Genomic DNA, 256,725 nt, shown 5'->3' with positions numbered 1-256,725 from the left:
AACTCCATAGGAGGTACTAATCAGTTCTGTTCTTTTGAGGAATGCGTAAGCTCTTTAAAGATTGCAATATTTGTGCTAACATTTTAAACAGGAAAATTAAAGATTGCAGTTAGGATCCTTTTTATAAATTTTCAAACAATCCATAACCTTCTGCTGTGGGAAATTTTCTGTATATTGTTCTGTAATAGTTAAGTCCTTGCGCTATTTCGTGAAACAATATAAGCCAAGAGATTTTTAAGAAATAAGTTACCCCACAAAGCACCACTGTTCAACTGGGATTTCTACGGTCATTGGAAATCCCGTTCCTCTGAGGCTGTTCCTAGTTTTCTGGGTTATTGTTTGGATTTGTTGCCTTTTTTTACGGAGAACATTGGAGAGTTATCAAGAGGAGATGCCTCTTTGAACTGCTCACTGAACTCTGCTGGTGATGTCCCCTTTCAGGGTAGGGATTCATGGCTGTGAAGAGGCACTGTGCTGACTCACAAAGCCCGACTGCCGCAAGGAATAATTGCCTTTTTCTTTTCTTGGAAGATTTCATAGAATCAGAGAATTGTTTGGGTTGGAAGGGACCTCTGGAGATCATCCAGTCCAACCGCAGGCCAAGGCAGGGTCACCTGGTGCAGGTGATACAGGAACGTGTCCAGGTGGGTTTGGAATGTCTCCAGAGAAGGAAGACTCCACACCCACCGTCAATGGGAAGAAGTTCTTCCTCATGATGAGGTCGAACTTCTTGTGTTTTAGTTTATGCCCATTGCTGTTCACCCTGTTGCTGGGCACCATCGAAAAGAGTCTGGCACCATTCTGGCACAGGTTGCCCAGCGAAGCCGTGGCTGCACCATCCCTGGAAGTGTTCAAGGCCAGGTTGGACGGGGCCCTGAGTAACCTGGTGTAGTGAGTGGCAGCCCTCCCAAGGCAGGGGGGTGGAATGAGACAATCTCTGAAGTCCCTTCCAACCCGAACCATTCTATGACATCCATGATTCTGTGATCCTCTTGGCACCCGCCTCTGAGATATTTGTATGTATTCATGAGATTCCCCTCTCAGTCTCCTCTTCTCTAAACAGGTCCAGCTCCCGCAGCCTTTTCACATACGGGAGAGGCTCCAGACCCCTCACCACCTTTGCGGCCTCCGCTGGACCCGCTCCAATAACTTATATAGGTTTTCACCTAAAAAGATGCTAAACATGCATCGAATCAACCGCTCGTTTTCACAGAACACGACAGCAGCTATTAATATATATTTATTAGCTCTTACATATCTAAACTGCTGGTTTAGACGCCCAAAAACCCCGAGGGCCGGGCCCCGCAGCCCTGCCCCGCCCGGCCCGGCCCGCGGTTCCCGGGGCGGCCCCGGCTGAGGGCGGAGCGGGGCGGGCGCTCCCCCCCCGCTTCCCGGCGTGCACCGGCGCGGGGCTGCCTGGCCACGTCCCCGGGCCACGTCGCTCGGTGCCCGCTGAGCTTGCGCCATCTTCGCTCCCCGGCTCCGGCTGCGCCGCCGCCTCTGCCGCCGCCGCCATGAACATCTTCCGCCTCACCGGGGACCTGTCCCACCTGGCGGCCATCATCATCCTGCTGCTCAAGATCTGGAAGAGCCGCTCCTGCGCGGGTGCGTGCGGAGGCCGCGGGGCGGGACCGGGCGGGCGGCTCCGGGCCGTGGAGCCCCCCCCGGGGGGAGCCCCGCCGGGGGCCGGGCGGCATCGCCCCCGCGGTGCCGTGGCTGCTGCGATCCCCCCGCGGGGCCGCGCCCTGGGGGGAGCCCGGCGAGCCTGGATGGGGTGGGGGGTCCCGCCGGCCCGGGAGGGGCCGTGGTGGAGCGGGGAGAGGCGACGAGGGGGGATTGACCCCCCTGGGGCGCCCCCGAGGGCTCCCGGGGCGGGCGGGCGGGACTGGGGTCGCGCAGGTGAAAAGGGACGGTCGCTCCCTCCGCGAAGGGGAGGGGGCTCTGTCCTCCTGCTGACCTCTCCTCGGCTCGGCCCCCTCCAAATCCAGCACTAGGGAAGCGGGTGGGCAGCCGGGAATGGGGGGGAGAAGGAGGAGCCGCATCCCCGCTCGGGGTGGGGGGCGCCGGCGGGAGCTGCCGTTCCCTGAGCGGTGTTGTGGTTACAATTATTTGTACTTTAATCCCTGGGCACCGCCGCTCCGGCCGTGCCCGGGAGGGTCGGTCCTTCCTTATGTAACTCCCCGGCGGCGGGCGAATGAATGGGGAGGCCGGTTTGGAGGAGGGGAGGGGGAGGAATGCGTCCCCCGCGGGGCGGGCAGCCGCCTCCCTCCATCCCTGCCCGCGCCCGCCGCCGTCGGGAAAGGCGCTGGAGCTCGTTCCTCGCCTTCCCGGGCCCTGCTCGGCCTCTGGGCCGCCCGTATCCCACGGCAGCTCCGGGTTTGGAGCGGCGCCGGGAGCCGCGGGCTCGCAGTTCGCAGCCCCCGAAGTTTCCGCGCTCGCGCCTTCCCTCCGCGGCGGCCTCGCTCCCCTTTTGTGCGGGAACTGGACTGTGGGTCGTGCCGGTTTTAGGGCGTTTGTTTGCCCGGCCGGCTGCAGTAGGAAGCTGTGGGACAGAGATTCCAGGCGGGATCGGCGGGCCCGTCTGACGTGGCAGCGGGAGGAGCGCCGGGTCCCGGCCGGGCGAGCCCCGCTCCGCCGCCCCCCGGGTGGGATCGCGGCTGCTCCCCCTGCTCTGCACGGGCCTGCTCGAATCCCGTGGGCTGCGCGTCGCTCTCTCCCTCCTGGTGTACGGTGTGGTGGTTGGAGGGAATTGCAGGCAGTTCCCATAACTGCAGCATAGCTGATTTCTTTCGGAAAACTGGGAGTTGTTGTCATTCAAAATGGGCATTTCCGCGCTCGGTGTGTTACGTGGGTCGGGCCGCCTGCCCTGCAAATACCGTTTTTGCCGTGCACCGGGGTTTGCCTGTGAGCTTGGCTTTGCCTTCTCTCCAGTGAGCTGCTCCTTCCTTAGTGAGGGTGATTATTCTTGAAATCAGTTTGCCGTGTGTTGACGTGAGATATTATTCAAATACCGGGTTAGCATTGTTGAGCAGATGTATTCGTAAAGTCTTCAGTTAAAAGCGTGAAGAATTAGTTTAAGCTGTAACTTGAAATAACTGCTAATGGGGAAATGAAAGAGATTTACACTACAGGTAAGAGGAAGTACAGGTTCTGTATGTTTTCATGTCAAGTCATTTGATAATCACTTGATAGTGCAAAGAAAAAAAAGAGTGAATGAATAGTTTTGATTTTTAAAAAGTATATTAATAGCTTTGGTTTTAAACAAACTTAAAGTAAAAACTGTTGTTAACTTTACAAATGAGGTCAGTCAAATGACTCCATGGTCCACATACAGCAGCAGCACAGAACTATTGTTCCCGAGGTCATGGGGTGCAAGAGCACCTTCCTAATGCATTTACCTGGCTCAGGCTCTGGTGCTTTAGGAATCCTGTCTGGATCTGGCAGGAGAGGGCCTTGCCTTCTTCTCTTCTTCTGTAGGGTTTTGTCCTGTGTTTTACTCGAGAAAGGCAGTTGAGATTACAAACAACAACAGAGTTAATTATCTAAAAACTACATATCTTTTGTTGTCTGAAGAAGGAAAAAAGACATTCTAGTGCGAGCCTAAAATTCAAATAGGGTTTGAGCCAAGAGATTCTTAAGTGACCTTTGTACGTGAGGTTATTTACACAGTATAGTACAGTGTGACCTAGCCCCATCTTTTTGCTTAAAAAGTGATCTGATGTTGCTTATCTTAAGTCAGTTGTGATTGAGGATCTCTATTACTAGGGGTTTCTTCAAAGGAAAGCAGATTCACACCAGTCATACAGGAAAGAAAGCTTTTATTACATAGAGCCTTCAGCTCTTCCCTTTCCCAGATTAGCCAGCATCCCTGAACACACACGTGCATGGGCTCTTTCAGTAGGAAATGTCTGTTTCATTCATTTTCCTGAGCAAAAAAAATGAAAGAGGGATGTGTTTATCAAGGATTGATGTTTTTGGAGTCTTCCAGTTCTGCCTGAGTCCTCAGGAGTAAATCCAGATCCATGTTACTGCTGAGATCAGTGTCTGAGGGCTAACAAATTTGCCTAGAGAATACAAACACCTCAAAGAATTTTATTTTTTGCGCTCTGTTCTGTTCCTTGTAATGGTTCGTTGTTGTCAGTTGAGGTTTCTACTGATGAAAACTTCGTAAATATATATTTGCATAAAATATGTTTGTAAAGTCATACAGGACAATAACACCTAAATTATTACCAGTTAATGTTGAGCAGCTGCTAAGAGCCTCTTCTAGAGGGCTTTCTGCCATTCCTTTACATTGCATGGTTATTAGGGCAGTTTATAAATTAAATAAACTTATACCTCCTGGTTATTGGCGACTGAGGAAATGTGAGCAAACCAGCTGCTGCTGTAACTGTGCCCTTTTGCAGCAGCAGAGGCTTAGAAAATAAATCAGGGCTGAACTGTAAGGCCGTGATCCATGAAGAGCTGGCAAAGCACATGGTGCCGACTCCTCTCTTCTGGTTGCATCCGTGTCTGAGCCTTTGTTCCAAGAGGAGCTGGAAGGCCTGTAAAAGCAGCTGGAGATGAGGGAGACAGCCTGTGCACCTCTGCTGCAACCTGCTGCTTCCTGAAGACACATCAGTCCCCATTTTCTTTTCTAAAATGAGACTCCTCTAATTGAGGAGAATAGGTGAGGCTGGGCTAATCTGCATTGTGGAGCAGTCTGTGTTTCAGAAGCATTTGACAAACTTAAATGTTTATCTAATTTAGTCAATATATTGAAAAGAGAACAAGGGAAAAGCAAATCAAATTATGATTTCAGAGCTGGCAGGGAAACAGTTTTTTGCATGTATAGTTATTTGAGTATCCAGGTTTAAAATTTGGAAAAACGTTTGCCACTCAGCAGGTCAAAAATTATTGATAAGAGCTGTGGAGAATGTAGCAGGTAACTCCATTATTGCTTCATGTCATAATTAGAAAATTCATGAGACTTGAGGAATCCTGTGCTTTCAAATATTGTCATGTTCAGACTGTATTTTCTTTCCCATTTCAAGTAAAATTAGATTGTTTGCAGTGCAAATTACTGCCTGAAAATTGATTTGCACATATTGGTCATTTGTCAAGTGTTAAAGGTGACCTGCAGTTGCAAGGCTGAATACTGAAATATGCTAAATACTCTAAAAAAGTAGTGTAGGTAGTAAATATGTAAAACTTTTCCCAGGTAGTGTAGCTGTATCTCAGTTTTATGTGTCTACTATTGACCAGATCATACGCTTATGTTGAAGACTTTAGACAGTACTTTGCCATCAGCTGCTGCCAATTTGCTTGTATTTTCTCAAAAACTGCTGCTTTAGGTAGCTTTGGAATATCTTCTCTCTCTTTGAAAGAAAATATTCCTTTTCTGTGTTGAAAAATTTGTCTTCAGAATTAGGTTGAGTTTTTTAACTGAAGGTACAGCATTCTTAATGTTAGTATTTTATTAGCAGAATCAAAGATGGTGTGTTTCTGTGGCTGATGTGAACTTAATACAGAACGAAACTACCTTTTTTTTTATTATTTCACAAAGTCTGTGAAGTTTTCATAGCAAAGTATGGACTGACTTTCCTTTGGAAGGCTTTAGTTTAAAGATTTTCTGGCTGTGATGTGCAGTTCATAGTCAGTAAGTGCTGTACACGCTCCTGAGCTGGGCTGGCTGAGTGCCTCTGCTTGGCCTCTTGCTCCTTACCTGACTCACCAGAGCAAAATGAAGTTGATCAGAAAGTCCTACAATTCCAGCTCTGCTCTCCTCCCTGGCAGTGAAAATCAGCAGAGCTTTTGAATTAAAGTTTCATGCTATGGCTTTTAGCCAAGCTGGAGCGCGGAAGTTGAAGGAATTTTTCCACGTGTGAGGATGGAACAAAAAGGAAAGGTTTGGCTCTTCCAGATTTGAGCCCAGAGCTTGGGAAGAAGAAATAAAAATGGTTTTATTTAGCTCAAGAACTAAGGAATGTTTGTGGGTGTAATAAGAAAGGGAGAAGGAAGTGCATCAAATTAATACAACAGAGTCTTTACCTACTCCCTCCCTCCATCTTTTCTCATGGTATAGATCTTACTTTCTCCCAGTTTCCTGTCTCTCCATAGGCCTTTGGTTTACACTTTGAACCTTGCCTAGTGTAGTCTAGCCTACATAACTTGAAAATGAGTCTAATCTTGGATTTAGGATGGGTTTAAAGGTTCAAAAAATCAGTGAAAGTATTGAAAGCCTTAATAAAAATTACAGCTTTGGGGTCGAGGAGGTGAGGCTGCTGGTGGCTTAGAGGAATTTGTCAAGTATATGTATGTCTGTGACAGTATATCCAGATCCAAATTTATAGCTGTTATCGATATTTAATGTATCTTACATGCCCTTTTTTTTTTTTTTTTGCTGTTTACAGTTAGTTACTAAAAGAAAATAGCATGCTAAATAATTTAGTGTAATTACATGCTGCAGTGTGCTGCTGTTCTGTGATCTGTCCAGGTGGATTTCTTTGTCCTGTGGGCTCTGACCTTCGGACAGCATTTCTTGCTGAGAGGTTTTATTGGCGAGTGGTGATGCTGGGGAGCACACCTGGGACAGCCCAGGGTGCTGCTGCAGCTGTCTGTGCAATGGAGTTTAGTTCAAGAAATGTCAGATGTTTGGGGTTTTTTTTTTCTAAATTTTGGGAAATTGTTTGTTTGTGTTTCTTTTGGGGGAGGGGTTGCTTTGTTTTTTTATACTTGCAGGTTTTATTCTGCAGCTTTACAGCCTCATAGCTGTAGATTTTGAGGCATTTGCTGTTCCCCACACTGCAGTTGGGTTGTTCTGTAGGTGGCACGTCAGGCTCACCTCATAGACATTTCACATATGAAAGTTGCCAACAACCTCCTTTTTAATTGTTACTGTTTCAGTTTTCCTGTACTTTATACATAAACATAAAATTCCTTCACTGGGGGCAGCTTATTCCCTGTTCCTTAAGCTGGAGTGAAAAAGGAGTTCAATAACCATAACAGATAGCCTTCTGTTAATTGCTTTATGGCACTGTTATTAAAAGCCTTTATAGAAATATCTCTGTATTAAGGGACAAGGATTTTGAGCCTTGCATCATAACCCTCTCCTACAGAGTATTTTTCCCTCTTGTTTTTTGAACGAGATTTGCATGCTTAGCTGAACAGATTCAATTATTTTCACCCTGGATGACTGAAAACAAGAATAATTGGAATAACAAGATAGAGGCACAGGGTAGGTTGTTTTGTTCCCCTGCTGTGACACACCACCACATCAGTATTATGGAGAGATGCTTCAGCCCAGTTTTCAGAAGCTTTTAGTGGCTGAATTGTGCAAAGCTTTTATGCTTCTAACTCAGCTCTAGTGCCTGAAGTTAAGTGCAAACATTTTGACACTGAGGCTTTGGCCTAGAATCAAAAGTTGCTTTGAAGATGCAATGTAGATGTCTGACATTTTAGCTCACTTCTCTCTCTTTTAAAAATTTTGTAATAGTACATAGTAGCATCTGGTTTTGACTGTTTGTTATTTTTCCCACCATGTGGTCAATTAAGTTTCTGAATTGAATTGCCTGTTTTCACACTACTAAGCTATTTGGGCTTATAGTTATGTTTGTACACCTTGGAAGCTTGGAATTTGTCCTAATTGTGTAATCAGCTTGCAGAGAAATAAAGGCTATATCCTTTCTCATCCTCAGCATCAAGTGTTTTAAAGCACATCATCACTTTTTGAATAATCAGTTATTTCCTTTATCACTTTAGGTATTTCTGGGAAAAGCCAGCTTCTGTTTGCACTGGTCTTCACTACCCGTTACCTGGACCTCTTCACTTCATTCATTTCATTGTATAACACATCTATGAAGGTAGAGTATACTGAAGAGTTAGAAAAGCCAGTGATGTTGCTTGCAGAGTGCATAATTTCATTAATAAAAACCTCTTTAAATGGCCCACTGCACAATTGTTACAGAATAAGTTAAGCTGGGTTTTGGATAAAGAATGTGGAAGATGGACTCAAAACCTTGATTTTTTTTCCACACTCTACTGCAGCTTTTAAAACCTGTTTGTATGGGGACTGTGACGCTTAGAACAAGTGTTATTTTGGTTATTGAAAATAAAAGCTTTTGGGAGAATGGTTGAAATAAATTGTATTTCTCAATTGAGACATCAGAGCATAAGTAAATCTCTTTTTATCCACTACAAGGTAAATTAGTATTCAGAATGCACTGCCAGAATTGCAACCAGTGTCTGGTCAGAGGCTGATCAGAGGTTGACAGGAGCACTCTCTTAGGAATGTGGCTTCCATGAGATTATACCCTGTTCACTTGCCCACTGAATGTTAGGGAGCCTCAGTTTGGGGTTGTTATTTCTTATGTAGTCCTGCAATTCTCATGCTGAGTACAAAAAAATAAAGCAGTAATCTGTGAGAGTGCAGCATATTTGTGGCACCAGTTCAGACTGGTGCATTTGTGGCACCAGAGCAGGAGCTTTTTTAATCCAGTTCCTTTATTCATGGATTTTCTTGATGCTTTTCAGCTTTAATTCAGAGGATAGTGTAACTTTGCCAGGAGAAAAGACTTAGATAATCAGTAATGTAACATGTGTGGAAGAATTAGGGGAATAATACTGTAAAATAAAATTCTGAATGTTAAACTCACACTTCTAACAAATCACATGTGTGTGCCTAAGTTTCAATATTGACAGTCTAGATGAAGAGCTGTGGGTTAAAATATTCTTGAAACACAAGCTTTTTCTATATGTAATTTCTGAGACTACTGAAAGGTACTGTTGGTGCCCCAGAGGAGCCCCTTGGGGGGTTTTGCAGTTTATGTATTGGTTGTGATTTGGGGTCACAACCATGTCTTCGTTTTGCAGCCTTTCTGACTAGAAATGGAATGAATGTGGGAAATGACACTTGTGATACTCAACTTCACACTAAACTGAGTCTTTCCAGTAATTAAAGAGTGGTCCTCTGTTCAAATCCAATATTAACTTGCAAAATGGAAGCTTCTATTGCAGTTTCTAAGTTTACTGCTTAGAAAGGCTTTTGGACATAAGTGTCTTTTCAGCCCGTTACTGCAGTGTCAAGATGAAGCTTGAGTGTCCCAACACAACTTCTTGTTCTATCTCCATGTGTTTAGGAGTCTATAGGAACTGCTACAGATCAGCTTACCCAGAGCATAAGGTGATGAACTTTCTAATCTGAAGAAAATACTATTATTTGCAGCAAAAAAAAAGTTGTTAATTTCTGTAGAGTTGGGATTTTCTTCAGTATTTTTTGAGAAATATTAGTTAACCTACAGGTACCAACTTGCTGTATTTGTCTGGCACTGATTGTCAGATATTTAGGAAAATTAGTTTCTTCTGTGTTCCAGGAATATATACAGAACTACATAGATTGACCCTATCTGCTTTTCTTAATGACCTGCAGACTATTTTTTGTTATTTGTAGCATTCTGTATTTTACAGTTTCCTTTTCATGGTACCTGTCGCTGAGTATTGGATGCATTTCTGCCAGTGCACTCTGCAGACATTTTTCTAACATTCTTTTAATTTGGTATCTTTAAAAATGAAACCTTGTTGAGTGTCATGAAGAAATTTGTAATATAAGGAGTTTGGATCCATTCACACTATCTTAGTGTCTTCTATGACCATACAAATTGCTGTTAGTTTACACCTGTAGTAGGAGTTCCCTGTATCCTGTCCTTTATCTTTTATCTCCAGTCAGTTGGGGTGCTCATGCAGCAGAGCATTTGGATTCTGTGTTCCTTAATACAGGATTTGCATCATTTTGTTAATGTGAGCAGAGCTTTTAGTGATTAATAGCATCTGCAAACAGTGGGCTTCCTAATCAGTTACTTTTCAGTTGTAAAGAACCCATATTTAATGTGATAAATGGTGTGGAATATTTAATCTTTGTGATGAAACTGAGGCAGAAACTAAACTATTTGTCTAGTCTGCTGTACTATGTTGACTCCAGGACAGTGTGAGCTCTGTCCTGATGGTGGCAGATTGACCTTTAGAAAGTCATAAATTCTCTCTGGTTCTGTTTTCTCATCTGTAAAATGAGGCTTTTTGCTTTTTCCACGGGGAATAGCTATGAAGTCTACTGTACCAGAACCATTAAAAATGGTAACGTTAGACATTCAGCTCAAACCGAATTCTGGTTAGCTGCTTCTCAGTTTGTTAGTTTTGCAGCTTTTGTGCCTTGTTGGTTGGTGAACAGTGTCCACTCGCCGCTCTTCAGATTTTAGAGGTGTTTAAAGGTCTAACGCAAATCAGCTAATTTGTGATATGTTAAATGGCTGAGTCTGAATGGGGCTTGTTGAATAAGTTTTTAATTGCCACATGAGCTACACCACGCTGGGCTTTTTGAAAGGCCCCTTCCATCATTACTGCATGGATGCATCTGCACATTTTTAATGTAAATGTTTGGGGCCAGTGCTTCCCTTGCAGTTGCAGAAGGGGTATTCCTTCCCCAGTCACTTCTTAGTTCTGTCTACTCAGGAAAGGGTCTTCAAAGCACCTTTGGACAGTCACTTCAACCAAAGACAGGTGATGCCTTTAAAGCAACAAAACCAGTAGATCCCAGAGTCACTGGTGTTGACAAAGTTAAATACCACCAACACCCTGCAAAATCATATAAACAAACAATGCAACCAACCAGAACAGACCACACTTACTCCTCTTAGTGCCTGGGGATATTGTTGTTCGGGGAGTTTGATCTGTTCCTACAACCTCTATGGATTGTTTTGGGTTTTGTTTCTTTTCTTTCCTTGCTCTCCAGCTTATCTACATCGCCTGCTCGTACGCCACCGTGTACCTGATCTACATGAAGTTCAAGGCCACCTACGATGGAAACCATGACACCTTCCGAGTGGAGTTCCTGATCGTTCCTGTCGGTGGGCTCTCGTTCCTTGTCAATCATGACTTCTCTCCTCTGGAGGTGAGTTGATTGTGGGCAGGAGACTGTATTTTTTTTTTCCTGAAAATATTTGGAACGTGAAGATGAGCGTTTTTAGGCTGACGGAGGAATGGTGTTTAGTAGGTTCAGGCTAATCCTTTCCTTAATGCATCTGTGGAGTGTAGATGTCTGTGCAAATTAAGGACAGCTCAGGAGACCAGCATTATTATCAACATTGGTTATTTTATTAAGCAGAAGACTATATTTTTCCCAGTACACTCTGATGGTTATATTAATTCAGCAGCATCCTTCCTTTTGTTTTGTCTGTAAAAGAAATGCCCCAGAATGCAGTTTGTGAATAGTTAGTGCCACCTGGTGAAAACAAAAGGAATTAGAATACTTCTTAAATTTTGTAGAACTGCAAATGGTCTGGAGTGTTAGAAAGAATTGCATTGTATTTGAAGTGCAGCTGTGCATTTTCCTGACAGAAAAAGTATATTAAAAATTAGAGTTCAAACAAGTAATTTTTCCCATGAAATAGAGAGTAACTTCAGATGCTTATTTTAAGTGGACTGAGCTTCATTTGAAGCTTTATTAGTTACACAATTCTGTTAGAGAGTAAAGGAAATTGAATTGCAGCACTTTGAGACATTACTTTAAAAATCTGTTCTGTATTAACTCATTCTTTAAACCAGTAGATAAAAGGTGAAAGAACATGGGGAGGGAAAGCACTTCATCTTCTCTGCAGCTTTTCACAGCACCAGCTCTGTAAGCTGTATTTCATGGTACTGTGACTCCTGAGCTGAATGCACACAGGTTTCCTGGTGAGTGAACCTGTGTGTGCCAGCTCACTGCACAGCTGCTTTGGAGAGAGTGTTCCGTGCCAGGAAGGTTCCCTCGTGCCATCCTGTGGTTGATTATGAAGCTTTCACTTAGTTTTTCCTGTACCTAAAAAGTTTGCCAAAATAATGTACCTGTATTCATTCATAACATTGCTAGAGAGTGAAAAGTCAAGCCAAGTCAAATGTTTTCTGTCCTTCTCTTATCAGTAAGACACTTGAATAAACGTGCGGGTTTTTTCCTTTCAGATACTGTGGACCTTCTCCATCTATCTTGAATCGGTTGCTATTCTCCCTCAACTTTTTATGATCAGCAAAACTGGGGAAGCAGAGACCATCACTACTCACTATCTTTTCTTCTTGGGTCTGTACCGTGCCTTGTACTTAGTCAACTGGATTTGGCGCTACTATTTTGAGGGATTTTTTGACCTCATAGCTGTTGTTGCTGGTGTGGTCCAGACCGTTCTGTACTGTGACTTCTTCTATTTGTATGTTACAAAAGGTAAGTAGTGCAGTAACCTCCAGCTTCAGGTTGTGGAATGTAGCAATTAATATGTTCGTAGGAATCTGCTGTATTGGCATTACAAGGCTGTTTATTCTGGGTGTAAATTATTGCTGAAATCTCCTTAATTGATCAAGTGTGCTTTCTGCTATTGTGGGGCATTTCTGAGGACTGGTTTTGTGTATAGGTAGAATATAAATGTGTAAATGGTCTGGTGAACTTGCAGAAAAACTTAAAGTAAGTAGGGCTAAATACATGTTGCAGTTGCCTTCCATTGATAAGCATGAACGTCCTGCTTCTCCTGACCACCTGCACTGCCATGTGCAGATCCCAGGCTTACAGACACCTTTCTCGGTGGTTTAAATACCTTGGGAATCCAAAGAGTTTGGGATGTTTCTGTTTGTGCTGATTGTAGAAGCAGTCACTTCTGCTGGGGGCATTAGTAATTCTGCCCTTGCTCACATTCCACCTTCCATTATGTAACTGCAAAGCTATGTGGGGCTGTGTTACTTTAGTCATAACTCTTAAGAGACCACGATCATGGGCTGGTATGTCCTATGAGGGTGAAAAGTGGGAATTCCAGGGTGCCACAAGAGGGCAAGATTAGAATTGCTGTTGATTCTAGTTTTACCAGTATGTGTTAAAGAGAGGCAGCTTAGGAGGACAGTCTGCAGTGTACCTATCTCATAACAAAGGGACTCTGTGTGATGGGGTTTGGTCCCTTTGACGTTTCAGCAATGTGTGCTTCTCCTGCATCACAGCTTTGGTTTGCTAACTGCTTTCTTCCCTACTTTTCCTTACAGTACTCAAGGGAAAGAAGCTCAGTTTGCCAGCGTAAGTGCCAAAACATCACCAGCATCTGTCCTTTTGGATGCTTGGACAGAACAATCCTTATCACAAGCAAAGGCGAAGATGCTTGAGACAGAAAGTCAGAAACACAGCTCTTTATAGTGCAGGTAGTCATCAGCGGCTCTGTAAGAACGGAGGAAAAACAACCAGCAGATTTCTGTTTGATGCATCTTGCCTTTATCTTTTTTATTACTATGTATAAAGATTTTTTACATAAAGAAACTTATACTGTATTAATAAATTCAGTGTATGGTTTCAATTGGAATAGTTCCAAAAGTGAGATTTTTGTGAGATTGTTTATGACCAGGAACAAGTGCAAACGTTTTTTTAATTTTCAAGATTTTCTTTGAAATGACTGATTTTTTTTTTTTTCCTTTTTTTTTTGTTTTTCAGTGCACAGATATGTGCATCCTTGATGGATGGTAGTCATCTGTTCTTTCCCTTTGATTCAATTTTCATTCCACTATATTTATTTTTTTTTCCAAAAGGCGAATATATGTCAACTCTAAATCTGAAACCACCGATGTTTGATGTGATGTGCTGGTGCCCAGTCTTTGTGCCATCTGCTGACATGGAGTTCCTTATTCAAAATATCTGTTGGTGCCAGAAGGGGAACAGTCACATTTCGTAGTTGTTCCCCTTCTAAAACAGACTGATGGCAAGAGGGCAATGAGGAAATCGCTTCAAGCCACAAGGATGGGCCTTTTCCTGTTCTGCCATGATGTTTGGGAAGGTAATCCCAATAATGAAAGCACTTGGCAGTGCAGGTTGTGAAGGGTAAGAGGTGCACTTGTACTGACTGGTGGCACGTGTTTGTGACTGTATTGTTTGTTCAGGAAAAGAGGGTTAAATACTTTGGATGTGTACAGCCCTGCTACACCATTACAGCTATAGAAATGGGAGACTTGTAAGTTGATTGCAGTAATCTGTAGGTGATCATTTTAAACAATATCTACATTTTCTTTTTAATGAATGCTTTATAAGCAACTTCCATGTTCAGCTTCAAGTGGTTTTCAATGTCACTTTTGGACAATTAATATTTTTTTTATAAACTTTTCAAAATCAGCAGCACCAGTTACCATTCTTCATCCTTTAAATGATTCCCTTTTTTTACTGAGCTGTTGCATGATTTATCCTGTGTTACCATCCTCAATAAACACTTTATGAAATGGTGAAAACATTTTGGTTATTTTTTTTTTCATTCCTGAGTGTGAAATTTTTCTGTTACCCTGGGTGAAAAGTTGTTTTGTGGGTGAGTTGCTTAATGTCATTGTTTGCAGTATTGAAATATGATTTTTTTATGGGTGTGAGGGGCATAATCACTGGTGGAAGAAGCGATTGTGGCTCCAGCCTTGTGCAGAGGAGGGTTTGGTGCTTGTGTTTTATCTTCAAGAAAGTATTTATCTTCTCTGAGTGAGTTTGCCATCATTGTCTCCCTCGGCAGGGATGGTTCTCATTCGTAACCCCAGGTGAGTAGTGTTTATGTGCAGTGTGGGTGCTGAGGCGCTGCAGTCTCCACTATCTCAGATGCCACGCTGAGCAGCCCGGGTGCTCAAAAACCAGATGTGTCCCTGTGGTGAAATACAAGAGCGTGATCGTGGTAGGAGCCTCGGGTGTGTATTGTGTTGGTCCGAGGGAGCTCATTGCCCTCCCTGGGTGCTTTGCGCTGTAATTCGCTAATTCACAAATTAACTCGCCGCCGCTCCTTCAGGGCGCTCCGTGACGTCACTGGCCCCGCCCCGCGGGCTTGGCTCGCCGCTATTGGGCCGCCGGCGCACGCGCGCTGCGAGGGCCCGGCTTTCCCGCCGCCCCGTGCGCGCTCCTCCCGGCGCGTGCGTGCCCCGAGCCCCCGTGACGTCACGGCCCCGCGGGGCTGGTGGGCGGGGCCGGAGGTTGGGGGCGGGGCCCGCGCGGCCCTGAGGGAGCGGTGTGAGCCCGGCCCGGCCCGCGCCATGCCGGGGCTCGTCGTGTTCGGCCGCCGCTGGGCCATCGGCAGCGACGACTTCGTGCTCCCGGGGGCCTTCGAGCTGTTCGTGCGGCTGGTGTGGTAAGGAGCGCTTCCCGCGGGGGCCGCTGCCCCGCGCGGTGTGCGGAGCCCGGCGGGGTGCGCGGAGCCCCGCGGCGGGAGCAGCCGTGACACGGAACCTGCGGCGCTGCCGGTGCCCCGGGCCGGGAGCGCCCGCTGTGTCCAACCCCGGAGCAGTGCTCGTGTGGTTTCGTTACTGCAGTAATTAATGGGGTGATTCCTTTTTGTCCCGCGGCCTGGATTCTGTGGGACCCGAGGCAGTGAGGAGCCTGGAGCCCGGGCTGCACACGGCTGAGTTGTAATTCCTGCGGAGCATCCTTGTGGTCGCTTTCTTCTGACACTTTCCTTATGTAACAGCTCCCCTGCTATCATCTTTGTGCAATGCCTTCATTAAGATCAAAACTGCCGATCGGGCGATCGCTTTGCAGTGTTGCACTTCTCCTTTCAGACTGTAACTTTTGTTATCTCGCTTCCCTGCAGGTGGATTGGGATCCTTGTCCTTTACACGGTGCACAAGGGGCAATTTAACTGTCCCGGGGGGGGATTGCTGCACAGCTACTTGCTCGTCCTCATCCTCCTCCTGGCTTCCATAATATGTGCGTTATCTGCTCTTGTGTACATCAGTATGCAAGGTAAATAGTTAATAATAGCATTTTGTGTTTATCTGGTAGGATTGTAATAGCTGTGTTTTTTTTAATCTGGAGTTGACATTAAAAGAACTGCAAAAAAAATTGAGGTGTTTTAAGGGTAGTCAAACTTTAAAAACTCTCTGTAACCATTAATACATTTGCTTTATTAGTATTATCTTTGTTGGTCTGGAATATAACATAATCAATGGACAATAGCTTAGGGCTGTTGATAGTGCTGTTATTAGGACAAAGTGCTAATAGAGATATGTCCATTGCCATCAGAGCATCATGAAAACCCCTTTGGGTTCACCATGACCTCTGATGGAACACTGCTCCACCTCTCTGACAGGAGTCTAGGGGAATGTATCCAAAAATCACTTTCCCATCTGAAGTATTGTGTTAGTTTTAGCCTTGCACGGGCAGGTTTAGTCATGGCTTGTGAAAGTTCCTCAGTTGCAGTGGGTTGCTTGGGGAAAAAACTACAAAGGAAAGTGATTTGTATAAATGTCTCAATAAAACTAACACAATAAGTACTGTTAAATGGGACCTACAGCTTGAAGTGAATGGCTGAACAGAAGTAAGGACCCCAATGCAACTTCTACTCATTTGTAGAAATGGTTCATTTTGGGTTAAAAAATGCTAAGAAAGCTTTTTGTTCTGGTGAGGCACCTGATTATCCAAGTAATGCTAAGATGATTAATTTGGAATATGTGTGTGGTCTCTGGAATAACAGAGGAGACCCCACAAATTCTAATATGTTGGTTCTCACAACATGCTATAAATAAAACTGTTTAAATTACTTAAGTGGAAAGAAGCTTAAAGTGTGCATGAAGAGAAACTATGTCAGAGCAGAGTTGTGGATGATAATCCTGGCCTGGAATCCGACCACTGGTTTTCCTAGAGAGACCTCACACACTGGGGGGTGGTGCTGAGAAAGGAAAAGTTGTTTTGAGGAAAAACTTCCATCTGATTTGTGTCTGAGTAAGCAACCACGCTGCTGCAGTACAGGCTGCAACCTGGGAATGGGAAAAGCACCCTCTGGATCAAGGGCTTTTTAAGCAGCTTTGTCACAGGGTGTGAACCACAGCTTTAGAAATGGAAAATAATTTCCAACGTTGTTGTTGTTCTGCAGTGTTTTAAGGCTTTATAAATTGTCCTGTCTACACATGAGCACAACCCCCAATACCTCATTACCATGGGAGCAGCAAAGTGGTTTAAGGAAATGAGCTGGCCAAAAATTACTCCCTTTTTTATTGCCTAGGAGTGCTAAAAGGAAGTGGTTATTAGTAAACTATCAATACAGAAAATAGTCTGAGAAGTATTTGTCCTGGCAATGGTCCTACTTTTGTTCTCCTGTTACTGTTTAGTGACTCCATAGCCAGAATTTCACCATAGCCCAGCAAAGTAGCACCTAAAAATTAAATATTCAGCCAACTAAAAGCTAAATAGAATAATAAAAGTAGGCACCGAGAGTCATGAGGAATTGTAGGTGAGCCAGTGCTCCTGGAATGCAGCTTTGGCTTTTGCTGGGCACAGCACTGCTGCCTCAAGTTCAGTGCAGAACTGTGTCTGACTGGAGAGGTATTTTGAGTGTTATTAGAGTAGATTCTAAGAATCACACCTCTAAACCTATTGTTACTTTTCTTTCCTCACCTTCAGTGATAGCTCTCCATTAGTATGACAGTACTTGATAGTTTCAGTTAAGTATCTTACTTTCTTTAAAGCTCAGAAAGTTCATATTTCCAGGTAGGATTTTATGTACTTGAAGTGCATTTGTGAACAGTTCTTGTTTTAAGTTCTCTCTGTGTTTTCAGGAACAATTTCTAATCCCGGCCCAAGAAAATCACTTCCCAAAGTACTTTATACTCGCCTGCTTCTCTATTTCCCTGAATTCATCTGGGCTGTGTTAGGAGCTGTGTGGGTGTCAGACAGCAGTGTGCACTGTGAGAAGACTGTGATAAATGCCATCATTTGGACAGTTGTTGCCAGGTAAAGATGCCTCCCTGCAAATCTGAGCTTGGTAGTGTACATGAAATAGAACATGAGTTGATATCCTTTCCTAAACAAGCTTGAGCTACTTGCCTTGAAAGAGCAATATGCTGAAGTGAAGGAAATGAGGTGAAGATCAGAAAGGGTAAGAGGGATGATGGGAGTGCAGAAAACTGGATAAATGTGAAAGGGGTAGTAACCAGATCACCAAACTGGTGGTGAGAAATGTGGCTGTCACACTTCTGGGTTGCTGTTTCCATAGCACAGTGCTGTGATTTCGAGTTTTTGCCCTGTGTGAAATGAGCCAGCAGCCCTGTTCTTGTGCCCAGTGTTGAAAGCCCAATAACAAGCCCTGCACCCTTAGGGCAGGAGCAGGGGGTGGTCATACAGAATTTCATACCGAGCTTTGGTTTTGGTCTGTCAAGATCTGGAGTTGGGATTACTTCCACACTTGTCAGAAGTATCTGGTGTCACACTTTTATCCCACTCCTTTCTGCTTACAGCTGGGTTATCATCGTCTTTACCATCATCGGAGTTCTCATTGTCTTTGACCCGCTGGGGGGGAAGAAGACACTTTACCTGACGGACGGTGTGAGTCGGAACCTGGAGAGCAGCCAGTCGGGGCAGCTGCTGTACAACGTGAAGAGCTCTGCCACCAGGGTGTGGGAGAAGAGGATCAGGCTGCTGTGCTGCTGCATCGTGCAGGATGACGACCACAGGGTGGCCTTCACCAGCATCGCCGAGCTCTTCCGCACCTACTTCTCGGTGAGACCCACCCCCTTCCTCCCGCTCTGACAGAGAGCTGGGCCACGCTGAGCTGTGGGGTGGTTTGAGACCCACCCCCTTCCTCCTGCTCTGACAGAGAGCTGGGCCAAGCTGAGCTGTGGGGTGGTTTGAGACCCACCCCCTTCCTCCTGCTCCGACAGAGAGCTGGGCCATGCTGAGCTGTGGGGTGGTTTAACAGCCTCTTTCATTTCTCTGTACAGGACACTGATCTGGTGCCAAGTGACATAGCAGCTGGTTTGATTCTGCTCCATCAGGAGCAAGATAAAATGGAGAGTTGCCCAAAAGAGCCTGAAGAAGTCCTGTGTCATTCTCCATCATCTCTCATGGTAAGATAGGGTTGGTGCAGCCTCTGCTGCAATTACTCTGGGAGATAATGCCAGACCATGAAATGCAGTTCACTGTGTAGAGGGGATTTTTTTTGTTTTGTTAATTTCTTAAACAAAATTAGACACTACTGTCAAAACTAGTAACAGTTAAAGTTATTAATAGATGCAGTGAAACCGCTTGATGAGTTTGTGGTCAAGACATTTTCTGCTTTTGCATAAGTAGAACTTATATCTGAATGGGGAATGAAGTGCAAAAAAGGAACCATTTAGGACATTTGATCATTGTTGAACAGCTGGGAGAGAAAGGGAACAGAGAGAAAATAAATATTTTGTACTATTTGCATAGACTTGAGAAGCTATTCTTTTAGTGTGTATTGCAGCCTGTTTGTCCGCTGCAAATACCCAGACAAGGTAAGATGCAAAAATAGCATCTTTTAAATGCTTGCAGGTGATGGGTTAGTTTGCTAACTGATTTTTGTTACTCTTTGGTAGTAAAATACCTTTGTAAATTTTTTTCACTTCTTTTGGTCTGTGTTTAATACACATATCTAATTCTGCTTCAGCCAGTGCATCTCTGTCAACTCCCTTTCGAATCCAACTGGTATGATGGGGTTGTGCCTTGAAAGTCAGATCTGCAGCAGACTCTTTAGCCTTCTCATTGACATTCCATTCCTTTAAGTAACATATTTGGAATGAATGTTGTTTTCAGCACTGAGCTTATCAGTGTATCAGCATTGGAAGAAACTGATTTAATGAGAGCTTTTCAAGGTTCTTCAGCTGTGTAGCTACGTAAATAAACAGAGTTTTTCCTGGAATATGAGTGGCTATTTTTAGTTCCTCTTAGACCTTGGATTTTCCCTTTGGATAGTGTGTATTTCATCATGCCTTAATTTTCACTTGTCTGTGTTCAGTTTTTACTCTGAGGCTGCCTAACACCTTCCTTCCTCTCTCTCCTTCCTTTTCTTTCCCTGTGTCCTTTCAGACTGCTGATTTGGATGTGGAGCTGGAGAATGCTGCTCACTACATGCTGTTTGCTGCAGCTGCCTATGGCTGGCCCTACTACATATACACCAGCCCATTTACTGCACTCTGTAAGCTCAAAGGTGACTGGTAGGTTTGACCCAAGACCTTAAAAACACACAGCTGCCTTCTATTTAACTAGTGTTAGCAGAAATAAAATAGTTTCATTAGCAATAGTTTTGTTTCATTAAATTATATCACTAAATTTTATCAGTCTTGGGGATACATGAGCTTGACTGGAATAGTTATCTTTCACGAATTGTGTAGAAACAAAATTCCAATGTCTTTACACCCTCAAACAGATTAGGTATTTTTTTCATAACAGAAGTTTGTGATTGAGGTAAATAAAATTCATTTGGCAAAATGACAGAGGAAAAATTGGAATTAAACTAAACATGTTTTAAAATGAGGCTTTTTAGAGATGCTTTTTTGGCACAGATGTATGTATAGCAGTAGAAGTCTATCAACAGTTTTCCCTGTCTTAAGGAATTAGCATAAGTTCCCTGTCCCACCAGCTTCCCTTTTATTCCCTTGAACCCCTTTAATCAAAACTGTTTAGAGTCAATATCTCAGTTTGCATATTGCTGTGTAGGATTACTGTATATTTACATGACCACTGACATTTGTGACTGTAACCATGATTTTCTTAATTAGTAACATGAAATATAAATATAACTTACTGAAATATAAATTACTTGGAGGAAAAAAACCCCATATAATACAGTGGATAAAAAATGAGATAAGCTTGCTGTATAGAATTTGTTTTGAATTTCCTTTTTCCTTGTTTGTATTTTTTCTCATTGGCCTGTAATCTTAAGAATTCTTTTCTTGCCAGTGGTTGAACTGAAAATGTGTGTCAGGGCTGCCCAGGCAGAGCCAGGTCTGTGGGCAGAGGTAACATCTTGTATCAGACTATTGGTGCTATTGCAAAAAGGAAAAAAAAAGCAGCACTTTGATTCCTGGCACTAATTCTTCTGCAAATATAAGTTTGATTCCTTGAAAGGAAACCTAAAAAATTGGAACATGAAAGTTTTTCTCTTCTGTGTTTGTTAGTTGCGGAAATAGACCAACAGATTCTGATATAACGGGCAGTGATCGGCATAACTTTCACTTTGGATCCATCCTAAAAATAACAGGACTGCAGTACAGAGACTTCATTCATATCAGTTTTCATAACAAGGTAAACAATCTGGACAGGCATTCAGCAAAACCCATAGCAGTTAATTCAGGGAAAGCAAGGGGTGAAGGGTCTAGTTTGCCTTCAGCATTTATAAAGTGCAACATGCAAAGCCAAATGAACACATTCAGTTCTGATTTTTTTTTCCTAATCTAAAGAACCATGAAACCATTGACATAAATCTCTCTCAGTATTGCAAAAAAGGCACTTAGAATAACTAGATGAGAGACCAATTCAAATTCTTTGCATAATACAATAGGGAGCTCAGTAAGAGCTTTCAGAAGGTGAGAACAAGTGTTTGCTCTTATAAAAAGTTGATGTCTCTACTGATTACATTTTTCCCCTCCAGATCTATGAGATTCCATTTTTTGTTGCTTTGGATCACAAAAAAGAAGCTATTGTGGTTGCAGTGAGAGGAACCTTGTCTTTTGAGGTATCATCCTTCTGATATCAATAATTAGCTTTATAGAAATGAGTGAACTCCAACTACCTTGAGGAACTTGCGTTATGCTGGCACGTGTAAAAATAACTCACTCACGGGTGTGAGTCTTCCAGGCTCAAGCTGTAAGCCCTCCTGCCCTTGGATGGGTAATATTCCCTGTGCCACTGGAAGAGAGTGTGGAGAACAGGAGGTGGTAATTCCGTTTCACTGTGAGTGGAGGTGCATCAGTAATGTGTGTGTGTGCAGCTTGGAAACAGTGGAACTCGGACTTGTGGTTGCTCTGTATTGTTTGCTTGTGTGGTGGTGTCTGGTGGGACATGTGTTGCTCACACACTTGGCAGCCAGGTTGTGATGTCCCTGTGACAGTGTTGAGTGGCACAGCATGACCCAGGAGCCACAGAGCCCTGCAGGGAGGTCTGACCACAGTGTCTTGTTCACAGGACATTCTCACGGATCTCTCAGCAGACTGCGAAGACCTGACTCTGGAGGATGTTCTGGAGAATGGCTTTGTGCATAAGGTGTGTGCAGTCTGGAGCTGTCTGTAGATCAACAAACTATAAACACCTGGGATCCTTTAGTTACACAGAAGAATATTCTGCTTGTGAGGTGGATTGCACGAATTACTTCAGTGCTTGTTGCATCAAATACTGCCTTGGGAACTGCAAGGCAGAATTTGTAATGCTTACATACAGCATGTACAGACCACGTGGTTATAACCAGACCTCTGTCAGGAGCATGTTAAAGAGCAGAGCAGCTTTGCATAAAGAAGGTTGTTCTGTGATGGTGGTGTATTTAAACTAGACATGCATCACCCCTCAGGTTAGATACACCCTTCTAACTTTACGTGCTCTCTTGTAGGGAATAACTCAAGCTGCAACTTACATCTATCGAAAACTAATAAACGATGGCATTTTAAACCAGGCTTTCACAATTGCTCCAGTAAGTTACCTTCCAAATAATTTGGTTTGCCAGAAAAATTGCACAAAGCTTTTTTTTCCTGTGTCCATCTGAGCTTGTCTTCACTTTCTGTCTTAGGAATATAAACTTGTGATAGTTGGCCACAGTTTGGGTGGTGGGACAGCGTCTATCTTGGCCATCATGCTCAGGAACTCCTTCCCCACACTGAAGTGTTACGCCTTCTCTCCTCCAGGAGGGCTCCTAAGGTAAAAACTTCTGTTGTTTGGTTCTCTGAGTAAGATGTAAAAGTCTTCCAGGTGGTTGACAGATGTGTTAGATGGTAACTGTGGGCTTGACTGTGCTAAGAGTTTGTTTGTACATTCTTCTCTAGAATTATAATTCCATCTTGAATTGCAGTTGAGTTCCTGGGGGAGTGTTACAGAATGAACTACATCTAGGGAATTCTGTCATGTAGTACAATTACAGTTTAAAATAAATGTTTCAGAAATAAAATGCTTACCAGACTTGTCTACCTTGGCCTGTTTGACATGTACAAACCCCAGCAGCATTGAAGTTACTCTGGCATCTTTAGCAAGGAAGTCTGAAAGCCCACTGAGGAACTGACTGCAAATGCTGCTGCTGCTGCAGCCACATACTTGTATTTTTATTGAATGATAATCATTATTGTAAAACTAAAGTGTGCTTTTCTCTTTAGTGCATCTAAACTGCATCTTTTTTTTTCTTTAAGCAAATCACTTGCAGATTACACTAAGCACTTCATTGTTTCAGTCATTGTTGGAAAGGACCTTGTTGCAAGGTGAGTTGGAAACACTTAAATCTTCAGAGATGTGTTTGATTGCAGAAAATAGGAGGCTTTGCTTTACTTTGTTCTGTGTTTGAACAGGTTAAGTATGCCCAACATGGAGGATTTAAAGAGGAGAATAGTGAGAATTGTGGCAAACTGCAACAGACCCAAGGTAACTACATGCAGGTCCTGGTTAAAAGTCAGTGGAATGGTTACCTGGGTTAAGCCCCAGCTTTAATGGGCAATTACTGGTGTGTGTATTTTTGATCTTAAAGATGAAAGTTACAATTGTGTTTTGGAACAAAAGTGTTTTTAATTCAGGGACGTTTTTGTTATTCTCCTGTCCTATAAAGCTGTATTGTTGGAAATTAAGATTCATCAAGACCTGGGAGATATCAGTGCTCAACATCAAAGACCTGAAATTATTTTTGTAGTGTTACTATAGGCTTGGGTTACACACTGGTGAAATGAAAATTACTGTGGAGAAAATTCGGTAGGGAGAGATTAGCAAAGTTTGGGGAGCATCTGCAAACAGTAACATTTAATCTTTTAATTGTAGTCCCAGATGATGTGTGTGCAAGCACACAAGTAGAATAAGTTACCTGAGGAGATGCCAAACCTCAATTTGACATTTTTTTCTCTCTGGTTCCAGTACCAGATTTTGCTGCGGGGGTGTTGGTATGAGGTATTTGGAGGAGATCCTGATGACTTCCCAACAGAGCTGGATGGGAGGAACCAAGAAGCCCTGAGCCAGCCCCTGCTGGCCGAGGAGAGTTTAATGGTTCAGCGCTCACCTTCCTACAACGCCCTTGACGATGAATCACACCAGAATTCACCACCTCAGTATCCTCATCTGTATCTTCCTGGAAGGATTATCCACATTGTAGAAGAATCCAGCTCTCGGAGGTAAGTAGAGTAATGAATGCCACTGGCCTGTGCTCCTAAGCCTACTTAAAGCTGCTGCTCACTTTCAAAGTACGAATTTCCAGCTCTGTGATGTGTCTGCATCTCCAGTACCCCGCTGTGGTTCTTGCCCAGCCTTTCAGGTTCTATTCTGTGCCTCCCGGCTTCAAGCCCTGGACACTGTTCCTGCTTGTTCCTTATCCTGCAGGTGCTGAAGTGGGAATTTTAAACACTAACACTGTTAAGTTCAGCTTTGCCAGATTGCAGTTCCTGCCTGAGTCTTAGGTCCTGGTAGTAGTGAAGTGATACCAAAATACCTTGTTGCTGAGTAGTCACATGAGTGCTGGGGATGAGAAAGAGGCCAAATATTGCCAGGCTGCAGAGGTGTAGCTACCCCAGTAACCAGTGTGTGCCCACACAGCCTCTGGTTCCCTGTCCTTTGCTGCTTTTCTGTGGATGCAGGAGGTTGAGACAAAGACAACAGAAAGCTGAAACTGCTGGAAGGGTGAGGATTGTGGCTTTGTTGGGACAGCGTCATGTTCAGGGGTTTTTTGTGTGTTTTGTTGATGTTGGGTTTTTGTAGATAAAGCAACCTGATACCCCTAAACCAGACAGGCCTTGATATCCTCTCATTTCATTCTTCTGAAACAGAAATAAAAGCATCTGTAACTTGCACATCTGAGACCATCTTACAGAATGAAAAAGAAATTGTACCTTACAGAAAGGAAAGAATTGAAGAAGAAATCATTCAGTAGATCACTATTTTGTTTAAGCTTCGCATCTTTAATCTTTAATGATTTTAATACTGGTTTTACAAGCTGGATACTTGAACACCTGGGGCCTGACCATCAAGGTTTTCTCGATGGCTGCTCTTCTACTTTATTAATTTCTTTTCCATCTTTTATTCCACAGCAGAGCAGTTAATCCTGGTGGGGTTTTTTTTTAAGCTGGACTAGCACACAAGAGCCCCCATCATGTATTTGGGATTTTATTTTACAGAATGGTGCATCATATGTGCAGCATTAAATCCATTGCCTAGACTCCTAATGATACTACTGTGACTTATTCCCTAAATTTGACATTAACCATGTGAATGTGCAGTGTTTAACCCCCTCCCTCTCCTTGCTCAGACTGTATTCCACGTTTCTGGGAGCAGGATTATTTGATCTTCTGATGGCTTTCTCAGCTAAGGCCCAGTGTAATTTGGTGTAGTTCTGCCTTCAGAGACACTTAAAGGCAGCATTTCCAGCTGTTTGCTGAAAGTCAGACCTGCAGCTCTCTGGGAGCCAACCTGGGGCTGTGAGAGGGTTCCAATTCCTCCCTGAGCAAGGTCAGGAATCTCCAGGTTGTCTGTTCCAGATGTGAGAGTCTGAGCCATTGCATTTGTGGTGTGGTTTTTTCTAGGTTGTGTTCTTCAGACATTAAATACGCGGCGAGATGGTCAAACGAAACAGTCTTCAGCAGCATTTTAATCAGTCCCAAGATGATCACAGACCACATGCCAGATGTTGTGCTCAAAGCTCTGAACAGTTTGTCTCAGGAACATGGAGAGTGTCTGTCTTGTCAGACACGAGAATACACCCCCGGTGCAGTATAACACAGCTCGGGGAGGAGCAGGGGGGCTTTTTTTGCAGGTTTCAGGTATTCAGGACACATTCCACTTCCATGCCTAAGTGGATTTCAGTACTTTTCTCAAACTGCATAAAATGAACAAGGGTCTTACTGCCCTTGCCTCTGCAGCGACCTCGGGGAATGTTGTGCTGGCTAAAGCACCAGGTCTGCGTCTGTGCCGGGGGTCGGGCTCTTCCCGAGCGGATCAGTCCTGGCCATGGGAGCCCAGGGGGCAGCTGAGCACTTGACACAGTGAATGTGTGTGAGGACACGGCCCTGCTGTCCTTACAAATCCAAACATCCACTTCTGCTTCCAAGTCTCTTCATGCCGTTGTCTGCGCCGGCCCGACCTTTGGGAAGCTGAGGGCGCTGCAGGGAAGGAGGCTGGGAAGTGCTGCTGCAGCTCAGGGCTGGAGGTGGGTGAGTGGGCTGGCCCAGGCCGGGTCTGGCTCAGGCTGTTCTCAGTGATTGCACTATTTTTCTTACAGATTGTGCTGGTATCCCAGTGTGTGGGGGGGTTGTTGTGGTTAAATGCTATTTGAATATACATGTGCAATATTCTTTAATCTGTCTTTTGTATTTCTTGATCCACATCACTACTTTTATTGATTTTAAACTAAAACTACTTAACGAGAAGGAAAAAAAACCCCATTGTCCAGACCCTGGCATCATCTTGGTCATTAGCTCCAGCTCTGGCTACTGAGCGTGGATCCGAATCTGCCAAAAATATATAACCAGTTGTACTGCTTTTAAAAAAGTGGATTCCTTGTTTTAGTGTGTAACTATTTTAACTTTTTTTTTCTTTTTAAGGCTCAGCAGCATTTATTTAAAAAAACTGATGTAAGTAAAAGTAACGTGATGTGGTTGAGAATTAACTGTGTGGATGTTCTTGCTGTGATATTCAATATGGAGACAAAATTAAATACACAATAAAAACTTGGCTCCTGTGAGATGACAGGTACCACTGCTGGCTGTGCAGGGACCACGCTGCTCTTGGGGTCCTGCAGTGTCACCCACCACTGCCCCTGGGTGGGGAGGGCAGGGCAGCACATTCGGGTGCAGCTACGAGAGAGAGGAGCCAACACACAGAGCTCGGCTGGAAATAAAGGCTGGAATCTGGGGCATTTAAGCACAAACTGTAACAGTTTCAAAGGAAAAGCACTTTTGTTTGCAGACAGTGGAGTGGAACAGAGATCCTGCCCTGGCTGGCAGCAGCTTTGAACCACTGCCCAAGCAGCAGCAGGAGCTGTAACAACTGCAGGGACAGTGCAAGGCCTCTGCAGAACTGTTGCCAAATGCTGTGTTTAATTCAGGTTCCCAGAGCACCCCTGACATGCTCTGGTTTGCACACACGGCCCTGCTTGGGGCAGGGGACAAGGATGTGGGTGCAGAGTGGCACAGGAATGAGACACGTGCTCAGAAACTCAAACATCACCACAAGTGTGATTCAAGGATTTATTAATTCTTACATGCAAAACATTCTGCTAATTGCATTAGCAAAAGATCAATGTAAAAACTTCACAATTTTGCAACTTTTAAATTTTGCTTTAGTGGTTGAAAGGGTGTAGTTCAACATCATATTCCTGCCAGTTTAGAAGGTACAGAACATTAGCACTAATTACAGAACCTCACAGACCCGTTACCGTTACAATCTATGCTGCACATGGAGTGACAGAGAACACTTGTCTGCATTAGTCAGGTTACACTGGGGGGGATCTTGCAAATAGTGACACTCGAGAAGGTTTGTCGTTTACAAGAGGTTTAAAATATAAAAATTACTAAAATGTCTAAAGCTGCTTCACATGATTTTTACACCTAGTTAATAAGACTAAAAGCTCAGAAAGCATAACTTACTGGGTCAGAAATAATGGGAAAATAAGGATATGCTTGAACGTTCTACTCTATAAAAGAAAAAGAAAGCAAATTTCTATCATCAGAAAGGTTTTTAAAATACAAGTTATATTGCTCAGTAAGAAGAGATTCTACAAGAAAAGCATTTACTACATAAAAGTGGGAATGACTGGTCCAGAATTGAACCTACATGAATGCCCTACTTGAAATTCAAAGGAATTTACCTATGAACACCAACCTCTCTCCACTACTGCACCTCTGGGAAAATGGTGGCTGAGCTACCCTGGCAGTGTAGTGTAAGTCATCTGTACAGTGTCAAATACTGTCTGGCACTATTGTCTGATCCAACCCAATATTCCATTTACCCATCACAACACAATGCTGTCAAAAGGACTAGATACACTTCAGTAAGAATAGTTATTTATTTTTTTAAATCACAGCAGCAAGAACTAGATTGCAACCAAGCCCTTACCAATGATAAAGCATTTACACTGTGACTCGAGGGTGTCAGTCACTGCCAGGGGTTGGGGTTCAACACCCACCACAGGCAGTGGCTGCACTGAGAAAACATTGAATAACAAAACACGTCAGAGCTCAGTGTTCTGCTCATTCCCGGTACTTACTGTGAAAAACTAGAAAGATTTCGCATTTCCTACCAGAAATTAGAGTCATTTTCAAGAAGAATCTTTAAAAAACAGTTTAGTGCTTAGTGTTCGTAGCACAACAAAGCAACTTAGTTCAGCAGATAAGTTTGGCAACACTTAATTGAGCAAGAAGAGGATTTTAAAAATAAGGCTTCACATAGGTGTGTCTTTTCAGGAGTTTGCTCTTAGAAGAATGCAAGGTAACGATCATACTTTAAACAAATGAAACCATGAAATTGTCAACTGGTTCATGAATTTATGGTAGAGAACTAATTTATAACAGAAAAACTTGGCATGTGAATGCTCCATTGTTTGAGCAAAGCACAGGGTTGATGGGGTGGGGGAGGGTGATGTTTACAGCAGCAGACATTTTCTCTTCCTCTTCTTTACAGGAGGGGGGCACAGCACTGCTCGAATGGCTTCATCAAACACTGTCTTGAGGCCTCTCTGCGTGAGTGCTGAGCATTCCAGGTATTTCACTGCGCCTGGGGAAGCAGAAATGCAGTTACAAAGCAGTTTTCCAGGACCCCAGCAGCACCACTCCCAGCTGACCCCACACCAAAGCCTTAATTAAATTTAATTTAATTTAATTAAGGTACAGCTTCTTCCACAAACAAAATGCAGCTGCAGTCAAACACCACCCCAGAGGCTCATACCGATCTCTTTGGCCATGGCAAGGCCCTGTGGGTAGGTGATGGGAGTCAGCTTCTTCTCCTTCAGCTTCTCAATGGTGTCCTTGTCATCCCGGAGGTCGAGTTTGGTGCCCACGAGAATGATGGGGGTGTTGGGACAATGGTGCCTCACCTCAGGATACCACTGGAAAAAGAAACAGTGTCTCGTGTGGGGCAGATTTCCACAGAGGCCCTCGACTGTCACCCCGGGAAGGCTCACAGTCCTTCCTGGGTCAGTCAGTGAAGGGGAGCACCAGGATCCATCAGGGCAGGATCAGAACAGGGCACACAACGAGCTGCACATCGTTGGTAATGAAGCCAACAGCGACTTCTGTATGTTTTAAAAATGTACCCCATTAAGGGCTGCATTTTCCTCACACACCGGAAGAACCCTGACCTGCACTGCCCTCGCCCATGGAGACCCCTCCATGTGCTGTGCAGCTGAGCTGTCCAAGGACATGAAATACTGCAACAGTCACAGAGCATGTGCTGGAATGATGCTGATGGAAAGAACAAGTGCTATCAACCTAATTTTTACAGGCATTTGTTCTTAAACTTTTTAACTGTACTAAAAGGAAAGGTGCTGTTTGTGATCTGAACACTCTTAGATTACTGTTACCCCATCAACGCATAAAGGAACAACTCATACTTGGAGTGTTTCATGTGCCCTGAATTTCCATGACTCACAGGGGAGGCAAATACATTTCTGCCTTTTCAAAATACATTTCACAGTGCCTGTCAACAATTCAAAAAAAAAGCACCTACTGTTTTCCCACCACTGCTGTAAAGTGAATGAACATTCAGACATAAAGCAGTCCCAGCTCATCCTTACCTTAGCACGGACATTTTCAAAGGAAGCTGGGCTCACGAGGGAAAAGCAGATTAAGAAGACATCCTACAAAACAAGTTGAGAGCAGTCAGCCCCACAGAGACATGATTGTAAACTCTGCTGAACAGGCCAATGTCACCAGTACCTCTGTCACACTGTCAGCTCTATCACACTTGCAAAGGCAAGGTCAGCGATACAGCCCATGTGACAATCAGAGGTAGCTTTCCCAGTGGGAAATCCACTCCCAGGCAGCTACAGGCAGCCCCAAAGAGGGGGGAAAACAAACAACAAATAGATTGCAGTCAAATTTATAATCAGCTATTGCAGTAGCCAGCAACTAGAACACAATATCACTGCCTTGCACGGGGTTTTTTTCCTCTAAATGTCATTTCTTCTTCATAGACAGGGAGCTCATCAGCACTGGATGTTGCAAAGTGTGAACTATTAATATACAACTCTAAAGTCCTCAACTTGCAAAGGCCAAGGGTACACTATGGAATGGGGGGGGGATCACATGAGAATTTCTACAATTATTACTTCCATGCCCAAATCAGAAGAATCTTGTAAAACTTCTTCAGGACCTCTTGTAAAACTTCACTTCTGCTGAATCTCAGTATAAAAAAGATTTCAGTTTCTCTATAACTAAATTAGGATTAAGAAGGGCATTAAAAACATCTCAAAGATCCCTCCTTTTCTTTCTAAATAAAGAGATAGCAAAAAGAAAAACAGGTGTTTTTTTGGGATCTTGCACATGTTGCTTTTCAAGTGAAGGCAAAAGATTCTAAGAGTGAGCAGGTAAAAACATTTCAGAGCATGTTTATATAACTGCAGGACACACTTCAGAAAACAAGGAGCTTCACTGCTGACACACTACAGTCTACAAGCGCTTAGAACAATCCCCAGATTCGTGTCTCTGTGCTGATGAAGATTAGTCTTGCTCTGTGACCCAAAACTCAACAAGTGTCCCTCAAACAAACCCGACTTTCCCCAACCTACCTCTGCATCCGACCTCACTCCGGTCCCACCCGTGTTACAGAATCAGGCATTGCAGGGTTAGTTGATTGTGCTGCATTTCAAGGCATTTGTTAGGTCAGCAGCTGCCATCTGCACTGCTAAGCACTTGCAACCCAGTTGTTCATGCATCACCCCAACAAGTTTCCGTAGCAGCGTCCCAGAAGAAGAAAGAAACAACATCAAATAATGTGATACTATGGCCACTACTTCTGTTTTCCAATTTTGCAGGTTTGTGGTGACTCAAGTGCTGCACATCACGCAGACTCTCTCCTTTACTAGCTCCAGAGATCAAAAGGTGTGGTGTAACCACCAGGAATTACTGGAAGATCTCAGGTGTCTTGCACACTACCAATCTTAAGTAGGAAAAGCTGTTTATTTGTAAGAAAATATTTTATCTTAACCATATAAAGAAATTTGATAACAGAGTTCTCAGATCTAGGAATCTGATAGTTCCAAGAAAAGTAGTTGTTCAAAAAATAGGGGCCAATTTATCACTATCATAAGCAAGACAAGATGACAGAACTTGGAACTGAGGTTTATTTAAAGTTTTACATACGGCAATAGGTTCATCTGTCAGACTGGAAGATATATTCTTACCATTGGTTCCTCCAACCTAATAACAGTAGGAGATAAAGTTACTCCTCAAATGGATTTAAGGGAAAACGTTCTCAGTCAGCAACTTGTGCTCACAGATATTCTCAAGGTGGATTTTCTTCTTAAGAGAGACGCTGCCCTGTAACTCAGCACAACCAACTCCCTGCACCCAGGACAGGCACAGCCTTCCCAGAAACCAGCAGGGGGACCTGCCAGAGCAAACCTCCCCTGGAAAGCATCCTACTAACAACTGCTTTTTGCTTTGGTCCCCCTGAGCAAGCAAAGTTAACCTATCCTGTCCCAATTTCCTTCCCCGAGTACTTGGAAACGCTAGCAGATTTGGAATAAATTCAGGAGAAGGTATTAAATTCCTGTATATTTCAAGGAATAAAAATATGAGTAAGGGGAAAAGATGCAGATTAATGCCAAGACCTCCCTGTGAAGTTCCCAGCTGGTGCTGCTGGGTGGCTGATCCCAACACACACACTGCCCCAGTAACCACCACCTGCTGCTTTCACCCTGCCCAGGACACAGTTCAGGTGCACATACAGGGAAAGGGGGGACAAAGAACAAGCAGGGGGTGAGTTTTAAATAGCACAGTGAAGGAAGAGGGAGGCTGAACACAGATCCTAAAAAAAGGTCAGGCTTCATCAGCACCACTGTTCTCTTCCTCTGTGCTGTTTGGCAGTTCCCTGGGGGTGATGAATCTCACACTGCACGAGGCTAAAATCTGCAGATTGCTTCACAAGAAGTTCAAGACTTACCACCCTGGTTCATTTTCTGCTGTAAAGCAATCCAAATAACTGAAAGTACTTCAGACCTGTACTTAACAGTTATACCTGCTTGTACAGAAGACATTTTTTCCACCAGATGCTCAGATGGACATGGAATTCTTTGGCAGTCCACCAGAAAGCCACGGTCACCTCAGCAGGCTGCAGACAGGCACGTGCATTCTGTCCCTTTGTCACAGGGGAGGCACAGTGTACTCCCTCACAACTCGACTTTCTCACACTATTAAGTATCTTTCAACAAACCTTTCTCTTCCCTCAGATATTTTTTTGAAAATATTTTTATTTAGAAAAATTTAAGCAAAGATGAGGCTTTAAGTATCCTATAAATATCTAAGGATTAGAGAAAACCAGCTTTCCATTGTCTCTCTTCCCAAGAGAGACAGGTATTTCTGCATTTCAACTGTAGTTGCCCACAACTGGCAAGTTCATATTCAACATGGATATTGTTACTGAGGGGAAAGCCTAAAAACGGTAAGAGTCAGTGAGCAGTGAATTAAGGAAAATTGTGAATTAAGACAGTTTACTAAAAATAGCACCAGAGTTCCTTAAATAAGATTCACATTACTCAAGAGAGCAGTTATGCTGCAGATAAGTGGAACAATGTTGCATTTTACATTATTACCACTGAACATATATCTGACAGTTAACAACAGTAATCAATGTCAAGAAAACCCTGCAAATTACCCTTTCTTTACTTGTAGCACAGCTCCACCCGGTAAAAGCCACTGCTTTAAAGAGATTAGAAAACCAGCCTCTACAAAGATTAACTGTAACTCAGGTTGCAATGGAAAGAAGAGAACAGATCACTTCAGTGTTTTCCTCAAACATGGAAAGATGCAGGATGCAGGCAGGGCTTAACCAGCTGCAAGCAGGGAAGACAGAAGCACATCTGTATCGATGTTACAGCACAAATTACAGTAAGTAATAAAATAGCCACGGGCTCAAGTGCGTTGGAACGCTGGGCCTCTGTCAATACCAATAATCTCTTCATTCAGTGCTGCCTCTTTCACATGTAGAACATCTTCAGAGGCTGAACAATATCAAGTGCTTAGCAGTGACAGTGTCAGGTTGCAGCCAAAACGCGCCTAAAACCAAAAACAAACCCTGCTTTTGGCAGGCATGCTAACCTTGAAATCAATGGCCTGGCTGATGGGACTATTCACCAAGAGGTTTTTGCATTTGTTTTGGGATGGTTTTTTTCTTTTTCCTTTTAAATCAAGCATTCTGGCCGATTCTGAGGCTGCAACTACACAAATGCCAACAAGTACCAGTGCACACAAACACACAACCATGCAAATTTTAGCTTTTGTAGAGCTGTACACACATCAAAGATCATAAATTACAGCTACAGCAAGATGAAGGAAAGGAGCTTGCAACAAGTCACTAAGAAATACAACTCTGGGTGTGACAATGCTGGCCCGTTGTTCGAAAAGAGAAATGCTTTATGTCAGACAAAGCTGTTGAGACTCTCTGAGGTTTCTCAGGGCATCCTTACTGTTTGTGGGTAGGAGAGTGGACGTAGTCTGTCATAGTCCTCTTGACCAGCTGTGTCCCATAAACCCAGATTGACTGGTTTGCCATCAACCATTACATTGGCAGAGTAGTTGTCAAAACTAAAAACAAACAGAGAGTTGGCTGCATTAGTTGGCAGTAAAGTAAGGCACCCAAGGACTTTTTCCTCACAGAGCCCTAACTGGGAAAACTAGGGAAGAAACTTTTATTGCATCCTTCTGCTCCCCAGAGACAGTAAAGCTGTTCTTTAAATAATGAGGCTGGTATTGGGTAATGGAATAAAAAAATACGCACAACAGACTTGGTCCAGGCTGAGCAGAAGTCATCTTTGTCATGGCTCTTCCAAGGGGAGAGTTAATCATAGTGAGCAGAGGAAAGCAGGGGATGTACTTAGCAAGCACTTTCCAGCCTTAGTGGGACATTCAGCAAGTTAATCTGTCTCATGTTGTAAGATTTAGAATAGAAGATACATGAGCAGCAACCAAGGAATCCTTAATGACAGGAGCAGGTAAGAGAAAAGCTTATCAATCCTGCTAATCAAAAACCCCTCCAATGAAGTGTCAAAGCCAATAACCAGGGGCCAGTAGAGGCATTGTTATCATCTCATCAATAGTGTGAGTGCAAAGGTTTTAATGACTCGTTAAGGCTCGACCACTTTCACTGGGAACACAAGACACTGTAATGCAAAAATCTGAATTAAAGACCAAAGAAAAGAAACACGAGTAACTAAGGCAACAAGGCCTCACCCAGGTAACAAAACTCATCTGTACATCTCCTTAGAATGTATTTGGTTATCTGAAAAATTCATCAAAATATAAAGACATCTGAAAAGGGCAAAGAAGTTGCTCATGTATAAGACACCTCCCCCCAGCAGGCCCTCGGAAAGAGAACTGCACTAATTCCGAAAGAAAACGGGAAGCACCAAAATAAATGAGTCCCCACTGTCTCGCCTGAGGAGCTCCAGAGCTGGGACTGGCTTAGCACAGCATTGGCAGCAGCACAAAAAGGGGAGAGAACAAACAAACAAAAAATCTCCAGCCATGCAAGCCAACTATTCCTGACTATGACTTGATGTTTTACAAGCTGTTCAGCCTTGGGACTGCTTATAATGAATTACATTAATGACAGAAACACTATTTTAAAAGAGAACAACATCTGATAAAATGTTAGCAAGTATTAGTCCCTGTTCAGCCAGGGCAGAGGGAGCCAACACTGAGGGACCATGAAGGAGCACTGCTGTGACTGTGCTAAGCAGTAAAAGCCCAAAGTGCTTCTCTCTAGGCACATCTGGATACTCAGCTAAACATTTCAGATGGAACTGAGGGGCACTTGCAGTCAATTCCAATAATTCAAATAAGGAATCTGGAATGGCAGTAGGCACAGAGAAGTTGACAGAAATGAGTTATCTGATAAGTACTTACACAGTGGGTATATACTCTCCAGGAAATGCATTGGTTGTGTAGCTGATGAGCAGGCATGTTTTACCTACAGCACTGCAAAAACAGAAAGTTCACATGTAAAACACATTCACATAACAAGAAATCATATTCCTTTTACAGGAAGAAGACTAATTACACCCAGTCACCTCAGGACCTGTCTCCCAGGGAGTGTCACTGAGGAGTGTCAGCAGTCACTGGGCAGGAAACCAGCTGACAGACTGCAGCCTGAAGATAACTGGCAATGAAAACACACCTAATATAAACATCCATTCTGTGAAGTCATAAATTTTGTAAATTTTAAACACAAAAAACCAAACACAAGCATTAATAAGACTACTAACATCTGCTGGTCACCTGAGTGATAACTCATGTAATTCTCATGCCTTACTCCAACTCCCTGAAATTAAAAAAAAAAAAGAGAAGTATTTCCAGATACCCTTTACATAATTCCAAAACTGTTATATTTTCCAGAAAATGGCATACTTGCACAAAAGTAAAATTAAAGAAAGCATGGAAAGTATAACTTCTCAACACATCATTACTTTTGAGTATTTAAGGAACAAATACAAGTGATGACCCCCACATTATTTATTGCTATTGCAAAGGCTCCCCACGTGCATTCACCAACTATTCAAACATTTCATGAACTGATTTATAGATAAATCACATTCCACTATTGGAAAATTTGGAACACCAAACCTTTCCCTACTAATCTAATTCTCAACAGCCTCAAATGGGGGCAGGACAAGGTTCCATTCCAGGTTCCTTTCAAAACTCTGGCAGCCAGGTCCTTCCTTCTCCACATCTTACCTGGAGTCAAACATCAGATTAATGACACTTCTGAGTTTTTGTTACAGTTTCAATTAAAGTGTTGGAAAACTTGAAATTTTTTAAAACAGACTCTGCAAAGAGTGTTTCTGACACTGCAGGCTGGTTCCCTTGCAGGCTTCCCACTTGCATAATCCTTTAGCAGTGTGAGAGATTCCAGGGGTGAGCATGCAACTGGTTCCTCCAAGGATACCACCAGAGCCCTGCAGCCCAATCCCTCCTCCCCAACAGACGAGCTCCGTGCAAGGAAACTCCATTGTCTTGCAGATGTTTTATCACCACAGTGATTTGCTCAAAGTCAGCAGTAACTCTGAAACCCAACTGCACCTACACTGTGATCTCGCCAGTAGCATTAGCTTTGACTCAGGAGCCTCCTGAACTAAGTCTGTCACAGGTAAATTTGAGCTTTGTCACAACCATTGTCACAGCTCAGTCTGTACCAGGTCTCTCAGTTGAACTTTAAGCAGGTCCAGGCTGCATTAGCCCAAGAAAGTATTTGAGAGCAGCATCTGACAACATCACCTTAAATACCTGAGCTATGGAAGAGTTGCTTCATTGTGCAAAATTAGCTGGGATTTTGTCTTACAGCCCATTTTTAATTGTAATTTGTTCTATGTTTCTGAGCCAATACCTACCATAACACCCCATCTGCTGCAACTCTTTCTGATCATACCATGCAGTTTTCCACCCTGTTTTTCACCTCCTCACACAGTCTGAGCCTTTTTTTCCTTTCAGCATGCACTCTTACCAAGCTATAATAACAACATAAAATTCTGTTCTCGTTAAGTAGAATCTCTGAACATTTCCCTGTAGCAAAAGCCTTGAGATACACTTGTGCTCAAAAGTAGAAGATGGATTTACCCTTTAAAGACTTCTGTGGGAAAGAATGGAGGAGCAGCTCACCCCACAGATACCTATTTAACAGCTGTCAAGAGAGGAGATCCCATCTCAGCTCCTGCACCAGCACTCACTGACTGCAACAAGCCAGAACAGGGAGCGAAGGAAAGTTATTCCTCCTCCATAAGGACAACTTGCTATTTTAGCTGCCTGCTGATGAGTTAGACCAGTTTGGATGCACTGCTGAACTGCTCTCACATCACAATCCAGGTGGTTACTCTGGGCCAGCTCAGGAAGGACAACTGGGAAAACCTTCAAGATCCCGAGAGGAGCAAGAGCCAACTGCTCTGGGAAATTTCTCGAGCTGCAGAGACAACATGTTCTCACGCTTCTAGAACCTGTTTGGTCTGATGCTTCATTTTCCAGTAAGTTCATTACAGGTAATTTTAGCTTCTACCAAATTCATGTTGAACTCAGCATTTTCAGTAGCGGATCGAGAACTTTTCTCTGCACCCAGGCTCCTTTGCTCACCTTGCACTGGAACTGGTGAGTGTGCTCTGGCTAATCACAGCAGCCAGGAAGGTGGTGAGAGATTCCATTCCAAGCTCAGAAGTGCCTGTAGTGTGTTTCTGCAGCACCAATCAGCCAGAGTCGTTTAAACAAGAAAAAACACGTCCAACAACCCTGTTTCAGACTTGCTCCATCCAGGTTTCCTGCCTTCCTTGCCTTTTGGCTCGCTGCCCCACGAATCAGATCGTTATGGTCACCAGTCTTAAAAATAAACACTAATGCCTACCTTTATAAAGTACATCCTCTAAGTGCTTTATCAACTTTTTTAGACTTCTAACTTCTGTATTAAAGCAACTCCCCTAAAGAGAATTCAAAATGTTTGGCAAAATCTAAATCCTTGCACATGAAGGCTGAGACTAAGAAACTAAAATAACACCAAGATTAGTCATAAGATTTCTAGCAACTATTTAATCACGGCTCTGTCCACCCACTATTACATAAATGAAACCAGCAACATTTGACTGTCATTAAAAACGTGGCCTACAGAAATCCAGCTTCAAATGCTTAACAAAACTACCTTAACAAAGGACTGCACTGAGTCTCTTTATGGTTCTGGGTTGCAACCAGGAATCAATGCACTCATATAACCACATATGTATTAATTCCTGAAAACAAAACATATCTTCTCTTTCCTGGTCTTATATACAACAACAAATTCTATGAAATTTCCCCACTGTGTTAGAGCTGCTTGGAGCCATGTTTTATCTGCAAACAGGAGGCAGCCTTCATAAAAAGCTTTGATTGTGCCATTTCTTCCTTTCTCTGCCCCACATGAACTACGTGTCTGGCAAACAGGATGCACAACAGCTCAGCTCTTCACTCCACCACTGAACAGCAGCTGAGATTTCTCCAGTACCACCCTCAGAACAAGAGTTCAGGATTTTTGCTACAGTAGGTTTAGCTACACAAGGTTCTGCCAGATAAGCACTAGGACACACCCTCTCTGACACACCACTCACTCGGACACACCCTCTCCCAAATATGCTCTTCAGGACTTAAAATGCTACTACTTCTTTTAAAAACTCTAAAAAGTTCAGTAACACAAGTCACTAAATTTCAAGTCACTGTGCTCTCTACAGATGGCTCAGGAGGAACCTGAAGTGTCCAGCATCTCACACAAATTACCCTGCACCCCCCTCACAAGCCATCAAATCAAATACAGCACGGCTTTAGTACACACGGCCTCAGATTAAGCAGAATTCCAAAGAGGGACTCCTAAATCACTGCTCTTGCAGTATTTCTACAATTAAAAAATGCCCACAAAAGAGCATGAAGTGTGACCACTTCCATGGCATCCAGTAATTGGTGATTTCTCCAAAAGACAGAACTCTCCTAACATTACACACCATGACTGGAGATTTCATACCACTCAACAGCTGCCTTTTTAGAGTGAAAACAAAGGCTGCTAAAAATAACTTCAACAAATGCTTTTTCTCAAGTGTCAATCACCAGCAATTCCTGCAGTTCCTCAAGCGGCTGCTCCTCATCTGTCCTGCACATTCCTGCTGCTCTCTAGCACAGAGCTCAAAGCAACAGTTGCCGTTCATTTTCCCCCAAACAATCCTCAGAGCGAAGAGAAAAAAACCAAGGGGAAAATGGGACAGCCCAACCAGCACACATGGCACGCTCTTCTAGCCAAGTCAGTTGTCTAAACACATACCAGCCAAAACTCCAAGAACAACCATGAGCTACATATGAGAAACAGCCTACTCATTAACAAATTAAAAATTAATCACAGGTACTTCTAGAGCTCTGGTTATTTTGTTCCCAGCAGATCTTCACGGAGGGGACACAAAACAATGCCCAAGTTTTATATTACATAAGCAAATCTTTAACTTGCATTGTTTCACAGGAACACCAAAGCTTTGGCCTTATCTAAGCCAAACACGACACGTTTCCTAGAATACCTGTAATGCTGGAGCTCTTGAAGCAGCAACAGAACAAAGACACACAAATAGTTAAGTATTTTTAAAAACACTGAACGGAGGACGATACAGAGCTGCCAAAAATGAGCAATACCTGAACGGAAACTTAAAAGAGAGATTTGTTTCTAACTAAGGAGGAAGGAAAACAAATTAAACTACTGTATTTTGTTCACAAATATGTACAGAACTCAAGTAGAATTACACCACTTTCATTTCCAAGACAAAAAATAACAAACATGTTAGGAAGTGGGATGGTTTACAAACCAGATGACCAAAAGAACTGTTATGTTGAATGAATTACTGAACACTATACAGTTTTTTTGAGTTCTCAAATCTAGTGGAGGAAGTAGACTGAACGTTTTTCCCCACCCAAATACAATGCATCACGTTCATTTATGGCATTGTAAATACAGAGTTCAGTTGAACTAAAAAAAAAATTATATACAGAAAAGCAAATTTGTTTGCTTTAAAATCAATATAACCAGAAGAGCAATCCATAGTTATCCTATCTGTCACCAAAGAATTACATTACCATGAAAATTCTTCATTTATCAAGGTACCACTTTTTTGTTCATATTGCTCAAAATCTTACCTAGCAAGTCAAAACAAGTTTGTCACACAGTAAATTTATCTTTCAACCATACTTTGCTACATAATTAAAAACCAATCAACAAAACCCCTCCACAAAATAACTTGAAGATTAAGCCACCACGTGAAATTACAGATCACAGTATCAAGACCATTTAATTACATTTCACTCTTCTGTCATCTACAGAAGTTTGCTGTGATACCAATTATGCTCAGCCTACACTGGGATTTTTGTTTCTCCTAAGGGAAAAAATGTCTCTCAAACTGCATAAGACAAGTCTTGTTTTCCAACTGGCCTGTGATGTTCCCCTGAGCTCTGACATCCAGTAAGAGAAAGAATCCCTCCGAGTTTTTGGGAACAGCATCGTGGGGAAAACACAGAAACAGCAAACACACAAACTCTCTCCTCACCTCAATTCCAGCACTCCCCACACCGAAATTCAACAGCTAAATTTAGGAGCTAACTCGATTCTAAAAAGCCTCCCCAACTTGTTTCACTTATAAGTAGCACCATGTTAGATGCTGTAGTTGTAACAGCTCTTTACAGACAAGTATATAATTATTTGTATTTCGGGTGCCTTATCAGCCTCCTTTAGACAGGAGCCTTACAAGACCAGATGTTTGCAGCCACAAAAGCAGCCTCTGCCCACAAGCATTTACGATCTGCTCAGGGCTCAGCCCATTCCACTCAGTTTTACTGCGAGAGTCGGATGTAAAAAATGAAGCTCTAAAGCCTAATAAGTTTCTTACTTTCAAAAAAGACGTTTCAAACCAGCATTAAATTTCACATGTCATTAAAAACATAGTTTGTTGGGGGGGGTTTAATACCCTTGGATTACTTCGGTGACTACAGGAAGAGCGGCAGCTCCAGGGACAGCCCCGTGCACCCTCCGCTCCGCCGGGAACGGTCCGGCCCCGGCCGGGCCAGTGTGGGGACACCGGTGGGGACACCCCCGGGGACGCCCCCGGGGACGCCCCCGGGGACACCCGCGGCTCCCGCTCCCCGCCGGGCCCGCCGCGCCCGCGCCTCCCTCCCCGCCCCCGGCACGGCGGGAAGCGCGGCCGACACCCACACACACACACCCACCCACCCGCCCCGGCCCCCACACACCGTCCCGGCCCCCACCCCGGCCCCGGCCCCAGCCCCGGCCAGCCCCGCTCCCGCCGGGCCGCGCCTCGGCTCCGCGCCGGGCTCGCCCACACCCCGCGCCGGGGCCCGGGGGCCGCTCCCGCCCCGCGGCCCGACCCCGCCCCGGCCCGGCCCTGCGCCCCTCGACTCACCCGTCGCCCACCACCACACACTTGATGGCCTGCATCGCGGCTGCTGCGGGAGCGCCGGCCGCCTCCGCCCTGAGCCTGCGAGCGGGGACGAGGCAGCGGCACCACCCAAGGCAGGGAGGAGAGGGCGGACCGCGGGCGCAGGAAGCGGCCGCCGCGCTCACATCCGGCCGGGCCGCGCCGGGACCGCCCCGCGGCCCCGCCTGGCCCGGCTGCGGGAGGGCGGAGGGGGCTGTGCCGCTGGCCCAGCGCGGAGCGGGCCCGGCCGGTCCCTTGCTGTGTGCTCGGCATGTGCTCGGCCGTGCCGAGCGGGGTGTCCGCGCAGACCCTGCCCAGCGGCGGGGCCCGGGCCCAGGGAGCGCTGCCGGCCCCGTCCGGGCTCCGCTCAGGGGCACGGGGCCGGCCTTCGCCCCACACCAGCCCTGTCGTGTCTGACAAACCTCTCTCAAACACAAAGGTGCCTTTGACACCACCCTGTGTTCCGTCTTTCACTCCTGGCACCCCCCATGCCCCAGTCTCATCCTTGGCATCCCTCGAAGTGCGTTGATGTGCAGTTGTGTTTACCCCACAGATGCAGCGAGCACCTGTAACTCCAGTGACCACACTGTTCCCATGTTTGCCCATTTTCCCCAGCCAAGGCACCTGCCATGGGACCATTGCTCTCAGTGCAACACCACAGTGCAGAGCCAGAACATTTCTCTTCATTGTAGGATCTTCTCCCGATGTGCTGTGACAATTAACTCTGCTGGCAAGTTGGAGGTTAGATCAGTCTTTACAAGATGGGACAGCCAAATGATTGTCAGGCCTCACAGAGCCTTGGGTTTCATTTTTGCTGCAAGCAAACTAGTTATTTTCAGGAAATACTGAAGTAAAAGTCAAGTAGAGCAGGTCCAATGATCCCAAGAGTGTTTTAATTTCTACAGTTAGTACCTGCAATAGTTCTGCTTGGTGGAGAAGCTCCTGGTTGGACTGATGCACATGAGCACTGTTCCCTTTGTTTGCATTGCCATCTGTTCCTGGAAGGAAGTGTGGGGAAAGGGACCCTGGACACACTGCTCCTGCAAAGTAATGATGAATTCACTGAATCAATATAGTGTACCATCAGGAGTGGTTTTCCAGGGATTGGATCTCCTATTAATTTCAGAACATTTGTAATTTATTTTGATACCACACAGTGCAACCACGTCAGTGGACAGAACATTCCACAATATTTACTGTCTTCCATTCCTCTTTTGCTGAGCAGAGATAATTCTCAGGTATTTCCCACCAGTGAGGAAAACATCATGACTGTCACTGTGAACCCAAAGGCTATTTTTGCAACACTTGTATGTCCATGTTCCCTCACACAGATGGAAGCTGAAATGACTTGTCATTTAAGCTGAATATCCTTAAAGCCAAGACTCTGCTGCTGCCAATGACCTGGCAACTGTTCTCAGCCTGGAGCTGCAGAAGAGAGGTGTGGGCAGGACCACAGTGCTCCTGCTGTTCTTGGCTGCTGAAACAGCTCTTGGGGCCTGTGAGATACTGCACAGGAACAGAGCAGCATGAGGAGTGTCTGACTGACGTCATGGTCCTGGGGAGCCCCACAACATGGGAACATTTGAGGGACATGTAAAACTGCTTCTGATTTTTCCACCACCTGCCTCTTCCTCCACTGGTTCTTTTTGATCTAGTGTATAACAGATGGATGATTAGAGCTTTTTCTGTGAGAAAGAAGTACAGCAGCATTTACAATATGATTACAAAATACCATACAAAGACAAGGCTAAAGGCTGCAGTCAACAAAACACAATAGCACAAATTGCTTTTATGATCCTGTCATGAGAGAAGCAGTATATTTTTATGTATGTTCTCTTCAGTGCTCCTCCATCCTATTGTTTTGGGATCAATGGTTTTGCATTGTCAAAAAAATAATTAAGTTAAAACACAGAGCACGCTGTAAATATGTTTTAAATTGACAATTTCATACTGCTTTTGGTATATAATAGAGAAATACCTGGATAAATATTTTCTGTTAGTAATCTAAAACAATATTACAATTTGGATAGATGATGATCTGGTAACAGATTTAGACAAATTTTCTCCACACGTTTGTAAATCTTTATTTCCTCAAATATGATAAAACGGGCCTTTTGGAATGGTTCAGCCTTTTGCATTTGAAATCCTAGTTGATATCTCTCTTACAGTAACTTTCCTTATTTGCCCTGGCAGATGCTCCTTAAAATATATGATGTGTTTATTATTCTATTATTGAACATTACTATATTTCAGTTGCATTTTATTCTTGCGTGGTTTTTTGTTTACCTATTATGTAGTGTGTCTGTTTTTAAAGAGAAACAAATAACTTACATGGTGCTACAAATGCTCAACACTTTGCAGGTATGGTTTTTTCCCTGAGGATGAGGAGAGAGCAACACAAGGAACATTTTGAAACATTAGTTTGACAAAAGAAAAGGAACTTAGAGAACAGGATGAAACACAGGGCAAAGGAGGGAGAAATGAATAACAGGCAACTTAGAAAAATGATCAGTTTGATAGATATGACTGCAGTGCTGGGCTGTACATGGAATAGTTAAAAATGCACCACGCAGAGGAGTAGGACAAAAGAACATAATGAATGGCAGTAGCAATAACCAAATATAAATCGTTCCATAATTATGATAAAATCATGAATCATAAAGTTCAGGCTTAAATCAGCCCTAATATTGTTCCACACTCTACCACCTTGTCTTCTCTCACCATTACAGTTGTTGTTGAAAGCCTTTTTCTCAGACATTGAGAAGGAATCATTATTTAAGATTGTTTTGGATACTGTCTGTGTGTATTGTGAGTGCAGGCTCTGCCAGAGGATTATTCTCCTTTGTGGCTGGGGAGTGGCAGGGTAATCATGCTGATGCAATACTGGAAAGTTCTACTCACCATGACACAAACTATCAGCACTACAGAGACAATAATTATTTGCACTTTTATATTATCTTTCATCCCAAATTGTTACTGTGTTCTGTAACGTGTCAGCTCATTAATGAAGCCACAGAGAAGCAGAGAAGGACCAATATACACACACTGTACTGGGGAACAAGCAGAGCACCTGCCAGTAATTCCTGGGTGTGTTCCCTTGCTCCTGGATGACACAGGTTCTGCTCAGCTGCCTCCAGGACACAGCGTGTACAATATCGAGGGCAAAAGTAATTGTCTGTCCTTAACAAGAACAGAAAACTGTTTCAGGGGGAAAAGCTGTGTTTGGAATTCAGTTCCTGGAAACCAGGGCTCAGACATGTAAAGTCAACTTCACATGAAGCAAAGGTGTGTCACAAAGTGCCAGAGAGCAGAGTAAGGTTTTCAGTATATTGCACTCTTCTCTCTTTTGATAATTTCTATTAAAATCAGCAACAACAAAAAACCTCCAACCCACACCCAAAACCTCACCTAAGGAGAGACTTATTTTACTGGAGAAAAACTTTCTCCAGATGTTTTTTTCATCTTAAATTAGCTGAAATAATTGTATTTAAAAATTGTACTTAAGTCTTGATCCTAATTTGAGTTGGTGACAAAAGTCGGGTGTTTAATGATGTAGTATTAGGGACATAGTAGTTGGTAGAAAGGAATCTAATACTAGACAGCACTAGGCATCCAAAATTCCTTCCTGGGCTCTAATTCCATCTGTGGTGTTTTCTGCCTTTGTGGCCTGTCACTCACTGAGCTCCTCTGCCCCCCCACTTTTAAATCAGGACAGCAGTACACATCCAAGCTGTTTGGGCAGTAGCTATCAACTACCAGTACCAACCAACAGTTGCCTGAGATTCCAAGTCTTCTGCTTAATGATTTTTGAATTCTTTAGTTGACATCTCTTCATCAAGCTAACAGAGCACAGATTTCTAATTAGGAAAGAGACACTATTGCTGTGGAGGAAATTTGGAGTATCTTCACTGAAGCTGGGGGGATACTGTGACACAAAATTGATGTTAGAGAACATTCTAATCCACAAGTAATAGCCTGTAATTTCTAGATATTCCAGGCAGACATTTTTTGGCATGATTAGTTTCCTGAGTGTTGAAAAAAGCCTGTACTTGCATGTGATATGTACACTGTTCAAATATAGCAGTCAGTCTGCTCTAGAGGAACCAAAGCCAGCAATAAAAAAAAGGAACCACAACTTTTAAATGTCAGCATTTGCTGCATCAGATTAAAAGAGCATGAAAATAAAATCGTAGTATGTAAATCTTTACATTAATAATAAAGCATCGTAAAACAAATGCATCCCATTCATGTGATACTCACATAGATGATTTAGATGGTGTAAGTATTCAACAGAAACAAGTGCTCTATTTTCTTTAGGTAGCTTCTAATAAATATCTCTTCTGTCAAGATTTTCAGTTATAAAACCCACATAAGGCTTTGCATTCACTGATGTCTACCCTCAGGTTTAGCAAGCAGTAACAGACAGTACTTAATACAGTGAGATCTGTTGTTGAAGGCAGTGGGAGTACATACAGTAATCCCTGTATATGGCTGTGAGCTTTTTGGAACAGAGACAACATTATATATTTATAAACAAGGACCTGAGACTTCTCTTTGTCACTTCAATTTTTTTAGCACTGTAACTCCCTCAGCAGAAATATGGAAATAAGCCTTTTATAACTGTAGGCAGCATATCATGCCCTGAGGTGAGGCAGTGCTGAAGTACACAGATGTGTAAGCTGCAAGTTCCCCCCAACTTCTACCTATCTTGATATCAAGCATTTCACAGAAACGAGCCTTAAAATATCAAGAAAAATGATAAAGGTTCAACTATTACATAAGCCCAAGAACTTCTATGAGAGGAATAGATATCATAAATAAAACCAAAGTATCTTATTTTATCATAAATAGAATATACAAGTTGGATGAAAACTTACACATTTTTTCCCCAATGATTTTATGCTGATAAACTGCTAAATAACCATTTCTGTAAAGAGGACGACTTCCCAAAATATGATTTATTTCCTAAATATACAAATCACAAACTTGTTCTGTTTGTAAAACAATCAAGGCTAACGGTGACATAGCTCAGTCACCTTCTTTTAGTTTTACCAAGAGATGCAGTTGGGTGACTGATATTTCTGCTGATTTGTGGCAGCAGGGTATTCTGATTTAATGTTAGATCCTGCCTTTGTTAAACTGATTAAAAATACCTGTGTTGCTGTGTGCAACACTGTGTTCTAACCCAGCAGCTTCTGCAAGAGATGTCCCTGTTGTCGTGGCCTTCTGTGTATCTGACTGTAACTTGCCACCACTGTGTTGTTACATCCACAGGGTGTTGTGCTGGTAATTTCCTAAAATTGTGGAGAGAGAAGGTTCTAGGCTGGACATCATCACAAAACAGAAGAGTTAACTGAATGCTTCTGTCACCAGGGACAATAAGCTCTCTGAGGGGTGCCTGTGATTGCAGAGGGCCCTGGCAGGTCACTGCTGGGGAAGGAAGGCACGGTGGCAGCAGCTGGGCCACCACAGCTGATGACAAGTTTCCTTTCAGTCCTAAAAAACCCACTCACAAGAAGGAGTTTGTGTGAACCATCTGTTTTTTTTTTTGTTTCTTTTTTTTTTTAGACTCAACTTTCAGTCTGTTCAGTCTAAAATATTTGACTTTTCAAGTTTCTGTTATGGACTCAGTCTTTTGCAATCATTTAATGTGATTTTTGCCTACATAGCAGTGGATGTAAAAGGCACCATAAAAAAGGAACTGTAAGCATAAATAACCCTAAACTTTGACTCATTTAAATACTCTATGTTCACAGTTTATCTGTGTCATTATTAGTTCTTACAGGGAGCCATGGAGACCTGATCCCAAGCACAAGGATTGTTCTGTGTCACACCACAGAGCAAAGAGAGGTCCCTTCCCAAAAGGGGTCTCCCCCAGGCAGAGGGCACACAGATGGAGTTAAACTGGGGAATGCAATTCGATAATATTGGTCTGTGTGGTGGGCACATGAAGGGCTGGGATTTTAATTCTTTTGGAAATATGGTCACTTAAGAGCCCTGAAGGAAAATAGAGGAATTTTTGAATAAACCTACAAGGAACTTCTTCTAAATATTAGGGATATACATTGAGAAAGCTTAAAAGGACATTTTGAAAATGTAACAAGTCAGTAATGTTGACTCACAACATTTTTTTCTTTGAATACCTGAGAAGAAATTTTAGTTAAAATGAACTCAAACACGAACAGACTAGAAAAGATAAGGATGTTCTGTGATGCAACAGAGAAAGACAAGTCAGGGTTAGGAAGCAAAAAGGGGGTGATGGCATTAAAGTGCTGAAGAAGGATCTCTACAGCCATCAGCCACAAACTGCATGTGGACAGTTTTGAACTTCTGCATATTAAAGTAATCAGTGTTCTAGCTAAACTGAAAATGATTTTACCACCATGACAGAGCTGAAATCAAAAGAGGAAGTGTGGGATGCCTTTGAGGTTTAGTTTCACTGTCAAAATAATTAGCTAATTTCCAAATCTTGATGTGACAAAATGTGGTGAATCTCTTCGATTGGTGTTCAATTGCATTATCTGTTACTTTCTTTGTTGGAAAGCTAAAGAGTGTTTTACCAATTTCACTATTTAATTAAATAAGTAGATCCAAATAAATAGTGATGCTAAATTGTTATTATAATCTAATTTAGTAATTATATTGCCCATTTTAGCGTGGAAACTAATTTACTTTTAATCAAGATTTGAAAATTGATACTGTGTCACATCTGTTTCAGTGTGCAACAAGAGCCAGAACTAATGAGACTCTGGCAGAGCTCTACTGATATATGTAAATGTTAATCAGCTTCCTGATTTAACCTTTGTATATCACATTGCATTCCAATTTAATCATGGAAAACTGCTAAATGTCCTGTTCTGGAATTATTCTTTCTCTATGCACCAGCTTGATTCTGTGGTAATACAATAGTATTTTATAAGGTGTTTAAATCAAGGTCTTGATTTTTATGTTTCATTTTAGTTATTGGAAGTTGATTGAATGAAAACTGTAAAAAGCAGTTATAGGGGGGAAAAAGGGCTATGTTAATAAATGGTATTGGTCATCTGTTCATCTTTTGGGGCATTTTTGCCTACTTGCAAAGTGTCATGATGGTAATTTATCTCAAAGACCTTCCTAGGAAACATTTGCAAAATGTTTTGTAAATCTTGTGTGTAACCCGGACTTGAACAGTGTATTTTAAATTCACTAAGTAACAAAAGTATCGGCTTGAAAAGCATAGGAAGTATTTCCTTGTGACAGTAGCTGGCTCACAGAATTGATCACCTAGCTGTGTAAACAACAAAAAATTACAAAAAAAAAAAAAGTACCGAAAAGCAGAAACCATTATCAACATTTCACACTGAAAAAGGGTAAGTTTAGATTAGATATTAAGAAAAAATTCTTCCCTGTGTGGGTGGGGAGGCCCTGGCACAGGTTGCCCAGAGAAGCTGTGGCTGCCCCATCCCTGGCAGTGTCCAAGGCCAGGCTGGACAGGGCTTGGAGCAACCTGGGATAGTGGAAGGTGTCCCTGCCCATGGCAGGGGGTGGAACCGGATGATCTTTAAGGTCCCTTCCCACCCAAACCATTCTATGACACCGACAGCCCGTGCAGGTGTCACTGAGCAGGCTGGAGCAGCACCTGCATGGATCATGCCCTCAGGGAATGGCTCAATGGGAAATGGTTTTAATAAAGGTAATCCAGGGGAGGGACATTAGGTTGGATATTAGGAAAAGGTTCTTTCCCCAGAGGGTGGTTGGGCGCTGGTACAGCCTCCCCAGGGCAGTGGTCACAGCACCAAACCTGACAGAGCTCAAGAAGCGCGTGGACAACGCTCTCAGGCACACGGTGGAATTCTTGGGGTGCCCTGTTGCAATCGATGATCCTTGTAGTAATTCTGCGAATTTTCCATGTGCTCCCAGCACGGCTCCAACACCGGAAGGCAGAACCTTGGCGAGGAGCGGGGCGGTGGAACAAGAGGGCGAGACGTGAGGGCACTGGAACACGTGGGCGGTGGAACATACGGGCGGCAGGATGTGGGGGCGGGCGCTGGAACAGGAGGGCGGTTTAACGCGAGGGCGGGCGGTGGAACACGAGGGCGGTTTCCCCCGAGGGCGGGCGGTGGAACACGATGGCGGTTTCCCTCGAGGGCGGTTTCCCCCGAGGGCGGGTGTCGGACACAAGCGCTGCCGCCCCCGCCCCGTCCCGCTCCGCTCCAACGGTCCCCGCGCCCTCCCTCAGCGCGGCCCCGCCCCGCGCGCCCCGCGCGCTCCCCGCGCACGCGCGGCGGGCAGAGGCGGGCGCTGCCGCAGCCCGTGGCCGGCCGGCCGTGCGCACGCGCGGCGGGAGGCGGCGGCGGGGCCCGGGCGCGGGCCCGGCGGGCGGGGCGGGTTTATGGCGGCGGCTCTGTCCGCCCTCGCTGCCAGGCTCTCCCAGTCGGCCGCCGCCCGCTCCTACGGCGTCTTCTGCAAGGGGCTCACCAGGACCCTCCTCATCTTCTTCGACCTGGCCTGGAAGCTCCGCATCAACTTCCCCTACCTCTACATCGTCGCGTCCATGATGCTCAACGTGCGGCTGCAGGTGGGCGGGGGCGGCGGGGCCGGGCCGGGCCGGGGGTGTCCGGGGAGTGTCCGAGGGGTGTCCGGGGGGTGTCCGGGGGTCACGGCCGGGCCGGGGCCGCTGCGGCTCCCCCGGTGACGGCGGGGGGGGCGGGTCCCGCCGTGCCCGCCTGGGGCTGTTGCCCTGCCCGGTGTCCCCCGGGAATGTCGCTTGGATGCAGCCCCTAGAGGAGACTCGCCCTTGCCCGTGGCCAGGTGCGAGTGCCCCGCTGTGCTGCTCGCTCTCCGCGTTCTCAAGTTTATTCGTGTTCCTGAGCCATAGTTAACTCAAAGACAGGCAATAAATTGTGAATATGTGCACATTTTAAGGAGCAAAGAAAACAATTTCCTTCATCGGTTTGTTGGGTTGTTGTTTGGTTTGGTGGTAGTTTTTTTTTTTTTTTTTAAATCAGGACAGTTGCAGCAGGGAAAATGCAGAGAGAGTTTTAAATACCAATGTCTTTATATAAAAAAACCAGTTAATATTTAATTTGTATCTCCCCTGTTTCTGCAAAACGTTGAACTCCCTAAACCGGCTTTGACCTGTTGTAGGGTTTAAGTTTTGTTGTTTTTATGATGAAATGAAAGCTTTACTTTAGGCTTAGCTGGCAACAGAAGCAGGTGGTGGACTGTCACAACAAACATCTGTTCTAGCCAAGGCTTGGGCACTTTCTCCTCGTAAACAGCTGTAATGAAAGTTTTGACATCTGGCCAGTGGCTGAGTGCTCAGAGACAAGTCTGATTGCAGTTTGTGACTTGTAAAAGTTAAGCTAAAATGGGAAGAGGCCAAAATGTGACATCTCTTATTTTTATTTTTGGGATTCGTCCTACCGCTCCGAACCTTGAAAACGAGCCACGTGGTCAGGAGTTGTACCTGCAGCTTAGTAACCTTGGTAGCTGAAAAAACGGGCCTTTGCTTGTTATCAGTGTTGGCACATAATAGTTCTCTTGGAACAACATCAACCTGTCCTTTGACTGCACTACAGCTGATCCCGCTGGTGCAGCCAGTCTGACCAGTTCCTTTGGGAAGCTGTGCATGGTCCAGTGTTACTTCCAGTGTTGTGGGTCTGATTTCAGCTTGCACTTGTGTTTACAGGAGGATTACTTTACTGTTTACCTTCAATGTTAAGTTTCTAATCTGTCCCAGCCCGTGTTTCTGTTGGATAAGGGAAATGGTGCTGTTACACAGTGAATCTCTCACTGCTCGTTTGCTGACTCACTTTCACGTCTGTCACCAAAAGAGAGTTTGCAGCAGATTAAACTGAAACTACAGAAGAAAGCTGGTTTTTGGGTATGCTTCCTACCCCTCTGGATGTGTTCAAGCAGCCTACAGGGAGACTTGTCCGTTTGGACAACTGTTACTTTTTGTAACTGGGTTATTCTTTTTTTTTATGTTAAAGATTTTTAATTTTTTTTTTTTTGGTCTGTATATGGGGCACCAAGAAACTGTGATATCAGTGTAATAACTTCCTGTATTCTTTCTCTTTAGGTCCATATTGAGATCCACTGACTGGTGACTTGGTGTGGTGCTTGCACTGTATGCTGTCTGTCACACTCCTCTTCCAATCCAGCCTGTAGTGAAGGAGCAGAGCTGTGCTCATGTGCTCCAGGACTATGAAGAAAGAAGATTTAACCCAGACCCCAGTATGTGACGATGACCCAGCTCATCCCAAGGCAGCAGCTCACCTGACACACGTGCATTCCGTGTCGGACAGTTCTCAATATCTGAGCAGCAGTTTACAAGAATTATTTAACACGAGGAATTGTTCTCTCTTCAATACTATACCTCTGCCTTCTGTTGGCAAGGAAATGCCTCTGAGTTTCAGTGAATCAGCAGGGATGAACTCCAGTGCAGCTGCTCCTTGGAAGGATTCATTTCATCTGCATTTTTCTTCTGGCAAAGACAGTCCTGATCTGGTTTCTCACTGCATTGATGGTATTTCAGTAACGGGCTGGCTGGAGAAAACTTGGAGCCTTTCTGGAGACTTCAGCTCCTGCTGTCCAGGAGACAACTCTGTATGCTTTGCACAATTCTGGCTGGGACATTTGCAGTGTAATAAAAACCTGTGGTTTCTGGGATTAGAAACGAGCAGCAGCAAAGAGAATGAAGGGCAGTTTGCATTTTTGAAAGCGCTGGAGCTTGGTGGACTTCCTGATCCCTGCTGTATTCCAGCTGCCTCCCTGAACGACTCGTATGCTATGGGACTCCTAAACAACCAAAAACCATGGTTCTTTCTTTGTTACTTAAACCTTGTGTCTTCAGAGCAAACACTTGGATACGAGCAAATGCTGTTGAATATACAACATGTGGCTAATGATTTTCCCATCATACAGCTGGTCATTTCTGTGCTAGCTTTTGCACTAGCAGGTCTCTGGTGTGCAGTAGTCAGGGTAAAGTACTGGGATTTTAGTAACTACTATTTTTAATATTAACAGAAATTTAACTAAATAACAGAGAAAAGGTCACAGTTCAGGTTTTAGTGAGAAGTAGACAGCTAAAGTAAAAATTATACTTGTGTAATTGATAGTAAAACTAACTGGCTGTTGGAAGAATAGGGACTTCTTTTTTGTAAGAAATATCTTCATCTGTGTGGAAAGAACATAATTTCCAGACTCTTTGGGACTTTGCAGGCCTGTTGTTAACACTAAACTAGAACCCAGTTTGATTAGCACAGATCCTTTGTTTTCTTTAGGGTTTGTATTAGTGCAGTGTTTTAGCTACTACTATTTACAACCATTTCCAGAGAAACTGTTTCTTGTAGAATTGAATTCTTGCTCTGAACCCAACAGTGACTCATACATCAGTCCTTAAAACACTTTGAACTGGAAAGCTGTTGGGAGGGTGGTCTTCAATACAGCATAATTCTCAGCAGTGTTCCTTTCCAAGGGTGGTACTGCTCTTATTTAACAATATCTCATGAGCTGTATTGTGCTACAATAGACACTATAAACAATTTTCTAAAAGAATGTTTTATTTCCTTGAGAAAGTGATTGCACAGTAATAATTTCTGGGCCTGTTGACTTTGGCTTTGGGACAGGCTTCTGATAATGGGGTTTGGCAAAGTGTGGGGCAGGAATGTTGGAATCCATAGAACTGCTTGTGAATAAGAATTTTGAGGAATAGGCTCCTGTTGACACCCCGATGGAGGAACTCATTGTGCAGCAGGTCAAAGTTTGAACTCAGTGTCCAAAACTCTCAAGAAGGGATTGCTGTAGGCGGGCTTAGTGTGCTCTGGAGGCTCACCTACAGAGGGAGGTACTGATAGGGTGGGAGTTAGGATGCATTTTCAGCTTCCCCTTCACTGAGTTAAAAGTGAGGACTTAATGTGGAGTAAAGCCACGCCAGTGATTCCCACACCAGGAATCCTTTTTGCCAGCTGTCTTGCTTCATTTGGAAAGGGAGTAAGTGATGCTGCATTTAATTTGAACTGAATTTACCTGGAAAGCCAGTAGAATTTCCCATGTGGTGATTACTGGGGTGTTAGCACACTTGTGTGGAGATGAGATGATGCTTATCAGTGTTACAGGGAGAAACGTTGGAATTTTTTAATCTGAGTGCTGAAAGTAAGATATATTACTTTTTATGTTAAATGATATGCTGTGTTTTTATTATCCCCATTGGCTGATTGTTTCTTCTGGATGCTAGAAGATATGAAAAGCCATTTTACTTTAACTTAGAAAATCACTTTTTCCCTGGTGTGTATTTTAATGGTTGTTTAACTTCTAGACTTTTGACCTGTCATGAAGTGACTGAAAACCTTAAAATAATGTTGGATTATATCTTGTAAGTAACTATTCTGACAGCAACAGCTCCCACTTCATCAAGCCGTTCACTCTCATCTCCACTGCTGCAATTTATCAGCCTTGCAGTGGTATTAACATGTTAACACGTGGTTTTGTGGTGGGATTAACATGATTCCCAAAGTGATGTGGATCTGAAACCCCAAACCACCAGAAACAAAGACACTTCTCCAGAAGTCTGTGGCTTCTTTGAGTTATGGTGTTAAGTTGCTGTCTACCTACATTTTGATCAGAAAACCTCCCTTGGCAGAGCTGAGGGCAGAGGAATGAAGGTGGGGAGGGGCTGGGCCCTGTTTAAGCTGCCTTGATTGCTAAAGACAGTGTTGTGCAACTCCAGATCCATCTCTCTAACCAGCTCCATAGGTACATACCCTTTGCCTGTATGGTGAGCCTTTTCTTATTAATCTGAGCATAAACACAGCCCTGCACCCAAACCTCGAGTGCTTGAACCTCCTGTGCAAAGGATCAGTTGGCACAGTTGTACCTGCAGTTGTTACTTGAGACTTTGTTTGTTCAGCTGAATGGTTTGGCCTGGAAGCTTCTCTGCTCTGTGTCAACTGGGAACTACTTTTTTGGGAATCACAGTTATATGCAAGAAATTGTAGGTGATACTGTAGGCTAACAGGCAAGAGGAGCAGCTAAAGGCATAAAAGCATTAATCCAGTTTTTAATGCACCTGTTCCTCATGGTGATTTTAAAGGGGGCAAAAATGAAATATGAGAGACACGGCCAGTAAATTAGAATTTACATGTGTGTACAGCAGCTGCCAAGGGTTTTCTCTTTATTGATGACAAGCCTATGCAGGAGGGGAATTCAGAATGTTGAACTGGGTTACACATCACAGTCCAGCTAATACAGTCCTATTTTAAGCAAAGTCCTCTTTGAGTGTGTGGCCTTTAATCAGTTATTACAGGATCACTTTAACTCCAATACAGCTAAGTGAAATGATGGATTTTTGTTGTGTATTATATGTATATTGAACATAAGATATAAAGAATACGTCTTAAGTGAGTGGATTGAATCCATTTTAAGATAGTTTATGTACCTTGCCTTGGATTTTATTGCTTAAAACCTAAAAGGTAACTTTAACTTGAACATTCCTTCTGAAATTCAAATAAAGGATAGTTTGGTATGTTGAAATCTCATGTGATATACTGCACTTTAAGCCTGGGGAGGCCATGGAGTGAAAGCACTGTTCTTGCACTAACAGAACTGTCTGCCTGATGGTGACAATGTTTAAATGGCTTTTCCTGTCTGGAGGGAGAACAGGGAACCTGAGGGATGGTATCCATCCTTTGAAACTAGAGATACATCCAACACTATGTGGTTGAGGCCACTGTTCTCTTCCTACAGATGTTCTGATATTAACTCATCTCAAGAGATGGAAGGTGTCTGGGCTAAGAACCAGTTTGTGTGGAGCTTCATGGCTTCAGTAAGATGTGGAAAGCTTTTCTGAGCTAATGTGCTGTCAGGGCTGAGACTGTCCTGGATGATTGTTACAGTACAGAAACATAACATTCTTCGTGGGGGTAAAGGACCTTTATACTGAACCGGGAGTTGCCTTCGTATTTCTGTATTTCCCTCTCATCTTGCTCTGGAAAGAGTTATTTCTAAGCAAAATATCAGGGTTCTACTAAACAACTTGTGCTCCAGGTCCTTCCTGCATTACATAGCAAAGAGTTCTATTTCTGCCATTAGAAAACAAATTAAGTAAGAAAATACTCAATATTTAGAGAACTGCCTAGTAGTCACACTTGAGTGAAAATTTACTGTATGGTGTACTGCTTTGAAAAGAAAATATACTTTTAAATGTGTGTGCACGGAGCTCTGCATGTAGATAAAAAGTGTTTTACCACAGTGAGATGCTGGAATGCTTCTGCAAATGCTTGTTTCCTTTCTGACATTTCAGTGCAAACTGCAGTAGGGATGGTGTGTTCTCAGTGTGATATGAGCTGGTGCAATCCTGGCAATCCTGTGTGTGCATCACCCTGCACCAGGAGACAGTTTTATCTGTAGACATTTTTTAGCTGTTTGCTCTTTCAGCATTGGGTTTGCTTTTGTTGTTTGGGGTTTTTATTTTTTGGTTGTTTGGGGTTTTTTATTATTTTTAGGACTGTAAAGACTGCACTTTCTGAAACTTCGCCAAAGTTTGCTTCCTTTCTCCTTTTCTCCTCCTGTGTCCTTTCTTACAGGTATACACATGTAATTTTTGGAAGAAGCAAGCCTGTACACACTCTCCTAATGTATAATCTTTCTGTCAAGTTGTTCCTTTTGTTTTTATGGTCTAGTCTTAGGTATATTTCCCTCCCTATAATTTCTCAGCCTAAGCACATGCTGATATTTTATTCCACTTCAGAAACACTGCCCTGTAATTAATTATGCATAACAAATTGACAGAAACCATGCAGAGATGTAAGAGCACATAGTCTGTCATTAAGGTGCATGACAAGAGATATATCTGGCAGAGCAACAGGTAGCCAATATGACATATTTCTGCTTTTTTCCCCTTCAAAACAGCTGATTTAATTAAAATCCAATATTTAATTTGAATTTGTGGTACCTCTGTCAGCTGAGAATTGCAGCTAGAATTTGGGGCTTATGGAATATATTAAGGTCAGAACTTAAACTGTAACTTTTCAAAAAATTAAGGTTACATTCCTGTGAATATTTTAAAACCATTTTTTTTCTGAGTGCACAGAATGTCTTCTGACACTTGTTTCTGTGATGCATTGTCAATAAATGGGGGAAAAAACCTCTCTAGACTACAGAGCCTCTAATCCCCAAGGAAGAGCTGCATTCAATAGAACTTTAAAATAAATGAAATGTTGCCTAGGAAAATACTGATATTATGATCAATTCACATACTTAAATACAAGGTCATAGATATCAAGCTGCTGACAGTGTGAAAACTAGAATAATACAGAAGTGCTGGAATAATGCTATCCTTTACCAGCCTGCACTAAGCAAATCCTACTGGTGTGTACTTTGGAATTAATGTCAGTTATCTTAGTCTTTTTGGAATTGGTGATACAAGATTCAGACCAAGATGGTTATTTCATTGTTAATGATGAAATAAATTTAAAAGCTAAAACATTCTAAAAATGACCAGAGGGACTTCCAGAAAGAAACCCTGCCTTGAAAAGATCTCCTTTATTTTTTAATATATTTGTAGTCTGTGTTGCACATTTCTTTTCTTCCCTCTTCATGGAAGGTGTGTATAAACCTGATAGCAAAAATGGTCAAAACTCAAACTTGCAAAGGTATCAGTGTTTAATTTTCTCTTTGTAGTCAGTTTTAGCTACTATCAAGCAGAATAGCAAGATGTAATGTAAGCTTTTGTTCTTAAAAGTAGGGACATCTAATGCTGAGTGCCTGATTCATAACTTGGAGTGTTCCATGAACTTTCTTGAAAATGGGTTCTGCTATCTGCTGGTGTCTAACACTTATTTTAAATGCTGACACTTCCTAGTTTCTGTGAACTGTGATGTTATCCCTGCAGAGCAATTTTAGTCTCTGGCCTTGCACTTTGGCCCTTTTTATTTTATCGCAGTGTGGGAGGTGCAGAAGGCTGGCACAGACCATTCTTGTTTGTTCCCGAGAAAGATGTTTACAGCTTTGTATGTATTTTAGAAGCTCATCGTGACATTTTTAACTTGTGAGAGGAGTTTCCATAGCAAACCTGAAACCTGTTGTCCTGAAGGGGTGACTACAGACCTGTGAGTGCCACGGAGTGAGTGCTGCCTGCGCTGCTGCTCACTCGCGCCACAGGAGGGAGTTACACATCAGTCTTTTCAGTCTTTTCAGTCACAGCGTTGGTTTTTCTTAGCACAGCACATTTCAGTTTGACTTGTTTTATGGATTGTCACTGCAAATAGGTTCATGTACAAAATCAGTACCCAGTGGTCATGTATTGTAACTGTTTACAGCTGAACTCTCTGTACCAATGGATGGGTTTTGTCAAGCTATTTAAAAACAGAAATAAAGATCTTTTTTTAAAATTATTTTTTGTCTGTGCTCAACAAGAGAGAGTTTTGGTGCTTCTTGTTCCAATTTTTCACTGTATAAATTGTACAGATGAGCTTAGGGAGACTGTGTTTCTGACAATATAAAGTCAGTGAGGGGCTTTTTCAGAGATACAGTTTGGGAGATGTGTGTTTACAGAAAACAAAAAAACCTCTGTGAGAATAAAAGGGCTTAATGCCTTATGTTTGGCCTTGGAAATTTGGTATTTGAGCCCTCTGTGAGCTTAATGATGTTAGCCACCAGTATTCATTCATATATATTTATTTTTTACACTTATTTTTTTTTAGTGACACACCTTAACACAGTTACTTTCAATATAATTCCAATTTCAATATAATTTCCTAACTAGATCCCATCTTGCAGCAGTTTCATTTTAGAGGGGGAAAGCAAACCATGCTAAATATGTAAAACAGCCATAGAAACTCTCCTGCATCATCCAGGATGATGTTGCTGGATGCTTCTCTGCATGGTTAGAACCACCTCAGTATTAACAGATATGTCTGAGCTCTTGTTTCTGCTGAATAAAATATTCACATTAAAGGAGTGGAATAAACATGTATCCTCTGCTTAAATATTGAGCATTAAAAAAACAAAACAGAAACCCCTCACCCTTCAGAGGTCTCTTTTCTGAAAATTGCTATCAAGTGACCTTTAGATTCTACACTTAGAAGACTTATCTGAAGAAATTAAAGGAAATGATAGTTTAAAAGTGAATGGAGTGCTTTACTTTCCATTAAAAAAGAAATTATTGGTATCAGGAACTGTGGTGTGTTTGTAAAAAGCAAGTTGTATGTCTTGAGTGTTAGGAAGTGCTTTGTCTATTTGTTATCACAAGTATTTTTTACACATATCAAAATACTCTTTTATTTATCTTTAACCTTGTAGTTCAAAGAAAAGAAAAAAAAAACAAACACATTTTGGAATTCTTTCAAGTGTTATGCTTTGTTAAAAGTGTCCCCAAGGGCAAAGGACCAAAACCAACACAGACCTCTTGCTCACTGAACAAAAAGCCAGCAGCAATGACAAGCAGGATGTTTTTGATGCTCTGTTTCTTTTTTCTGGGGCTAGTGGCTGAAGCCCTTAATCACTTTAGCTGGAAGTTATTCACAAATAACTCTCCTGAGCTCAGTAATCCTGTCTTGCTTTGTATCATAAAAAAATCTTTTCTACAGCAGAGATTCCTAAATCTCCTCTCAGATCTCAGCCTTGCATTCCAAGTATTTCATGGTGCCTGCAAGCACGTCTGACCTGCTCCAGAGTCAGAACAGTTACAGCATTTCCAATTTCTGGTCTTTGCTCCCCTCCTTCAATCTAAAAGCATTTAAGATTAAAACAACAAAAAATATTTTATGATACTGTATTAGCACCTTCTTAAGGGCTTGCTTGTACACCTTCAGGTCTCTCATTTTAGCTCAGGTTTGTAATGCTGGATTTTCTATGACGCTAAAAATCACAGACTACCACAAAAACTTGTCAAAACAGAATGAAAATTCAAACCTTTTTTGAAGTTGGGCAGCCTTTTTTACGTTCTGTTCCCTCTAGCTGCTTTCTGAGTGAGAACATCTGTACAGACTGTAGCAGTTTCAAGCCCTTCACTTTGATATACGGTGTGTGTTCCCAACAATCTGTTGCTTAAAATAAAAGCTGTCTGGTCTGTGTTGTCACTGTCAATCATAATTTTCAGAGCTCTTCCTCACATTTTCTTTCTGGTTTATAATACTTTGTTTGCAGTTGATAACTGTATCTTTTGATTTCTTTCTATTTAGCTAAACCTCTTGCCAATGCTAGCAAGCAGAAGTCTGTAGAGATTGCCATCACTGGATGTTTTGTTACAGTCAGTTCATCAAGCTTCTTTGCTACTTGCTCAATTTACAGTCAATTCTAATATATTTTCATAAAGTACCCATAAGAAATTGTAGCTGTTCCTGAATGGATTTCTGAGCAGTTTCTCTTCTGTCACATAGAAAGTGTTTTTTCTGAAGGCCCCTATTGATACAGCATTATCCAAAGGTTTGATTCCATTTTGTATGTGGCTATTGTTACTACAGTTACTATAAAAGAATGCTTTTATAAGTGAAAATACGTCTGGTAAATCTTTTTTACTCACATGTGCTTGTTACACTCAGCAGCTGATCTGCCTGGGAGGGCACTTCTGCCTCCTGGCAGATATTCCAGCTATGACAGATAATGTGATACACAAGATGACTCCTCCCAACTAACACACAAACCTGAGAGGTAAGGAATAAACTCATGGAGAATAATAAATAACACCAACCAAGAAAAAAAGGTGCTTTGAACATATTCTTGGTTTAATTTGATAGGTCATTTTGCCAGAAGCATGATGAGATATGAATTAAACTTGAGACAGGAGGCAACCTAGATATGATCTGACTTTCCTTTACAACAGGAACTCTGTCAAATAGTTCAAATCACACAGAGAGGGTGGAGTTAAATAAGGACTGGAAATGGCCTCAGAGGAAATTAAAAAGCACAAGTATTTGACACCCTTTTTATGAAAAAGGAAAATCACACTTTACTATTACTCCCCCAGGTATATCTGTTGTCCTTCCAGTCCTACATGCACCTTATGATAATGCAGAACTACGTGGAAAAGGCAAGCAAGGTTGGGGCTTTTGGGATATTTTTTGCATTTCAGAAAGTGTAATCAATAAGAAAAGAAATCTGACAGTAGGATCTATCTGTTCAAGTAACTTCAAGTAGGACAAATCACAGCTTCAATCCTGTAATCCAGTCAGACAAGATCAGTCCTGATGTCTGGCCTTGTAGACTTAATCTGGGCTCTGCAGCCGAGGATCTGCCTGTGGGAGCCAAACTACAAGGGCTGGACTTGGGGGTTTTATGGGAATAGCATTAAATTTAGGCCACGTTAGAAGTGCAGGCCACTCACAGTAGAGTCAATGTGAGCCTTCCCAGCCATTCAAACTGAGACAACATCATGGTCCTGAAGTGCTCTGAAGTTCATTGCATACTTTCCAAATTCTGTACTCTTGGTAAAAAAATTATTTTTAAGTGTATTATTTTGAAGAAAAAGGGTCAGCATTTAGCAACTGAGAAGTATAAAAATAAAATACAGGTCTAGAGTTAAAGCATATGGATGGTCTTCTAAGAGAAAACTCCTAGGAATTCCAGTTTATAAAACAGTAACATTTGCTACTTTATTTGAATTATTAAATTGATAGCAACTTTTGGTATGAATTTTTACATAGCTTTACTCATGACTGGTTTTTAATCTTAGATATTCTCACGTGAACTGCACAAAGTAATTGTTAACAAGGTTATTACAGCTTTCTATGCAAAGGAAGTGTGACTTTTTTATTTCCTGGATTATTAAATTTTAATTGTTTTCTTTCTCAGCTACACATTGTTCACTTGTGATATGCTGGCTCTTGTATTACTTTGCTTGATGTTGGTGTGCAGTTAAAGAAACAGAAATTTAATATTTTTATCTACTACTAATGATCAAGAGAATATATTGTACTATCTTCTTGAAATGGTGAGTTAATGAAGTCACACCAAATTAATTAGAAAGTCCTTACAAGAAATCAGGCTGTTAGAAGAAATGGTATAAAAAATATTTTGAGAGCACCTTTTCTTATCACAGTTTAAATAACAATAAATTCTGCTTTCAAATTAACCTGACAAACATTGTGATGTTGTAATAATTTCTTGTCCTTGTAAGGAAGAATCCACAGTCAGTTTTTCCCAGTTATTCTAAAAGGTGTTCTGACTGACACATACACTGGCAGAGCAGTAATAGCATCTCCTAGCAAATTCCACTTACAACAGGAGACAGCCCAATTAACAGTGAATTCAATAATTCAGGGAGAAGGTTACAGGGCATTTTAAAAAGTTGCTGTTACCACCATGGTTTCATTAAAGTGTGGTAGAAGTGTTAAGCAATTGTTGACTGTCAGCAGAAGGGGAGCAGACATTGTCTTCAGACAGACTCTAAACTCAAAGGTGGAGTTTGTGTCTGAACTTTTGACTAAGGGGCTTTGTAAGGAAATCAAAGAGGTCCCGTTACTTGACCAACTGTTGACTCTGAGTGGACTTTGCCTCAGTTTAAAACTGGACTGAAATCAAGGTATTATGTCCACTCCAGCTTTGGAGCAGCATTCAGTCTCTTGCTCATCATGCTCTCAGCACACCTCTAATATTGTGATCTAGAGATAAAAGACCATTTCATTACCATAAAATACAAAACTGTAGTTTTCCTGCCTGCATGTAAATAACCATATATACTTATATATAAACATACACATGCATTAATATCTGCTTGTTTAGATCATGAATAAATTTCTGCTTAAGGGCTTTCCATAAATGACTAAAAGTCTCATAGAAAGAATGGGAACACACCCTAAGTGTGTAGCCCTAAGTGCTGCATTAAGCATGGTAAAAGCACACCCTTCCTTTCTCTTGCATTATTCTTTATTTAATATGGACCTTCCAAAATCCCCAGTGTGCTAAAGGTACTACTTTACTCATTGCTGTTGCCTATGGTCAGCATTCTGGAGTAACATCTTTAATTGATTAGCAGTTCAGATTTCTGAGGAGACTGATTTATCTGCATTTATCTGTCATGACTTGCAGTTTCATAATCTAATAAACCCAATATTATCTCCTTTCTAATAGTTTCAAGACAGCATTCTATTATTTGAGCTGAAACATATGAAGAAGAATTTCTCTCTTTTTAATTCATATCAGTGTATCAGCTTCACTAAAGCAGAATGAAACACGACATTTATAGGAGAGCTTTGTACAAATTATGCAGGAAGTCCAGACCATTTTAGGAAAAAGCAGCAGCTAGAAAAAGAACTGCCAGGCAACTGTACTTTGTAGAGAATAAATCTGGAACTTCCATCGAAGCAATTAGGACACTGCAGATTTAAATATAACAAACTCCTAAAAATACTTCATGGAATGATTTAACGTATGAAGGATATAAACATTCTTGTCAACAAGATGAAAAGGTTTTCATGGTGAATGAGACAATATTTAAGACTATAATTAGTACTCAAGCAGTGTATTTATCTTGGAAATGTGATGAGGATTTGCAAAAATTATGTGTTTGTTTAAACTGTAGTTATCTGCCATCTTGTTTTTCATGTTTGGAGTCTTTCCTCCACGCTGAGCTCTGGAAAAGCCTTCCAGAGTTAAGAGGAAGGGCATGATTTTGTTAGCTGTGAGAATTTAGCTGTGCTCATTATCCACGTTCCCCTGAGCACCAGCAGAACACCAGCAGAATTCAGTGCTCCTGAATCCCCCTTCCAGCAGGAATTCTGGAACAAGGCCTGAGCAGGCTGGGGGAGAGAACATCCCTGCAGGTACAGGAACTGAACTAAGGAGTCCAGAGTCTCCTGCTTTTGAAGTGTTCTCAATCAACAGCAGATTTCAAACTCTTTTATATCAAAGTCTTCCAGGCATAAATGTACTGTGATTTCCTAATGCTTTCCATTTTTCCTCACAAACATAAAAAGAAATGGATACTCTGTTTAAAAAAACCCCACATTGTTTATCCAGTATGAAAATACTGAGCAGTCCACATTTACTTGAGCAGCTTTGTGGATTAAAATTGTGCAGTAGATATTTTAAATATGTGAATATTTTTTTATAAGACATGATTTAATAGTTCCACTATTATATATAATATAGCTCCACTATTTTTATTTAATTTTGGATATTTGGGAATTTCCTACATCCACCTGATTGATGCAGACATCCTTAGAGGAGAGCTTGCATCTGTGCAACTGAGATTTCTGCTACTTCAAAATATAATGAAACTTTTAAAGATACACATTAAAAGAGAAAACAGAAAGCATTTAATTGAATTACTTTGTAAGACATTTTTTCAAATGTGTCTCTTGCTTTTGTACACTAAGTCAAATTTTTTTTTAAACTGCATTCCTTGTTTAGTCTGAAGCATGGCAATTTGCCAATCTGAGCTTTTAGTGATAAATTCTGCTATACAAAGCAAAAGTTTTTATATGTGAGGCCACTTCCTTCTGCTATTTTATCATCTTCCTGGTTTTGTCTGTTTTCAATAAATGCTTTTGTATTTTCACATCTTTTATATGCTTGTATACACAGACACTTTCCTCTGTATTAAAACTGATAGTTGCAAGTTGGTAAGGATAAAAGAGACAGACCATTGACTTAAATTTCATTGCACTAATATATTATATGAACACTTTTATGTTGCAGTATTGAAAGATCTTAACATTGATATTGAAAGTATTTCCTGAATTTGGCAGTGGGGTGGAGAGGAAGGGGTTGATGTTTCCTAACAAGGCTTTAAAATGGAAATAATCTCTGGGTACAGGTCTACTTGAGTACTAGAGACTGACACATGAAGGCTGGGTTCTCACAGGGAACATGCCTTATTTTAAAGCATCTCAAATTTAAATGTATTCAAATCTAAAATATAAAAAGAAACGATGGTGGAGGCCAAACAGCTCTCCTTTATCTGTCCCAAGAGGTTGAAAATTTCTGCCTGACGAAAAAAATCTAGAAAACTCAGCAGTCAAGAGAAGCCACAGAGACCCCTGAACACCCAGTGGAACCCGGAGAATCTCGAGGGAAAGGAGAACTGAACTAGGGGTGGTCAGGGCAGAAGAATGAGACTGGAGGGAAAAAGTTCAAGCTGCAACGCAGCAAACTGGAGAGAAGCTTTTGGACCTTCTGTCCCTGATGTCCCTGCCCATTTGAGCAGTCTGTCATGAATTCCTCTTTCCCACAAAAAACGTTACTAAGGATGTGAGCTACAAATCATCGTGTACTAAGCTTTTTATGAAGCCGTTTTTGTTGTTGTTCTGCAGACCTATTGTTCTTTTACAGTTATATTAATAGACTAAAAATAACAAGGGCAGTTCTACCAGACTTAAATTACAATTTTGTTTCTTAAAAATTATTATTTTACACTGTGCTGATTGAGATCACAGAAATTTTTTTCTGACCACAGAGGTGTAAGGTACAAATTCATACTTCATGTAACTGCACTGAGGTAAATGGAGTTACATAAGGAATTAATTTGTCCTGTCTCCTCCATTTCCTTGGAAAAATTCTTTGTTTTAGCTCTTGCCAAGTTATAACTTTGACTCTCCCTTGCTTAATATCTTCTTGTACCTCGAGACAGTTTTTAAGACTATAAAGAGAAATACAGCAAGGGAAAGACAATTGAGGTGAAGGTCTGCTTTTTAAATTGGAAGTACACTTCAATTACAGTAAAAAACTACCAAAACCTTTTTATTTTAGTATAGAAGTGTATGGGATTACTCTTACATCCATGAGGATATGAAAGGGATAAAACAGTGTACGTGTAACTATGAGAGGAAGAGGATTTAAGTGACTTTTTCTGCCTAAGACCCATGTGTTTATTTTCTAACTGCAGCAGTTCGGATAAATAGGGATCTTTCTTGCTTAAAAAAGGTAAGAATGTAAAATATCACACATCACTTTTTAACAGAGAAGGACTTCCCCTTTCCCCTGGACTCAAAGGGTGTATTCAAAACTAACCTATGAGGGAAGCTGAATACTCTCAACTGCAATTTCATGATGCAATAAATTTAGTTTTTGGATGGTGACATGGCATGAAATCCTGTGTACAAGTTCAACCCACCAGTAAAAAATGATTTAAAAAACAAAACCCTCATGAAACAGGGAGTATAGAGTGTTTTTACTCATGATGGTTTTACGTCAGAGTTGGTCTTCCTGCTGCCAGTATAAAGCCAGGATAAAGCCTGGCCTAAACACTGTGACTCATAGCTGGCTAATCCTGACAGGAATGCAATGACATGCTCCTATTTGATCATGATCAATTTATTACCATTAGATGACCTGGTATTGCACAGATGAGACATTAACAGGCATTTCAGTCTGACTGCAGGCACAGTTGGAGAAGGGATCAGAAAGGGAAATTCATGCAGAGTCTGTGGTTCAGAATAGCGTCAGAATTATGCAGGAATATTGTCCCCATGGACAAAATAACTATCCAGCAGCCTCCCTTCCTTCTTTCCATACCATCTGTGTGTCACAGTCTACCAGTGCTGCAATTGTGCCAATGCAACTGTTTGTGGGACCAGAGTGTGAATTTAATCAATGGAGTAATTCTGGTTAAAAATTATTAGATTAGACAGAACTTTAAAAATCTGGATTGAGTGATCTGATTTACAACGTGGCTTCACAAACAGCTGCACAAACAGCTCAGAGGCCACTGAAAGTCCAAATCATTAGTTGCCAGTTCCTGCTCCTGCCTAAATTGATGGATCCATATTTATTAAGCCCAGCTTTGTGCTCTGCTGACTAGCCAGCAGGAAGATCTGAGCCAGCTCATGTGGAGATATGCAATTGCATTGCAGACACTCACTGGTGACTCCACGGGAGCACCTGCTGTAACCCTTCCAACACTGCATGTTGTGAGCAAGCACAGTTGTCACTTGGCTGCCCCTGTGTGCCAGGGGGTGCCAGCCCTGCAACACTGGGAGTTATTTAGGGCTTCTTCGGGCAGGGAGGAGGAAGGGACTGTGGGGGCCCCCCATGCATCAACTGTATGGTTTGCAGCCCAGCTGCAGCTCCCACTGCAGGATGAGTTAGGAATTTCAAATTCCCAGGCCTTGGTGAGACTAGAGAGTCCAAGATGGAGTGAGCCAGCAGAGGGGAATTCAGACTGTGGCTACTTCTCAGGGTGGGAACAGTCTGGCCTTAATCAGCAAACTCTCCTTTGAGAGTTGCTTTACATCAAGTTCTTTCATTTTCCTGAGATAGAAAAACACTCTCAAGCTTCATGCAAAATTCCACTCATGATCTGTTTCAGCCCACGCTCCTTGAATCCTAGTCCTCTTTTTCTGTTATTTTAGGCCCAGCTTTCATGCTAGAAAGCATCCTGTTTGTGTCTAGTACTGTGCATAATTAATACAGGCAGAACAAGTTCTAATGCAAAGTATATTTCAGATCATAAGCATTATAGAGTTGATGGACCTTCACAATTTTTAATACATTTCCCTCACTGGGACATTTTGGTGGTTTTTCCTCAATGACTCACTAGTGGCCCTATCAGTGTTACACAATAGAAACAAACACTGACTTCCAAACCCAGTAATATTCGATGCTGGGAGTAGATAAAGCTCATTTAGAAATCTTAAAAAAAACCACCAAAAACCCACAAACCCTCAAATGTGTCAAGAACAGGAATTTAGGATAAGCTGCAAATAAAATTCAGAATATGATTAAAAAGTTCATCTGGAGAGAAACCCATGCAAAATTCTTGGAAGTGAGGTGTCTTTATGTTTAGGGTTCTGGACTATTCTAATGGAACAAGCTTCCTACCATTCATAAAAGAGCCTCGACTTGCTAAGCTTCAGCTTTGATGTTCCCCAAAGCCATATAAAATACCTGCATGTAAATTTTTTTTGGACTAAATGAAAGGTACAAGCACTTTTGAAACCCTTGAGACAACCAGCAAACAGGATTTTCTATAAAAATGTTTTTCCAGCTGAGACAAATATGAGATGTGTGACAGCATAAACATTTTAAGAAACAATCCATGGCTAAAACCCGTCTGCCAGACAGAGGAAGTCAAAGAGTTTGCCTTAGGGGTTTAAGAATACCAGATTATTCAAGTACTGATGAATAAAAAAAAAATAGGGGAAAAAAAAGACATGATGATGGGCTGAGACTTTCCTGCATGGAAAGTATTAGGCAATGCTTCTTAAAAAATAAAAGCTCTTTGGTTGTCTAGATTTGAAACAAAAGTATTCTTTAATACAATGGCTGGGTATTGATGACAGTGATTCTATCAACAAGGTATTATCTCAGGAATGTAATGCTTGCACCATTTTTCTAAAAATGTGAGAGCATCTCAGTGAGCAAGCTGTAAAACAAACCAAATAATTCTAGATTACAAAACATTGCACAACAGCTGTGTTCTTTAAGATGTATCTATATTCTTTGAGATATATCTATATCCTTTAAGATAGATCTATATTCTTCAAGAATGTATTACTAAGACTGCACAGATGTTCATATTTTTATTAATTGTTCTTGTTAAGGGCAGCTATAAAATCCTTCTCACCAAGTCTAAGACAAGTCACAATAAGCCAGACTTGCAAATTAGTGCTGTCTTGCCTGAACACATGGAATGGGAATACCTGCAGGCAGGATGACCACCTCCCTAAAAATGATTTCCAAGATTCTTCCTTCCAACAGTAAGGACATGATTCCACCTCCCTGTGTCTGATACTGATGTCCAGCCTGATGACACAACAGCAGTTACTTTATTTCTTTCTGCATTAAGAAAATTCAGAATTGTATGAAGATTTTTTTTCAGAATTTACATTAACCAATAAAAAGCAATGGAGAAAAAAGGGAATCCACTGTTGCTGAGGAGAGAACATAATAAGCAACAGAGCTTTCCTACTCTTGAATTGATTATGGGAGGAAAAAAAATAAAAAAAAAAGAATGGATAAAGATTTATATTTTCATCCACTACTCTTGCAGTCTGGTTCAAATTGAAATCCATACAAACGGCTTAATATTTAATGAGCCTTATAGACCACAAAAATGTGATGTAAGGGCTTCAGTTGTCTTCACTGACTCTCTGCATAGGGACAAATGTCACAACAGATGTGCTCCTGAACCCTTAAAATGAAAAATGACAAGATAAATTACCACTTAGTGGAAACTAAATCAAAACAGTTACTAAACTATCCAGAGAGGGACCAAAAAACCATAAAAAGACAAAGTGTATCACCTGCAAATTCAGCAAGTAACCACATTTATCATTAAGGACTCAACCCTGCCAACAGCAGTTTTTGGAGAAAGCCCAATTTCCCCCTAAAAATAATTTCAACAGACCAGCTATTAGACTATTATTTACATGAATGACAGACTGTGAAGTTCTTCCAACACAGAAGGTTAGACTTGTGGATATAAAACTGGCAAAACATACTGGTGGTAAAAATAGAGCTATGACTACAGAAGGGACTGCAAGAAAGAAAAAAAAAAGACCAAGCAATCTTTAGAAAACTGTTGATTGAAACTCTTATTAATTATGGGGAAAAAATTAAAATTAATATGTATTCCAAAACAGCAGAATGATCAAAGTTCCAGAAAACAAAGCAGATGTGAGAGAATTACTCACATGATAAGGAAATAGTTTATTGGAGTTTGCCTTAAGATTTGCTGAGATTGTAACCTGTATTGCTTCCTGGCATCTTTGCTGGTAAGAAACTACCTCTTATTTAAGGATAGTGGTGTTGTTATTGTTGAATTACCAAGCACTAAGGGAGGAGGAGTTCTGCTATGGTAGAACTGCTACAGCTATGATGTAGAACTGGGGCTGTAATTACTTGATTTTGCACAGTTTCAAAAAATCTATTCCTGACCTAGTTAGGTTTATAGCCAGACATGAGTTTTACTTTAAACACAGGAGAATGAGACAACAAGGTAAGAGGTTTGATTTTAAAAGTTTCTATGACATCTCACCTGCAGATTGAACAGCTTTGTCCAGGAAGCACCTTGTACACAGAACTAAGAGTTTTACACTTAGAACACTTGGAGGATCAGGCCCATGCAAAAGTAAGTCTCTTTATAAGATACACAATATGAATGAAAATGTTTTGAGGAATATCTACCATCATTTCAAAGACATACAGCCTTGAAGAGAACATTATAATTTCAACACTCTTTTGTACTATGTATCATTAATATGTCATCCCACTAAAACAGGGCTGGAAAGAACAGATTCTCCTTGAGAGGGTATTGAATGACATATATTTCAGAGTTACAACAGAGTAAGTACATAGTCAGTAAGGCAAAATACTGAAAATTTAACTGTTTGTTCAAGTTAATAAGGAAGTTATAATAAAGAACATTTTCCTTATCTCATGGGTTTGGAATTGGCAGACATGATCTGGAATTGGATTTCACCATGAAATTTCTATAAAACATCACAACTGATCACTCATAACCAGGACAGACATTTTTCCTATCTTGCTTCCATCACAAAACAATTTTAATCTTTGCTATGAATTTGGAGAATTTTAAAACTAGTATTGCTTCCATGAAGTCAACAGGAATTTTGCACTGAATGGGGTGGGAGGATGACTGTTCTCCACACCTCCCTCTACTCTGCTACTAGAATTAGTGATGAAGCTATTTTTTATTCTGCATTAGAATTTTCCTTGTAGCAAAAGTATAAGGGAGGGAGGGAGGGAAGAAGGGAAGGAAGAAAGGAAGGAAAAAATGACACTGACAAATAGAAACAATAAAATAAAGGAATATATTCTATATAAAGGTGTAAACCAACACAAATTAAATGCAAGCAATCTGTGATCAATTATAAAATTAGAATTTTTTTCATGAACCAGATTCCCCACTAATGTAAATTAACAATTTGCTCAGTGTACAAAAATATTCAAAGTCAGTCAGTTCATCTGCATTCACACTTATTTTACATCATCCTGTAGTTGCACTTTATGGACACACATTTAATAATAAATCTCTTACCAAGGTGATGCTGGTTTTATGTAATCATATCCTTTTTATAACTTACTAAACTTATAACGATATTTAATTTAAAATAGGAAAGTCAGAGGAGTATTTTAAAGGTTCGTGATGCTTACGATTTTTAGGTGAGGTAAAACACTTTGTCACTGGAGCAGCTGTCAGAGCCAGACCTCCGCTCTCAGCACAATGGGCTGTAATAACCACCTATTAGCAGTGGTGTCAAGAGGTGAGTGTTCCTGACACGGCTTCCTCGACGGTGCTCTGTCCCATGCCAGCCTCCAAAAGGAAAATGAAAAACCCGATATTTTCCTGTTGGCTGACCCTTTCCTCCCGCAGCTTCCTTTCTGAATAAAATTTTGACACAAACGGTTTAAAAAAAATAATAAGAGGCGGTGCTAAGGAAGGAAGGAAGGAAGGAAGGAAGAGTGTCTGTGCCAGTACACTTTTGCTTACCTTTACAGACTTTGGAGGCTGCTGATATCCTGACTCCCATGGTAGGTAACTCACTGAAGATCTTTGCTGAAGACTTTAAATATCCCACAGACACTTTGGCTCCTAGGGCAGTAAGGAGAGTCCTTTCTGTTATCTACAACGCTCACCAAGGCAAACCCCTGCACCGCATGTGGGGCACAGTCCCATTGACATGCGGGGCTCTCCATGGCCCCTGTGGCAGGGGAAGCACCCAAGGTCCCTCCAGCACGGGACCCAAGAACAGGGAACAAGCAACAGTCAGCAAAAAAAGCCCAGAAACATGAGACGTGTGAGGCTCTTTTTCAGAGACTTCAAACCACCTTGTCTCCCCTCACTATGCTGCTTCAGGCCAACTCAGCCCTCACCTTCCACTCACCTCCCTCTCTCCCCCAGAAAGCCAGGTGGGTGTCTGCACGCATTTTCTGGCTCCCGCAGACCCCAAAACACGACCCCAGCGGACACGACCCCAACGGGTCCCCAATGGCAGCCCCACAGCCCCGGGTCCCCCCGCTCCCGACCGCCCGGGCGACCCCCAACAGCCCGCGGGGAAGCCGCTTCAGGGGCCTGGGCGCTGCCAGGCCGCGCTGCGGGGCTCTCCGGGGAGGGAACACCGCACAGGGAGGCGGGCGGGAGGCTGGGCCGGGGCGCTGGGGGGGTAACACAGCTCGGCGGTGGCCGCGACCCTGCGGTGGCGGGGAGGAGGCGGTGGCGGGGCTGGGCCGGGCCGGCTCCCCCTCCGCCCTCCGCCGTCACATGAGAGGGGCGGGCGGCTGGGCCGAGGCGGCGGCGGCTGCCGGGACTGAGGCAGGGCTGGGCGGGGAGGGACGGGGCAGAGCAGCGCGGCGGCGGAGCGCGGCGGAGGAGGAGGAGGAGAAGGAGAAGGAGGAGAAAAAGAAAGCGAAGGAGAAAGAGGAAGAGAAAGAGGAGGAGGAAGAGGAGCGGGAGTGGCCGCGAGGCGCCGAGCGAGCGGAACGATCCCCGGGCCTCGCTGATCGGCGGCGGAGCGCCCTGCCCGCGGTCCCAACATGGACGAAGAGGGCGGTGGAGGCGGCGGCGGTGAGTGCGGGGCTCTTGCGGGCGGTTCGCGGCCCCTCGCCGGGCGGCACAGGAAGGTGCCCCGCTCCCGGAGCCCCTGACAGCGGCTGTGGCCGCGGCCCCTCCCGCCGGGGCTGCCCCGTCCTGCCCGGCGCCCCCCGAGCGGAGCCGCTGCATCGGCCGGGCCACAATGGGGGCTCTGTGCCCCGCACCCGGCGGGGGCGCGGCGGGTCCGGGACCCGCTGCCCTGCCCTGCCCTGCCCTGCCCCGCCGCCCCCGGCAGTGCCCTGACAGCCCCGCGCCCTTTGCCTGCAGCTGCCCGTCCGCTGGGAGAGGGCAAGGGGGGAAATACTAAAAACCAAAAGTACGTGTCTGGCAGTGTACGAGCAGCGAAAAGAGTAATTAAGCCCTGCGAGGGCTCTGTTTGTGTGTGTCATCTTAATGGAGGCTCGGTGATAATCACGGGGTGGTTCAGCCAGTTTAAACGAGGTGAACTGTTTCCAGCGGCAGCGGCGTTAACCTTGCCAAGATACTACTTTTAGAAAATCCGGACTCTCATGCTGGGGAAGCTTTTATTTGTAATTTTTATCTTACTGGAGACCGGCTTGCGCGCTGTCCCAGTTTAAGGCGCTGCAGACGTGCCACACGCTTCCCTCCTTTAATTTATAATGGGTTCTGTGAGTGCGTGTGTAAAGCTGCTGCCTGAAATAACCAGTTCTTGTGTATCATCAGCGATAATGGTGGCTGAGCAGGAGCTGATCCTGCCCTGGGGCAGAGGGATCGACTGCATGGCCTGCCCTATATTCACTGTGTCTGTGGCTGTCTGTGCAGTGGTGGTACAGCATGAAGTGATGAGGGTATATCTTAAATAAAATGCTAAACAGGCTGCCTTTGAATGCACTGGCTGATCTCTAAATAGCTAAAGTAAGGGCTAAACCTCGTGTGATTATTAGTTGCACGGTACTTGCTAATTCCAAATATAATTACCCAGAACTCGGAAATCAAGTGGGTGTGGTGTTTGTTTTGACAACTTGAAGAAATAATGCTATGGTGAATCAGAAAAATAATTCTTCAAGCCGTCGTTTGGAAGTGTGGCCATTTCTCAGCAGGCATTTCTGCTTGTTTTGTCAGTGGTAGACTTAAATCTTGAAAAAAAAATCTGAAAAAGGAAAACAGAAGACAAAACAAGCCAGTCCTGAAAAGTTATTGTTCAAAGCACTTGAACACTGTAATTCTAAAGAACAGAAAGCTCATTTAACTCAAAATATGTTATTTTCTCAGGATTATGGACTTGCATCTGTAGTTAAGGAAAATGAAAATGCTTGTTACTGGCACTAACCCTGTGTGATACAGTACTTAATCACATGCAAGGTGTAAATTAGAAAGTGGACACATTGCTGAATCAATCTTTCATAAGGCGTTAAGCTTTTTAGAGTTGGATTTTCAGAGGAGGAAAAATACTCAGGACCTCGAGAGGAGTCGGGCTGTATTTAGCTGAAGGCTGGTTCTAGAGGTGAAGTCAGATTTGTACCTAGCATGCAAGTGAAACTATTATTTATAACTTCATACCACTTTAATAAACATGTTGCTTTTTTGGGTCAAATTACAGTATAGTTTATGTTCACGCTTACTTGGCTTCGCTGTAAAACAGTTGCAGATTAGTAAGACTGGACATTTTTTTTGCAATTGGTGTATTTGACATTTTACACTGACTTCTTGTGAGTATTGCGCTTTTTTTTTTTGAATAGAGATCCAGTCTCGCTTTTCCTTATGGATTGCTGTCAGTTTGGAACATCAGGATCAGTTAGGTCATTTCCAGCTAATGCATTAATATTTTGAATTGCAAATTGTTTTGTTTGGTTTTTTTTTTCCTTTTTTTTTTCTTTCTTTAATAATAGCGTCGGAAATTGTGGATTTGACAGCCAGTTTTATAACCCTTTATTACTGCTGGGTAGTGAGGCTTGTGATACCTCAGCAATGAGACTCCCTTGGGAGTCTGACCAGGGCAATCCAGTGTTTTGAACCTGAGCAGAACATTCTAAATCCTCACAAAATTAACATTGTTGAGTGGGAAACGCCTAGAGATAAGCATATTGCTGTGTACAGGTACTTTAGGAAGTATGTAAAATTATTTGAGGACTGCACAGAGTCACCCTAATTAGAGACTCGAACTAGATAAGGATGTAAATATCTAGGACATTAAACTGTGATTCAGGAGGTAAGCTGCTATTCCCAGTTCAGCTCTGCCTGTTGCCCTGCTCTTCAGTTTAATTTGCATCTGATGCTTCAGTTCCCTTATTTGTCAAATGGGGTCAGTTGTTTTACCACCTCTGATAAAAGCTGTGAGTGAAAACAGAGCTGTGTAACGTTAGAATTTATTATTTTAGAAGCACTTGATGGAACAGAAATGTTAATTAAGGGAATTGTTCACAACTCCTCTTTCTCTTTTGTATGTGGAGCCCTAAACAGGGCCGTGTATTTATATTATACAATCCACTTACGCACAAGCCTCCCATTGATTCCAGCAGAGGCTCTGTGCATGGATTATTGATGTGATATGATCCGAGTCAGTTGGTGTTTGGCTCAACTTTCTTTTGTGTTCTGATTAAAATATCTCTGTGGTTCACTTAATCCAGGAAATTTCTCCTCCTCCCCCTCCTCACTTGCTTTAAAACCACATCTTGTGTGATTTGACCGAGGCTTTTCTTGCGGGCTCACAGTGAGGTGGTGGTGGTACCAGTGACCCACCATCCTCGTGTTCAATGGTGCTGTTGGCAGCCTGTGGAAGGTCAAAATGTATAAACAGTGCTGGAGGCCCAGGATAGTACTTCTGTTTGTTTTCTGAATTTGATTCTAGTCATGCAGCAGCTTTCTTGTCCCCCAAATTCAATCCCGTGCCGTTCCTCTTGGAAAAGACTGCGGGATTGGGTACTTACCAACTTCTGTATGTTTGTTTTAAGCTGCCTCTACAAAGGGCTCTAAACAGACATGCCAGAAGGTTAAAATCCTGCTTCTACTTGACAAATAGACCAAATTACAGCACTAATTAGGGCATTGAGGTTTCCCTATGTTCCCCAAACTCTGTGCTTTGTTTCTGAATGTGGAAGCTTTTCTGGGACAGAGCAGTTCAGTTGCCAAGCTCTGTTGGTTGCTGGCTGTTCTTGCCAGTGCTGGTGCCAGGTAACACGTTGGGTCTGTTGTGTGGACAGAATGTAGACACCCTTTCACGAGACAGAGAGACCAGATCGTCTCACAGAGGACTCAGGAGAGCGGGTTTGCTGCCAAACCAGATTTAGCAGGGTCACTTCTGTTCTGCTGCAGGGCAAAGATTACCTATTTATAGGTAAAAGTTGTTAAATGTAACAAACACCCCAGATTTTTCTGAGAAAAAATGTCTTTAAATTGATTACATATATATATTTATACTTTAGACATGAACAGCCTCATCTTTTCACATTGTAATATCTTCCAAAGGTAGACATTAAAGATAGCAGAGGCCACGTGGCCTCCTCATGGTTATAGACATTTGCTTTGCATTTAAGACTAATTCTCCATGTTTTCTTCTTTTATGAGTTTCTTTTATTATAAACAAATGTGTTTTAACACAGAAGAACGTTAAATATGTTTCAATCCCTACCCATCAAAGTGGATAACTTGTACCAGTAGTTTTAAATAAAAGTTGTCCCAAAAGTCCTTTAGAGGAGGGCTTGTTGTTTTAAATAGCACTGTAGGGAAATGCCAAGAATATAAAAATGCACCTGAGTGTTAAAGTAACCACTTGGCTTGGTTCTAAGGAAAGAAAAAGAGCAGATACAGAGATGAAACACAAAAAACTAAATGACATAAGTAGACTTCTACCAGCTAGCAGAGCTTCATGCTAAGTCTCTTTTTGCTAAATAAATATTTCTTCATGCTAAACTAGTCTCATATTTGTATGGCTTCCCTGTCAGGTCAGTAGGCTCCTCATTTTTAACCCCAAACCATTTAATCTGTTACCACTGCAGTAAAAAGTGTCATAATAAAATATTAATAATTACACCGTAAATATTAGTTATTTTTGGTGGTATCAGAAAATGGGCTTGTTAATTGCAGTAACACATTAAGTTTTTTCTCAGCCTAATGTTCAATATTTTTAGCTCTGACTTGGAAGAAAACATGAAATTTTTGCAGATAGAATTTCCAGAAGTCTTTGGTTGCCAAACTCGATGGATTGTTATATAATGGTATTTGGTAACGTGCTCAGCAGTGTAAGCACGCCGTGGATTTAGGGGAGCAGTGTGCCTGTAACAGTGTGCCCAGCTGTACTGGTACAGCTGGGAAAGAAAGCTGTAGGATTTACTTACAGGAACAGAGTGTATTTTGCAGAACAATGTCTGGGAGTTGTAGTAATAGCCTCGTGAAAGTGGGTTCCCCATGGGCCACTGTTACCAAATGGATATTGCAATCTTTTAATATCACTGGAGCTGTAAGAGCTTTCACCAGTGGAAGGGCTGCAGAAGGTGAGGCAACATACTGTTTTTCAAGATATAATCTATAGCTCACATGAAATTTCTCATCATATTTATTGCTTCCCCTTCTTTTTTTTATGGGATTTTGAACAATTTTTCAAGGAAAAATGAAAAAACACCTTGGCTTTCCTCCAGTTTCTTCTTTTTACAAGGGTGTGTAGTGTTAGGACAAGGGGTAACGGTGTTAAACTGAAAGAGGGTAGTTTTAGATTAGCTTTTAGGAAGGCATTCTTCACTCTGAGGGTGGTGAGACACTGGCCCAGATTTCCCAGAGAAGCTGTGGATGTCCCATCGCTGGCAGCGTTCGAGGCCAGGTTGGACGGGGCTTGGAGCAACCTGGGCTAGTGGAAGGTGTCCCTGCCCATGGCAGGGGGTTGGAACGAGATGAGATCTTGGGTCCCTTCCAACTCAAACCTTTCTCTGATTCTATGATTGTGCTTGCCATCTTTTTTCTGATAAGTCTCTGCTTTCCTCTTGTAACAAAAAGGTTTAAAAAGCTCTCAAGTGTTTTACTTAAACTGTAGCTCTGTCTCACCTGCTGCTATCTTTTACTCCCTTCTTTTCCCTTCCCAATACAAACATGCTTTAGTCTGATTCTTCTTATGTGGCGTCTTTGGCCCCAAGATCAAAATTTAAACTACCTCTGCATCTCTTTTCCTGTTGAAAGGCATTGAATGAGCTGTTGGCAGGCAGTGTCTGAAGAGCATCTCCTCCAGGTTCACCCTAGGTCCTCTCCACACTTGTCCTGACCCCTTGTACTCGGTACATTCCCTTCCTCCTCTTTGTCCAGCCAGCTGCCACTAGTACTGTTTACTATACTTTTCTTTTCGAAATCTTGCTTTTTTTTTTTGGCTTCTTTGTATGTTCTCTCCTCCCCCTCACGTCTTGTTATTCGCTTTTTCACTCGGAAGACGATGTTTCTACTTCCAACTTTGTTTTGTGAAGATTTGCAGGACTCTGTGCTTGGTTTGACACTCTCTTCCGTTCTGCATATTGTTTCTGGAAAATCAAATTTTGCAAATAAAAATGGAACTATCGTATTTAAAAGGATGACTCACAGCAAATACTCTGTGCTCTGGATCCAGTGCCATCTGTCCCAGCTAAAATGTTGGCTTGTTTGACATCTTAAGATTGCATAATTGTCATCTTAAGCCTAATGAGTCTAAAACAGAGCTCTTAATGTTGTTTCCACCCACTTGCTCTCTTTGATGTCTGTGGACACACGCTGACATCCCGAGTGGTTATTGACAAGTAAACAGTGAGACTTTGTAATTTATTGTTTCTTAAAAAATAGTCTGTAGAGAAGTTGTAATAAATATGGCAGCGAAAGGGCCATGCAAAAGTATGGAAATGCTTTATTGTCTCAAAGGTGTGAAATACATTATGTTCTCCTATGCAATATCAATTTTCCTGTTTAAATGCACAAATAGGTTTAATCTGGTTGTGGGATTTTCTGTGTGAAGATGTGTGACATTTTCTGTAGACTTCTGCATGGGACTACCCAGCCTGTGCATTAGTGTTTTGTGATGATTGAATGGACCTGTATAGATTTTTTTTCTTCCTTTTTAAAGTCAAGTGATAGTTAATGATGTCTTCTTCACTTTGTCTCTCTGTAGTACCTAAGCACATATGAAAGGATTGCACCAATTTCAGTGAAGAGTTTGGATAAAATGACCATGTGCTTCATTCACAGAGGATAAAAATAAGTCCTTAGCAGCTGGTTTATTACCTGTCAGCATACAGAACTGTGAGACAGAGATGCCAGGGAAGTGAAGAACATGTCATGTTTTACTGAAGTTCTACAGAAGCAAAAGAGAAATGGTGGGAACAGACGTAATGTTGGCATTTGTGACTTCTTCACTGGGCATTCTTTTAAAGCAATATGTTGTACAGGAAAGGTATATGAATTAGGTAGTAAAAGTCTATTTATTTATGCCATTTGTATAACTTTTAACATCTATCAAATCGTTTTAAATTGCATATGACTTCCTTCTTTTAATTTCAACAATTTCATGGGAAAACTTAGTATTGCAAATCTTTTGGACAGCACTATTTCCTTTTAGTGGGATAGACACACAAAATCCACTAGAAAACCATGTGTTTTGTGGTCCTTTGAGATTTGCCTGAAGAAGGAAATGGCTTGACCTATTTGGTTGCTATGAAGTAAAAACATTCTTGTTCTCTCTCTCCTTTTTTTTTTTTGGTGAACATCTGTGTCACATTTATTTCATTACTTTCTGAGGTTCTTTAAGCACATTATTTGGTAATATAAAGTTTTATTTAAGGAAAATAAAGTGGTGTGTAGCTGCTTCCACAATTTCATTCAAGTTCTGATATTTGCTTATACACAGGTATAAGTGGGTTTCCAGTGAAAGTTGACATGTTGAAAGGCAAACATTATGTGGTATTTCCTGGGAAGAAAGTGTTTGAAAATTCTGTAGGATCTCATGGAGTTAACAGGAAGTGTTTCGTGCTGGAAACTTGTGAAATCTAAATCAGGATCTCATCTAGGATTTGGAGTACTGAAGATCTTTGATCTAATTTTTCAACAGGTTGGGCTTCTTAGCGTGGTTTTACTAATTAGCCTCATTTTCAGCTGTTTATTCTAAAATGAAGTAGTTGCCTTATACCAAGTGTATGGAAGAACTGAAGCTGATGCTGTTATTTAGCAATCCAAAGAAAATTATCCCAATGAGGACAGAGTTTGCTGATTCTGCTAATAACTCTTCTGAATTCCACAAGAAAATTCTTCAATGAGAATCGAAGATCAGTCCATTTGCAAGAGTTGAATCTGAATTCAGGTCTGGCTTTTACTGTCTTGTCCAAGGGCTCAGCTGAATTTTGAGGAGCTGCTGCTGTTCTTTGCAGATCCAGGTCCTTAACACAAAAGGAGAAACCAGTGCTGATTTTTAGACAGAATAGGTTGAATTTCTTACCAGAACAAAAAAGCTGTGTGAAAAGGATGGAACACAAGTCTGCTGACTCTGGGGGTATGGAAGAGGCTAATGATAAACGTGGGAATTCATTTTAGTAGCTCTTCTATCCAACTCCCAGTTCTCACAGAGCTTGTAGGAATATTTACTCCTCAGTCAAATGAGATTGAAATCGAGCGCTGCACAAGGTGCACGTTGGCAGAAGGAGTTGATGGGTAGGAAAAGAAATGTGTCCAGTCCCTCTTGTGCTCATTCTCGTTCTCACACACACATGTGCACAAAAAAAGACTGAAAAATTAGCATATTCAAGTGAGGGAACTGCCTCATACTGTTTTCTCTAAGGGAACTGTGAGATGTAATCATTTAATGAGTCACCTCTACATTTTTATACAACCACCTCATTAATACTCTGTGTATTAATTAATTAACTTCTAGAACGGAGACTTTTTAAAATTTTTGTTTTTAATATCTGATTTATACTGGAGAATACCATTCATGCTGTTTTCTTGTTGAATTCCAAGTATTCAGGAGTCTTATTTGCTGTTACATTTTTGCTTTCATGTACTGTAGATATTATGTTCCTTAATAAGGTCCTTGTTTAGCTCACAAGCAATGTTGTCTGGAGGGTCAAATTCTGACATAAACAGATCCCGTTGCCTTACTACAAGAGAGGGGGAATTGTCAAAAGGGACATTTGTAGTTGCATTGGCTATTATAAAATAAGGAATTATGGTTGCTTGAAGCAGTATTTCAGTATATTCAGGAGTCAGATTCCAAATACTCTTTTTTTTTGTTTCTTACTCATGGAAGTTTGGACTAATGAACTTCCTGCCCCGTCATTCTGTTGCACCAAGGAGGAATTTTCCCACCAGGCTGTGTACTCCAGCTACAGCTCTGACCACTTGCAAATGCAATTTTTGAATTTGTAAAGCTGCTGCATGTTTTTGTCTCAGTGTCTTGCAGCTGGTCAGCCAGGGGATGTGGAGGAAAGTTTTCACAGGAAGCTGAGGTTAAACCAGAGTGGTTGTGCGAAGAGATTGTGGCTCTGTCAAGGAGGAATTCCGTTCCTTGGGAGGAACTAAATGCATTCTCTGACCACTGAACTCCTAATGTATACAGGCTTGGTCCTGTGTAGGACCATTCTCAGTCTTTCTTGAGAAGACCAGAAGGACCTGACCCCTCTCTTGTACATGTCCAGTGCTCCACTGGTTCCCGTTGCCCACTCAGGAGCTGCTGTGTGCAAACTGTGTGCACTGATGGTCCCTTATAACAGATCTGTGAATTGATCTCTGGAATTCATTGTGTGGGGTAGGTGAATGTGCATCTCTGTATTGTTTTGTGGTTCTCTCTTTGTTTTTCTTATTTTTGGATCTACTGTTTAATATTTTTTTTAATTTTCTTTTAACTGAAAGGGTTCTGCTTGGACCCACCCAAAACAAGCCCTTAATATTTCAGGAGTACACCTTCAAGAGCCTCTATCAGGCTGAAGTAATCCTTGGTTTAGTCTTGTATTTTGTAACCCCAGTATATACTAACAGGGGAAAACTCATTTTCCATGTAGTATGTGTCATGTAAATGCCTAAATGGGTAGTCTATATTATGGCAGTATGTGTTAATAGACTCAGAAGTAACTGTTTTATTTTATAGAACTTTATTATGATTTAACTTGCTCTTCTGCAAGTCAGTCTTGACCTACTGTACACTTTTAGTTATTAAAATTATCGTATCATGTAGTTCCAGCATTTTAAAACATCATCCAACATTCATCTGGGGACAAGGAGAATATGTGTGCTTATTTTCCCACCATCTCTTATCATTTGTGCTGCTATTCCTGAATTGCAGTTTGTGTAGAAACGTATTTCCTCAGTGGAAGTTGAAACTGGTAGCCAGGGTTAGTCAGAGTTTAGGGAAGTGACTGTTGTGTCTATGAAAACATTTACAGTCACAGAAGGGAGAGATTAAAAGGTTTCAGGTATGGGACTGGTTTATTTGTGTAGGGGTTGCTGGTTAATTCTGTAAGCTGGGAATCTCAGGCTGGGTCCTAAGCCTGTCTTGTGTGTATTATGTGAGGTCAACCTTTGTGGGCAGCTGGTGACATTTCAGTTTGCTGTACATGTTTTAGCAAGGACAGATAAATAGAGCATATGGAGTTGATTATTTTTTTGGCTATAGGAAGTGGATTTTTGTGCATTAAATATAGTAACTTTCTTATTTCAAGTATCTGAGAGGAAGCTTCCCCCCACCCAGTGATTTAAAAAAAAAAATCAGAACACATGTAACTTTCTTCACTCTCATTTTGTGCAATGTAAGCTGGAAAGACTGCAATGTTTAGTCTTGGTCTTGTACCAATAAATGACATAGTATCACATGAATGTTCTAAAAGATTAGGTGATATTTTATAAGAGCAAACATAAAAAGAAGACTAGTAGAAGTCCTTCCGCTGTGAATTCACTGATATTCAAATTATAGAGAGTGTGTGTTGTTATTGTTCTTATTTTACTGGAAACTTATTTATTTTACTTTTGTGTCTTCTACCTGTGTAGTAAGCCTGATTAAAACCCCATGTGTTATGAAGGGGAAAGGTTGGGTGAAATTGGTAATCCAAATTAAATACAAATAATACTCTCAAGTTTATGGAGCCTGTGGGTGGGTGGACTTGGCAGATCTATCCATTGTGGTATGTTAGACTTGAAAGAGCATATGGAGATGATTATTTTCTGGCATTTTGTAGTAAAGGTTTTCGAAGAAGGAAGTTTTAAAATTTTTTTTTTTTTGAAAAGAGGTGAAAAATAGGAAGAATAACATCAGTTTGCATTGAGCAGTAAAATAGTTTGTTGTAGTAGCGTATGGAAAAACGATTTATTCAAAGGTAAGCTGCTAAAAGAAATTCTCCTACTGTTTTGCTATTGGCTCTCTTGTTTTCTGAAGGCAGCCAAAGATCCTGTGCAGCTGGGACTAATACAGGATCCAGCTGTAACTTTTTTTATTGTTGTTCAGATGTCCGGTGATGGTCAGATCTAAGTTATTGTGTGGAAATTCAGTAAAGGAAAAGGGTAGGGTGGGAAAAAAGTGACTCTCCATAAAAATATTCCAGTAAAAGCAACAGGAACTAGGAGTATCCATTTCAGAACTCTGCCATAAATCCCATCCTGAAACACTTAAACGCCTTCAGATTTTGCTGTAGCCTTTAAGTCATCTAAGAGTTGTTGGTTTATTTTTTAAACAGCAATGAAGTTGGCTGGTTGGAGTGGGAAGGTGGCCGTTCTTTGAAATGATTTAATGGAAGAAAATACTGTTTTTTCATTCATAGTACAAGGTTTTAGTTAAAACTCTTTACTCTTTAAAGCATGGGTACGATATGTAATGCTGCAATGTGGAGCATATAAAACAGGTTGGATTTTACTAATTTCACTTATGCTGTGTTTCACTAGTCTTTGTTTTGCAGAACCTAAGGCTGTAAGGAGGGGAGAAGCCTAATATTTTTCTGTAGAATTTGGTTTACCTTTGATATATCCAGTGCTTCCAACTCTGTAGACAATGCCTTGGACTGAGACTAAATGAAATAAGTGAGCAGTACAGCAGGTGTATGGAATAGCAAGAATACTTGATGGTGATCAAAATAACAAATTCTTTTTTCTTTCAAAACTGTTTGGTTTTTTCCCCTTGATAAAAAGTCATATTTCTCAAGTTTCTTTATAACTGTAGCAAATCATCCTGTTTTTTAGTTACTTGAGACTAGAGATGCCAGTGTTGGGATGTTCTGTCCTTTAGAGGTATCTTCCTTTCCAAATCTTCATTCCAAACTTTACTTGGCTGATGGAGTCCATCAAATAGCTCTCTGAATTTCAGAGTTCTCTTACTGTTATTTCAAGTCTTTAGTTTTGAATGTTGTTACAGAATCAGTTTGTAATTACACCAGTCTAATTTAATAAGTTTAATAACAATAGTATACAAATTATAAGTCCTGATTGACTGGAAGAGCTGGCTTAAAATACTGTAAGTTATTTTCTTTACTACTGACAGTTACATGAATTTTAAAACATAACTACTGTCTCAGACACAATCCTGGACAGTGCATTCTCTTCCATGTGCCTTAATTGGTTGTTATATTAATTTTTATTGGAGGAAAAGTGAAAAAGAAAGGATAAAGATTTGTGGTCAGTCTGTTGGCTGTGGCACAGCTTGGCACTTTGCCCCCAGTGCTAGAACAGAACAGCAACAACAACTTATTTTTCTTCCTGAGCTAGAAGGAACTGATCTGTGATTTCGAAGTGGAAGTGAAATGTGGACAAACACTGTGCTTTGAGGGCAAAACAATTCTAACACAAACAATTTCAATGCAAAAACATCTATGATATCCATATAGCGATGTAAAAAATCATTTTTGAAGTTCTTGAGCATGGGCACCAGTACCAGTAGTAAGTAAGGATAAGGATTTTGTTTTGGTGGCAGGACTGATGCTGCCTATGGATGAGTGACAATAACAGTTGATACTGGTTTGGTTTTTTTTTTTTTTCTAATTGGCATATGTTTCTTTTTCTGTTTAATTAAACAAATGATGACATCTTTTATATTGCTCTATTACTGTATTGGGTGATGTATATTGTGTGCCTCTGCTTGAGCTTTAGTCAGATTGTTTCCTCTCCCAAGCACCTTTGTATTTTATCTTCTTCTAAATATAATATTTTAAATGAACACCAGGCAAATAGTTGGCTTTCCCTATTTTTTTGTTATTGCAGTGATTAAATAACCAGAACTACATTTTATTTACCCTTGTCCTGTAAGAATGGTAGTCAAAGTTCTTTTCTCCCAGTTTTTAAAGGCTATGGTATTTACTGGAATTGGGAAGAGCCTAAAGGAATCTCTTTCAGTTAATTGTTTTCTGGAAGTGCAGGTCAACTTCCAGTGCCTTTTGCAGAGTTGGTTGTGTGTAGAGTCTGTCATCGTTGAAGACCATTAGAACACAGCAACTCAAACGAGCAGCTTTGCTTACAGGTTTGCTTTAAGATGGTTTGGCTGTATTCAGGATATATTAGGAGGAAAATTAAGAAAATATTTGTGACTTGAGAATACAAATCTGCCAATGAAATTGAAGAAAGTAGGGTGATGTCTTGCATGTTGGAGAGAGAGAGAACACTGCATTGCCACTGCTACTGCGTTGTGTTTTTCTGTGGAGCTCACATGGACTTAGGAGATGATTTTCTAATGTGACAGGAGAACATCAAAAGGTCCTTCTCACATTTGAGAAATAATAGTACAACAATTCTAGCAAAGTTTTGGCTTTTCACTACCTCATTTTTGAAGAAAGGGTTTCCTGCTGAACAAACACGTTAGCCTGATAGCATTTTCCTGTATTTGAATTGTGAACAGTCAAATGACTCAAAAAAATTCATGTTAAAGCAGATACAGGGTTTTAGCATAGAATATGTGCATACAATAAATCTATTCAGCTAATCAGTCTGCTTCCTTTCACTCCCACCCCTTGCAGCTGGAAGTTCATCAGCTTCTGCTACTATATCTGGCTTCCTCTTGAGACTTTCTGGAGTAGAGTTAACAGTGGTGGCAGGCATTAATGAACAATGTCCTGATTATGTTCTGTGGGTCTGTATAAGTTGTCATTTTCCATTGCTGCTATTTCTTATGGAAAATATGTCATCAATGTGGTGTGAGCACATAATGCCTGCCGTGCAAAGTTGCATGCTGCAGGATTTGGTGGAAGCATGTACATCACCATTAAATCAGTATGAGGTATTTTTAGATTTCATTAGTGACCAATTTGGCATTTAGAATGGAAAATTTATGATAAGGTTTTATTTTCATAAGTTCTTAGCTAGGATAATGCAGGATGTCTAGACTTCCATTGATAGTTTGTAATTAATTATGCTTTGAGATTCTTTGGCACAGGACAAGACTTTTTTTGAGGTGCAACTGTGGAAGAATTCAGGAAAAAGAAAAATGAGATGCTTCCATTTGTAAACTTCATGATAGAATACTTGCAGTCAGATCTAATGGAATCTAACAGCCTGATTAAAAACTTCTGTAGCAGTGATTTTTGTTGACCTTTTTTCAGTAAAGGATCACAATGTAATTTTCAGAACCAGCTGCTGGACATTTGGAGATACTGGTTAAACATCTGCAGGGTCAGTTGGGTTTGGCACTCCTGTGTTCTGGTTGAGCTTCCGATGCTTCCAATAAAATTTCAAGGTCCACTTTATTAAGATGTTGGAAAGATTGCAGCATGGATACTGTGATTGAAGAGTTTTTTAGAACTCTTGTATAATTTTGAAGTGGACTCCAGACTGCAGCCTGTCTAGATGTACTAGATGTAGGCTGTCAGGCTTAGATGATTATTGGTGACAAAAATCTGTGCTTAATAGGGCCACCACTTTTATTACTAACAGCTTTTCTCAGTGGTCAGGAAATACTTAAAGCAATAAGGAGTTTACCTGTGAATGGCCTTCTCCAGGTGTTCTGTGCTCACTGCTGTGTTGTCCATGTTTGTGACACACAGAAGAATTTCTGAACTGCATTAATAGGTTTTTCCACTCTTTGTCACGTGAGCTGTGTCAGCAGAGCTGCAGACAAACTTGCTACAGACTCTTAACAGGAGTTACAGCTTGGTATTTCTGGTTGCCTAAGGCAATTTTAGGATGATTGCAAGTATGTTAATATGAGTCAGATTTTTTTCAGTCTTGTGCAAAGTTTGTCCTTGTATAGTGAAGGCCTGTGCCAGGTGGGACACTGCTCTGAGGAGACACTGCCCCTTTGGAAAGGTGTTTGGCAGAGGTTCCATCTAAGACACTGTCGATGAAGCTGGTGTCTACAGGTGAAGAAATCACAATTTCCTGTAGGTTTTACTCATTTAGGAAGTGATAGCTTTTACTGTTACCTTTTTTGTCATTTTGAGGGGTAGCAGAGCTAAAACATTGGGTCCTACTCGACTGTTTCCCAGTCAACAGAAATGTTCCCTCTTCGAACATGGCAGGATGAAGTGGAAATCAGAGAAAGAATGTTTATTAATGGGAGCAGTGGGAGCTGGTGGATTTAAAAAGAGATTGAGGGTTGAATGCCAGTTGCTTACATTTTCAGGAAAAATGCTGAATTTTATATGCTGTAAGTCAGAAACACTGAGAGTAATAAAACTAAATTACTTAGATCTTTGAAGTTGTATGGATATGATTTTTTTTTTGTTAAGTACTTAGCTGAGAAAAATGATTAAATTATTTGAAAATAAAGTACAAAAGATTATGTGTTCAGATTATTTTTCACTGATCTCTGGAAGGAATGCAGTGATTTTGCCAGTAAGGGGCAGAGAAAACAGCTTAGAAAGGCCAATGTAATATTTTAGCAGATTTGGTTGAAACATTGAGGGCAAGTTTAAATGAAAGAATGTCTTTATTCAAATGAGTTTTTGATCAGAATGCGAGAAGGTCTGCTTGGAGTATGAAAAATCTTTCTTTTTAAACTATATAACTTATGTCTGTACTGACAAGGATTCCAACAGATGCTGAATGTGCTCTGTTTTGGCAGTATGGAGAGCCAGATTTGGTATGGACTGTTGATGGTCTTGTGCCAAGCAAAGAATGAGAGACCAGGGGTTTGACCCTACGGTAAGTGGATCTGTCCAACACACTTCTTATCAGTGGACCAGATAAAAAGCTCTTTTATATCTGGATTAGGAACCTGTCAGGCTAATTGTTTCATGGTGTAGTGGCAACCAACAATTCACAAAAGCTAAGTATACTCTTTTCTGACAATCTGAAAATGGTTTGCAGTCTTAAACTAAGCCTTACTATTCCTTCACTAACAAATCTCTGAGTAAATTCCTGACTCTCTTAGTGCCCTTTCAGACTACAGGGCACGTGGCCAATGGGCCTGTTGATGTAATAGGAAGAAACTAGAGCAGTTCAAGCCTAAGATAGCCAAGAAGCAAAATACTTACAGTGTGTTTCTCTCCAAGTGCTGCAGCTCAGTGGTGTCCATAGCAGGTACCAGGGTTACTTTTTTGGAGGAGACTGCAGGAATGTCGAAGACTTACACGACATCAGGGATCACACTGTGCACAGAACTGTGCATCCTGGAATCAGTCTTGTTTGGGGAGAGTTGCTGCCTGAGCAGTTACTTGATAGATGAGCAGTCCTGTGTGGCCCTCTGAGCTGCCTTTGGAGACATTCTTCAGGGAAGGAAAATCACTTTCAAATCCGGCAGTTGCTCTACCTCCTTCTGTGTGCAACTGATCTTGGAAAATGAATAAATAGAAAGCTTCTGCAATAAATGCTGTTCTGAAATCTAACTCCAGAGCTGTGTCAGGCAGGGATGGGGGAAGGGGAAAAATTGAACTTTGCCTTGCTTTTTCTGAAAATTGGATTGTGTGCTTTAGAAACAGCCGGCAATCCTAAGTAACGGCTCGTGCTCCCCACTAACAGAGCAGAGTCCTTGCTGCCAAGAGTGGATGTTGCTGGAAATTTGTGACAGAAAGACTGTCTGAGCCCCAACTGTTTTGCTGGAAACACAGTAGGTCTGATGAGCTGTGCCTGTCTACTGAGCAGGATTCGGGGGTATCTGGCAGCCGACAGCAGGGTCTGGGCTCCAGGACCCCCCTGCAGCTGCTCAGTGACATTCCTGTCAATTTTCCATGCTGCTACTCGAAATGGATCTGACAGGAGTGTCTGCTACTACTCTGGTCTGTTTGCTTTTCGAGTCTATTTTCCAAGGTCTATCCTAGGAAAAAATGTAGGTGCATGCCAGCCAACCATTTCCTCTTCCCAGTAACTGGGGGTGATGTGGGAAACAGCCGTTTTGTAAGGGTAAAGCTGAAACACAGTGTTGCAACTTATTCTTTTTTCCTTCTCATACCATTTCAAAAGCTGAAGGAATCAGTGTTCTTTTTTTTCCTCTTCCTCACCCAGGGTTTGATGAATTGGTCTCTGCTTTCAGAAGGAGTTGTCACATCCTTGGTCCGAGATGCTTGGATGCTGCAGCTGAAAGAAGTTTAGATTGGCAGCAGGACATCTGTGGTTAGTCCAGTTGTTCACAGGGACTTCTGGGAGTTGTGTGCCAGTGGGAGATGGAGTGTCCTTGCTTTCCTTTTCATCCTCACATACTCCTTGGGATTGTGAGGAGAAAGAGTCCTGTGTCCTGTCAGTAGTTTAAGCTTTGCTTCATACTCAGCAGAGTTGTCAGGAATCATCCCAAACCCTCTGAAGTGAACACAGAGCCAAATCTTGGTCAGTGGCACCAGTAGTTCAACCACCCAGCTTCCCAATCTGTTTGACCTGTTTTCCATCAGCAGTCAGTGCAGGTCACTCTCCCATGCTGGTCAGCTGAGAAGTTGTTTAAAGCTGAAGTGGTTTTCAATTCCTGTCAGCATTGCCTGTATGTTTGGCTCAATCAGAAGTGAACTGCACTGTCACAAAAATTGATCTTGGGACCATCCAGCCCCTTTCCATCCAGTTCTTTGGATAATTCTGTGTAGTAATGCACTGTGCTTTTATTGGGCAAAATCATAAATGCCCCAAGTTAAAAGGGGCATCCTGCTCTTATTGTGTGGCTTAAAAGATCTTACTCTTGGAAAGCTGTTGCACCTACATGTTTAAATTTCAGAATTTTCTCTTCTTGCTGCAGGCAAGCAAAATCCACTGCTCTTTTGCTGCCATTTCATTGTGCTGCAGTGAATGAAGGGTTTCAATTAGAGACATGATATCTCTAATGTGCCACTCAGCTGGCATGGGGATCTGTTCCTTTCACCTCCTAGGCAGTGTTGAGGGGGCACCCTGATTTTCTTCCCAAAACTCCCACTTAAAATGTGGCTGTTGTTCTGCATTGCAAGGGGATCTGTTGAGTGCTCTCAGCTGTTATCCATGGCCTCTCCTGGTGTTATCATGGGATCATTCTCTTCCTCGAGGGTGCTAACATTTTTTTGTGACCTGGATCTTGCCATGGAATTGTACAAAAGAAATTCAGAATCTATAGACTTTCACTCTATAAAGACTAAATTTGGGTCAATGCATACTGTAATGTAGTATACTATAAGCAAAGGCTTTCAAATGCAAACATCAGAGAAAATGTATTTGATTTCAGCTCTAGCCCTACATAAGCTCCCTATTTGTTTTTCCAGTTTTGGACATATGGATGCTCCACAGAGAGATTATTACTGAGCTCTCCCAAAATCATTTATCTGTGAGACTCTGCCTTGCAGCATACATATTGAGAAGGGGAAAAAATAATTTGTTTCTCTTTGACAGCATTTTGTTGATCTGATACAGTGTAAAGGAAAAGCTTGAGGCCTCTTATTTTTGGAAGGATGATACCTGTGTTTATACTGATGGTGTTACCACACAAAGCTGATTCTGATCACCCCTCCCTGTTATTTGCTGTGCAGAAAAAAAAAATCAAATGCAGTCATTTAGTTAAAAAACTGAAAGCAGAGTAAGAAAATTTTAAGGCATTATAAATGCCCCACTGTGCCTAAATGAGCAGGACAAGGCAAGACTGTGCATTTTTACTTACAGTGCTTGGCACAGCACTGCATTGCATTTGTCCCACATTACTTGGATATTACTGTTTTCCATGTTGAAAGAGGACTGTGATGTTGGGGTGTGATAGTGTGACAGTGTGTAGCTGTACCACTGAAATCAGAATGGTGATTCACCAGTATTCCTGAATAGTAACTGGTAACTGATGCTGATGAAGGCACATGTTATGTTGGATAGTATTTCCTCTATCTGTGCTAATCTGTTCGTAGCCCTTTCTAAAACACTACAGTGTGGCCAACAGCTCCCTTTTTAATTTCCACATTAGCTAGCATAAAATTTTTCTGCACTTCTTAAATATGCATGGCCATGCATATTTTAACACTTTATATTATTAATGCAAGTATTAATGTATTTGGGTAAGAGACTTAGAATGTTAAGTTAAACTGAGCTTTCTTTTCATATTCAGTAATTTGTATTTACATATTTTAGAAAGGAAAGTTGGCCTAGAAGCATCTTCTGAATCTTGAAGCAAGAGTAGAGCGACTTCAAAGGAAAAATGCTTCTGAAAGGAAATCCATGCTTATCTATTTTTAATATCAGGTTGAACTACTTTTAGGATGTAGAGAATACAGCCTGTACGGGTGGGGTTTTGGGGCTGAGCTCAGCTGGTTTTAGGGCTGGCTGATGTTGGGGGGTTGCTGTCCCCTGTACCTCCCTGCTGCCAGGGGTTTCTGCTGTGCCTGTTGTGTTGTCTTGGGCAATTCTGGGGTCCCTTGGTACAACCATTTGTCCTGCTAAACTGGGGCAGAAACTAACCCAGAAAAAACACGATCTGGGCATAAACTAGCAAAGCAATGCAGGAACATACAGGAGCTGGTACCAACCATTACCTGGGCAATCTTGCTCAGAGCTTGACCCTGTGTGTTTTTTCTTCTTTCTCCCCAGGTGATGCTCCTTTATTTGCTTAAAAGTGGTTCTTTTATTTAGTTGTTGCAAAACACTTGGTTTTCTAATGGAAATACATAAAATGGTGAAATAAAACACATTATTGAAGTAAAGGAGGCAAATATAAGGAAGGACTCTCAATCCTTCCTGTTCATGAAAACAACAGAGCATCGACAGTAAAGAAGAAATACTCATTAACTGAAACACACCCTGCTTTCTAATGGCCAGTATCTGTGGCAGTGGCCTAATTAGGAGCTAAAAAGCGAGGGAGGTGCCTCTGGAGTTTCTGTGGGTATATCTGTGTGCAAGGTGAAATGTGGAAGTCGCTGTGAAGCACCTCTTTGTGCGTTGGTGCCGCTAAGAAGGGCAGCTCATCGCCAGCAGCGAGGATTAGCAGCTCATGCGAGAGCTTTGGGAAGCCTTTATCCTCCCTCCTTCCCTGCACAACTGTTGTTGCTCGCGTTGTGTGCACACACAGTTTGTAAAGGCACATATGCTGCTGCTGCTCCTGCTGCTGCAAACTGCTCTGCCCTTTGTGCTCCACAGACAGCAGCAAATTTGCAGGTACCATGGCAGGGCCTGCCCTGTGTGACATCTGAAATCTGATGGGTTTTGGGAGGCAGGTTAAATGTGTGCATTGGATTTTTTTTCCTGCCCTCCAGATCGGTGTTATCTCGACCCTGATTTTGCACAATTTTGCAACTGCCTACTTTCTGCTTGACTAGAGATGTTAACACTAATTAAATTATGTATGGCTATTTCTGACAGGACAAAAACATAATCTTGCCTTGTTTGAAGTCATTTTTATGGATTATAATAAATACTGTTTGTTTTTTTTTTTACAAGAGATGATTTCACACTTGGTGGTGCAGTTAACGCTGCTGGACCTTTTCTGTCTAGAATAAAAATGTATTTCATATTTCCAATTTTTTATGCTTCTGTTTGTTCCTAAAAAGACCCCACACAATGTGCATCACTGACATAATAAATCTACTTTGCAGTGGAAGTAAAAGAAAAAAATCTCAAAGGTTTAGGAGGTCACAAGGAAACTATTTCCTCTAAATTCCTGAAAATGTATTTTTACGTGGTAATAGGATTAATGTTGTTAGGGTTGCCCGCCCCATACTATTAGAAGCCCAAAAGGATAATATCTTAACTATAACTTGCCTGCAAAGTATCTCCTTATCCTAGAGTGAACATTGTTTTCAGGATCATCTTGTGATGGTGTGGTTTCCAGCAGCTGAACAATGAGAAGGATGGGTGTGTGTTGGAGGTTCTCCTCGGGGTTTGGCCACTAATGTGCTTTCTGGCCACAGAGTCCCTCGTGATTGAAAACTCCACATAACTCTGCAAGCCATGAATTCTGTCCTAAATTCCTCATACCACCAAGTGGTAATTTTCTTGTGTGTGAAAGGATATTGTGTAGAGGATTATTTCCCCTCTTAATGAAAGTGTGATTGTGCTCCTATGCTGGAACATGCTCAGCAGTGACTTAATAGCAAAGATTCACGAATGAGGGAGTTAAAAGAAGGAAGCAACCAAATCCAGCTGTTTTTACTGATAGAATTTAGTGCAGATGTAGTTTGTTTCTGCACTGTGAAGCGAATCTGTTCAGAAGGATGTCCTCCTACGAAAACTTGTATGGAATTTTTAATAGCCACAAGTGGTCACAGCATTGTTTATACATCTTGTCTGAAAGCTGGAAAATGTTCCTATAATTAAGTTTAAAAAAAGGGAGCATGTAGGGGGAAAGGAAGAGAGATAGCCTGAGAATATCCGTTGAGGCAAATGTCCTGAGACAATCAGATTTGTTCTCAGAGATGGATGTATATTATTTTAAAGGCCAGAAGAAACATGTCTCCCCATTCTGTGTATGGGCGAGGACGAGTTTGTTTAGTTTTAAGCCTTGCATTGTGTAAATATCTTTACACTTGCAAGATGTTTCAACTGCAGCAAAATTAAATTCCATCTAATTGTTCTTTGCATGGAATGCAAATACTGAGGACCACCAAATTGGGACTGACACAGAAGAAGGAAAATATTTATCTTTATGAAACCAGAAAGTTAGTTGGGCAATGAGAGTCAGGCAGTTGTGTTGCTTCATAAGTAGGGTTACAGAATGAGTGTTTTGTCTGTCCTCAGATATTGGTAGATGTTTGCTTTTTGCTGCCTGTGGATGTTTTACTGTGTCCTCTTGAGAGACTGAACTCTGGAGTCAGTTGAAGGGGTCGGGTGAGGTTGCTTTGGCTGGTGACTGACAATCAAAAGGCTGAAGTGAAGTTAAACTCGGGAGTTTTGGTTCATATAATACCATTGGAGACCTGGAAAATTATTTAAATTTTACTGCTGAAAAAGGTGAAGATATCAGGACTTGGAAAGTACTAGGTTTGTCTTCTATTATGGGGTTTGTTCCTACTTTTCACTAACCCGTGGGAATTTTCTTTGCCAGCTGATCTGTTGCAGTTTTTTCTCAATCTGTAAAAGCCACCTTTTTTTTTTTTTGGTGGCTTGCTCAAAAATGCTTCATATTGAGAGCTGTGGGGTAATGCTCTTCTTTGGATAGTACTTGGGCTGTCCATAGTGGAAAATTATTTAACAAAGTGGTATCACAGCTGGTGGACAATACACTGATTTCTGTGGGGAGCTGCAGTTTGTTGTTGTTTTCCCCATACACATTATGGTAAACAGACCTGTATCAAAAGTGTGTATTCCAATAAGTGTTTGTTTACAGGATATTCATATAAGTACATTTAGATCAGTTACAGTAATTGAACCCTATAGGCCACATTAGAATATATTAAACATTTTTCTGTTTTTTTTTCTGTTGGTATATGGTGGGGTGTTTTTGTTTCTACTTGGCCAAGAATATGATTTGTACTTTCAACAACTTTGTTCCCTGCAAATAAAATTTTAGTAGGTTTATTGACTTTCTATTTGGTGGTAGTTGAAGTTTTAGAAAAAGGAAATACTCTCCTTGTAAGTGAAAAGGTTTTCACAGAAATGACTTACTTAAGCACATTGTCTTTAAAGATTGGAAGATATAATGGGAGGATGCTGCAGCTGCAGTTCATTCACTGTACTGAAGTGCTTTTGTTCTTTTTCAGTATTTAATGTTCTTGCTAACTTCTCCCATCCTCTCTACTTTGTGTTTAGATTGGTGAAACACCAAAAAAATAGAAATGACTCAGACAGGACAGCTCCGAAATTTGTTTTACAGAACAAATATGTGCTCTGTGAGTTTTTCTGTGTGGAGGATTATGTGAACACAAGGTTGAAACAGCAGAAGTGTTCTTGCTGCTGGAGGCCAAAGGGTGTGGCTTATGGGAGGGGTCTCCCCAATCCTTGCCATGTACCTGCAATATTTGCATAGGACTGTAAAGATGTTTTAAGGCACATTGTCCTTCAGTGTTAATATTTCAGAAACCTTCATTGAAATACAGAAATACTGATAATTTTTTTTTTAAATACCCAGAGTCCAAACAACAGGGGCAATGGATGTAAAGTCATGTAGCCTCCCGAGCAAACACCTTCAGCCTCGGCAGTTCCAGGCTGGAATGCCACGAGTAGGCTTTAAAGAACCTTTTTTTTTGGTGCATTCATTTTCCCCCAGTATGTTTTCTCACAGCATGAGCACAGCACTGGAGAAGAGAGGCAGTGATGATACACGAGGATGAGAATAAGGCAAACATCTTCACACAGGCCCGTTTATGGTGACTGCAGGACAGGGCACTGGGGAGTCATCCTGACAAATCATCCCTTCTCTGTGCTGGTAGTGTGAGGGGAAGGAAGATATTGTCTGTACCAATTGTTTCTGGAAGCTGAGCAGTACTGTAACTCCCACTCAGTTATATCTTGATTCTTCTATTCTTATCAAAAGACACTGGAATCTTTTGGCTCTGATATTAATACCATTATTTAAAGATGTTGCATTAATGTGCAGTTTTATCTAAATGCCCTGCAAGTGCAGAATCTTCAGCAGACTTCTTGTCTTGCATCTGGCAGTTGGTACTTGATGTTATTTCCTAATGCAGGAGGCAGTCTGACTCCATTTAGTTTATTCCCTTTTTGTCTAACAGCAGCATTAATTACACTGGGAGGGTTGTCTGGGCTGCAGCTGAGATCAGAGGAGAGGAAAACACAGCAGACAGTCTCTGGGTGTTGTAGGAAAAGGACTGAGGAGTTTGATTTCTTTATTTTGGTGGGTTGCTTGAGCATAGAAAACTGTCACAATTTCATGTTCGTTCCAAAAAGCAATTTTACTTGTTCCAGAAATTCCAGACCTGTCCCAAGGAGCCTTAACTGCACAGTAATGGAGAAGAAACAGCAGTGCCACTCACTGATGTGCAGCTTTGGGAAGGGTTTGTGGTAGTGACTAATCCAGAGATTTTGTAACTCAGCTGGAAGAAAAAGCAAGCACCATCTATGAATTCTAAATATTTAATGGTTAAAATTATTTTCTGTTTGGACTCTGATCAGTATTTCCAGTTGCCAGTTAAGGTGAGAGTTACGAAAATGTCATGCTGTGGCAAAAAGTTAAAAAATAAAGAACCCTTACTGATACTGGTACTGCAAAACATTAATGTAAATTCAGCTACAATACTGCAAAAATGCATTAAGGATATCAGAATGTGCTTCCTAGCTGAGAGTGTGATTGATTATATATAGTTTGCCTTTTTTATAATTAACATTGGGTAACAGTCTCAGTTGTTTTTTATTGTCAGTCCTCAGTTAACTAGTTGGATTATTTGTGGTGTATGTATATACATAGTGTGTGTATAGTCACAAAAATCCCTTGAGCTTTGATCTTTTAAGATCTTAGAATATACATGTAATACAAAGATGTGATGTAGGAATGTGTATTTATAAGGTTTGATGTGAAAAGAATCTTAGCACTATTTGCATGCAAGGAATTTTTAGGAGTGGGTAGATTTCTGATGAGATGAAAAGAAAAAGCAGGTAAACATACTGAAGTCTGGTATTCATTCAACAGAAAGCTGTCATTTCCTAAACTGGAAATAATTTAATCATGTTTGTATCTGGAGTAGTTAAATGAGATCATTTGCCATAATTACTTCATGTCTAACAAGGTCTGTCGCCATTTGGATTTTATGTTATGATTTGGATCCTAAAAAGAAAGGAACTTCATCACTGGATGTTGAAATAATCAATATATTTCATTATTAAGATTTGAACAGAGGCTGTGTTTCAAATGTGGGTTTAAAACTCTCCTCTCAAGCTGAACCTTCTCTTTGTAGTCCTGGTGCTACACAACCTGTTAAATATGTATAGGACACAGAGCAGTGGCTTTGGCCATCCCAGATGACTACACTTGTTGTGTGTTGCTGTTGGGACAGAACCATTTAAATACCTTATTAATTATTTTTGTTGTTCCATTTTACTGAGCTGGAAGGAAAAGCTGTTCTATAATTAACGAGCTATTTCCAAGAAAGCATTAAAACTGTTATTGTAGGATCATTGCTCAGGAGGTGAATATTTGTGGTTGGTGTCTAGTGCTGTAGAGAGAAGCACGGGAAAATTCTGGCCAAAGAACTTTCTTGCTGGGGAACATCTGATGGCTCAAGAAAAGCAAAGGTTTTGTGCAAATAACTTTTGGTGTTTGAACTCAACACCAGGATACACATCTTGTGTATAGCACTGGATATTCTTTGACTTTTTTCTCTGAAAGACAGTCATGTCTTTTGAGTCATAGTTCATTTACGTGAAGAATTTTGGTGTGTTAGTGGTATAATAGGAATTATATCAGACTTGAATTTGACAAATAAGCTGTAGAGCCAAATCTTGCCACATTGTATGATAACAAGATTCCTTTCATTGTCTATCTGTCTTTTGAAAGATAGATTCTGTCATTCAATTACCTTACTTAAGACTTTTGTAAAGTAGATTACCAATAAATTAGGTTTGGCTTTCATTTGTGGGTTTGTTTTGGTTTGTTTTTTTCCTGATAATGATCCCAGCTAAAAAAAAAAAAAAGTTCTGATGATTCATGTAAACTTACTTTTCTCAATCAGTTTATTACATTTTCTGTGATGAGGTATGTTTGCAAATGCTCAAAACCTGTTCATTTTGCTCTGTTCCAGTGCCTGATGACCTCTCCATAGAAGAAAGAGAAGAGCTTTTAAATATTCGTCGCAGGAAAAAAGAACTGATTGATGATATTGAGGTAATTGATTTTTCTGTAGAGAACCTTGGAAGACTGCTTCAGTCCATTAAGTTACAGGACTAGATACGAATTACAGGTAATGGTTTTAAAAGCATATAAATGGCTTAAGCTAAATATTACTAATATTGACCTGGATTTCTGTGTCATACGTGTGCTTTTACAAACAGTAACTCCTGGGTTGACATATGTACAGATTTGATTTGGGTAACAAACAAACAGCAGATTTGCATCCAGAATAGGAGTGAGAGATCTGGGTAAAGCAGTCTTATACTCTAATTGATAGTGGCAGTTTGGGCTTGGTGCTCTGACATAAGCACACACTGGGAGTTCAGATCCATGTGTTTAACGTGGTTGTGGTAAAATATTTAAATATCTAAGGAAGCCCTAAGATTCATCACTTTTCTTCAGGTAACTAGCAAATGTTAGAAAACAAACCCTAACTGATCATATTATTATATGATTGATGATTTCAAAAGGAGTTTTAGCGTGAGTTAATGTATTGTCCTTCCTTCTTTTGACAGAGATTAAAATTTGAAATTGCTGAGGTTATGACTGAAATCGATAATCTGACCAGTGTAGAAGAAAGGTGAGTAATGCCAACAGCTGGACATGATTAAGACCTTGGAGCAGGTCTTCCAGGAATAGCAAATAAAATTAGCTTTCTCATGCTAAACAAACATTGGATCACCTCTATTTAGTCCGTTATAAAGTCTCTAAAGCCTGACTTTGTCCTATGCAAATGTGTCATTCATTTGGATAGATAATATCTTGGATAAAGTGTAGTATTTTAGACTGTCCAGTTGGTCAGGACCTGGTTCTCTGAAGCTGCAATCGTTTGAAGGAATTGAAAATAGTAACATAATTTCCTCCCTCTGTAACAAGTGAATGTCTTGTTTTTGTCATAGAAGACAAAATACAAATTTTGTCGTAGCCAAAATACAAATAAAATTGTATCCAGAAGTTGTTGTTTTAGTAAATGAGCAACTAATAACAGCTTGTTGTTTCTTCTTTTCCTCCATATGTAGCAAAACTACTCAAAGAAATAAGCAAATAGCCATGGGAAGGAAGAAATTCAACATGGACCCTAAGAAGGTAGAGCATTTTTCCCACTTGTCAGGGATCAATTTTTGCTTGTAATATGATCTGTGACAAATTCATTCATGGTTCCCTTAAGAGACATTTCTGATAATGTGAGTTCTCAGGCCTTATTTGCACATCCTGTAACACACTGAGCAGAGGGTTAAATTGGGAGCAGTCGAGTCCTTTGCCGGTCGTGTGCTTTTTACACTTAAGCAAACCTTTTTTGATAATGGAGGTTTACTTATCAACAATCAAATATACCAGGTAGTGATTGAGCTGGCTTGCTTTGTACCTGATAGAGGTGTTCTCCCTTGATATGTCAAATAGAATTTTTAAAAAATTTTGGTGTTTGGTTATTAGTGAGGCCATACATAAATTTTTTAATGCTCTCCTATTTTTTCCTCCAAAACACCTTTACCATGTTTTTTTAATTTCTTCTCCTTCAGACTATATTTGCATATCTAAACTCTGTTTGTGAAAAAGGCATATGTTAACACCTGTATGTTTGTCTATGTATATACATATGGTTGTGTACCTATCTGACTTGTACAAACCCCTGCAGGCAGGAACTTGGTTACCAGTCTCAAGAAGTCTGTTGTGCATTTAGACAAGAAATAAAGCAGTTCATTTCTCTGGAGTGTTTCTTAAATAATTGTTAATTTTCTGGTAAATTTGGGGACCTGCACATTTTCTTACAGACCCTCCTGATATATTTAAAACAGCTACTTTGACATATCTAACCTTTACTTTTCACTTCTCATCTTCCTTGCTTTGTTTTATTGTCTTCTTTTGTTTGAGAGTCCATTTTGAATTTGTCTTTTTGGAAATCATTTAACATTTGTTTCTCTGTGTTCTTGACATGTTTTCTTCTCAATGGTATTGAATTCAGTTACATTTTGGTGGCTTTTCTGAAATGTTCCAAGTACAGCGATGGCTTCTGTTCTTCAGGATGCTTTCAGTTTGCCAGAAACTCTCAAGTATTTTATAAAGAGCCCTTTTTAAAGTGCTGGCCATGTCTTTTATTTTTGTTTTCCATTTTATTGACTGCCTAACTTCTGTTGAGGGCAGAACACCCCCAAATATCCTGCTAGTTTGTTGTCCTCCAGCTCTTTCATGTCCTAGAAGTTTGTGGCAAAGTCACAGGATGATGTCAGATGCTTCCATTCCAGCGTTAACTATTTTCTGTTACTGTTCTCGCTGGCTGAAATTATTTCTATAAATAGATGCTGTGGCCACATTGCTACTGTAACATAATTTAAATGTGGTAAACAGACTCAGAGTAGTAATTTCTTAATAATGTCTGTGGATCAGTGGTGGCCTGCAGGAGCTGGGTCATCGTGTTGTTTGCAGCTGCTACTTTAAGTTAGAGACAAAATATAAGTCCTAATGTTGGGAAAACTCAGGTTCATTGTGAAGAGGATGTTTTTCATTCATAAATGGGAGGGAAGATGGTCTCTGGAGTTAGGAATGCCAAAGAACTGGGGTAATGATACTTGTGCTGAATCCATCGAGTCTTCTCCTTTAAAACCAAGTAACAGAATTTTCGTGTTTTCATATTAGCAGGAACACAGTGAGGTAACTTTCTTTTACCACTTTCTATTTGAACATCTTTCCATGTTCTGGTGCATGTGTAGAGTAGTTCTCCCTCTCCCCCCTCTGAAAATAGCTATGAAAATAGTGTTTAATGCAGTTCCCTGATGTAGTATCACATACTTTGGGTTTGCTCAGCACGTGTGGGATGGGCTGTAATGGTAAAGTCTAAAACACTTCAAGAATCCCTGTGCAGAGAAATGTGCAGCACTCAAGTCAGTACTGCCTGTGCTGAGCCAGGAAGTGAATTCTCTGTGACAAAGGCTGGGTTTAAAGAGCTGCAAACCCTGTAATTAAGTTACCGTGAAAGCGATGAAATTCAAAGCAGATTTCGTTGCATTGACTTAAATCTATGCAATATTTGTAGTGAATATTGAATATTTCTGTAGCCAGGAGTTTTGTGTGGGGAAGTTAAACTAGTGCAGCTGTCTCTTGTCTCCTGTCAGTCTAGAGAATAAAATTTGCATCAGGACAAAAGATAGCGTAGGAGGTGATGGGGGCTTGGCTGGCCTATTTTGCCATTTATTCCAGACGCTGGAGTTGTTGTCCCAGACAGATTCCTTTTCCTGTCTGTTTGACTTCTGGTTCTTTAACATCATAAGAATAATTTAAAAAAAAAAATTAAATTAATTTTTGCAGTAAGCTAAAGTATCTGCTTCTGTGCACAGAAATTTGTTTTCCATGCTTCTGGTCATGTCCATTATCAGTAACTTGTACAACTTTAAGAAAACTATTCAGGTCAGTCTATTTATACTGAGCGTGAATAATATGGTCCAGGTGTTGGACAAGGGAATCTGCTGTTCCTGATGTTGTTACAGGAAGGGTTTTCTGTTGGTTGACAGAGCTTTTTGGATAACTTGGTATGGGAAAAACCACTCTGTTTTGTAGTCAAATATTGTATAAATATTTAGTTCTCAAATAAGCTTTGTAGGGATCATTTTCAAGGGAAGCTCAGCTATTTCTGCTTCAAGGTGAAATAGAGACATTCTTTGCAAAGAAATCATGTCTGTTGTGAAATGACTTATCAAAATATTCAGTTGTCAGAGTAGCAGCCTGGCATTGAAATTTTCAGATGATGATAAAATTGTTTAGAGAGAATTGCATTCCAGACTTTCTAAAGAAAGCTTCAAGCTTTATAACATCACGGTTCGTTTTCTTTGTTAAATTAGGTCAGAAAATTGACTTTTTTTTTTTTTCTGTCAGGCAGGTAATCATTTCATTATCAAAAGCTAGAATTAGCCAAACAGAAAGATAATTACTTTTTTGAATGTTACTAGGAGGCCACCTATGCTATGTCAAAAAATAATGGACTTTTTTCAGTTGTAATGAAATAAAAAAGAAATATATTCCACTTGGAGAAATTGAAAAACTGTTGATAATTCTGAAATATTGTGGTAGAACTTATTAGTAATAATTTATTAACCTCTTTTGTACGCACTTGGAATCCAAGACATTAAGTAAGGTTCCTTGCAGTTCCCATTTCTACTTTTCACTAGCATGCTGTTAACAGTATTAAGAAATCAGCCAGAACAGCAACATCTCTGGGGGGGAAAAGAAGTTGGTTCTCTCTTCGTGACCTGCTGAGTGTTGGAACATCATCCCTTCCATCCTTTACAAAATCTTTATATAACTCTTAGTCTCCTTTCTTTGCTGCTTTGCAGAAAGTTCCCTGGGCTTCCCCAGGGCGTGCCAGTTGTAGGGCAGTAATTTCTGGAGGCCCAGGAGCGAGTCCAGGGGCTTTATCAAGTTCCCTCTGAGGGCCAGGGTAAGATTGTCCCCCTGCCTTCCATAGCAGCTCCATGGTAGAAGCTTGGCTGGTTCCCCAGCAGTGTGTGATAGTGTAGCTCAATCCCTTGTGAATAGTTTAGTCCCAGCACAGGCAGAACCCTCTGATAGTCCCAGTGTCAGCAGAAACTCCTTTAAACCGGTTTTGGTATCTTCAGCTGCCACTTCTATGGCAAGTAGTGGCTTGATGTATTGGGTTGCAGTTTGTAGATTCTAACAGATGCTTTATTTCGTGTCATGGTGGTAATTAAGTTGTTTCCACGTACCTCTTCATTATATGATTTTGCAGATTACGTCTCTGCAGACATTTCTGCAAGGACCAGCTCACACATTAACTCCAAAGAGCAACATGGAATCGTTATTCAATTAATATTTGATCTTTCTGTTGCTGAGGGATTCAAACTGCCACCTAGTACTTCTAGCCTTAAAAATGTTTCTCATTTTCATCTTTAAACCAGTACTATATACTGCTTATGTAACTGAAAAACATTTGTTTGGCATTTCATTTAAAAACATAAAAATCTGTAGGTTAATGTAATTCTTAATGTGTCTGTGTCAGTACATTATTGCCAAATGTTATGAGTGATATTTACATAAATGCTTGTGGAAGAAAACATAACATTCCTTTTCCTCTGGAATTGTTCTTCCTAGGGAATACAGTTCCTGATAGAAAATGACCTCCTGCAGAACACTGCAGAAGACATTGCACAGTTCCTTTATAAAGGAGAAGGATTAAATAAAACGGTAATTGGAGATTACCTCGGTGAAAGGTAAAAGAGAAATATCGAAACTTTGTTCTTGAGTTTACAAAGCATGTTTACAGGCTTTGGGTAGTTACCTTCTCCTTCACAGGCTGCATGAGAGAGCTACTCAACTACTCTATAAAAGCTACAGCGGGATGTGAAACTGCTGCAGCATTGTGATAGAGTTTTTTTCCTGTTAGATTGTTGTTTTTAAATGGGTACATTGTGGGATGATGCTTAATTAACTGTAATTTATTATTTTGAGAAAACCCTGAAATTTGGCTGTAGTGCAGAATTAACACTGTAAGCTTTTGGAATGTCTGAGAGTTGTATTGCAACGGTTCTGGTGCCTCTTGGTGCTGTGTCCAGAGTAGAGTGATTGACAATCAGTAATAATCAGGCAGTAAAGAAATTACTTATTAAAACAGGTAGTCCCTGAGACAATAGTTGTTATCAGGTTTTAGTGCTGTCATCTTCCTGCACAGAGACTTCCCATGAGTCAGTAGGTGTCTCAAAGGGCATCTGCACCGGATCTTTATCAGTTCTGTTACAATAAACATGCAAGATGTGTATTAATGCAACTATTGCAAAACACAGCCAGGATGCAAATTACTTCCATTGCTGTGCAACCCAGGAATTGATTTTGGAAAAGGCAGCTGAGAGACAAGCAGTGCAGGGTGGCTTGGAGTGTGTGTGTGACGTGCTGGCACATGTTCAGGTGCCAGTGGTGGAGGTTTAGCAGTTGACTCATTTAGGATAAACTCCTGTGGGGATGTGTTGTGGCAGATCCCTTTTGAGACACCCCAGTCTCCTTTACAGCATCAACAGCTTGGTTTGTGCTCAGCAATTTCCTCTTGACATTTAGGTTTAATGGAAGTTTTTACTGTAATACATACCTTTTGAGATCTTCACTATGGAGTCTCTACAGAATACGTGGACATGTCAGCAATTTTTATACAACAGAATTGTGTTGCTTCTCTTGAATATTTGGGCAATCAGTATTATAAAATCACTGAGATGTTAATGTCCATAATTGCAAAACTATAACATGTATAAAGCTGTCTGTTCTCTTCTGAGAGCTGCACCTTGGGATCATCTTCTGAAACACTTCCAGTTTTTCTAGCCCTATTCCCAGAACCCTGTTCTCATGCAGAAAGGTCTTGCCAGTATGTCCAAGCTCCCTGGAATCATTAATAATATTCATGTGATTTATTTTTCTTTTAAATGGGTGCACATTTAAAATTTAAAAAGTTATTGCTTGTTCTGCTGCTTCCCTGGCAGGGATGGTGGACAGCACTGTGGTCTAAGGTGACAACACAGGGCAACCTGTCTTAATACTGAGGAGGTAGAGAGAGAAATGTGGAATTCAGTCTTATCTTCTGAGTTTTTCAGGACTTACATACTGGCAAATTTAGTGGTCACACTGAATAGCAAATTCAGCCAGGATATTTTGATATGTCTATGAACTGGAGAATAAGATCTTGGGAGAAATAAAAAAAATTGACATACTGCTCCTATTTTGCCACAAGGCAGAAGCAGTCTGTCCATCTTAAGGAGCAGTTGAAATCAAAAAGAAATTTTAAAATATCTTCTGCTTTGAAAGGAGCTTTTGTTCAATGTATCCAGTCGGTCTACATAAATTGGTTTTTTGTGTGTTTCTTCATTTCTGTGAAGGGTGGAATATTAGCATGGTAATGGGAAAGCAAATGGTATTTCTATTTTTTTCTCTTCACATATATGAATTAGTAAGGGGGTGGCGGTGAAGAGATGACAATCTGATTATCATGAATGTGTATGGAAATTTCAAGGTAGCTGTGTCTGGAGTGGGGAATTGGTTCATCATACTCCGTTGAACTGCAGTATTAATTTCCTAGAATCCTAATAATTTTTATTCATGTTTCTCTGAAAAGAATGTATTAAGCCTTTAGGTCCTGGGATAAAATAAATGCCCTGAGATAAAATAAAATGTGACAATTGAGGTGTCTTAAGCTGCTAGTTTTGCCTTAGTGACTCCCTCAGAAACAGGCTATCAAGTGATGTGTGCTGTGTGAGTGGCAGAGCATATTAGAGATGAGCTTTTGCTGAGTTACACACTAAACTTTTTCAAGGCATTTGGAGTCTGAGGACGTTCTCTTTACCACTCCCTCTTGGGGGGCCTATCACGAATTACTTTTGCATTCTAGCTAAATATAGCTGAAGACAAGACCAGGATAGTTAACAGAATGAAATATTTGTATAACATTCTGCCATAAAGAGATATATTTTAAATTACTGACTTTTATAGTCTCATAGCACTCAGCAAAAAAAAAAAAAAAAAAAAGGTAAAATGGAATGAGATAACACCTAAAAAATTACAATAAATAAGGGATGAATTACATCCTATAAAAGATTTAAGATTTATCTCTGTGTGGATAAGTCTTCACTTATATTTTTCAGTGGCTTCCTAGACCCTTTGTGTTATTTGGCTCATGTCCTTGGAGGTGTACCCAGCACAAGTATCAAAACCATATAAACCAAATCAATATATTTTGCTTAGTAGCACCCCTGTGGATGCTCTCTTTTGTTACACTGTGATGCCACTTCACTGGAAGGCAGCTGCACAGTTGGATTGTGCATTGCCAAATTTGATGAGAATTGCTTTGATTTGCTTGTCAGAGCTGGTGTGCTTTTCTGTAAACAATGTGGGAACATCCCAATGAATGAACAGTTGGCTTTAAGGTATTTAGTGGTGAGTGTTACAGGTTAGTCTGACTATGCAGTTAGTCAGTAATGCAACAGATAATTCTTGGGGGTACACACCTTTCTATTTTCAGGTGGAGGCTGATATGCAACATTCTGTCCTGGTGATGTATTTAAAGCACACCCTGAGGATTGGAAACCTTTATGCTTCTGGCATATGAACTCAGTGATGGTGCAGGCTAAATTCTGTCTGCATCCAAATAGTTTTATGTTCATTATTGTTTAAATGTTACTTTTGCATTTAAACACCTTTGTATCAAGCAAAGCATCATTTGCCTCATGATTTACATAGAAATGTAAAAGATGGGTTGAGAGGAAACTCATTCAAAACCTGTTTTGATTTTAGTAAGCTTTCATTGTAACAGTTTTTGAGAATGGAATAAGAATAATACTAAGTAGGTCTTTTCAAAAGCTGTTATTTTTCTTGGACACAATCAGTTGAAGCATTTTTGTTTCTTATATTTGTACATAAATTAAGGTACTGCTTTAATATTTTCTGTTCTTAGAGGGGAAAAAGGCTGGTTTGTTTTTCATGTGCTTTATGGAAAAAGAAATTAATTTTCCATTGATCATTGTTTAAGAGTTCATGACACAATGAATGAATTCTTTCTGCAAAAGCATTTACCAAATACATTTGTCAGGTATCATCCTATATCAAGGTAGGTGCAGTAATAATAAATGTGAAGCAAAGAGAGCCAGGCCATTTTGGGGTAATTCAAATAAGCAGTTCTAAAATCAGTTTCAGTGCACTGCCTCTCATTGATCTACCAGCAAAAATGGGCAAAATAGTAGTGTTAAATATTAAAATACCTCTCAAATAAATGTGTAGACTATTTCCGAGGACCTTATTTGATCAATATGATTGTCTATTTCCTTGCTTACTCTTGGAAGCAAATAGAGATAACTAACAAGTCTTTTAAGTTCAGAATTGTAATTGTCTTTTTCCTTTTTTGTTTTTCATAGAGATGAATTTAATATTAAAGTTCTTCAGGCTTTTGTTGAACTCCATGAGTTCGCTGATCTCAATCTTGTACAAGCCTTAAGGTGAGTAAATTCTCTCTGGTTTTTGACCTGAGCTTCCTTTCATCAAATTGCATGTTCATATGAGTCACTGTGTTGATTTATTGGTCAGAAAGCTGCTCTACAGCTCAGCACAACTGTACTGAGCATTACTGTGCAACTGAGCAGAGATAGCTCTGTTTAACCCTTCCCATGGCTTGTTTGTGGTGGGTGACAACCTGATTATTTCAGACAAATACAAGCAACTAAAACTTGTAGCTGTAACTCCTTGGTGTTCCTGCCATGGGGACATTTGATGATTTGTTTTAAATCTTAGCACAGAGATAGGTTAAAAAAGAAACAATCTCTTTACTTAAATAATTTTCTTCCTCCTTTCCTTCCACCTCAGCTTGTCACTCTGGGCAGGGAGGGGGAGAAACCCCCTGGCCATAATCAGTGATGATGTTCAACTGCAGAGAGAGAAACTTTGAAACAAGTGCTTTCCTTGTACTTCCCTCAGAGTTTCCCACTTGTCATGTGAAAGAGAGTGTGATATCTCAGTATGTTTTTTCCCCTTGCTAAATGAACAGTTCACTTGATTTCTCTGGGCTGCTTGAACACAGTGACCTTGTGAGGTCCCTTCTGCTCTCGGTGAAAATCCGTAACAGATCCAGCAAATTAAGTTGACTTGGACAGTTCTGCCTGTTTTGTTGCCACAAGTGACTCCCTCCTGACACCAGATAAATGGGAATGTCCGTGTGATCCTTGTTTCTGGGGCAGTGCCTTGTGATGTGGAGTCAGAACAGCTTTGCTATGGTTGAGTGATGTGGTGATGATAACTTGAGGTGCCTGAGATTTGAGCCAAGGAAACCTTTTCTGTGGCTGCTGAAGCTTGTCTGGGAGGCTTCATATTCCTGTGCCTTGTACCCAATTTAACGTTAGGTTTGACTTTATTCTTCCTTAGCAGCTGCTACTATTAAATGTTTGTATTTTGGTAGCTTACAAAATTCGTGGTCTGGAACGTTGCACGAGGTGAGTAAAAGAGTATCTAGAGCTGACAAACTAAAGATGGCCTGTGACACTTTAATACAATGTCCTAAAATGAAAACTGATGAAGACAGGAATAAATTGTTATTATATTGGCATCCAGTGTACAGGGAATAGCAAGGACTTGTTTTGCATGGCAGAGCATGTAACTTTGCTGGTTTAGATCCTGGTTTAATTCAGATAATTCTTTTGCAAAGAAATAAAAGAATAAATGATGAAATTCATTGGAACTTTTCAGTACCACAATGTGCCAAAAGTAAATTTGTGAAGACTTCTGTCCTGTATGCATTCCAGTGTACTTACATATAGAAACAGTAAACCACAAAAGTAAACTCTGTATTCCAGTTCACGATGCTAAAACAGCAGCACAGATCTGCTGCATATATTACAAAATTACTGAAATCTTAACATAAGTCATTCTTTTTAAGACCTAGGTCTGAGTCTTGTAGGGTGAACTTAATGTAGACAGGCAGCATCTCTCTAAGCACTGGGGTTTTCTTGCTGTTGTTACTGTTTTTAAAATGGTTTTGATGAGTTTCAGTAAAGATGTTAAGTCTTTTTGTATTCCTTGTTTCTCTCCCCTACCAGAAATATTTTGTGTGATATGTCTTTTTACATTGTAAGTAAAGTCTAGCTGACTGTTCATTGCTTTTTGTAGCCAGGAAACCCAGGGAGGATTGAACTCATTTTTTTTTTCCCCCCATAGCATTCTCATGGCAAAAATGGGATGCATACAGAAAATTGTTTACCAGTCTGGAAAAAAGAGAGAGCCTCAGACTATGAACTGCCATATTATCTTGCCTGATAGCATGCAGTGTTGCTGGCTGAATTTCTGGGCTAGCCATCTGTGCATGTTGCTTTATAATAGCTCCTGACTTGTGTGTTGAGAGATTGAGAACATATTTCTAGGACATTCGATATAGACAGTGCTGATTTTTTTTGTTGTTGTTGTTTGCTTCGGATTGTTAGTAATATATGCTTAATATATAAATACTGGAATGTGTAACAACTATTCTTCCCTTCTGTAGGCAGTTTCTGTGGAGCTTCAGACTCCCAGGAGAGGCTCAAAAAATTGATCGTATGATGGAAGCTTTTGCTTCACGTTATTGCCTTTGTAACCCAGGAGTCTTCCAGTCTACAGGTTAGTCACAGGAGACAGCAGGGGTTCTTAAGTACATATATGATCCAAATATAAATTAATATATATGTTCTTGTACAGCTGATGCAAGGAGACAATGGCCAGTTTGGAAATTCAGGTTAAAATAGTATGTGAAATGAGAAATTTCTGAGAACTGAGAAAATGTGACTGTCCAATCCATGCAATGCAAGCTTATGGTTAGAATGCATTTCCATTTATAAAACTTCAGCATTAATATAAATCTAAGTCAGTTAAAGTATAAAGCACACTTCAGAAATGTCACCAAAGATTTTGTCAAAGGATTGGAAAAGAAAGATTCTCAGTCAGGGGTTTAAGGGCAGAAGAGACCAATAGGTTGGGTGATCTCATGTGTCAGTTATGAGGACTTTATACCTCACTATCTCTGTATCAAGTCCACCTATATGTGGCTATAGTGTATTATCTGGAAAGTCATCCATTCTCTTTAGCAGTCTGCTCAGCAATAACTGATCTCAGTTAGAAATGCACCTCAGTTTCCCACTGAGTTATTTGGTTTGGGATTACTCAGATCATAAAAGCTACTATGACTTTGTGATATTGCCCAGAATGCTGGGGATTGTTGGTCTGTTTGGTTATAGGCACACACAGTTTGCTGTTTATCACTTAATTTGAGGAACAGATAGGCTAGGACTGAGCAGGTCTGCAACAGCTAGAGAGGAAAATACTGAAAACAAAATGCTGAAGATGCATGAATATTTTTCCTCTATGTAGCAGAGAGGTTTCCATTCTTCTTTTTCTTACACAGAACCTTGTACTTGAACTCTGGGAGAACTTACTATAATCATAACCATGTCAAGAGGCACAATAAGATTTCCTTTGTCATCTTCTGATATTATCCAGTAGTACTGGCTACCTCCTCTATGCCAAGGAATTGAGTCAGTGTCATTTTCAGTCTTTCTAAATGCAATTCAAAATATTATTTTGAAGAGACAGTTCTTTCTCTTTGGAGAAAGCTTTGGAAATACTTTGAGTAGGAGGAGGCTGATTGACCAAGTTAATTATAGGATCTACCACATGATCTAGGCAGTCTGTGTGCAGAGAACATTCTGCCCAACAACACTTCAGTGCTTTAAGTGAAATGCTAACTTAGGGTGATAGCAATGATTTCATAGAGTTATTTTTTTGTTTTGATTCTCATACTGTTTTTCTCATACTGGCTTTTAATTTAAAATGCAACATTTTTCTTCTTAGGCTTACTTCAACAGTTTAAAGAAAGATTTGAGACTTTTATATACAGTGCTCAGGATTTTTTGACTACCTGTTTCTCTTTCTTTATCAGTGAGGGTGAGCTGTATATTAATGTTACAGGTTGGTGCCACAACACCCAGACAAACCATTTTTGCCCCTCTGATTTCAGATACGTGCTATGTGCTCTCATTTGCCATCATCATGTTGAACACCAGCCTGCACAACCACAACGTGCGGGATAAACCGACCGTGGAGAGGTTTATCTCCATGAACCGGGGAATTAACGAAGGTGGAGACCTCCCAGAGGAATTGCTACGGGTAAGACAAGGCATGGCTGCTGTTTTCAATAGCAGGCTTAAAAGTGTGTGCAGCAGTTCTCAGGCAGATTTGTCATGGGAAGGGAGAGGAACATTTTCTAGCTTGCATAACCACTTGAGTAGCTGAAAGAAGCTTTTTGTGATATTCACTGCTTTGAACGAGCTGCTTTGAGCTCGTTCTCCCTATATTCAACCTTTTGTTGGGGAGGGGAGATTTCAGAGAAAACACTCTCTAGTTTGCTGATGGCAAAATTCCCATGGAATTGGCTTCCTTATGAAAAAAAGTAGTATTTCTGGATAAGTCAGAGAAAACTGGAAAAAATAGTAAAAATAATTGATTAATGCCTCTCATTTCTTTCCATGTGTCTTGTGGAGCTCCCTCCTGTCCCTTGGGATATGAGTGAAAACATGTATTGTAAGACAGTGTGATGGCCCACACCATTTCCTGAAAACCCAGACTCATTTGGCAAAACTTGTTCTAAATGCGACCTGATGCTGAAACCTTTGAAATGCTGAATGCTGAAATTAAATTGAAATGTCTTTGCTGGGAGTGCTTATGAAATTGGTACTAAAAAGAGAGGCTTGTTTACAGATGAAATGGTTTAAAATCAAACTTGATGGAAGTTGTAAAGACTGGGGAGGGAGGGTCCAGTATTTGATGGACAGTATTTCCTATGCTTTTAATACAAACAGTGTGAGAAGCAGTAAGATATCCTGGTTGCGTTTTCTGTTAAGACATTTATTAATGAGGTCTTTTTCCTTTCTTTTTTTTTTTATTCTTCTAGAATTTATACGAAAGTATTAAGAATGAGCCGTTTAAAATTCCAGAGGATGATGGAAATGACCTAACACACACTTTTTTTAATCCAGATAGAGAAGGTTGGCTGCTGAAATTAGGTTAGTCACAAGGGCAGTTGTGCTGCTGGGTGTTTGTTCATTGTTAGCATGTTTGCTGCTTCCGTGTCTATCTGCTTTCTTGGGAAGGTAACAGGATTAACTTTGCATTTAAAAATGGATGAACCAAAATAAGTAGCTCCTTTACATCTGAAGGCTGTTACTTCTTATTTTGTGTACCCAAATTAGCAATCTTGTTTCAGACTTTGGAGTTTTATTTCTGAGATACGAGAAATAAAAACTCGGCTACAAAAAGGAAACGCCACATGGTATTTACCACATGCTGTGACTGATAAATAACAACTAAGTCTCCATAAGGTCATTTCAGAAAACTGAGTGATACTTCAACTCAGTTTTCTGTGTACAAAAAAAGGATTTCTCCTCAAATGGTTATTTTTGTATGTCTTTATTTTTCCATATTATTTGTGAGTTTCTCTTGGTTTGGTTTTGGCTATGATTTTTTAATGAGTGGTTTAAATGTGCCTTCTTGTTTTCCTTATGGCCTATGACCTATCACCTTTCTGTTCTGTGACTGGCTGTCTCTGCTTATTCTGCATTAGGAGGTACGTATCTGATGCTTTCCAGTCCCCTCTTCTTCAGTTGCTCATTCTTTTATTTTCTTCCTCCTGCCTCCTGGTTTTTTTTCGTTTCTTTTTTTTTTTCTTTTTTTAATCAGGTTTGTTGTAGCATTTTGCTTTTTCACTCAGTGTCACTAACAGTGTCATCAGTGGTGCTCTGGGAGACTGGCATGTCAGTGTCTAACTCACATGCGAGTGTGTTCTGCAGAGGAAAAAAGTGTTTACATGTAAAGCAGAAAAATAAGGATGACTTCAGCATACTTTCCTTACTCATGGAAGAACACAACAAGGACAGAATAATCTCTACTGAGAGTAAACAAGTCTTACTCTGTCATGAAGTTTCAGAGTGATTTTGTTGCTTGTTTATCGATGATACTATTGAAAGATGGATTACATCTGAACTATGTATTTATAAAAACTGTTCTTTTTCCTGTTTATTTTCCTCTCTAAATAACACTAGCTTACTGAGCAGAGTCTTAAATGAGCTTCAGATTTAGAGTTGTGGAAACCTCTGATAGTTCAGTCTCCTGGCACTGCAAGATGCCCTTGTTTACAGACTCCTAAAGTTGATGCAATTCAGTTTTTTACTTGGCCATGGGGAATTTTTTTCCTATATAAAGGAGGCTGACATTTAAACACCAGTACACACTCAACAGAGCCAGTTGTTGGCCACTTCAATGTATTAAGTGCTTGTTAAAGTGGAGGAAACTTTGCACTTGGAGAAGGTGACTGATGTGTGCACATGGGGAGGATGAGGAAGGTAAAGCCTGGATAGAGTCTTGGACCTGCTCTGCTGATTGCACCTGGAAATCAGTGGTCATGGTTGTGCTGGAAGGAAATGGATGTGAGAAGGAAGCATTTGGAATTCATTCACATGCTCTCCAGTGTCGTATTTTGACCTCTGTGCTACAGATGCTGTGGAGCTCTTTGTCTTCCTAACTACAGAAGAGCAAAGCTCTGGCTTTTTGATGTGCATTGGCTCTGCTGGCACAGTTTCAAACATGACTTTGCAGCTTTTCTTCATTTTATAGTATGAGTTGATAGCTTTTCAAGCTGATGGAGATAGAATGTGCTTCCTGGAGAAGAGTTTGGGTGTAAGCCCATGCTGGGCCTATTTCTGTTCCCAGTGCTCTCTCACATACCTACACACCTACTGAGAGTGCCATCAAATGTGAGCGTGTGCAGAGGAGTGACAACATTCCTCATGGAAGAAACTGTCAATAAAAGACATAAAAGAGATCTAATAAAAAACAGAGGAACAAAGAAATTGAGGAAATAATGACTGAAGACAAGTGGGAGCTGCCAGGTGCTCCTGCACATTCTGGCTCTGGTGCAAGGTCAATAAACCAGAGGTCAGTACTGAACAGCCTGCCTGAGTTTTCAGTATATGCAAGGTAGATGAGAGCCAGTGCACAGAAAACCCAGTAGTAAAAGGGTGTGTGAAACAGGAGGGTGTTACACATAGCACTCCCACAGGGTGAGGGTTATTTGAATAAAGAAATGAAATGTGTCCAGAAGCCTCTGGTGAATCAGCCTGGAAATGCCTGGAGCTGTGCTTCCGTGAAAGACTGCATTTTTTTCAGCAGACACAGACTGGTACAGACAAATACACTGCTAGTTTAGATGCAATGACCAGAAATAAACCTGGCAGGTTGTATTTTTTTTTTCCTCCTTTCTTTCTTTCTTCTCCCTTGAGTTTCCTATTTGCCAGGAGTCTTAAACTGTATGTTGAGCGTGCTGTCTCAGTCCACAGTGTTTGCATTTTTACAGTCCTTTCTGTTGGGAAACATTTCTTGTGAAATGGGTAGAGTTTCCTTCAGTTCTGGAAGATTCTGATAGTAAAAGTGTCAGTATTGTTGAAATGCTAAGGAGACTACTCCTGTATGAGAGCTTAAGTGCTCAGTTGTGATAATACATAAAAGTTGAAATAGAAAGTTTTATGTAAAACTATAAACATGACTAAGACTACTTGCAGACCCTGAGTATATCAAGACAGTATTTTGTATCTGGTATTTCTTACAGTCAGCTCTTCCCATTTATCTATTTGTGCCCCTTTTTTTAGTATTCCATCTCTCACTGTATTGATTTTCCTCTGGGCAGAGGGTGGATACGTTGTAAAATTCACGTGTCCAAAAGACCACCCTGGCCCTCAAGCCTGGCACTGGGCTTTAGGAAGCTGGGAAGGTGTGGAATGCTTTTGGAGAGTTTGCTGCTCTGGATTGTTCAGAGGTGACTCTGTAAGTCTGAGTGCCAAACCTGGCAACCAGACAGCAATTCTGGTTTTATCTATCTGGACTTAGCTGGTGCCTTTATATAGATGTCTTTATCTTGGTAGACCTAAATTATCATCCAGTTCTGCATGGTTTGCAGCCTGGTGTAATGAAAATGAACGCTGCAAGTCAAAAGCTGAAAGCTGCTGAGTGCTAGTGAGTCCTCACTTGGAGCAGTGTGAGACATGAGATTTCAGATTTTTCTACATCATAATTATGAGTGGTGTTAGTACCATGAAATTTTCTGCCATCCACTCTAGGGTATTTTGAAATTTTCCCTTGCCTAAAGCAGCTTCTGTGGGCAAATTGCTCGGCTTGGGTAATATTTTCTTCTAGTTGAAGGGAAACTGTGACATTATTCCCCCAAACTGGAGAGGAAATTCTTCGAGCCAGACGCACGAGTGTGTTAATTTTTTCTGCCAGTCAGGAGCTTACACAGTGCTTGGAGGTTGTCCAAAAGCTGCACATCCGGGCCTGTCCCGCCAGTGGTGCTTATTCCAGCACATCTGTCCTTGGGAGGATGTTGTTTCTCTTCCCTAATCTGGGGAGGGAGAACAGTGGTGGCTGATCAGGAAACTGGTGCCTTCCGGTACCTGCCTGGCCCTCGTGGAGCCCGGTGCCCTCCCAGGCTGAGACAGACAGTGTTGGCAAGGGAAACTTTAAAAGAAACCCCAGCTTCAATCCAGTCATCTGCATAACTGTGCAGTTGCTGAGTCTCTTCTGCCTGGTGGTATCTAAGTGAACTGAGAAGAAAAAAACCACATTCTTGTGTGTGCATCTCTCTCCTTCCCCTCTACAGCTTTCATATAAATGAGCTGAAGATCTGGGTAGGATTTTCTAACTTTAGATACATTGCTGCCTTAAGCCTTACGGTGTTTTTTACTTTGGGGATTTGTGTTTCCTAAGTCATTGCCAGTTGTTTTTCCCTTGTTTGTTTAGTTTGTACTTTGCCCATAATCCTATGTTGAGTTACAAAGGTGAAAAGGGTTTCTGTTCCTCTTTCTGTACATTTTGCTGTGTGGCCTTTTCTTGTAGTTTCCTTAGATTTCCACCTTTAAGACACCGTGCTTCTATAGTTTCTTATTTGAGCTGTCTGTGCATTTTTGTTAATCAGCTGGATCTTTCAGAAGTATGTCACTTATCTCTCTGTTTCTGTAAATGTTTATGGATTCATCCTCTGGTTTTCTTGATCCTCTTCTGCTAACTTAATTCCTTCCAGTTTTAATCTCTGAAAGGCTGGCAGCTGGAGTCAGAGATGAAGTATGTTACTAACCCCTTTGTTGTTGTTTTGTGAGCCTACAGCAATCCTGGCCAAGGAAAAGAATGTTTTGTTATCACGAGTTCTTTCCCATTAATCTTGTGTGCAGTGTTTACGGGCCACAGCGCCTCATCAACCAGCTGCTTGGGATGCAGCCCATTGTAAAGGCACATTAAATGTGTGTTATATGGTGACCTCTGCAAATTTGATTAGTACAGATTAGATTTTGAGCTTTATTAGAGTTTCTGTGCTGTTGACAGCTGCAACTAAGTAATGGGGTGGGGAGACAGAGACTGACATGTGAGAGTAGTTCCTTATCCTGCAAAAAAATCCTGCCTTACTGCTTGCTTTTTTTTTTCTAGAAGAGTAACTCATAGCTTGGTGGAGCAGGGACTTGGGGTCTGTTTCCATGACTCACTTGAGTGCTGTAACCCTGTGAGCTACTGGCTGGTTTAGGGAGAAGGGAGCAGTAAGAGGGATGTTGTTGGAAATATTTAATCTTCTTTCTGGCTTCGACATCAATACTATCCTGGAGCCGGGAAATGTTTCCTGACAAAAGCTTCATGCTGCAGTTTTGATGATTACAGAAGGTTTCAGGTTTGAGAAATCTGGCTTTTCCAGAGAGAGGGGATGTTGTCAGGAAAAATTTCAGTGAACTCACTGAACCACAGTAGTAAAAGTGTGGTTTGCTCTTTGGCACTTCATATTGTTCTGGGAGGTGTTTTAGGTCCATTACTTCTGCCTTAAATTATAAGCAGGCCTTCTTTTAAATACATGGTTATTACCTGATTTTTTTTTATTGTGTTCTGACATGATATTGTGGTTTATGAGAAACACCTTTGCTCAGTTTAAGCTGCTCTATGACAGTAACGTGTTTCCCTCTTCGTTTCATCCTCTCTTGTCCTGAATTGTTTCTCTGCTAGACCTGGGCAAGCCAGGACCTCTGATAGCTGATGTTACCTGTTAGCCTGAAAAACGTGGTGATGTTTTAGGGCCATACAAATGTTAAGTGGTGTTAACCTGTTAACCTTAGAGAGCAGAACGTGACTTAAAGTCATGGCAGTTAATATTGGGTTATATGAAAACATGTCATGTTGTGGTGATCACAAGGAGTGCCCTGGCAGTCGCCTTGACTTGGCAGCTGCTTATTCATTGATCTGGAAGTGAGTCAAGCTCAAGTTCGTCATTCCAAACCCGAATACTTCCTGATACTTGACCCAGCTCTCGGTCAAGGTGATGGGAATTTTTCTAGTGACTTACGTGCCAGCTTGAATGTCTCTGCAGTGCTTTATTTAAGGATCTGTCACAGGGGTTGTACTAAAATGCCACCAGTTCTTCCCTCACTGTCTCCAGTTCACTCAACCATTCATTGTGTCACGGCTTCTGCATCTTGCACTATTTTGCCTTCTCTTATTTCACCACACCTGCTTGCAGATTAAATTTTTCTTAAGATACGTGTGCATCTAGTGGAAACATGAAGTTTATTGAGTACATTGAATGTTGCAGTGTGTTAGCACTGGTTTTTCTGTAGGTTGTGAAACCAAGCAAAAGGAAGATACAACGTGCAACACACTTGGTCTGCAATGCAAATATGCACTAGATCGGTATCCAGAAATGTCATGGCATTGCTAGAATTGTTCTTTAATTTAATATGATTTGGATTTCCGTATTAAACAAAACCCCAGCTATCTGCGGTAGAACAAAAAGATTAAAAAATTATGCTCATGTCTTAAATTTGGTGATATGACTTGGATTAAACTGGGTGTCTTGTGTGTAGTGATGGTGCTCTTTTATGCACGGGTGTTCAGTAGCAAGATCAACTATTTTGAAATGTTGAGTTAATGAGATGAAACCCTTGCTGAATGGATGATGCACAGGTGGTGACATAATCCTGAAGTCAGATAACTATGGTGGATCTAAGCCTGTATACTAATAACATGTGATTGCTTTATCTACAGTTCTTTCCTGGAAATGAGTTTTAAAATAACGTAGTAGTGAGAAACTAAACATCTTCTGAAGCAGCCAATGGCAGAAAAACTGAAAGGGCCAAAACAATAATGTGTTTCTAAAAAGGAACTGTTCCCTACAGCATGTCATTAACAGGTGTAAGGAATAACTCTGTGGTTGCCATTGTCTAAACTGTTAATGCAGGAAAAATTGGCATTTTTGGAGCAGTAACCATTTCTCCTGTCGGGTGTACTCAATGATATATTAACCCATAAAGAGAATAAGTTTTTAAAATTCTGAAAAATGACAAATGACTAAAAATGGTATGTCTTGGCTTAGGATTTGCTCCTTATTGATGACTCATCATCTTTGTTCTGTAAGTGATATTTATAATCATCTCACGCACTCGATGTCAAATCTGAAAGTAGAGATAAGTTCTTAATCATGTGCTCGCTCACGAGTGGATTGACAGGAAGGTGATAAAATGCTCTTAATTTTATTGATGGGACTATTTCCTTGTCCAGGACAAGCTGTGGAGGGGTCGATCCTGTTGCTGGGCCCCTGTTGCTGGTTATCCATGTTTATCCATGCAGTTCCACTGCCAGAGTGAGCAAGTGGCTGTGGGCATTAAAGCAGCCTGGGGTTGGCCTCACTCAGCCTCCCCTGGCCCTGGCAGCACTGGCTGTGCCCAGGACTGTGTGTGTTAATGTTCTTGGGGCAATAAACCCCCGTGGAGGCCTGGACAGAGGGAGCAGGGCTGGCCCTGTGCTGTTGTGCTTGGCTGCTCAGCACCACCATAGTTAGCGCTGCCTCAGGACAAGAGCTGCAGTAACGTGTTCTGTAACCTCACCCATCTGTGCCTGATCCATTTACCATTAAGGAATTAAACCATATTTTGAAAAAAACAAGCAAAATTAAATTATTTCCTTACCTGTTGTTGAAGCCTTGACAGCAGCACACGTTTAATTCCAGCCTACCTTTTGATTGTAGGGGGAAGAGTAAAAACATGGAAACGGAGATGGTTTATTCTGACTGATAATTGCCTGTATTACTTTGAATACACAACAGTGAGTATAAAGCATGGTGCATTTCATTTGTAATCAAGATATTTAAGTGGCTAATAATGTGATGTTTTCCTAACTTTTTTAGGACAAAGAACCTAGAGGAATTATTCCATTAGAAAATCTTAGCATAAGAGAAGTTGAAGACCCTAGAAAACCAGTAAGATAGTTTCATTTTTTTTTTTAATGAAGAAAAGTAAACCAGAGCTTAATTGTACTGTTAAATGAATATATTTGTCAGGGTTTTTTTGGTGTTTTAAAATTTATTTCTTGATTTCTACTCTCCAGAACTGCTTTGAGCTCTATAACCCCAGTCATAAAGGTCAAGTAATTAAAGCCTGTAAAACTGAAGCTGATGGCAGAGTGGTGGAAGGCAACCACGTAGTGTACAGAATATCTGCTCCCACCCCAGAAGAAAAGGAAGAGTGGATTAAATCTATCAAGTGAGTTTAAAGTCTTAAATGTCTTTCAGAACTCTTTTCAGAGTTTGGTACTAACAGAATTTGTTCTACCTGGTTTGAAGAACTCTGATGTTGCAGTGTCCTCTGGGATTAATGACGAGCTCCGTGGGGTTGATGGATCAAGATGCAGCTCTCCTGTTACTGTCTGGTCCTAAGGAAATAGTGCTATTAACTCAAATGAGGAAAATACAGATTTATTTTTTTAAGCAGATGTAAAACCTTGTGTGAATTGCCTTTAAACCTAATTTTATTGGATTCTTACTTTACCTAATAATTATCTTTGGTGACATGTATCTTAAGTGTGTTCACAGGCAGCTTTAAACTGTCACAGCTTGACTTTCTCTTGGAAAGTTTATAAACAGACCCACACTTAAAGAAATAAATAATAGTCAAGATGAAGGTATGAACTCTTAAAAAATCTGAATAGCATCTTTTGCTGAAGAAGTATTTGTGGTACTTAGAAGTCAACCATCTGTTATCTTATTAAGAATGTGGACTCATCCATAGGGAAGAGACAACAAAATAGTTTCAGTTTTCAAAACCAGGTACTTGTTAACCAAACTGATGATTCCTTTTTCTCCTTCCAGAGCAAGTATCAGCAGGGATCCCTTTTATGATATGCTGGCAACAAGGAAACGAAGGATTGCAAACAAGAAATAGAACACAATCAGTGACTTGTAGACCTGCATCAACCTATAAATGAGCGTACAGTGGAGTCATAATGTAAAAATTGGACAAACTAAATGAAGACAATAACTGTAAATTTTATATATATACACTTTACTATGGCATAAAAACTTGGCAAGACCTTTCAGGGTAAATAGTTACTGGCAAATAATTTGAAGGAAGCTTCAAATCCTAGAGAATTCAACTGAAAACATGGAAGCCTTGTTTTCATTTGTATTAGTTACAAGTTCATTTTACTTGGGTTGGGAGGGGTGGAGTTCAGGGCTGACAGTTAAATGTCCTTCACTTGTCATTTGAGCACATTTCCCATAAAAGGAGGAGTGACTTTTAAGACTTTCATCTCTCACTAAAGTGCAGCACCAGCAGTGGAGCACGGCATGATCTGGCACTTCCTTTTGCTGTGAGCAGAACCCCCCCATCTCCATGTGAGTTCCCAAGTTGTGTGTGTTTCCCAGGGACAGCTGAGTGCAGCTTTCAGTCAGGATTTCTCTCCTGCCTTTGTGGAAACAGCTTTTCTTCAGAAGTGCAACTAAGCAGACTGGCAGCTGTGTGGGTACCTCGTGGTGCCAGAGGGTTTGGTTGATGTGCACTGAGATACAGGCAGGTCCCAGCAGCAAAGCTTTGAGCCTGTAGACACGACACGAAGTACAGACGTGCTCTGATATTTGCCAGTTGGCTAAAACTCATTCCTGTCTGCTCATACTCACAGTAAGTACTTAAGGTTTAATGACTGGTTTAATCTGCTGTTTATATAGTAACATCCTTCTTATGTTTTAGATACGTTGTAGTTTAATTAACACTAAGTTAGTATTAAAGGAATGACAGGGCTTGAGTGAGCTTAGGCTTTGCATGTGAAAACACCCCCAAATAATTTCACGTGCATTTCCCGTTTTTCAAGGGAAAAAACCAAAAAGGTGAAATCTTTCTGTAGGATGCAGCCCTGGAGAGTTAAGCAAGCAGGAGTTATTCCTTTGCTTGATAACAAACTTTGGACATACAGAGAAGTTCAGTACTTTCCTTGCATTCTTTGAGGCAGTTTTTCAGGTCTGTGCTTCGGCAATTGATATTTTGAAAAATGAAGAGACATCCTTATTTTTACTTAAAAAATAAGTGGATTACCTAGTGCAGGTGGACTCCCCCACAAGCACATGTCTCTCTGTTGGTTTTGTAATTTGTGGCAGATCCTTGTGGTCCTGCTGATGGGTCTTTCAGGAACATGTCAACTGCTACAGCAGATTTTACTCCAGTGTTTTCTATTGATGGCACACACACTGTTCTTAAGGGTAAAGCCCCTGATTCCACAACGGAGGCAAAAAGTGGCTTTTTTGACCCTCCTGCTTCTCTTGGTACTCCATTTTTCCCAAACTTGTTGAACCTGAGCCGTGCCTGCCATGCCAGTGAATGCTTTGGAGACCCAAAATGTCGAAGCAGTTTTGCTTGTTGGAGTTACAGGAGCATCCCTGGATCTGTTGTAGGGAAATGTGCTGCACATTTTGCTGTGGCAAACCCACAGACTCACTGAGTTGATCCGTGTCAAATCTCCTTTGAACTGCAAGGGAGAGTTGTTTCATTGTTCTGTCTTACTAATTTGCCTTGTTTTGCATGGGTTGCCAGCCTGTGAGTGTTTCGCTTTATTGCATGTTTGCAAAAGAGGCTGAGAGGAAAAGAACAAAGTAAACTTTCCTACACCTTCGATTTTTCCCCAGAGTGTGTGGAATTGCCTGGGTGAATGTTCAAATCCGAGTGCTTCCAAGGGAGTAAAACTCAACCAAAGGAGGTAGAATCCTTGAATAAGTGTCAGTGTGGGGATATATTTGCTTAATGGAACACATTTTAAACTCTTTATAGAAATTATGTGTCTTGTGTTTGCGGAGCAGCACAATGACAGGAGCTGCTGCCAACACTTGTTTTGAGTCTTCCACTCTGCAATGACACGATTTGTTTTCAAGCACTGCTTCCATCAGTCTTAGCTTTGGACAAGTAGATTTGTAATGCAAATAGTGACAAGCCAATCGTGGTACTTAGTAAGCATAAAGGTGAGAGGCAGCAAATAAAGTATTTCTGGAGAAACGTGAGATTCCAAAAGCATGAATAAGCCATTGAAGCACTTTTGTATCAATTCTTGTCTTCTGAAATGTCACCTTTGAGCAAATCTATGTATTTAACCAGGTGAGGATGTCTGCCTTTGAGCATGAAGGAAATGCCTTGAGAGTTCATTTGCTATATTTAGTTTTGAAGTTCTTATATCCTGCAGAAGTAATTATTTAGAGTAACATGTAACTGAGGATATTATAGCAGGAAATACATTATTTCTTAGCACTGAAATGCAACATCTTAAACAGCTACTTGTGGTGCTCAATGTATCTATTTAATTTACCAAAGCTAATGGAACAGCCTTCTCGTGTGTGTTAATATTTGATTTCAAATGTTCCTTGTAACAGTATTAACAGGGAGTGAAACTGGCCCAAAATTTCCACAGGCCACGAGGCCAGTAAAACAAAGTGGCTTGTGAAAATTTTGGCCATATCAGGTACTATCCACGAGGGTGAAGAAAAATCTCTCAACCTTTCCCTTTTTTTATTGGGCCTCAAGTCCAGGGGTGGCTACTACGAGTGGCTGCTCGGTGGCCTAAAGCAGGATCTGTTACAGTTTGGCCATGCTGAGGAACAGTCCTTTGGGGACAACAGGTTCTCCCTTCCTGTTGCACTGAAACTTGGATAATTGGGTTTTGATGTTGCAGGGGCAGCAAGAGCCAGGGCTGCTCCTGCCACGTGCTCAGTGTGTGACCCACTGGGCACTGCCAGGGCAACTGGGAGAGAACTGTACAGAAAACTTAAGCTCAGCTGGACTGACTTAAATTTTACAATATTCTGACAAAATAAGCTCAGCATCACTTAACATTTTGAACTGTTTTAAACTGGTACAAAACTGAACCTTTGTAAACTGAGCAGCATTTATAATGCTTCATATATAAAAAAACAATGCATATTTTTAAGATTTATTACATATCTATGTAGATATGCTTGCTGGAAAAGCTAGGTCTGTTGTAGACCAAATGCTACAAATTAAGACTTGTGGCTTACCAGTTTCATTTCTATATTTTTTTGGAAAATGTTTCTAGCTAGAGTTTAAATATAAAATGTAAATACTGTACAGTTATGTATTGATATAAGTATTACTTGGTGTACACAAGTGATTTGCATGACAAATACTCTGTATCACTGTTAAAAATGTGATGTTCTTATGTAAAGCCACTGCAATATTAATGTTTTCATTTATCATTAAGATCTGTTGCTTAAATCTGTCAGTTTTCTCAAAAATAAAGTGTGAAACTGTACAGTTGTGTATCTGCTCATTTACCAGGAATGCTTGGGAGGCAATTGCTGACTTCTTCTTTAGAGAGTAAGGTTTAATTTTACTTTTAAGTAAAAGGCCTCTTTTCCCTGCTTTGAGGCACAGTAATTCAAATTATCAGGTTTAATTTTTCAGAGAGAAAACCCTTCAACTGCTGCCACTGAGTGTGACTCCATTAAGAGCTAGTTTCCCTTGAGAGCCACCCTAAATTAAGGTGTTTTGGCAGTTCCCTTCCGTGAACTTCAGTCAAATGCAAGGGGGGGAAATCAGCTCTCTTCTCCTCAGGTAGATTAATTAATTTCCTCAATTAGAAAGAGCTGATGCTGCTCCTCAGCTCTCAGGGAAGTGTCACCGAGGGCCCTCCCTGTGCTGCTCCAGAGCCAGGTGGGGCAGTTGTTGCCTCTGGGGCTCTGAACCAGGTACAAGTCACCACTTCAGCTGCTTTGACACAGTTGTGCCGGAGTTACTCATCGGACAAAGGACAAGACACCAAACCTCGGAGCCAGAGGACAAAAGAGGAAAAAAAAGCCAGATACAGGACAGGTATGTTGGTTACTTTGCCATGTTACTTTATGTAACGTCACATAACTGTTGCCATAGGAACATTATGCAGGTACACTTATGGTTTGTTGGCTTTACGGTGTTCTCCATGTACCAAAGATGAAGTATTTAGTAAAACATTAACCTCGCTCCTTCTTTTTCTGTTTTTTAGTGTCGCACACCATAAAAAGCTACTGCTGAGCTCCCAGCCTGTGCCTGGCTTGGGAAGCTTTTAAGTTCAGAGGAGAAAGGCTTCTGCATCCTTGTCTAGGCAGCTGCAGTCCCAGGTTACTGATCTTCTCTGGGTCACACCGGCAGCATCTTCTCCCCTACACTGAGAGGAAGATGGGACTCCTCGAGAATCGACCACGCTCTGCCAGCTCCCAGGACACAGTGCATGTTAAATAACTCAAGTAAAACTCAAGTAAAAATCCATTTTAACTTTGCTGTATTTATATAGTATATAAATTTTACATGCTATATATTTACAGTGGGGCAAGTGCTTTTTATCTTTAAAAAAACAAAGATCAAACTTTTAGACATCTCTGAACAACACAGCTTGTATAAACCAGACAGATTATTCAGATGAACTGTATTTAATACAGGTTCCCCACTCATCTCCTGATGCAGGACCAGTGAATAATAAGTGCATCACAGTTTGATAGCATTTAATAATAAAAATAAAAATCACAGTATGAATTTGTCTGTAACTAGACACTTTAGAGAGACAAAACAGACAACTGAGACTTAAGACAAATGACAGTATATTAAGAAAATGTAATAAAAACATATGGAACAATATACAAATAGTCTTGAGAGATACATTCAGAACTGCATATTTGTTGTTTCACAATGTTGAAAACCAGAAGATTTTCTTCAGATCTTGAATATAACTCAAATGTGAAGTAAATTAGTTTCTAGTGTCAGACCACAGAAAAAAATAAAAATGAAGCTCTTGCAAAACTTGTGAAGTTTTAAATAAGTCTTTAAATTAAATATACAGACTGTCAGTTGCAATTTTTATACTTCCTGGTCGCTCTTGCACCAGATGTCTTAACTTGGAGTAACATTACATGAATAACATAAAGTCAACCTGAGTCTGTAATTAAGCAGCATTTGAGATGGTCTATTCCAGGGCATTATCTCACCTCAGTGAGATATTTATGTGGTAATTTACAATGTTCAGCAGTTGTAAAAAGTTTTCACCCTTTTGGATTAGAAGTATATTTTAAAAAAGAAAGTCTCAAGTTAAAAACTAAAAAAAAGTTCTTATATGGTAAAATCTGTACAGAAATGTTAAGCACCACTTATGACTGGATTTTTGTCTTGATGGTAATTGTTTTGATAATAAATTTTAAGTTTTGATGGTCAATATTGGTAATGTCAGGTTTGAAGGTAAGAAGTCGTCGGTTTTGATGATAAAAAGTCGTTGATTTTTGAAGGTAAAGGGTTGCTGGGTTTGATGGGAAGAAGTCATTGGGTTTGGTGGTGGGTTTAGTCTGAGTATTGAAGGCTTTCATCAGTCAGCTCCACATCTGAAAGGCAAGAGGAAGCAAGGTCAGTCCCTGTCATGGCCTTGAACATAAAACTGGGGCTCAGTGGCTTGATTTCTAACAGAAGGTTCAGAGCTGCCCCCAGCTCCATCTGCTCTGTGCCTACAGGATCCAACTCTCACAGACTGACCCTGTTTCAGTTCTAGGCTAAGAATGGTGACCTGTTTCAGAGCACTAGGACAGAGCCACCTGCTTTAATAGCAAGTGCTGGACCTCAGGTAAATGGAGTTTAGCTGAAGCTTTACACAGACAGCATCACTGTGGTCAGGCTGACCCAACCTTATCCACACAAACAGAGCCTGCAGAAACCTGCTGGAGAGAACAGGTAAGGATGTAGGAAATAACTGCTTTAGAGCTGCTCCTTCCCCATCCTGTATGATTTTGTCTTTCACCACAACTTAGCACTGTTTCCATCCTTATTAATGGATTCCAAGTAACTCGAGTCCTGGTGAAAGGGCACAACCTCACAATTCCTTCTCAGTGGCTCCTTGCCTGTCCCTACCTTGTTTGAGGTTCAACACTCTCCAAAAACACACTGCCACAGTGGCCTCTTTTCAAACTGGATTCCATCATGCAGAGAATCTTACTTGAGACCCATTTTTTAAAAAGAATATTGACCTCATGCAAGAAGCAGCTAATTAAGATCCATGGATTTGATGAAATACAAAAATTGCTTCTCCCAGCCCTCCTCTCCCCCTTGTGTTGTGAGCAATGAACAAACACCTCCTTCACCCCCACAGCCCAGGCAATCTCACTGCCCCAGGACTTGTGCAATGAGATTATTGCACAGTAATCTCACTGTACTTCAGACTGCTTTAGAAAAACCCAAGTTTGCCATCTGCTGGCCAGAGAACTCCCTGGAGCCAAACCAGTATTGAGCACATGCATTTTACTCTGTTTAGTTCCTGATTTATCAGCTATAACTGAGACACTTTTAGTGCAATAAGGGTTATTTTGATATCAGTATAATAAAAAAGGTCTATTTTTACAACATTAGTATTTGAAAGACCTCAGTTCAGTCCTTCTTAAATGTTCCTTGTTAAGGAATAATGGGTGAACAATCAGCTTCCCCTCCACGCTGTATTTTCAGAATGACACTTTTGGTTGCTTATGTCCTGAAAGACAATCAGTTTTCCACAAGTTCATTTCCTCTTTGCCTTGAACAAACTTTTCAGTGCAGGAATCTACTGACTGTGGCAATTTACCTCAATGTGGAAACCACATGAAATTTTGGAAAATTAAAATCTCTTTCAGGATTAAACTTCTCTGAATAGCAAAATGCATTCAGCCACAATGACATTTTTAACACTGGACTAGTAATGAACAGGATTGTCACTGACCATTAACCCAATTCTTAAACTGTGGTTAGGTGTAAAATGTAGAAAATGTAACAATAAAACTTGCTTTTGGATAGTGAGTTGTCTTGTTCAGGGATTACTTCAGATATCCATGTGCAAAATAGATAGCTGGGGGATTGTTCTGGTTTTTATATATCAGTAACTGGAACTGGTTTATGTCAGATAACAGGCATTTTAAAAGGTTTTATTTCTACATTAAACACTTCAGGAAAAACTTCATGGGAAATGCTGTCAAGTTTGATTTTAGATGTTGCATTTGTTGCAGTGTGCAATCTTCTTCATTGCATAATTCTAGAGCTAATTAATTTAATTCATTTATCTACTGAGAGCCCAAGTCAAGATTATGACAAGCAACAGCTGGGAGTTCAGTGTGAATTCAGTCAGGCATTCAAGTCTGTATTTAGTTTTTTTATAAGAAGCACCAAACAGACTTCTTTTAAAATATTAATAATTGGGAAAGAGCTGCTCCATCAGCCTACTTCTATGTATTTTAAAGCCAATACTAACAGAAAAACCCCACAACTACATAAAATAGGAATTTAACATACTCCCCAGGTGTTAAATTGTGAGGTGTCCTCTGGAGGGTTGACAGCTGTGCTTAGGAGAAGGCAGAGCTACCCCTGAACCACAGTATTATCACCAATTTCTGTTACTCTGATAAGCAACCAGCAGTTTCTGTGCTATGGAATAGCTGGACACAGTATTTTATTTAAATCACAGAATGGTTTGGGTTGGAAGGGACCTTAAAGACCATCTATTTCCAACCCCCCTGCCACAATATTGTTTGGAAGCCACGATATATAAAGCAGAGATTTTGTCACAGAAGCATTTAAAGATTGTTCTGAATTAAAAGGAGTCCTGCCAACACCCTGGGCTTCCTTACCTCTGACATACTCATGGGATGCCATGGAGCTGTATTTCTTGCTGTCACCTGCACCAGAAGGCTTCTCTTCCTTGTAGGGTTGTTTACTGCCCTGGCTTCTGTATTGCTCACATAAATGGTCATCTGGAGGACGGGATTCTTCCTTCTTCTCCCATGTTTTCTTCTGGAAGTGAGGATCTAAATATTCCAATAAGTCTTTCAGTTTCCTGTCGTGCTTCTTCTTTTTCTTCTTTTTCTTATGTTTGCGATTGTCATTGTCAAAGTGGAGCACAGAGCAATCCAAATCATAAAGTCTGAAGGAAACATGCAAGTTAAAAATAGAGAGACAGATGTGGCACTTGATGTATATATGAAATGTTATTTATTTTACCACAGGTGACGACTTGCAGCGTATTTTGTGGTCATTTTTGCACATCTAAGTTACTTTAGATGCAGCAAACTTAAGCCCTCAGAACAGCTCCTGGTTTGTACACAAATCATTAACAGGGGCTAGTTGTGGAATATGGGGAATTAAAAAAAAAAAATTCAATTTGTAGCCTAATCAAAAACCGTGTGCAGATGTTACTCTGACTACAATGTCCAGCTCTAGTGTCCTATCACAATTCAGCAATATCTTTCCTATCTTCACTTGACCAACCTAATGACATGATCCCGTCACGTTATGATAGAAAAATAACTTAGAAACAATGGAAAAAAAGGCAGACATGAGAAATACCCAGAAAATAATTAGGAAAAAAATTGCTGATTATGCTGGAATCCTTGCTTACTTGTAATCCTTCTCTCGATGTTTATCTTTGGACTTCTTTTTCTTCTTGACCTTCTTATACTTTTTGATTCTTTGGTCATCTATCTTTCTGCATTTCTTTTCTATGTCACTTCCACTTTCCTCTTGGTGGGAGTATCTTCTTTTGCTGTTCCTTAGTTTTTCATTTTCCCGGGAAGAGTCCTCAAGGTGTGAATGTGCTGGCAGGGGTGGGAGCGCGTGCCTGTCACGGGAGTATTTGTCAGGATGCTGCTGAGGTACTGAACAGTGATGTAGGTTTGCTCTGTGGCTGCTGAAGTGATGTAAATCCTCCTCTCGAGAGAGTGGGTTGTGAGCCCACCTGCTTTTGCAATGATAATCCTTGTGTGACCTGCTGTAAGCTTGGCTCAATTTGTCATAGTCTTTATCACAATGAGAGGACTTCCTCTCTCTACCATCCCTTGTTCCATGGGAGGAATAATAATCATTGTAGTATCTGCATTTTTCCCATCTCCGTGGCTCATCTTGGTAGTACCTTTCTCTATTCCAAGCTCTCTCCCCTTTGGAATAGTAATACCTGTTCCTGTCTTGTTCTGTCCTTTCTCTGCTTCGGGATCTGTAACGAGAGTATTTCCCTGAGCTTCTGCCATTGCTTGGACTGTTCCTTTCGTTATGGGAAGATCTGTACTTGCTCTCACTGCAATATTCCTGCTTGTGACGACTCTGCTTGTTTGTGTCCACACTACGAGAGCTCCTCCTCCTGTGGGAATGTTCATCTGTTTTGCTCCTGCTTTGCCTCTCCCTCTCCTCAGTGTCTGAGTTCTCTCTCTTCCTCCGGTAGTGCTCTTTGTCAGTTCTTTTAGAGTCATGTATTTTTTTCTTATTTTTTTTCATATGTTTCTCTTCTTCGCATATTTTACTACTCAGTCCCTCATCTGCTCTAGAAAATTGGCTTTCCAATACTTTATCCAGCTTTGTAATGGAAGAGTCATTGACAGGTGGTACCTCTACATAATTATTAGAAATGTCCTTTGTATCTTGGCATTTATCTGTAATATCTAGAGATGCAAGTTTTTTAGAACTACATTCAATGTCAGGCTTCACAGAGGAAGTTTGCCCTAATTTCTCTTTGCTCTCAGGAGACCCTTTGATGTACAAAGGATTTTCTTTTGAAATGAGTTCAGGTTCTTTTGATCTTCTTGGTTTGTCTTCGTCTCTGATGTCTTCACACTCACGCTGCCCAAGGAATTCATCTTCAGTGTCCAAGGATTTTTTCCTGACCTTGTGCTGACCATTGATATTGAGATGTGCATTATCAGCTTTTGTTATAATACTTTCAGCAACTTTTTCTTTGGTAAAAATGGTTTCAGAATCTGGTTGAGTAAAAAGTTTCTCAACCTCACAGCTAAAATTGGAAGGAACCTTCCTGGATTCTTCATAAGCAAACAGTGCTTCCATGACTACAGTTTCCATAAGACCATCATTCTCAGAAGATTTCTGAGGTCCAGATACACTGCACAAAACAAGAACATATTTTTAACTTGAAAAAGTCCATCTAAAACAGAAATGTTATTATTTAAGTAAAAAAAATTGGTGGCTAATGCCAAACTCTGCAACACATTCCCTTTAGAAACCTTTCTTACACCTTCCTCAGCTCCCAGGAAAAGTGTTTTTCTTCTCTCAATTCTGCAAGTATTACCTTAAAAAACCACACCCAACACATCCATCTCCTTGCACTTGCAGCTCTGAATCACACCAACAGCCACAACAACCATATTTGCTCTTCCTCCCCCCCAGAGAAAAAATAAATAAACACACAGATTTCCCACTCTCCCCCAAATGGGAGAACAGATGGTGGGAATGTACATTCACTCATCCTAGGGTGGAAAAGAGGAATAGAAAAAGTATTTCAGACAATGGAAGGAAAATGTAAAAACATTCTATAAAAGTTTTCCAAAAGGCATTTGCCAGTGTTTAGTATCAGAATAATGTGTGCCCAGTGCTGATGTTTGCAATGCTACATGTGCAGCATGGAATTCTCTGTACTGATGAAATCTTTCTATTAAGTAGTATTAGTAGAGAGGTAAAATAATGATAAACTTATATGAAACCTTCTTTTAAACAGAGTGTACTCATTTTACCTTTTTTCCTCTGACAAGCTGTTCAACTGGCTGTATGTGAGAGAGTCTAAGATACCTTGAGGATCGGGTGACAAAGCTTTAGGCATCTACAATTAAAACACAGAAGTTAACAAACAGAAAAAGAAAAGCTCTCTTTAGTAGAAAACTGTTTTTTGCAAAATTTCAACACTAGATGTTAAACAAGAGCACCCTGAGTTACCTGTGCTGTCCTCATTTTACACATCATCCCACTCCCCCCCAATTATATTTTATGAAGCTTATGAAGCATTATCTCAGCTGAACTTCTCTTATGTTGACAGCTCAGCTCTGCAACTCCAGTGGGATCACAGCACAGAGGGTTAGGATGAAATTCGTGCCGTGGGTTTTCCTGGTATTGCACATGAATCAGGAACACTGTAATGCTGCTGAACACAGAACATATCACAGGTGAGAAAGTCCAGACGGGACAAATGTAACTCACCGTTTCCAGCACTCCGTTTGCTTTAGGAAAGAACATCTCAGAGGGTTTAACAGGTTGGACTTGGCAAGTGGAATCGTCAAGTTTCAGTCCATTTTCTTTATATTCATTATCTAAACTAATAGCACCATTTAGGGAATCAATTTTTGGCAGCTCGTGCTGGGATCTTTCTTCAGCGTTCGGGCAGGACGAATGGGAATTATGCAGCGTACGGACCACCTTCCCAATCAGGATTCCATTGGAAGAGAGCACGTTGCAATTCCTTTTAAACAAGCCCTTCGACTCCTCCGGTTTTCCTGAAGGTTCTGCACCGTAAGGGACTATGTTCTCAGAACCCAGCTTGGGGTTTCCATTCACTGCTGGCTCCACAAAGATTTCATCAGGAACTTCCTGTTTGGAGACATTAGCAGGGACTGCCATTGTGGAGAGATTTGAGGTAGGCTCTGCTGCGGAGGAGTTTGTAACTGTGGATGAAGGGACAGGCTTGCTCAGCTCCTCGTCCTCCCCAGCACTGCTCGGACACTCCAGCGGGGGCACAGTCTGCCGTGCAGGCAGTTTGTTGTGAATACTGATAGTGATCTTCTGGTTTTTTGACGGGTCAGTCATTGAAGGCCTGGAAATGGCCCAGTTTTGAACACAGGCTGTTGGTGGAGCTGATGAAGGCCTTTTTACAGCCACACCAACTGCACTGGGATCCTCTTTTAAGGGTCCATTTCCATTTAAACGACTTGAACTCTGCATTTAAAGACATTGCAAAATGGGTATGTTCAAACACACAGCAATGAAAGTTTTAAAACATCAAATTCTCCTACTATACACTTCTACAAATTGCTTCAACACCTAAAAAAAACCCCCCTTTCCAATACAAGTGCGAGTCCAACAAGTGTGTTTAATTCCTGCCTCTGGTTAACTGCATATTGGTATCAAATGAGCATCATTGTTGAAACCCACTCAAGCAACTTAACACTGACTAAAGCTATTTCAAAAAATACTTATTTTCCTCTTTAAACATTCCCTGACAACACTGGAATATTTCTTCTGGTAATCAGGAACAAGACAATCTCTTTTCACTGTTTCAACTAAAGTGACACTGATGGGGGCGGGCTGGGGGATATTTACTTTTTAAATTTAAATTATTTAAGCATTAATAGACCACTTAAATCGTCTCAGGAGCATGGCTCTCAGTGCTTTAGAAAGCTGAGTTGGGAGGATAAAGTAGTGAAGCAGCATGGCTGCACAATTCAGGATTAGCCACTGTTGGAGCAACTCTGGCTGCAGCACGGAGGGCTGTGAAGAAGCTGCAGCGCGGAAGGGAAAATAAAACAACAAAAAAACCCACTCCACACCAAACCCCACCATAATTCGGTGCCATTATCTGCCCCCTCCTCTAATTACCTTGATCATGTGAGGAGGAAGCCGTGGTCCCATGAATCCAGGCTGTTTGCTGTTGGCTCCCCGCTGGCCCAGGAACGGGCGGGGGTACGACGGCGCCGGCAGGTAAAAAGCGCGTTCCCCCAGCGTCAAGTCGTAGCGCCTGGAGCAAAAGCAGAGAGCTCAGCTCAGAGCTTTTCCTTCAGGCCATTCGTGGATTAAACCCCATCCTATCATTTCACAGGAGCAGTGTATATGGCATGGAAGACATATACAAAAGATTTAGCCAAGACTGCAAACTGAAAATTAGGTAATGGTCTTCCTACGACGACAGCCTTTTCAGAGCAGTAACTCGGCCTTACATCACCTGTGGCCATCATTTCTCTTCTGTTTTAAATTAGCCAGCTACAAAGAGCAGATCTAGAGCAGGACACACAAGTGCAGAAGTTTAGGGCCAAGCAATGAAAGATATTTAAATAAATGACCTGGGGAATTCCCAGTTAGACAGAAGTGAATTGTACAAATAGGAATATTTTCCTAGGGGTGAAAAGACTTAAAAAGTAATTTGACAGTAAAAATGTGGTTTGTGTTAGTGGTTGTTATTACCTGATATAAAAAAGCACGTAAGCTTGCTGATTGAGAACTGTTTTGATATCAGAAAGTTCTACTGAGGCATCATTCATTCGATACCAAAGTCCATTACCAGCCTGCAAACAGAGATAATGTATCTTCAGATGAACTGCATGTGTTCCAAAGGACATCACAGATAGAACACCACAGAACAAAACATACCCCAACAAAGCAAACAGAACACATAATGCAATCTTTTCCCCTCGAAATGTTACCAGTAACATTTTAATTTCTTTGCCAGCAGAGATTTTCCCCTGCTAGAAATGGAGCTGTATCTACCTTTATGAAGCAGAGATAGTGCCCAGCATTACAGTTGAAGCCACTATGTACAAGAACTGCATATAAAGCATAGATGAGAGGTTCTCCAATGGATTGGGACATATATGCTCGAAGATCCAAATATTCAGGGTATTTTACATCCTAAACACAGACAAAGAAGATTCAAAAATTATCCTGAAATAATTCATGGAATAACCTGAAAAGAACACTTCTAAAAACACAGACTAGGATTATATGAATATATTTTTTGATTCACTTAAAAATACCTATTCTCATAATATTTAATAATTTAAGTTGCAGGGACCTATTTTATACAGAATTAGCTCTTCAAGGTATGTTCCTATGGTCACACAGGAACTTTATCACTATTAAAAAATGAAGGAGTCATAGTTGTTATATTGACTTTTCTTCCACTATAGTCACTGCCTGAAAACATGAACAACTTTAAAATGAGTGTTCATCTTTGGGAAATGTTCCGTTCCAAGAAGGTAAAGCAGCATTACAGCTGTAAACATACCTTGTTGATCTTTCCACCTGTAAAATTTGCAAATCTTTTCAGTGATATTGTGAGGACATTGGAAGAGCGATGTATCGTGTATCTCTTGGATGCTGGAACCATCTTTTTACACCTTAAAAACAAGCACAGACAAGTTTTTAACAGTATATTCTTTTCCCACCCAAAAGTTGAATAAGTTTTCATCCCTCACACATGCTTATGCTATTTGAATGACATTTACTTGCATAATATGTTAGATCTTTTCATAAATCCATACATTGTATTTCAGCTTTAACAGAGAAAAAAAAGCAGGATATAAGAGCACAGCTCTACAGAACAAAGAATAAAGGATTTAGAATATTGTCTTTTGATAGCCAAAGAAATGCCTGAACCTTTCTTATGCCAAAAAGGTAAGGCTGTAAAAAATGTAAAAACAAATCAAAATTTAACAACAACAAAAAAAATCACTGGAAGGAAACATTCTGCAGGAGACAATTGGGCAGTGTTAAGATTTCATGTACTGAGGTTGTCTGGAAAGACACTGAATCCATCTGCAGTCCTTCAAAACAAAATTACTCATCTTATAGGTTGCATTCAAAGGCAGGAGGTACAGAGTAAATCCTGAAATGCAACCACTAGCACAGACAAAGACTGAAACGTGTCACTTGGCATTGTCAAGAAAAATCCTGTTGAGAGTTAACAATCAGAAAGAATTAAATAGCCTCTTTTCAAACTCTGATGTCAAAACACAAGGCTGAGAATTCCAAACTGATGGAGAAAGCCTATGAACAAAACCAAGAGACCCACCCAAAATAACTAAAAAAAAGAAAGTGGTTTATACAATTCTATGAAACCCGTAATTAGAGACAAAGTTTTCAGGCAGTAATCTTTATTAGAAAAAAATCATGAAATCATGGTAGGAAATAAAAGGAAAACATCAATTAGAAAAAACTGTAAAGTAATATAATAGTTTACCAGGAATGGAAATGATACTGTACATACACCAAACCTTTTTAAACTTTTTTTTGAACTCACAAAAAGACTGAAACATCTGGGTTTATGCATGACTCAACTCCTCACCCCCCACATCAATGAAGGATCATGAAATTCAGATGTGAGGTGCTTATTACAGTTATATTACTCATCCTCAGCCATAATCTGGAAACTCTGGGAATTACTCAAATATTACATGTTGCTTGCTGGGATCCACAGAGTAAAATGAACCTGGGATTAAAGTGGTGCAACAGCCCGTTGGATGCTCTTTATTCAACATCTGCATTCAGATGTGCTAATTAACTAAAGTTTTCCAACAACAAAAAGCAGGATTACATTTTTCATTTTGAAGGATCAGACAGGAATGTTACAGAACCAAGCCTGGTGGTCTTTGCTTTTCTGAGTTTACATTTGAATAACTAACTTGTTTTGCCAAAATACCTTACACAAGTGTTCAGTGCTCTTACATACGTTGGAACATTTTCCACATTGATGAGCACACAGAACATCTGAACTCCACAGCTTTCACTAAGCACAGGTCAGGTTTAGGGTGGGTCATTTCAGACAGAAGTCATCCACAGGTGTCATAATTCCAGAATTGTGCAAGACACTGTTCCATGAGCCCACAGAGGTTGATTGTCACCAAGTCTGTTCACAATCACCAAGACCCAACCTCAATTTGTCCCACAGGGAACACCAGGACCTTCAGGAAGCTGGTGTGACCTCCCACCCCAAATCCTTGCCCACAGCTCCGTGCTCCAGCTCACCACTACTGATCAGACATTCCCTTTATCTTCTGGCCATATTTCAAAGTACAACTCCACACTTAGGAAGGCTGACAAGCCCCAGTGTAGACAAGACTAGGAATAAAAGTCTAATGTGAGCTAATGGCCACAATTCTTACAATATATTTCCAAATATTCAAACAGAAACACACAAATTACTCACTTAGAAACAAATGCCTTATTTCCCAAGCTTTGAACAATTTCAGTGTATTTGTTGTACAACAAAATAAAATGAAACAGAGCCAAGTCTCACTATCATGTTGCAAACAAAGTCAAAAGAGAACTTCTGCTCTAAGTTCTGCACTGCATTAAACACATATCTTGTATTAAGGTGTAATTAATAATAGTCTTACTTGCTACATTTATAGCTGTTTTCACCATCCAGTTGTTCCGGTTTCACAAATTGTTCTAGAGCTCTGGTGACAGATGTAACTGCCTGGATGAGTAAGAGATTAGAGCACTAAGTCACAAGAAATGCAAAATTTCAAACACTTAACTAGCACTTTACAAGAGAACCTTGCTAGTTCACACTTGAGTGACCTATTGTGAACCAGCAAACACTGTGAAGAAGGAGGCAGAAACAGTACACTGAGCATTTACCTCATATGAAAATGATTCTACTTCAAAATAAATAAATTCTGCAATGCCACAGACAGCATCTGTGGTATGCTTTGGCATCAGTAACGAGAACAATCAACCCATCAGTCTAACAATAGATGTACATTGAAGTAGAATAATTGAGAACTATGATAGCATCACTGTTTGTGTAGATATAATAATTATTTTTCCAGCTTAAATCCAATACAAACATGGAGACCATTTACATGGCTTCCACAGAACAACAGAGTCCAACCCACTCCCATCCACTCCCAAGCTCTTTTGTTCCAGTAATATATGTTTTTATGCAAAATGACCTTATTTTACAAAGCTCTACAAGTCCTTACACTTCTCGACCCACCCTCCCAGAACATCTCACCTTTATATCCAAGGTGACGTCGAGGAACGGCTCGTACGTGTCCGACACTGCTTTGCAGTTCAAGCACTTCACTGCAACCAAAATACAAAGGCTTAACAACAGCTGAAGGACCCCCTGCTAATTTAAATTATTAATACATACTAGTTTAGTCAAGTTACAAACTCCTTTAGGACAAACAGACACAGATCAGTTCAAAAGACAGTAAATTTTTTTAAAAGTACCTCGGGATCGTAGATATCCTCCAAATATTTGATAAATAAGTGTGGTGGCTTGAGAAGATCTGTCCAATCTGGAAATAAAGTAGAGTCAGACCTCAGAAGACTGAAGGCACAGAGTTAACCCCTCAAACATTTTTTATGCAAACCAAGGACATAGATTTTTAATTTGTGATAGTAAATAAAGGAGTAAGAGAGGTTAGGGAACATTTAAAAGTTAATTTGTTTGTGCTTACTTGGTGCTTCCATTCAAGCAAGCTTTCTGTAAAGCATCAACAGTGAAGCATAAGAATTCATGTGCATCCTCTTGACTGCCAAAATGGAAATGTTTTCCTATTCCTAATAAACAAGAAGATTATTATTTATCTCTTATAGAATGAAAGAAAACAAGTATTTCTATAATACCTCTTCTTTAAAGTATCAAAATTATTTATATGCATCAAATACTTCTTCAGGAAATTGGAAAAATTAGAAAAAATAAAACTATACTAAATTACTTACTTTTAAGGCCATTGATAACAGATGTAGGTTTGATGGCATTATTAGAGCAACACAGGACCTGGTTGATGTGACTTTCCATTGTGCACATCATACAGAATCCTTCTACATGACCTGAGCAGTGAGAGAAGAAAGTGTTGCAGTCTAGTTAAATATGAATTGCTACAAAAAACCTCCCTCCAAAATAAGTCTTTAAGTTAGAGGTGCAATATCCACTCCCCAAGCTACAGTCTCTTGTCCTGGTGCCAATACCCCAACATTTTTGTGGCATTTTATTATGCAGAACTGTACAGAATAAAAAGCCTAAAATCACAGACCAGGTTGCTCAAAGTCCCACCCAACCTGACCTTGAACATTCCCAGTGGAAGGTATCCCTGCCCACAGCAGGGGGTTGCAACCAAATGATTTTTAAGGTTCCTTCCAACTCAAAGCATTCCATGATTCTTAACTGAAATAATTTTTATATATGGGAACAATACATAATTAAATTTCTAGGAATAAATACTAAGATATCAGACTAGAAAGTATACATATGGATATGAAAAGAGGCTCCCCTAGGCTTAAATAAATTCAAACAGAAAAACGGAATTCCAAGAACACAAGTTCAAGGGTTTAAAAAATAGAAACTTTTATTTAGAATAAAATCAGTCTAAATTTTAACACAGTCCCCTAAAAATTTCTATTTCAGTTCATAAGAGATTAGCCTGTAATGCTTTCTAGGGTTTGTTTTTTTTTTTAAATGGGTCAACACTGAACATATAATCTACCACAGTATTACTGCATTACAGTGTCCAGGCTGTGAAGACTAAGAATCTCCAAAGCAGACATCCCAAATTTTATCACCTTTCTGCCAGCAGGAAACCTAAATGCCAAATGTTCATCAAATGCCTTCCTTTACAATGTACTTCATTATTCACATGAAGCAAGAAATGATCTTTTCTTTAAGTTTTACCACAGCACATTAAACTAACAAATTCACTTTATTTGCTATTCTGAGCCTCCTGTTAAGAGAATCACTGAATCGTTTAGGTTGGAAAAGACCTTTAAGATCACGTTCAAAACCTGCTTCTGCTGCTAAAATAGGACAACTAAGAATTTCCTTCACGCAACCACTGATTTTCTTTCACCTTCAGAGCTGTCCAACAGATTTATAACGTTAGAAAATACTCACATGACTTGGTGTGCTCAAGGGAAAGCATGTAATTGGCAAGAGGAGGCGTGTAGGTCAGACACTGGAGAGTGGAATTAAGGAAACACGTGTTGCCGAGGTTCTGCAGCCCAACCCCAACACTCTGGGTTTGTTGCCAATCCATACAGATTTTCTCAGGTGGAAAAAGAATTCTTTGTGGCGGAGCAATCCCGTCATTAACAACTGCAAAATTGTATTTGGAGAGACATGTACTGGTTTTGTTTTGAAGAGGGTATTTAAAGAGTAGCATCCTGCAGGAGCACCCTGAAGAACCAGCTCCAAAACACAGCAACACATGATGCCATTTCAATCTGCTGGTCAACACACTGGTTTGGACAACAGTTTATTCACCTGTTTTAATTCTTCTAATGCAAGACAAATTAACACTCTAATTTTAGTATCAGGCTTCTTTACATCTATACTCTTTCATCTGTTTATCAATTAAATTATTGGGTTTTTCCTTACTGTAACTTAAACCACAAACTTACACTTGTAATTATACAGTAAGAACTGAGACAGAAAAATAAGCAAGTAAGTAGCACAGAAAGTAACCCTACAGGTACCAGATCTCTCCCTGAGCAGCAGCATCATTCAAAGACTTCTGATTAATGGAAGCCATGAGTAGCCATGGAAAAATGTACTTTCCTCTGCACAACAGGAAAGACCTGGGTAAATCTATGTATTATGAAAAGCTGCCCTTAATTTGATTGTAAAGAGATCAAAACTAATTTACAAAGAAGTTCTGCAACACTTGTCCCTTCAGTTGCCTCAGGGGATGCACAAAATTGAAGTCTGCCACTAAAGTCTTGGTTCATCATGGTCCCATTTTACAGCAGTGCAACAACTAAGAACTGCTTCTACTTTTGTTTTGTTTTGAAAAAAAAACAGGGGGAAGACACACTTACCTAGATCTCTTTGGGCAAAAGGCTTTGATTTTTGAGATGATCTACAATAAATATGCCCTCCAGGGCCTTTGTCCACAGAGACTTTGTTTGGATCTTCTGTAGGTGGTACCCGGCCCAAACTCGCGGTGCGTGACGTCATTTTTTTAGTACGGGGTTTCATAGATTTGTCAGACCTTCTTGATGAAGATTTTTTAGACTTTGAGGATTTTGGCTTGTTAACTATGGTCATTGTTCATATCTGTAACAAGGCAAAAGTTCTGTTTGACATAAGGAACATCAAGAAGCATTCCAGAAAGAAAAGACTACTGGAAATCCTGCTGCTGAGTCTCAAAGAACTTGCAGAACTAAGCAGCTGCTAAGTATGATTAAAAACCAAGAAACAAACCTCCAAAACTCAAAAATAATCGCACCCAACATGAAACTAAACACACAAAGTAGAACTGTCCATCAAAACTGCAGTGATATTACTTTTAACTTCAGCAGAGCTGGTGACTGATGGCATTTCTTACACTTCCATGGGATTTTAAACCATTATAGTTATGAAGACCTTCTTCTTAAAATGAGCTGTGGCACATTCAAGTGTCGGCCTGTTGAGATCCAGGAGGAGTTGTTTGGTCAACATCTTTTTGCTCCTGGGAACCACACACCTCTGAGACACAGAGGGTGGGATAGAGCTCTGAGAAATCTTGGGACAGGAGATCCAGAAAACATTTGCAAATTTATTTCCACCTGGATTTCTTCTGCCCTTCCAAGAAGTATTTGTTTGGACAGAATTTTGACGGCACTCCTTGTGGTATTTTGCACCTATCACATTTACAATGTTTACTATCAACCAAAAAGTTGAATTAAAAACCATCCTTTTCAGTTCTACTTCTGTAGAGTTGGAGGTTTGGCCAGGGAAAAATAACAGAGGAATGTAAACTATAAAAAGAAAATGCTGAATGCAAAAGAAAGCAAAAGAGATCCTCAGCCCTCAAGTGCAAAGGCAATAACAGACACTAAGTACTTTATAAAATGCTGATTAGGTTTTGAGATGATAACTCTTTAACTATGTGTAATTGTGTGTGCATAGTAAGCTGCTGAATAATTACATAATATATTATCAATTTCTATATGTAAATTTTTACTACTGTCTTACTACAGCATGTAGGGCCCTTTTAAGTTTAGGGAAACTATAAACTTAACTGAGGGTTTAAAGCATAAGCTGCTTTGTTATACTGAAATATCTGAGAGAACAAAGCATAAAGCAGTTTCAGATTCATGGCACAACTTGATTGCTGATGATAAAAATTCAGGTAGATCAAACAAAGCACAGTAAATTGGAGAACTTCTAGTCCCACAAAAGACAAATTATGCACAAAGCCTTTAATTAGATTTTCCCCCCTGTAAATTCTCAATTTAAAATCCAATCTATACACATTTTCCATTTGTGAGATTATAATACACAAAAATGAAAAATTCATTCTTATTCCACTGAAAAATTAAGTCATCTTTGTCCATTTGAAAGACTAAGATGATAGTTCTTGGGCTCAGTGATTTTCAGGTAACATCCAGACTTCAAATTGCAGATACCAGTGACATCTCCAGGGAAGGGGTTTCAACAACATATTTAAAACTTATTTGCAGGACAAAAACCAGAATCAAGACACTGCAGTGAAAAGCAAACAGAAGAATGTTATCACAAAAAAAGCCTGGGCCTCGTACTGACCAGTGAGGGAAGCCTTATGTATTTTTAAATTTATTTTGACAACCGAGTAACACATTACCACATATCACGCACTACACACCAGCAGGCATCACTGCTGGTAAGAATAACTCAGACTCCCCACTTTTTCAAAATATGTCAATATAATTCTTAATTTGGACACCACATCTCTTCGACAAAGTTGTACAAAACTATCGATACTGATATTTTTCCTCGCCCATTGTTCAACGTACATACAGGTTGTGTTCCTGCACCACTGCTGAACATAAATTTACACTGCCATGTGTATTGAGAGTTATTTCCCTGTGCTATTCCCATAACAGACTTCTCCCAGTATGATACTGAAGAGTAAACGAGATAAAACAGTTACTTTCCTCCCATTTCGAGCGCTGCACCGGCGTTGTTTAGATTTGTTTTGCAGTCTCGCCACAACGCACATCAGTTACGAGCTGGAGCTAAATATTTATGGTCGGTCTCGGCTCTGCATACAATAAATCACTGCTCGGGAGGGTTTGACACGAGATCCCGTTCGCAGAACCGCGTCTGACCAGGGCGTGCGACTGCGCCTTTATCTCAGTACACCCCGAGCGTTTTCAGCAGCGATTGTAAGAAAACCCCAGCGGCACAGGGGAACGAGAGGGAACTCCTGCAGCACCAGCCCGGGCGGGGCTATCCCGGTAAATCCCGGCACCGCACACGCCGCTCCGAGCCAAAACAAACGGGGCAGTGCGGGAACACAAACATGCACCCCGCGCCGCTTTCACTTTCGTTACAAAATGAAAGGCAGGAGAGGCGAGAGTAATTAACCTCTTCGCCCTTAATTACGAGCCGCGGGACAGCTCCGAGCGCCGCGTCCCGCCGGCCGTGGCGGGACCGAGCCCGGAGCCCCGAGCGCCCCCAGACCCAGGAGCCCGCCCAGCCTCAGACACCAGCCCGCGGTCAGCGCTACCCGAAACCAGCTGAGGGGGTCCGAGGGGTTTTGCTTCCCGAAAACGTTCTGACACCGACAGCGAAAGGCCGCTGGCCGGGGCGGGGAGAAGGGGCAAGGAGAAGGGGCAGGGGCAGACACCGCACGCAACATGTCCGCGCTGAGCGCGGCAAGAGCCCGAACACACACAAAACAAAACCCACGCAGGCGAGGGGGGCCGGGGACCGGCCCTGAGGGAGCCCCCGCCTCGCCCTTCTGCCCCCAGCCCGCACACCGCCGGGCCGCCCCCGCCCCGCCGCTCCCCGCGCCCGCCCGCCGGCCCCGCGCTGACCTGTCCGGGCCCGCGTCCCATCCCGGCCCGGGGGCCGGACCGCGGCGGCGGCGCCCAACGGCGGCTCTGTGCCCATGGCAACGCGGGGGGGGCGGCGAGGGGAGGCGAACCGGGCGCGGAGCCCCCCAGGCGCGGGGCGGAGGGGCCGCGGGAGCCGCCGCGCCGAGCGGGAACAACGCGGGGCCAGGCGGGGCTCGGCGCCTCTCCCGCCGCGGGACGCGGGGCCGGGCCGCCCCGGCCGCCCTCCCGGCCGCGCCGGGACGCGGGGAAGCCACGCCGAGTCCCCCACGCCGGCGGCAGCAAGAGGAGGAAGGAGGAGGAGGAAGGAGAGGCGGGCGGGCGGGCGCCGGCGGGACCCCGGCGCGGAACGGAGAAGGGCGGGCGCGGAGGCACCGCCGCGCCGGGAGGGGGCCGGTCCCGCCGGCCCAGGGGGTGGCGGCGGCGGGGCTGGGTCCCTCCGCCGCGTGCTGGGGACGGCGCCCCGCCCCGCCCGGGGGTCCCACCCCCTCCGGCTGCCCGCCAGGCGGGAGGGCAGCGGCCGAGCTCCCGGCCCGCGCCCCAGCGCGGTGGGCTGGGCTGGGCTGTGCCGGCTGCTCCCGCCGGTCGCTTTCCCTTCCCTTTCCCGGGCCGGCCCCTCCCCCCGGCCCATTGATTTCCAGGCGGGAGCCGCACGCGGCGCCGCCGGGCTGTGCCGGGGGCCGCCGGCGGGCCCGGCGCTTCCCCCCCAGCCCCATTACCTGGCTCGGCCCCGCTTGACTCGGCGCTGCCGGGTCCCCCTCGCCGCAGCCCCCGCCTCAGCCCGGCCCGCTCCGCCTCCTGTTACAGCCCGTCGGGGAACAATGACGTCCCTCCGCCGGCCTCTTGCATCCGGGGCCCGGCGCCGGCCGGGCAGGCGGGCGGGCGGGGGGAGGAGAGGAGGAGGCGGCGGCGGCGGCGGGGGGAGCAGCGAGCGCCTCCGGGTCACACGGGGACCGGCACCGCCCCTGTGCCGCGGCCGGGAGCCGCTAGAGGGGGCTCGGCGACCCCCGGCCCGGGCGCGGGGTTCCCGCGGGGCGCGGGCGGTGCCGGTGCCCGGGCGGAGGGGAGGGGACGCTCCGCTCCCCGCCGCGGACCTGCGGTGCGAGCGGCCGCTCATCCCTCCCCGCCTCCCCGCGCCGCAGTTCCCCCTTCTCCGGCTTGTCCCTCCGGTTCATGTTTTATCGCTCCGAGCTCAAAGAGCGGCCATAAGGGCTGGCCCGGCCCCCTGGGCCGCCCCCGGGGAAGGCGGGCGGGCCCCGCCGCGCAGAGCGGAGGGCCCCGCGGTGCCCGGTATGTGGCGGGGCGGGAGGGCCGCGGCTCTGCGGGCGCCGCCCGCCATCGAGTTCCCTGAGGAGAGCCCGGAGCCGCGTTTCGATGGTAAGCGGGGCCGGGGGCGGCCCTGGGGGGTAGCGGGGAGGGCGGCCTTTTGCCCTGGTTCCCCCCGGCTGGCGGGGCGGGCAGGAGCGCGGAGCCGCCGCCTTCCCCTGCGCTCTGAGGGTGATGCAAGAGCGGGCAGGCCCTGCCCTGCGGTCGCGGGGCGAGCTCCCCCTCCCCGGGCAGCTGCTTTCCGGGCATGCTTAGAAAAATTAATTGGCTTCCTAATTAGCGTCTTAACCGACTCGCTCAGTGGCAGCTCACGTGGTGCCTCTTTTGTGAGCCAGGGTTGTGTTGGAGCTGTGGTGGGTTGTAGGTTGTTTTGATGTTTAGGTCAATAGGCGTGTACCGAGACCTAAGTTCATTCGTCTGACTCTCCCCTTCCAGAGTCCGATGTGCCGGCGGAGCTGCGAGTTGCAAACGGGTCGCAAAAGTTCGTGAAGTTCACTTCGACCATCCAAAACCAGCTGCTGCTTGTGTCGCTGCTGGAGCATCTCTGCCACATGTACACGCACAACCCCGTCCATTCGAGGTGTTTGTTCCGAAGTTAGTAAGAGTAGTTCCTTCCTGTCTCTTAAACTGCCTTACAGCAATATCCTTCTGTGCAGAATTGCAGTGTTATATCAGTACAAAGCTGTAGGTTTCATCCCGTTGGGACAAGAGTAATTCTGTGAAGAGGATGAATAGCCTGAATCAATTTAATTGGGAATGACAACTTGTCTTATTTTGAAAACAGTAACAGAATATTGCTGCTGATGTAAGGATCAGACAGTTGTAAGGATCATGTGAGTTGCATCATGAGAAGGGCAGCAGTGTAAATTATGTAACTGTTAAATGTGATCTAAAAACAGAGGTAGAAGAGGAATTTAATAAAAATATTTATAAATAATTAGCTGTAGCATAGTCTTCAGTAAATTTTTCAGAATTGTGTTCTGGGAAAGTGCTTTATTTTGCCATAAAGTCTTTTTCATTCAGGGAGGTCGCATCTTTAAGTGTGAAGTGTTACTTTTAAAACCTGTCTTCTTGGTGTTTGAATTACCTTGAGTGTTTTGTTCATTTAGGCATAGACTTAATGCATTTGAGAAACAGTATCTAAGGTTTTTCTCATTACTGTACATGACTGTAGAAAATAAAATCTCATCGTTCATAGTTGAAATGGAAGCCATTTATAACATCCAGTAACAACAGTGCAGACAACTGTAGGGTTTTTTTGTTCTTGAAGTCTGATGTAGATGTTTGGCCCTGGGTCTTAGTATTTACCAAACAAAAAGATATCTGGGAAAGAAACCCTACCAAAATTCCTCCTTTTGTGAGAGGAACAATAAAAAACAACCTGGGCATCTTCTAAAGTGTGTAGCTGCCTATGTGTACTTACATATGGAAAATTACATTCCTCCATTGGTACAATTTAAACCTATTTCCCAGGTAGTTTAAATTCTATGAATAAGAGAAACCCATACTCCAGCAGTTGTATCTGGTTTGTGGTTTTGCCTGGTGTATTCATGTTCTCGTGGGTGGGATTTTCCCACTTCTCTAGTGTGTGTGACTGTCTCCGGAAGGCTTGTGTAGCAAAATTCCTGATTTCTTGCAGGTTCACTTCCCATTCACTTTATCTCCTTTAAAAGATCAAATAATACAAATAATAGGCTGATTTGTGAAATATTGGTACCAAAGAAACACCTGAAAAAACTCTTATGAGCAGGCTTGTTTTAAGATCTTGGAAGTCCTAAAACTTTAACTACCTTTTTGTAGCATCTCTGCAGTTGCACCCATCTCCAGCATATGTTAGGGTTTTTTGTCTGTCACAGTTGTTTTACCCCAGCTTAGAAAGATGAGGTGCTTGAGGTGGTGGTAGAAGGGAGTGACTTCATTCTTTATTATGAGGGTGTGCACACGTCTGTGGGTTTGGATGGGAATCAGAAAATCTTGACGTTACCACTTTTGATTATAAATGAGTCATTTTAATTGATGAACCTGCTTTGAATTTTTTCTTTTCACTGATAAAAATTAGTCCAAAAGTAAAATGTAAGTGAAGGGGTGGATGTTTGTATAATTCATCAGCTGAAATGAGGAAGAAAACGAGATGCAGTTATGACCCTGAAGGGCTTGGCAAATGCAAAGGAATTCCCAGAGAGCAGCTCGACTTTGGATTTAATTAGTTTTTATTGCAAAGAGTACGGAACAAGCATTAGAGTAGGAGGGACCGTTCAGTTTTTCAGATGTGTTACCTTTCCAATAAAGTTTCTCATTTACATGGTCTTATTGGCAGGCTTTATTTAATGTGTCTCTGACCTTTCTCTGTTCCTTTGTGCAGTACTTCGGCAGGCTTTCACAAGAACAGGGCTGCTCTCTCCTTTTGCCTTCTGTGATGAATTTAGTACTGTAAGACTGCAGCACAATAGAGCCATTACTGAGCTGATGAAAGCAGCTAATCAACAAATACTTAATGGGGTAAGCTTTGTTACACGTCTTTGGCAACCTCTGCATTAAGGAGCTTTTGTTTGGGGGTTCTTTTAATAATGGATTGGGTCGTTTTAGTAATTACACGGAGTTGTTTGGGATGGCATGTTCTGGTTCTGTTGGTGCAAACCAAAGTTTTTGAAGCCAGCAATATTTTGTACCCTTAAAAAAGTAGTTAAAATGTTTATAAGCACAGGCAAGGTGTTTCTAAGTATCGCTACAGCTTTTTTTTGACAACGGACAGACATCCATTTTCAACTTTAAACTGTTGGTTTTGTTAACACCCTTGTATTTACATTAGTGGAGGGCATAATTTGTGTACTGTCCTTCAGGCTGAATCAGACCAGTTTGCTTCTCTGGCTGCTCGACCTAAGCTAGTTAATTTTGTCTTAAGCACATTTTAGAGCCCTCATTTTATCCTGTTTGCCAGCAGAACTCTGAGAGGGCAGTAATCTCTCTAGCAGAGAGATGTTAACAGATTACCAGTGGGATAATAATACTTTAATTTGGTGAAGCTTTCTCTGCAGCATGTGAATGGCTGTCAGTAACCTCATTTTCTTGTAAGAACATGGTTGTAGTTTCTGTTTTGATTAAGCTGTCTGTGCTGGTGGCACAATAGATCTGTTATTCTTTCTGTATGGCACATCTTCATGTTGGATTTTGTTGTTTTGTAGGAACTGGATAACAGAGAGCTTCATGCAATTGGGTATGTATTCAAAGCATGTAGAAATACTAAACTCCCTCCCTAAAGTTCTGTGTTCTGCTCTGAATTTAATTAATACTGCATTTCATATTTTGGCTCTGAAACATAGGAAAAAAAAGTAAAAATCTCTCCAAATTTTCAAAATTATCTGATGAAAATTCCTCCTTCAGTACAACTCTTACATTTGGTGCCACCATTCAGGAAAACAAGATTTATCAGGCCTAAATGTAAAACATTCTGAATACTTCTGTTAACACAGAAGGTGAGTTTGTAGCACATGTGCATACTCTTGCAGTCTGCTGGTTTTCAGTATTCTCTGAAACAGTGACTGGTACAGAATGATAATGTCAGTTTTCATAATTGTATAGTATTTCTAGAATGTGTACACCTTTACCTTGCTTACAAGTTGTAATTTAGTTTAATGCAGCCTAACTTTTTCTGATTAGGGAAAAAGAAGTTCACTTTGAAGCACAGACTTCACGATACTTGAATGAATTTGATGAGGTTGCAAGGCTGGGAAAAGGAGGATATGGCAAAGTATACAAGGTATTCTTTACCTCCCATTTATAACTGATCTGTTTATATCTAGTTTCAGTTTGGAATTTAGAGTTACTGTTTTGGCTGTAGTGGTTTTTTTGAATAGAAGAGTTGCAAATCTGCACCTTGGAAGGAAGTTGGTGTTTCCTTTCAAAAGATGCTCAGTTGTGGTTAGTTTTCAGTTTGTCAGAAGCAGGATATATCAGATGTTTTACTGTGTGTATTCTGACTCTTTAAAAGTGAATGAAAGCTCCTTATTTCACATGTGAAATATTGTGATATATTAACTTTAAACAGCCTCAGGAACTGATTAGTCTGCACACCCCAATGCTTCAGTTGTGGCTGCTTGAAAAAAATCAGCTTAAAATGAGCGTAAACTGTCCAACCCAGTGTTGAAGTGTATTAAATATTTGTAGTATATGGCCAGCCTGAGGTTCCCCATGTGGTACATGCCATATGTAAAGGATAGTTGTGTCCTGATAGCTTAAACAGCTGCTTAAACAGCTATCAGGACCTGTCAGTATTTTTTAATTAATGGAAAGATAGCTGCAAGGGTATGTATTTCACAAAGGTTGGATTAGATGTTTGCAATCCTCAAAGAAGACAACAGTACAGTATCCTTATCTTACCCAGCTGGGACCTAAACCCAGTTTCATTCTCTGATAGAAGTGAGGCTCCCTATCAACGGAGTGCAGAAATTAATTTTTAGAAAGTAGTAGGTTATAAAGGATTTAATTAATTAATCTAAACGTGTTAACATCTAATTTTGTTCTATTGCAATTGTATTTCAGGTCAAAAACAAGTTAGATGGTCAGTTCTATGCTATTAAAAAAATTAAAATTAAGAAGGCTACAAGAAGAGATTGCATGAAGGTATTCTTCTTTCTGTGTTTTGTCCCTGTTGTAACTCCTTGTTGGTTGTAGCTTGTTCTGATGTAATTTATTCATGCAGTTAGTATTTCCCAAAACATTAAAAATGTTAATACAATTTTTATGCATTCTGGGTTTCTAAAGGTTTGACCGTGTTCAATGCCTACTTAAAAAATTAAATGAGATGTATTTAAGTCCATTAAAAGAAGCATATTAATTACTTTAATTTGATCATCTTTGCGACCACGAAAATCACAGTTCATTTTAAAGCTTCCAGATATTCTCTGTTACTGTAATAATTTTATCTGTTCTTTCTCTGTGAGAAAGTGTTATTTTTTTGTTATCTTTTGTGTTTACTAAGCACTCAGAACTGTCACACTGGGGGTTTTTCTGGTCTTTTTAGGTGCTACGAGAAGTTAAAGTGCTGGCTGGGCTGCAGCATCCCAATATTGTAGGCTACCACACTGCTTGGATGGAACAAGTCCAAACAGTACATCCAAAAGGAAAGTACAGCATATTGTGTTATTCTTGCTTGCATCTTACAACCTCTGTGCTGTTATTTGCAGGAGAGCATGCCCTGTCTGATAAAATAACTATTTTTCCCCCTCATTAAAACAACCATAAGAAAGGAAAATTAGAGGTGATCAGTCACCAGGTCCATCTATGCACTTCAGTCCCTCCTTACCCAGTAGCATATTTGTTGCTTAATGGTGAATTTGGAACTGTGGAAGTATTAGCTTGACTTCTGGTAATATATGAGGAGGATTTTAAAGTTGTGTGAAGTTCAGTGCAATGCCATTGCATTAATTTCCATTAAACCTTTTAAGGCAAGAAGTAGTGAGTTGACAGGTGAATGGATACTGGGCAATGAGCCACTTCAGATATTGGGGGAAAGTGATGAATAGGGGAAAAAAAAATCACAAATGTTTTGAAGCTACCATGTTTTGAAGCTGCAGAGTTGTAGCAAAACTAGAATAAGTCTCCCTCTATGCTTCTCTTGCTATCTGGAAAAAAACCCCCCAAACTCCTACTTCGCTTTCCACATAAGAGTTTTTAAATTTGATGAATTGTGTTTCACTGACAGAGCAACCAGATCTTTTTGTGTATCAGCTCCTGTCTGTAACTGTTGAGAATTTACCTACTTTTGTGTTCATTTTGCACCTTCTCGGTCTCCTTTTTCTTCTCTTCAGTTTCTTTGTTCTCAGCTCTCCACATTCCATCCTTTAGTCCCTTTGCAGCCCTAATCCATTGGTCCCTTTCTTGTCCTTTCCCTGAATGCCTTGAGCAGTTAAATCTTTGATCCTCTCTTACTGGGAGGTTTGGTTGTGCTCTGTATGGCTTTATTGCTTTCCAAGTCAGTGATTTGTTGCCCAGCCAGCTATAACCACAAAAGAAAATGCATAGGAAGTTTATAGTAAAACAGGCAAAAATTTTTTAACCAATGATGTGGAGAATCTCAAAAGGTGCAACTGTTTAGTGCTAGGGATCCTTCACAAGTATTTAGTGGTGATAATGTAAGTACATAATGAGATCTGTAGGTGGGCTCTGTGGTACTTAGTGGTTTTCCTTGTCTTACAAGATTGGTGGTTTTATATTTGCTTCAGTGTGCTAAAAAAACCATCTTGTTCACATAAAAATACGATTTTAATGAAAATTATTTCCCAAATATCAAATGTCTTCAAAACAGCAGCAGCATGATGTGAAGGCTGTGGCCTTGTGGAGCTGCTTCTTTAGCTGTGTCATATAAGCCTTATTTTGAACAGGATGAATTTTTAAAGGTGCAATCTAAGTAAATATCTGAGAGCCCAGTACAACCCTTTTAGTGACTTTGTTCAACATATATTTTCATTTAAAGAGAAATTAAATACATATTAGGGTTTCTTCTTAGTTGGCTTATCAAGCACCTTTTGCAGCAGCAGAAATAGAGGTAATCTAGAGGTATCTACAGGTAACAAAGTTAAATTCAGTAAAATGCTGTAGCTTAAATGCTAATTTTTAGTAAATATATGCATACACTTTTTATTTTGTAAAATACCATATTTATCTTTTCATCCAACAGCTAAAACAATAATGGAGTTGGTGCCGTTATCCTTGGAGCAAGAGAGTAGCAAGTGAGTATTACAAATCTCAGTGGTAATGTATTTGACTTTAACAGAAGGCTTTTTTTTAAGTAACTTTAAAAGTCTACAGAATTCAGCATACAGTGCTTTTTGCTTCCAAATTATAACTAAAAAAGTCAGAATTATCTTTGTCAGTGTTTGTCTTCTTGTTGCATAAGCTGAAGATACTTCTGCCTCCTTTGGCTCTCTCAGCTTCTGAGTGCCAGGATGTGGCACTGGGCTTCCAGTTCACTTCAAAGGTTCTGTGCCAGGCAGAAACAGTGATTAGTGCTGTGGGGTTGTATTGGAGTGATGGGGCCTTCTGCTTCCCAGAGGTGTGGTGAGCCCTTCCAGTGAGGAGATGGAATTGTGTGAGGAATAGAGTGTAACTTCCTAAATTCCAAGGGCTGGAGCTGCCTCGTGCATGTCCAGTGAATGCTGTGTGCCAGGACTGTCTCTGTGACACAGAGCTGTCTGGGTCAGCTCTCACAAATCCCTGCTGGGGGAAGGTATTACAGTGGCTGGAACCTGCACTGCCAATTATGTAATCCTGGAGTTTTATGTGGGGAAGCAGCTGAACTCTTTACTTGGGAGTGCAGTTTGCACTTACAAAAAAGAAAAGTTTTCAGTATGGTGTATGACAATAGATGGTATGAAACTCTGTACTTATTTGGATTTTTCTCCCTTTTTTATTTTCAGTGATCACTGTCACATTCAGAGTGTGGAAAGTGACAGTTCAATAATCTTTGCTGACCTTACTTCACAAGAAGAGAAGCCCTGTGACAGTACCAGTCTCAGAAATCTGGGGAGCGAGTCGGTGCAAAATATAGACAAAAGGAATGATTTTACAAAGAGCAACAGTAAAGAGTCTGTGAAACCAAAGAAATGTGACTTTTCCATAGAATTACCAGAGGACTCTGTAAATAATGTTAGCAGTATGTCAAGTGATGTGAAAAATCATTCCACCCGGGGACCTCATTCCAGTGTGGATCAAGACGCTGGCACGGAAAATCAGTCCTGCACTGAGGAATGCTCCAAGAATGATGTAGCTCTCTGTGGAGAGTTTGAGGTAAATACAGTTCTCTTTAAATATACTTACCTGCTGTCTAATTAAGTGATGTTTGTAAAGCAGTTTGGTAGACAGTGGAATGATTTATAATGATAAATGTGAAAGAGTGAGAGCCAAAAGTTCAGTGGGTAACAAACACCACGACAAGGAAGCTGACCAGAGGAGCTGGCAAAACTCAGCATGTGTGAGAAAGTTTCCATGTGTTAGTCATCTTGAGTCATTTTAAAGTACCTACATGAATAAAAAAATACTACTGCTGCATAAAACAGCCCCATCAGACTTCAGCATTCAGCAGCGATGGCTCATGCAGATGTTATTGGTGGAAGTGTCTGTGTGCCATGTGGTGCCCATACAGTGTAGGGGTGCATGTGAAAAAGAGAAAAGCAGCTTTGGGCAGGGAATGGCCTGTGCTTATAAAACTCTGTTAGCATTTATACCATGCTGATCTGTTTTGTGTAACACAACCAGCTCTGGAATGTTTCAAGCTTCTGCTACAGTTTGGAGTTCCCTCTTGCAAGAAATCCAGTTTTAAAGGTGTCTGCTTGAGTTGTCCAGGTTATCAGATGAACTGGTACATTATCAGAAACTAAGCTACATATTCATGGTAAAGATGGTTGGACCAACCTAAACAATTCTATGATTTCATATCAAGAAGTTAATTGTTTGGGTTTTTTTCTATTTTATAGTATTTTATACTATCAGGTTGGAATGAACCTCTCTTCAGTATATCTAGAAGTATTTAAACTCCAGTTTGAATATTAAAGTATGTATCTGGCAGTTTTGTTAGCTTTTATCATATAAAATTCTTAAAATTTGAGGAACAAAGAAAAAAAAAACCCAGAACCAGACAGCATTGTTGCATCTGCTTCTTGAATGCAGTAGTTTAGTAATACTGTACTTGATGTCATTTCAGTGTCTGGTTCTTGAGGGGATTTTTAATAACTGTTGGGTTTATTAGCTTTAAAGACAATAACTAAGGAAATACTGTTCATATTACAGTGGCAAAATCATGGCCCATTATTTTTCTCTTAGGTGGAGTATCATTTGATGCTTTATATACAAATGCAGTTGTGTGAACTGTCCTTGTGGGATTGGATTGTTGACCGTAATAAAAGATGCAACAAGAGAACAGAGGAAAATTCCAGTAAGATTCATCCCTGTCCTGAAAATTTACTTATTCATTGTAAAGCACATAATTACTTGGGTTTTTTTGGTCATTGGAAGTCCAGTTGCCTGATTTTATTTTACTTCAGCAGCTCATAATACAGATCTTCATCATGAGATGCTTTAGTCAGTTAATCAAATAGCAGCTTGTATTGAATTTCTGTGTGATAGATGTTGGTAAAAGGATTTAAATTCCTGAGTTTTAGACAACTCTTCAAAAAAGCATGACTCTGTGCCTGAGGCATAGTTGTTATCTGGGGAGATCAGTGTCTGGGCAATACTCCTTTTTTTGGAATAGTTTTTTTTTATTGACAGAATCTACTTTTTTTCTCAGCTGTTTTAAGGCTAATTTGTCTGCTGTGGAAAATACAAATACATTATTTGATCCTGACAGGTTACAACAAACTTAAAAGTTTGTTCCCAAGAATCAAAAATGCTATGCAGGCTAATTTGTAGTAGGTCTAAAGGCTTTCACATGTACTTTGCCTGAGTCCCAGGGGAGTTCTCAGGTCCTGATACCAAGCAGGCACCAATAACTGTTGACATTTGGAAGAACAAGTCTAATGCTCTTAAAGCATTAGAGACATGTTCCATTCCCTGGGGTGGCTGTATAAAAAAAGCACGTGTGTAACAGATTGTAAAACATGAAGTGCGTGATTAATGTTTCATCTTAGTTTTAATCACTATTGAGATAAATCTGTTCTTCTCTTCAGTCATGGAGTCAGGTTTACCAGTGAACTATGGGCTGATTTCCACTAATCTCTCCTGTAGTCACAGGCTTTTAGCCTTTATGAGCTAAAAGATGATGTTCCTGATTAGGAAATGACAGAATTATTTAGGGCATTTGCCCTTGCAAAACACCATTTTCACACACTTTCATGGGTGACAGCAGAGGAAAAGTGAATGTTACCCCAGGTTAGACATGAAGAGACAGAAATCCAAGTGTGAGTAAATGGTGAGTGCTCAAAGGGGCAACAGACACGTTAGATGGGGGTCATCAGAGCAGGAAGACAACATAGTTTAATAAAACAGTAATGTGGGAAATGATAAAAACAATGAGATGCCAAGTTCATTAAGGACAGCTACAGCCAGAGGAGATTGGGAATTTCAGAGGGCAGCACAACAGCAGAAGGATTAGGATGCAAAAAGAAAATCCATATTTAAAATATGCTCATTCTGTTAAAAATTTATTCCACAGCATAAATAAACAGAATTCAACAAGACATACCACCATAAACTTAGATAACAGGGTACAATTAGCTGAAATAATGTCAATTGTTTTAAGGTCCATACCAGCTCGTGGATGTCCCCTGGACAATGAAAATTTTTCAACAGTTAGTAGAAGGAGTTTGCTACATCCACAGCATGGGGGTGATGCATCGAGACATTAAAGTAAGTTCATCAAATTATTACTTGAGGCTGAAGAAAACAAAGGTAACTCACATTATGAGAGAGTGAAAGCAACTTCATATTGCATTGGACATGACCTGGGCTCTTAAGAATTTAGTTGTTACATATGGAAAAATACACTATCTCCTCTAAAGCAGTACCATACTCGATTACGTTGACTTACAAGAGGATTATGATTAAAGTGTGGAAATGTCTGAAGTCCTGGTAGTTGTATAAAGAATTCCAGAATTCCATAGAGTTCCTGTGAGCCTGGTTTTGAGCCAGTGCTCATTGTTTTCACCACACATTCCCCTAATGGTGATTTTGCAGATACCTTGCAGAGACAGTAATTTCTGTGATAATACTCCAGGAAAGTCTTTCAGCATGTGAGTTGCTGAGGACAGAGGTCCAGTGGATGGGTGTCCTGGATCATGTCTTTACTTCAGTGAATATGAGAAGCCCAGGAACTTGTTCAAAAGTACTGCATCTTTTAAATAGAAGAAATTGCATTGAAGAAGTGAAGAGTGGGGATTCACATCTACTTTATACTCCAACAGAAGATCAGCTATTTCCTTTCTGCCCCCTGAGCAAGTGTCTTTCTTTCTAGATACCTCTCATCCCTAGTGGTCCTAAAGCCAAAATACATGAATAGAACTATTTCAGTTTTCCCTCTCAGAGCTCTCAAGTCTCTCATAATCTGGCTTTTTTTCATGGCAGCTTTCCAGAACCAAGCAGCACATTGCAGCTGTGCTTATCACACAGGAAAGTGTATTTTGTTTTACATCACGTCTAGCCCAGTGGTGTTTAGTCATCCTTCTGCTACATCACTCTGTCTAATTTCCTGTCTATTCCTACTTGTTTCTGTTTGACTACTGTTCTGCAAATTTCCCATTTTTTGCTGGAGAAAAAAAAGTACTTTATCTCTCCAGTAAATCTTTGGGGTTTTCCTGTTTTGCTTTTTTTCCTTTCTTTTTTCTAGATGATTCTAGATACATGGTCTTTCAGCCCAAATGGTGTTGCTAACACATAATTTGGTATAAGCAGTGACTATTTTTTTCTCACTGCTCAAAGTGTTAAATAGTTATCTTGTACTTGTGAAACACTGGATTTTATAGACTTTGAAACAGCTGAAATTTCATAATTCTTTATATAGATATATTTTTAAATTGTTCTCTGTCTTGTTTTGTAGCCCAGAAATATCTTTCTACATGGATCAGATCATCAGGTAAAAATAGGTGACTTTGGATTAGCCTGCAGAGACCTCCTTTGGGATGATGCAGACCAGTGGTTTCAGACAGAAAGGGTAAATGGTAAGAGAAAAAAGGTTAATGAGCTTCAGTGTTTATATTAAAATCATTAAGTATTAAACTGTTAAGTGAAAGGGTAACAGCACTAGCTAAGTCTAAATTGACTTTTTTAAAGGACTGACACACACTTCAGGAGTGGGGACTTGCCTCTATGCCTCACCAGAACAACTGCAGGGATCTCACTATGATTTCAAGGTAGGGAGCTTTGGTTTTGTGGGTTTGTTTGGGTTTTTTCCTATTAACACATGATAGATAATTGGAATAAATCAAACCTTTCTGTAGGTAAATACATAGTATTTGGTAAATACATAAATATTCCTCCTACTGTTACTAATGTTTTTGTTGAAACATGGATTTCTACATTGCCTTCTAGTTTACTATTAATGCAAAAATTGTTTTTTATATCATCATGAGAATGTTTTATAGGTTTGAATTTGTGTTCCTTTAGTAGTATCACAATACTTTTCCTATCATCATCAAACTTCATTGTTGTGAAACTTTTTCACATCATGACTTTTTTATGAGGAAAATAGCAGTCACCAGAGAACTTTCTCTTCACTCCGTTACCAGTCAGACATGTACAGCATGGGTGTTATCCTGCTAGAACTCTTCCAGCCATTTGGAACAGAAATGGAAAGAACAGTTGTTCTTACACATTTAAGGACTGGCCAAATTCCTCAGACTTTCTCCAAGCAGTGGCCCACTCAAGCCAAGTATGTGGAACTCCTCACCAGTCAGAGCTCCACAGACAGACCAACTGCTGCTCAGCTTCAGGACAGCGAACTGTTCCACACCACAGATCATGTAAGTGATGCCAGTAACCTCAGCCCTCACAGGGGAAAGGAAATGCCCTTTGTATCCTGCCTGGATACACTTGTTTGAACTTCAGTGTGTGTGACTGAGACTTTTCATGATTATTTAGGCCACTGTATTAATGTTTCTGGTGTCCTTGCAGTGAGATAAATGGTTATTAACTGTCAGTAACTTTATGAAGACTAGACAGTTGAGATGTATTATTATAGGTCAGAAAAGCTTCAAAAGCTTTTCATTACATCTGCAGAATCGTTTTATCATTTTTCCATTTCCTTGTCCTACTACTTTGTGGACTAAGGTGTGGTATCAAGTGTGCAGAGTAGTTGTGGTGCTGCAGCACGTGGCTGTAGTGGATTGTAAATGCAATCCAAACAGATGAGGAAGGCTTTATCCTTGCCTGGCTCTAGCTGAAGTAAACTGGCTCTCATTTTCAGGTTATTTCTAACCTACAACAGAAGGTGCGACAGCAAGAGGAAGAAATAGAGAAGCTGAGGGAGAGAATAAGACTCCTTTCTGAAGAGCAAGATGAACACATGAGACTAGGCTCTCCTGTTTGAGTACAGGAAGAACTAATCTATTGTATATTGCTAAGTTAAATAAAATGTTTCTTTTTTACATAAAATATTTCAATGCATTTTCATTTTGCTGTCCTTGAAAGGTCTTCATCCTTCTGACTTCGTTCAGGAGGCTGTGGTCAAGAGAAAGGATTCATGTTGCACAGGAGAAAGTAAGAGCACAGCTTGTACTTACACAGGACTAATTTACATATCCTAAAATCATTTAACAAACACATGTTATGCATCAGGTACAAAAGAGGAAGGTCACACTCAAAAGGCAGCTGTAGTGTTTTTATTGACTTCAGAACATAAATACAGAGCCCAGAAAGGACTCACACACTACAGCAGGCCTGAGGTGGAACAAGATTAAAATGACACCCGTATGAGGAGCACAGGCTCACTTGAGCAGCTTCATCACAGAGCTGAAAGGTGCCAGGTTCTCACAGGACTTCATCCACTTCTGCACGTTGGCGGGGGCGGCGTTGGCGGTGCCCGTGTGCTGCAGGGCACACCAGGCCACCACGTCTGCCACCGACAGCTCGCTGCCCACCAGCCACGAGCTCCTGCCCAGGGCAGCGTTCATGGAGCGCAGCACCGCTCCCCTCTCCTTGCTGCTGCCTTCCTGCAGCTGGAAGATGGCTGTGTCCACCCAGCTGTCGATCAGCGTCGAGGTAACTGCGTTGTACTTGGGGCCAAACAGGGAAAAGAGGAAGCGAGCGATGTTCCCCTCTCCTTCGATCGGGCACATTGTTTGGATGCTGAACTTCATCTGGGGCTTTGGAACTGAAATTAACACAAGGGAAAAAAAGAGTTAAATAGAATGGCAATTCCATGAGGTATTTTACTTTTCACTGTTAACATCATGAGCCTGATGAACAATTTTCAGCCTTCCAGGATAAAGAGATCACTTCTTGAAAACTTGAGCCAAATCTCCCACTTAATTTCTATTCTAGCTACTTTATTTGTAGGAAGTGAAAAACCCAAAAATATCCTGTGGGTACAAACAACCCTGTCAATGCCATGTGCATATGAACAGCTGTAACTACAAACCAAATCTTCCTCTGTGCCATCACTGTTCACAGCCAGGAAAAGAGAGCACTACATATGTGTGCACTACATATCCACCTCGTGTCAGCACAAAGACACCAAGGCATCTGGTGGTGAGGTTTTACAGCACAAGTTTCATTTTCTCACCTACTGTAAAATATTGGTCTACAAATTTCATTCTTACCATCCTTCCAAATCAGAGTAAAGCCCAACTGATACTCGTGACGTGGCTGCTTCTTAGTCTGCTCTCCAAAGCATTTCAGGAGGTTTTCTGGCACACTTTTCACTGATGAATGTGTGTGGACAGCTGATAATATTTTGTATCGCTCACAAAGCAGACTATGTAGCACTAACAAGGACAGTGGAGGTTGGGAAGGATTTGCATTGATGACAACATCTTTCAGGGCACCATAATCCTGAATGGAAAGTAAAACATTCAGCAAAACCACATTCCAGATCATACTTGTAAGTAGTGCTTTCATTTGACACCAAAATGTACATAACCATGCATGTGTATATCAAATTGTAATGATATTCAAGTAAATCAATTCAAGTTTGGACATTTAAAACTTGTTTAAACCTTTAAACATCTTTCTTCCTCAACACATAATTCAAGGACATGGCTGAGGTAAATTCTAGTCCAATCTGAAGCCAAAGTTAAAACTCCCAGTTTAGTAACAAACAAGAAACCAGCCATTGTAATGTCAAAATTAACAGTTCTAGCTTGCAATTATATCCAAATGATCATATATAGGATTAGTACTTCTAAATGTTTCTATCTATAATCTGGATGCCCAAAATGAAATGGTAGTTGTAGGTTATCTGAGTGTCCCAGGTTTTAATGCCAGCCTTCCAGCCCTGAAAACTGAGTGTTGAGAAGGTACCTACCGATGTACCTGCCCAACCAAACTTACCTTTCCAAGCATCAAATCTAAATCTGCTCCATTTGTTGTCAAAGGAGAGAATTCATCAGTTTGAATGATATTTGTTACGTCAAAGTCAGCATCTGGGGTTTGTATCATCTTTGAGAGCCCATCCACAGCACTCTTCAGTTCATACAACCGTTTGAGAATCTCTTCCTGGCGGGACTCGAGTGCTTGAAGTGATGGGTCAACCTCTTCCTAGAGGAGAGAGAAAAACAAGGCCACATAAATGTTCACTCAGCTCAGTGTCAAAATCATCCATGGCTCACTTGACAAGAAGTTTTGAAAGACTTCAAGCACATTCAAATAACCAGAACATTGCCAATGTCACGGGCTCGCATCTCTTTTCTTTTGTCAGTATGACTGTGGTATGATGGGTTACTTAATCAATCTCTGAAATCCTCCTGCTTAACATATTTTTAAAGCATTAACTACAGCAAACTCCATAACATAGTAAAAATCAGACCACAAACACAGAACTTAAAAGCTGGCAGTGAAGTGCTGAATGAAAACTGAAAAAAGGAAGTTTAAGTTAGCTTGTCAGGTTCTCTTCAGCCCAGAAGAGCAGATGGGTAAGTTTGTGCTCAGGCTGCCAAACAAGGAAACTTTTGACAATTCAGGCAGTTAATAAAAGTAAAAAACTCTGAATGGTGTATTGTATGAAATCACTTTATGTAGTCATTCTTTGTTTCAGAGAATATAGAGAAAAAAAGACCACGGGCTTTGTTACATATCAATACCAATACAGCTTATTGTTATCTCAATTACATTAGAAGCCTCTTACCTTACAACCTCCTTTAAAAGATGAAAAATGTATTCCTGTGGGAGGTTTTAAGTCTACAAACTTAGATTAACGTTCAAGAAAAATCTTTATATAATCCATTTCTAAGTGTCCTGAATAAGGATTATGAAACCCAACCTATAATGCAAACTACTACTTTCAGCCTAACAGATAGAGAGCAAATATGGTATCCAAGTAGAATCTTTATACCCACTTAACACAACAGTCTCAAAGACAGGATAAGGAAAGACCTCTTAAGTGACCATTATTTAACTAGTACACAATTTCCTGAAGTAAAAACCACTCTGAGAGGAGACAGGTAGGTAATAGTTTGCCGTTGGAATGGGAAGGCATCTTAGTAATCGTTCCTGTGAAGTTCTGCCCAAGTCTGCTCGTGCTCGGTATCTCCACCCTGGGGAGGGCACAGCAAGTCCTCACTGAAAACATGTGATGCCATCGAGCTAAAACCGGGCACGAGCGGCCTGGGAGAATTCAGAGCATTGCTGGCACTGGAGAGAGGCTGTGATCAGCTAGACCGATGTATGGCAGGATTTCGCATGTTTTCCTTATTTAAGAAAGAAGCAGTTGAAACTCGAAATGGAGGGTGTGGAGCCGGGTGAAGGAACGGGGCAGAGCCAGCGGAGCGATGATGCAGCAGAGGGAGGAGGCCGGACCGCCGGGCGGGCAGGGAGCAGGGCACGGCCATCGGGCACAGAAACCCAGACGGGGACACGAGAGCCCAGAAAAGCCGAGCTGACAACCACCGAAAGCTTTAAAAACATTACAGAGAAGCTCCTGAAATCGCTGAGCTTATTTAACCCCGGGACGAGTCGCTGGCGGCGGGGAGCCGGCGCCGCAGGGCCGAGCAGCGCGGGCCGCGGCCCGAGCACGTCCTTCCACGCGTCCCCCCCGGCGCTCCCCCGCTCGTTACCTGCGGGGCGGCGGTGCCGGGGGCGCGGTGCAGGTTGGGCAGGCGGTACATGCAGGTGGGCAGGTGCCCCGGCGGCAGCTCCGCGCTGTGCAGCGGCCGCACCGCGTACATCGTGCGCATGGCGGCCCCCGCCCGCCCCGCGCCCGCGCGCCCGCCGCCGGCCCGCCCACCTCTGCGCCCATTGGACCGTAAGGGACGGCACCGCCTTACTGACACGCGCGGCGACCAATAGAACGCCGGTTCTCCCCCACGCCTTCCCACCATTGGCCAGCGTGGCGGGGCTGAGCGGGTCCCCACAGGGCGGCGGGCGGGGCTGAGCCCGCGGGGTCGCGGAGTGGGGCCCTGTGGGGCAGGTGGGCGGTGATCCGGCAGGGACGGAGCCTGAGGGGAGCGAGTCCCGTCCCGTCCCGTCCCGTCCCGTCCCGTCCCGTCCCGTCGGGATCCCGATGGAGGCGGCTGAGCTCTGGTGAGTGCCTATCCCGGGCCCTGCCTCGGAACCCCCCGCCCGGGCCACTTCTGTCCCCTCACGGCAGCCGCGCTCCCCGCACGGTTCCGCCCCCCCGGTTCCCGCCTCCCCTCGCTCGGGGAAGCCTGAGGGGGTTTGGGTGCGGCCCCCCCGGGTAGCGGTGTTTGCCCTCCCCGCTCCCCTCGCCCGAGGCACCAGTACTTCACCGCCGTGTGTTCCCGTCCCTCTCCCAGCCCGCCGCCCGCCGGAGCCATCCGGCCCATCGACCGCAAGTCTGTCCATCGGATCTGCTCGGGACAGGTGGTGCTGAACCTCGGCACTGCCGTCAAAGAGCTGGTGGAGAACAGCCTGGATGCCGGAGCGACCAATATCGGTAACTCTTCATCGAATTTCAAAATTTTTCATAGGCTTCTAAAGTACGTCTTTTTCCTCAAAGCAGAGTGTGTGTGTTAGCAAATCTGGGCAAATACTGTGCGGGCCAAGCGTGTTTGCAGTGATTTTACGGGTCAGATTAATAAGACATTTTGATTCCCCATATTCAGCTGCATTCCTAGAATCACGTGAGTTTGTGTTATTTAACTTGTAAGCCCCCTTGGCCACTCGGTCAGGTGTGTGGCCTGTGCAGCAGCGGTGATCAGACTCTGCCAGCCTTGGGCTCGCACAGGGTTAAGGCAGGGCTGCAGTTTCCAGAGCTCCCAGGATGGTGGCTGGGATAACTGGGAAAACTTCTGTTCTGGCAGAAGTTCAGTGAAGCCGAATACCTGCAAGTACAGGCTGGTTTGCACTACATTGCCCTAGCTTTTGTCAGCTGTCAGGATTATTTTTTTTATTGTTATTATTATTGTTCAAATTTGACATGAAAAACTGTTATTTGATAAATTTACTTCAGGTACAGAATTTATACTGAATACCATGTGTAAACATACCGAATTAAAATACTCTATGACTCAATTTTGTAGATATAAAACTTAAAGATCATGGAGCAGAACTGATAGAGGTCTCGGATAATGGAGATGGAGTGGAAGAGGAAAACTTTGAAGGCTTGAGTAAGTTAAAATTTTTTTATAATTTATATTTGGACAGTTTGAAAGCAAATTTCAGTAAGAAAGCATCTTTTTCAAAACAAATTTCCAAAGTTTAATCTTATTTAATGGATAGTTGGCTTTTATATAATGCGTGTGTGACCTGCAAGGCTTGAGCAAAACTAGACTGGACTTCTATAGTCCTCTTGTGGTTATAGTTCTTGTAGCTCAGAAATAGTCTCTGGTTTGATTGCTTTTTTAAATGGCACAAATAACAGAAATAATCACAGAGGAGGAAATCTTATAAATGTTCATTTAGATTAATTCGTGTTGAATCATCAGTCATTGTTGAAGGAGTTGAGCTTGATGGAAGTGACTGCCTTGGAGTGGTGAATTATGAACTGGAGTTTCTGCTGGAGGTGAACTGACATTGTGTTGGTTGTCAGATTTTGCATTTGCTAGTTTTAAACTGCACAGAGTGGAAGCAGAGGCAATACTGTGTGATGAATGTAACTAGCCACTGCAACAGAAATCATATTTCTTTCTTCATGTAACAACTGGGCTGTGAGGATGGCATAACAGGTATATCTGAGGATTTTAAAGAGATCTTGTTTATAGCAAAAAGAGAAAGGAAGCAGTATTTTGTCTTTAATCATTATGTAAAATACAGTGAATAATACAGAAGATTTTTTGCTTCTTGACATGGATGCAAAAGTTGCTTGCATAGACCAGTGTCACTTTGAAATGAGATATCTATTTGAAATATCCTTTTCCAGCTCTGAAACATCATACATCAAAGATACAAGATTTTTCTGATCTGATGCATGTTGAAACATTTGGGTTTCGAGGTGAAGCTTTGAGTTCACTGTGTGCACTAAGGTAATTATTATTATTATTATTTACTGTTAGTAGAAAGTTACTATATATACAAAAACAACAAAACTCACCTTTTAGGTTTACTGATATTGATAAAACGAGGCTTTGGAAACTTCCAGTTCTTTAGTGTTAGGTCAATTTTGAGCAGTAAGTTGCATGACATCCTGAGTTCTTTCCAACCAAAATTATTCTGTGATTCTCAGCATCTGAAATTACTCTATGATTCTAAGCACCTAACTAGTCATTTTATGTACAAAATGTAAGTATGCAGGTCTTTACAGGACGGATCTGTGTACTTGCATGAGTGTTTGATCCTCTGATGTAAAGCTCTGTCGTATCTAAGTGCTGTTTGCTCTCTGTGACTCATTAAAACTGTACTTAAATTCCTCTCAGACCAACTATACCTTTTAAATCAGTTTTTGTCCACAGTCCTGTGCATGGAGAATATCCTGCTGGTATCTATCAAAACCAGACTTTAACTTTGCTTTTTATAAGAGAGGATACATTTCATATGAAAGGAATACAAATAAAAATGTTTGTGTGGTAGCAAGGAAAACATTCCACTACTCTGAAGAGCATGTTTTTAGTTGCATGTGTTAGTTTTCATTGAATGAATAGTATTGCTGTGGTTTCTATGCCTGATTGTCATGAGGAACAGATAACACAGTGCTCAGTGAGTGATTCTGTTGCCTCTTCCCTTCCATTAGTGATGTCACCATTTTCACCCGTCACAAGGCAGCAAAGGTTGGGACTCGTTTGGTGTTTGATCACAATGGTAAAATGACTCAGAGAACTCCCGTGCCCCGCCAGCAAGGCACAACTGTGAGTGTGCAGCAGCTGTTCTACACCCTACCTGTGAGGCATAAAGAGTTCCAGAGAAACATTAAAAAGGTATGGTCAGAAATTCTGAACCCAAAGGAGTGTCACACCCCAGAATTTATTTCCTGCTGAATGACATTCAGTTCTCTGCAGAATACATTGATTATGTCTGAGTATTTCATGCCTGTCTTAAATCTGAATCAAATAAGAAAAGAGTCTCCTTGTCTGCTTTTCTCTCCTGTTTGTCAGTAACTGGGCTTAGAGATGCATTCAAAATTTTCAGATTTTGAAATGATCCATATCATCATCACTTCTGTGTATTTCAAAATCAGAGACTGCTGTGTTGTGGCTAAATATCAGTCTTGTAAACTTGCTGTTTGGTTTTTAAAGCATTATTTTTCACATATATATATATTTAAATTTACTTTGTAAAGATTTTAAAAATTATCAAACTCACCCCCCCTTTTTGTGTTACCTGAATGCTTTGTTTATGCATCTGTGCTTTAAAAAGAGACATTTCATATAAATATGACTCTTCTGTTTTTCTCTGATAGGAATATGCAAAAATGGTGCAGCTGTTGCAGGCGTACTGTATTGGTTCCAAAGGAGTGAGGATTAACTGCACTAATCAAGTTGGCCAAGGGAGAAAAAGCTGTGTGATATCCACTGCTGGAAGTCCTAGTTTAAAGGAAAACATTGGAGCAGTGTTTGGACAAAAACAGGTATCAGTTTTGTCATTGAAAAGAGAGACAATGTAGCTGTATAGAGAGATTTGTATTATCTAATAAGCCGAGGGTTGTGGGAACCCTTTAAAACCGGGAGAGGTTGAAGCAAGTGTTGATTTGTAGCGAACCCTACAGGTTGAAAAAGGAGAAACATCGCAGCCTCCACAGATTCTCCTGGATTCCAGAGTCTGCTCAGAGATGTTTTGATGGAAGAGAATGATTTAGGAGATGGGGTTACTGCTTAATATCTCTCTGAAGCCAATTTTAAGAGCTGTTGTGCCAGCAGATGGTCTGTAGGTCACAAGAACAAGCAATTTAAAAAATCCTAAAAATGGTGTAGACTTTGATGCCTTCTAGGTAATAGCTATAAAAATAATTGTTATCCTCTAGATGAAAGCAAAGATGAAAAAGAGCTTAAAAACATCCTTCCCACAACTGTATATTACAACCCTCAGAAATACTGAGTGGTTGACAGCTGCTGGTTGTTGACAAGCACTTTTTCCCTCCACAAGTGCCCATGCAGAGCTTTCAAAGCCTGTTCATGCTGGGGCTGAAAGATGAGATGGAAGATGTAACTTTGTCTTGCCACATGGCAACAAACATAGCTGAAAATTGAGTGTTATCTGAGTGGAATGTTTAGCTTATAGCCTGCTTTTATAGTACCAAATACTTAATTTAAAATCAGTAGAAGGTGCTCTAATGACAGAAAAATCGTAGTGGCATGACTGGGAAAATGTTTGTGGTAAACAAAGCTATTCTTAGGGAGCTTGTGATTCAAATAATACATATTTTCTAATAGTTTAATTGTTCTTTCAAAATAACCTTCTGTTACTGTTTTTGCTCTGTCTTTTTTCGTAAAACATGATTAGATCATATGTGTGGAGCTGGAGAGTCCAAACTGTCAATCATTTTGTTGTTCTGACTGTGTACATTTTAAAGCCAGGGTCTGGGAAGGAACTGAGGCCAAGGTTGTGATATCAGAGGATGAGAACAGCTGTTCATTCAGGCATTGTTCTCTTTCTCAGTGAGCAGTGCAACTGTCCTCTAGTAGGTTTGGGTATTTTAAGTGTTTGATTTGGTCAGCAAAACCCCACCATTTTATCAAATAAATTTTAAGGCTAATAAGTAACAACAAAATAGAAGGGAAAATCTGTGCAGATTAGATGTTTCAGCTCTTTTTTTTTTTTAAGTTGCAGAGCCTTATTCCTTTTGTTCAACTCCCTCCTAGTGAAGCTGTTTGTGAAGAATATGGACTCAACACTGCTGACATGCCACCAAATCTGTACAGGTAATTAGGAAAGTACAACCCACTGTTGCTGGTGACATTTTACCATAAACTAATATTAAAAAAAAAAAAAAGTGTGGTGGTCAATAGTATTAAAGTAACTAGGAAGAGCATAGTAAATACTGGTGTACAGTTTGGAAAGACCATCACTTGATTTAAAAAGGTAGTTCATGACCAAGGTGTTGGGAAGAACAAAACTGCTATTCCTTATGTCCTAATTAGTTCTATATTACTTCAGTCTCCTGAATGCCAGCTGTGTCAGTGCTCTGAGTAATTGGATGTGGATGAATTGTATCTGTGTTTATGCTTGTGTTTCTTCAGTGGCATTACTGAGAAATGGTATGAGATGAATGTGCATCAGTTTGTGGAAGCAAATTACCCTTTACTTTCTTGAAGTGTACTTTCTTTATCTCTCACTATACCTGAGATTGGGCAGATACTGATGCATCTGTCTGCCAATGACAGTTCACAGCTGACCTCTCTTCTGCTCTCAGAGCAGGAAAATTACAAATGCTACTTTTTATGAAACCAGAGCAAGCTACTTTTCAATTGTCTGATGCCTTTTTGGAGTTGAACAATTAGCCTTTGTCAGATAAGGAATTGGGAGAGGAAATACTTTACATATATTTCCTGATGCTGTGTAATAGTGTTTCTCTAAGGCCCTTCTAATACTTTTCTTTTACTTTTCTCCTCCATTTTACCTGACCCTTATATGATTGTTATCCAACAGGATCACAGGCTTCATTTCTCGCTGTGATCACGGGGTTGGAAGGAGTACAACAGACAGACAGTTTTTCTTTATCAACCAACGCCCCTGTGACCCAGCAAAGGTGAGGGTTTCATTTTCCCAGCATTACCATCACTAACTGGTTCAATTTGCTCTGAAAACCTCAGGATTTCAGCATGCTATATGAGTAGCTCATATATGTGTTTGTGTCTTGATGGTGCAAGTTCCTGTGTCTCAGGTTTTTGTTGTCATTGTGTCCGTTTGTCCAAACCAAAGCTCAATCACACAATATAAGATTTAGAGCATTAATTGTTCTGAAGAGACTTAAATAACATATACTGGTGGGAAATAGATGATAATAGTATTGAAGGTTTTGGTTTTTCATCTTTTCTGCAGGTTGTCAAGATTGTGAATGAAGTTTATCACTTACACAATAAACACCAGTACCCATTTGTTGTCCTTAACATTGGGGTAGATTCTGGTAAGTTATGAATAGTTTTCCTTAATTTCAATAACTTTATTATTCAATGAAGTTTTTATTTAGAGAATTTTGTAGCTTTCATCTGCATGACTTCCTGCACTTTGGGGATTTTTTATCCACAGTTGGTGAGGGAGTGATAGGGTGTAGCAGTGGTTCCACTATTTTCCCCCTCCTCTTTTTCTATACTCAAAAGTAACTTCTTATCATAAAAAATGAAGAAAATGCAATCTTAAAGTTAGCCTAAGTACAAGAAAACTTGTATCATGTTTTTGTTTGCTGGAATGTTGAGACAGTTGCAGACAAAACAGCAAACAAAACAGAAGATAATTCTTTCCAGTAATATTTCATTTTATTTGTTAAGTGGTTATTTTTCCTTTTTTTTTTTTTTCCAGAGTGTGTTGACATTAATGTAACTCCCGACAAAAGGCAAATTTTACTTCAGGAGGAGAAGTTTTTATTAGCAATTCTAAAAACTTCTCTGATGCAAATGTTTGGTAGTGATGTTAACAAACTGAATGTCAATCAGAAGCTTCTGGACATTGCAGGTAGGACAGTGTGGAAGTTTTGTGTGTTATATATGGTAGAGAATTGAAGATGGAAATATGTGGTTTTAAAAACTCAAAGAATACATGAAAAAAGTTAATAAATAAATAAAAATAAAGGAGAACCCTAAGTTATTAAGTGATTGTTAGGGAAATGACACATGAAAGCACAGCATGATTTACAGTCAACTTTGTGAGAAAAAAATTAACACAAAATTAATTGATAATGCTTGAAAGATTTCTCCCAAGATATTGGAAGAGATCTGTGTTTCCTTTACTTAAATGTCCTTGAGAAAGAATAGTTAAGGGTTCATAAATAAAATCTGAAAATTGAGTATGAGTTTATTGGATTTTAACTTAGATTCTTTCATGATATCTAAGAAAGTGATGATTCTCTTGTGACTGTACAGTCTTTCAAAATTGCTTTTCTGTGTTAACACCACCTCATCCTCCTCCTTTCATTCAACAGAACCCCTTCTAATTTTCTTTTTTACTGATGTATAGAATCAGTTTTAGCCTGATTCTTACTGTTATTTTAAATTAATCTTTAGTAAAATACATGTTGGAGTGACAGTTTGCGAGGTTGAAGTCCTGTAATAACCTGCAGATCCCATATTACAAGTGCCTATTGTGTCAGCTCCCTAACACTTTGCCAATGGAATTTTATAATGACCATTAAAGTGTAAGAGCAATTCACTTTTCATTGTCACTCAGTCATTGAACTCCTTTGATAATATAAATAAATGTGCTGATGGGACTGATTGCTGTTCCAGTTTAAAAGAAGACTATAAATTCATTCTCACTAGTGCCATTAAGTGTCTCCAAGATGTAGCTGCTTTTCTGTTTGATATTAATGCATTTCAGCCCCATACTCATTGTCTGAAGCTTAAGGGCTCCTTTGAGCAGTTTGCTATTTTTCTACCTCTTCTCATTCCCTTTACTAAAGCACATCATTTAATTCATGTTTCCAGCTAACTTAAAATCTTGAAATATTCCTTATTCTGATTTTATCAGGCAATTTGAAGAAGACACTTCCTGAAGAGACAGAAAAACCTCAGGTAGAAATGCTGTCTGACTCTGAGACTGAAAGTCCAAGCAGTGAAGGCAAAAGAACAATGACTCTTGCTGGATTAAGGGAGTCCTTCTCACTCCATCAAACACCAGAGGGTAATTTTCGAAGCCCTAAAAAGGTAAAACAGCAGCACAGTTCCCCCAGACAAAAGTTACTTGATACCACTGTGAGTACTGGAAAGACTCAAAAAGCTGTGTTCACTAAGGAGCCTGGGGGTTGTCATAAGATGGACTCAAAGGTGTCAATTCTGAGCAAATACTTGAGAAAATTAGAAGATAACTCAGATTCTGGATTCTGTAGCATTTCTGAGTCAGATGCTGGATGTAGTCCACCAGAGGCTGGGAGCTGCATCAAGAGTGAAAGTGCAATTAATTCTGAAGAAGAATTCTGTAGCACAGAAGAACAACTTCAAAGTGAATGTCTTAAAACTGCTGGATGCAGTAAGAAATCATTGGACTGGGATGGTCAGGTCTTGGGCACTGAACCTAAGTCAGATCAAGAGAACGACAGGACTGAGCAAAGTAAGTTCTCTCAAGAAGCCAATAGTTCCTCTCCAAGAGGAAAACGTTTTAAAAGCAGAAACTTTAAAAGCAAAGCAGAGGATTTGGAGGCAGGTAAATACCCTGAAGTGAAGAACACTTCTGCTGATGTACTGGTGGAAGTTAAAAAGAAAATTGTGCCTCTTGAATTCTCCATGAAGGTTTTGGCAGAAAAGGTCAAAAAGGTAATACAGCAGCAACAGAAAAGGACAGAAACAGAAAATTACAGAAGATTTAAAGCAAAAATTAGTCCTGGGGATAATAAAGTAGCAGAAGATGAATTAAGAAAAGAAATCAGGTATTTCCACTTTCTTGACACATTTTGTTCATCAATTAATAAAATGAGTTAAGGAAAAATGTTAATTCTGTCTTTGGGGGTGGGCAGGGGGCTTGCAGGTACCTGTTAGCTTTGGGTCTGTGTTTTATTAAATGTCATTAAAATGTCTATTTGATGAGTTATTTTACTGACAGAGCAGCTATTTGAACTAAGTGCAAACAGAATGTGGAAAAGGCACTAAAAAGGCCACAAACATTATAGATTTGGCTTAGTTCAGCCTTGTAAACTGCAGTGCAGTCAGAGAAATACCAAATTTCATGACAGATTAGAACAATCTGAAAAGACTGTACAGCTCATATTCCTTCCTCGTGTGAATGTGAAATGTGGTAAGATATGGCTGGAAAAATAAGTTACATTCAGATGGTCACTGGACAGTAAAAGTCTGTGATTTGTTAATATTTGGATTTGAAGAATGTCACAGGAAAGTCTTGTAACTGTGAAAAGGAGGCAGATTAAGGCAACTGCCTTCAAAACCATGATGCCATCTTCAGTATTGTTCACTTGGACTATTGCTGTACTGCCTGTTTCTAATTTTGTTATCACAAATGGGAGAATCCTGAATGAGTCCTGTCTTAATGATGGATTGTGTTCTGCCAGATATGGCCTCATCAGTCAGTGGCAGATCCCAGATAACTCTACTTTTCCACATTTATATCCCACTTAAATGTGATTTTTTTTTTTAATGTGAAGTGTGTTCTGCACAAGTTTTACAGTTTAACATGAAAACTGAAGAGGTGTAATTTATAATCTCTATGTTTTTTGTATACAGTAAAGAAATGTTTGCAAAAATGGAAATCATTGGCCAGTTCAATTTAGGGTTTATAATAACAAAGTTGAATTCTGATCTTTTCATAATTGACCAACACGCTACTGATGAGAAATACAACTTTGAGATGTTGCAACAACACACTGTCCTCCAAGGTCAGAAGCTGATAGTGTAAGTATTTCCAGTGTTATAACAATAACATTTTCTAAGCTTAATTCAGTGTTTCAGAAGGATAACTGATTATGCAGCATTTCACACGTTCAGAACACTTGAGACTAAAGTTGGTTTTGTATTCAGTGTTTCAAAGAGTCAACCCTCACATGAAAAATAAATTCCCTGGATGCAGCTGTAGTTGTGCAGCAAGGAAGGGTCAGAGATCTCCCCGTGCCTTAAATGGCAACCCACAGTTTGTTAAGCATCCAGTGAGGATATTGGAGACTGTTCCTGCACAAGGAATGCTGGCAATGGACTTAATTCTCTTGAGTAACACTTGGAAGTAACTGTTCAGTAGTGAGATTTTTTTTTTTAACAAAGCAGAGGGAAATGTTTCAATAGAGAGCTCTGTATTAGTATCTCTAGATTGCTTCTGAAGCCTAAGTGCTCTGCACTGTGTACCTATGTAATACTATCTTTTTCTCTCTCTTTCAGGCCTCAAAATCTCAATTTAACAGCAGTAAATGAAACTGTATTGATTGAAAACCTGGAAATATTCAAAAAAAATGGGTTTGATTTTGTCATAGATGAAAATGGTGAGTTTGGACCAGTTTTAAAGTAGTTTTTCTCTCAAGAAAAAGTAATTTCCTGTATTGCTCTGTATCTTTATTATCATTGCAAATCTTTCAGCTCCTGTAACTCAAAGAGTTAAATTGGTATCGTTGCCAACAAGCAAAAACTGGATTTTTGGTCCCCAAGACATCGATGAGCTGATCTTCATGTTGAGTGACTGCCCTGGAGTCATGTGCAGGCCCTCCAGGGTCAGACAGATGTTTGCTTCTCGAGCTTGCAGAAAGTCTGTAAGTACTGCAATTGATGCTTGGTTTCAAATAAATGCCAGATTTTCTGATGTGTTATAGGTGGCTCTCTCTGTATATGCATTGCAGGGCAAGTTTATTTACTGTTGAGTGTCAACAGCTGATATCCTTTGTTCTGTTCCTCATGTTTTTATCTAGTGGAACTTGGGAAACATCTCTGGTAGTTTTTTATTGTGTTCCAAACTAGTGCAGTTATGAACACTGTGTTAGGTATGTTTTGTCTCCTGATCCTCCAGTAGGTTTGTTTGCTTTAAATGCCTCGCACGGACCTTACTCACTGTGGTAGCTGAAGTACTGCTCTGGTGTGTGTCAGTTGTCAGTATGGAGGAAGGAAATAATAATTTATTCTTTCTCCTTTCCTTGCAGGTGATGATTGGAACTGCACTGAATGTGCAGGAAATGAGAAAACTGATCACCCATATGGGTGAGATTGAGCATCCCTGGAACTGCCCCCATGGAAGGCCTACTATGAGACACATAGTCAGTTTAGACATGATTTCACCAGAATAAGTCAGTTCCTGCTTATTAACATTGTTAATTTTAATTCTTGGTGGTATTTTGAGCTTTTACCGTGACTCTTTTTTATTTTAAGTAAAAGGATTTTAGCCAGTTTTCAAAGTTGGAAACAATAGCACTTGAAGGCATTCACAGGGTTTCATTGTTATTCCTCTCAAGTCAGCAATGCTGGAACTCATGTGTAAATAACTTTTACTGAAGTTTACTTATGTGTATTACTTATTTGTGCAGCAATCAAAACTTTCATAAAATAAATATAGATGTTTATATATAAAGATCATGAGTAGGTGAACCTCATTTACAGCAAATACACTGATTCTTAAAATCAAGTGGAATGTGAATTTAAGTCTCTAGTAATGCCATAGAACAAATACTAACTCCTCTGTGTTTATACATCCTGCATATGATAATTTTAAAGCAAATGGAAGTGATACAGAAGATAAAGTACTTTTTTTTACTTATACTAAAGCTGGGTTTCATTAGATAATTACCTCAAGCATAAATATTGCACTTAATGATTAACTTACTGGTGTCTGTGTTTCAGGCTTGAATAGAATAATTCATCTGGCATATTTACTTTTAATTAGACTTGTTCTCTTCCATATTCCAAACTTGTTTATCAAGAAGAGGAATCCCTTTTCTGACAGTGAATGCAAAATTGCCAATAAGGTCAGTCCGAATTCTGGAAATTTCGACCAGAATCAAAATAGTTACTTTGAATCCGAAACCATTAAAACAAGATGGCTAAGCTCTCCCACGTCTGTAGGACCAAGATTTGCCCTAAGAAATCCACGTGTTTATGGGTTATGTTCCCTTCGCCCCTCCCTTTGCCGTGGCCGTGATGCTGCTGATGTTCCTCCCGTGCTCGGAGCCGCCCGTGGCCGATCGTGCACACTGTGTGTGCCTGCCCAGGCCGCGCGGGTGGGCCGAGTGCCGTCAGTAAATCGTGGATGTTGGTGCGGAGCCGCAGCTCCCAGCCCGGCCCGCAGTTCCCAGTCCTGCCCGCAGCTCCCGGCCCGGCCCGCGGTGTGTTAACCCCGCCGTTGTTATGGGCACGGCAGCGCCGCCGCACTGCGCCTGCGCGGGGCCTGAGGGCCGGCGGGGGCCGTGAGGGGTCGGGGCACTGCGGGGCGGCGGGGGCCGAGGGGGGGACAGGGCTGCGGCACCGGCTGCACCCGCGGCCCTCGGGACGGGCTCGGCACCAGGGCATCCCTCGGGAAAAGCTCGGCACCGGGCCGCCCCTCGGAAGGGCTCAGCCCCGGCCGCCCCCGGACTCCCGCGCTCCCACTCGTGCCCCCCGCGCAGGTCCCGGCGCTGCCTCAGGGGTGAGGACGCGGCGGTGGCCGAGGCTGCCCCTGCCGGCCCTCGCCACACGGGGATTGGGTTCTTGCGCTGCTTTCACTCGGTGAAATGAGTGCGAGTTGTTATTGCAGCTGCTCAAGCAGTGCTGTAACCTTCAATTAGCTCTTAACCGGCGAAATAACTACAGCATACAGTGGTTGCGCTGTATGGTGGTTCAGTCTGCAACTCGTAACCTAGGAGGCAAGTTAAATCAATAGTATCAGTGCAGCTGTGACTTTCAAACTTGCCAAACTCATATCTTTCAACTTTTCTGCATAATTAAATCTAGACACCTAAAAATGGAGTAAAGATGGAGAGACCTCCATGTAGCAAAATTAAGTCTACTGACACCGCTTCCATCAGGATGGTTTTGATGGATGACTTGGAGGTAATTCCCAGGCAGTGCTCCCTGTTAACCCTGTGCCTGCCTGCCACACGGTGACACCACTGCCTTGAGGAACTGCTGTGACAGAAATAAATTAAATGTATGCACGTATAATAATTACAGAAAGATTGATAATTTTTTGTGTAGTTAGCTGTGTTTTGTGGGGGGTTTTACCAGCTCGTTTTTAGGGTAAAAAAATTTGCATCAGATAGAAGTAAATTTTCATTTTTCAGAAGGAAAATACACACGTTGAGACAATTCAGCAGCTATGCCAAAGGGCAAGAAGAAAGATGTCAAGAAAAAAGATGTCAAGAAGAAAGACAGTAAGACAGCAGACAGTGAGGAGGCGGAAGAATCTGTACATACTCCTGATCCTGCACAAGATACTACAGCTGAGAGTGGTTTAACAGGGCTGCCAGATTTGCAGAGTGATTCAGTGAACGCTGTGGGAGAAACTCAGGCAACTCCAGAGATCCCAGAGGAGGAAGAGGAACCTCCAGTCCAACCTGTTCCTCAGTACCGTGAGGAGCCTATTCTTGCTCAAATTATTGTAAAAAGGTATGTATGCTTGTTACAAATACAGCAGTGAAGTCAAGAATTCTCATTTAAGTATCTCTGCTGTACCCAGGGTCATACAAACACAGGTTTGACTCTTGATTTGAGGCAGAGAATTGGGTTATTCACACCTAGTGGCAGTGACACCTTATGAGACATACATGTAGAATTCTGCTGCCTTCAGAAGGATGCTCTTTTAGCTTGTCCGTTTTTGGCAAAGTTTTGTTTAAATATGCAGACAATTGGTGAAGAAACTATAGTTATATCATGTCATGTTTAGATGTTGCTGCCTTTTACTGTTTAGGGCTGCTCATATCCCTTAGGAATATCTCAAACTGGAGAAGCAGGTGAATGGCAATGTTGACAAAATCCTTTAGTATTTCAAGAGGACTGTATGTAATGTTTCACATACCAACATTCCTGGTTGTAAGCTAGTAAAGGCTACTAATGTGATATTTTTTCTTAATTGAAAGAAATATGGGTCTGAGGCAACACAACAGTTATGTGAAATATTGCAAGGAAGGTTCAAAAGAGTAGAAATTTTCTGGTTCAATTTTCTATGCAAGACACAACAGCTGACCTTTGTGTAGACCGTGGTAAATCAAAAATCATTTATTTTTATTCATTATAGTGATTTAGATCTACTGGCAGTGACTTGAAATCTTCATCTTTAGTTTGCTTTCTTTGTAGCTATGAAGGTGAACAAGTCAATGGATTGTATGAGGGTGAAGGATTTGCATGTTTTGAGGGAGGGGGTACTTATAAGGTGAGTATATCATTTAAAAAAAATAAAATAGTAGTGGACCAAGTTCTATCTGTAGAATAGGCAGGCTGTTTCTTTTAAGGTGGGTGGAGGTTGAGCTTTCAGAAGCATTGAAAGTTAGCATTAAACCTGTTGGGTTTTGGCATTAAACTTGTTGATTTCTGGCATTAAAATTCTTGATTTGAAACTAGTTAGGGGGGAATTGATATGTCATTCTTTTGAAGTCTTATGGTCACTGTGGGCTTCAGCTGGGGTAAGAATATATTTGCAAATGATGCCATTCTCTTCATTTTGAAGGGCATGTTTTCTGAAGGGTTTATGCATGGACAAGGGACTTACACGTGGGCTGATGGAGTGAAGTACGAGGTAAAGTACAATTTAAGTTATAATTGACCACAATTACAGCCAATGAGCTGTGCAAACTGAAGGAAAGTACCTCAGTTGCAGGAATTGCTACGGTACAGGTGGCAACTGCAGAACTGTGGCAGTGACTTCAATCACAAGCCTGGCTTCTCCCAGACAGTTGGGGGACACTCTTAGTGTTTTTAATGTTGTAATTGAATCTTTCAGGGAACATTTGCTAAGAATGTGCAGATGTTTAATGGCCGTTATACATGGAATGACGGCGTCTATGAAGGATCAATCAAAGGTGGAATTAGGCATGGATTTGGATTTTTCAGGAGCAGAACTCGTCCTATTTCTTACCTTGGCGAGTGGTGTAACGGCAAAAGACATGGAAACGTGAGTAAGAACCAAAGGAGAGCAGGGGCTTGGATGGTACCTTCAAGAACAGCAAGTGTTACTGAGCAAAGGTTTTACAAAAGTGTTTTGTTCTGTTGCATGGTTTTATGCTGTGTAGGGATTTGTTTTCCCTAAGGATTTTTTTCTGAAGTTGTGAACATAGTTAACTCTGTAGAGCTGCTGTTGGAAGGGAATGGGTCAGAAAACTGATCTACCTCAGAGTGAGTACTGTAATCAAGTTACTAGAATTAGTTCTCTTCAAGTATTTCCAAGTGGTTTGAAAAACAGGGTAGACTTTGATGTAATACAATTTTTCTTTTGGTTACTTGGTGTTTTTTAAGGTCTTAACTAATATTCATCAAAGGAGGTTGCTTTTTTTATTTAATTCTGTCACTTCAGTTGCTTTCAGTACATCATCTCAAAGTGACTAAGTATTAGAGTGTGATTGCATGTGTCATGTAATTTGTATGTCATGTTTTATTCATGTAGATGAATGTTTAGGTTTTTCAATGGCCTCTGCTGTTTGTTTCAGGGTATCATTTATTTTGATGAGGAACATGCCTCTTGGTATTCAGGTGAATGGGTCAATAATGTCAGAGAAGGATGGGGAATGAGACGGTAAATGTGATGAAATCATACTTCATGTTTTTATATTTCATGTATATTATCATACAATTTCTCCCTTTGTTTAAAATGGATACAAATGCTGTCATTTCATACTACTGCAGTGGAATAAAAGTGCTTTATAATAATAAAACAGACCTTCTTTATAACTTATATTTTTATGTGCTGTATTTCTATTGATCATTCGCATAAAAGAACATCTAAAGACAAAATCCCAGCTCAGCTTTGGTAAACCACAATTCAGTATTTAAAACCAAACACGCTGGATGGATTTGAACAGATGGAGCTGCTTTATGAATAAATGACTTATGTGTAGAATTACATGTAAACAAAGATTTTTACTAGCTATGGCAAAGACTCTTTGAAAAAAAAAAAAGAACTGGTTAATGTTTAGTGGTTTGTAAGTTAAAAATAGTAGATAAACGGTGGCTACAATCAAACCTCTGTATCTGTGCCACAGTGAGTCAACTTCCAAATTAACAGTTATATTTAGCAATAATAAATTCTAAATTTATTAGCAATGAGATTTTGCATAAGCCTTTCACAAGATCACCTGAGAATTTAGGGTGAATAGTCATTAGCTGTTATTGTTTTCTTGCAGCTACAAGTCTGGAAACACCTATGAAGGTCAGTGGAAGAACAATGTACGACACGGACATGGAAGAATGATATGGTTGGCAGCTAAACAAGAGTATGTAGGACAGTGGGTGAATGGCATCCAGGTATTAATTGCTTCCCTGGAAACCTCTCTTTAGTTCAGCATCTGTCCACTGCTCTAGGAAAGCTGGGTAGGGAGTTTTGTGCAATATCAAAGGAGCTTTTTATGGTTTTTGCCAGTTGAGATAGTGGAAACATGCTCTTTATTGTAAGTTGATTCTCATGTTAGCAATATTCAAATTGTTAAAAGGCTTTTGACTTAGTCTTATAAAATCATAATTTAACTCCCTAATGGAAAACAGAAACATTTTTCAATTAAAAAAAATAATTAAAATAATTTAAGTGTTTGTGGCTATATTTAGCTTGACATATTACTTCAGCAGTAAGTACATGTGATAATTTACTTCACTGTCACCTTTAAAATATTAGACCACACTGTTCCCTCTTGGAAAAGCATTATGGTGGAAGATGATTTTGTGGCATTTTCTTTCTTCTGTTTATTATTCTGCTGGAAAAAGAATGTGAGCTACCTGCTCTGTCTTTTCACTCTGCTTAAAATTACCAAGGAGTCCAGCTTCTGGAACATCCTGGCTCTCTGGCACGGTGTTCAGGATTACAGGCAGAAGGATTCAGGCAGGAAGGGTGGTTTTGGGAGTCCTGTGATAGAGCTTGATTCAGTGTGTCCCCTGGGTCTTCTCCCAGTACCTTTGCAGAACAGGGTTCTGTGGCTGGTTTGAGGCGCTGCAGCAACCACCTGGGGGCCTTCATTTCAGGGACTGGCCTGGCCCAAGAGCAACAGCAGCTCTGCTGGGGGTGTTTTTTTCTGAACACAGGGATTTTTTTTCAGCATGGGTATGGCACCCACGTGTGGTTTTTCGAGAGAGCACCCCTGTCTCAGTACCCTCTGAGGAACGAGTACGTGGGGCATTTTGTCCGAGGGGAGCGACACGGGCACGGCAAGTTCATCTACGCCGGAGGAGCCCTGTACGAAGGCCAGTGGGTTCGTAATAAGAAGCACGGCAAGGTGAGTTCTGACAAAACTCTGGGCAACAGCAGAGCACACTGTTCTGCCCTGCACTGTGGATCTCCAGATTCCTGTGCAGAAAATCCCATTCAGTTTGCAGTGTGGATGGAATCCACCACAAAGGGCAGAGGGTCCACTGAGAGCAGTAGGAGTCCCTCCAGGGAACTTGCTGGGCCACAAGTTGACTCTGTGGTCAGGTGTGTGTTGTGTGTATAAAGAAATACATTTCCCTGGGGAGATTGTCAGTGCAACAGGTACTTGAGTTTTGCAATCTTGAGTTTTGCAGTGGTTGGTCAGTATTTCACACTGTGAATTAATGGATTTCAAGCTGTCCTTGCACAGAGAGTTCTTACATAAAACAGATTTTTGAAAAAACTGTGAGTGCCACATATGCAAACTAAGAATTGCAAACAAACCTTTCTATATGTTTTTCTTCAAAATACTTTTCAAAATCAAACAGATACATAGGTCTCATCCCAACAGTGTACTTAGTTAACAGGTGACAGAGTGCGTTATGAAAGAGGGTAAGAAAAATTATTTTCATGTATTTTATCTCATATGTTGCATTTTAGCCAAGATTCTGAAAAGGAAATTTGACTGAGAACATTAGTGTGATTTTTATGATCTTTGTTTTGTGTTTATATTAAGATTAATTCTGTCTGTAGGGCAAGTTTATCTTCAAGAATGGTCATGCTTATGAAGGAGAGTTTGTAGATGATCGTCTGGTAGGTCTTCATCTTCAAAAGAATGCAGTGAATGCAAAAGAGCTGAGTGGCATTGCCACTCCTTCTGTCATTGGTAAGCAGCTTCCCAAAAAATATTTCACTCAGTTCACATTTTGTTGTTCCATTTTACTATAATGTGAAGCTGTTTGTATTTACTCAAGAAGCAGACAAATTTCTCCAAAGAACTTGGATAAAAATGGGACTTATCTTAATAATTAATGACTTTTACTTCCATGCTTTATTTCCTACATGTGACACTTTGAGTTGAGTGACACAACCACATTCCATCTTGTGATGTTTTTGGAACACTGTTGTCTGAAAGTTTCATAACATATGTAATATCTGCATTTCCTTTTGGCTAGGAGTTGGTTTGACAAAAATATCCTTCAGTTGTTATGCTGTTGATTATGAAATCCCTACTCCTCATTATAAAGGAATCCATTGGTCGAAGTCAGTGAGATAAAAAGGAATAATACGTGTTTTATTTTTCTCTGTGTGCATATTTATATGTTAAACTTTGGTTTAGTTTGTTCTAATTTATTTTATTTGCATGCTAGAAAATATCACAATCATTAATGACTCGGAAAGTACTTCTATCCTGGGGTCAGATATTGAGTTGGATATATCTTCACTGCTTGACTTGTTCCCAAGGGAAGAGAGACAGGAAGAACTGAACCAAGTAAGAGTCTACTCTTTGATATTTTCAGTTTTCCCCTGTGGTGTCTTTCATATTATTTTATTTTTGGTTTATTTGTATTAAAGTAACTCTTTCCATTAAAGAATTATTTGAAAATCTGAAGGCCATGAAAACAGAAAAGCAAAAACAATGAGTAAACAGTATTGCCTCTTCTGAGCTTCCACTAAAAAGCAATAAAAATAGATTAACATATCTGGAAGGGCATTCAGCAACTGCCTTTAGCCACTCTGAGGTTTGTCTGCTGACAGAGGATAATTTATTTTTATCAGTCACCAAACCCCAAGTATTTTAACTACTTTTGAGTAATGCTTTTGGGAACACTTAGCCAGGGATATGCTCTTCAAAGTTGCAAGGTCAGAAAATTACCTGCCCAGTTAGAGGATCAATACAAGCTGATCTCTGCTTGCTCTGAGATGATGCTGAAACCATATCCTGCTTTATTTAGGTAGAATGTGCTGTGTTGAGGCATATGGTAATACTGAGGAGAGACTACAGCTTCTACAGCGCCTTAGGCTACGGCCATTCTCCTGACAACACTTTCCTCATGACCAAGCTCCAGTTTTGGAGGTTCCTGAAGGACTGCCGGCTTCATCACTCCAAAATGAGCCTTGCTGAAATGGATCGGGTGGTGGCAGGTTTGTACTTCCAGTGCTTGGGCTCTGCAATCCAGGAATTTTAGTGGTAAGCTGTAGAAAGTTGGAGTTGCAAGTTCTAGTGGTAGCTTAACTGTGGTAGTTAAGTGGCCCCAAGTCAGTACCTCTGTGCCTGTGAGTTCTCAGTGGATGCATTAACACTTCTCCAGGCACTTCTGATCCTTAGGTGAGAAAACACAAAATTAAAATACAGCCTTAAAAATTGCACTGAAGAGACATCCGTTCAAAAAATGTATTCACCCCTAGTCTTGCCATTACTATTACCTGTAGTTTTCAGAGAAAGAGACTTAGGAGAGACAAATCTTTTTATTTTTCGTGTTCTTAACTTTGGTTTGCCTGTAGTATGTTTTTTTTTCTTCCATAGAGCCAGTTAATCCATCAATTCCCTTTAGACTTGCAGTGTCCCTAGTGTGTGTGGGGTCTAACTCCAGCTTTGCATCCCATTTTATTTCTGTATATGCTGAGTGGATGCATTTCTAGAAAGAGAGAATTATCTAAGATCCAGCTGTAGGTGGACAGTTCTCCCTTGATCTGCTTGTTTGAAAATGGTGCAGTGTCTGCTTTGAGTCTTTCAGGAGTGTTATTGCCTGTGATAGGCAGAGATGGAGAGGATAAGAAAGGCTGACAGATCAATATTCCTGTAAGGAATGTGAGATGTGAGCGTAATAAAGGGTTGTTTTTTCAAAATTTTCAGGTAGTAAAGAACTTCTGGAGATCCATTGTCCACACCAGCTATTACTGTTCAGAACATTTTTATCTTACCTTATTCATCTGGCATTTCATATCTATCATAAAAAGCACAAGTAAGTGCCATCTTTTAGTGCTATTTATTTCAGTGTAATCAGTTGGAATCTTCCCAGACAAGAGTATTTTTGTTTCCCCAGTAGAGTGAAAGGTCGTTCTCTGGACGAGTGTTTCTCAGCAATGATGTCCAGGAATGTTATTCCCACTGCCTGTTGTGTCCAAGGTAAGCCATGGTATTTCTTCTGTGCAGAATTCATCAATCAGTACCACATACATCACTGTTTTATTATAACCATCATTTTTTACCAATTCCTTTTCAAAGGTATCTTATTTTCTGAAGAAAGACACGCTGTTTTTGCCATGAACTACATTTACAAATGCTGGGAGATATACAGAGCTTTTTGCAGCCCGAATCTCAACCCTCCCTTTGAACCCACAATGAAGATAAGGCAATTTGTTTGGATGTTGGATGTAATAATCTATTTTTTTCTGTTTTGTGTGATTAGATGTGCTTTATTTGTTCACTTTATATGGGCTTTTTAGAACTGTGGCTTCTGCAAAGTTGAAAAGGTAGGGCTGATATTTGTGCAAACTGTCCAACAGACATTAAAGGGATGGTTGTTCTACAGAAATTATTTTTATGCATTTTTTCAGGATTGAATTCTAATTTTGTACTCGATCATTTCAGGTGATCAAATCTTAGACAAAAATGTTTTAAGGGAATATAAATATTTTTTCTGGTCCCTCCTGTGTCCCCCTCCACTCCATCCTATAAAATGAATATATGGACATGTCTTATTGTTAGAACTCAAAGACTGGCAGTTATTGAAATAACACAGGAAGGCATTTCAATAATGTATTTACTGCAAGATGAATGTGAGATTCTTTACTAAAATTCAGTAATTTAGGGACAGATCAAGATTCCTCTGAAGGTAGGGAACAATTCCCATTAATGTGCCTGGGGTTTGGGTGACTGTCACTTTATAAATCCAAGCCATTTTTTCATGAAAAAAAAAATCAGATGGCAAAATTGTAATCTTTTATGTTTTTGTTTATGAGCATTCCACAAGCTCTCTTTTAACTCTGTTTTTTTGCAGTCTAAGAAATATTCCCATTGGCTTCAGTAGGGCCAGAATTTCACTGTGTTGTTAATTACACATGTGGAAATATCATTTGAACCCACTAGAAATGTTGGTACTGGCTTTCAAGGGTGGATTAAGTCCATGTGGGAATGCCTTAAGTGCTGTTAACATGTAACATTTACTCTTACCCAGGAATTGAAACTTCTCAACAAACAATTAACTGTTTCAAAACTTGTGAAAATATTTGTCAAAGTTGGTGCCTCTCCACCTGGTAGGACTGGTATCAACATGGAACTGGAGGTGTGTATGGAAAAAAAAATAGTTCATACTACAGGAACAATTAAAGTTGCTTTTAAAAACTGCTGCAAATACTATCCTACCTGCTGGAGCAGGAAGAAAATGAATTAATTTATTGGGGAAAAAAAAAAAAAGAAGAGTACAAACTCAGGCCTCTATTTTTGTCTTCCTTTGTTCTGCCTGTATCTTTTAGTTTAGTTCATGTACATCTATAGTTTTCTTAATATCCCACTCTTTTTAGTACAGTCTCAGCATACTGGAGCATCCAGATAACTCCTTAGGAGTGCCATAGCCCTCAGGGGGAATTATACCATTTCCAGGAGGCTGCTGCTGGTTGTAGTTCTGTCTGTGAGGCAGCTGCCTGACAAGATGTATGTCAGTGATTACACAGAGATCAATCTCTGCACTTCCAGCTGCCAAGGCTGTTAAAATGGATCAATAATTAAGATCTGAACCCAGTGATCCTGAAAATCTGGTGATTCAAGAAACCTGATTAGTGCCATGTGAAGTGCTGCCACCTCAGTGACTGTAGAAGACTCTTGTGCTCCCCAAGAGTTGGCCCAGTTTGGAGGGTTCTCACCCTTCAGGAATTAGCAACAGTCTGTTGTAAATTACTTGACTGAATTTGTTTTAAACAGATAAACTGAACACACATGGTAAGTCTTACCAAGGGATCTGTTTTACACCCACTCTTGGGGTTTCTTGAAGCATCATGTGCAAGTAAAATATTTTAGGTAATAGCTGTAGTTGTGAGTTGCTTTTTAGAGAAATTTCTTACAGCTGCAGATAAAACAAAAATCTATGCAGCATTTTAGTTCAATATTGCTTGTATAAGATGTAACACAGTGTATCACCTCCTAAATTTTTTGAGCTTTGGCTGTTTTCAATTTTTCTTCAGAAGAAGAGATGTTTGACTAGTTAAGTGAGGCCAGTGAGACTTCACAATCACTTCTGAGTTCTTTGCTTGCTCAGTTACACGTGCCTGTTAATGAAGGAATTTTGCAAAAATGAATGAATTTAACCATTGTGTTTCTTTTACTCTAGTTGGTTTTTCTGGAATTTTTTGAAGCTCTTCTTGAATGTGCAGTGGTGTACGTTACCCACGATATGGTTAAGGAGCAAATAGCTCTTGAGAATCAGAACAGAGCTAGCTTTAGATTCAAGAACTTCTCCAGAGAAACCCCAGCTTTGTACTCAGGATATCCTCAGGTAAAATGGATGCAGCCCTGTTAAATATTATTGTGTGTCCACTTAGAGGGCAAAGTCAGGCCCTGCAAATATTCTGTTTCCTGAACGTAGAAACCCATTTCCCCTCTTTGCATAAACAGTTGTTTGATTGGGTCCTTCTGCTTTTCCTGTTCATTACTACCTTAAATTGTGTCATCAGTGTGGACAGTTTTAACACATTTGCATGTTTTCCTAGATAACTATAAATACACATAAAGTACTTGCAAACCCTCTGAAGGGGAACTGACAGGTTGGTTGGCTGGTGGAAGACATCTCTCCTGCTTTAAGCTGAATGTCTAAAATGGCATTGCAGCTGTTGTAGGTAGCAAGCCTTGCTGTTTCCCAGCAGTTAAGCTGTGCTCTTTTCTTTTTGCCAAACTTTTGAATAAGGATTTTGGAGGTTGTAAGATGCTGCCTGTGACACAGGTGCAATTTGGATGCACAGGGTAGTTGAAGGCATGAATTAGAATTGTTATTCTTTGGAATTATGCACAAGGTGAAAGTATTTTTATTAATTCCAAGAGCATTCACAAACACCTAATTTCCCAGTCTCTGTAAGCCAGTAGTGCCACTGTACACCACCACTTCCCATTCTTTGGCCAGTTGTTCCCATCCTATGGACCCATTCCCTTGAGCAGATGAACAATAGCATGTAGAGCAACATGTGAGAACAGAGGAACATGTCTAAGAACAGGAGCTTTCATTCTCTGTATTTCTGTCTTTCCCTAGCTCTGAAATAGGATAATCCTGCTTGCCTGGCAGGTATCAAAGGTAAAGTGTTACCTGCTAATACTTGAAAATGTGAAACACTATTGCAATTTTAATGTTTTGAGATAGGCATGATTGCAGAATGCATTTGGTTGGCAGAATGCTTTGGAGATGGGAATTTGTATGACTCAAAGGGACATGGGATCTCACTTTTTAATTTGAACACAAGCTCAGATGTTTAGTAACTGAATTTAAAACTTCTTGCCAGCCACTGAGATCTTGTGAAGACAAAGAGCAGTGTCAGCAAGTATCTCTTCTGGGTGAGTACTGCAGTTACCATGAACATCTATAAAAATAGAGGTGCTAGAGGAGATTCACTCTTTCTGAAACTTTCAAGACAATTAAAACTGAAGGTGATCATTGAACCAGCTGATGTATTGCAGTTACACAGGGCACTCCATTCAATTTGGCAATTATGACAAGGTTTATGTGTAGCTTTCCATACCTGCTGCACACAGAGAACTGGGCAGGTTTGAATCTCTGAATTTTCTGTGCTTTTTAATTAGAAGGTAACTTAAAAGGCTTTTTAAACCTTAATTCTTCCTGTTCTATCCCACTCATTTGGGCATGGAAACAAGAGATTGAACTCTGCACTGTTGCCTTCATTATAGACAAACTTTTCATAATTTCAGAAGCATTTTAACCACAAGTCTAGCTGTCAGGTATGGGGACAATCTATATTTGTTCGTGCTGAAGATCAAACTTGATATTTAATGCATAGAATTAAAGAGTGAGTTCTAATTTTCTTTCTTTGCATTATCAGAGACTGTCCTCTCATTTGCCCCAGCTTGTGCAGACAGCAAAGATGATCTGTCATTGTCCAGCTGGGATGCAGGAAAAGAACCAGATTCCTCTCCAGCAGAGGAACTGGGAGGTAAAGAAGTCCTACTGATTTTTTACTAACACCCCCACAAAAAAATCCCTTGTAGCTCTTGAACTGTGAAATTTTAATTGTATATGCAGATTTCAGCTTGTCACAAGAGGGCAGTAAATGAACATTTATTCTTGAGGAAGATTTTTTAAAAACTTAATATTTTTTAAAAGAGAATGAAACTTCATAATTAAATCAGACATTTAAGTATTTATTTAAACAGTTTCCCTGATTTTAAAATGCCACATTTTATTTGTAGGGCATCTAGAAACTGTAATTTGTATTTACTCCATGAGAAGCTCAATCTGCGAGCCTGCTCATTTAATGTCTTGGAAAAATAAAATATATTACTGCTATGTCCTGCTTCTTTTACTTAATACAAGAATTATTCCTAGTGGTGTGCCACCGTTAGCTGGGATAAGATGCCTTATGTCAGGACAGGCCAACGTTCATGCAGAAGAGACATCAGTAAGAGCACTTTTTTATGTTGATGCTTGTAACTTTTTGTAGCATCTTGTGGCTGATTAGCAGATCTCATCTGGGTTGGGTTTTTGTGCTTGTTAAATGTTTCCTGCTGATAAAGAACTCAAATCCAGGAACACAGATAGACAAGGATCTTTGTGTGGTCATCAACTCTACCACTGAAATCTGATTACTGAAAAGTTACACATCTGGAAAAAATAGTGTTTCTTCAGGACCCTGAACTGGGCCCTGTCCTGTTTTCTGACACCTCTGACAACTGGACATCTGCATCCCATCCTCTCAGGTGGTCATTTGCTCCTCCATTCCCCGTGCCCAGGGGTCACAGAGCCTGAACTGGCACCAGGTCACTGCAGAAGACAGGTCTGGGATTAAAGGGGAGAGTCCACAGGCTTTTGGTGCCACTCCCAGGGCCAGGTCACTCTGAGGCCCCACGAAAGGGCCATCCCTTTCCCATGCACCATTCCAAGTGTCTCTGAGCTGCCATGCTCTGTACATGCAGAAGCCAGTTTGCCACTGCACTGACACAGAGCTGAAACACATTTGAAACAGAAGTGCCCTGCTAAATAAGCATGTTTAATTTACATGTTGCAGATGAAGCAAAAGAAGACAAAACTGAACAAGATGAGAAATTTTGTCTGTGGATGTATCAGATGGAAATCTTTTTCACAACTAAGCTCTTCCCTGCTTACCAGCAGGAGAAAGTGCTGAGGCAAAAAGTAGAAGAAAAGCGAAAGGAGGATGTTGAATTAGCTGAGCTGAGAAAGATCAAGGATGTGGAGCTGGCAAAGTAAGTGTTGAATCTTGTCTTGTAGTACTGTTATCTCTTATCTTCCTCTAACAAAATTATTGAGAATGAGAAATGTGCTTAAGAAAGTAGTTTAGCTTACTGGAACTGGAAAACAAACTCATCCAGGTGGAATTAGTAACATAGAGAATGTAACTGTCTGGAGTAACAAATACAGGCTGCTTTCAGGTTACAGAATTCCTAACTCCAATATTTCCTGGCAAAGACAGCTAAGACATGTTTGGACTTGAAGTGATGATCAGACAGACTCTGCCTCTCTCCGCTAGGACAGTTCGTCCTGCTCGGACTCTGAGTAGGGCTGGAGTTCCATAGCCAGTATAAATCTGTCTCCTTCCTCTTGCAGTCCATTAAATTCAAACTTTGTCCACTCAGACTCATTGCTGAAAGAGAAGCAGAAGAGGTAAGAAGACAAGAAGCAGCTGCAGCAGAAAAAGCCCGTGCCTCCCAGAGTGCAGATGCTGAGGGGTCAGAGGATCCTGTCCCACAGGAAGTGTCCCCGCGGAAGGGAAGCAGAGCCCGCCTGTCAAAGGGGGAGGCACAGAAGGGAGGGCCCTCTCCAAAGAAAGATGCCCACAGGAAAGACTCCTCACAGAAGAAAGAGGCCCAAAAGAAAGCACCCTCAGTGAAGAAAGAGGCACAGAAGGCAGCACCTGCAGGTAACACAGGGCCTGCTAACAAGAAAAACAAACCCTCTGGTAAAAACCACTGAAACTTCAAGCAAGTTCTCTTCAAATAGAAAAAAAACCACAAACAAACCCAAACAACACCAGAACAACAACACTTGTAGGGAGCTGTAAAAATTATAAGACTGTATGCACAAGAATTGATTTCAGAGGGAAACTGTCTGTTTGCACCAGAGTCTTGGGCAAGTTACATTGCACTAAACTATCAGATAGTCACACAATGATGCAAATGAACACAGGAAAACAAAAAGATGCCCTTAAAAGTGTAACAATTATTAGCTTTATTTTCCAGCAAAATATTCACATAACATATCAGAATGGAATGGTACAGATGAATTCAGATTGGTTTCTAATTAGCTTGCACATAAACATGTTTAAAATTTAAAAATTTTATGGTCAGAGTTTACAGATTTTAGTAGAAATTTTGATTCTTACAAAGCAAGTATTGCTTTACTATTGTCATTATTCCAGTCAATAATATGACTAATAACTTCTCATGTTGAACAAGTGCCTGACATTGACATCTTCAATAAATCAGCCCTTTGCAGATCAATCCAAGAAGAAAATATTGTTAAACTGTGTTGCACAAAGTTTCTTCACTTCTTCTGTTAATAAAAAAAAAAAGATACTTCAGTATGATATTTTTACAGAAACCTCCTCCAGAGAAACCCTGGGGATCGTCACAGAGAATATAATTAAATTCAAACAGAAAAAACCCTATGAGTTCCTAACGTAGAAATACACTTAATGTTACTCTGTCTTCAGTAGGAGAAAGTCAAGTCAAGTCTGGCATCTCACCCTGTCTGAAAGGTGAGTTGTATTTTAAGTGGCTGAAGTGTAAATGATGGGCCACTCATCTTGGCAAACTTACAGTGCAACAGCAGCAGACTTGGCTCCATCCTAAGGAAGTACATTATAACCCCTTTTTCAGAGAGAGGAGGAATTAGGGTAGTCTGTACAATAAATCAAGTCAGCAAAGCTTTTGCTTTGTGCTATTTGGTAGACAACACTTTCTAAGTTTATCAGGCACAGAAACACTCATTTACTGTTTCTGGGTGGCAGGTTTGATGCTGAGAGACAATTACACCAAGATTTCTACGTCATGCAACTCATTTCTCTTTTTAAAGTGTAGGTTGCTAGGCTCTGGTCCTGGAAAGTATTAATTCTTTCCCATTGTCTAAGTGAGCACATTCCTCCTGTTAAGACAGAGAGCCCCAAAATTGCTGCAAGCAAGATTCAAACAGACTTTAGGAGAAATAGCAATTTAAAAGTTCTTGCATCCTAATGTTCATTTGCACTCTTAGTCACAGTAAATCATTCTGAAAACCACGTTAGAAACAAGACAGCAACGGGATGAGGATCCCTGACAGGACAGACAGACAGATATCATGTGTAAGTAACCCACCCCTGGATCACTGACAAATAAAACCCAACTCAGATGTAAATATGTTCATCTCTCACCTGTCATATACTGTATTAATTACTCCTAAACTAAGCTCATAGATCTCTCGTCTATTATTTGAAGGAGGAATAATGAGAGATTAATAATTAAGAATGTCTGCTGAATATTTATGCTGTTCTTTCACAGCTGATAGAAGGCAGACTAAAACCTTAGGCAAACTCACCTGGTCTATCAAAGATCAATCACTCTCTACATTTCTCATGAGATGGATTTTATTACTTCCCTAGGGACATACATTCTAGTAGTAACTGTATTTAGATGTAATAAAAAACAATCCTTACCATTAACTTCAATCAGATTTACATTTTTTTGATTCAAAATAACATACAGTTCTCTCTGGTCAGACTTCTTCCCAACTACCCAGTAATCACTCATTGCCTTCACAATAATTTCCTCATCTTCATCAACTCTGAAAGAAATTTTAGGAAGTAAAGAAAGTGGCAGCAAGTTTATCTTCAACAATTTGTCTGTAATCATTAGGACAGTTCCCTGTCATAAGTTGTTGTGGTTGTGCAGTATCAAAGAGAATACCAGTTCTAACTCAGCCATCATTCAGTGGTCAAAGGCTTCATAAATGGCTGCTTAAGACATCCCCAAATGTGTAAATCATTAATTTGTCCATATTCTAAACACTGGTGCTCTGAAGAAAAGACCTCTCCTCTGTTCTGGTAAGGACACACTTGACAGAATGATGATTTGCTATGGTTTGGTGATTCTGAGCTTTCACAGAACTAAATTCTAAACCTAGACCTAAACCATGCTCAACAGTTAGATACATTCTCTAAAGCTGTGACTAACCCAGTACTTCCATAATATGATGAACCATTCTTTTTTCATTCATAGAAAAATGAAAACCTTGTCCTTCCTTAAGCAGAGTGGGAAAATTGCTAGTTGTTAATTACATAATTAATCACAGTCATTCAACATTTTCATGTTCTTTATTATGACAGAGGGTCTCTCCCACCTTCAGGCTTGATACCCATTGACAAGAAGCTACTTGTCTTCTCCCTCAGGATTGCAGTAACTGCAAGGTCCACATTCCATCCATTGTCTCACCCCAGCAGCCCCCAGCTGTGGCAGGGGCAAGGATGACACAGGCACAAGCAGCTTTCCCTGTCCTTTCTACTTCTTCCCCAGATTAGTCAGACTTCAGTGCTTCCCATCCCATTTGTTATGACTACTCTGAAGCCTCCAATAGATTAGATATTTTCTTGGATAGAGGCCCTGGCCCTCTTCTAAGTTATTTTTTTAAAACGACACTAGAAATTCTGTTTAAGATGGACTGCTTCTAAACCAACACAAAATACCAAGCATGAACAGCCAGCCATCAACAAAAAAGACTGGAAAGCTTCAGTCATTTAGAAAAAAAAAAATCTAATTGACAGTAGGAGTTACAGACTATTTAATAGTTAAGCATTACCTGGAGAAGTCACTGTTGATGTCACCGAGAATCTTCATGAGGTCAGGGTGAACAGATGCAAGTGATACACTGGGTGTTTTCCTCATGTGGATGGTACTTTTCTCTGCCAGGTTCATGTGATTGAAATAGATAAACTTAAACTGAGGTTCCTTCTCAGCCCTAGGAAGATTTAAAAAGAAAAAAAAAAGTGATTTGTGAATACTGACATGTTCTATAACCACAGGCTTCAAAGACAATGGGTAGTGAGCAGTGCAAAGCTTAGACAGCCTGAAGTCATCTTCACATTGAAGAGACCCAAGTGTTTTAAGACTTGTGGGATTGCACTTCATTTTAACACACTTTAAAAAACCAAACCAAAACAAAACACAAACGAGCCTGCAGAACCAGCCAGTGTTTTCCCTTCTGCTGCTTAGGCTGCCAGTGAACAGACACAGGGGAGTCTAAAGGCTTTGTCCCCCTTCACAGTAGTAATTCATTTGCATTTTTCTAATGAGCTGGTTTTGCTCAGTTGAAAAGAATTTTCAACTGAGCAAAATTTTCAAGAATTTTTTTCAGTTGCTCAGAATTTTGTTCCCTTGCTGCTCTCCCCTAGGCCAGTCCCCTCTGATTTGAATGGATGCTCAGTCTTTACTTTGATCAGTAAGTAATCTTCCATTCATGTCTTTGTTATTGGTTACAACCCAGAGAACAAACTCTTCCCTGATCCAGGCACTTAGATTTGCCCCCAGTATTTGTGTGGGCCAAGCAAGAGACTATTTTCAAAGCCTTGGCAGTGTTCCTCCATTTCCACTTTTATGTACTTAATATAAAAACTGTCACTTAGAGCTGTAGTTTTGGTAGAAGCCACAACAAATTCAGATATGCAAAAACTGGCTACAGCAATTGGTACTTGAGGCAATGCATTATTTAGGAGCAGGGAGATACTGTGATGACACCACTCATCTCAGCAAACAACCAGATACCCCTGCTCTCCGTCACCCACATGCATCAGTGTCAAGAAACTGGATCATGTTTTCAGGACACCATGGCATTAAACTTTTAAAGAGTTAAAGCTGCCAAAGCCAGTCCCATGTGACATTTAAAAAGCCCAAGTTTAATGATTTAGTAGATTGGCACAATTTCAAGCACATCCTATTCTATCCTGTGCGATTTTGCTGATTTGGGAAGCTACCACTGAATGAGTTCACTCCCACACCTATCTTTGGTTGAATTCCTCCTTTGTTGCCATATGTGATACTGTTCTTGCTTCCCCAACTAACACATCTATTGAAAAATAGATACAATTTTATGGCAGGTCAAGTCCTCAGCTGTAAAGCTTCTGTTGTAACCAAATAATCCACTCACTAAAATCCCCGTTTGAAATTGTTAAACAGGAGTTGTTCTGGTACCTAAACCTTCATTTTGCTTTTGGATTTGTAACTGAGTGAAGAGTTACACTGCCCAAGCCTTGTTCCTAAGGCAATACTCAGAGCCAGCAGTCAGTGACCACTTGATGTGAAAAATGCTGTTTTTTGAACATTTACACAGAACAGCAGCCTGGGAAAGCAGAATTCAAAGGAAATCTGCATGAAAGAGGATGTGGGCAAAGACAGTGGTATTTTTAATTTATTTTTTAAACTTAAATGTTCTACTGGCCAGAGGGCTATTCGTGAACATTATGAGATTCTGTTTTCCTCAAGAAAAGCTAATCAGTATAAACTGAGGTTAAAATTTTGAGGGAACTGCTACTTCTCTACCTCAATATGGGGGAGAGGTGTCAGAAGATTTGTCAGTTTGTTTCAGTGCACATATGAAAGAAGTTCCACCTCTTGCACCTGAATGATTTACTGACAGCTGGGGCAGGAGGAGGCAGAATGTCAGTTGGTAATGGTCATATTTACCTTAGTATTTACATGATTTTCTCTGCAACAATTATGCACACAGAGGAAAAAGATTTCAGCCACACAATAAACACTCGTTCCTAAATTAGTAACATCTATGTTCTTTCTTCAGGGAGACCTAAGCATGCAAGGACATGCACTTCATAAACACTTAGGGTGCAGAAAGGTAGACAAACATTGTAAACATTGTTCTAAGTACACAATTAACTCAATGCTTGCAAAATCTGGGCTCATATTGTTATTTCAGCAGTTCATTCAACCTAACTTTTCAGCATGTAAGGAGGGAATGCAGCAGGAAGTGTGGTACAAACCCCGATATCCTCTTGTTGATGTTGTACTGTTCACAAATGTCCGATGCCAGCACGGTGAGCTGAGGCCCAACAATGCTGTCCAGCTTCCGGCAGAACTCCAGCGTGGGCAGGATCGAGGCTGTGCCAGGGAAAGGAAGGGCAGAGATGGGATTCCCTTCCCACAGCTGAAGGTACAGTTTCTGTAGTTGTTCTCTTTAAACATCAGTATGAGTCCAAGGACAAATTTTTCTCATAATTACAACCTTATGGGTGATTTTGAAAGTGGCTCACTGAAGCAGTATTTAGTGTGTAAATTGAGTTACTTAAACCATTGGAGCAGACTGATAAAAGCACTCAAGAAAAAGAGACTCAAATAACAAATTAATGTATTTTTCAAGAGTAAAACAAGCTGCATGTGAAAGTATTTTGTACTAACTACGTCTTGCCAAAGAAGTGATGCTGACAGGTACTTACCATCAATCATAAAGCAGACAGCTGCACTCATGGCCTGGAACAAAAAAAGTTAAAGCAAAAAAACCATTTACAACAGGTTACCTCAACTACCTCAAATAAATGACAATACTTCATTGAGGTCACACACAGGTGAAGCAGTTAAATTAAAGAAGAAATTTAAAAAAGGTAGCATTTCAACAGGATAATCTCTTTGCAATCCTACACAACAGAGTCAAGCTATGATTTTCAAATCAGCCCAGTTAACAGTTTAAGTTGTAGGGGAAAGGTAAAATTTGGTAAAAATGCATTTATGCAAAGATGTCTTCAAGAAATTTGGATTTAATGTAAAAAAAATTTATTTTATTGATTAATCCTACTCAAGCCAGGTATGAAATCACTTAAAGCAACTGAAGGCTGGTACTTTGTTTTAATAAAACAGCTGCTTGTTTTGGAGAGGGTACAAGAGAGGGGGAAAGAGGATTCAGGCTTTGAAGTTGGTTGCTAGAAATGTTATTTTTCCGTCTCTTTGCTTTAACCTGGTCATATCTGTGCACCTTTCTATACATTCTTAAGTACTTCACATCACTGTCTTAACTGTACAGAGATTCCTAATTCTGTGGAGGAATTGCAGAGAAAATGATAATACCTTATAAACAATTAAATGAAGCTCCTCGTAAGTGTCATCAGTGTTAACAAATATTTTGGGGAAACGGCATTTTGTTTCTGGATCATTAAGATTTAAAGGTCCAGTAAGAAACCTAGAAAATAATTCAACAGGTGAGGTGAGATGAATTCCTGTATTTCAGTTTCTCCAGTTTAACAGGTGTTCTCCAAACTAACAATTATTTGCATGTATGAATAGATTTGAATACAGTGAGTTTTCAGCTATCCACACAGGCATAGAGCCCTTTGTACATTATCTCAACACTCTTACATTTTTTAAGGATTATTTGCAAACATGCCTCAAAGAGTTACAGAAACAGCATCAGAAATGCAGAATAATGCTAAGGAAAAGCTGTGCAGATCATCAAAGAAACAGCAACAAAATTCTTTCCATCTTCAATGTGTGAGTATCTTTAAAACCCCTTTTTTGTTGCTATGGGGAAGCCCCTTCCTCTCCTGTCCAACAGTACATCCAGACTAGTTTGGTGTAGGAAGGGGTGTACTAGAAGCACCTAAACTTGGGAGAGGGGTGTAGACAGGGAGTGTGTGCCAATGTCTTGATCCCAAAGGAATACAATAAATCAAGGAAGAGGAATTCTTGTGATGAAGGATGTCCAAACCCACAATTACTCAAAATTATGTTGCCCAGCTGTTTAAGTGCAGAATTCCCCACCCTGATGCTGAGTACAGAGGAAAAGCAATTGGTAAATCCTAGATTAAATCTACACCTTTGTCTGGAGTGTCTGATTGAAAAGAAGTGACTGGAGCAATTCCCAAATTTGTCAGGCAGTGCATTAAGAGCAATGGGAAGAAAAATAAATGTGAAGTTACGTTAATGAAGCATTTTCTCTTTTTTCCAGAGGTTAGGTTTCACATTGCAGCACCTACTGTGCAACCCTCTGGAATGAACTGTGTGTGGGTATGTACTCAAAATACACATACTTCTCCCAGGGGTTTTGCCCTTGAGGGAAGAAGCAGCAGATGGGGACAGTAAAACAGGACCCACCTTCCATAGTGCTGCAGATTTCCCGGCATTTCAGCACGTATTGGAGAATCTCTTCCCGCTAACTGAAGCAAAAAAGGACACACCAGAAAAACCAGCTTAGAGGCAGAGGAGAGAGATATTTCTCCTTGGTATTTTAGCCCTTAGTAGGATCAGAGGTACAGGGAGAAAAGAAAAAATAACAAACACAATACCCAAACCAAACACTTTCACACCCAAAAAAACCCAACCCAACTATAATACCTCAGGTTCCATGTGCCTTGGAAACAGAGATGTTGTGAGATATTTGTACAAAATTCTCATGTCATCTTGCTCCAGTCCACTCCTAGAAAAAAACCACAAATGATGTTTGTGCTGCAGTTCAGATCACACATTTTCCTCCAACCAAAACTCGGGCAGAGCACATAATAAACCAGGGCAGCAACATTTCAGTGTCTCAGTAGAGTCAATCCCAGAACATTAATTTCTATTACAATGTTAGTTTATTTGCTAAATGCAAAACACATATAAATTAGCCATAAACCAGAAAAGAAATAAAATTATACTTATACAAAGATCCAGTTTGCTATTCTTAAATCCATTTTTAAGTAGAACTCTTCACAAGCATTGCAACTTCTAGTACAGAATTACATGAAGACCAATCCTTAATTTAATTACCTTCACTACTAAAAATTCCTATGGAGGAACCTGTGTATATTCACAGAGGCTCTTGTGATGGAGATGACAAGGACACTTCTCCAGCTGCTCCCCAGGAAGTAATAATTTGATACAGGCTAGAGATTTTAAAGCTCAGACCAATGCTTTTTCTACTGAATGGTAGCATGACTCATGTTTTCTCATTTTTATCCAACTCTTCAACTGATTCAAAAGCTTTTCTATTTTGACACTTATTTATAGGATGAGAAGTTGAAGACACACAAAAGAATTACTGAAGTACCTACCAGATAAGCTGGTCATTGTAGAGGAATGCAGTATACTTGACTATGTTCAGGCTTTCTTCCATCCTATTAATAAATGACTGAATTTTCAAGTAAGTCATTTTATCCAGTGGGAAGAAGCTGATTCCACAAAACACATCCAGCAGATCACAAGACTGTAAGTGCAGTGTCTGCAAGTACTGGGAGAACAATGATAGGCTTTTAGAATTCAGAAAACTGCCAATGTGTAGATTTAAATTACAAATTTGAGTCTAATCACCAATAATCTGGAATAACAAAGAAAGAAAATCCTTCCTGTTCTGCTTGTCTTGGGAGCAGATAATTAGCTTTCAATGTGCAAAGGAAGAGATATTTTCTGTTGTTCTCTTTCTTGATAGAGTGTAACCTTTACCAAGAGATTTCTAATGCACTATCCAGTGCTCTGTGAAAGATGTGTTATCCAATGGCTCCCTCTACAGTCATTTCACATCACCAAAAACACACAAGTAATAATTACAGCATGACAGATTTCTCTCAGTTTGTAATCTGTCTTATTTCTTTTCAGAGTTTCAGTGCAGTGCAAGCCTGCCAGCAACGTGTTGTTTACTTGTTCAATAGGGTTATAACAGACAATTTGCACGACTACATTTTTTAAGCTCTTCTAATTTCCTGATGAAAAAGAGAAATTTTCATTAGGTTTCTTTCTATTATACAAATCTGTAGAAATTACTGTTTTATCCTCAGTAGGAACATCAAAGAAAAACAATGTTTTAAAGACAAAAATACATTACTTTCTCTTTTGCCATGGTCTATTTTTAATAGACAGAAGCACACATCAACTCATCAAAGTACTCCTTGTGCAGTGGTGTTTATTCTAAAGCCTACAAGTTTTAAAAACAAACAAACAAAACAAGACCCTCCCCAATCCACAAGCAAAGCCTGTACTTCTGTTTACACTGTCACAATCTTGTGTTATTTTAGAAATCTGTTAGGAGAACAAAATTTTAAACACCATTATGCAGTGTCTCCACTCCATCCTTATCAGGGATCTCAAGATTCACATCTCTACCACAAGAGCACTAACTGCTGACAGCAGTCCTGTTTCCTTCTGTGCAAACAAGGAAAATGGGGGCAGGCAGGCACTTGGCTGCCACCTTTTAAAGCTCGATGAAACTTTTCATGTAGGAACTCAAAATTCTGCCAGACTATTCAGTCACTTACTTGGTGTGAAAAATACATGAATAATATTTGATTTCTTGCTCAGAAATAGATTTTGCTTTTCATTCTTTCACTGAAACATCAGCTTTGAAATTATACTCTGAAGACTAGTCATAATGAAGACAATATTTCCTCTAACCTTCTCAGGCATGACTATTAATTCCACCTGAGGGTGTGGTAGGGGGAAGAAGTTAAAAATTTAAACTATTTACTACTTCACCCTGTGCATGCAGGGTGTGGAATCTCCACCCCTGAATCTTTTCAAGACTCAACCATCCAAAGCCCTGGGCAGGAGAGTTTAAATACAGTGTTTCCCTGCTTTGAGTAGGAGGCTGAACTGGATGACCTTCCCAGGTTCCTTCCAAAGGCAATGATTCTGCAACAGTAACTCAAATAAAACTCAAAACTGGTATCATAGTAACCAATTCAAACACCAAAACAGAATTTCTGAAGAATGAACATGATCTGTTAGGTAAAATATCCAACAGCTAAGCTGTTCCATCAAGCCATATCCATACTTTGTGGTTCAACTCCACTTGAAGAACCTACTGTGCTAGTAGAAGCAGGAACTCATTTGACAAAATGAGTACCCAGATACTTTGTGTTGCCACCACATGTTTTCCACTGCCTATGTTTTATAGTCACACTGCTGCCACTTAGAGGAGATTTTTGCATCTTATTTCCAATGCAGAATCACACTTCATGTGCCTGAAAAATAAGGTCTTACCCGATGGAAGAATTTCTCTAGTCTCTCCTTTAGACCTTTCACACCTCCATCTTCCATGGCCTTCAGGAACGTGCCATTGAAAAGCTAACAGTTAAAAGAAAAAAAAATCAGTTAGTTGGGCAATCATTTACCATAATTTCTTGTAACTTGGCTATGAAGTTACCATGGGCTACCTCCCATTCCTCAGTATTTGTACTCCACGTCAATCCAAATGTACCCCTTCTTTATTGAAAAAACACCTCAGATTTGCAGAGTCCAGGTAGATGTGGCAGCAGAGGCAGAATATTTATGTGTCATTTAAGTGTCTTATGCTCTTGTTTTGTAAAAGGCCTTTAACCAGGGCTGTTTCTCAAGCAGATAACAGCTAACACCATCAAAATCAAATACTTATTAGTGTAACTGCCCATGAAACTTGGACTTTACAAAAATTAGAAGGCTTTTATTATTACAATAAGCTATTGAACCAGCACAGAGCTCTATTTTTCTCTTCCATGAATTCCATTTCAGCTGCAGGAAGAGAGCAGATAACAGTGATGAGATGAGAATGCCAAAGCAATGATGAGCTTGCACACCCAAAGGGTACCATGAGGATCTTCTTCCCTTCCCAAGAGGAGCCTCTGGTATTAACTGTACCTTGTACATGCTGTAGCACTGCTGCAGGACCGAGCTATAGACCTTGTCCTGCAGGAAAGAGAGCAGAACATCAGTGCAGCAGAGGCAGAATTACGAGTATTTTGGCTGAGCTAAACGTAATGTATGTTTCCAAAGAGCCAACAAAGACACAATTTAGAGAAATCAATCTCTGAAAAGTTAAATAGCATTTTCAGTCAGCATTTAGAAATGCTTTGTACTGTCTTTGTACTCATAAAGTACAATTTCAATAAAGGGAGTCCCTTCCCCCCTCACATTTAGTACCCAAAGCACCTTACAAACTCATGCCCAAGATTCCAATTACAAATAGTGCCCTTCCCTGAGGCCAGCAGCCAGTGAACATGAACCTACTTCTGGCAGCTCTCTCTTCATCCAGGTCAAAGGCTGAAGGAGGTGGGACACCATTGCAGGTTTTTTGGGGCTGAGATCTTAACCCAGATGCAAAAAGACTATTAAGTGGCAAAATAGAGTCCCTATGACACCCATCCTTTTGTTAGGACACAATAAGGAATGGAAGTAGTGCACACTGCAATGAACAGAGGAAGGGGTAACCAACCAGCTTTTTAAATATTACCCCACCTGGCCAAATACCCTTCCTGTATATGATTAAACAGACCTATTGATCCTGCAGTTTGGATAAGAAATCCCAGGATAGTTATGAGCTGTTTGGTTTTCCAGATTATTAATAAATATTACTAGCAGTCTTAAAAAAGTAGTAACAGGTAGACTTAAAACTAATAAAAATATGTAGACTTAAAATCTTGCGAGAACTTCATTAAACAAACAGATCCTAAGAAATATTCACCTATTCCAAGCTAGAAATATTCACCTATTCCAAGCTAAAGTCTCATAGCTACATATTTTGCTGATGCTTATTGGATGATCTTGAACTGTTCTCTGGATATTCCTCTATCTTGTACTCTTCTTTCAACTTGATTGAAAGTACTTTGCCCTCTTTCCATTTATGGAGATAGATATGGATATATAGAAAAATCAATTTGACAGCAGTTCAAGAAGAATCAAACTAAGATATTTCTGGAAGTACCCATAAAATACAATATAACCCATTAAAAAAAAAAAAAAGTAAGTTCAGTCTTACCAGCAATTCTTCTTCCTGATATTCATAGACTGGCTTTCCATCTTTGTGTTTTTCTATTATGGGATTCCGTACAACCTAGGAAGTGAACAGGCTGGTATTAGACAATGCAGAATGCATGGAGAACATTGCAGGATGGTGCTTTAGGAACATGCAGATCACATGCATAAGTACCATGACCATCCAGAAGTTTTCTTCAGGTTCGTGGAAAAATTGTCTGTTCTTCTGTGTATGTAGGGATTTTGCTGGTTTTGTTGGACTAAAGGTCCTGGAAAAAAACATATATGTGGACACAGGTATTTATACACAGTCACAGCAAGAAGACATATGACTTGAGAGATTTAAAATACAGTGCTTGTGCCAACACAACAAGCCATGCAGTCAGACTTCTTACCTCGTGAATTGCACTATAGCTTCACATAGCCCCACATTTCTAATTTTTTCATTCTTTTCTACTTCATTTGGGTGATAGAAGAGAATCTTCTTTTCTTCCTAAAATGTGAAAAAAGAAGAATCCAAGCAAATGAATTTTAACAGAATCAGAGTTAAAGAATACTGAGTACATGGTTTGCTTGTTTTTTAACTTTAATCCCTGTATTTCCTAGGCAGAATTTTACCTTGTACCAAAATGGGCTTCTGTAATAATGGATAAAAGCATATTTAAGCACATTTAAGCAGTCAGTCATCCCATGATATCTCAAAATACTTTATAAATTGAAGGCTATTGAAATCACTTCTCAGCTAGTTCAAAGCAAGGCGAGCTTCAAAGCCAGATCAAAGCAAGGCTAGTTTCAAAGCCAGCTCAGATTGCTCCAGGCCTTGTCCAGTCATGTTTTCGATATATCCAGAGATGGAAATTCCACAACCTTTCCAGGCCCTGCTCTCCTATTAGACCACTTCACTGTGAAGAATGTTTTTCTTCTAGCTCATCAGAATTTCCCTTGCTGGAACTTCATCCATTAGGTCTCATTCTTTCACTTCAAGAACCCGACTCCACCATCTCCAGCCATTCTTTAGGCTGGTGGAACTGCCCTCAGACCCTCTTCCACATCATCTGTTCTTCAGGCTGCACAAATACAGTTGAAGGCTCTCCTGGCACACCACAGACTGGCTCAAGAGCTTTTCACTGGGCTTGCTTCATCTTGTCGGTATTTTTGCTACCCTGGGAAGCCCTGGAGGAACACAGCACCCACCAGCAGTCCCACACGTGCTGGAGAGGGAGAAGCAATCGCTCCACTGGCCCTGCTGAGCCACAGCCCGGCTCGCCCGGCTCCACTGCCACAAGTGCTGCTGATTCACGTACGACCTGTTGGTCACCAGACTCCCTGGTCCTGTTCTGCAAAGCTGCTTCCAACCAGTCAGCCCCTGACCTGCCATGGTGTGTGAGATTATTTCACCCCACACACGGGACTTTGCCTTTCCTGAGCTCCACCAGGATCCTACCGGCCCATTCCCCAGCTTGCCGAAGGTCCCTGCAGAGCACCAACAGCTTGCCCGGGGTTGGAGTCACCCAGGAGCTTGCTGAGGGCACGTTCAGCCTCTCTGTCCCGTCACTACTAAGAATGTAAGTACACTGCTCTGTTCAAAAACTATTACAGCTGAAGATTATCACATGAGCCACACAACATGCTGTTTTCTAAAGCTAGAGACTAGAACTTGAGTTTACTTGTTAAGGGTCACAGCACCAAGAGAACATCAGCAGTAACTTGAATTTAACGAAGTTAAACAGTAGCCTGTAACAGTAATAGTAACCACATTGTATCTACGTCCAGAAAGTTATTTTTAGAGAAAGTTACAGCATCAGTAAACATAGTTACTGCCTGTCCAGCTCCCCATCTCCAATGCAGGCCCTGCGGGTGACAACCCCCCCAGTTACTGCTCCTGTCGGTCTGAAGCAGAGACCGATCCCGGCCCCGCTGACACCCAAATCCCCGGGGCTGCTGCGGGCCGGGAAAGCCGCAGCTCCGGCCGCCTTTGTCGGGGGCCGGTCCCGGGCCTGGGCAGGGCCAGCCCGCCGGGAGGTGCCCGCCTGTCCCCGCAGCCCCGGCGGCGACAGCCCCCGGTACCTCTCCCTCTTTGGGCCCCAGCTTGGGGTTGTAGATGAAGAAACTGAGGAGGGTCGGAGCGAGCTGCTTCTCCTGGCCGGCCCCCCCCGCCGCCGCCGCCATCCTGAGCCTGGGGCCGGCAGCCGCCAGACACCATCGGGAGCGGCCCGAGGCCGCCCCGGCACCGGCACCAGCCCCGGCCCCGCCGCGCCTGCAGCGGCCCGGCCCGGCCGCCCTCCCGCCTCCGCCCCGGAAGAGCAGGATCGGCCGGGAAGCGCTCCCGGCGGGCGGGGATGGACCCGCAGCGCCCCCGCCAGACACGGCGGGCACGGGAGCGGCGGGAGCCCGGGCAGGGGAGGCCGGGGGGGCCCTGTGTTCCCTCAGCGAGGGGCTGTGCGGGGACCTCCAGCGGCAATCACAGATCCCTGAGGGGCACAGCCCCTCCCGGCGGGCCCGGGGGTGCCGCTCTGCCCCAGCGCACCCCTGTTCGCAGAGGCAACACAGGCGCGGTTCACTCCCCTCTAACTCGTTCAGGGCGGCTGGAAAAAGTAGAAACGATTTATTTTTAGAGTTAGAATTCGATGTTTGAAAGGTGAGATCGACAAGTTTGAGTACGTTGAAGGAAATGTAATCCAGCATGACATAGTGCAGGTAATCCTTTCACCATAAATATTATGTCTGTTCTGATTATTTTTTCAGGTTTTTTGTCTGACATTTTATGATAGTGGCATTTAACTAATAAAATAAGCTTTTCTATTAGTTTTCAATTCCCATTTTAATAAAATTCAGTGTGAACTAAATTAGGAGTAAAAACAGCTATATGTGTGGACCGGACGGGTAGGAGGGACACAACAGGCCGAGCCACAGCATTCCCAGACAGTTGTAGGAAATGTTTCCAAAACTGCAGAGAGAATCTGCTTTATCATTTCATGCAGGTGTTTTCAGAGAGGCCACAGCAGAGGGTGACTCCTGTCCCTTGCCAGCAGAGCAGGATGAGGAAAGGCCCTGCTGTACTGGGCCCCCCAGGGTTTCTCTGAGGAAGCATCAGGCCAAACATGTCAGGATAAGACATCCACATACAGTAATTCTAATTTTCTACCCTACAGCTCTGAGTTTAAATTCAGCAGTGTGTGCAGATGAGCCCTTTCTTTAATAGTCTGTCCATTTGAAGGCTGCAGCATAGCTGAGACAATTTCTGGAAACATCCAGTCAGGATTGAATATATCGAACAAAAAGAGCAGTTCCCCTCCTTGTTTGTGCTCTGCTGCAGGCAGGGGTGAGGTGGTGATCAAGACTGTCAGAGGGGAAGTTAATTTCTTCATGCTATCACTTAAAGCAAACTGTGGAAATTCTTAAAATTGGTGCTATTTATAGTCAAGTTAATTAATTTCTCACCAAAGAAATTATGAAACTGCAGTGACTGTAGATTTTGGGTTGTGTTGGTTTCAATATTTATATAATTGTTTATAAATATTTAGATGTGTATTTGGTCAGGACTTAACAAGATGGAGATTCTGGGCTATGACTAAGGTGCCTGTTTACTGCTGTAATACAAATACTGGTGCAGGGGTTATGTTGTGGAGGCATGTGCAGTTGGACAGTGGGGACTCACTGTAATTGGTGATTGCTAAGGAAGGTGTTTCCTTGCCAAACGTTTCCTAGGAAGGGAATTAATATATGTGTAGTGATTGATAAAATATAATTCTGCTTGGTGCAACCTCATCTGTAACTTGACATTGCTTTTGGTGGAAGTATTTGTGAGAATCTACAAAGTGTAAGTGATAAGAGATTCAATTAAATTATTACATTTCTAATGTACACATTAACAGGGCAGGAAGAAACTTCGATTGTGGTTCCAATTTCATCCCATCTTCTTAATTGTATGTGCAGTAACACCACACCTTGACATTTGCAAGGTGGCATCAGATCACCCCGAGTTTGAAATGTGATTCCTAGCCCATGATTATGTAAAATTAAACTGCTGCATAAGTACATGGGGAATTTGCAGGACAACCCCTGCATCAAGAGGCAAGCAATTAACAACTTTATGACTGCTTTCTAATTTATTTTTAAAATAACATGGGAGTAAGAAATAGTATTGTGTAGGCATATGTTTTGGTTTGTTGAACCTATTTCTGGATACTATTTTTGGCATTTCCGTCAGCTGCATAGTAGCAGACTTAACAAAAAGGTATACTATAAATCACTCTGGGTGTTAGAGCTGACAGCTTTAAATAAATACAGCTGACAGCTCAAATAGCTGCTCCATTGACAGTATGTGGTCTAAATGTGTTAACAAATGCGTAGACTCAGCAGTTTGGGATTAGTTTAGCAAATAAATTACAAAATAATGCTGTGATCCAGCAAAAAGCACAATGCCTGTGTATCCCTGGTCTGCAGGCTTTGTTAACACTGTCCCAGGCCTTTGAAGCTCTCTGTGAAAACACAAGCCTGCAGCTGGAGCAGGGCTCCTGCTAAGACAGCGCTCACCTCCCCCAGATTCCTTCTCAGTGTGGTGTCAGGGAGTGTGAGCAAGTGTGAGTGTCGTGGTGAGTAAAGATGGTTTAATAATGGATGTATTTGCTTTCCAGGGTCAGAGATTTCATAAAGGGAGATGGTAACCTTACACTAGCTTGGGTTATGATTAAGGACACAAAGTTACTGAGTAGCAATAAAAAACCGCTTTCGTGCAAAACTGGAGATATTTAAATGTTTTTGGTTTGTTTAATGTGTTGTTACCACAACACATAACATAATACTTGTGAAAGAAAAGCTGGGAAGAGAGGATGATGAAGGGGCTAGACTGTTAAAAGGATTTCAGCTCTGAAGATTAATTATACTAATAAGTTAATTATTTCCCTGATGGTCACTGCAAGAAATGAGAATTGCATGAAGAATGATGTCATAGTTTGACATATTTAAGGCATGGTATTTTTTGTGCTTAGAGGTTGAATAAAGCTACTGTTTATTCTTTCATATTTTAATTGCAACTATTCACAGAGTGGATAGCATGGCACAGGGTATTATAGAGTATATAATGTGACCATGGAACTCTCAAGACCTGTATTTTAATGTAATCACAAGTATTCTGGTGTTTTCCAAAAATGTATTTTTATAGTAGTCGTGTCTAGTGAGTCATTTCAGCGTGCAGTGTACAAGTGATAATTCTGATAACTAGTTGCAACTTCTGTTGCCATCTCTAAGTGTGATTGTCAGTGGTGGCTGATTTCTGACTGCTGCCTTTCATGTCAAATCGTTGTGGTGAGTGCAGCAGTTTGATGCAGCCCTTATTTCCATCCTGTTCATTAAAAATATGCTCATACCCATATCTGTATGTTAAATGGGGGTTAAATATGGCCAACATCTTTAGTTTTTCCTTCCTTGTCAGTCAATAAGACCCTGCCCAGGAGCTTTCTCAATTACAAGTGCCTACTTGAAGCAGTTGGAATTCTACACGCCGTGTCTCCAGAAGGAGTATTTTGGTTTAGGCCAGAGAGCAGACAAGTATCTTTGTCAGTGAGTAAATCCAGTTTGTTATCACTATCACATGTGTTATAAGAGCATTCCAAAATATCATCTAGTGTTTCAAGGATCCCAGGGAAGGAATAAGTTGTTTTAATTTTACAAGTTTCTTCCACTTCAGAAATCCTACAAGTCAGCAAGTGTTTCTTTACTTAAAATGTTCTCCCACAAAGAGCAGTAATCTGCTGGGGTAGGTGCTGTATGATTTAGGTTCTTTAAGGTACTTTTTTTCCTGATGGAAATGCGTGGAAAGAGTCTTTAACTGCAATGTTTTGGATGACAGAGAGATCTCAGAATATCTCAAGTAGAGTAAGTTTATTTTTTCCTGTTTGGTGCTGTAGTGCAAAACTTTTATACAGTAATAAGTTATAAATGAATAATTAAGACATGTTTTGGATTAGTAATGAACAACAACGTTTTTCTGAAGCCTTTACATACAATTCAGTTAAAATTTCATGTCAGGCCAAGAAGTGGTTCCTTTTTGTTTGTTGCCTCTTGGCTGAACCTGAGTACATTTTGTTGTTTTACAGGAACTTCAGATGCAGACAGTTGAGGTATATTCTTCTTCCTGGGGAATGAAGGACATTCTAATTGCACTCACAAATTTTATTGAGGGCCAGGGCACTGCAGGAATGCTCTGTCTACCTGTGCCAGTGACCTGCTCCAGCATGTTACATCTTAGTGGAGAGTAACAGAATTTGTGCTTTGCCTCTGGGTTTCTTTGTCGAGGTTCATGGTGCAAAGGCCGAGGTACTGAGGGGAACTAGAGTTCAGAGTGTAACAGCACCTGGAAAATTCTTTATTTCACATGCATTTGCCTGCCTGATGCAACGTGATTAGTGAAGGTCAGGACACCTAATTGTCAGCGAAATGGAGAGCACTTTGTTTGTTACTTACATGTGAACTACTCCAAGACCCTTCTGTCATCAGACTGATTTCATTGCCAAGAATACACTTTATTTCTTGTGACTATCCTGTGACATCCACCCCATGCTATGAGAATTGCTGTGGGTCAGTTCCTCATGGTCAGACCCTTGGCTTGTAAATCTGAGTAGCTCTATTTAAGTCACTGATACTCTAGAAATTTATGCCAGCTGAGTGTATTTCATAGCATTAAAAAACAGTCTTAAAATTCAATGGTAATTTTTTATCAGTTTGTGTGAGTTTTGCACAGTAAGAGAAAAGATGTGAGTGTCATATGAAATTCTACAAACAACTTGTGTGGCAAATTAAGCTGCTCAAAAACATTTTGAAATGGGACAAAAAATCTGTTTTCATTTGTCAGCTGTTAAGAATTGTGGATTAATAGATACGTGTTTTTTCAAAAGGCAGTAGGTATTTCTTGGCTGGCTTGCCAATGCTTGGCTCCCAAAAGAGTAAATAGCTGCAGAGAGCACATAGAGGAGTCCTGAGGGAGGAATCCTTATGGAATTTGTGTTGGTGTAGTTGTGTAGGGTGCCTTGGAGAATGGCATTGCATGAGCTTTTCTTCACACTGAGTGAAGGAGAATTTTAATGTATTTGACTGCTTTTGCTTTGATGATGAACACTTTTGAAAGCCAACAGAAAATTCTGAATTACTCTTTTGTTAGGTTTGCAAAACACAGGCTGGGAGAGAGCAAAGGGCCCAGCATATCAAAGCATCAGCATCCCCAGAGATGGTTGTGTTTGTGAAGGGCATTTTTAATATGTCACTCATAGCCCAGAAATACCAGGCAGAGGACACTGGAGCTTTTCAACATTCATTTTTTACAATGTCTGCTTCCACACTTTTAGTCCTCTCTATTGAGAAAACTAGAAAATACCACCAAGAAGACATCTTTTGCTTCCCCTCTGCTTCTTAGGACCTCACAGTTCTCTGAAACCTCAAGTCCACGTGGCTTTCCTTTTAATTCTTTCTGCAGGAAAGCATGTGGGTTTTACTTTCCTCATCTATTAATTGGCTAATGCAAAAAAGTGGTTTGAAACTGCAACAATCTCATTCAGAAGCCACTTTTTAAGCAAAAATGTGTGACTGCTCTTCACTTGGAAGTCAGTGAGAGATTTTATCCTCACCTAACTCACAACTGCATCTGAGCTCCTAGTCTTTGATGGACATCTGAGTGTTCTGAGAATTTAGGCTTAATCCAGGAGGAACTCTCACTAATTTCAAAAGATATCCCATATACAAAGGTCTGATAAGACCAAGATCTTGGAGGGATGAACACTTTTAGTTTAAGAATTCACATTTCAGTTTAGGAGACAGAAAAACAGACACAAGCTACAGTATATGATTAATTTTTATTGGGTATTTTTAAGGGAAGTGTCTGCTAAATAGAGTTTAGAACAATGTGAGTGGTCCACACAATGAAAAAAATCAGTAATCAGTGTTTCATTTTGTTACTAAGGTGATGAACAAATAACAGACACCGTCAAGATAAACGAGGGACTTCTGATTTTCAAGGGTTTGGAGTGTCAAGTGCAGATTCATCCCAATTCTATCTTGTTTGGTCCTTAAGAATCTCTAAGCCTGCACCATTTCCTGGAATTCTGTGAAAGATAAGAGATTATTTACAGTAGAAATACTAATATGAAAGGATTAGCAGGAAAAGATTAGTAACATATCAAGAGATTTAGAATAGGAACGAACAGAAAACAGTTCCCTGATAGATGACCAGAGAAAAGAGGCATTGCCTAAACATCCTCTTCTAAACAGCAGATGGAAAGGCAGTGTTTTGCTGACACTTACAGGGAGTAATAAAATATTCAGGGTAGCTTTAGCCTTCTCTCTGCATAATACTAATCCTAGGCAAAAATACTGGAATGGCTTATGTAGAATTTGAGTAAGAAGTAATTAAGAGCTGAACTAAAAAAAAAATGAAAAGTGAGTCTGTGTGTTTTATTAGCTGTTTGTAACACTTCCATAGTTGAGAAGTGTTGATTTAGAGCACTGTCTAAAGCCAAAAAATTGTGCAGTTCCATGTGGTATGATCCTGGAGTATTGTGTTGTGCAATAAGATACTGTTATTGAAAGGTCTTCTGAATGTTTGGCTTCAGTGAATTAGTGTCTGATCAGTCCTGTCCTGAATGACTATATTAGTATATGGATTGCTTCATAAATCATGTGTGTTTATTCTGGCATAGTTCCTAAGGAACTGGATTTAATTCCTTCCAAAGAAAGAAACAGAAGAGCTCTGTCCTGCTGGTGCAGTGAGCTGGGGAATCTGCCTGCCAGCACATTCCCTGCGTGCTATTCCCTAAGCCTCTTTCATGCTGGCCTGGGCACTTGCTGCTCTCCCAGGGCAGTGCCATTGGCTGCCAGCCTTTTGTGTGAGTGTGCTTCGTGTTCAAAACAGGGCTCAGAAATAGGGAATGAGGAGATCAGGAGGTTTCTGCACTGAGCAGCCATTAAATCCCAGCAGCATTTGCAGCAGTGAGTGCAACCTGCTGCTTCCTAGAACAGCTGCTCCTTCCCGTCGGGTCCTTACCCTGCCACTGAAGACAAATAGCATCCAACACATCCTGCTGGGGGATCTGGTGTTGGAGTAGTGACACTTGATCATTGTGTTCTCCTTATTATGCAAAACAAATAAGGAACTATGTGCTGCTGGCTCCTGCATTTTGGAAATGTCAGTCAGTGACTAGTGGAATTTCTGTTGGGAAATTGCTGCTGTGAACGAGCTGCTGTGTGTGCTGTTGGTTCCTCTGGGCACAGCTGGTTCTTTGTTCTTGACCTTGCATTTGTGCGTTACAAGTGGTACCAGTGCTGCCTTACATCAGTCAGTGGGAGGAGAAATAAGGGGTAGTTCCCTTCAGAACAACTGGAAATTTGTGAGTGAGAAGCAACAGGAAAGTTCCTCAGTTTTTTTTGACTTGCTTGTACCAAAGCAGCTGCAGGGATGAACCTGTAAGATCAGGGACCCTTTCTGCCTTTAAAAGGTTGCTTCTGCAAGGATTTCAGTAAAATCACAGGAGGTGCATTGATGTACCATCAACATAAAAGAGAATCACACATCATTGCAACACACCCCAGGGAGCCTTGTCCTGCATCTGAACAAGTCAATACCTTCAGCCCCGATTTTCCCGTCCCCGTCGTGATCTGCAGCTGCCAGGAAGGTCTTGGTTTCTGAGGTGGTTAACACTCTGGCTCCACACTCAAACCTCTGAAGGAAATACCTTGGAAGAAAAAAAACTTAGGTTTAGATTTTCACACAATATTATTTTTCTATGCTTGTTATATAATCAAACTGATAGCTATCTCTAAATCATTCACCACAATAGCCAAGTCCTTCAAACACTGCTTTGTTTGATAAGCTAAATCTTAGTTGTATATATTCCTGCTTTGTAAGTCCAACCCTGATACAATTGATTCTGCTATCAAAATCCAGCCCCAGGGAGTTATTTTCTTCTATACTAAGCATCAAAGGCAGGTATTACTAATTTGTTTTTCTCTGTAGGGATTATCTATTTAAATATAAATTTCACAATCTGCTGAAGGATTTATCAACATTTAGCATAACTTGTGTTTACATTTGCAGAACAGTTCTGGAAAGTAGAAAGTGCTGATAGCTTGATAACATCTAAATAGTTAATAAAGTTCTTACTTGAGCTCATCTTCCTCAATATAGCCACTTTGGTCATTGTCGAGAATCCGGAAGATCTCCTTGAGCTGGCTGCTACTCTTTTTAGACATCCCACTGATCTGAAAGAATTTTTTGGGACTAAAGGAATCTGGAGCTGAAAATAAATTAATAAAAAAATTAACCCCAGACCACTTTGTTCACTGTTCCTAAATGGTCTGAGGGCACTGCTCTGTTACATTAGAGTTGTTCTAAGCATGAACAGTAGGTGAAGCCTGTCAAGGAGAGAATGAATTTGCCCTACTGGCCCATTCCCTCCTAAACATCAAACAAAATCTCCTGGGGATAAGCTGCAAACTGCCAAGATAAACCAGTTATGAACATTCTGTGACAGCTGAGTAAAGAGATCATGGAAATCAGTTTAAAGTATGCACTTGTTCAGGATTCCTTCAGGCCTGAGTCAAACCTGCCCTGTGTTACCCAAAATAATCGGGTCAGAGGGTGTGAATTGTTTCTCACCTTGGCAGTCCCGCAGAGCAGCAGCAATATCCGAAGGGCTTAGAATGTCTGTGAGGCTCATTTTAAACCTGTGCAAAAGAGTATATTGCAAACAGAGTTGTGAAATGCAAATGCATCTTACAAAAAAGTTGGTTTTCTTGTGTTTCGAAGAATGCTATAAGGATAACAAGGCTTCTAGGAGTAGATTAATCTAACTGATCAAACCAGCACCTCTGCTATTCCTAAACAAAGGACAAGATTTAGTACACTACCTCCTTAAAAAAATTCAGTGCTAAAATAATGCTCTTTAATGAGATGCTTTATATAAATCATGTTGTGAGTTGATTACCAATTTTTTATTATTTACCTTCAACCTATTAAAGTACAGCACGTTTTTAAACTCTGTGTAACTATTAATTTAACTGGAACACATGACATCTGGCAACACAAATAACAGTAGATGCAGTGGGAAAAGGAAAGGCAAGAAAGTTTACTTCTATTGTCTCCCCCAACAGCTCTGAAGAATAAAAAGAAAACTGATACTTATCTATATAAGGTCCATCCATATGCAATTTCAGCAATTAAAAGAAAAATCTTAGAACAATGGTTATTGTACTTACTACTGGTGCAGCTCTGCACAGTAATTTCATTTAATTATTCTCAAGTCAGCAGCTCACCTTTAGAGTTTTCTCAGCTAAGTAAAGGAAAAATAGCTGAGGAGACACCAGGCAAAATAGTAATGTTGGCTCTACTTGCTACTCTGTCTTATAAAGGATTCAAAAGGTGACAATAACCACTGCTTAGGTTACACTTTCATGGATCAAATGTTTGAATTGAGACCTGGCTCAAATTTCTTCCTTAACTAATTAAACTTTTCTTTCTATTTATATCCTAAGATAATATGGACAAGAAAAACATTTTATTTTAATAAATCCACTATTGTTTAATTAAGTACAACTCTGCCATCAAAACAGCCTTTCATTCTCCAAGTATGTTAACAGGTAACCTCTGCACCTGAAAGTCTCTCCTCAGAGGAGACTCCAGCAGTCAAATCCTTATGAAAAGAAATGACTTTGTTTTCCCTAAGTCTGTTGATCCTTTGGAATGTGTAGAGGAGGTTGGAGATGAAAGATCAGAGGTGACAATGTGTCATTCTGACAAAGATGACTTGTCACCAAGACAGGAAAGCAAGCCCTAATTTGGGTTATCTTTCTACAGTCAGATTCATTTCATACTTCCTGACCATGTTCTAAATTACAGAAACAGAAACCAAAGCCTTCAGTGACACAAAACTTTGAACTAGGTAAAGCTGAATAAGTTGACCTTGCTGTGAGTATTCCTTGGAAGATTATTATTATGATCAGGTGGCCTGTGTAATAATCGATTTTGAATATTTTAAATTACATTAAATCAATAATAGACTATTGCTATAAATAATAGTTGTAGTGAGTTGTAGGAATCAGACTTTGTCAGTGTGGAGATGAACTTATATACATCTTATAACACACACTCTCACAATCTATTTCCTTAATAGGACATTTGAATTGGAGGTATAAATAAGTGGTGGTTTATTATATATTTCAAGAGCATTAATTTTGGAACAAAAAGCAGTAAGAAAACTCAAAACAGCAGATATGAGGTTTTTCTTCTCAGACAAAAGTCTATTTCCAGCTTTAAGCAAGTTGATGTGGACAAAATTCTAGGATGCAAGCCAATAAAACTCACATGTATTTTGGTTAGAGTTTATTGTGTAACAGCCTATTATGGTATCTAAAGCAATGTTCTCTTACTAGGTGAGCATTGCTTTATTTTTCATTAATTGGAATAGCATGGTCTGCCAAACAAGTAATATTTTTTATAGTAGCAACAGTTACAAATTATACTGTGGAGTAGAGCAGTAATATATTTAAACCCTGGTGTAAGTGAATAGACTGCAGTGAGTTTACTCCTGCTTGGTTTAATGGCAGTGACAGAAGTGGCAGTCACAGCAGTTGTTCCACAGCACTGCTTGGGTTTGGATAGAGAAGAAAAGGTACCAGGAGCACAAAAAGCAAACATAATGTAATGATACTTTTACCCTTTTTGCTACATCTTTTGTAAGCAAGAGAAAGTGGCTTAAACCACAAATAATCAGGCTCACCTTTGGTCCCAAATCCCAGCATCTGGTAAGGAAATGATGCTCTCTTCTATCTCTCCCAGTAGGAAAACTGGAAGAACCCTTTCCTGTTACGCCCAAGGACCCTGGGCTATTGTACATCACTATTGTCTGACTAAAACAAATTAAACAAAGCTGAAGGTCTGATCTCAGACCTTTGGGTGTTCTTTCCATTTATCTTCTTCATTCATGAGTACTATATACTCATGTTGCTTTCTGGCTGAGATTTCCATGGTATTATGGTCTATCAGGCAGTGGCAGTGACAGATCTTTCTCCAAATGATCCTGAAATAATGTTCATCCTCGTAGGTACCTTTTTGCACCCCATGTGAGTTTTCTCCTTTATAATCATCTCAAGCTGACACGAGTTTGAACAGAATGGTTGTTTTACTGATTCCTCTTGTCATTTTTACTGCCAACATGTTTCTAGAGAAAAGGTGGGGTTTTTTATACCTCTGTGATAGTGCTTTATAGGAGACTTCCTTTATTTCTGCTGGCTCCTACACAGTGCTCATTGAACTGCTTGCTTTGTTTGAATGTTTGACTTGCCATCCAACACTAATTAGTAATGGAGAGAATGAGGAAATTGAAATGAAGTAGAGAAAAATGACAAGATCAAGGTGAGCACATAATACTCAAGCTCAAAATATGCCTGCAACTAATTCAGGCACTGCATTAAAATATAAGCACATATGTTCAAGGAACAGCACATGGTTACCTCCTACACTGCCATGGCACACAGGGGGCTGAGCTGTTCTTGCATTCCACAGGAGTAAAGTGGCCAGAATTAGTGTCATGGTAAAATATGGTCTCAACTAAAAGTGAGCTAATTGCTGTTATTGCTTACGAAGGGATCTCTGAATGTTTGAAATTCAACACTGACAACAAAAGTGATGCTAATCCTGGCTGAAAGATGGTTTACAAAAGCCTAAAAGAGCTGAATTTCAGAATCAAGTTGATGTCACTGTATATTGATACAGGTGGGAATCTAGGGTTACTGGGTTTTATTTATTTATTAATGACACTTCATCTGAAGTACAGGGTTCCCTCCACTACAATTAGAATGCAATAATCAGGGATTAGTATATTAAGGGATGCTTTAATGAGATAATTTATTTTACAGCTAAATTGTCTGCTTTTCTTATTTCTGGAGTATGTGTTAACCTGGGTGATTGTAATTATTTTATGCATTCAAACAGTGAGATCTATAAAAGTTATTTTTAAAAAGATGTTATGCAAATGTAATGCTATAAAGAAAATCCCTAGTAATAAATTCCCTAATGCTGCTAGGTAACGGGCAGTTAACAGAAGTGCAAAATCTGGCACAGAATCTGAGCATTGCACGATTTCCAGGAATGTTTAGCATCTGTTCCTATGAAAGTCAAGAAAAAATATTACTTTTTCTTTGAATTTGTTTACTTGTTTTGGGGTTTTTTTGCTCTACAAGAGACATCTGAAAGCTCTATTGAGTCATTCATCTGAATATTTATGTACTTATGTATCTATTGTTTTCACCTGAGGTGTCTTTATTAAATAGTACTAAAGAAATTTTTTTTTGTTTTCAGACTTCCAGAATTAAACTTGAAGGTGTGATTCTGAGAAATACACAGCATTCATATTGATAAGTTCTTGCCAGGAATCTAAACATATGAAACAATTGTCTTCAAAGCAAGTACTATTTACTTCTCTAAGAATCAGAGGAAAGTTGTGTTTTGGTGAAGCATTGACAGATTGTGGACTAGTCCCCTTTGTGTTCTGTTTGGCATCAAGGACACAGTTAATTAGCAGTGGCAATCAACCAGAGCCATGACTTCAAGCAGCTGCAAAAGAACCATCAGCAGTTGTCTCAGGTGAGATCAGAGGAGAGGTGTTAACCTGAGACCAGCTACAATAGTGTAAAGAGATGCTGTAGCAGCTGTTCTAAAGCCCACACAACTCCATCTTTCAGCCCTGGCTGTGTCAGGGCCAATTGTATCATGATCCTGGATAACAGATTCTGCCTTTGTAATGAGTTTGGAAGTAACTGAAATAAGCACCCAGTAACCTGTGTGGATGCTCAGTAGTGTTGATGCCTCAGTGGTGATGGCAGAGAATCCTGGTGTGCTTACAGCCCTAATCATTGCAAAGGACCTTCAAACAAAATGAGATATATCCTACCCCTTTCAGTTTTCTCTTAAGGCACGTGCTTTAATCATATAGAAATAATTGCAAATACTGATTTGAATTGTTGCTTGGACAGTAGTATTTTACCATATTAAACCAAAAAGTTTGAGCACCTGGAGTAGTATGTGGTTTTTTGGTACTGTACCTTTTTGGGATGCAGGATGGAAGCCAGGCCCCAGAAGCCTCAGTGACAAAGCTCCTTTTCCCTGCAGGATGTTACCCTGAGCACAGAGCAGAGGTCTGGACTGTAGAATCCGAGACACAAGACAGATCCTGAAGCACTCTGGTCTGGAGCTAAAGCAAAGCAGGTACTTCTCTCACGTTAGGGGAAATGTCACTTGTGCTTTCCCAGCTCAAAGGGTGTCCTCATGGTTCTGTGTGAGTGGAATGATTTCTGTTCGAACACGACAGCAGAATAGACTGACATGAGGGAGTAACAGTGTCACTGATTCACAGAGACTGGTCTGATCAACATATTTTTTCACTTAAAAAGCTATCCTGGAAGATCTCTGCTAGCATTTGATATGATATGTGTCTTTAAATGCACTTGGAAGTGCTTCTGTGACTCAGTAGCACAATTTTCTGTCTCAGATCCTAAGTGTAATTGTCTAAGATGTTTCTCTCTGCTGTCAACATTACAGACAGCGTCAGGTGGAGTGGTTTTAAGAATCTAAATTGTTCAGGTTTTCTGTGTATTTTGAGAATAAATATGCCCTAAGGTTCGAGGCTGCGAAATAATTTGGATGCTCCCTGTTGTGACATGTAAAAGATAAGTGCAGTGCTACTCTGCTGTTACCAAAGGCCCTTTGCACGTGGCTGCATTTCACTGTGCCCCACAGTGGGTGAACAAAGCAGATAGCACTGAGGTGCCTCCAACTATTTCTGTATTCACTGCCTGCCCTCATTGATGTTAGTGGGATTCCTGCCATTAATTTCAGCAGTAGGAGGATGTATAACCCTTAGTGAGACATAAAGTACAATTACCCTATAATGAGAGTTAACCTTATCATAAATCATCATAAAAAATCATTTCTTTAACAGAAATGGCCTTCTAAATAATAGGAAGCAAGTGTCTAGATTCAGACAGGTTCTTAAAACACATGCACCAGGCAGGTGACAAAATTCCACTGACAAAAGGCAACCACGTATTTAGGGTCTCAGACCTCCAAATTTGTGATTCCAGTGGCATGTTCTTTGTTTTAAGGGAGCTGTTTGGCAATGTATGTTTATGATCAGGCAGGAGTCTTTCCAGCTGGGGCCTTACAGGCACAATTTGAAGAGCTTTCTTAAAGCACCCAATAAGTAGTTACAGAAATTTCACAGTACCTGACAGCCCGTGTGAGTGAGAGACACAGAGGAAAAGAAAGTAAATATGTTCTTGTACATAGAAAGCAGCATTTTCTCCACCAACCTGCTAAGTGGTAATACTGAAAGAAGGAAAGGTCTAAAAACATCTCTAGTCACAAGCTCTTCTTAACTTTCTGGAGTGATCAGTGAAGCTGATATCAGACTTACCTTGTCATTAATTTTTTACTGTTCTTAATGGAATGGTAAGTGGTGAAATTGTCTTAGATTTGTAGGCCTAGCAGGCTAATCAGGGTGGAAGTAAGTGTGGTTAAATAAAGGAGCTGCCTGCTATCTCAGAAGTTATCTGAGCTGTCTGGGCTTCTCTTATTTAGCCATTAATGTTGGTACAATGCTTGAAAATCTCCTGCTGACCCATATTGCATAGTGAAAATGTAAACCATAATATCAGCTGAGATACAAAGCATCTTCTGACAATGATGAGAGCTTTTAGCCCTGCAGTCAGGCTGTGCTTACTAATTCTGCAAAATTTCTCTTTTTCATTGCTCACCCAGGTGACACTGAAAGAATGAATGTCAATTTGTCAGATGGATAAATTTTTTTTCACTCTTAAAGGAAATTCTACAATATTAGGACCTGATTAATTCATTAGAGTTAATGGAAATATATTTTTGGCTAATTTATAAGTCATGAACATTTTATTGAGCATTCATTGAAGTCTTGTAGATGGCTTTAATTTTGTGTAATATGATGATTTTCCCAATATTGTATTGATATTTCCTTCCTTCTCCATGATGTCCCCTCACAAACGTGTTATGCATCAGCAGATAATTTTGAAATTAAGATTTTTCATCTGCGAATACTGAAACATCTTCTTAAATAGCTCCAACAAACAAAGTGTGTGACAGTTGTCTACCAGTTTTTGCAAAATTAGTGTCCAAAACCAGAATTGTCAAGAGTTCCAAATTTTTAAAGAGTATGTAGGAGCAACTATAACGTTTGGGATGGTTAAAGCCATCAAGAATTGCTCTCCCTTGGATTAATTCAGGCAGCTGGAATTCCGGTTTAACTCCTCGGCAGTGGAACAATAGTGCCATCGGGTGGGCACGAAGGTGAGGGATTCCTTGGAGGATTTTGAGTGTATTGCTGTTTCAGTAATCTAGATTCATCCTGGATCCAGTTGATCTTAAATTGGTGGTTTAATTGGTGCTAGGTCCTGCCATATAATTAGTCTCTGAAACATAATCAGTTGTGTAAAGAGTGACATAAAAGCATATGGAACATTAAATACACCTCTTGATTAAATACCACTGATACCAGTTACCATAACCAGGTTTTACACCTGGACATTTTATTAATTCTATTTTTTTCCAACATGTGCTAGCTATTTATGCAAATATTGAAAATTCGATGGCCCACATAGATGCTTTCAATTTCTCCTCTTACTACTTTTATTTGTACCTTTAATGCCCAAAATCCAGATGAGCAGAGCGGATTCCAGTTCAGTCTCCCAGTGGTATAGACCTTCTGCTTAAAACGTGGTTTAAGTGGTGCTTGTACTACTTTAGATGTTTTCCAGCAGTATGAAATCACTTGCCAACAGTCTTTCATGACCTTCCAGGGTACAACATACGTAAATAACTAGTAGACTTGCAATAGGAAAGATTGTTTATGGCACAGATATCTTGGTCTTTATCTTGACTGCTTGTTAAGATTTGACCAGAGCTTGAAACTCTGAAAAATAAATAAAAGAGCAATAAAATGGGACCACATTTTGTAGTCGCACAGTTTAAAAATTACTTTCTTAATTTTTAAAGTTAAAATGGGAAACTAATGATGCTTTTTCTGATAATCTTTCCTTAAAGGGACTACACATTGTGTAGTCATAGTACTAGGTACTTCAGGCAAAGATAGTGTTGTATAGACCAGTTCCTGTGTTAGATCCTCTCTCCAACCCAGAGCGGATCTGAGCACCTCAGACTCCAATCCATAACATCCCGTGCCTGGAGCAGGGCAGCTGCCTGGAGCTGCCATTAGGAAGTCTCCAAGGCAGGTACTATTCCTTTTACTAAAGGCAGTCTTACCATCCACTCCAATTTTGCCATCTCCATCACTATCCCCTGCTGCCAGGAACGCCTTGGTCTCAGCGTCAGTCAGAGCTCTGGCACTGGCAGAGAAATGCTTCAGGAAAAGTCTGTTAAAGGAGAGAGGACAAATGACTGAGACATGCTCAGTTGGAAGAGTTTGGGGTTTGATACTGGCAATAGCTGTAAAATGTCAAGCCTCATTCAGTTCTGCAGACTGTTTCAGTGGCAAAACTTCCTCTAACTTCAGTGAGAGTAAGGGTAAGAAAGCAAGAGTATGCTGCATCACAACATGTACAAATGCTTGATGGCATCTTGGTTTCACTGGATTAAAAAGGCAAAATTAACACTGGCTCTGCAGTGGCAGGAGTCGTCTTCCCTTCCTCGTTATCTTCCTTCTTTATCCTAAGATGCAGATCCTCGAGAGTGACAAGAATTTCTCTAACCTTACTTCTAGCTTCAAAGCTGGATGAATGTGATCTGGAAGGTAGAATTCATGTGACAGAAAGAAAGATGAGAGAAAAATAGCCCTTTGAATTCAGTCTAGTAAAGATTCTTGCAATAATAAGAAGCAGCTGTAGCAGAACTGCTATTTTTATCTTCACAGTCTGTCAGTTATCACTACATGAAAGAAATTTTTTTGGTGCTGTCAGAGAGTTTTCTCGTTGTGATCCAGCCTTGCCTTTGTTATTTGAGTTGCAGCTCCTCCAGCACAGGCACTCACACATGTGCACCCCCCCCCCCATTGTCTCATCCAGAGAGAGAGAGAAGGAAAGGGAGTATTTCTGATCTTGTTTTTAGATGACAGAACACAATCTTGTTGGTAACTCATTTTTTTAATTTACTTACTTCAGTTCCTCTTCCTCAATAAATCCACTCCTGTCCTGGTCAAGAATGCTAAAGACTTTGGTGAGTTCGTCTTTGGACTTGGAGTTGAGACCCACTTTGACAAAAAAGGTCTTGTAATCAAACGAGTCAGCAGCTGAAATAAGCAGGAAGGGGGAGAGAAAAGTAGTTAAAGATCTGGAACCAAAAAAAAATTAGCTTTTTGGTCAAAAACCAGCAAACTATTCTGCAGTACAGTGAGGGTCATTACAAACCCCAAGTAACAACCTTTGATTTTCCTGACTTTACATCAGATTAATGGGATTTTTCCATCAATGATGTCTCAAACATAGGAATATAAATAATGGCTCTGGTCTTTATCATGCAAGAACATACATTTGTAAATAGATACTTCGCTCAAACATAAATTCACAGAACCTGACGGGAAATATTTTATTGAAATCAGCAGTATTTTTATTATTATTCTCTGAAAAAACAGGATTTCTGCCTCAGGACTTCAGGCATTGGTTTTTTTCATACTTAATACTACTACAATGCACAAGTGATAATGGGTTCCTGTACCTTGGCTGGCAAAGATTAAAACTTGCCTCTCTTCCATTACCTTGCCTCCTTTATCTCTTTCTCAAACAGCCTTTTCTGTTTCTATTGGAATTGGGACCTTGAGGTAGTGGGGACAAAAGAATTTGATAGCTAAACTGAGAAGCCAAATTTAACCCATAAATATTACCTTGACAGCTCTGTAGGCCAGCAGCAATTTCAGCTTCTGTCAGGATACCAGAAAGAGCCATGGCAAAGCTACTGCAAAATGAAAAGCACTGTTGGGCAGAGTTCCCACTGCTCTTGCTCTCCCAGCCCGTGGTGCCCAGGAGGACAGACAGGTCTCCTCAGGGGGGCATTTGCAGCCCAGGTCCAGGGCAGAGCAGGGGATCTGCCCTACAGGAGCCAACTGCTCCATGCTTTAGTCCAGATCTGTGTCCCACATCTGACTCACTGTTATTTCTAGTTAAGGCTTCAGGTGCCCAAGCTGAGGAGAAACTCAAAGGTATTTGTAGAACTGCCCAGCATTTGGGGATCTCAGGTTATTTCCATGCATTCTTTCTGTGAATTATTGTGATGTCTTCTAAAGCTCCAAAGGAAAGATTGAACTCACCTTGCCTCTTAGTTTCCCCCCAACCAAGAAAATTTTGTAAGGCAAAAAATCTGCAGAGTCCTCTTGACTTAATTCTTGTTCAAATGGCAGAGATAACGACTTATATAGATTTTAATTAAGTCCTCTTGACCTTTTACAGAAGTCCCAGAGCCACGTGATGGCTCAGATACCCCAGGGGATAAGTTACTGTGACTGACAAGATGTACTAGCTAATCAGATTGATATTTATATCCCAAAGGAATGCACATGCTGTTTTAGACAATATGGAAGTTTTAGTACCAAAGTAAATCCTTTCAGCTTGCACCTATTTTATTGAAGTAAATTACTTTTGATGTGTGAATTAAAAAAATATAATTTTTTTTTATAGCTTAATGATAGCAACAAATGGGCATCTTCATGGGACACTTTGACCTTTAAGGACCTGATCCTGATGGGAATTTCCCATGAAGCATTACTTCTGCAATTGCCCTAATTGTCTTCAAATAATACTAGTACTGGTACATTTGTAATAGATATATCTGACACATCTAGGAATCTAGCTTTGCCTTTATTTCAGATTACTAGGGAATAATTGAGAGTGTGGCCTGGGTTTAGAGAGGATCTGATAATTGTGTCGGAATTAATGAACATGCAAGAAGTAATCCTTGTGAGAAGCCCACGCTGAGATTGCAAAGCCTTCATGGATAGAAGTTTTGGAGTATCTCTGTGGCAAACCAGCGCTTACCCGTAGGTGGCACCAAAGACAGACAAGTCCAGCCGTGACACCTCTCCGGGGCTACTTGGGGTGAGGGAAAACGGAGGAACAGAATGAGAACAGGGTAACAGGTGTAACGGGGTGTTCAGCAGGGAGGAGGAGAAGGGGAAGGAGCAGGTATTTAAAACAAAAAAGTCTAATCTACCAAATCACTTGAAAGACAGGAATATAAAAGACTAAGCTGAAAACTCTGAAATAACTCCAGAGGACTCTCTTTCCATGATGATTACGAAGAACAGGTTAGTTCATCTGTCTAACAAAAACAGGTTTTACTGTGTTTATTTTTATGCTGGCCAAATATTCGTGTCTGTTATGGAGATCACTGCAAATATAAAATCAGTGTGTTCTATAGGCCTGGGAGTTAGAGCAGAGAGTTGGTATCCAGGAAATACAGCTGACTGATATCTAGTTGTGATGGAACTGATGTGATTCCCTGAGTCAAGTATTCACGTGTTCTACTTGGACATAAGTTCCCCCTTGAATTGAGGGTCAGTAAACACCTTTGTGACTGCAGGGTGAGGCATTGTTTCAGGGTACCTTCTTTGATATCATAACTGCTGTGCTGATCTGATTTTCTTTTCTGCAGCTTGATATACAAACCCTCTGATTTTCTTGTTTTCATGAGTGTAGGACATGCTGACAAACAAATCCAAAGTCATGGAGCAGCCATATCCCAGCTGCTGGTGTGTTCTGTAGGCCTTCAGCACAGGAAAGGTACCAGGCAGTCCATACCAATGGAATGGTATTTTTCTGTGCTTGGAAGCAAAAGTAACATGGAAATTAAGCTTCATAAAATGTGAACACTTCAGTTCATATTCCACAGTTCCACTTGTTAAAATGTTTTAAAATGCATGAAAAATTAAACATGAAAATGCTAGGTACGTGTCTGTTCAGGGATTTAATCAAGATGTATCTATTTCAGTAACCAATTCCAGGAAATTAATCCAGCCTTGGCCCCCTCTGCCCACACTGTTTGTGTGAAGAGCTCCAGGCGCCTCTGATGATGCTGCATCAAAGATTTTCCACATGGGCTGGCTGCTAACTCAGAGAAGAAACTTTACCAGTCTATGTGTGCAATGAATGTTCTGACATCCCCTTGCCCTTTCTGTGCTCTCGTACTTGTTAGAAGATGACTGTGAGATTTTGAACAGTTGGAGAGCTGAAATCGAATCTGAAGTTTACAAGTGGCTCTAGGTTGGGATTTCCAAAGGAATATGAAGTTAGGAGGCAGCCAGCTTCCACTAAATATCAGGAGATTTTAACTTATGCAAGGTTCTGCTCCTTTTTCAAGACAACCCAAGATTTTGGTTTGTGAGAGATGATGGATTCAGTGGCTAAAGCACTAGGCTGGGTTAGGGATATTGACCCTGGCCCTTTATATCCTTTTTTTAAGAAGTTTGTGTTTTGTTCCCTTTAAAGAGATCATAGTACATCTTTATTTAACGAGAAATATAGGGAGGATTAGAAATACAACCCTACAGGGTGATCAGGGATTGAGGTGTTTGAGAACTCACAGTCTTTGGGCTTAGTGGAACTCAGATCTGCCACTCACATTTTGGATTGCTCTTTAGTTGTCTTAAGTAAAGGTAAAACACATGAACAACATTTCTTTTATCTTGGGAATTATGAAGCAGTATTATACAGAGTATTACACTGAGTAGAATGGTTTTACTCTAAACCTGAGAACAGGTGTGAAAATCAGTGTGAAAATACAGGGGGTTGTTGTTGGATCCTTTCTGGTTTGATGTAGAATAAACAATTTCTAACAGAATTTTGGTATTTAACTCTATACTCAGCAGTGTTTTATTTGTGTAAGTCATTCAAAAAAGCTGGATGCAGAGAATTGAATCCTTACTTATCAAATTGCCCAAAAGGGTTATGGAACCTCCATCCTTGAAGATACTCAAACTCAGCTTGAGCTACCTGCCCTATGGTGGCCTGGGACCAGAGAACTCCAGAGAACCTTTCCAGCAGGAATTACTCTCTGATTCTGTACATCAGTTGTGGTAACACTGTGATACCACCACATGTCTCTGCTCCTTCAGCACATTCACAGAGACCTCCTGCAATAGAAGTGTTTCTCGAACACAACGACCTTGTCAAATTCAGAGAATGCTCCATGCTCTTCCCTAGGAAAACTGAAGGCTGTCACTGGCTGAAATTAAACTAATTGAAATGAGCCTTCCCAGAAAACTTTATATTTTTTGAATTTGTTTCCTTTACTTGAAAAATACTCTTTTCTATCTTGGTTAAAATGTGGATTCCAGTGCCAACAAAATCCTTAATAGAGAGCAGGTGGTGTTTTTGCTGAACAGCCTATGGGATTTTTTAGAAATTGGGGACTTTTTTGAGTTTTACTGTAATTTCTTCTAATGAAATGGCTGGATGGTTTTAGTGAGATTTAAAACACATCTTCTTGCCACAGGTTAGTGTTTCAGAAGAGTGGATTTTCTCGTAAGCGTAGTGGAGTTACAGCACACACAGGAGTGCCTGATTCTCGGGAACACCTCATCCCCCTGGGGCAGCAGAAGGCAGGGATGTGCAGTTGTTCAGCATCTCTGAAATACAGGATGGGCCACTGTGCAGTGTTGCATTTCTTGCATTCCACATGAGACTCTCAGAGGTGGAAGGAATGCAGCATCAGGTCTGTCACTTATTGTGCTGGGGGTGCTGCCTGCTTGTGAGCCAGTGACAGGAGAGTTGGGAGATCAGCTGTGTGGGGAGCCAGTGTGTGTCTTACATCTGGATATTGCTGCAGGGCTGGATTGCTCGGGGGTTTTTTCTTCAGCGGGGAAATGAATAAGGTGAAAGGAACCAACAGAGTCTCATCATTATGCAAAATATTTCTGTGCTGCAATTAACAGCAGCTATAATTTAAGCCCAGATTTAACATCAAAGGCAGTTGGGATAGAATTAGGATTTATGTTCATTATAATTCTGCCAAGGCTTCAGTGAGTCTGATTGCTGGAATTCCTCTTTTGCATTAGCCATCTTAAATCTGTTGACCAGCTCTCCTACAGGCCTGGGTATGAGGGAGCTGTACTTGCCTCACATAATCATCTTGCAACTCATGGAAATGCCAACACTGGATGTTACATAAAAGTTCCAGAAGGCTTTGTTTCTTCTCTTCTTCAAAACAGCTGCCAAATTATAATTATCGTTCAGCTTCAGTGGGGAGTGTTAAAATGACAGTCAGTCTGTGAGCTGGAACCACAGCGTGGGACAAGGGGAAAGAGGCAGAGAAGTGTTGGGGGGAAAATATCCAACACACTCAGCCAGAAATGCCCAACATCCCCTCACTCTGCTGAGCTCTGCATTTAACCACAAACATTATTTACTTGGCCCATTAATGAAGACAGTGCTGTAACCAGCTCTAAATCCTCTAAGACACTTGTCAAAGGGAAGACTGGTTCTTAGTAGTTTTCAGACTGAAGAAAGTTGCTAAATTATGGAATATATAGATGATTATTCATATAATAAATGAAAGAATTGAGTGATAGCAATTATTTAACAGTGTGACAGTGCTTCAAGGGAATCAAGCAGCAAGACTGGCTGTTGTTTCATCTGTAGGAAACACAGAAATTCACGGATGTGGCAAAGGATTATTGTTTTGTGCATATTGAGAGACAATAAGCAACATGGTCATGATTCATGGAAAACCCTCCAGGCCCGTGGCCCAGGTTGTCAGGGGACTGTGACTTGTGACAGTGTCAGACTGGGATTAGACCCTTCTCCTCTATCTCACAGCTGCCTTAGATTTCATGAGAGATAAATCTTCTTAAGGGAGAGTTACATTTTAGGCCATAAACACTTTGTGAGGATACGTGCTGTAACCTAGTACTTTATTTTGTAAAATTACCCACAACCTTATTCTGTGCTTTGAGCTATGTGTCAACTCCTCTTAAATTTTTTTCTCATATTTTCAGGGTTGGGACTGAATTATTTTTAGCCATCTTGTTAGCAGTGCTTTTCCTCAAGGATCAGAGAATTAAGCAGAAATAAACCTCAATGAAATCAGTACAATTAAGCCTTAGAAGATATCACATTGTTTAAGATGATCCAAACTGCATCTGGCGAGTCAGCATGCTCAAGTATGAGGATGGAGAACCTAAACAAAATTTAAAAAAGTAGCTTTCCCCCTCACCCCCCGAAGTTCTTTTTGTTTGGTTGGTTTTTTAATTTTTTTCTCCCCTCTTCCGGCCACAATTTCAACATTATCAGTGCTTGAAAATCACAAAGTGCCTTCTTTACAGTGGAAATGTAGCAATACCACATGACCAAAACATTGCAAGATTTCTCAGTGATCCGGGGTGGGAATTTCGTGTGTGGGGAACTGTTAATGCCTGAAACAATATAAAAATGTACAAACACATGCTGAGTGCGAAGTGCTTGTTGGACGAGGTAATTGGAAGAGTCAGTCCAAGGTTGCCTTTGGTCTAATGCTGTTTATGCCTTCACCAGAGACTGGAATTCTGTCAAGGAAGAAAATGAGAAGGCAGGGAATAAAACTAGATGACAGTGTTTTTTGACATCTTTAAAAAGATAGATAAAAATGACTTAAACTCCTAAGCATGGAGGGCCCCCAAAGTTATTATAACACTGCACAAGCTACTGCTAAACTGAGATTCTGGGGGCGTAACAGATTTTTCACTCCTTAAAAAGAGTAAGTGCGGAGAGGAGGAGTGTGTCTGTAAATTCACATTTGTGGGAAATCCTGAGTTATAGGTAAACTATCTTTACCCCATTACAAACTCTGATAATAGCCAAGGAAGCAGAGCCTGTAGCTCTCAGTGAGAGGGATTTTTTTGTTTTGTTTTGTTGTTCCAAAGAAAAAACATCAGTAGCGATGTAATTTCAGATGGGAGATTCAATGGTTAAGGGCTAAGATCTCCATAATACAATGCCCTATTTGGGGCTTATAAACAGAAGCTGCAAAAGCTGCTGCTAAAGCAAATTCCTCCAACAGTGTATCTCTCTCTCCTCCCAAACTCTGGCTAAGATTAGCACGTGTGTCTGTTGGAGTTATTGCCACCTGTCCTAGTTCAGCTGAGACAGCCCTGTTTTCAGTGACTTCATCTCTAATATATGATGCATAATGTCCTATTTTTCTGTGCTGCAATTTCTAAAAGAAATATCCTGGCTAGTTCACATCATCCCTGTGAGGTTTTCTCCAGGAATTTGGTTTAGTTTCTCCTAGGAGGACTGCCTGATGAAACGTGCACTTAGCAGATGATTCTCCAGCACAAAATCCTGTGCTGCATTGCAGCAGTTGCAGCCTTGAGAAACAACACCAGTCTTATTCACATTAGTGAACTAACCACTCAGTAATACTGGCACTGTTTGATAGTGGTAGATGAGGGAATACGTTTATGTAGGTGGAAGTGTGTTTAAAAATGAAAGTGTCAGATTGCCAGAAGTGCAGAAATGGAAATTTGGAGATGTTTAGGTGTTCAGGAAGTTTTAAGGATCTGGCACATTGAGTCTGTGGATCAGACACACAGTAGGATTAACCCCAAAGCTCTTATTATGGGCTGGAAAGACCAGACTCTACATAGGGCCTAAATATTCTGTTGGTGCAACAGAGGCCAAATGGGAATAAAGTGATGAAAACAAAGGAGTATTTGCTCATATAAAACCTGTGGCAGAATTATGAGGCTGAAGTATTCAGATGTGTTCTTCATGCCACAGTTCAAATGCAGCCTGAAATGTGTGGATTTTAAACCACAAACTTTATCAAGTTTCCAGAAGTCTTACCTTCCACTCCAATTTTGCCATCCCCATCGGTGTCACCTGCAGCCAGAAAAGCCTTGGTCTCTGCCGAGGTGAGGACTCTGGCACTCGAAGAGAAATTCTTCAGGAACAGCCTGAAACAGGACAGGGGAGAGTGCTGGGCTGGAGTTTTATTCTCTGAAATGTCCCATAAGGTAATGGCTGCTCTTATTATCTGAGGAAACCCACACAGATTCAAGGAAAGACGACGAACTGCATTTTATTTTTGAAAGAACAAGTTTCTTCTAGGACACCAGGCACATTCAAAGGTTTACATTGCTTAAAGGAATAGAGCAGCTGAACAGTACTTACTGCAGCTCCTCTTCTTCAATGAAACCACTCTTGTCCTGATCAAGGATTCCAAAAACTTTCTTTATCTGATCAGGAGTTTTGCTGGATAAACCAACCATGGAGAAGAAAGACTTGTAGTTGAAGGAATCATCAGCTGGAAGAAACAGAAGTCATTAAGTATTTTCTCTTGAAGTGTCTACTGTTGTACCTATTCCTTGTGAATATGTATGTCTTTTCTTAAGCATCAGCCTGCTTCTCTTTCTCTTATTCCTTGGTGTAGCAAAAGAGCAGATACAGTGGATAATTTCCCTTTCTAATCACCCTGTGCCTGTGGTCGTATATCCTTTCAGCCAGTTTGAAGTTTTCTGCCACAGCCCACATTCTGCTAAATCAGGATTTATGCAAAGTGTCACATGCAATTAATAATAAATATTTAGAGGGTGCTACTGTGCCCTATGAAGCAACTCTCATAATTCTTCCCTCATTTTCACTGAGTCCTTACTTAGGTGAAGAATTTGGTAGAAAAGTAAGTAATTCACAGACAAATCAGATCTTTGAATATTTGGAAAATGGGCTTGATCTTGCTGAGCAGCTCTCAAGAGGACTGAGGCTGGTCATTGTTTCACAAATGACACTTTGATTCTGTGAGCTAAGGCTTTTTTTTTTAATTGTTAAGGAAAAAGCTGACTATTTAAATATAAGTCTTTAACAGGTTTAAACATTGACAGAGTTAAGCCAGCTCTAGCCGAAACTGTGGCCCTTTTAATTGGTGCTCACCACTTGTGAGACTTTCTGAATTTAAGGGGCTATACTGTAATGTAGCTTAGAAAGAGATCTCACAGGGAAGGAATCTAAGGGGAAAATGATAGGCATGTCATCTTAAGACATAAAAATGGTATGCATCTTCTGTCTGCAGAGCAACCATTCCTTACCCTGGCAGCTGGAGAGAGCAGATTCAATATCTTTAGCAGAAAGGATGTCAGTGATGGCCATTCTTGAACTGTAAAATAAATTAAATGTGAGCTACTTAGTCATTAAAATGACTTCTGTACCTCTTTCATGACTCTATTTGAAGTTGCTACTGTGACAGTATGTGATAGGGGAGACATTATTCATCCCCTGGTAAGTGGAGCACAGTGTGGCAGATGAACAGATGTCTGAGCAGGTGCTTCCACTGAAAGCTGGGTAATGAGGGAGGAATTCTGCCTGTGGAGCGTGGGGCTTCAGGAGGATCTGCTGCCTGTGCTGTGCTGGGAGAGAGAATCAAAGGTGTCTAGCACCACAAAACTTCACGACTTCTGTGTGGGTTTTCCTGGAGGTGGATTATTACTCAAATAAAACCAGCATATATTTACAGCACTCATAAAAGATAAGGCTCGGAATGTCCCCGAGAACTATATCTGGAATAAGTGTAATTGGAATTTAAAAAACCCCTAGTATTATTATCAATAGATAATTAGAGATCTTTACAGAGAATGAAAATATTGCGGTAGAATTAGTAACAGTGATTTTACTCATTTCAAGGAAGTGTAAATTTGGAGAATAAGTTCCTCCTCTGTTTAGTTGCAACAATGACTGTGTTGCTGGGCTGCTGTGCCACTGAAAGGCTACATCTCATGAGAGCTTCGTAAAAATGTTTCTAAGTATATTGTGAGATGGGGTTTTTTTTGCATTCTATGTGACGATAAAAAACTAGATTTTCATCCAGATTTTGGCATTCCAGTATATACTACTGTGTTTAGAACAGAAGTATTGAGGCTTAATATTCATTCTTAGCAGAGTGGAGAAAGTGTTTTCTTCTGATACAGCAGCATTTCATTTGAGAAGAGATACCCTTTGTCCCCTTCAGCCACCAACAGCTGCAGTAGTTTGCCAGTGTAATATAGATCACTTAACAAAATGCTATAATGCCTGAATTTCTAATAAGTTTTTTATGAATTTCTAATAAGTTTTTTAGTGTGAACATAACACTGATGAATTTACAGTTTGGTAAACTGCTCCTACCAAGTGCAGACTGGTTACAACGTAAAACTTGCAACATTACTGATAATTCATGTTAATGAAAGAAGGGGAACTAAGGCATAGAAAAGTTATCCTTGAAAGCCACAAGAGAACACAAATATCATTTCATTAATCCCTAACTGGTCTTCAACAACATCGTTCTTCCTGTCCAAGCATGGAAAGCAGCATTTTCATGAGAAGGAATCCACTCCTGGAACCCATTTATGGTCTGTGCACTGGTTTGAGATCTACACACAGGTTTAAACTTAGCCTAAAATATGAAATGGCTGAACCTGTACCTGTTGGTTTGCAGCAGAGGGAAATGTCAATCGTTTTAGTCCCTTTCTGAATATCTCAGAAAGTGTAAGAAAGCAATGGGACAAATTGCCACTGATGGCAGTGGCTACTTCTCCACCTCAGGCAGCTAAGTTACTCTTGTTTCACTAGTAATTATTTTGTCCCAACTGCTTCTTGTGCAAAATTCCTCCTTTCAGCACCAGGCAAGATAATTTGGAGCTCAGCCATTCATCTAATTCTCCCTGCTGACCGGATTAAACACGGAGAAGAGTTGAAGGAAAGTCTAAAAATGGCAGCATTTTTTACAATGAGCATTGTTCCAGTCTTGTTCCATCCTATGATCCAAATGCTGATTCTATTCTATGTTAGCTTATGAAGATACAACAGACTGGAAGCTGAGGTAAGAACAGATATTTTAATTGCACAGGGACTTCCCATTTAGGGAGCATTTGCTTTTGTATTTCTTCTTCTGAAAGCAGAGGATCTAATCAGCTTACCTTTGTGGTCTTCTTGGCTGGATAAGGAAGCAGTCAGGTTGAGAGGAAGGTACTTGCTGTGTGTCTCCAGCAGAGCTGGACTTGCATATATATACTTTAAGTTGTATACCATATACAGATTTTAGATTTCAGCGTCACGAAGGGGGAATGGTGTCAGATGAACTTGCCTAACTAATCATCTTGCACTATTTTTATCTCAAGAGAATACATATGATATTTGCAAACGAAACAAGATAAGTGGCCAGATAGACAAAAAGAACAGTCATGTTAAATTTCTTCTGATTTAAGCAGAAATCACCAACTTCTCTGTATGATGTAGGGCAAGAAACCCTCCCACTATCTGATACACTTGATCTGAGGAGTCAGATGAAATGAAGCAGAGTAACTTCTGAAGAGATGACTTTAATGAATGTTTAAATATGATAACGTGTTATCTTATCTGCAGACACTACGCGTGATAGAGTTTCATTGTTAGAGCACTAAACAAAAAAAATTAAAAGTATCCTGTTCGAGTACTGTTTGTGCAGCAAACCATTTAGGGAAATGATAGCCTTGTTGATAGCCTTCTTGATATCCCAGAATGTCTGATCTGGTGTTTTGAAAAAAATGCCACACAGTCACTTTGTTGCTACAGGAGGTAAAATAATATTATGTCAATCCATCGGAACAGTTGGTTGGGGGAGGGTATTTCATCTGTTTCCAGAGAAACTCTTACAATTCTGCAAGGTTCTGACAACCTGTTTAGTTGGGTATGTGTGAAACAAAGGGGTTGTCATCTACCCAGCTGTCTCAGAGACAAAAGTCCCCGAGCTCTACATGAAAGATCTTTGCTTTCAGAATACAGAGAAAAATTTTGATAGCAACATCACTGCACAATACGTGAAGAGTGTCTTTGCAGTTTGTCAGCCTGCCTTCAATCTCTATTTTTTTTAAAATTGTTTGGACAGTTGCTGTTTCCAAAAGTCCCTTTGTGCAGTTGCCTTTTTCATAGAAATATTTTGGTCATCTCAATTTCCTTCCATGAATGCTGCAGCCTCACTGGGTGAGGAACCTGTCAGCTTGGATCTCACTTGTGTCTCCAGGCAGCAGAACAGTGAAAGACAAGTCATATGGATGTCAGCACAAGGGATCATTATGGCCAGGACTGAGGGGTGGTGAGGGATCACAGTGCAAGTGGCATCACAGCTTGAGGTGGTGGCACAGGAAGAGGTGATGGTGCAGAGACTGTCTCAGTGTCAGAGACAAGGCATCTTTTTCCCAAAGCACTTCCCCCTTAGATGGAAGGCAAACTCAACCAGTCACTGAAGCCAGTCACCAATAAATCATAGGGTCAGACAGCAAAGTGGTAAATGGGGGGTACCTACGAGACCTTAATGCATCCAGCACTGAGGCAGGTGATCAAAAAGTGACAAAAGACCAGGGAAAATGATTCTGTGTGTGGAGGAGCTGTTATTTCATTTATAAAGATAAGAAAAGTTATTGCTACAAGTTTTTTATCATTTTACAAATTGTGCGTGTATGTCCTCCATGAAAAAGTTTCAGACACCAATAATTCTTATTCAGGGAAGAATCATTGGTTGAGAATGGCTGTGGAAGATTTCAGCTTTCCCCATTTTCTGAATGGGTTCTTGACCAGCTGACGCTGAAAAAAATTCTAAGAAGAATTTGATGGATAGATATTTAATACTGGCTCTTGTTGTCACTGGTGACATCTGGTAGAAGGGATACAAATATCACTTTCCCCCCTCAAACTCTTCTAAGAAATTATTCCAAATGGGAAAAAAATTCCTCTCCCTTTTACACACACCACCCTTTTCTCCCCCTCCAGTTCGGGAAATTGTCCACATAGTGCCAACAACTGATGTGCAGTACGTGGAGCATCCAACACAAAAACCAATGGCATGGTATGACCTAATGAAGCTAAGTTAAGAGGAAGGCCAAATTCTGCTGAAACTCTTGGACTGCAGGAGTCTGCACGGGAATTTGGTCTCTGGTGTCTGTTTCAGAGAATGCATTTGATTTTAGATGCTATGGCTTCTCATTTTGCCCAGAGCTAATTCCACATATGTTAACCCCTCGCCCCCACTCTTCCCTTTAAAAATAGCATTGATTGCTGTTATTTCCCTTAATGCCTGTGGACTGTTGCCATTAGTTTGAACTTTAGTATGTGAAGCACATAAGGATGCAGTCTGTAAAAGTGTGCTTTGTTTTCTAAGAGGCTTCAGAGAGGTGATTCCTTTTGTGCCCTGAGGTTTTAAGGATAAAGCATGTACATCAAATGATTTATGGCTCTGGTCTGTTGAGCTGTATTCAGACTCCAGCAGATTTTGGAGTCACTTTTGCAGTGAGATTGGAGGCACTAGAGATCCAGAACATGTGCACTGATGAAATGCACAGGGATCATGTAACTATTTACAACCAGCCTCCAACAACCATTTTCTTTACAAGCCCTACGTTAGAGATTGCAAAAACATCTGTCTGCTCACTTTTACTTTCTTAAATCAAATACTGTTAATAACTTTCCAAGTTATTGGAAGGGAAGTATGAAAAAGTAAAAAGAAAATATCCCTTTTGGGCCATCAGGTTACCACTAAAAGCATTTTTAAACCCTGGGATTTGGCATTTCCCTTTGCTCAAGGCTCATTGCCTTCTGCAGGCATGGTCTTGTTTTATTCTTCCCATTTTCAATCTTAATTCTTCTGACACTTGAAGTTTCCTCTCCAGGTTGAAAAGCTGTATTTCAGGTCATCATAAATTCTGGGGTTGTTCTATAATCTATTCTTGTTATTCTTCTTTGAGTGTTGATGTAAATCATGTGTGCAATGGAATAACAAAAGTGCAGCTAACAGTAGTGAGTGCCTGCTTTAATTTAAATAAGTGTGACCTTGTATATGCCTGAGATAATTTTCAGATGAATGAGATGAATGCTCCTGATAGGGGTATCCATAGTCACGAGTCAAGGAACAGGAATCACCTTACATAATGTGTTTAACCTATTGTCAAATGACATGTGAATAGAGAAAGTGGGATATTCATTCAGCTTGTAATTTGCTTTGGGAACATATGAGATGAAAGAAATAGTATGAATGTAATTTAATGTAATTGTATGAATGCATCATGCTCCAGTCATTTGAGGAATGTAGCTCTTGGAGTGATCTGGAAATATTTGTCAGTAGTTCTAGAATTCAATTACTTAATCTCCTGTCTGTAGATACCTCGTACGTAGCCTCCAGTAAAATGCTGAAAAAAGAAAAAATGCCAAAACAGTTGCTGTGGAGGGAGGAGGCTGTACATGGGAAATACACCAAATAACATCTGGTTTATTTTTGCAAACTTGAATGAATCATTCAAGTCATTCAAGTAATTTAGTTTTCACCAGCTCTCATTCTAGTGTGACGTGGGTCCAACCTCTGAGGCAGATTTTCAGGGATTCTGAAACTTTTCAGCTTTAAATGCCCATTAAAGTGTAAATACACCAAACACCTTCAGTCATCTTTTTCTTACATGTGTAAAGCATAACTTTTAAGCCAACTGGATCAATTACAATTTCTGGTTCTGCATATATGAAATTTGCAAAAGGAAGTTTTAATCATGATTCTTAAATTTGAAAGGAGTGTGGTCCAGATATAAATTCTATGTGAATTCTCAAGCTGTAGCTTGAAACTTTTGGTCCTGAATTCAACATTTCCAGTTTAGTTCCATTTCTAAAAATGTCCATTCATTGATGCAAAAAAAGACTTTTTTTTTAAGAAAGAAATTCTCATAGACTGATTTCTGAAATGATAGATACCTGGGTCTGTTAAATATGATACAATCATTCATAAACAGACAAGATACTTCAACCTCCAAATAACTCTTTCCATGGTTTTAAAATTACTTGCAGCAAGTGTCAGAAAGCCTATAGAATCAATAATATTCCTGCTTTAATTCTGAAGCAAAAAGCTCACCATTTTTGAAAGTATCCTAATAAAAGTGCCAATAACAAGGTATGTGTAGGATAATAATGGTTTTTGAGTAGAAAATAAAGCTACTTCTGTCAAGGCAACCTCCTCTAGCTAAGCTGGAAGCAAAAATATATGCTGAAAACAGAACTTCTGTTCAATATTTGATCTACTAATTTCTGTTCTTGAACTGTGGTCTTCAACTCCCGAGTGGTAAAATCCCTAAAGGGGATCCTTGTTACAGGAATTGTAACTTTAGTCTGTGTGTTTACACTGTGTAGCCCAGTGCAGTCCTGCTCCATGACTGGGGGTTATAAGCACTATAAATAATCCTCACTTGCAGCAGGCTCTCAAATATAGATGTGTTTGAAATGAACTCAGATGTTTTTCAGCCGTGTCTGTGTGTTCTTGCACAGCCCCTCTCAAACGGAGTAAACACCAGAAACACAGACAACTCCTTCACTTGGACAGTTGCAGGAGCATGAAGCAAGAATTGGGTCACCATCCACGGGCTGATCCAGTGCTGATATTGCTGAATAAAGCAGGGCCTTCAATTCTTCTGGCAGAGCTGCTTTTCTGGGGGATAATATATATTCCAAGGATATATGGCTTTCAAATGCTAACTGACAATAAATTGACTGTGAGAGATGGTTTTTCTGAGCACAGAGCCTGTACCCAAACTGATTTACAGGTGCCCAGTGAGGTGGGACTTAATTCCCTGCTCCTCCATTTGCTGAGATCAGGAAATGGTCAAAACTTGTCTCTGCTCCAGTCCAGCCTGTGTGCTTGGGCTTCTTTTCTATGGAAACTGGAGCGTGATGAGGGGCTGATGTGTGTTTGGGGATTGTCCAAATGTGGAGTTCATGTCTCCAGGGCACGCACCCAGACCAGGAACTCAGGGACATTCCTTCGGCCCTCATTAGGCATTGCCAACAACACTGACAATAATTAGAATGAGGACTATGGAAAAGTGAGCTGAATGAATATGGAAATTGCTCCTAGAGACATAACAGCATTGGATATGAAAGAATTAAGTCTTTACAAAGAGGAATCCATTGAGCATTGGAGAGCTAAGCCTGGTTTAATCAATTGGTGCATCAATGAAGTGATTCCACTGTTCAAATATTTGAAGGATCAGTGGGATGAAAAGACAGAAGCGAGCATTGTTCTTCCTGTACAGAGCTGCATTTGTGCTGCAGCTCCTGAGTGATATCAGTGTCCAGATAGTCCAGTGGTTTCAAGCTTTACTGTATAGCAAGAACAAGCCAGACAGAAAATGGGAGTTCTTATTTTTCATTTATGGGCAAACCACATTATATTCACTATGGATTTTATTACCAACTTACTGCAGTCAGATATAAAGTAAATAACTTCAAATCTGTTGCTCTGAATGAAAAATTAAATGTCTTGCACTCTAGTCATAAATTCACTTAACAGTCTTTCCTTGAATTGTGATGGCCTCAGTCTGAGCTCATTTATAGCACTGATTGCACTTTGCTAAAAAGGATACATTTAAAAAGGAATTTTACTACACTGGAAACTTTAGGAGGAAAAGGGTAGGTGAATTTCTAGGCAGAAGGCCTGTCTCCTTCTGAACAAGAATTCTGGTCTGGCTGAGCCTGGTTAGCTGGGAGAGCAGAAAATGTCCTGGATCTGGTAAGAAATTGAACCTGAGCTCTGCTCACACAGGACCAGGTACACGGGGAGGTGCTCGACTGCACCTCTGCTTCTCTGAGACAACTCACAGAGCAGCTTTAGAGTACAGAGACAGGAAGTAGGTGAACAAAACTCTTGAGATTCTTGGATCAGTCTCACAATTTTTGAAGGATTTGACTTATTATTTTTTGGCTTTTGCATTTGGCTATACTGTATAGCATCCTCTAGATTTGAAAATCCAGACACCGAGAGCAGAAGGTGTTTGCTGATTCCTGAATTCTCCTCATTGGCTTGTCCCTTTCTGAGTAGAGGTGGATGAAAACAGGTGTTAAGCAGAATAAATGCTTAAGTGCTTTGCTGAATTTGAAAAGTAAGACCATTTTGCAAGTGCACTGTGTGTCCTACAAAATGCTGAGCTGGGCTGTACAAGCTCGAGTTCTGGGCAAAACTGGGCATGTAGAATTTTTTCTGGAAAGTTAATGACTTCTGTGGACAATGTGATGTTACTGAAACTTGATTATCAAATGAAATGTGAAACCTTTACTAAGAAGTGGTCCAAGGCTGTTATCTCAGAATACCATGGCAAGGTATTTTCAGAATACCAAATCCCAGCTATTCCCTGAGAGTTGCAGTTATATAAATCCTCTCTGAACAGCCACGTTGAAAAATGCATGTTAATCAGTGCAGATCTTGCCCATCACCTAACCTTGTAATTGATGGTGCCATCAACAGCAGAGACAGTCATTTAAATTATGAATGCTTCTGGTTATGAATGATGGAAATTTTTTTGGCATAGGCATTAAAATGTGTGCATTATTAGAACGAGTAGAAGAGTTCCAGTCATGCTTTGGAGAAAAGTACAAAGTGACAAGGTTTAACATTCATGAATATTTGGGTAATAAGCATATTTTTTTATTAAATATGTAGATAGTACAAAACAGAGAGAGAAGCATCCATTGAGTAATGCTTGAAAGTTGTTCCAAGCCTTGTTGAAATTGATATGTAAGGACACCACTTTTAAATTCAAATGTCTGTGAGCAGCTATGGCAGTGCCAGCACCTGAAATGATCAGCCTAATCCTTGACAGAGCCAGTCCAGAGAGGTTGACTCTGGATGGATCTGAAGGCAGTGACTCTGATGGATCTGAGGGAGAGACTCCCTGCACTGGGGTGACCTGCTGCTCCAGGGCATTTGCCTGAACATCTTCTGTAACCACCTTTATTTGCAGAATATGTTTCTGCTTAGACCCTGATTATATGGACAGCTCAGCGTTATTAATAAACCAAAAACATGGAAACTTCTCTTTGCTGATATGGTCAGCAGGTCATCTTTCCAAAAGGAGGGTTTCCTTTGAGTGAGTGGAATTGGATTTCACCCAGTTTTAAAACTGGGAGTATGAAAAACACGACCTGATAATCAGGCATTGCTTTCACTGTATGTTGGTGTCCTAATTCTGCCACTTCTTCAGCAATCCCCTGGAGTTTTCCAAGGAAAGCTGCATAAACAACAACAGCAAAAATAGCAAGACTGCTGTTAGAGAAACAGACCCAGCCAGTAAAAAGGAAAATGAAGGTACAATCTTTAGAGGTTAAAATGCTGCAACTCCCTTTCCACGACAGAACATCCATAAACCTCGTGGAGGCTGCACTCTGTGGAGTATCCCCTGCGTAGGGACATGGCCAGGGAGGTGGGATTTGGGAGTGCTGACTCGGGATTGAAGCCATGGTGCTCTGGCCTTTGTCATCTCAGCTTCCCCAGCAAGCCCAGTTTGAGCCTGTGGTGCTGGAGACACTCTCAGATGTCTCTGTGCAGTGCAGAGCCATTTTTCAGCCTCTCAGGGGGAAAAAACAGCCTGAAATTCAGCTTCCTCAACAGAGCAAAATCTGTTTTGAGATACTGTTTCATGGCTGGGGAGAGTCTGAGATTTTTCCTGCTTATATGAAGTCTTCTGGGTGAGCCCCATTGAAACAGAGCAGCTGTTTGTTTTCCTGAAGGATCTTCCATCCCTCCGAGTGCGAGCAGTGCCCAGTTCCTACAACAGATTTCCAGCCCTGCCATGAACAGCAGGAGTGAGACTGAGTATCCCAACCTGCTTGCTTGGCATGACATGGGTTTGATGTAAGAAATTCAGAACTGAGCTAATAGTGCTACTAAACTCTCGGTTTGTGTCCAGGGAATGCTGAACACATGCAGAGCAGATGGGAGAGATTAAAAAAACATGGAATTATAGATGAGATTTGTTCACAATTAAAGCAACAAACAAGATTTCTATGTAGTTTCCTTTCTGATCGTTTTGAAGATTGTGAGGGGTGAAAAAGGCTTAACATAGAAAAATTATTGTGGACTTCATTTAGAATCAAATTAATTTGACTCAAAGAATATTTTTCAAAATGATCTTTGTTTCCCTGCACTCCAGCCTAGCAAAGGCAAATCAGTATGTTTAACTCCACCACTTAATTTAGGACCTTTTTAAGTTGTCTGATGAATTCGATAATTCAGCTTGTCCTCTACTGTTTCAGCTAGTAAGGAAATTCCAGTTAGGAATTGCTAGATCAGATATCCTGTGTCTCAGCTAACCCAAAATCCCCATGATGGTTTTAGCAACATTCTTAAGAGAACCAGGCAGACTTGTTTGTCTGATGATGGCAGAGCATTTAATTTAATAGAAAATAGCATCAGTATTGGAAAGCTCGGATTTAAAGGATGATGTCTCAAATATTCTTTATTTCTGCTGTTATTAGTGTAGTTCCTTAATAACAATGAATTCAGCAGAAAATAAAAAAGGCTTAATAAATCCCACTTGTTGGTGGGAAATTCTGTTCCACCAAAATTGTGAAGTAAAAAATCCTTTTTTCTAAAACTCTACTCTCAGGGGATCATGTGTGTTCCTCCCACTTTGCTTATACTGAGCAAAGCTGAATAATACTGCAGCAAGGACTTGTGCTTGTGCTGCTGCTCACAACACTCGTGGTGTGATCCTGGTGCGAAAGCAGCGGTACAAAATTTAAAAAGACCATGAATTTCACTCCAGCCCCGGGGTTTTCTAAAAGCGGAGGCTCTCAGTGAGCCAAACAGACCTAGTTTGTGTCAAGACTGTTTTTATGGATCCCTGACAGGGTGTAAAATTACAACCTGGTCAATGCAGATAAAGCTGACACATGCTTCCAAGCATAGCGAGAGTTTAGGGCTATATTTAACAAAAACACTGAGTTCTGTGTTTGGGAAATACACTCTGCCTCCATACCCAGAAGAGTCACTGGCATCCAGATTCTCTCCAGCTTCTCCTGTTGATTACATCCCACATACTGGTTTCAAATTGTATCAGATTGTGCCTACTTGGGGAAAGAGGTATGGCTTTGAGGTAAAAGATAGTTTCTTTAAATGCATTCAGTTGTAATTCCCAAGGACTTAGTCTCTTTTCTCCATGGTGCTGGTTAAAATGCAATATTGGATTTCCTTTCATGCAGTGGAAAATGTGCAGTCTTGACGAGCTCGGGAGAAGGGACATATTTTCTGGTGTTGCCTAGAGCACATCTGTGCAAGAGAGTTAGTGTGGACAAAACACCTATTTTTGCCTTTATTTCACAGTTGATAACATCAGACTTGTAGAGCTAGGTTTTTGAGGGAGCTGACTGAGTTCTGAGTTTTAAAAATCTATCTGTAGATATCGTAGTAGAACTGCTGGTGGAAAACGTGGACAAAATGACTCTTCTTAACACTGAAATTTAGGCCCCCTCCCCAAACAAAGGTACTGCACTGCCTGTATTGTATCAACTTCAAAATATTTACAATTAGTGTTCTTAAGTCCATTTCTTTGAACCATATTGTGACAGGAGCCTTTCCCTGGTGGTAACACCTGTTTCTGTTCTGGGGAACGCTGAGCACTTTCCAGATCTTTCTGAGACAGTTTTGCATCCCCTGACTTTTCTGCAGGCAGTGTCTGCTTGGTGGTGAATGGCATTGTAAACTCTGCAGCTGTGAAGTTACAGGAAACAGGACTCCTGGCAAATTTCTAAATAAAGCTCTGGTAAGGACTGAGGGGGAATTTAAAGGGCTGTGGAATCAATCTCTTCATGTGTTTTGGTTAGGGTAAAGTGCCTATATAATAGTTTTCCTTATTGCATCAGTAAGTATGACAACATGGAAATTTATTACGTGCTCCTATTTATATTATTTTTCTGTGCTTTTCATTCCCATTAAATTTTTGAGTTTCTCAGGATTGAGATTGTGGCCTCTCAACTTTTTATTTGTATTTAAATCCTCCCAGCTTAGGAACTTACAAAGAAATGATCTTTTGCATTTGAAAAATCCTTGGAAAGGACTTTTCTCTGTGCATGGAAAGTCAGGCTCTGTACATGTGTTGTAGCTATGTCAGGCTTTTCTTTATGATTTTTGTGTTTACAGCTTTATAAGAAGAAGAATTGCTCAGAGAATTGCACTGGTGGTTTTATCCTGCATTAAGGAATCTCTCCAACCAGAAAGAGATTTTCTGGGCAAATTAATCGAGTTGAATAAATACAATACACAGACCACACAGTGTTCCTGGGTCCAAGACAAGGAAATTCCATGGCTTTCTGCAGGGAATGGAGTAAGATTTAATCTTGCAAGCATGGCCATAATTTATAATTTGTAGGGACAAACACATGATATTTATAAATGCCCACTAAATGAGACTTCCTGTTTCCATTGAAATCAATGGCAAAATTCCCATTGACTTAAGTGCCAACAGGACCTGAACTGCAATAAGACAAAGGTTTCCCATTAAAATTGTGTTATAATTAGCATTTGGAAACTGCTTAACAAGGTGGATCTGATAGCTACAGAAGCTGTGGATCATTAGTATGAATTGAATCTTTTTTTCTATACTGCTTTCATTTAAAATCAAGTAATGTCTTTGTTTTCACCAAAATCTGTAAATTTTCCATGCTGTACCTCATCATGGTTAAAGCCATCAGAGTATTATTAGTGAAGCCTACTTTGTGGGCTTGGTCAAAACACATGGAAGTTTCTGTTAAGGTGACGTGGTTATTCTCAGTCATATTCCTCAGAATATTACCCATATTCTTCAATTTCCTTCCCAGTCAAATGAGGAACATTTCAACGTCTGGTCAAAGCAAGATGGTAATTGTCAGTATGAGGAGGAAGCAGGCACTCCTGAGGCAGCAGTGGCTGCAGGATCCCCAGGAATAGCAGCAGGTTGGTATTTAGTTGGATAGTTCACATGGCTGAGTTTAGGAGTAAGGACTTACCCTAGTAGGGATCATCACTGGACCCCACTACTGTACAGTCTGAAGTTCTGCCTCCAGGGAATCCAGGAGGGACTATCTAATTCTGATGTTGATGTTGAGCCTCCCTGTGGCCCTGGACAGTTGTTATTTACTGTTTGCTGTGTGTCACTACCTCCCTGTGCAGTCTGCCCCAGGCATTTAAGTGCTGGGCTTTGTCCTTAAAAAAGGGTCAAAGAAAGAGGTCAAAGCCGAAAGGGAGAACTGTGATATTGTCTCAGTGTATGTTGAATAGATTCTTGTGCTACAAACTGCTTCATTACAAGACAGATGATTCTAGGAATCAGATCCTACTCAGGGAAAGTGTATCACAAAGTTGTTCCTACGTGTTACTTAAAATGCTGTTTCCCTATAAGTAAAACTTGGTTAATCTCTTTAATGATCAAAAAGACTAAAAGAACTCGATAGTTACCATTAATTATTTCTGGAGACAAAAAATTAAACATAGGTCAGTAGTTTTGTGTTGTTTTGGTGTTTTTCTTTTGTTTTGCTTTGTTTAGTTTTTAGTTTTTCTATAGTTTCTTCAGCTCGGTAAAAACAGAATTAGGGTTATATTAGTCCTGAGTTCTTGCTTATCCCTATATTGACAAAGTTTGCACTGAAAATCAACTGAAACTTTGCCACATTAAGGGCTGCTTTATGGTAGATTTGGTCCATGTACGAATTTTTCCCAGTAATCAAGATGGTAATTTAACTTTAAACTGAAATAGTCCCATCTGATCTGCTGTGCAAGCCAATAATAAATGGCAAAATATTCAATTCAGAGGAAAGAAATTATGGGTATTTTTTCTGTACTTCATTTTGTGCTGTACGGTTCATCTTGGGTTGGGGAGTGAAACAAATATTGTTATGGAGAGCAAAGAAACAGTGCAAATATATTTATGTATTTCTAATTTTGTCTTGGGTGTTGAATTGCCCTGGGTTCAGTTGCATAATGATAAGCAAAGCAACTGGACACAATCCAGTGCAAAGTGATGCATGAAACCAGCACTTTTCCCCCCTAGTGTGTGAAAATTTGTATCAGCAAGAAACAGATAGTCTAACTTGTATGTAGCTGGAGAACTGCCTGCATTTTGATACCTACATTCTTTTAAAATGAATCATTCTTCAGTGCAGACACAAGATCTCAGCTTGCTGGAGCTCAGCAGTGACTTGCTGACACCACATTAACCCTCCATCCTCGCTCCTGCTGGGCACTACCGTGGCCCCCCGGGGGCAAGGCTGGGGGCAGGTGGGTATTGTGTGGGATTAGAGCCCAATCCTCTACTTCACAAACCCATATTGGAGCCAGGGTTAGAGCCAGGGTTAGGGCTGAGCTCTGCTCCCTTCTTGTCACAAACCCAGTGCTCGAAGCTCCTCATCGCTGGTCCTTTGGTGTGTGATGCCCTGGGGCGGTCTGGCTGCAGAACCCACCGACCTGGGCAGCCCCTTTCTGCCCAGCCATGGGCAAGGTGCTGCCTTTTTAAGGAAAAGGCCAGTAGAGCTTTTCTACTGCGAATCAGGCAGATTAATTGCTGAAGGCTCAACAATTACCATAAAAATAAACTCTTACGGTAATGATTTTATTCTTTAAGCATCTTTTACCCTGAAAACCCGGTAGGTGACTTTCTGGTAACTCTGCAACAAGAAACACTCATGAAAAAAGGCCTTTGGTGTTTAAAGGATTTTGCATTTTTTAATAAATAACTTATTTTTAAAACAGTCCTCCAGCATCAGATAGAGAGTAATCAGGGAATAATTTCTCTGTTTTGCCTTTACTTTTAGAAAAATAAAAAATGTAAAGTTTTCTGGCTTTAGGCAACTGCCCAACATTTACTTTTATATGTCATAGAATAACCATATTCATGTGAAAGAAAGAGAGGAAGGTTCAATTCTAGAATGAAGCTCATATTTGGTTCTGGTTTTGTGTTGCCTTTTCCAGATCCACATCTAGTCTCTGGGAGGTAGGTGTTGTACTAGGATTTGGAGCAGTGCAAGGACAAGTATTTAAATAAGACAGATTAGTCTCAGGAGTGGGGAATGTTTTAAGTAATGTTACAGACTAAGCCAGTGTAAAATTGTGGATAAAGATCATGCAGACTTGGCCTCTTGCACAATCAGTCAGTCAGCAACTCTATACTTGGGTTTTTCACCGTATGCCCCTTTAAACAAGGCACAAACATATAAAGACATTGCAGATTTCTCTTATTTTGGTAGGTGAAGACCTGGAGTTTAATTGCAAGTAGAAGTAGCAGTTTATGGCCGGCTTAGAGACTGAACAGGCAGTGGCAAAGTGAGCACATCTTTCCCTACCATGAGAAACACCCCTGAGCTTTGAGTGTGCAGCAAACCTTTGTGAAACTGCTGGGATTTATTGATCACTTGGATTGTTCTAACTGACAAAAGGGCAACTGAAAACATGGTAAGTAGTGATGGATATGGGAGTGCATCTCTGTGATCTCTGAACAGCATTTAAAGGTTCCTGATTTGTTCCCAGGTGACTGAAGCAGTGGGGTGGGAACTGAGGTCTTCCAGCTTTTTGTAGCAGATGCTCAGTACTTTGCTTTTGGATGAGATATAACCTAAACTGTGCTGTTGGAGCAGTCAGCTGGGGAGTATTCTGCTCTTAGAGTGGGCAAAGGAATGCTGTATGTTGGATAATCGTTGATGGAACAGCAGAGGGATGAAGCTGGGCAAACTGATTGCTCTAACTAAAACTGAGGCAGAAGGGTAGACGTTGTCTCCTTGAGGCATCCAGAGGTGGCTCAGGGCTGTCCCCAGGGCTGAGGGACACAGTGCCACCAGAGGCTTTGCAGTGGGTCTGCTGTTGCTGTGGTGCTCCTGGAGGGTGATGTGGAGCAAGGGCAGTGGATTTTTATTTATCCCAAACGTGCATCTTGCGCTCTGTGACAAGTTCTAGGTATGTAACACTCAACAGCCATGGAACCAGTCTTTTCAAAGGATGTGGCCAGCGTGTGCAGACTCATTGAATTCTACACCCACTTGGCGGTCAATCCTTGCAGATTAGGCTATTTTTTGAGTCCTCTGTGATCTTGGAGCAGGCAAGATTTGCCTAGGAAGAAATGTCATAAGAATAGGATGGAAAAGATGAGTGCATTCTGTTGCTTAAAGGCTGGTTCTGGAAGAACAGGAGGGATAATGCACTAATCAAATTCTGACAAGGTATTAAGGGGAAAAGATGGGAAAGCATTTTTGAACTGCTTGCACTAAAGCTGGATGCCTGAAAAATAAAGCAGTTCTTATGCATAAACATAACTTTGATTTAGTTGGCATTACCCCGGGATAAGTCATACAACTACAGCAACCATAAACGTCAGTGCAGGCAAGAATGGGCCTCACACATGCTGGTGATGCCAAGAAATCAGAGAGACCACCTGTTCTAAGATGAAATACAATATAAATAAATACAGATACCTCATCTTGCCCAGCTGGGATCAGCACAGGTAGCTCGTGTGGCATGTGACCATGTGGACACGATTATGTGATTAAAGTATCCATGGCCTGACCTGCTTGTATAGCAGAAAGATAAGTAACAGGCTGTAGTAGTGAACTGCTTAGGGAAAGTGTTCCACTGTGCCTTTCCTTCCCTGTGATGTTGATGTAAATGTAAGTTCTTCAAACAGGAGCTGATTTTCAGGCAGCAGGGAAGGACAGGTGATCCATCTCTGAACTGCACTCTGCAGTGGGGCTCTGCTGCAGCCACAGAGGCAAAGATGAGGATATCAAAGCCTTGGACATGTCATTCAGGGCTTGGCTTGCTGAGTCCTCTTCCTTTGTGTTTTCTGAGAGACGAAACAGCCAAAGCAGAGCATGGAGACTGAAGAGAAATACATAGGCAGGGAATGACCAAGAGAAAGAAAAATAGTAAGAGTGAAAATGTGAACAAGATCTTGTCGTGTACTGCAGATCTGAGGTGATCCTACCTTTTTCCTTTTGGCTACCGTTGTCTGAATCTGGCAGGAAGAACAGGACAAATCTTGTTAAGCCTGCAAACACTGTTCCAAGCTCTGGTAGGATTAACATCAGTGTGTTAAGATGTTTCTGGGCTCTCCGAACTTTCTTTCCCTTAATATGTTTCCTTAATATGTTTGTTACACTTCATAAGACCTATTAAAATGTAAAGCTGTTAGAGGTGGAGGATTTGCAGACGCTGATGTAGGAAACACTTGCTCAAGGACCAAGCGTGTGCAGTCCTCGCCCAGCTTAGCTCCTGGCCCCTGGCCTGTTCCTAGCCCAGCTCTGCATCCCTTCGGAGCGCCCAGCGCCGCATCCCGCCGGGAATGCCCGCATCCCGCTGCAGGGAGGCTGGTGAGCGCCACCTTGTGTCTACCGGGCTGCGGACACGGCCCCGGGGTTTTTGGGAAGGGGTGGTGACGGCTCGTTCCTCGGCGCCGGGAGGCAGCAGGATCAGGCAGCGGGCTGAGGTGCTGAGCTCGCTCCCTTCCCGCAGGACATCGCGTCCCCCGGCACCTGCGGGCTCTGCACTGGCCGTGCGAGCTGCACAGGCAAGCTGAGGCCACGAGGAGGTAAAAAATCAAGCCTGTAAGAACATCTTTTATGTGGAAAGCTGCTCCTCTGACACTGCTGAGTTAGCCGGGAGGATGGATATGAGGATTTGTCAATAGGTCACTAAATCCTGCTCTGCAGTGCAAAAATCGAGAGATGAAATGCCAGTAGCAGTATTGGAGAAGTTTCCAGTGCTGTTCCTTCCAGCTGCTCTGCTGTTTTTGTCCCCTCTGGCTGTGTCTCCTCTGGTTCCCTCAGGTGAGCACAGAGCTGCTCTGACATAACCCAAACCCTTTTCATCCTGTCAGGGTGTCTTGTACATGATCCTTCATCCTGCTGCCATGTTTCCTAGTGCATTTGTCCACAATGGAGGTTCAGTTCTCCAGAAAGATTTTTTCCCTGTAGTCTTGGTTCTCTCATCAAGCTGTGAAAAGCTTCCATTGGCATCACTACCTGAATCATATCCAGCCATGCTAAACCTTTCGTAGATGCCTTCTATTATGTATAAACCTCAGACACTGGATCTTCATATGAATAAAGTACCCAATTTCAAACAAAGCAGTCCTTTGGGATTTGAAGTGTCCTGCAGTGCTATATCCACTGGGATACAGGAGTGTCTAAGTGCACAGTCAGGGCCTATTGGAATTATGCATATTCTAAGAGAATAAACCAGCTTATCCTGACAGGCTACAAGTTACACAGGATTTTGGGATTAAATCAGAATAATTCAAACCAATTTCACATGTTCAAAACTCCAGAAAAATAAGAGAGGATTTCATGTGGTAGACAACCTGAGTGGGCTGTGTGAGAGCTCTAGAGACAGATCATGATATCATTGGGAAAGAGCTTAAAAGGAGCATAACAGAGTGAGTTCAAACCATGGCAGATGTGTTGTTATTATGTTACTAATACTGTTTCCACAAATACAGAAATACAAGAAATGATTACATTTGGCCAGGTAGTTCACAGTGGGATATGAGCTTTTTTTTCAGTTTGACATGGAAACAAATAAAATAAACACAACATTGGCAATTACTTTGCTTCCTGTTGAGAACATGTTATGTAACTATTCTGGCTTTCTTTCCTCGTAAAATAGGGTGGGGAGGATGATAACTGTGGAGAAAAGAATAACACAAACATTCAGCCACCCTGCAGTAGTTCAGAGAATCACCTTTGGCAGGTACAGGAGTGGAGTCCTTCAAGTCACATGGCATCACAGCAGAAGTTCTTTATCACATGCCACACTGTGATAAAAGAGAGCAGAATCAATAACACAGGGAATGTGACTGAACAGCTGATGCTGAATAGAAATCTTAGGAGGCAAAGGGTATTTGGGAGGAATATAATAAGCAATCCAAGTGTCTCTAGTAACCCAGGTCCACTTTCAGTTACCAAGGGTGGGCCTACAGGATGAGTAAGAATAAAATAATGAGGCACTTAGGGAATGAAAATTCCACCATAAGATTGTAGAGAATAAAATGTAAACCAGTGATTGGTTTAGGCAATGGAAGAGAGTGAATTTTGTTTGGAAAGGGAGAGCCAGACTGCACTACTGGTGATGTGCTACTGCACTGGAGCCAGGGCAGGAGAAGGGGGCTGGAGAGGAGGAGCTGGTCCAACGAGGTCCCATCTCCAATCCACACATCTACACACGTCCTGCCACACATGACTACACCCAGGTACAAATCACAGCTGGGTGGGATGAGAACTCCCTCGTTCAGCTGGGTCTCATCCCACGCACCCTGCACTTCCCATTCCCGCATTTCTTTGTTTGGAGGTGAAACCAAACAATTGCCAAAGGTCCAGTGTTTCAGAGAGATGTGAAAAAACCTCACAAACTCAGTTGTGCAGCACTGAGGATGTGCTGGGAGGAGCCCACTGGTTCCCTGCTGGTGGAACATTTTGGCAGTTCGAAAGCTCTGTGAAGCTTGGGATCCATACACAAGAAAAACAGTGATCTAGTCTTGTTTCATCCCCCTTTTGGTATATCCAAAACATTTATTGATCACAGGCTCATTTTCTTAGTTTACATGTCTTCCATGGGTATATCAAGTTCTATATTAAGATTATTCAGGTTCCTTGCCTTGCTGTTGACTTTGCAGGACCTTGCTGATGTGTGATCTCCTTCAGTAGTCAGAAGTGCTTTCTTTAGTTTTCTGTCTAAACACACCGTTGATCAGATTACAAAAATTTGATCTCACATCAGGTTAATCTTTAGCTTATTTCCTTTTTCATGTACTTATCTTAAAATCCATTTATGAAGAACTTGCATATTGTCCCTCCACTGTCACACAGAACAAGTCATGTTCTTTTTATCTCTCCCTAAAAATGCTAATTCTGTAATTGCTCTAATAGCCAGTCTGCACTGATGCCAGTTTAAGCTAATCTTTTTCAACACTCTTGACAGGAATTGTATAAATATTTCACATAAAATCTTACCAGTGCCTTGTCTAAAAGTGCCAATATTTCCTTCTCTACTAAAAATCCCACCTAACCCATGTGAACATTACATTATCTGTTTCCACAGCTGTGTTGTACTGGCAGATCTGGCACACTGTCAGTCCATCAGAACACTTGGATCTTTTTCCTTCTCTGTTGCTTCCAGCTGATGAATCTCAAGAACATGACTTTGCAGTTCACATTATTAAATTTCTATCACTGCAGGCAAGAAGGTCATCTTATTCCAGTTGGGGATCTGGTCCTCCTCAGTATGAGCAATATCTTCCAGCTTTGCCTCATGTGCACAGTTTTTGAGGCTGGGCCTGATAATTATTTCGAGTTCATGGAGGTATAGATTAAATGGTTTTGCTCCAAAGACTGAATCCTGAGGAACACTGTCAGGTAATTTGCTCCATTCTTATAACTCCTTTTTTACTGTGACCTGTTGCTCCTTGTTCACGTTGCTTTTGTATTAATCCCTATCACCTCCACTTTCAGGAATGATTTCCTGCAGAGCACTGTCTCAAACGATCTGTTTCAACTCCAACATGCTGAGTTCACTGCATTATTTCCTTCTAGAGAGACAATTATCTTACTCAAAATACACCAGCTCAGCCTGACATCCTCTGCTCTGGTAAACCATGTATGTTTTCTCACATTCTGTTTGCCTCCCTACAACTAATTTTTCTTTCTTTCAAAGTTTGTTCTAAGACTTGGCATTACACTGAATTTTAAAAATACATTTTATAATATGTATACTTTCTAAAAATACTTTTTAGAATATAAATATTATATTTGCTATGCTGAAGTCCTAGGCAAGCTTTTATTGAAATTCATTAAACACTGGCTGCTTTTGCTTGTAAATTCATATACCACTTATTTCAATATGCTAGGGAAGAGATTATATGTATTCCTCAATGTTTTTTTACATTAAGAAATGCAGTTTGTTCCTCACAAGATATTGTAATTTCTTTTACATTACTATTTTCTTTATATATCATTCCCATCTGTCATTAGCCTTACGTAAGTCACAGCAAAGGACCTCTTTGTTCATTCTTGAGCAACATCATCTCTTGTTAGTTAATTGATTACTAAAGAAAACCACTTTATGCCATCCCAATGTCTTTGATGAAGCTCTGCCATCACTGGTGGCATTTATTTTCTTCTTTAGATCTGGGACATTAAAGTCTTCCATAAACAAGGAATTGCATTTATTATTTTCCTGTAATTTTACATCCCTTTTAATTTATATCCAAATTTGACTAGAGAAAGAGGATGTAAAAGATCCTCAGCACTATCCTTCTGGAGCAGTTTGTGTCTGAGTAACTTCCACCCAAACAGAATGTCTTTGGTTGGTGTGATCAGGTTTCTTTGCACTCAGCCATTTCCTTCAGTGACACCCTCCCTCTCCTCTCATTTCTGTCTTTCCTAGGAAACTCCCTACATAGTGCATCAGTGGGAATATTCTGTCCCCAGCTGAAGTGCAGGAGACCTCTCCATGCTCCAGCAGAGTTGCAAATAGACCTTGGAGCTTCTGCTATCTAACCTTGCCTTTGACAAGGTCTGAACACCCTGACTCCACAGGTCCCTCAGGCCCTGACCATCCTCTCAGGGTTATCATCGAGAAGTATCAATATGAAGTTTGAGTACAGAAGCACTGATTTTTGTACTTATCGGTTTGTTCCCCTGTGGATGTCATTTTTCCAGTATTTTTCTGGCATCCACAGCCAATGGTGAGGGCAGTTCCTGTGGAGAGATCTACTTGAGCTAACAACTCGTCTCCATGTCTTACTTGCTCTTTACTTCACAGAAATTATTTTAGCCACATCATGAAGGCATTCACTGAGGTTATAAATTTCAGCAGGGCCAGAGGAGAAATGTGCTCCCACATACCTGATCCCCTGAATCCACCAGAGATTTGCTTCTCAGCAGTGAGTGCAACATCAAACAAAAACCAAAGGACTTGTTGAGAAACGACATTGCTGGAGTTCTTTTCTCCCCAGTCACTCATGTGCACACACCCAGCTGCTGTGGCTGGGAGTGTCTCCAGACAGAGCTGGGTGATGCAAAGCATTTGCCAAATGTTTGCACAATGAAGAATTGCCATCATAGGCTCAGGAGCAACTGTTTTCAGAAAGTAAATATTGTGTATTTCTAGGGTAGATAATAGCTAAGGGCAGCAGGCATTGTGGCTGGAGCCTGAAGGGAAAGCATGGCAGCAGGTCTGAAGAGAGGCTCTTGTCTCCTAAATCAGGATGAGACTTGGGCTGTGCAGCTCAAGGAATGCTTTCCTTTTCACCCATTACCACTGGCTGTGTTGCATCATGCTTCATTTTTCAGAGATGTAAAATTAAATTAGAAAGGAGGACAGCAGCAAGAGGTTCAGTGAATTGGAGAAAGAGTAATAATTTTGTATCTGAGTCATCTTCAGACCATTCCATCAGATCAAAAATAGCCTCACTCCTCTTCAGAGATAAGCACCAGCAGCAGCATCCCAGCAGTCTCACAGGATTTACAGTTTAGCAGCTCTGGCCAGAACTTCTGCATTTCTTCATGTAGCAAGAGCAGTTCATTAACTGCAATGTTATTAATTCAGATACAATAACTCTCCTGACTGTAACACTTTCTGACTATGCTTCACTATTGCTGTTCTCATGCCTTTCCATTGTAATATGTTACTTACAGAAAGGATTGGCATTTTCCTGGCATGTTGTATCTGCAAAAGGGTCTTGGTAGTTTTCAGAGCATACCAGGAGGTCATTTCTCAATAGAAAGAACAGGAACAGCAAGCTTAGTATTGAAATGTCCTACTGGTATTTCTGTGAGCTCTGTTTGATGCTGAGAATACTTTTTGAACAGATGTTTGGTCAGAGTCACATCTTTTGAGGAGTTTGGAGATTGATTACTGCAAAAGGACAATATGGTTTAAAGTCATACCAGCACTGCAATAGTGTTTCCAAAATGATAGAATGGTTGGCAAAGAACTTTTGGCTCAATGGTAACTAACTGTATATGCCTTCTTCCCACCAGCTGAATTGCAGGAAACTATCTGAAGTTTCTTGTCTTCTTGGCAAGGCACCAGGCAATCTGCAGGAGTCTCTAAGAGATCTTTGTGCTTGCCTCTGCTGAAAGGTGGGTGAGACAGGAGGTTGTTTCACCTGGGGGAAGAATTCCAGGTGGGAAATGACAGCTGAAATAAGCACTTGATCTTGTGTCTACAGTTTTAGGATGGAGAGTGAACGTGTGTCTTACCTATGTCTTGGTGAGATGATCCAGCTTGTGTGACTCAGGAGTAATTCCATGCAATCTGTCCAATGCTGCTGGGGTTTTAAGCTCCATTGGGTGGATGTGATTTTGCCTGTGATTTCAGCTCTTAGACAGTGTGCCACTGCAAACAGCACCACAATGAAATGCTGACAAAGAAAATTGGGCAAATGGGTGCTCTGCTTCTGAACATCATCTTTCAGCTCCAGCTCAGGTGGGGTTTTCATGTGCAGCAAAGTTTGTGACAGCTTAATAGAGATGGCAAGTATATGATAGTATTAATGATAGTATAATTAATACTAGTTGTGTTTCAATAGTACCTAACTGCCAACATATGTCCTAGGTCCAATCCAGGATGACAGATTGGTTTAGAAAAATGTGTAGTTTTGGTGCCTTTACAGTCAAGGCAATTACAAGTTCAGCTCCTTATAGTCTACAGCATCAATCCAGGTCTTTCAAAGCGTTATATTCACATTATGTTTTTGACTAAAAAGCTTTGCAATGGGAATTCTCATTCTGATTTTAGCTCTGCCAGGCAGTACTACCTAAACAGGATTGTGACCCTGTAAGACACACATGAGTCAGCACTGGTTGAAGTTCTTCTGACTACAGAATCAAAGTGCAAAGACTCACTTGGCTCGTGGGATACAGAAGCCTAATTCAATATCTCACTCTCTTTCTATAACCTGAAGATACACAGTGTGAGTTCCCAGGGAATGTTTGCTTGAGGGTTGAGCAGAAGGGAAGATCCCAACATCCTAGCCTGTTATTTTGTTCCACTGTACATTCATTAGCTTTTAGGAAAAATATTTCATAAGCGATCCCATATTTGTTTGTTCAAAACAGAATTGCAACATGAACTACATGCCAGTGAAAATATAGAGTAATCTTTCTTATTTACAGAACCAAAGCTGCACAGTCTAGACCTCAATTTATTTATGGTATTTATTTAAAGCTTCAGTTTTGACCTAGATCCAGTTCTCATTTCTGAAAGCAGCATAAAGTTCTGACTTGCAGCAATTTTCTTCTTAAGACCATTTATGTTTATGCATGTAACTTCAAGAATTCCAGCCTCTTATTACATGAACTATATAGTGTTTTCAACAAGAGCCAATAGTTTCTATGCAGAAGTATACACAGGATATTGGAGGCAGGGGGAAAAAACCATGTGGTTCATACATACTTGTTATTAACTGCTTTAACTTGACCTACCTGGTTTTGTAAGCAGCATTTTCAGGGGAATGAATTGCATCAGAGTCAGTGGAGAGAAAAATCAAGGAAGAATTCTACTCACCCCAAATTAAGCTTCAATACTGCAAAGCTGTCATTATGTGTATCAAAGGCTGTTGAAAGTCATGTTGCTGGGAATAACTAGGGGGCTTGTTAATTCAGTCATGATCATCTTTCTGACAGAAGCTCACTTTCAGGAAATGTGATATGAAATTTTCCTTAGGTTCTCATCTCCTTCCCATACTGTGTTTCTTTCACTCTTAGGGTGCTTCATCTGTAATTTCTCAGTTAGGAACTCATTTTTCAGCAACTACAAAACTCTATAATGAATGGTGACCAAGTCTGAAAGGATTCTTAAGTGAATGCAAGCTACATCTTCTTTTCTTAGTTTTGGTAATGGGAGTTTTCTCAACTGATTTGAGTTGAGGCCCTCGTGTAAATAGGGTCGTATTGTGCTTCTAAAGATAGCACAGCACAGGGCAGATCCCTGATTTCTGCTCCTTGTGGTTCCATTTGAAAGGCACTGTTTCCCTCCCAGCACGTTCCTTTTAAGTGGGTGTATTTCTCCCTTTCTAGTAATCTCTGCAGTATCTGATCAGCCTCTCTGGGGCTGCCCCTTCATTCTCTGAATGGCCAGAACTGCCCCTGAGGTCTGTGGCAGTTAAACAAAGGGCACAATCTCTGAGGGGTTCTGCCAGCAGCTTAAAGGCTTACAGAATTTGTAGCACTGGTGTAGACAGTGTTTCGTTGGGATTTTATATGCATTCTTACACATGTATGTCTATCACGTGCTAACCTGTCTGTGGAATTCTGTTCCATCCTTCCTCAGTAATTCTCTTTTTTTTTTTTTTTAAGATCAGTCAGGAGCCTGAGTTCTTCTGCCAAATATAGTAACATGAGGCAAAAAGCAAAAGCATATCAATAATAATGCAGTAGGCAGAGAACACAGGAATGCCTGTTCTATTTCAAATCCATTTGACTGTCTCATTTATGCTGAAATTGCTGCACAGAAAACAGTCAGACCCAGTTTGAGAGTCTCTTTCTGTAAATAAACATGACTATATATGATAGCTGTTCTCGGATGATGAATTGAACTCAAAATTACATACACAAAGTGCATGACCAAGTGCATATTTTAATTTATAATTATCACAAGTGCTTATGTTAATTGCTTGTTGTGCAGTGGCAGTAAAATAAAACATAACTGGTTTAGTGTTTGTTGTCCATGCATTTGCAGTGTACAACAGCTAATTTATCTGTCCTTATTCTTTCTCTGTGTGAGTGATCCATATGTATCTATAAACCATTAAATGCAAGATTCCTTTAACACGGGATCAGCAAATCCATAAGTTATTGAGTGCCCGTGTTCCAAATGGTCACCTTCATATCTATGTCTTATTTAGATTTTAGCCTCTAACAGTGGGCTGAGCATTGTGTTTTCATTGTACAGCACTAAACACACTTTCTCTGATATTCTGTAATGTCATGCAATTCTGTACAGCAGCACAAAACTCTGCCTAAAGAAAGCAAACACCCAGAGCCATCTGGAGAGGTGCTGAATTTCTCAGTGGTGGACAAACTGTATTTCAGGCAAGGACAGGAATGACAGAGCAGAAAAGCAGCTGGAGCACACACGGGAAGCAATATCCATTGGTGAGCTCTTTGGACACTGAACCACTTATGGCAGAGCTCCTGGGTGTTTCTCACTCAGAATTTAACTGTAGGGAGAATTGTGTGCATTAGCTGAGCCACCTGCAGAAGTGCTGCAGCACCAGAGGTACAGGGAAGGTCAGCCCCAGCTCAGGCTTTAACTGGTGCTGTTCAGATCTCTGTGGGAGTCACTGGCAGGTGATGGTGAGGCACAGACAGGTTCTCCTGCCTTTCAATGATCAGCTTGATGTTCTAGAGACCTTCTCCCTTGTTGTGGTTTAACCCCAGCTCACAACTAAGCACCACACAGCTGCTCACTCCCCCCTGGGGATGGGGGGAGATTGGAAGGGTAAAAGCAAGAAAACACTTGGGTTGAGATAAAGACAGTTTAATGGGTAAAGCATTCTTCTTCTTCCCCCAGCTGCAAACACGGAGGATGAAGCCCCCTGGTGTGGAATATCCCTCTGGTCAGCTGGGGTCAGCTGCCCCAACTGTGTCCCCTCCCAGCTCCATGTGCACTCCCAGCTTCCTCACTGTGGGATGGGATGAGGAGCAGAAAAGACCTTGGCTCTGTGTGAGCTCTGCTCAGCAATAACAAAAACATCTCGGTGTTATCTACACTGTTTCCAGCACAAATACAAAACACAGCCCCACACCAGCTACCAGGAAGGAAATTAACTCCATCCCAGCCAAACCAGCACACTTCTCCACTTTCTCTCCTCTCAGCACCTCCTCTACAAGATGAGGCTTGCAGTGGATTAGACCAGGAACCCTCAGTGTGGATATTTCCTCTGCAGTGCATCTGCCCAGGCAGGGAATGCTAACAGATTGTTGCCAGGCTTGTGTTTGCCAGCTGGAGCAAAGCACATTGCAGCAGGGATGGGTGTACCAGCCCTTTGCCAGTGGTGGGACCAGCCAGTGAAGGGGAAAGCTCTTGGAACTGTCCTGATCTCCAGCAACTGGAATCAAATGTAGGCAGAGGAGAAATCAGACATGATACACTGATGTTACTGCTTGTGCACAGAGAGCAGTGGGAGATTTTCTTGTAAGACAGGAGTACTTAGCATGTGTAGGAATGTGAGTTGTGTTAGTTTGCTTGATAAAAATAACATTTACTGTTACCTACGTTCAGTGATTCAGCATTTTGAGACAAGTCTTTGACAAAACTAAATATGTCTAGAGGTTTGTGTGAGATGAAGATTTTATTTGGTTCAAATTAAAAAGTAGTCCACACCGTGGTGGACGGTTAAGCTGTCAAATTTAACCAATGAAAGGATAAAAGTGGTAATCTTGTTTTTACCAGCTCAGCAGTGAACAGAGCAGGTGCAAGCCATGTTTAATCCATGACCCCTGGGAAATGGTAATGCTCATTTCTGTTGTCTTCCTGTGCCAGATGCCAGGCTCCCTGAATTCCTAATTGAGAGCACTGGCTCCAAAGACTGATAAGGCACAACTGAGCACCTGGGTCGCATCGAAATGAGAAAAGCTCTTTAGCTGCTGCTCATTGTAATATCCTACTGCAGGCAACACCTGTGGTATGACTTTATAAATAGATAACTTGAGCTGTGCTCACACAAGGGTAATTCAGAAGTTGTCAGCTTGTTAGGCAGTTTTCCAGTCGTGTGCTGATGGCACATGCTCATAACACAGGAGGAAATAATTCTTCATGTGTGTACAGTACATTATGACATGAAGTTGTGGGGGGATTTGTTATCTTTAAAATTCCTAATTTAGATTCTGTGTTGTCTGATATACCATAAACATCCGACTAAGGTATATTTGTTGGTTTTGACATTGCTTTGATATCAAAAACCCCACCACTTCCCCATAAAGATAAATGCATTTTTTATTTGGACCAATTTTTCCTTTCTGGGATTGGAGACCAAAACTGTAACTACTGACATTTAGTGAATGAAATTAGACCTTTTCAGCTTAGTGACAGCTTTGAGATGCAGCAAAGAGGGGAGAATTTTGAAAAATGTTTTTTGTGCTCAGGTAGATCCTGTTCATATTAGATGAGCTCATTCCCTGGATTTTCCTAAAGTTTGTAGGCAAAAATAAGAGATGTATTTCTCCATATCCTGGCACACACATGAGTAATATCAATCACAAAAGCAACTCTACTCTCTTGTGGGATATGGCCAAAACAATGTAGTGCAGAATTAAGGACAGACAATGCTCCTGTGAGGTTGTACCAAGGTGGGGAAAAGAATGTCCTGCATGGTGAGTTGAGCTCAGTAAATTGTTAGTACTGGAGATGGAAAGACAGTTGCAGTATTTCTGATCCTTGCCTAAATTTTTCACTATCTTTTTATCTGTCTGTATTTTATAATCCTACAAGCAAAGCAACTTCACCTGTGAGACTCCACAATTTAAATAATTTCATAGACCTGCTTCTGTTGGATTGTTTTTATTAAAAAGATAAAGGGATTGTGGAAGATTGGAGGTCTTTGATTCCTGGATGATCTTTGGACTCAGAGACTGCAAGGATAAGGAAAATAAGGTACATATTTCAGGTCTGGTTTTGTAAGTAACCAGTTAATAAGTAAGCTTTTAAAATAAGGTACTGTCCTTAAGATTGCCAAGGGTTTTTAAAATGCATCTGCACTTTGTTTTTAGGCAGTTGTTCCTTGTCTGTGGCATAAGCTTTACTCACTGGTTTTCATTGCTTTCTCTGTAACAAATTTTCACTGTGGTATTTTATACCTCTTTACCTTCTGATTACCAAATAGTACAGAAAGTTATATCCAATTACTACCTTTGATAAATAGCTCTTGTTCTGAATATGGTCTTTTGAACCTATAATTATTAAAAATAAAGGAAAGTATCAAAAAAATTCTTTTCTAGCTTCCACGTGCTGGGTATATTTGTTTATGCTCCTTGCCCAACTGGCATGATTCTTCCTGATCCTGCTTAATTTGTCTTGATTCACCTCAGTTCTTCTCATGTAATTGCTCATGTTAAAATGTCAGTGCTCTGGAAGGCAACATTCATTAATATAAGAAAAATACATAAGATTGGAAAGGATAACATTTTAGTAGGAGGTAGATCCTTCCTTCCCTTGCAGTGCTGCAATGAACTGCACCTTCCTCTAAATCTTGAATCCTTGTGTTTTTCTTCCAAGTGTCTGAAAACATCAATTCACCAGTTGTCTGTCTGTCAGCAGCAGAGTTACTCTGTTCATTTATCCTTTTCTGGATCTGCCCTCTAGATCCAAGTGCTTCTTTTTAAAAATTCCTTTTGCAAATCATTTCCAAATCAGGATGAGCTTCCCCCCCATACACAGAGTGGTCCTTAGGCTGAAGTCTTTGCTTATGCTTTCACTAAAACTAAGTGTGGAAGCCAATGAGAGACTGTTGAAGGGGAATGTGAGTGGTCAAAGATAATTTCTGGTTTAATTTTAGAGCAGTTACGTAGGATTTGGTTATTAAAGATATTTAAAATGAAAGGTGATTGTCTACATATGTTCAAAACATTGTCCTTTAATCTTCCCTGGGCTTACTCAACATTAATGAGAACTAGAACTGGTATGAGACTTTTTCTTAATTATTTTCTATAAAGTTAGTTATAAAGTGGTATGGAAATTGAAAATATTACCTTAATAGGCAGGTTGATCAAGAATTCCCTGTTTGATAGGACTCCAAACAATTTTTCCCTTTCAACAGGTGACACATTCAAATGATGACATACAATACTTACCAAAATTTAGTATTAGAGAGACATGCAAATCATATTTTATCTTCTGCTCAAAAATTTGCCTTCCTTTATTGAAAGGATTTGTGATGAAGAGATTCCTGCTGCTCAAGAGGTCCAGAAAGAGATAATGCTTTTTTGCAAAGCTTGTGGGAGCAGAGTTTACATCAGCAAGACACTTAAACGTGGCTAATTACAGGAGCATCCTGCAGCCTGGAGATGGTTTGCTCCCAGAGGCACTGGTAGGTTCTGTAACCTGTAGGTAGTTTTACTAAACCCTTGCCCTTGGACTGGAATGGGGCTGAATTATTCCTTTGCAGGAGTGCTGTTCTTGCTGCCTCACACCTACAGTGCAAAAACACCCCGAGCCCTGAGCAGTGACACTTGATTTTTGGAGTCTCAGAAGGGACAAGTTTTTGAGAGTTGCCGAGCAACTTCCACAGCTCTTGGGTTAGTGAAAGTATTGCATGAGCAGAAGCTGAGCTGCAACCTCCTTGTTTGATCTGTTGTGTCTTACTCTGTTTGTGAGAATATTCCTTCTGCTTTGCTTTTTTCTTTTTTACCTTGACACACATACAGTGTATATTTAGATCAGGACTGCATTAGACATTCATTTGGTTAAATGGTTTCTCACTATATTCAGTACAGCTTTGCTGCATCTGGAGCAAAATTTAATAGTCCACATGGTTTAACATTTGCTAAAAATAAAGAGGGGAGGGTGGAAGGAATTTCTAATGTAGCTATGAAGGTTTTACAACAGCTTCTTTACACAAAAGTCACAACTTTGCATTTCCTTTTGTGTCAATGGAAATTAATCAAATCTCCTTCACCTTTGGAGAGAAGAGACATAGTTTGTCTCTCAAAATTTTGGTGAAAGGTTCTATAGGAAGCTTTAAGATACAGATTTATCACCACAGATGTATCTTTTATTTCAGCATTAGACATCTGTCAGTGGCATAAAAACCAGTTTCAAAATTGGCATGAATTGGCATTTGGGCTGGCAACACCATCAGAGTAATAAGTGGGGAAAGAAATTTGCCCACTCATTACTGTATTTTTTTGTAAAACAAGATAAAATCCTGTTGAGAAGAAATTTGTACCGATGTTGGCACTTCTTATGCCCCTCTGAGGGAGAAATTAATTGCTCTTTCAAAAAAATTCATTCTTTTGATTAACTCCATTGATTCCATAGAAGGGTTCAGTGGACTAAAGTGAAATGAATTGGATTTAATAAGGCAAATGGAGTAAATTTAAATGAATTGAATAAGATACATTTGCAATTATGATCCATCTTCATGTCTTAATGCTAAAACTTATTCCAATTCTACCTGTTTGAAGCCAAAGTAAGTAGCACCCTTCCCAGTCAGGCCCATCAAAATCCAGTAGGTATTCCTGACTCAAAAGAAATGAAAGTTGTGCTAAATTTTCCAGGATGTTAGTGGCAGGTGCAAATCCAAATATTAAATGTTTCCCAAGAAGAACACAACTCCTTAATGATTTACAGGGAAAGGATTAAAAAAAGAGCTGTTTGGTCTTTATTTAACACATTTTTAAAATCATGGCGAACTGAATTTTCTACCACTGATTCAAAATATGCACTGCTATATTTGCCAGAGGTTTGTTTTGCAAGCTTCAGCATTCGTGGGAAGAAACCAGAGAGTTCTGACCTAAACCCATTTTGGAATGACAGATAGATACTAAGAGGAAAATAATTAACACAAATGGGCAAATTTCTTTCACTGATTGTTTTAAATGCAGCTTTCTTCAGCCAGTTTTCCTTGGGAGCTACATGAAATCGTTTTGGATGCTGGGGTAATGGAATGGAGAAAGAAGCCTCCAGTTGTATAAAAACACCATTAGGTCATTGATGCCTGAAAGCAGAGGTTAAAACCAGTGATATTTATTTTGCCTCTGTCAGGTGGAGAAACAAATCACTTTGTTAAATAGAAAAAGACAACACTGACAGGGAAAGAAAGGTTATATTTGAAAGGATGAGACATGATTCTTCTGGGGGGAGCAGAGTGAGTGTCTCAGCATTCCCACATAGAGAAGCCAATCTTTATGCTTAAAACAGTGATGTGGAATAAAGACCTTGGTCCTCTGCTCAGCTTGGTGATAATGTTTTATAGTAAGTGAATTGTGAATCTTTTGGGCCTTTATTCACAGTTACACTGAAGACCTTTAACACCCCTCTGGCAACTTGCTCAGCCTGCCAGACAATATTCCTTCCACACCAATAATGTTATCAAAAATATTGAAGAAAACCAACTGAAAATAAAACTATCAAC

General features: G+C 40.9%; 14 protein-coding genes and 1 long non-coding RNA gene across 27 annotated transcripts; 8 read left to right on the top strand and 7 right to left on the bottom strand.

The window, feature by feature from the left end:
* Nucleotides 1-1,392: 1,392 nt before the first annotated feature.
* On the top strand, nt 1,393-14,249 carry KDELR2 (KDEL endoplasmic reticulum protein retention receptor 2). The gene is made up of 5 exons (XM_051782124.1): nt 1,393-1,605; nt 7,741-7,841; nt 10,763-10,921; nt 11,968-12,220; nt 13,024-14,249. The coding sequence occupies exons 1-5, from the start codon at nt 1,515-1,517 to the stop codon at nt 13,056-13,058; spliced, it is 639 nt and encodes a 212-aa protein (XP_051638084.1). The 5' UTR covers nt 1,393-1,514; the 3' UTR covers nt 13,059-14,249.
* Nucleotides 14,250-14,970: 721 nt separating this feature from the next.
* DAGLB (diacylglycerol lipase beta) lies at nt 14,971-26,630 on the top strand. The gene is made up of 15 exons (XM_051782075.1): nt 14,971-15,116; nt 15,576-15,727; nt 17,539-17,713; nt 18,217-18,478; nt 18,700-18,825; nt 19,808-19,935; nt 20,899-21,025; nt 21,372-21,455; nt 21,905-21,982; nt 22,323-22,403; nt 22,500-22,627; nt 23,110-23,178; nt 23,266-23,338; nt 23,819-24,072; nt 25,474-26,630. Exons 1-15 carry the CDS (start codon nt 15,022-15,024, stop codon nt 25,664-25,666), a joined length of 2,025 nt encoding a protein of 674 aa, XP_051638035.1. The 5' UTR covers nt 14,971-15,021; the 3' UTR covers nt 25,667-26,630.
* Nucleotides 26,631-27,121: 491 nt separating this feature from the next.
* Nucleotides 27,122-41,218, bottom strand: RAC1 (Rac family small GTPase 1). 4 transcript variants are annotated; one of them, XM_051782160.1, is made up of 7 exons: nt 41,055-41,207; nt 35,008-35,079; nt 33,570-33,687; nt 31,246-31,302; nt 29,679-29,741; nt 28,832-28,991; nt 27,122-28,660 (listed from the first exon to the last, which is right to left on the bottom strand). In XM_051782160.1, exons 1-7 carry the CDS (start codon nt 41,087-41,089, stop codon nt 28,530-28,532), a joined length of 636 nt encoding a protein of 211 aa, XP_051638120.1. In that variant the 5' UTR covers nt 41,090-41,207; the 3' UTR covers nt 27,122-28,529. The 4 variants fall into 4 exon arrangements, with proteins under 4 accessions (XP_051638120.1, XP_051638111.1, XP_051638100.1 ...); XM_051782151.1 differs by lacking the exon at nt 31,246-31,302 and having other exon boundaries at nt 41,055-41,218; XM_051782140.1 differs by lacking the exons at nt 31,246-31,302; nt 41,055-41,207 and adding an exon at nt 37,222-37,431.
* An 8,168-nt stretch (nt 41,219-49,386) lies between these two features.
* LOC127468724 (small integral membrane protein 10-like protein 2A) lies at nt 49,387-57,443 on the top strand. The gene is made up of 2 exons (XM_051782211.1): nt 49,387-49,626; nt 51,133-57,443. Exons 1-2 carry the CDS (start codon nt 49,441-49,443, stop codon nt 51,151-51,153), a joined length of 207 nt encoding a protein of 68 aa, XP_051638171.1. The 5' UTR covers nt 49,387-49,440; the 3' UTR covers nt 51,154-57,443.
* Nucleotides 57,444-71,256: 13,813 nt separating this feature from the next.
* On the top strand, nt 71,257-121,696 carry CYTH3 (cytohesin 3). Of its 2 annotated transcripts, XM_051782088.1 has the most exons (13): nt 71,257-71,517; nt 96,456-96,538; nt 97,060-97,124; nt 97,564-97,630; nt 101,645-101,763; nt 105,439-105,519; nt 107,550-107,662; nt 109,056-109,204; nt 109,989-110,090; nt 117,128-117,217; nt 117,300-117,371; nt 117,500-117,654; nt 118,260-121,696. In XM_051782088.1, the coding sequence occupies exons 1-13, from the start codon at nt 71,487-71,489 to the stop codon at nt 118,330-118,332; spliced, it is 1,200 nt and encodes a 399-aa protein (XP_051638048.1). In that variant the 5' UTR covers nt 71,257-71,486; the 3' UTR covers nt 118,333-121,696. The 2 variants fall into 2 exon arrangements, with proteins under 2 accessions (XP_051638048.1, XP_051638056.1); XM_051782096.1 differs by lacking the exon at nt 118,260-121,696 and having other exon boundaries at nt 109,989-110,100; nt 117,141-117,217; nt 117,500-117,658.
* Nucleotides 121,697-122,269: 573 nt separating this feature from the next.
* USP42 (ubiquitin specific peptidase 42) lies at nt 122,270-141,561 on the bottom strand. Of its 3 annotated transcripts, none has more exons than XM_051782028.1 (17): nt 141,426-141,561; nt 137,725-137,962; nt 136,802-137,002; nt 135,634-135,744; nt 135,369-135,471; nt 135,139-135,206; nt 134,918-134,988; nt 134,295-134,377; nt 132,185-132,296; nt 131,668-131,808; nt 131,365-131,465; nt 130,783-130,921; nt 129,391-130,122; nt 128,931-129,016; nt 126,815-128,302; nt 126,048-126,340; nt 122,270-123,788 (listed from the first exon to the last, which is right to left on the bottom strand). In XM_051782028.1, the coding sequence occupies exons 2-17, from the start codon at nt 137,951-137,953 to the stop codon at nt 123,748-123,750; spliced, it is 3,999 nt and encodes a 1,332-aa protein (XP_051637988.1). In that variant the 5' UTR covers nt 137,954-137,962; nt 141,426-141,561; the 3' UTR covers nt 122,270-123,747. The 3 variants fall into 3 exon arrangements, with proteins under 3 accessions (XP_051637988.1, XP_051638008.1, XP_051637998.1); XM_051782048.1 differs by lacking the exon at nt 141,426-141,561 and adding an exon at nt 140,689-141,401 and having other exon boundaries at nt 137,725-139,910; XM_051782038.1 differs by lacking the exon at nt 141,426-141,561 and adding an exon at nt 140,689-141,401.
* On the top strand, nt 141,486-155,112 carry EIF2AK1 (eukaryotic translation initiation factor 2 alpha kinase 1). Of its 2 annotated transcripts, XM_051782058.1 has the most exons (15): nt 141,494-142,083; nt 142,468-142,626; nt 144,395-144,531; nt 145,215-145,246; nt 145,690-145,789; nt 146,572-146,652; nt 147,053-147,152; nt 148,709-148,760; nt 149,448-149,817; nt 150,850-150,961; nt 152,267-152,373; nt 153,560-153,680; nt 153,793-153,872; nt 154,248-154,481; nt 154,925-155,112. In XM_051782058.1, exons 1-15 carry the CDS (start codon nt 141,528-141,530, stop codon nt 155,045-155,047), a joined length of 2,364 nt encoding a protein of 787 aa, XP_051638018.1. In that variant the 5' UTR covers nt 141,494-141,527; the 3' UTR covers nt 155,048-155,112. The 2 variants fall into 2 exon arrangements, with proteins under 2 accessions (XP_051638021.1, XP_051638018.1); XM_051782061.1 differs by lacking the exon at nt 154,925-155,112 and having other exon boundaries at nt 141,486-142,083; nt 154,252-154,427.
* A 212-nt stretch (nt 155,113-155,324) lies between these two features.
* AIMP2 (aminoacyl tRNA synthetase complex interacting multifunctional protein 2) lies at nt 155,325-158,888 on the bottom strand. Its single transcript, XM_051782107.1, has 4 exons — nt 158,730-158,888; nt 157,009-157,215; nt 156,279-156,510; nt 155,325-155,830 (listed from the first exon to the last, which is right to left on the bottom strand). The coding sequence occupies exons 1-4, from the start codon at nt 158,847-158,849 to the stop codon at nt 155,445-155,447; spliced, it is 945 nt and encodes a 314-aa protein (XP_051638067.1). The 5' UTR covers nt 158,850-158,888; the 3' UTR covers nt 155,325-155,444.
* Nucleotides 158,889-159,032: 144 nt separating this feature from the next.
* PMS2 (PMS1 homolog 2, mismatch repair system component) lies at nt 159,033-170,602 on the top strand. The gene is made up of 16 exons (XM_051779509.1): nt 159,033-159,195; nt 159,429-159,568; nt 160,155-160,241; nt 160,994-161,096; nt 161,801-161,984; nt 162,467-162,634; nt 163,828-163,925; nt 164,653-164,752; nt 165,046-165,130; nt 165,523-165,675; nt 166,687-167,581; nt 168,390-168,557; nt 169,035-169,135; nt 169,230-169,399; nt 169,784-169,927; nt 170,478-170,602. The coding sequence occupies exons 1-15, from the start codon at nt 159,176-159,178 to the stop codon at nt 169,925-169,927; spliced, it is 2,616 nt and encodes an 871-aa protein (XP_051635469.1). The 5' UTR covers nt 159,033-159,175; the 3' UTR covers nt 170,478-170,602.
* Nucleotides 170,603-171,093: 491 nt separating this feature from the next.
* Nucleotides 171,094-185,310, top strand: LOC127467487 (radial spoke head 10 homolog B-like). Of its 3 annotated transcripts, none has more exons than XM_051779485.1 (20): nt 171,094-171,258; nt 171,893-172,217; nt 172,905-172,980; nt 173,275-173,343; nt 173,548-173,718; nt 174,251-174,336; nt 174,944-175,064; nt 175,847-176,023; nt 176,689-176,821; nt 177,306-177,427; nt 177,891-178,080; nt 178,793-178,901; nt 178,986-179,065; nt 179,165-179,313; nt 180,117-180,224; nt 181,266-181,430; nt 182,425-182,476; nt 182,980-183,090; nt 184,162-184,357; nt 184,748-185,310. In XM_051779485.1, the coding sequence occupies exons 2-20, from the start codon at nt 171,928-171,930 to the stop codon at nt 185,082-185,084; spliced, it is 2,742 nt and encodes a 913-aa protein (XP_051635445.1). In that variant the 5' UTR covers nt 171,094-171,258; nt 171,893-171,927; the 3' UTR covers nt 185,085-185,310. The 3 variants fall into 3 exon arrangements, with proteins under 3 accessions (XP_051635445.1, XP_051635435.1, XP_051635456.1); XM_051779475.1 differs by having other exon boundaries at nt 178,983-179,065; XM_051779496.1 differs by lacking the exon at nt 180,117-180,224 and having other exon boundaries at nt 178,983-179,065.
* Nucleotides 184,457-199,114, bottom strand: CCZ1 (CCZ1 homolog, vacuolar protein trafficking and biogenesis associated). Of its 2 annotated transcripts, none has more exons than XM_051779523.1 (15): nt 198,905-199,114; nt 197,233-197,330; nt 197,013-197,106; nt 196,842-196,916; nt 195,725-195,772; nt 195,092-195,175; nt 193,171-193,346; nt 192,473-192,554; nt 192,233-192,294; nt 191,210-191,321; nt 190,585-190,618; nt 190,132-190,249; nt 187,941-188,099; nt 186,802-186,929; nt 184,457-184,755 (listed from the first exon to the last, which is right to left on the bottom strand). In XM_051779523.1, the coding sequence occupies exons 1-15, from the start codon at nt 199,004-199,006 to the stop codon at nt 184,556-184,558; spliced, it is 1,572 nt and encodes a 523-aa protein (XP_051635483.1). In that variant the 5' UTR covers nt 199,007-199,114; the 3' UTR covers nt 184,457-184,555. The 2 variants fall into 2 exon arrangements, with proteins under 2 accessions (XP_051635483.1, XP_051635494.1); XM_051779534.1 differs by lacking the exon at nt 184,457-184,755 and adding an exon at nt 185,316-185,663.
* A 118-nt stretch (nt 199,115-199,232) lies between these two features.
* LOC127467562 (uncharacterized) lies at nt 199,233-212,088 on the top strand. The gene is made up of 3 exons (XR_007903185.1): nt 199,233-199,534; nt 211,182-211,466; nt 211,992-212,088. It is a non-coding gene; the product is annotated as an uncharacterized LOC127467562 (long non-coding RNA).
* Nucleotides 204,702-207,750, bottom strand: LOC127467541 (parvalbumin, thymic CPV3). Of its 2 annotated transcripts, XM_051779624.1 has the most exons (4): nt 207,483-207,750; nt 206,988-207,120; nt 206,450-206,559; nt 204,702-204,933 (listed from the first exon to the last, which is right to left on the bottom strand). In XM_051779624.1, the coding sequence occupies exons 1-4, from the start codon at nt 207,541-207,543 to the stop codon at nt 204,908-204,910; spliced, it is 330 nt and encodes a 109-aa protein (XP_051635584.1). In that variant the 5' UTR covers nt 207,544-207,750; the 3' UTR covers nt 204,702-204,907. The 2 variants fall into 2 exon arrangements, with proteins under 2 accessions (XP_051635584.1, XP_051635581.1); XM_051779621.1 differs by lacking the exon at nt 204,702-204,933 and having other exon boundaries at nt 206,180-206,559.
* Nucleotides 212,089-214,223: 2,135 nt separating the features above from the next.
* LOC127467558 (parvalbumin beta-like) lies at nt 214,224-217,239 on the bottom strand. Of its 2 annotated transcripts, none has more exons than XM_051779656.1 (5): nt 217,165-217,239; nt 216,742-216,809; nt 216,018-216,150; nt 215,169-215,278; nt 214,224-214,818 (listed from the first exon to the last, which is right to left on the bottom strand). In XM_051779656.1, the coding sequence occupies exons 2-5, from the start codon at nt 216,800-216,802 to the stop codon at nt 214,793-214,795; spliced, it is 330 nt and encodes a 109-aa protein (XP_051635616.1). In that variant the 5' UTR covers nt 216,803-216,809; nt 217,165-217,239; the 3' UTR covers nt 214,224-214,792. The 2 variants fall into 2 exon arrangements, with proteins under 2 accessions (XP_051635616.1, XP_051635605.1); XM_051779645.1 differs by having other exon boundaries at nt 216,742-216,812; nt 217,165-217,232.
* A 2,313-nt stretch (nt 217,240-219,552) lies between these two features.
* On the bottom strand, nt 219,553-226,861 carry LOC127467552 (parvalbumin, thymic). The gene is made up of 5 exons (XM_051779630.1): nt 226,774-226,861; nt 224,911-224,978; nt 224,000-224,132; nt 223,673-223,782; nt 219,553-222,390 (listed from the first exon to the last, which is right to left on the bottom strand). Exons 2-5 carry the CDS (start codon nt 224,969-224,971, stop codon nt 222,365-222,367), a joined length of 330 nt encoding a protein of 109 aa, XP_051635590.1. The 5' UTR covers nt 224,972-224,978; nt 226,774-226,861; the 3' UTR covers nt 219,553-222,364.
* Nucleotides 226,862-256,725: the final 29,864 nt, after the last annotated feature.

The sequence above is a fragment of the Manacus candei genome, unplaced genomic scaffold (genome assembly GCF_025592945.1).
Source record: "Manacus candei isolate 608988 ecotype Guabito, Panama unplaced genomic scaffold, ASM2559294v1 h1tg000002l, whole genome shotgun sequence".
Taxonomy (NCBI): Eukaryota; Metazoa; Chordata; class Aves; order Passeriformes; family Pipridae; genus Manacus; species Manacus candei.
The sequence above is the reverse complement of the archived record's forward strand: the minus strand, read 5'-3'. Positions and strand labels throughout refer to the sequence as shown.

Coding starts and splice junctions, on each gene's coding strand:
- KDELR2 (XM_051782124.1), top strand. CDS start 1,515: ATGAACATCTTCCGCCTCACCGGGGACCTGTCCCACCTGGCGGCCATC. Junction 1,606..7,740: donor GAAGAGCCGCTCCTGCGCGG/GTGCGTGCGGAG, acceptor TTATCACTTTAG/GTATTTCTGGGAAAAGCCAG. Junction 10,922..11,967: donor ATGACTTCTCTCCTCTGGAG/GTGAGTTGATTG, acceptor TTTTCCTTTCAG/ATACTGTGGACCTTCTCCAT.
- DAGLB (XM_051782075.1), top strand. CDS start 15,022: ATGCCGGGGCTCGTCGTGTTCGGCCGCCGCTGGGCCATCGGCAGCGAC. Junction 15,117..15,575: donor CTGTTCGTGCGGCTGGTGTG/GTAAGGAGCGCT, acceptor GCTTCCCTGCAG/GTGGATTGGGATCCTTGTCC. Junction 18,479..18,699: donor TCTTCCGCACCTACTTCTCG/GTGAGACCCACC, acceptor TTCTCTGTACAG/GACACTGATCTGGTGCCAAG.
- RAC1 (XM_051782160.1), bottom strand. CDS start 41,089: ATGCAGGCCATCAAGTGTGTGGTGGTGGGCGACGG. Junction 33,688..35,007: donor GGAGAGTATATACCCACTGT/GTAAGTACTTAT, acceptor GTTTGTTTTTAG/TTTTGACAACTACTCTGCCA. Junction 29,742..31,245: donor TGACAGATGAACCTATTGCC/GTATGTAAAACT, acceptor CTTGTTTTGTAG/GATGTCTTCTTAATCTGCTT.
- LOC127468724 (XM_051782211.1), top strand. CDS start 49,441: ATGGCGGCGGCTCTGTCCGCCCTCGCTGCCAGGCTCTCCCAGTCGGCC. Junction 49,627..51,132: donor TGCTCAACGTGCGGCTGCAG/GTGGGCGGGGGC, acceptor CTTTCTCTTTAG/GTCCATATTGAGATCCACTG.
- CYTH3 (XM_051782088.1), top strand. CDS start 71,487: ATGGACGAAGAGGGCGGTGGAGGCGGCGGCG. Junction 109,205..109,988: donor TCCCAGAGGAATTGCTACGG/GTAAGACAAGGC, acceptor TTATTCTTCTAG/AATTTATACGAAAGTATTAA. Junction 117,372..117,499: donor TTGAAGACCCTAGAAAACCA/GTAAGATAGTTT, acceptor TCTACTCTCCAG/AACTGCTTTGAGCTCTATAA.
- USP42 (XM_051782028.1), bottom strand. CDS start 137,953: ATGACCATAGTTAACAAGCCAAAATCCTCAAAGTCTAAAAAATCTTCA. Junction 135,207..135,368: donor TGCTTGAATGGAAGCACCAA/GTAAGCACAAAC, acceptor CTTTATTTCCAG/ATTGGACAGATCTTCTCAAG. Junction 134,989..135,138: donor AGGATATCTACGATCCCGAG/GTACTTTTAAAA, acceptor TTTTGGTTGCAG/TGAAGTGCTTGAACTGCAAA.
- EIF2AK1 (XM_051782058.1), top strand. CDS start 141,528: ATGACGTCCCTCCGCCGGCCTCTTGCATCCGGGGCCCGGCGCCGGCCG. Junction 153,681..153,792: donor TCAGACAGAAAGGGTAAATG/GTAAGAGAAAAA, acceptor ACTTTTTTAAAG/GACTGACACACACTTCAGGA. Junction 154,482..154,924: donor TGTTCCACACCACAGATCAT/GTAAGTGATGCC, acceptor TCTCATTTTCAG/GTTATTTCTAACCTACAACA.
- AIMP2 (XM_051782107.1), bottom strand. CDS start 158,849: ATGCGCACGATGTACGCGGTGCGGCCGCTGCACAGCGCGGAGCTGCCG. Junction 156,511..157,008: donor TAGATTTGATGCTTGGAAAG/GTAAGTTTGGTT, acceptor CTTTCCATTCAG/GATTATGGTGCCCTGAAAGA. Junction 155,831..156,278: donor TACTCTGATTTGGAAGGATG/GTAAGAATGAAA, acceptor TGTTAATTTCAG/TTCCAAAGCCCCAGATGAAG.
- PMS2 (XM_051779509.1), top strand. CDS start 159,176: ATGGAGGCGGCTGAGCTCTG. Junction 159,569..160,154: donor TGCCGGAGCGACCAATATCG/GTAACTCTTCAT, acceptor TCAATTTTGTAG/ATATAAAACTTAAAGATCAT. Junction 167,582..168,389: donor GAATTAAGAAAAGAAATCAG/GTATTTCCACTT, acceptor TTTTGTATACAG/TAAAGAAATGTTTGCAAAAA.
- LOC127467487 (XM_051779475.1), top strand. CDS start 171,928: ATGCCAAAGGGCAAGAAGAAAGATGTCAAGAAAAAAGATGTCAAGAAG. Junction 172,981..173,274: donor AGGGAGGGGGTACTTATAAG/GTGAGTATATCA, acceptor TTCATTTTGAAG/GGCATGTTTTCTGAAGGGTT. Junction 173,344..173,547: donor CTGATGGAGTGAAGTACGAG/GTAAAGTACAAT, acceptor TGAATCTTTCAG/GGAACATTTGCTAAGAATGT.
- CCZ1 (XM_051779523.1), bottom strand. CDS start 199,006: ATGGCGGCGGCGGCGGGGGGGGCCGGCCAGGAGAAGCAGCTCGCTCCG. Junction 195,176..195,724: donor AGTGCTACAGCATGTACAAG/GTACAGTTAATA, acceptor TTTAACTGTTAG/CTTTTCAATGGCACGTTCCT. Junction 184,756..186,801: donor AAATCTGATTGAAGTTAATG/GTAAGGATTGTT, acceptor CTTCTCTTTCAG/CAATGAGTCTGAGTGGACAA.
- LOC127467541 (XM_051779621.1), bottom strand. CDS start 207,543: ATGAGCCTCACAGACATTCTAAGCCCTTCGGATATTGCTGCTGCTCTG. Junction 207,121..207,482: donor TGCTCTGCGGGACTGCCAAG/GTGAGAAACAAT, acceptor ATTTATTTTCAG/CTCCAGATTCCTTTAGTCCC. Junction 206,560..206,987: donor ATTGAGGAAGATGAGCTCAA/GTAAGAACTTTA, acceptor TTTTCTTCCAAG/GTATTTCCTTCAGAGGTTTG.
- LOC127467558 (XM_051779656.1), bottom strand. CDS start 216,802: ATGGCTCTTTCTGGTATCCTGACAGAAGCTGAAATTGCTGCTGGCCTA. Junction 216,151..216,741: donor TGGCCTACAGAGCTGTCAAG/GTAATATTTATG, acceptor TGCTTATTTCAG/CTGCTGACTCGTTTGATTAC. Junction 214,819..215,168: donor TGGCAAAATTGGAGTGGATG/GTAAGACTGCCT, acceptor TTTATTTTTCAG/AGTTTCAAGCTCTGGTCAAA.
- LOC127467552 (XM_051779630.1), bottom strand. CDS start 224,971: ATGGCCATCACTGACATCCTTTCTGCTAAAGATATTGAATCTGCTCTC. Junction 224,133..224,910: donor TGCTCTCTCCAGCTGCCAGG/GTAAGGAATGGT, acceptor TGTTTCTTCCAG/CTGATGATTCCTTCAACTAC. Junction 223,783..223,999: donor ATTGAAGAAGAGGAGCTGCA/GTAAGTACTGTT, acceptor GTCCTGTTTCAG/GCTGTTCCTGAAGAATTTCT.